The sequence below is a fragment of the Scardinius erythrophthalmus genome (genome assembly GCF_964197995.2).
Source record: "Scardinius erythrophthalmus genome assembly, chromosome: 9".
In the NCBI taxonomy this organism is placed as follows: Eukaryota; Metazoa; Chordata; class Actinopteri; order Cypriniformes; family Leuciscidae; genus Scardinius; species Scardinius erythrophthalmus.
In genome coordinates, this window is record NC_138229.1 from 28,736,447 (window position 1) to 28,948,551 (window position 212,105).

At 37.3% G+C, this 212,105-nt stretch overlaps 8 protein-coding genes across 19 annotated transcripts; 2 read left to right on the top strand and 6 right to left on the bottom strand.

Moving 5' to 3' along the window:
• Positions 1-15,214: 15,214 nt before the first annotated feature.
• On the top strand, positions 15,215-16,910 carry insl5b (insulin-like 5b; the record flags this gene model as incomplete). The annotated part of the gene is made up of 2 exons (XM_081374634.1): positions 15,215-15,380; positions 16,780-16,910. 2 exons carry the CDS (start codon positions 15,215-15,217, stop codon positions 16,908-16,910), a joined length of 297 nt encoding a protein of 98 aa, XP_081230760.1.
• Positions 16,911-20,514: 3,604 nt separating this feature from the next.
• Positions 20,515-22,999, bottom strand: dynlt5 (dynein light chain Tctex-type family member 5). Its single transcript, XM_081373937.1, has 5 exons — positions 22,917-22,999; positions 22,621-22,754; positions 22,439-22,530; positions 21,119-21,243; positions 20,515-20,961 (listed from the first exon to the last, which is right to left on the bottom strand). The coding sequence occupies exons 2-5, from the start codon at positions 22,728-22,730 to the stop codon at positions 20,758-20,760; spliced, it is 531 nt and encodes a 176-aa protein (XP_081230063.1). The 5' UTR covers positions 22,731-22,754; positions 22,917-22,999; the 3' UTR covers positions 20,515-20,757.
• A 4,855-nt stretch (positions 23,000-27,854) lies between these two features.
• sgip1b (SH3GL interacting endocytic adaptor 1b) lies at positions 27,855-63,892 on the bottom strand. Its single transcript, XM_081373636.1, has 23 exons — positions 63,774-63,892; positions 59,696-59,759; positions 56,689-56,713; positions 56,500-56,556; positions 56,317-56,407; positions 56,050-56,231; positions 55,938-55,949; positions 54,415-54,426; positions 52,063-52,087; positions 51,877-51,956; positions 51,656-51,716; positions 50,254-50,334; positions 50,076-50,150; positions 48,324-49,001; positions 46,229-46,350; positions 41,125-41,329; positions 40,925-41,036; positions 40,662-40,817; positions 37,962-38,094; positions 37,036-37,238; positions 36,882-36,946; positions 28,367-28,531; positions 27,855-28,127 (listed from the first exon to the last, which is right to left on the bottom strand). Exons 1-23 carry the CDS (start codon positions 63,781-63,783, stop codon positions 28,105-28,107), a joined length of 2,637 nt encoding a protein of 878 aa, XP_081229762.1. The 5' UTR covers positions 63,784-63,892; the 3' UTR covers positions 27,855-28,104.
• An 8,626-nt stretch (positions 63,893-72,518) lies between these two features.
• On the bottom strand, positions 72,519-140,173 carry pde4bb (phosphodiesterase 4B, cAMP-specific b). 4 transcript variants are annotated; one of them, XM_081375471.1, is made up of 17 exons: positions 140,086-140,173; positions 130,426-130,551; positions 122,124-122,344; positions 106,442-106,639; positions 104,518-104,554; positions 104,332-104,402; positions 103,990-104,039; positions 84,042-84,154; positions 79,432-79,525; positions 77,947-78,131; positions 77,751-77,849; positions 77,497-77,661; positions 77,025-77,124; positions 76,715-76,869; positions 75,345-75,467; positions 75,073-75,255; positions 72,519-74,472 (listed from the first exon to the last, which is right to left on the bottom strand). In XM_081375471.1, the coding sequence occupies exons 2-17, from the start codon at positions 130,465-130,467 to the stop codon at positions 74,185-74,187; spliced, it is 2,124 nt and encodes a 707-aa protein (XP_081231597.1). In that variant the 5' UTR covers positions 130,468-130,551; positions 140,086-140,173; the 3' UTR covers positions 72,519-74,184. The 4 variants fall into 4 exon arrangements, with proteins under 4 accessions (XP_081231597.1, XP_081231598.1, XP_081231599.1 ...); XM_081375472.1 differs by lacking the exons at positions 122,124-122,344; positions 130,426-130,551; positions 140,086-140,173 and adding an exon at positions 120,814-121,038; XM_081375473.1 differs by lacking the exons at positions 84,042-84,154; positions 103,990-104,039; positions 104,332-104,402; ... (3 more) ...; positions 130,426-130,551; positions 140,086-140,173 and adding an exon at positions 81,200-81,500.
• A 7,034-nt stretch (positions 140,174-147,207) lies between these two features.
• On the bottom strand, positions 147,208-160,438 carry leprot (leptin receptor overlapping transcript). Its single transcript, XM_081374545.1, has 4 exons — positions 160,207-160,438; positions 159,636-159,711; positions 159,367-159,550; positions 147,208-148,426 (listed from the first exon to the last, which is right to left on the bottom strand). Exons 1-4 carry the CDS (start codon positions 160,220-160,222, stop codon positions 148,310-148,312), a joined length of 393 nt encoding a protein of 130 aa, XP_081230671.1. The 5' UTR covers positions 160,223-160,438; the 3' UTR covers positions 147,208-148,309.
• Positions 160,439-160,728: 290 nt separating this feature from the next.
• Positions 160,729-180,037, top strand: LOC308696138 (tyrosine-protein kinase JAK1-like). 7 transcript variants are annotated; one of them, XM_081374546.1, is made up of 24 exons: positions 160,729-160,866; positions 161,135-161,321; positions 161,404-161,527; positions 162,002-162,134; positions 162,228-162,379; positions 163,144-163,483; positions 163,643-163,804; positions 163,904-164,061; positions 166,950-167,064; positions 167,438-167,633; positions 167,990-168,087; positions 169,945-170,088; positions 170,167-170,254; positions 170,376-170,503; positions 172,660-172,795; positions 174,890-175,041; positions 175,189-175,348; positions 175,688-175,782; positions 176,593-176,776; positions 176,922-177,046; positions 177,898-178,070; positions 178,525-178,642; positions 179,173-179,283; positions 179,421-180,037. In XM_081374546.1, the coding sequence occupies exons 2-24, from the start codon at positions 161,186-161,188 to the stop codon at positions 179,526-179,528; spliced, it is 3,336 nt and encodes a 1,111-aa protein (XP_081230672.1). In that variant the 5' UTR covers positions 160,729-160,866; positions 161,135-161,185; the 3' UTR covers positions 179,529-180,037. The 7 variants fall into 7 exon arrangements, with proteins under 7 accessions (XP_081230672.1, XP_081230673.1, XP_081230674.1 ...); XM_081374547.1 differs by having other exon boundaries at positions 160,731-160,866; positions 161,140-161,321; XM_081374548.1 differs by having other exon boundaries at positions 160,775-160,871.
• A 3,243-nt stretch (positions 180,038-183,280) lies between these two features.
• Positions 183,281-190,181, bottom strand: LOC308695685 (phosphoglucomutase-1-like). 3 transcript variants are annotated; one of them, XR_014030726.1, is made up of 11 exons: positions 189,834-190,181; positions 189,137-189,299; positions 188,919-189,065; positions 188,700-188,825; positions 187,876-188,066; positions 187,596-187,750; positions 187,390-187,505; positions 185,733-185,868; positions 185,468-185,651; positions 184,060-184,144; positions 183,281-183,954 (listed from the first exon to the last, which is right to left on the bottom strand). XR_014030726.1 is itself a non-coding variant. In XM_081373865.1 (11 exons), exons 1-11 carry the CDS (start codon positions 190,089-190,091, stop codon positions 183,865-183,867), a joined length of 1,692 nt encoding a protein of 563 aa, XP_081229991.1. In that variant the 5' UTR covers positions 190,092-190,181; the 3' UTR covers positions 183,281-183,864. The 3 variants fall into 3 exon arrangements, 2 of the variants coding, with proteins under 2 accessions (XP_081229991.1, XP_081229990.1); XM_081373865.1 differs by having other exon boundaries at positions 184,060-184,194; positions 187,390-187,496; XM_081373864.1 differs by having other exon boundaries at positions 184,060-184,194.
• Positions 190,182-192,683: 2,502 nt separating this feature from the next.
• LOC308696025 (angiopoietin-related protein 3-like) lies at positions 192,684-199,502 on the bottom strand. The gene is made up of 7 exons (XM_081374363.1): positions 198,932-199,502; positions 197,525-197,635; positions 196,232-196,334; positions 196,035-196,148; positions 195,803-195,898; positions 193,834-194,097; positions 192,684-193,219 (listed from the first exon to the last, which is right to left on the bottom strand). The coding sequence occupies exons 1-7, from the start codon at positions 199,418-199,420 to the stop codon at positions 193,056-193,058; spliced, it is 1,341 nt and encodes a 446-aa protein (XP_081230489.1). The 5' UTR covers positions 199,421-199,502; the 3' UTR covers positions 192,684-193,055.
• Between the last annotated feature and the right edge of the window lie 12,603 nt (positions 199,503-212,105).

Consider the following 212,105-nt stretch of genomic DNA (forward strand, 5'->3'; position numbering starts at 1 on the left):
AATTTGCCGTAAACAACATGAAAGCAGAGATTCATCCTGCCTTGTATCAGCGGTTCAGCTGGTGTTGGTTTAATGGAGGATATTTTCTTGGCACACTTTGGGTCCCTCAGTACCAATTTGAGCATCGTTTACCGTTTTTCACAATTGCTAAGACACCTTTATTGAAACCTTCACCCATTTTCTCACAACATTAAACATACAAATCCAATTTTTCAAACTAAACTCACAAAACCATTGACTCTTCTGGCAAAGTCAAACAATTGCTTCAAAACCATTTCACCTGTCCTCAAAATCAAGCAATGCTTTCAGATCATACACAAATAAGCACTACAGATCATCCAGACCGTATCTACAAAAAAAAAATTGTATACAGTAAACAATTTTTGCAATTATAAAAAAGTATAGTGGTTGCAGCTGATTAAGGTGAATATATTGTATACTGTATGCACTGCAAGTATAGTATTGTACTGAATATTGAATAGGATTGAATGTCTGTTTATTCAGCACTTGCATACTGTAAAAACTGCCAAATTTAATTGGGTCAAATTAAACTCTAAATGAAAAGCATGTTACGGTACATTCAAATACTGTAGGTTATGCAACTGGAAAATCAAGGTCAATGAGAGATTGATTCTGCTTCAGCGTCATGTCGTCCTGCTGGCTCTGGCCTGAGGACTTCGTCCGCATCACAGGCAATGTTGTCTCTTGCCAGACGAAGGAAAAAAAACCTTCCAGTCTGACACATCCAGCACTTTTGACAACACTGTCCACACCTTGCTCTTTCTCATCCTCATCCTCTTCCTCCTCACCCTCTCAGATTGTGCACCTGTGTCATGCACTCTGAACTGGCTCATATTTCATACAGTTCACTGTTAGAAAAATCTGTAGAAATTACAGTATTACTGTACAGCAGCTACTTGCCAGTAACTTACTGTAGATTTAAAATTATGTTATTTACTGGCAACAATTTGTTCAAAATTAAATGAACATTAAACATTAACAAGTCTTTATCTTTACAGAATAAAACTAAAATAACATCCTCATGCAAAGCATTCTGGGAACCAAAATCCGAAGGAAAAAAACAGAAAAAGGTTGATGAAGATTTCTGTTTCCCAGAATGCTTTGCATTAGATTGTTATTTTATAATTTTATTCTTTAAAGACAAAGACTTGTTAATGTTTAATGTTCATTTAACTTTGAACAAACTGTTGCCAGTAAATAACATAAATTTAAATCTACAGTAAGTTACTGGCAAACAGCTGCAAAACTACAGCAAATTTTTTACAGTGTTGGTTTGATCACATTATAAGAAATAAGTGTGAACAATTCGAACTGTTGCCTGTCAACGGTGACAACTGCGTTGTAGTTGTGTTTGGTGTTGTTTCGCGATACAAATGTGTCAGAGAATGTGTTTAGAGTTTTGCAAAAAGAGTGCAGGAGATTTGCAAACAGTGCCTGAACTTGTTTAGGGTTTCGCACAGATAGTGATTTATTCGACAAATAGGTTTAGGCTATTGAGAATTTGGTTCAGAGAATGGAGTTAAGTGTTTTAGCAATTCAGAAAAACTGTAAACACCACAGCCGACCTGAGTATTGTTGATGACCATCTCAGTCTCTTAATGACCACAGTGTTTCCATCTTCTGATGGCCACTTCCAGCAGGATAACACACACGTCACAAAGATCAACTCATCTCAAACTGGTTTCTTGAACATGACAGTGAGTTCAATAGAGCAGCTTTGGAATGTGAAGGAACAGGAGATTCACATCATGGATGTCCAGAGGACAAATCTGCCGCAACTGTGTGATGCTATTATGTCAATATGGGCTAAACTCTCGGAGGAATGTTTCCAGAACTTAATTAAATCTATGCCATGAAGAACGTAGGCAGTTTTGGAGGTACTAGCAAGGTGTACCTATGAGGAGAAATTCATGAGACAATCATTACAATGTTGCGTTTTTATGTAGCACATCTTGTTCTGTATTGCCTCTGCATGGGAAATTGTTTGTGAAGTTCTTTCTTTGTGAAAGGTTGGCAGCATGTCATATCTCTTAAAGCTCATTGTGAAACTGCCCCCACCTCTCACATATCCAAATACACGCTTCCTCTTTCTTTAGAAGAGGAAAGTGCCCTATCGGAAACGAATGCTGTCACAGATCTTTCATCTCAATTTGGATGGACAATGACTTTTTCTAGAGAAATATGGCTTTCTGTGCTGTTGGTCATGTTGAGAGTGAAGGTCATCCTTTCCTTCAGAAACATGCACACATAATATATTTATTATAGTTTTACTGAGCAATCATGCCAAGTATGGTAACATACTTTTTTGTTAGAGCCTGTTTTTTTATGACCCACCCTGAAAAATCTTTGGCCCACCTAAGAGTTTACCAGACATTTCTACTTTAATTAGACTATACTGTTTTGTAATGCTATTTTGAATGGTAAATCAAGGTACTTTTTGGCTTTAGTAACATAGTTTTATAGTTAAAACTATAAAACATAGTTTTATATACATATTACTTACACATGTCACACAAATCAATATACCTGCCAATGGCAAAAATGCTGTATCCTTTTTACTCATCGCTATCACACATCAAAGACACAGTTCAGAAAGTTGTTGAGGCTGTTCCAAGAAAAGCATTCATTTACAGGTCATACATGACTCAATGATTGTGGTTATGAGTTCACTCTGTGCTTTGGTTCTTAAGGTTTCACGGTGATCGGCAAGGTTGCACCTACAGAGAGGTAGAAAGTTCCTCATTCATTTACAAACACACACAGACGCTCTTCTTCTTCTGATTTCACGAATTTGTTTTGAAATAAGTGTAAAAGTTAAAGCATTTTTTTTACATTACAGTGGTTTATTTATTAGAGTTGTTGGTTATGTCATATTACCGTTCAAAATTTGACCTGTGTGGATTTTAGTCGATTTTTATTAGCTTTAGCAGCCATTTACATGCTAGTTTACTACACGTAGATTTTTTTTTTTTTTTTTTTTTACAAAAGCTGTCACCGGGGCGGTACCCTTTACCTTTAGGGTACTAATATTCACCTTTTAGTGGTTAATAAGGTACAAATGTGTATAAAAAGGTACTACCCCAGTGATAGCTTTTGTACCCTTTTTACTGATGGTGTGGAAATTAGTGAAAATATTATCTTTCAGCAAAAACATATTTCAAATTTTACAGCATTTCTCTTCCAGAAAAACAGAACAAAATTACGGATGAGTCATCTTGCACACATGGGTGTCTAAATGTTTGTCAAATTAAACGTCCCTCTTTAATGAGCAACAGCAAAGCAACAAATGTAAATGCAACAAATGTGGCTGTGATGTAAACCATAGCCCCGTCCCTTCCTTCTTCACACTGTAAAAAAATTATATGATCAGTTAGATATGACAACATTTGTTTTTACATTGCCTTAACTCATCAAAATAAGTGAAGCAATTTTCAACTTTTTTATAAGTTCTACAAGAATCAACTCATTTAAGTCAGTTTAATGAAATTTAAGTTGAAATGACTTAAACTTCCAGGTTGATTGTAGGCTTCTTAATTTAAGGCAGCAACTTTTAAAGAAACCACAACAAATTTTAAGGCAATCAAATCAATTTCATAAATAATTGTTACAATATAACTAATCTGTCATTGTGTCTAAATATGCAGTCGCATTAGCAACATTTCGGCGAAGCAGCTTTCTATTGGTCAACGTAGCAAATCCATGTGACCAACTTGAATCTGTTGTCAAATGTGTGTGGGACAATCTTTCGCTCTGACAGGAAATTCCTGATCGCGTGGATTCCTATTGAAATGACTGTTTTTCTACCACAAACATTCATTGAACAACAGTAAACATGACCACACCTTTAGGCAGCATAATGCAAATGTATATCTTAGTGCAGTTTGAAACAGAAAACGTAATTAAACTTACTTATGCAACAGTTAGCGTATATAAACAATAAATATCAGAATGCGTGATAAAGATACTTTTAATGAACTCAGGAGAAAGAAACACTATACACAACCAACATGATTTCAACATAATTACTGAAATTATGTTGCATAATTGCTGAAACAAGGCAAAGAACACAGGGATTAAATACACAGAGGAAGCTAATTTACTGAAACAGGTGCGTAGTTAATTAGAAACCATGGAAACAAACTAGGGCATGATCAGTAACCAAGGAAACTAATAATGAATGAGAACACAGGCAAACAGGATCAGGGAAAACCATAAAACACAAAGAAACCGAGGAAATATAAATAACCCTGACAACTTAATTCCTTCTTTTGCGCAATTGAGAAGATATAATTAATCTTAAATCATATTAAAGTAGGCAGAATCATAATTTGCGATAGTCTTTTCTTCCCAACTGTGACGTATATCTGAGTGAAACGGCCTGTCACTGTGGAACAATAAAAGATGTAGGGCGGGACTTGATTTTGTCCATTGGGAATTGATTGGATGGTTGAGGTTTGCTATTGCTGTGATGTCATGTGAGTGACACATCAGTAAACACATCATCAGAGGGGAAGGAGGGGAAGATATTCTGATTTAATATTATGAGGGCACATGAATAAAAAAATAATTATGTGCACAGATAAATCATTTATCTGAAATATTCCATAAAAAAATATGAATGGTCAATTTTGATTTCATGGTCACTTTAACTAAACATATTGTTTTGGCAAATAACCTTAGATTGTTACAGCAGTCTATTTTAATCTATTGAATATTAAGGTAACTATTTTTTTAAGAACCAGCAAAAAAAAAACAAAAAAAAAAAAACAGTCCAGTCCAATTATGCATTTGTAGCACCTATAGTCTAAATGTCAAATAATGCAGAAACAACAAAATCATTCAAATAACTCACATGTTCGACTGGAGATCTTAATGGACAACTTTCATCTAATTGTAAAGCTGGCATTTCCCAAACACGTCTCCAACTCTTTAAGTGGTACTGTATTATGTTAAAAGCAAAGAGAGAAAACTTTGCTCATTGCATGATTTCATTGGGCCTTTAAAGTGTAAGTCTCAAGCACACACCTGCACAGATACGCACTGCACTTTGCACCTGCATGTACTTTCAGAACATGTGTGTCAGTTTTTTCAGGTCAACATCGATTCAGCACACATGACCTCATACTGGAAACATAACTCTTGATTTGCTGTGGCAACCTACACAACCAAACAGATCCAGAAGTCCATTAATCTTCCACTGAGTTTGTGACCTGAGCTCAGGGCAACAGTTCAGAATCTATATCTATGCCTGAGAGGTCAAGTACCTGTAAACCATACTGTGCAAAATAATTCATTGGTTTGAGTAGTAAACTTTAATGAAACAAATTAGTTCAATCAAATTAAGTAAATAGAACTTTCTTTTTCTTTTGAGTTCACAAAACTGACATATTTTAAGTAATCTGAACTGTTTCATTGAGTTTTTTAAACTTGTTTCTTTTAATTTAGACAAACTTGAATTTAACTGAAACTGGGCTGTGATTTTCTATTTCTCAGCATGACACTCGACAAGTAAAGTTTTTGGGCAAAATTTCTGTTATGTTTTTTTTTTTTTTATCATGGTGACGAGTGGAGCATGAGCCTGGTTTGAGAACAGATAAATGAAATGCTCTACATTGTCGTACTTGTTCAGCAATTGCTACGCTATGCTAATGCTGAACGTATTGTGTTACCAATTAGCAAGTTAGATTTTACTGAATTACCTATCCACTATTAAAAATATTTAAATTAAGATTACAAGATAAATTTAAGTGAAATGTACTTAATGAGTTAGCTTACTCAAATATTTCAAGTTAAGAGCAATTAAAATGTATGAGTTCAAAACAAAAATCCGCTGGTTCTGCTTACTTAAAACTTTTAATTTATTAACTTAATTTTTCGATGTAACTGATTACCTCAAATATTTTGAGTTTTGCTAACTTATTCGTGATTGGTAATGTATCAGAGGTCATGCTGACTTGTTAGTTCACAGAAAAAACGAAAATGTTGTCATTAATTACTCACCCTCATGTCGTTCCAAAACCTTAAAACTTTTGTTCATCTTCAAAATACAAATGAAGATTTTTTTAATGAATCCTGAGAGATTTCTGTAACTCCACTGAAAGTCCATTCCACCAAAACTTCAAAAAGTTCATAAAGACATCATAATGCACAAACATACATTAAATAAATACTTGCGCGGTTGAGGTATGTTCATGCGTGATTGTGTCTCTTCTGAAGACTTGGATTAAAATGCTTAATTCATATGGATTACCTTAATGATATCTTTATATTTATATAACAATAAAGTTTAAGTGGAATTTCAATATGAGGGATAGAAATCTATCAGGTGATTAAATATATCTTCACTGTGTTTTGAAGATGACCGAAAGTCATTCAACTTTTGGAATGACAATGCGTGAGTAATTAATGACAGAAGTTTTATTTTTGGGTGAACTAACCCTTTAATAATTCCCCCCCCCCCCAAAAAAGAGTAGTTTTTGAAAGGAAAACATAGTTTTTGGTCACAATGCACTCTTGTTTCCTCATTATTATGAATGGTTCATTATTATGAATTTCTAAAGCACCACTATTGCTATTGCTCATTCTTAGGGATTTTCAAAAAATCCCTAAGTATTAAACTTTGGCATTTAAATCATCCTGTACTGTTTTTGCTACAGGCATGAATCATACGTCAAATCATGTGGCTTATTGGGGAGAAGTGTGAGATTCAGAAGTCTATGATGCAGCTTTGTAAAATCAGAGCAGAAGAAAAAAAAAATAAGAAAAAGATTAAACTGATTTCAACCCCTTTCTATGATTCTCTTGTTTCAACACCTGATCTGATTACTAAACTTTCTCCTCTATCCAATGTTGGACTATTACCTCTCCTCACACTGCCGTGACGTTTCTCCACTATAGCCTATGCATTTTAATGAAGCAGAACCAATGTAGCTTAGCAAAGATTTAAAATTATTTTCCAAATACAAAAAAGTTCGGGGTTGGTAAGATTTTTTCAAATGTTTTTTTAAAGAAGTTTCTTAATACAGCAAATTTTGTCAAATATTTTTTCTCAATGTAATTTAATATATTTTAAAATGTAATGTATTCCTTTAATGGTAAAGCTGAATTTTCAGCTTATTTGGAGTATATTTGGAGACAAGAATAAGCCAGTGAGCATAAGATCCCATTCCCAGTTGACTGATGGTTGTCCATGCAACTGTGCCTTATGAGTCTCTCTGTTTCTGCTGTTTGATTTTTAAAAGACCCTTGACTTGCTGATAGCCAAGTCATTTCACAACAAATAACGAACACTGACAACAACAAAATCAAATAATCCTATAACGACATAATTGATTCATGCTGCAAATGCATGCTGGGAGCTTGTAAACATGTCAGCAGCAGTTTGTTCAGACGACTAGGGGGATTATTGTGTGTGTTTTAGGGCTTGCACAGACTAGTCGAGTAGTCGACAGATCGACTACTTCAACCACTATTCGACGCTGTCGGAAACAATCGACTACTCGAGCACCCATTAACCATAAATGAATTCAAAATGGCGAACGTCACCAACAGACACCACACATCAGATGTGTGAAAGTATTTCATCAAGGATGACAAAAATATCGTAATTTGCCAACTCTGTAAGGAGCTGTTCACATATCGCGTCTAAAAACGCTCTCCTTCTTTCCACAAGTGCTTGCGCTCCCATGGCGTCTGTCGTTGCTGTGCAACCATGAACTGTGCTGACGAGGAAATATCAGCAAAGGATTAATGATTTCTAGCCCTTGCATTAGCTTTACCACTAGATATATTTATGGAGATGAGAAATAAAAACCCGCCCTGTACAGCTACGATCAGCTGTTCGGCCGAGCTTTTGATGTTGTTACGGAAATGCAAGCTTATCGGTTGTTTTTTGTCTCATGACCTGCGCACCGCTTGCGGCATTCTGAAAGGTTGAGATGTTTTCATCTCGCCGCGGCATACGCGCCTGGAAAAACGAGCGCGCCTCGACAACGCGTGTCGCCTCCATTATGAGTGCGCTAGTCTCAGCCTCAGACGTCACGCCCACGGAACGTTGGCTAAACGTCTGATGCATACGGCACACTTTTCTGGAAACACTTCAGGAGTTTCGAAGTCGCGACCTGATTGGTTGAATTCTACAGGATGTCCGCGAGACGTGTGTGTCGCGTTCTTTAACGGTCCGTCTGGAAACAAATGCCGTGACGCCTAAACCCCTCGTGGAAGAAGAAAGCCGTTGTGTTTACAACTGAGACAAATGAGCGCTTACCAGGATCAACTAAACGCTGGATTTTCAAAAGTATGTTAAGTTTGCGGCTCCATTGTTGCAGTAAAGTTGCACAACGTTCTTGAATGAATAATTTATTAAATGCACGTCGGTCTGTTATTGTAAAAACATCGACATTATATTGGCACGTCCCTAAACATGACGCGGAACAAAACGAACTGTGATTGGTTGCGTTATATGTCAGTTAAACGTCCTCTTGGCCAAGAAACGCTGCGATAGAGTCCAGACCTTCTGCCGTCAGTCTGAAGGTCTGGCTACGCGAGACTATGAGTGCGCCTGCCTACATTTGAAATATGTAATATTGACGCGATATGTGAACGGCCCCTAAAAGCGAACATTGCGTCTGAAATGAAAGGCAAAAACGGTTCTTTATTTGGCTTTACTCTGTGTTACATGAAAATTAAAATATGTATGTCATACTCATAATAATTATAATGTTTTAAGAGTTTACATATGTAATTGTTGCATTAGGCTATGAATGGGGCTAATAAAAATATATTGATAGTAGCCTAACTATATCATGCCTTTTAATACAGTCGCATGAACCACGAGTAGTCGAGTAACTCGAATAATGTTTTGATAAGAAATCGACAAGCAGAAATCAGTAGTCGTGCAACCCCACTGTGTTTTTATGTAGAGTAACATTTTCTATCTGTGACGCTGCAATTACATTTTTTTTTTTTACTGTTTATACACAATAATGATAGTTTGCCTCATATCAGTTTGTTTGCGCTTGAACCATCTCGATCGCAGACCCTGACCTCTGCATGGCTGATACAAAGATGAAATGAACTCTTAGGCAAAACAAATGGAAGACAGTGATCTTAAACCTCGAGCACATCCTAAACTTTAGACCAAGCTAAATATAGGCACACGCAAGCGAGTGTGTTTACTTGTATGCATTCTAAACAAACAAAACACAGTTATTAATATTTAATTTAGTTGATAATTGATAATTTCATTATTAAGTCATTGACAAACATTATATAACGACTTGGATACTGTACACCGTAAAAAAAATTTGTTTTTCGAAGTTTCCATTTCCATTTTTCCAAGTTTAATTCAATGTGTTGGCGTTTCTTTATAATTGTTTGTGAAACTTAGCAGTTCCTGAGTAAAAATATACACCAACTGTTTTTCAGAGTATGAACACACCAAGATAACAAATATAGCCTATGTTCTAAGAACGTTTTGCTAACTTTTCTTGGTTAAAAGAATTTTGCAAAATAATATTTTTGAAACTCTATTTTCTCATTTTGAAAGTATTATGGGAACGTTACTTTTAAATGTTTCCTGAACAATCTGGAAAAAAAGTAGCAATAACATTTAAAAAAAAAAACATTACACTAACATCCAAATGAAATGTTTCAGAAAACGTTCCATGAATGATGTATTTATACTATATTATATACTATATTTATAAATAACATTTTTGTTCTAATGTTTTGAAAACGTTATGAAAGACCAGATAACTTTGAACAAACAAAGAGAGAAGCTCAAAGGGGAAACGATGGGGGAAGCTCTGAGAAAGTTCTCTGTTAGCTGGGTGCATAAAAATAAATGAATCAATCACAGTTGCATGATATTCCTAACAATATGTACCTGCATTAAAGGTGCAGTAAGCAAATTCTGAGAAATGCTGTTGAAAGTGGATCTGACCTGAGCACCAGAACACACGTACAGCCAATCAGCAGTAAGGGGCATGTCCTCTCATGAGGGGGGAGGGGCCTGTGTTCCATAGTGTTTGTGCATTTGAGGGCGGAGCTATCAAGTTAGGGTAGATTTTTTGTTGATTATTTCAAATATCAACAGTGCTTCTCAGAAATCCTTACTGCACCTTTATGATCCTATAGGCATACTATAATGTGATAATGTTAGTTGGTAGGGTACAACAGGGCTAGGTTAGGGTTAGGACCATTTTTTTGGGTTAACTTTATTCTCACAAAAAATCAGCTCAGCACTTTTCTTAAAAAAAAGCTTTTGATGATGCACGTGGAAATTTGGCTTATCTTGACATCGCGGACAGCAATGCAAAGTTGATTCTGTGCTAATTTGATCTAAGATTTAAAGTCTTTTAAAATGTAGAAATGACAATCAATAATTTACATGATAATAAATAGCTGGCTAACTTTTTCATTTGTTGACATGGTTAGATTCAGACGTTAAATATAAGTGTGCGATAATCACCATATTTATAATGAAATCATCATATTTAAAAATATGATATTAATCATATCCTATAAAAAATATATGTATTTGTTACCACTGTGAAGCTTTATTCAGTTATTATGGGATGTCCTTCAATGCTTTCAGAATATAATAATTTTGTTTCTGTATTTTTAAAATGAACATATGTTAATGACAGTATAGCCTGTGTACTGAACAAAAATCAATTATTTTATTTATCGAAATAAACCGAAAATAGTGCAAACTTTGTGATTGTTTTGAACGAGTATTAACGTAGACATTTTTAAAAACATATTATTTTAGCTAAAGTATTTGTATCAATACTTTGTGTCTTTTGCCCCATGCTGGTGAGCCTTCTACCCCGTGTGTGGGGAAAAAGGCCCATCTTGCCACCTCATCCAAGTTTTTATAAAGCGATATCAACGTAAGGCATCTACAGCTCTTCAGCAGTGAACGCAAGTCTCTGAAGTGGTACATGGTGCACTTGTTGCTTCTGCAAGCGCACATTACTGCTATCTTTAGCTCTGACACTTCCATACTTAGAGTAAACAGCTTATCATTGGCAGGCCATGGCCATAGACCTGTTATACAGTATGTCACTACTTTCTCTTCCAGAAAGAAACCAGTGTAAGCTCATACAGATTATCTTCTTGAGGTTATTCAAAAATTCACATTATAGGCTACTTCTTTTATCTAAATAGTAATATGAAGTATTTAATTGTCCAATAGCCTACTGATCAAATGATTTAGGCTATCACAAAGCAGTTAAACTGACAAGGAAGGTGATTTGGTGATAAATATAGGCCAGCCTATCAGTGCTCTGATTTGTTGTTTTGTGTATGTGTTGTACAAAGCAATTAAGATCACATAGTTACAGGAAAACATGATGCAAAACTGGAGATTCCTCCCCTCAGGCATTACAAGTATGTTTGAATGGGCGAGGCAAGACACAGCAGGTTGAATACAGGATATTTTCAGAGGTTGAACGTTACAGTAAACCCCACCTTATGTGCAAAGGTGTCTGCCAAAACTGTCAGCTAAGTGAAGAGTGTGGCTTTCTAGGAATGCAGAGCGAACGTGTTGTTCAAAAACAAGGGCTCGACCTACAGACAGAGCGAACCTGTTTTCAATGCGCCCCCTGGTGGACAAACAAACATCTTCAATTATCTTATTATTAAATCAATAGTATTGATCAAGTTAAAGGCTACATCTAATATTGATAAACGCCAGTGTGTTTGAAAGGACAACATGCTTAATTTTTTCTTTCTTAATTGAAGAACAAGGCCCTTCGTTGAATCTGCCGTGATGGAATTTCAACTATTGGATCGCGTGAGCTTCTCGTGCAACCCTCATTCCTGTCAATCTCCTTTAAACGACAGTTCTGTTCGAAGTGTCTTTACATCGCAAATATCAAAAGGCATATGCTTTAAGGGTTCAAGAGGAGAAATGATTTGGACATTATACAGCGTAACAAAAAATAACAATTTGATTTGATTTGATTTAATTTAATTTAAAGTCAGCAGTAGCCTATTTATTATAATTTGTTTTGTGCGTGCACATGCACATCATCTTGATTTTTTAATCAAGTTGTTATTAACTGTACCATCGAGAGAGCTCTTCTCATAACCCCTGCGATGAACAAACTATGATTTATGCTTTTATTTGGTAGGCTACTTTCCTTTTTTACATAGGCCTATCTAAATGTTTTTGTTTTGCAATATACACAAGCTCTTTTTAAACTGATTTGTGTACACATCCTTTTAAACGTTAGTGATAACTAATACAATTGCAATTTTCAGTTCCACTTTCAACAGAGAGAGCAAAATAAACTACAAAGTTAAAATCATATATTACAAAAAATCCTGTTTTAATCATAGTTTTTCCTTTACATGATTAATGTGTTAAATATAGAAATATACAAGCAATAACAAGCATAGAATTCATGCTGGATATTTCAGCAGGGTAGCTTGTCAAGCTCTGAACTGCTAAGTAAAGTGCTGGTGTTCAATACCAGGATGACTATCATGTATTGGTTGAGATTTTACAACTTCATATGTCTATAAACATCAGAGATAAGATTTTATAGTTCTCTTTTGCTTCCATGCCCTGTGGGTCAACAACAAATACAACACCATAAAGAGAAAACATTACAGAGGCATTGCATTTGTTCATCCTCAAATAGCTCCAAAACTGTCTTAATTTCAATGACAGACTTCAAAGTTGATTGATAAAGGTGTTCCACAAGGTTCACCCGTAGGGCCTCTTATATTTTCTATTTTTATCAATGATTTACTGCAAATCTGTCCTGACTGTTTAATTCACTTTTATGCAGATGACACTGTAATATCCTCCTCCAGTTCTGACATTTCACAAATACAACACTCTCTACAAACGGACTTTAACTTTCCTCTGGAAAAGGAAAAAATCTTACAGAATGTTGTTTTGCACTCGACCTAATTCTTTGCCTTTATCTAAACTGGTCTATTAGTTTTCTTGATGGAACAGCTTTAACAAACGTCGAAGAATTGAAATATCTTGATACCCAGCTCTCTTTCAAACCTCATATTAACTCAATCTGCAACAAAATATATGGTCAATTGAAGTCACTTCATCACTCTGCTGATTGCTTCTCACAACAGGCTCGGAAAATAATTATTACTCATTTGATACTTCCAATACTTGATTATGCTGATGCTACATATGGGAACACCTCAGATTCAAATCTTCACACTATCTCTGTATTATACAGGGTGGGCCATTTATATGGATACACCGTAATAACATGGGAATGGTTGGTGATATTAAAGTCCTGTTTGTGGCACATTAGTATATGTGAGGGGGCAAACTCCTCAAGATGGGTGGTGACCATGGTGGCCATTTAGAAGTCGGCCATCTTGGATACAACTTTTGTTTTTTCAATAGGAAGAGGGCCATGTGACACATCAAACTTATTGGTAATGTCACAAGAAAAACAATGGTGTGCTTGGTTTCAACGTAACTTTATTCGTTCATGAGTTATTTACAAGTTTCTGACCACTTATAAAATGTGTTCAATGTGCTGCCCATTGTGTTGGATTGTCAATGCAACCCTGTTCTCCCACTCTTCACACACTGATAGCAACACCGCAGGAGAAATGCCAGCACAGGCATCCAGTATCCGTAGTTTCAGGTGCTGCACATCTCGTATCTTCACACCATAGACAATTGCCTTCAGATGACCCCAAAGATAAAAGTCTAAGGGGGTCAGATCGGGAGACCTTGGGGGCCATTCAGTGTGTGAAGAGTGGGAGAACAGGGTTGCATTGACAATCCAACACAATGGGCAGCACATTGAACACATTTTATAAGTGGTCAGAAACTTGTAAATAACTCATGAACGAATAAAGTTACGTTGAAACCAAGCACACCATTGTTTTTCTTGTGACATTACCAATAAGTTTGATGTGTCACATGGCCCTCTTCCTATTGAAAAAACAAAAGTTGTATCCAAGATGGCCGACTTCTAAATGGCCACCATGGTCACCACCCATCTTGAGGAGTTTGCCCCCTCACATATACTAATGTGCCACAAACAGGACTTTAATATCACCAACCATTCCCATGTTATTACGGTGTATCCATATAAATGGCCCACCCTGTATAATAGTCTTTGTAGATTTGTGCTCAGATGTCCTTATAGAACTCACCACTGTCAAATGCAGAAACTAATGTAGAAGGCAATTCCATTGGTCACTACTTATTTTTAAGTGTATTCATTTCAATTTTCCTTGTCTTTGATTATGGTATGGGCCAAAAGGGAAGGAACTAGGTTTGTGGGAGCATTGTTAGAGTGTGCATGTGTATGAATGTGAATGTCAATGTGTCTAAATGTTTGTTTTAGTCCTGTGTTGTATTTACTTTAATTATGATTTTCTATTATGATGTTGGTTTCTTTGTACTGTGTAAGGACCCCCTCGAAAACGAGATGGTTCATCTCAAGGGGCTATCTTTGAAAATAAAGAATAAAGTTAAACTCTAACATCCGCTTGTTCAAATGGACAATGTAAAAAAAAAAAAAAAAATGAATTGACAGTTACATAAAACAAAAATTAGGTTGGCTGTATCTTATGACGACTCGTATGACGTTTCCTTTAGGAATGACTTCAATCTAAATGTGAAAGCCTGTGCCAAATACTACAGGATGGTATTTGATCCAGTAAACAGTGATGTTGTGTGGAAGCACTTGGCAACAAAGTGTTTACCAGCCAGAAATAAATCGACGCATTATGGTGCTCAGCCTTTTAGGTCAAATTAACAAGGTTTAGGAGGAAGTAAGTGCTGTCATTATCCTGGTGTCGCACCATAATGCTGGTGTGACACATGCTCAGATTTGCCATATTCAGTTTTATGGGCATGGATCTCTAAAACGTCATTAAAGAGCACTTTGCTGTAGCAAATAAAACAAAGACCTCACGCCACTTTGTTAAATTAGCTGTATTTTGATACACCATTTGCACATCATCTATTTATTTAAAACCAACAAACCCATTTTGTCAAATGGAAGTCTGCTTTCTGGGTCATTTTGCCTCATTTTAAAGGTCACGGAAAAGAAGTGCGTCAATAACACATAAATCATGCTTTGCATAGTATATAAATGAAGACGCTCTGAAGTCAGAAAACACAAGCTAACAAAAGACATCTATAAACTCAGCGGAAGAGCCAGATTTGACACTATTTCCAGCCATGAAGGTCGTGCTGCTGGCTGTGCTGTTGGTGTTTGCTGCTTGGGCAGATTCGGCCCAGGCCCAGAAAGCTCTGAGACTCTGTGGCCGGGAGTTTTTTCGGGCGGTCGTCTACACGTGTGGGGGTTCTAGATGGAGGCGGGTCCAGTCTGAGGACCCCGTAAATGGTCAGTATAGATTTTGGCGTTGCTTAGCAGTCATTATCCCAGTGTAAATGTTGTTGATTATTACTATAACACTAACAACTAAAATGTATTCTATGTTTAAATTATAATATAATATAATATAATATAATATAATATAATATAATATAATATAATATAATATAATATAATATAATATAATATAATATAATTAATATAATATACTGAACTGCAAAAATGAAGAACTGGATATTTTATAAAGATTATAATTTTATTGTAAAAATAATATACAATTATTTTTATTTATTTATAATTTATATAAATAAATGTAAGTTCTAATAATAATAATAAAAAAATATATAAAATGTATTAAATGTTAAATTAGTGTGCCTTTTATATATAATATAATATAATATTGTATAATATAATAAATATAATATAATCTATTTAACTGCAAAAATGAAGAAAATAATTTAATTTTATATAATAATAATAATAATCAAAATATAATAATTTTTAAAAATAATTTATATAAATAAATGTAAATTATAAAATGTATTATACATTAAAATTAGTATATATAATTTGATATAATTAATATAATATAATAATAAAAAATATAAGATAATAAACAATGTAATCTATTGAACTGCAAAAATGAAGAACTGGATATTTTATAAAGATTATAATTTTTTATATTCAAAATATACATTCTGTATTTTTAATTTATGTACATAAATGTAAATTTCATAAAATTGATTATGTTAAAATTAGTGTGCCTTTTATAATATAATATAATATAATATAATATAATATAATGTAATGTAATGTACTGAGCTGCAAAATTGAAGAATAGGTTATTTTAAGATTTTGTTCTATAATGATATAATCAATATAAAAAAATTGAATTTATTTTAATTAAATTTTAATTTACTTATTTTATAAAAATATTTTATTTTATATTTTTATTAAAATTCATTCATTTGATAATTAAAAATGATTAAATTAGTTAAGGAATCGATGATAAATGACGTGGAATGGAATTTACTTACAATTGCTAAGCAGTTCAGTAACTTTGCATCCTCATGTAAATGTGGTTTTCACCTTTAGGAACTCACAAGACCACTGAAATATGCAATTATGCCAGTCATTAAAAGCATAATTATAAAATCAAAATCCAGTCAAATTAAAGCATAATTATAAACCTTGGCTGAATTTGGGAACGGCATACTCTTTCTACCATATAAAGACATTGCAGAAATAGTAGGACTGTAGGAGTTGTATGCTAGAACTGTTTTTCCTGAATTCAGCTCTTGAGCGCCACCTGCTGCTGTATGTAGCCTATGACTTTTGTGTTTAACTCATTCAGCAACTGTGGAGGTAAGCAACATCATTTACATCACATGACTATGGTTTTCCACAGGTTCTGAAATGGAGAGTGATACGGAGACCTCTGCAGAAATGGATCGAGTAAGAAGAGACACATTCGAAACACTGCCCTCCACGTGCTGCACTGTGGGCTGTAGAAAAAGTGATCTTGTTCGCATGTGCTGAGAAACACAAGAGACTTCATCATCCTCTCTCTGCAAAATGCTTTTAGATATTTTTCTGAGGACTTGAATTACATAAAAAAACCTCTCAAAAAGTGAAAATGGTTTTAAAATTAACATTTCAGAAACGTTCAGATGTAGTTTTCCATGAAATTCTTCAAAGGCAAAAAATTATTTTGAAGTATTAGTTGAAGTATATTAGTTTTCAAGAGTCAGATTGTACTGAAATATAGGCCTATATTGGATTTTGTGTGAGTACATTCATATAACTAGCAAGCTACGTGCCCCAAAACTTTGATATCATGATACTTTTTGTGTTTAAAATGGTTATGACACTAAACTAATGTTTTTAAAAATTGCTGTTAAAAAAGGTTAAAATCTAGAAGCAAGGACGAATTCTAGATTAGGATTTATTTTTTATTAATGTATACCCAATGTTGTATTTTATGCAACATATCCAAGGAGATACTGTAAAATGAATAATAAAAGCATTTTGAACAAAAAAAGAAAATATGTATATGGTTGATTTGAGTGCTAATTTGTTGGTAAATAGCAATAAATATATTTTCAGGAATTTTATTATATTCCTGCCACTCAAACTTGAGGATGACAATAGACTCTTTTGTAGCCTATTTGTATGGATCCAAAAGTTGTCCAATACATTATCTCTTATGAGCAGAGATCAATAACAGCGGATTCAAGAAAGTGAATAAAAAGATTTACATAACAGATTAATCTAAATACAAGTCGGTTTGGTGTAACATCTTTTGGTCTCTCCTTCTAATAGAGTTCAAGTGTCGCATTCTGGAAGTTACAATCCGAATTTCACTTTCTCCATAGATTAGATTTAGAAATAGATTTAACAGTCTCCTCTATCAAGAAAGACCAACCATTATCTCTGAGGTAGTTAGGGGGACCCATTATGCCTGTTTTCACAAGATGTAATCTCAGTTGTCTCAGGTGTCCACAGAATGTGTCTGTGAAGTTTCAGCTCAAAATATCCAACAGATCATTTATTATACCATGTTGTAAATGCTATTTAATGACATTTTGAGTGGAAGGAAAAACATGCTGTTTTTGTGCATGTGTCTTTAAATGCAAATGAGCTGCTGCTCCCCGCTTTCCAGAAGAGGCGGAGCCTGTACAGCTCATGCCTCAGCTACTCTGACAAAAACTAAAACATTTGTTTAGTTTTGATAATCATCTCTATCGTGTTCACGCTCATGTGACATTGCAGTCCTTTCTTTATCATGAAAGTTTATATCTGCATGCTTTTAAAGCCATATCGGTCTAAAGTTCTGATGTATTGTTTTCTGAGTGCACACATCCGAATCACATGCACAGAGAGCTGGATGTCAGACGGCACGTCCCTTGAGTATTAAACTAAGTTTTCTTTCAAGTCTTATTGAGCTTAAACTGTAAAATACACACAAGGTTATGTCAAAAACACACAAAGTTGACATAAACACAGTCGGTTATATCTGTGAACTGTGGCGGGAGGAGCAAACGACAGACACAGTGGGAGTGGTGTCAGGCCTCGGAGAGGCATTTATTAACATAAACATAAAATGTCAAAAAATGGGGAAAAAGGGGTTATCGGATGCAAAATTCACTTTTGTATGGTGTTTGCATATAAATGTGTCTTTGCAGTGTGTGGACACATTCACCTTACAATGAAAAAAATCTATTCACTCCTTTTTTTAATCCTCAAAAAGCCTAAACACTCTCAATAATCAAGCCGTTTGGATTTTCTGAGCAATACGATGTCATATTGCTCATGCTTCGCCCACGACTGCTGACGGACTGTCCTGAATTAGCATATTTACGCCCTCAGCCATTTGTATACTGTCCACCAAGGCGGCAGTTTATGTGTCTTGACATGCACCATGGAAGAGAGGGGTGGGGTGAGCAGTTGCTCATAATCATTTAAAGAGACATGCACCGAAACATATTGTTGCATTTTACGATCTATTGTAACACGATATATTGATACACCCCTAAGCCGAACTTACTGTACATGCCTCAAACCCCACCTATTTAAATACATAGTCTCAAAAATTTGTGTGTATGTAGGAAGAGAGGAGGATAATGCCATTCATCACCAGAGTCAGAAAGCATCTCCAAACTCCACTGTCTGTGAAGAGTAATCCATGGATTTCCCTCCAGCCATGATGGCCCAGATCTGGCCCAAATCTGGTACGCGTGGAATCCACGTAGAAATAAGAAGTATTTCTTAACTAAATTATTCAGTTTGAGTGTTTTGTCTTACCTGGGATCAAGGGTCATGGCAGGGGGGAAATCCATGATTTTTTCCTCTTCACAGACACAGTGGAGTATGGAGATGCTTTCTGCTTTCTCCTATGCAGTAATAAACATTACATGAAAATACTGAATCAGAATTTTGTAATATAAGTGAGGCATTTAAAATAAGTTCACCAAAAAAGTTCATATTTTCAAATGCCTCTTTTTCTGTATAGGAAACATACAGAAAACATAGTTGTTTTCCGAGTTACACAATATTATATTAAGTTATTAACAAATAATGCACCAACTGTACAGCTCAACCTGGCTTTGAAACATCAGTACAATACATTCATATTTTGTCAATTAAATTTTCCAATAATTAATTGCCAAACAATAGCAGTTGAAACAGTTAATAATATTTGAAAACACTTCTATGTAAGAAAATATGTCTATGTTCTCAAAACAAATCAATAATAGTAAACAAATGATATAGACATATCGATTTATTAACTTACAATGAGGTATGAAACACAATGAGGTATTTAACTGATGACATTTCAACTCAATGCACGGAAAGAGATTTATATTTTCCAATTGTTTATATGAGGTAAATCGTTTTCTTGTTAAGACAATGGGCGTTAAATCATGTCCAGTATGTGCTTCTATCATATAAATATTAAATAGCATCACAGGCAATAACTTCAGAATGATCAGAGCGCACGTACAATAGTGGCCAAAAGTGATGTCCTTTCAAGTTTGATTAAACCATACATTTTTTTAGGAAAATATATATATTAGAGCTGTCAAAAGATTAATCGCGATTAATCGCATCCAAAATAAAAGTTTGTGTTTACATAATATATGTGTGTGTACTGTGTATAATTAAATTTGTATATATAAATACACACACATGCTTGTATATATTTAAGAAAAATGTGTAATTTATAAATAAAAAAAATATATTTATATAATATAAATTATATATAAATATATACAGTATATGTATGCAAATATTTCTTAAATATATACATGCATGTGTGTGTATTTATATATACAAAATAATTATACACAGTACACACACATATATTATGTAAACACTAACTTTTATTTTGGATGCGATTAATCGCGATTAATCTTTTGACAGTCCTAACATATATATATATATATATATATATATATATATATATATATATATATATATATATATATATATATATATATATATATATATATAATTTTCCTATGCTGGACAGCACTTTTGGCCACTACTCTATGTGGTGCTCATTCACTAAATTCACTTGTCACTAAAACCCAGCTGATATAGACTTTAGTCAGGTTGGAGGCCATATTGAATTTAACAGAGATGAAATGGAGGTTGTGAGGGATAGACGTACAGTTAACAGCTCACACTGTATAAAGGTCTTAGATCACAAACTTTTCACAACTTTCAAACCTATTCTGTGGAGTTTTTATCTACTGAATTTTTTTTGGAAAGCTGAACAATCGGTATGTTGTTAAACAACAGTACAATCCATTGGACGCCTCGGTTTCATTCCTGTCAAAAATGAAACATGGCGCAACCCTGACTAAGGTCTATTCTTACAGACTCATTCAAAATAGACACCGTAGACCGTCGCGGTGGCAAAGAGCGAGCTGTTTTTGAAAGTGTGCGAGGAGAGATTGTCGCGTGCCTCATCCCACAGGCATCTGCTCCCCATACGAATGTTCTGGTCTCTGATCTGACCAATGCTGATGATGACGATGAACTTATAGCGAGGAATCATCAAATCTTTAACCCTGGCCTTGACAACCTGAAATTGCAATAACAATAAAGATTTCAGCAGCCCATACTATATATTCATTCCAGTTTCTATATTCATAACTTCAACATGCTTGTGCTAAATACAGTAAGTCAATGTTTAATTTATTGATCTGTCATGTAATTGATTAAAAGCAAGGATTTTGGACCTCAGAGATTGTCTTGGTCATCTGCCGGCACAGCTCGGGCTCGTATTTCTCCTCCTGCAAGTAGCTGGTCAACACGTCCTTCAGAATGTCTTTGACTGTTATCACTGGGAAACGTCGTGCGGGGGCTGCTCCAACATTTACAGCGAATTACTGATATAGAACTCATAAAATGCACATTACTGCAGAAGATAGCTAGCAAATGATATCTTTGACCTCATTACCAGTGATAATCTCAACCACATACATTTAAATGTATGAATCAACTTCTTTCTGTCCTATTATTCCTCCGTAACTAAAAACTAATATGCTTGTGTTGCAGTTTGAAGAAGTATTTCTATGAAATTATATAAAACTAAATGCTTTATTTAAAACATTTTGGTTAAAGAAATGGGGGAAAACGGAATATTTCTTATTAAAATAGGGCAACTTGGATGAAGATGCCCCACTTAGGAACAATGTGCATCAGCCAATGTGTTATTATAGGAAATAAATAGAAACATTTGCTAATTTAGTTGTTATAGAGAAAAATGATTCAATTATTCCACTACTGGGGTAAAAAGCTCCCCTGACTTAACTTTCACAGAATATTTAAATGACTTTTGTTATAATTCTTATTAATATCTATATATCTTTAAAGTGTCATTAACGTAAAATATTAAACCAACTATTTAATTTTGACAATATAGTTGAATAATCGAATAACTGATGACAGACAAAGCAGAATCAAAGAGATTAATCTGAAAGGTCAAATTATTCTATGATTTATATACAGGTATATGAATATTTACATATTTAACAGGCTATATTTTATTTGAATATGTCATAACAGCAACACTATGAATGCAAACTGAATGATTTCACTCATCTAACCTATAGGTCTGAAATGTACATCTTATTCATGGAAAACTGAATAATATTTAGACACAAAAGACACAAAATTAGATCAATTAGGCCTAATCTCAAAACTGTTTCCACTGAATAAATAGCTATTTTTAATTTTCATCTGAATATCAACATTTGTTAATAGCTTAGCCATTCATCAAAAGTGCTGAGGTAAGATTTTGTGTCATCTATGGTCAGGAGAAAAAATTATTTTATTTGAATTATTCATCTTCCCCCGACTTACCCTACCAGTGTACAGAAATGATGTTCACTTAATTGGCGAAAAATGCATATTCCATTAAGACACATACAACATATACTGCATAACAGGAATTATTGGTTTATTTCGTGTGAAATCATTCTGGTGGATCTTTATGTCTATCATTTTTTGGTGATATTAGTATCTCCCTCTATCACGGTCAAGGAAAAGAGACTCACTGAGCCGATAGGTGTTCTCCATTTGCACTGTAGGTCGAGGAATATCATCATGATGTCCAGGCTCTTCCATGTAGGACACAGTGCTGATAGAGCTACAGAGAAAAACAAATGCTACTTTATGATACATACACTTACATATTTACACTTTTCCCCTTTTACTATTAGTAATGACAGTAACTCACTCCTTTTTTCTGCCAAAGGTCATGGCTCTGACTTCATGGCTGCTGAGAGAAGACACACTTCCACGTTTCTTCAGCAGACGTGCTGCTTTCTCTTTCGCTAAATCAGACATTTTCAGCAAAAGTCGACTGCAATTCTACGAAAGACATACAAAAGACATTAACATGTACATTGGTAAAGCACTAAAAATATATTAGTGTATTTAAAGCTTGTTTCTCTCGGTAGAATATATCATAATATGAACTAAAACACTTGTAGGCTACATAACTTTTATCGCATCGCAGCAAAATGCACTTACCGCTTTGATGCGTCTCTTCCACAAACCGGAAATACCCAGGACCGTCACAGGCTTGTTGACAAACGTTGCCTTGACAACAGTGGATTTCATTTTCACTTTAGGTGGCTTGTCCTGCCAGCGATATTCCATTACGAATTCTATGGCGACCAAATCAACGAAATGTTTAGATTTGAAAAGCTGATTATGTAATAGCCCTGAGCAAGACACTTAACCCCTAGTTGCTCCAGAGGCGTGCGACCTCTGACATGTATAGCAATTGTAAGTCGCTTTGGATAAAAGCGTCAGCTAAATGAATAAATGTAAATGTAAAGGGAATTTGCCGACTTTGCTTGATTACGTACACGTGACTTAATTAGTGCTTAAGCAAACATTATTTATAGTGTGATTTCGGATTAATCAAATTGTTGAGCAACGCTTTCTGAAAGCTTTTATGTTGAACACAGTTCTGAATATACACCATTTCATAATGATGTTTTTTTTTTAAACTAGCCTAATTCAAAGGAAACAAAACAAAACTAACTTTATGTAGTGCTATTACACTCATAGCTGGTAAGTCCCGCCCATCCGTAAAACCCCAAGTGGACCTCTAGGTTGAAAAATTGTCAATGCAAGTGAATGGGAGAAAATAATTATTTTCTGGTCCCGTTTGAATTGTGCCATGAATGTGAACATATGTTGTCTGTGAATTTTTTATAGAATTTTTCATGTTACGAGTTTGACAGTATATGGTATGATTCTTCGGCTAGCAGTTGTGGAAAAGACATAACGAGAAAGACTACATGTCGCCTATGTGACGTCACCCCATAAAGTTTACTTACCCGTGGTTTTCGCCAACCTCAACGATTTTGTCCTCTCCCTGAAAGAAGGAGGTGAAGTCCAGCCATGTTTAGCGGGATCCGTGAGCTCGTGTCCGTGTGCGAGTGGTGGTGGCGTCTCAAACGCGTCAAAAGCAGCGAAGATTTGTAGTCCACAAAGTGCTCTCACACAAACTGTCTAACCATATCAAACTTCTACCTGCTAAATTCTAGCATTCTTTACACGAAAAATTATATAAAAAATTCACAGACAACATATGTTCACATTCATGGCAAAATTCAAACGGGACCAGAAAATAATTATTTTCTCCCATTCACTTGCATTGACGATTTTTCAACCTAGAGGTCCAGTGGGGTTAGCGGAAGGGGCGGGAATACCAGCTCCCCCGCTTCCGGCTCATGGGACCTTACTTCGGAAAAAATATGTATGGAAGTCAATGGCGAGAGATAACTTATCTTTTTATTCCGTCTGAACTGTGCCCTGAATTACACATATGATGTTTGTCAATTTAAAAGGTAATTATGAAAGTCAAGAAAGTCGCAGTTTGTCATAAAACAGAAGAGTAACGTTTAGTTTTATGTGAAAATCGCTCAATGAACTACATCTCTCGTCTCGCACTATGTACGTCACAAGATCCGTTGCTCGTATGTGTGTATTCTGGCTCAAAACACTCAGGCATGACGGCGTTGCGTTACGATTATAAGGTAAGACTATAGAAAAAATGACAGACGTTAGCTTCAGTAAAGTTAGCTTCATTCATTGAGAGAAAAGGCATGACGTCGCATGCGCGCCTTCTGGGTTTGTAGTCTTTCTAATTACGTATTTTCACAGTCTTATACCTCAGCAGTTTTACATCAAGCTGCGACTTTCTTGACTTTAAAATGTATCTTTTAAATTGATAAACATCATATGTGTAAATCAGGGCACAATTCAAACGAGATCAAAATATTTGTTGTTTCTCGCCATTGACTACCATACAATATTTTTCCGAAATAAGGTCCCATGGTGGTCGACCGGAAGGGGAGGGACTTAGGCTCTCTATAGTGTTGACTATGTTTCTATACTAGTAAATGTATCCCTGCAACAAGAAATACAAAGTTATTATTGTTATTTGCAAGAGTTTTAGTTTAAGTGCATATATTGTGTTAGTGACAATGACTTTTAACCAGAAGCCAAGAATGTTAACATGAATTTCTTGATTTTATTTCCAAGACATTACATTATTTTCATTTTTGATATATTTAGCATTTTCAGTCTCTATATTCTCTTAAATTCTGGGGAGAGGTTTATTCTATGCATGAAATGTTTGCATATTCCATTTTCTGAACGATGAACGAACAAGATGAAAGTCAGCTGACAAACACAATACCACAACATCCGTGGGATAAAAAGTAATAAATACACATTTTATAAAACGAGAGACTTGTTTTAACAGGAATGAACCTTCCGCAAGCAGCAGTTGTCTATCCATCGCTCCACATTTAAGGTCAGGTAAGGCATCCAAAACACTGAAATAAAGTACACTTAATTAATGGCAGAAATAATGTGTCACTTATCCAAAACCACATTAGCCAAAGCACATAACTGAAGATTATCCAGGAACATCATGTACTGTGTATTCCCAAACTATATCTCTACAACTAGAGATATTTGAGGCTTTTCTAGAAAACGTTTCTATACACTTGGATGGATAATCTCACAGTTTTAAAGGCAATGATCCACATATGAGTCTTGTGACGAAGTGTCAGCAAAGAAAAATCATGTAGAATAAAGATGAGCATTTCCCTACTTACCAAAATATGCGAGTTGACAACACAATACAGTACAAGGAAGTGATAAATGAAAGGATGTGATTAATGTTCTTCTGTACTAGTCCATTGTTGTTTCTTTCCCTTTTTGAACAATAAAACAGTCTAGTGAGTGTTCGGAATCCATTACAAACCACATAACTAGGCATAAAATAAATGACATGTATTTTAAAACATTTAATAAATAAAAATAAAGTGCCACCATGAACTGTAAATACCAACAATAACCTGACATGAAATCGGTTCTATGACAAGGCATAGAAACTCTGTATCCATTTGGATACATGTTTAACAATTTCTATTTTACATTTTTTACACATTATCTTTAAATATTGCTACAGTACAATGTTTTGGGAAAATAAAATCCACATTGTGGAAAACCAAAAGGAAAATATTTTATATTTGACCAGTTCCTTAGGTTTATTTCGCCTTAAGGAATTCTGCATCCCTGACACGAATGGAGTTTCATTTTCCTAAAATAAACGATTTAAAGAAATTGAGAAAAATATTAAGTAGGCATCACTTTTTTTGCATGAATTATGAATGTAATACTCGCATTCATGTTTAAGCACTTAGTTTAACAAAAGGGCCAACTAGACAGAAGTGATGCGTTCTAACATGTTTTCGCCAATAACATCAAATTAATATTAACAATTTAAGATGATATTAAACAGAATATCCTGTGGAAGCATGTCTGTATTTCTCATCATTTCTAATTGCAGGACGGTAAGACTTTACAATAGGAGTTATTTCACTAACATTAGTTGATGTTTTAGGCATCATAAACTAATAAATACCAAAAAAAAACCGAATAAAACATTTAAATTTTTACAACATTATTAATCTAGGTATGATTAATGTGTTCATTTATACATTTACTACTATAGTTAATTCACATTTGTTCATAATACAACAATGTTGATTTCTACAACTCAAATTCAAAATGTTTGCGGTCAGTAAAAAAATATTTTTATATATTTTATATATCTCTTATGCTCACCAAGGATACATTTATTTGATAAAAAATACAGCAGAAACAGTAATATTGTGAAATATTATTACAATTTAAAAGAACTCTTTTCTATTTTAGTGAATTTCAAAATGTCATTTATTCCTGTGATCAAAGCTGAATTTTCAGCATCATTACTCCAGTCTTCAGTGTCACGTGATCCTTCAGAAATCATTCTAATATGCTAACTTATTAATTATGAAAACAGTTATGTTGCTTAATATTTTTGTGGATCCCATGATCATTTTTTTTAGGATTCTTTGATGAATAGGGAGTTCAAAAGAACAGCATTTATTTAAAATAGAACATAAATCACAACATAAATGTCTTTACTGTCACTTTTGATCATTTGAATGCATCCTTGCTGAATAAAGTATTAATTTCTTTAAAAAAAAAAAAAAAAAAATTCTTACTGACCCCAAACTTTTGACCTGTAGTGTATATGCAGAAATTAATATTAACCTAGATTAAAAAAGGCTGTAACTATGTTGTTGATTCCTAAAGCCCAGGACACACCAAGGCAAAGAACTGGCGGCGGTGAAAGCTGACTCTGTTGTCGCCTCATGTCGGCTGCGTCTCGACCAGAAAGCTGCGCTTGAACACACCAAAATGACTAAAGCAACTGTCAACTAGCATGTGTGTTTTGTGCCTGCGTGTGTTAATATCTGTCTATATCAGCAGGTATCAATAGTCTATTTTCGTCATTCAAAAAGGGAAACCGAATCTAGGACTGCAGCGCTTGCTTAACATTTTGAACATGAATCACACTGATCACTTTCTTCATTCCAGTCGGCTCTTGTTATTATGAAAATATTCACGTATTCGAATGCTCGGGTAAGATGATGTAAATCTTTTGATTTCTTTGCTTGCTTTTCTCGTGCACTGACTCGTTTGCTAAGCTGAACAGCCAATCAGAGTTCTGTCTCAACAAGCTGAATCAGCCCAAAAAACCCGAAAAAACTAAGCCGACCGACACTCAAAAACAACTGTCGGTTTGGTGTGTCCTGGGCTTAATACATCAACTAATGTTAACAAACCGTATCTCATTGTGAAGTGTTATCTGTAGCATTGTTTGGGAATTGAGACTTCATTATAGTTCAATCGAATTGTTTAGAATCGATCTAAATAGCTAAAAGAAAGCCAAACACTGCTGACATGTGTGTTCCTATAGCATATGCGAACCCTGGTATCATTAGATTGTAATGTCACTAGGTGTGTTTGGTTTGAGTGAAAGAGAGAATGTGCAATAAGTGAAAAAGAAAACTCTGCCTTCTGCAAGAACCCAGCGGAAAAAGTCCACGTATTGCATTTGTCCTGAAGTTTTATCATATACACACAAAATATTTGCTAATATTCACATACACACACACACACACACACACACACCCACAGAACGCACTGATGATATTCTACACCAGACATTGTAAGTGAGATTTTGAGTGCTGTACTTCTGGAATTTCATTAAAAACATTTTTGAAAGTCTTTGTAGTGCCAAAAGAGCATCCTAACGTCCCACTCACAGCCCATCATTCAGCAGGTCGTCGCTGAAGCCGGGTCAGTTGTCCGCCAGATATTTACCTGTGGAATACAAAAACATCGGATACTGTAAAAAATAAACGTTAGGGCTTATCACGTTTGAATCAGTTAATTCAACAATAAACTCCTGGTATTTCACACTGTACATTCATAAACACTGGGTTTAAGGCCTTAATTGAATATTTGTGGTGTCAGTGTCATTGATTGAACACAGAGCACAGAGTGAAAAGCTCTTTTTGCTTCTTTGCAAATGAACAAATCTATTTTGTAAAAAGACATACCTGCAGAAAACCTTTTTTTAACCAAGGATAGTCTATAGCCTGAACCTACAAGTTGAAAATCACAGCCAGACAGAGTACAGCCCTCACTGGTGAACTGCACTGCCAGCTGCGATGGTCGACTGGGGCCGTCGGCTAACTGGAAGCGGGCCAGGAGAGCGCCAACCCCTGGAACACGGACACACAATGACAGGACATTACAGATATATATCCTACCACACTGTTTATTCACACTGTACATTTGTTAACATTCGTATTTGCATATTTATGAGGTTAATAACAATGACTACAGCACAAAACCTGGATCTGTGGAAATGTGGCCACATAAGTGATGTTGTTTTTTTAAAAACCAAATATAATCTCTGCAACATTCCAGTTAACTTGTCTGTCATCGTTTAACCTTTTTAAAGGGATAGTTCACCCTCAAGTTGTTCCAAACCTGTATGAGTTTCTTTTTTATCTGCTGAACACAAAAGAAGATATTTTGAAGAATGTCGGTAATCAAACAGTTCATGGACCCCGTATCTCTTTCATATTAAGGAAACAAATACTACGCGAGTCAATGGCTACCGTCAACTGTCTGTTCAACAACATTCTTGAGTACATGATGACAAAATGTCAACATTTTTGGGTGAACTATCCCTTTAACCGTGCAATGAAGTTTCTACAACTGTACAACTGCCTGAATATTTAAGTTTATGATTTATTGTTCTTCGCTTAACAATATATTTATATTTTGCCATCCACACCGTATAGAGTGTTGCAGGGATGGCGTACTGTATTACTGTAGACCAACCTGGAAGTCAGCATCACCCTGGGATCATCGACAAAAAGCCAATAGGATTTTTACATTACTTTTTGGATGATTGCCGGAAAAAAACCCTCTGAATTATGAATTTTGAAGCCTAAATACAATCACCAGAAGTGAAAATTTAGAGTCAGGCTATAAACAAATTACACCATGGTTGAATGTCTGCAACGTCACCACCATTAAGCTTCCTAAAATTTCCAACAAAATTTGGAAAGTTTGATTTAGAATAGTTTGCAAGAGCACAAGTATAAACACATTGAGGCTGTGAAAGCAGACTAGGGCTGTCAAAATTGTTCAAAAATGACGTTCGAATATTCCCTCTAAAACACATACGAATATTCGAACTATTCGAACATCTGGTTGCGCATTTTGTCAATGACGCACCTTACGTCAATAACAGGACAAATTAATACAAAGAGACATAACTACTTGTATAGGTAGTTAATTTAAGTTTAAACATATTTGACAATGTATTACCAACACAAAATCAAGTAAATAAACTAATGGCCAAGACCGCAGACCTCACTCTCGCTCACTCGCAGGCACTCTCTCCCTCCCTCGCCCTCGCGCTCGCGCTCTCTGCGCATAACGGTTTAAAAATGAACAACAACAATAAGCACATGTTGAGTGCTGATCAAGAGTTTTGTGCAAGCAATTTAAGGTTGCGACTCTTGTCCCAAATATAGCAGGCTTCATTCAGTGATTGAAACAAATTTATTAACATTAATTGAAGTTTTACAGTATAGAACCGACATTGAACGCTCCGAGCGAGCTGTGCTGTGGTAAACGTGGAACTTTTCTGTTTAACGTTAAATAAAATGAGGCACACAATTTTCGAGATGTGACCTCATGTTGCTAGTGGTCGAATGGTATGCTATCTGTATCTTAAATAGATAGCTTGCATACTACTTTATCTCGCGGGAGTCGCGGCTCCACAATTTTACGTTCTACCGACCAAAATCCAAAGTACTTCCAGACATGGCTTAAAATCACTTTCTCTGCTGCGGTCGAGTTGAACTTGGGCTCTGCACTTTCTGCCATCTTCCATGCAAGTCAACTTTCAGCAGTGACGCTGTGCTAGACAGGGCGACCCTGACGAGACAGCGCGCGCACCCACTCGCAAAGTAGACAGCCGCGCCTCTGCTTCCGCGGGCGTGTTTTTCCATATTTGAAATTCACATTCGAATATTAATTTTCACTTTCGAATTTCTGTTTTTTAAAACTATTCGAATATATATTCGAATTTAGAATATTCGTTGACAGCCCTAAAGCAGACTAGTGAGCAGACGAGTTTTCCATGACGTTTAATGTCCTTGACAACCTCTGCAGTCCCGTTTGTAAACAACCGCCTTTTTCAAGACAAGTAAATCCTTTAAATAAAAAGGCACGGGGACGGGGGCGGGGTGGGGGGGGGGTTGGTAGTGTGTAATACTGATGTATTTTATGTCGTAGAATAAAACGTGAAAATATTAACCACACACTCTATTTCAGGCAATTAACCAAAAAGTCATTAAAAAACCCCAATTGATTTCAGACGCATTGCAGTTTAAAAATGCTAACTTGTCTCATTCCTGCAGCCCTCAATACTTTTGTCACTGCAGTTCAGTTGCCATGAAACTTCCTCTCCCCTCTGTAACACACAGCAGATGGTCAGATCACCAGCTCTATCTCTCTATATGTTAATGTACTGAAATTAGCCTGTCTTCTGCTCTGAGACCTAATTAAATCACTGGTGTCCTAATCCACAAACACCTCTATTGCCTCAAGATTCTGCCTTCCTGGATACCAGACCCAACGGCGCCGATAAATGGCGCAAATCATTAACTGCCTAATCTGAAAACAGAGATTCCTTACTGCTGACCTCGGAATTATGGCTTAGCAAACGTCCGCTGACCAATGAGAGCAATCTCGGAGAACCCCAAGGATTCTCTCTCTGACATTTATTTACATTTAGACACTCATTTAACACGTTCAGAAAACAAAGAGCTCTGTCTAACCAGATGTGCTAAACTGATAATCTCATCAAGACCAGAAAAGCGCACACACATAGACTCTCATCCCGTGCTTGGGGACAAAGTTCAACGCAGCAGGATGAACCTTCAGTGACTCTTCCAGCACACACACACAGAAACACACACAGATCCTACCACGTGTGAATCAAAATCATCTTGTGAAATGTTTAAAATGTATTCTCTTGATGTATGCATGATCCCTTGTCCCAAATATTATGCCTATATAGTTTATTGATTTGTAATCCATTTGATGTGACTATAATCGCGCAAAATCATGTATCCAGGGGTGACTATGTCATAAAGATACCATTCGTGGTATCATTGTGCTCCATAAATCCCAACGGTGTGGAATCTTTAACCCAAAATCTCCGAAGACGCATTATTTTATTAAATCCAGTGTTATTAACGATAGGAACAAGTTTAGCTTCTCCATAACTATTAAGAAGGGGCGTGAGCCTCCGCAAAACGTCAGGAGGTAGTCACAATCGCCCTTCCAGGCGATTGGGTCATGCACCTAAAGAGGCTGGGCTTAACCCCTTCAAAGTGCCGCGCTTCTCTGATCTCAGGGCACATCGCCAGAGAGAGAGAGACGACACGCCTTCTTCCATCCTTGGAAGCTTCGTTCTCGTTTATTTTCATTTTTCTTCCAAGTTTTATTTTCTTCAAACTACCTTACTTCAGTTTTGATAGTCTCCTTCAACCAACCCAAGATACCAACTTAAAGCTAAAGATCCTTTTGCTGAGTTCCGCTCGCTTCAAGTCGCTATAGCAACTAGACGCTGTAATCACGTGACTCTGCTTCCGTCCAACACAGACGAGACCACACAAAGAGGGCCGATCTACAACTCAGACGTAACGTAGACCTTAATTTCCAATCTGAAGTGCTGTTTAAAGTGTCTAATATTACTGTGTCTGTTGGGGTTTCAGGTGAATGACTGAACTGTTCTACCTATCCCTCATTTCTCTTCACTCACACTTACACACTCTTTGACGCACACATCTGCACCTACACACACCCATACACGTCCACCTCTCCACGTGTTTCCTAGACATAAACACACGGCCACGTGCTGCTAAAGGCGTGCTCCTACACACACACACACACACACACACACACACACCTCTCCTTACCACACTCTCAGTGTACACACACAAAACCTTTTCTTAAAATTCTCTCTCTCTCTCTCTCTCTCTCTCTCTCTCTCTTATATTCTCCCTTTTCTTCCCCTACTCTAACCTTTGATCTTACGTTTATTTTGTTATATTCCTTATTTGCGATCGTATATTGTTTTGTTTATGCATATTTACTCCTGTGTGATTTAAAATTAGTATATGTAACCAGTAGCTCGTTTGAATAAACTTTGTTAAATCATTTGAATTAAGTTTGCCTGTTTGTCTCAATACTGAGTCCCTGAGTAGTGCAGATCTTTACCTCTTAACGCTCTACGATAAATTTTGCTATTGAAAGAAATCTCAAATGGTCTAAAACACCAAGATAAGTTATTTTCTTGTGGCCACAGAAAAGAAATTGTCTATCAGTGTTAAAGACGTGAGATTTCCGTTCAGATATTGTACCTTTTGTGTGCTGGACATACAGTTCGTACAATAAATGAACATTCTTCAACTTATACCTACAATTTCCCCAAATTGAACATATTCTACCCGCCTATATCAGGGAGTACTACAAGTAATTGTGTAACCGCTGATATAAGCCGAGGTTTTGACCAATTCCCTATTTGGTAATTCTTTAATTTATGTAAGCAACATATGCATATTCACATTAAGGCTAATTTGAGCTAATTAATTCCCTAACATAAGTCATTGTTGTTACACCTCACAGAATTCCTTCATTGGCAATGTCTGATCAGAAAACGTAGTGTGTTATTTTGTTCTAGTTAAACAAAAGAGCTGCTCTTGACCAGTTAATGCTACGCTAAGCTAGTTGGCTAATAAACAAAGGCTTACAAAGGTAATATAATATGATGTGCAGTTCAAAAGACATTATGTTCATGATTATGAATAAATACACAAAACAATATTTTCACCTTACAAATGTCAGATTTTCACCTTTTGCAGAACACAGAAGATGATTGGACTCCATGACATTTTTAAAAATATCTTATTCTGTCCCACAGAAGAAACAAAGTCATACAGGTTTAGAACAACATGAGGGTGAGTAAATTATGACAGAATGTTTCAATTTTGTATCCTATACGCACAATGCAAAAAGCCCTTTTGAAATTTGGTTTTGAATATCATTAGGGTTTGTCTATAATCACACTGACTAACAATAAAATGAGCATTTCCATTTTCAGTTTGTCTTCAGCAAACTGCAGTTTGAGTGGCCGCTGATGTCAAGCCTCTGCAGTGAATGGAGACGTTTCATCTGCTCAGCTGCGGTTTAGGGTTTTTATACTAGATTTTTCTTTTTTAATTTGATTCAAAGCTGCCATAGAGTCTTGTATCTTGCATGGCACTTTATGTGCAGTGAAATAGCATTAAGTTCCTCCTGCCGTTTATAGAATAGTGTTACTCAGGGCAGGACTTAGGGTGGTGGGGGCCCCTGGGCTTGAGTCACTTTCGGGCCCTACCTTCTATACATTACTTTAAATAGAACAAAATGATACATACACAAGCTATGTATTAGAGCTACACAATTCTGGATAAACTGAGAATAAAAATAGAGATCACGATTCTGAACAAACAACTAAACAAAATAACATAATTTATGTTAATTGCTGAAGTCTATTAAAAATGTTTAATTAATCTGAATTAAAAAAAAACAAAAAACTTGGGTTTGAATGAATGATTCAATTCCTCAATCAAATGCACTTGTTTCATAGATGAATCAGCATTTTTGAACGAATCTCCCGAATGAATGATTCAATGACAAATGTTTTTTAAAAGTCATTTGTCGCCATCTGATGGCGTAACAATATAATCGATCCAATTTGAAGTGCAAAGCTACTTTCAAAAGGTGACTGGTACCATAGACAGTGTTACATGTTAAAAAAACGTAATAATTTATTTATATGACCACTGATTGAAGCTTGAAAAAGTTTTCTTCCAATAAATAAATAATGATTAAAAAAGTTCAAAGTGATCATAAGTTTATTGCAATGCACAAATGTCTTGGTCAGAATGAGAATAAAACACTTATTTACCTGGAAAACATATGTTTTGATCGTGGCATTTCTTTGAGATTTAGAATCCAGTATTCCTATAGGCTAATTATTGTTTAATTATCGTTTCTTTTGTGAATTTAATAAAGAACTCTGTCTCGTATTCTGTCCAAACGATCCATCCATGTAGGCTACTTTTGTGTTCATTCGTTTTTCCTTTTTTAACCCGTAATTGAAAAACGAAAAATGAACGGTTGTTGTCTTTTTAAAACAACTTTTTGTTGTCTTTTTTTGTTGAACACCAAACATTTTAATTTGAACTTTATTATTGCTCCTTTATCTTTAACTTTATCACTGCAATTTTTGCTCCTTTATTAAACATTTAAAATATTCACAAATTAATATGGAAAACATGTCGATTTTACTGGTTTCAAAGGCCAAATTAGAACCTGGAATTGATGTTTTTTCCCGCAGTGCTGAATGAGAAGAGCCATTAATATTATTAATAAACCATTGCTTTGGCTAAAATTACATCTCCATCTCCGTTGTTAAGCAGATGCGCTTTTAGAGAGAAATGCACATTTCATACGGATTAATCAGAAGGTATTAGCTTTCGATTCGAATTTGTTCGTTTTAAAGTGGACATTTCAAGCTTTAGCCTACATAGGCTATATTTTGTTTCAGTTCTCGCGCTCACAGATATCAGGAAAGTGCGTCTGATTGTTTTATTTTATTTTACAAAAGCACAGCGTTTTCTTGTTATTATGAGTTTACACAAATAAAAGTGGTTGAGAATAATGTATTATTATTTTCTGTCTGACCAGAAATGATAAAGTATTTAAAGTTGTTTCCACTGTTGATAGGAAAATGCAAGTGTTCGCGGCTGCGCCTCCGTGCCATGCAGTGCGCGCTCCACGCTCAGCTTTGTTCCTTTTTTGCATAAAAGCGTCTTCTAAATATAGCCTATTAAATGTTATAATTAAATCATATAAAATTATTATTATTTGCGTAGCTATACGCAAACACACCGTGTCTTCTAAGTCAGGTGACTGTAAATGCGCAAAAACTGTTTCCATTGCAGTTTTGTGAAATATTCCTTTTTCAAATTGCCTGAAAAACCCCCTCATGCGAGCGTAAAATTTTTTTTTGCGAAAAACTGGAGTTTTTGCGAAATTGACGTGTTTCCATTGTGCTTATTTTCAATTCGCAATTTCAATTTGCGCAATTTGAAGGGTAATGGAAACGCGGCTACTGTCTAATGCAGACAGGTTTTTTCAACGGTTCGGCAGTAAACGAGGCACTACGTAACTGCCAATAACCAATCAGCAAACCTCAAGATGACTGACATTTAATTTAGTTAATTAAATGAAAATTTTCATTGCAGGGCAGGGCCAGGTAACAATGCTAGACCAATCAACAAACTTTAAATGAAAAATTAAATGACTGACATATTATTGAAAAAATCAAACGTAAACGGGCGGGGCCCCCTATTGGGCGGGGCCCATGGGCTTGAGCCCAGTCAAGCCCAATGGTAAGTCCGGCCTTGGTGTTACTGTATTTTATTATTATTAAGCATTACTGTTTTACTATTTATATGATATTTTTAGCTTTAGTTTTTCTATTTACAACTTTGATTTTAATTTTAATGCTTTTTGTGCCTTTGTCAGTTTTATTAATTTTTAAAAAATATTTCTATATAGCTTTAATTTATTCTAATTTCAGTTTTAATTTGAATCATTTTAGTTCTTCAACTCCAACTTATTTTATTTTAATTAACTGCAAAGGCAACATTTCAAAATTTTCAAAAAAAGTTTTTATTCTAATACTTTTTATTTTAATCCAGCTTTATTCAAATTTTAATAACTTTAGTTAAGAATAAAAACAGTCTTAAGAATAATATACAGTAGCTATTCTTTTGAATAAATTATAAAGACTGTGCCAAATGCAGCGTTGTTTACGATATATATGAGCTGCTATTGGATATTTAATTGTATTTAATGGTTGGAGACCCAAGTTTGGTTTGAAGACGAAAAACATACCAAGCACAATGTTCTCTCACCAATGTCACCATTCCTGATTTCTAACACACACTCAAAACGTTTGGCGTGATCTTGCGGCTGTCAGAGCAGAAACGAAAGCTGATGCTCTCCGTATGTTTTTACATTGTCTCCGGTCACGTTCATATGTGAATTGTGTGAGCTTATTTCGTTCATTAGATCGCAAGATCTGAAAAATCCCATAAATTTACCCACCCATAGACCCTCCCCTCAAAGAAATCAGGACAGAAGTGGTTGAAAGTGGACAAAAGAGACGGATTAAAACATCAGGTGTAAACGGGAATGTGTCTCCCTCGTCTACTTTTGATCCGATCGACCAAAACGCATCTTAATACCAGGTGTAAAAATGGCCTTAGTTGGGCTTTGTGAATCCTTTCCTTAAGTAATTCAATTTACTGAAATTAGGGCAATCTGCCAGTTGTACCACATTGTACAGTTGCCAACATGAGCTAAACGTTCTAGCAAAGCTTTTAGAGGGCTTCCCTTCCAACCAGTTAACATCTAAAGGGGAATTACCTCCATTTTCAGATCTCTGTGAGAGCTCTGGGATCTTCCACGCAATTTTCTGCGTCTCTGGGTTCCTTTAAAAGCAAGGAATGAGAAAACATTACAATACATCAACACACTGCTGTTGATTTTTTTAGAGTGATTTTTCTTGATAGATCCTTACCAGGTGGCAGGTGGAAGCATGGCCTGGAGTTTGTTCACGCCACCATCCACTGCTACCATGAAGTGGATGTTGGTGAGTGGTGTGGGAGTGGCCATGGCCTCTGTGTTGTATTTATAGTCTATCCTGAGGTCTGTGCTGCTGGCATCACCACGCCAGCTCACCGCAAGGTTCAGCGGCGTGGACTGGATCCCTTGAGTGGACACCTGGAAGGACAAATCTCAAATATCTTACACTACTATAGAGAGGATGACCAGATTCCGGTTTAAAGGGGTCATGACATGAGAAATCAAATTTGCCCAGTGTCAGGAACAAGTGGATGGATTATTTTTAATGGCGTCATGGAGGTTTATATGTGTGGTTGGAGCATTTGACTGCAGATTGTTCTGTAAATGAGGCACAGTGTAATGGAGAGTTTGAGAAATCATAAGTAAATGATTTCATAATGCTTTGTTTGTAAATGAAGGTATTATATGGATAATGTCAGCCAATCATAACAGTGGCCATTTACTAACAAACCTTTAAAGGAGCGACCCCTTAAAAACGGATCATTTCAGACAATGAGGGTTGAAAATAATAATTTTCACACACACACACACACACACACACACACACACACACACACACACACACACACACACACACACACACACACACACACACACACACACACACACACACACACACACACACACACACACACACACACACACACACACACACACACACACACACACACACACACACACATATATATATATATATATAATTATTTATTTTTGTGTGTGTGTGTGTGTGTGTGCAAAAAACCTTTATTGACATTATGAATGAACCTCAAGAAACATTAAAATAATAAAAGAAAAATCCATGTCATGACCCCTTTAAATGATGTAGATCCTCACAGATCATGTTTATATGCACAATCCCACCTGGTACTTCAGCATGTCCACATTGTAATACGTGGCCTGTGGCCTCTGCTCAGCCACTTTCTTCAGGTGACTCAACAAGTTTGGCATATTCACCCAGAACTCCTTTGCGTCACCAGTAGGTGGTGAGGTGTCGCTGCAGGATGGAAATATTTCACGTAAAAATAATGCTATCTCAAAAGGGCTTTAAAACGTTGGCCAAGATGTTTTTTTTTTTAAACCAAAGCTGATATCTAGTGAGCAGAGTAGTCAAAGACTGTTAATAATGCTGATATAATGACACTGCACTTTAATGATAGCAAATAAAATGAATATACATTTACTGTACAAAAATAGAAATATTACATTCACTAAACAAAAAATATTTAAAAACATATTTAATATATTTAAAACATCCTCAACTTAATGTCTGCAAGTCTGTAAAATGACCACTCTTGTTAATAGGTTAGTTAACTGATGCAGATCATCTCAAAATTACCAATATAGGGCCAATATATATCAGACTGGACAAAGTATATTGGTTTGTCACTAAACAATAAACCTTTTCCCAGAAGTTCCCAGAAGTTTTTATCAGAAGCATTTATGTGCAGTGAAAAAGTATTAAGTAACTGTTGTTTATATAGCATTGTTATATTAGTATTATTTAAATACTAATATAGTATTATTGATATTTTTAAATAGCCTTTTTAAAGTTCTGATTCAAGTCATGATTTCTATATTTTTTTTTAAGGTTAAGTTTTTCCCTCTATTTTTTATGTTTTAGTTAAAGGGGTGGTATAATGCTCTTTTCACAAGATGTAAAATAAATCTCTGATGTCCCCAGAGTATGTATATGAAGTTTTAGCTCAAAATACCCCACAGATATTTTTATATAGCATTTTAAAGTTGTCAATTTTTGAGGGTGAGCAAAAATGCTCCGTTTTTGTGTCTGTCCATTTAAATGCAAATGAGCTGCTGCTCCCGGCGCATAGGGCAGAGCTACAACAGCTTGCACTCACACAGACATGCACTGAAAATTTCAAAAACTTTTAGCCTTTTATGTTCAAACCGGAGTCAGAAAGATGGAGAGACTCAAGAAGAAGTGACAACATGTAGACAACATTTCTGAATGGTTAGTTGATGAATTTATGTAGCTTATGTGTAGTTATCTTCTAGTCATTGATTAGTGTATTTTGTCTTGATAATCTATAAATCGTGTTTTCCGGGGGCGGGGTTTATGTAAATTTTATGGTTGGTGATGTCACTAACCCGGGAGGAATGTTGTGTAGTCCTACCAGCCCTTTGTTGTAGTCATTAAAAAGAAATTTCTGTAAAAGCAAATATCTCCCTTTGCTTTGAACTTTGAGCGTCGTAACTTTGCAGATGTTGTTTATGCTCAAACAGCAACATTACACACTAACTAAAGTTAGAAAAGTGTGATCATAATCAACCACCCCTTTAACAATAATAACAGTTAGCTATTTATTCAAAAGCTATGTTACATTGTCTACGTTTCCAACTAGGGATGAACATTATACCATATCGGTTATTAGCCGATATTATAATTTTTAAATGTATCTGTACTGTTTATTGTTTGATATATTGTTTGATTCAACATCAGCTGATTTTCAGCGGATTTTTAACTGTTCAAGCTAATTTTCCCTATTTTTACATTTAGATTACCTATTAGACGTCATCTAATGCTTACAGTTAATCAACATCAATAAATTAATAAAAAAATTAAATGTAATCTTAAGTAGAATTAAAAATGAATATATATTTTTCATACTGTACATTATAATGTTGTGATGCCTAAATTTGCTTGTAGCTGTCACAGTTGAGTTCTTTTTTAGTTTGCTTTCTGTCTGCTTTTCCCAGCCTGTCGGTGCCGTAGTTAGTTCCCTTGGTTACTGATTTGATTCATCATTCAATTCAGCTGTGCGAGTTTGATTACCTTTGATTGCTCTTGATTTTAAGGGTACGTTTACACGACAACGACATGCTTAAAACTGAGAGTTTTCTGTGTACAGATGACACTATTGTCAAAACGATCCCCATTCACACAAATCCGCGAAAACGACTAAAATGCTGTTTTCTGCTGCCAGGCCATTAGATGGCGATGAAACACTATAGATTGAACACGTAATACACGTTAATGACGTCATCTTTTCACAAATTCAAGTATTTGTTGTTTACACAGAGACCGTTAACTTGCACTTTGAAACCCGTTTTCAAAACTTTGCATTTTCTTTCTGAATGAACGGCTAAAATTTTACGTTTTTAGTTGAAAACAATGTCATGTAAACAGCCCCTAAGTTCCAGTGTCTCTTTTCTCATTTGCCTGGTCTCATCAGTGCATAACGGTTGTTACGTTTCCTTGTACTCACTTTTGAATCTAATCTTTTTCGTCGTGTGTTCTCAACAACCGGTTAGTGACAGTAGCATTTAGTTTTTAGTGTTTTGTTTTTAATACATTTAGAGAAAATAATATATAATTTGTAATACTGACCATAACATAAACATAAATATTGGTTTATTGGTATCAGCCATTATTTTAATATTGAGACAACTCTAATTTCAACATCACTCACCTAAGTTCTACTCTCAAGCAAAGTTCTCCTTTACAGTGGGATGATTACAAACTATTTCTAAAACGAGTTGACAATCATTAAAAAGCCTGGTTCAACTGAACGATTCATTCACTAGTTGCAGGTGTTGTATTACCAGCACAGCAGCTGAGGGTTGGGAAGGACCTGGTCCAGCTGACTGTACTGGCTGATGGTGAAGGTCAGCACTGGTGGACTGGGGTGGCTGGAGAAGTGTCTGGTGATCCCTGCTGGGAAAGACAGCACCATCTCACCAGTGATCTTCACCAAACACCTACAACACACAGCAAGACACAAGAGAAAAACATTAAATTCAACAAATTTTAACTAAACACGAGCTAAATTCAAAATCTGACTTTAAAATATGCCCTGCAGGCTTACCTAGTTGGATCTGCTCCTTTAAAGTAGGCGCTGATGGTCTCCGTGAAGGCGGCTGCCACTGGTAGAGTGTCTTGTGGTCCCATTGTGAGAGGACTTGGACCTCTGGAACATGCTGAAATACAGAAGGAGATCTAATTTGATCTAAATATCACACAACTTACTGAACTGAAGAAGGCATTGTGCCTTGTTATCATCTTCACACTGTGTATAATCAGCGATAACTGACTTGGGACAGCTGTGTTGTGGCCCACCTGACACAGAGAGGTTCAGTTCTCGGCCCAGTGTAGGTGTGGAGGCTGTGCTCAGAGAGGTGACGGAGGAGATGGAGGAGGTGCTCTCAGCTCTGGCCAGAGGAGCAAAGGGTGGAGGACTCCAGGAGTGGATCGGGGGGCTGAAGGGACGGGCCTGAGGGGAAACAGAAATAACAGCTTGAACCAGGCATTACAAATCTGACGCCTAGTTCACACTCCCTTAATGAACAATTGCAACTATTGTTGTCTTTGAGCAGTATATGGGTATAAATAAATACCCATAAATACTTGAGTTTAATGTTTGGATCTTTAGTTAGTGAGAACAACCAGAAGCAAGATGACTTAAAATATTTAAAATGAGATAAAACAAGATTCTGATTAGCTAAAAAAGATACAAATCAAGATGTAAACTGAAATCATATTTCTTATTTTACTTTGTGTCCTTAACAACTGCCATTTTTATTTAAGAATTAAATAAAATATTAGCCCCTTTCACACATAATACACTATTTACTGGTAAATTATCTTGTGTGAACAGGACCTTTTCAAAAATACTGGTAAATCGGTTCTGGCAAATTACAAGTACGAGAAGTTGTAACATTACCAGTGAAATACTGGTATGGTGCTCAGTGTGAAACAGAGAATGAAGAGTACCGTTATGAGCATGTACGAGGTCCGAATGGCAAATCATAAAGTTCTTATGGAGATGATTACTCTGTGCTGTTTACAGTAAGCTCTACTGCTTTTTAATAGTTTTTCTATGTTTATATGAGCTAGATGGACATCTTTGACCATTGCGCCATGTATCTCAACTTTTTAAATGTGTCACGCTCGAGACTTTTCCATTCATCAGCGCTGCAGCTCTGCAGCTGGATACTAATATGTAGGGCTGTAGTCAACCAAAGAAATGCTTAGTCGACCAAAGTCCTGTCCTGCACAACGATTAGTCGACTAAAAAAAAAAAAAAAAAAAAAAGACGCGATGTTTTGCATTTTGATTGAACATTTATTAAACAATTGTCATAGAGCATTTATAAAACAACAACGAAAAAACGTTTTTTTGTTTTTTTTTGACACCTGGGATCCTCCGCGAAACGGTTCTCATTCGCGCTTGAATAAGGCCGGCAACACACTGGCTGCTGGCGTTAGAGTCTCAGCTGCGTTGGGTGTCTGTTTTTATTTCGGCTCCCATGTTAACAGGTTGGAGTTTGCACACAGCCTGCGTGAGACACGCGTCTCAGGCGCGGCTCGAGCCACGCGGAAAACGCGTGCATGCTAGAAATAGAACCGACGCCTGAGTGTTCCAGCGGGAGTGTTCTCTGGCTAGAGCGCAGAACAGCGGAGTTTGTATGGACCGAAGTGCATGTCTGAGCTTGTATTGCTGCTGTTGCTTTGACATTGTGGAAAATAGAATAATAGAAACAAAATGTATAAGACTTTTTACCCGTTATTATCATCAATCTAAATTAATCTCGTTTTTAATTTAGGCTATCTTAATTTCGTTTTTCTTTATTTAAATTTCGTTTTTCTTTATTTAAATTTCGTTTTTCTTTATTTAAATTTCGTTTTTTCTTTATTTAAACTTAGTTTTTCTTTAGGCCTATTTAAATTTCGTTTTTCTTTATTTAAATTTCGTTTTTCTTTATTTAAATTTCGTTTTTTCTTTATTTAAATTTAGTTTTTCTTTAGGCCTATTTAAATTTCGTTTTTCTTTATTTAAATTTCGTTTTTCTTTATTTAAATTTCATTTTTTCTGTATTTAAATTTAGTTTTTTTCTTTATTTAAATTTCGTTTTTCTTTATTTAAATTTCGTTTTTCTTTATTTAAATCTACCCTTTACTGTGTCAGTAATTTGTTAGTCAAAAAAATATTAGACTACCTTAAAAGTATTGCTTAAGTTAACAGACTGTGTGCGTTTTATATCACTAGTGCAGTGTCCATTCTCGGATAATATTTCCTAAGCCCTGCTCGCGTGAGGTGCGCCGCTTCCCGCTCGAGCTGTTCTGTAGTTTACTATTAATTCTGAACGTGTCGCGTCTCGTGTGTCTGTCTATATTGCACCAAATGCGACACTGCACTCCCTTGTGAAGTCGATTGAATGAACGGTTCTCGAAATAATCTAAATGCAAACGGACAGACAGACACATAGAGATTACTACCTATATTCCTTACTGAGCGCGAAGCAGCAGTGCAGCCAGCCACAGGTGCGGTTCCCGAGTGTTCTACGTGGTGCGCTAAACTGTGGCGATGTTACAAAATAAATTAAAGCATTTAAAGTTGGGGATAAAACATAGGCTAATTATATTTAGAATACAGTAATATATAACTGCTTATAAAGGAATAAATATCAAGGAGTAAATCAATGAAAATTTCTTTATTGGTGAAAAAAAACAAGTAATAAAAACTTAGTGAGTGTTTTAGCGCAATTTTCTGACGTCATGGGATCACAACACTAAGAGATAGTAAATCTTTTCCTGGATTTTTTTTGTGCGTTCCCGAGATTAGACCTTCCTTAACATAATGCCGAAAACCCGAAGTCTCTAGGTGGTCTGGTTGAGGAGTAGAAGTGCAAGATTGGTGCGCACAGACAGAACAGAAATCATGAGTTAACAATCGCAATTTTGTCCGGTGGAAAATTGCGCTAAAAAAAAATTATGCGACTGGTCGACCAATGAGAATGTCAGTCGACCAAGACGGCATCGACCGATTAGTCGACTAAACGACTAAAGTTGACAGCCCTACTAATATGCGCATCTCCTGTTTTTTAAGAGAAAAAAAAAACACGTTTTGTGTGATCATCTCCCTACGCCTGTCCCTCAGAAGTAAAACATTTTTTTTTTAACTTAAGTAGAATGTTGCGCTTTACACTTAAGTGGAATCCGTATGTTCGTTTGGCCGGAAGCTAGTTATTTTACTTTATAAAGTTTTAAAGGGGTCATATAATGGTACATGCACTTTTACAAGTTGATTGTACTGAAATGTGTGTTGGCAGTGCCTGTACACAACCATCATAAAATTATAAAAATCCATCCAGTGGTTTTTTTTTAATCTCCTTATATGTTTGACCCTCTCTGAAATCAAGCCGTTCGACCGTGTGACGTCACACGGTCGGACGCCCCTCCCACGATTGTGATTGACAGCTGCAGCGTTTCAACACAGTCCCGCCCTCGCTCATGAGCGAGCTGTCAATCATAGTCCGCGCGTCATTGTTGATACCCTCACTGGAGCGCTGTCTATGAGCAGAATGGCGTCTGCAATTGTTCTTCGGTGTAATAAGGAACACAGCAGTCATTTGGATGTTCCTAAATCCGAGCCGTTGAAGATGCAGTGGCTGAGTTTTGTTTTTGAAGGGATATGCCCAAAGGATTGACGCGGGGATTCCCTCACGGGGATTCCCCACAGACAGCTTTACAAACGAGAAAAAACGGATCGGTACCAACGTGTTCCTGCTGAACCTCCAGAAGTGAGTGTGATGTTTTATTAACCTTTATATTAATATTTATATTAATCTTTGCAAATTTGCAAACCTTGCTGCACTTCATGATGAATGCATCTAAGGTTTACACTCCGGGTACATTACGGCATGTTTTCTATGTACGACGTTCTCAATATAATTCATAATCCCACGTTTATAATGAACAAGGCGTTATGGTTTTTGTGTTACAAACGGTGTCCGCACAGAACAGAGGGGCGGGGCGAGCAAAGCTCATTATCATTTAAAGACACATGCACTGAAACGGCGTGCTGAAAACAGAGCTGTTTTTGAGCAGGTGAAATTAGTGTTTTCATACAATACTAATGAGAATTTTTAATTAAAGTATATTACAAACTTTTAATTTAGACCCTAAAGAATCATATTAGCTTGTACAAAAATGGCATTATATGACCCCTTTAAATATGGATATTTTTCTTACACAAACGCATCGCTTCGTTTCAGAAGGCCTTTATTAACCCCCCAGAGCCGTGTGGAGCACTTTTATGATGGATAGATGCACTTTTATGGACTTCAAAGCAGAAACGGCCATTCACTGCCATTCTAAAGCTTGGAAGAGCCAGGACATTTTTTAATTTAACTCCCGATTTTATTCGTCTGAAAGAAGAATGTCATATACAGTACCAGTCAAAAGTTTGGAAACATTACTATTTTTAATGTTTTTGAAAGAAGTCTCTTATGCTCATCAAGCCTGCAGTTATGCATTATGAAATATTATTTCAATGTTGGAAACAGTTGTGCTGCTTAATATTTTTTTTATAACCTGAGATACTTTTTTCAGGATTATTTGATGAATAAAAAGTTAAAAAGAACTGTATTTATTTAGAATAGAAATCTTTTGTAACAATATACACTACCGTTCAAAAGTTTGGGAACAATAACTATATATTTTTTTAAGAAATTAGTACTTTAATTCAACAAGGATGCGTTAAATTGATAAAAGGTGATGGTAACGATTTATAGTGTTAGAAATGTTTTTATTTTGAATAAATGCTGTTTTTATGAATAAATGCTGTTAACGTTTTACTCATCAATGAATCCTGAAAAAAGTATTCCAAAAAAATATATTAAACAGCACAACTGTTTCCATCATTGATAATAACTGAGTATCAAATCATCATCTTAGATGATGTATGTTTTATGATGTTTTAAAATATATTAAAAAAGAGAACCATTATTTTAAATTGTAATAATATTTCATAATATTACTGTTTTTTGTTTTTTTTTAACTGCAGGCTTGATGAGCATAAGAGACTTCTTTCAAAAACATTAAAAATAGTAATGTTTCCAAACTTTTGACTGGTACTGTACACCTAGGATGGCTTCAGGTGAGTAAATCATGGGCTAATTTTCATTTTTGGGGGAACTATCCCTTTAACGCTAAAAAGCCAGAACACCGTTGCTTGTATGAACAGCATATTTGTGTAATTCTGGTAATTTTACAGTAATTTACTGGGATTACAGTACGCTAATGTCTTTGACAATGTGTTGAGAACCACTAGGCATCTTCTTTTGAGGTGAAATTGTTCAAATGTTCCACAGCAGTGGAGAGAGTCATACCAGATCTGCTAGGTTTGGTTTTCCAGGTGGTAGTTTCGGTCGTGATGACGGTCTTGGTGGAAGAGGCGGGATGGGGCTGCCAGCAGACAGTGGAGTGCCAGCACGTGCGGGAGAGGACGGCCCTAAGAACATACAATAAGATAATTATTACAGAAGTACTTCAGTGTGGTCATTCATTAATTTATCATTAATTTTTATTATTACTAAAGGAACAGTTCACCCAGAAATGAAAATGATCCCACGATTTACTCACCCTCAAGCCATCCTAGGTGTATATGACTTTCTTCTTTCAGCCAAACACAATCAAATAGTCATATTAAAAAAATATCCTGGCTCTTCCAAGCTTTATAATGGTGTTGAATAGTGCCTGAGTTTTTGAAGCTCCAAAAGTAATCCATACGGCTCGATGGGGTTAATAAATGCCTTCTGAAGTGAAGCGATGGAAAATATCCATATTTAAAACTTTCTAAACTATAATCACTGGTTTCCGGCAATGGCCATACGTGCCATCACGAGAGAGTTGAGTTCAGGCGGAAGGGTGACCTCTGACTCTATGTATGATGTATGAGTAGCGTAAGCTTAGGTGCTTAAGCTTAAATCGTGGGATCATTTTCATTTTTGGGTGAACTAATAATATTCTTATTAATGCAGCTGTTAAGATAATAATAATAATAATAATAATAATAAGATAAATAATAATAATTGCTCCTGTTGACATGGTGATTTCTTTCATTTGTTCAGTTTTATTATATAATAATAATAATAATAATAATAATAATTGTATTGGTTCTCATTTAGTTTAATGGATTATTAATAATACTGAATGAGTTTAAAATATTAATAATACTCTGTCTTGTTACAGTATTTCTCTGAGAAGGTGAAAACTGTAATCTCTTGTAAACTGTAAACTCTTTTGAATAAAGTTAATTATCTATCTATTTCCCTTGATGAAATGTGATATTGCCATTATGCCATTACAGCAGTACGGAGCCCTGCACATGACATAAAAACAAGAATTTGTTCCCACAAATTGTTGATTTGTTCCCTTGTTTTAGTTAAATCATGGCTATAGTATAACTAAACTAAACAAGGGAATTAATTGGTAAAACATGACTACAATGATTTTTCTTTAGTACTGTATGTCATGTGCTCAGTACTTTAGTGAAGTAAGATGCTAAATATTTTTGGACAAAGGAAATAATGAAATTTAGGTGTGCTAGCCAATAAGAGAACATTCATAGTTTAAAAAATAACGCAAAACAATTTATTTTGTTCAAAAGCAACTGAACAGAAAAAACAAGCTAAGATCAGTTAGCTCCATGGATGCAAGCTTTAGCATTTTGAAACTCTCCATTCAATACTGTAAGACTCCACTGGTCTAGAAATTAGTCTTTTTTTTCTTTCTTCATTATTTCCATGTCAATTTGTCATTATGCTCTCTTCAGTATTAAAAGGATATTTATTTACCCATTTACTCACCCTCATGCCATCCCAAATGTATATGACTTTTTTCTTCAGATGAACACAAACAGATTTTTAGAAAAACAATCCATCTCTGTGAGTCTGTATACTGCAAAGGACCTCCAAAGTTGATGCTGATTCGGCGGTAATACTTATGACAAATAAATGTCTTCTAAAGCGAAACAATAGGTTAGAAAAATATTGAATTACTGTAAAAAAACCATCGCTTCTGGTCATATGTGGGTTCATGAGAGCGTTGTGAAGCGCTACAAAAGTGCATCCTGACGCACACGCGAGAAGTGATGCAGAAACACAGAGGATGTTTACATCAAGCATGAACAATGTATGACCATTGGCAAGAAGCAATGGTTTATAGGTTTAAAAGAGTAGCTATTTTCTTACTTTTCGTGTTAGTTTTGCTTGGTTTTTTAAGAGTCAACTTTGAGGGTCCCATACACTTGCATTATATGGACTCACAGAGAGAGTTTATTATCCTTAAAGATCTTTGTTTGCATTCATCTGAGGAAAGAAAATCATATACTGTACAACTGGAATAGCATGAGTACGAGTAACTGATGAGAGAATTTTCCGTTTTTGGATGGAGTATCCCTTTCAGTAACAACTGCTAACTTACCACTGCCGGGCCCCGGGGAGCCCATCACACTCCTGTAAGTAGGAGGGGGCAGTGGAGGCGGGGTTCCTCTGAAGCTTCCTGCTGCAATGTCTTTGGGTGATGTGCCAAACACAGTAAACTCGTCCCTCATGCTCGCCAAGTCAGGGGTTCTTCTACTGTCGTCTCTCAAGGTGAGAGGGGAAGGTATGGCTCCATGTGGAGGGTGATCCGCTGGCAGGAAGGGCAGTCCAGGGCTGGCAGGGGTCACGGGGGACTCTAGGGTGAGCTCAGGCTCTGGGAGCTGAAAGCAGCAGGGAAGGTCCAGGGGACTCAGAGGAGAGTCTAAGGGCGGTGGTGGTGGAGGTGAATCTGGAGGCGGGATGGAGTGCAGGGGGGGAGGGGGCGAGGCGGGAGGCGGCAGGTTGAGGGGCGAGGTCGGAGGCGAGTCCGCAGGGGAAGAGGACAGAGGTGGGGAAGGGGCGGGTTCATCTGGTGGAGGAGGTCTGGCGGGAGAGCCCTCGCTGAAGCTCACCCAACTGCACTGCACCACATCTGATCCAGACCTGGGTGTCTCTACAGGCCCGAAAACACAGTCCAAGTCAGGCATAAATGCCCCTGCGGCCGGGTCAGATAATGAGGAATCCTGATAGGCTGAAGCTGATCCATGTCCTCTGACACTAGGAACCACGCTATAATAACCTGATTGGAAAGAACAACAATGAACAGTCAAATACTCTTCCATCTTTCACCACCACCACAAAACTAGGGGTGTGCAATATGTATTGCATATATGTATATAATTGTTGTTTTAACAGTGTTGAAGCTGACATTATAGAGTATGTCGCTCACTGCAAAAACTTGCCTTGAGAGTGCACACTTTCACTTTTGCCTTGTAAAATAGAGTTAGAATGTCCTCAAAATTCAATATATGGGGCAAAAATTACCCTTTATGAGCTTTTGTATTGAATAACTTTTTATACAACAGTTCAATAAACAAGGAAATAATATTGTGTTACATTTTAGACTCAATGTTGACAAAATAGTTTTTTTGCTCTTTTTCACCAATGAAAATAGTTTCAAACAAAGCTGCAATGAAACTGTTGTGCGTCTCTGAGCAACACACAATGGACACTGTACTATCCCATGAGGCCACAGGATAGGATTTGTGAATGGCAGTGAAGCCCCATGGTTCGGCACGCATGTGATTCACATATTAATTGCTAAGTTTGAGCCTCATCGAGGGAAAGTTGATCATTTGCACGCTTTTTTCTTGCCAATTTTCACATTCAAGCGATTTTAAACCATTTCAGCGCAAATGCTGTTTTAGATGCAGCTTCTGTAGCAGTTCTGCAGTGCAAAAAAGACATTTGATTGGTAACAGCCTATAGTGTCTTATTATTCTAATTGAATTTATTGATCAAATGTAAGAATTTGACAAAATATGATGCATATATCTAATAAGGTTAGAAAAAAAATCCCTTATAAAGGTAAACCGCCCCAGGAAATCAATTTAAGGTGGCAAAAATGTCCACAACAGACCTAAACCAGTAAAAGTACCAGCACAAAAACACACTCAGCAAAATAGTCAAATTATCGTTACTGACAAAATCATAGAAAATATTGGGATATCATTTTTGACAATATCGCACACCCCTACCACAAACATAAAGCTAGGAACAAGTATTCTAGAGAAAGACGATCCTGGAACTCAGTTCTTTGAAAAGAATGAAATGACATGTTTTTGGATGCTTAATTGGAACTGTCAGTACGTACCGGAGGATTCTACAGAGCTAGAGCTGCGTCCAGGTGGAGTGACAGGAATGTTCTTTGGAGGAAGTGGAGGCGGAACTGAAAAGACAGTTGACAGGGCATGTTCGGAAAGAAGTACTACCTTACTGAATATTGCGCTGAATAAAGACTGTTTTGTAAGATGATGAATGTGGAGCAGTACCAGCAGTGGGCAGAGATCTGCTCAGAACACATGTGGAGAGAGAGGCGGACTGACACCAGGGCTCCGGCTCAACCAGGAACACTGTCATTAACATTAATGAAAGAAACGCCCATCAATACAACCCTTGACCAACACAAATATTTCATAAGACAAAGCAAAGCAAGACACAGAAGAACATTTTTCTGATAAACTGATTAACCTGTTAACTGTCACCCCCTTTTTGAGCATAGATTTGAACTTGTAATTTATGAATACTTTAGAAATCAGACGTCTCTTTTTAAAAAAAGTCTCTTTTTAAAGGAAACACTCAGCAGATTATTGCAGAAGTGAAAGTAGCTTGCAAAAATAAAAGTGTTAAAAGTTATAGAAATCTAAAGAGTTTATTGTAAAGTAACTTTTTTTTATACAAAATATATATTTCACAAAATAATTTGGACTCTATAATGGCTAGAAAATCAATGCCATATGTCTAACCAAGTTGTGTTCCAAATTTGAAGTTGATATCACAAAAATTGAGCCAGCTAAAAGGTTTTATTGTATCATATCTCCATGGTAACGCAATGTCCAATTTCAAAACGGTATTCATAGGATGACTTTTGAGTGTTTAAAGTGCCCCTGGTATGCTATTTCCTATATTACCTTTTATTTAGTGTGTAATAAGGTCTGCAAAGTTTTAGGTCAGATTTTTTTCTCCTAAAAGAAAGGATCGATTGTGAACTGCGTCTGCAATTCCAGTCTCACTTCCTGTTACAAACCTATGTAACATGTAACAAATTTGCATAATGCCAACCTATGGTCTTCACTGGCTGCCCACAAACAACCGGCCCTCAAACACTGTAGTTGTAGCTGAGGTCTGGTAGAGTTTGGTTTGTGCTGTCAATCGTCGAGAAGACACTATGCATGCACATCAAAAGGACTCACGCTGGAATTGATACAGAAAAACCGATGCCAAAATTACTGTTCGTAACAATTTGTGTACAAGTGCTGAGGAAGCGTCGGTAATGGGAGTTTCGTTTCTGGCACGTGCTAAAAGCAGTCGACCAATCACAACAGACTGGACCATCTGACCAATCAGAGCAGAGTATTATCACTGAAAGAGTCTGAATCTTTGAGCAAATGGCTTTTAGGCTCTATTGTAGGAGACCTAAAATGGAACATTTAAAATGGCATAATGGGGCAACTTTAAGCTTTCAAATTATGCCTAATTTATGATGATTACTAAAATTTGTGGTGGGGAAAAAAAGGCAATAAAAAATGTGTGCCAAGAGTCCTGCTGTCGAGACACAGACAGTTAACAGGATAATCTTGTAAACCACATATAACATTTTGCCACATAAAATAACCCAGCAATGTAAGGTTATTTATAAGTATGAATGTAACTTTCCATAATGGAAAGCGTTACCTTCTGAGCTGTGTGCTTCAAAATTGGTCTCAAACGGTGGGCCGAAAAACGCTGCTGTGTGCTCTCTTTTTATGCGAGACATAAAAAAGAAAAACAACAAGTCCAAAATATACCAAGAGTATGCAGGCAGTGAAATTTAGAAAGGTTACTCAACTGAAAATGAATAATTCAATAGTGAGCAGAACCACAAAGTCCCATAAGGATTGGTGATGATGGCACACTAACCTGGGCGGGTCTGAACCAGGCCCTGGGGTTGTCGTGGGTGTTGGAGTAGATCGTCTTGGTCTGGCAATCTCCTCACCTGGAATATGCAAAGAAGACAACTATTTAAAAGTGACAGCCATGATAGACAAACTGGAGTGATACGACAATACAAGTCATGTCGATATTTCCAAATTAACACTCACTTGACAGGTTTCGTTTCATCTGGCACTGTAACAAAGGTCACAGAAGAAGATAACAAAGACATTTCAAGGACCACAAACACTATATACAACATTTATATGAACTAACATGAAGGGATAGAAAGAAAATGTTTTTGAAAGAAGTCTCTTATGTGCACCTAGTTAACATCTTGCAAAATACTTTTTTTCACAGAATTTGGTGATATAAACTCGCAACTGCCAGTTCTAAAGTCAGAACTGTGAGTTAGAAAGTCAGAATTGGTGATATATAGTCGTATTTGCATTATAAAGTTAGAATTGCGAGATATAAACTCCCAATTGCGAGTTATAAAGCCAGATTTATGTGATATAAAGTCAGAATTGCGAGCAAGCTTCCATAGTTTTCCATTTAATAATAATATATATTAATTTAATATTTATTATTTTCCATTTAATAATATATATCAAAATGTCATTTATTCCTGTGATCAAAGCTGAATTTTCAGCATCATTACGCCAGTCTTCAGTGTCACATGACCTTTCAGAATTCATTCTAATATGATGATTTGCTGCTCAAGAAACATTTCTTATTATTATAAATGCTGAAAACAGTTGTGCTGCTTCATGTTTGTGGAAACTGAAATATTTGTTATCAGGATTCTCTGATCAATAGATAGCTCAAAAGAACAGCATTTTGTAACATTATAAATGTCTTAACTGTCACTGTTGATTGCTTTTAAGCATTGATGCTTAAAAAAAAAAGTATTAATTTCTTTAAAAAAAAAAAAATACTTTTGAACAATAGATACAAGTTAGAGGTGGGCAATATGACCAAAATTGAAATGACCAAATGAAAGAGACAAAACAATAGAACAACTAATATTAGAAAACTATAGTAAATTCTGATTAGATGGGCCACAGTCAAAAGTGGAAATATGTGCATACCTGCGACCACATATTATTTTTAAGCAAATACTTGTACCTAAATCTCAACCCCTTGACACATTTCTACCATTGCACTGAATATATAGTCCCATCATGTGAGATAACAGGTATTTTTTGGCACCTGGACATTGTTTTCCATCAGTTCCATTTATCATTGAAAATAGGGTTGCAAAGGGGCGGAAAATTTCCATGGGAAGTTAGCTGGGGAGTTTTGGAAATATTCATTACCACGGCAACCGCTTGCGTGTCCACTCTGAAAGTAACTGTACACATAAGAGACGGATAGATACATTATTTAAGGTTATTTCTATTCGTTAGAATATTGATATATGAACTTGTTGTCAAGTAAGCCCCGTTGCGAGCATGTCCGTCTCTCTAAACTTTCAGTGTGCTGCACTGCTCTAGTTGACTTCTGCGCCTTCCCCCCGAAAATATCACGTTAATTTTGAAAACGTAATTCCTTTTGTGGATCCTCTTGGTCTTTCTTCATGTTTCTTTGACAAATATATCAGTGTCTCAGTCTCACGCACACTGCACATGAGTTAACCACGCCTACTTATTTACATGTTGCGGTATATACGGAATAAAAAAATCTGTTACGGTTGACATTTTCTTCCGCGGTAACGATATATACCATCATACCGCCCAGCCCTACTTATGTGGTAAATAAAGTTATGCTAGCTTATTTAGCATCTAACTTATCAGCTTGTTATCTACTAGATGAATACATTTGTATGTGATATTTGCAATTTAAACATTTAATAAATATATTTCCCCATAATATCATCAAAACTTACTTCACTTTGTTTAGTCCACAGGCTCAAATGTGTGCATTCAATAGTCTTGTGCTTTGGGCTTCTGTACATGTGATGGGGGCATGCACAGTGGCAGTAGGGGGTGTGGTCTCAATAGCCATGCAGTAAGCAGTGTGCTATGTGCATGTGATTGAGGAATGGCATGGATATTCAAGTGTATTTGAATGGCATCTGTTTGTTTTAGTCAAGATTATGCTAAAATATACTTTCCTCAACTATATTTAAGTTCCCTATCAGAGCCAACCTTCAACTTTGAAAAATCCCAGTTTATTCCCGTTTATTCCCATAAATTCCCGTTAATTCCCTTAAATTCCCATTAATTCCCATGGAAAGTTTCCATCTTTGAAAATTCCCAGAATTTTGCAACCCTAATTGAAAACTAATGAAGCTTCTCTGACACAACTGATGAGCGGCAAACATTTTCAGGTAATGGACAACAGAGTCTAGGTGCCAACACTGAACTCCATCTGACATTCACACCCAACATGCAGTACAGTAACACAACATGAAGCATCATCACAATGAAATGTTCAGTGCGCATGCAATAGCAACATCAATATCATATCAGTACATTTTGGTAATATTTATCTATCACATTTACAATAACCATACTTACTGGACTTCGTCTCTGAGATCAGCAAAAAAGGAGAAAGAACAGACCTGGTCAGAGAGTGAGTAACAGATCAGTACTATTAACAAAAACAATATTTAGAAGAGGAAAACATGCGTGATGGATCTTTCCAGGTGGAAGCACACTTCTTCATAATACATGAAAGTATTAATGCATTATAAATGCATTTCTGTGACTCAAAGAGTACAAAATGTTACTAGCAACAGCATGTTTATGGGTTTATATAACTTGAATGCAATGTATTGTCAGTTGCTTTGGATAAATGCATCTGCAAAATTCATAAATATAAAATGTACATAAAGCCAGTAATTCAAATAACTTAAACCATTTCAATTAAAAACAGAATTTATGATTGAAACATATCGCTCATTGTTTACTTAAACAGTTCTAGGGATGCAGCAATATTAAAATTCTGAATGATACTGTTAAAATAAAAATAGTTGCATGTTATGGCCAATAATCAGTCAATATTAAATTTCAATACTATTTTGTCTAAAAAACTTAAAAAACAAAATAAATAAAATAAATCATTTTAAAAAGTACAAGTGTACAAGTCATCACAACAAATAATGTATGAAATAATAATAAAATGTAATATAGTGCTGTTCAAAAGTTTGGGGACAGAAAGTTTTTTATAAAGAAATAAATACTTTTATTCAGCAAGGATGCATTAAATTAATCAAAAGTGACAGTAAAGGCATTTATAATATTACAAAAGGTTTCTATTTAAAAATGTATCACTCAAAGATAACATATATATCATGGTTTCCACAAACCTATTAAATATCAAAACTGTTTTCAACACTGATAATAGTAATAAATGTTTATTCACCATCAAATAAACATATTAGAATGATTTCTGAAGGATCATGTGACACTGAAGACTGGAGTAATGATGCTGAAAATTCAGTTTAGCATCACAGGAATAAATTACATTTATGTATTACAATAGAAAACAGTTATTTTAAATTGCAATGATTTTTCATAGTATTACCATTTTTACTGTATTTTTGATCAAATAGACACAGCCTATGTGTCTTACATGAGCTATAGTCCTATGAGCATTACAGGCTCTGAAAAAAAAATCTTTCAGACCCTAAACTTTTGAACGGTAGTGTACAAGAATGTATGAAAAATGGATGTTTGTTTTGAGTTTCGCTTACAGGTGTTATTTAATTATTAGTGTTTTCATAGATTAACTTTAAGTATTAGATGAGAGCAAAAATATTGAAAAATTAAAAAAGTAGTGAATATGAGTATGCACAAACAAATACCCAATATCGACAGACACCAATAAAAACAACAACAACTAAACTGCTAAGTCTTAAAACTTAAGTCAAGTTTATTTATGCATTTCAAGCATTGTTGATTATGGTTAAATTCAATTGGATTGAACTACAATTTTTCCAGTATAACACTTTTGATGGATTCACCATTTGCCGTTCCTGAGAGCTAAGGTATACTAAACTAAGGTAAAACCAGACAGAAGTGTAAAAACACTTGCTTACCGGACTCTTTCTCTGTGTGAGGAAACAGAAGAACAGAGGAAATCATCTCAATATTTGAATGTGAATATTATTATGGGACATCAGCAGTGTAAAGTAAAACTTAAAGACGAACCAGAGGGGAAGGAGATATGGCCAGCGTCCCCACTGAGGCCTTCAGCTCATCCATAGTAGATACTGTGAAGGTTCCACTGTTTGCTGCCAATGGCTTGATCTTGATCTTAAATTTCTTCCCATGCTCCTCCTCTCCCTCTCCCTCTGATTCACTGGAGGAGCAGCCCATCTTGACTTTTGAAGCTGGTGAATCTTGTTATGGAATTCCATAGTTTTTTCTCTTTATTTTTATACAAATTAAAGGTCAGAAAAGATGGGAAATGAATACAGATCAATATGCATGTGAAGACTAAAAGGATATTTCCCCCTTGTTCTCCAGGTTTAACGCTGTACCCTTCATCATCCACATCAGGAGAGTTCTGTTATGGTACAGACAAACACAGGAGGCATTACATTCACAGGAACTATAAAGACCGTATGAAAAAATCAGCATTCAGAGAGATTTACTTACATATCGATCCCAGTCGATCTCACCGTAAAAACCATTGGGTGCACCATTGGCTTTTTTCTGGGAATAAAACATAATAGGGAATAGGATGAGACATTGTAAGAGCGATCACAATTAAATAATAATTCACAACACTACCTAAACTATGTTTGTAGACAATTTATTCACTTTCATGGATTATGTTGTACTCACAGATTTTTCTTTGTCTGGTGATCCACTGAAAGAGATGAAAGCAATTGTTTAGAGTATCAGAGTTCAGATATATGACAGAATTATAAGTATATAAGTATGATAAGTACAGGTCTATTATTAATGTACTATCCATTTTAGATTGACCTGCCAGGGAGCCGAGGTCCACTAGGGGGCCTCAAGATGGCTTAAAATTTTTTAAAATAAGACAATAACAATCAGTAAAAAAACCCAAAATTATTAAACATCTACTACTAAAAACTAAAAAACGGATTCACACTGTCTTGAAAAAATATGTGATTTCTAGCACTGGATAAGTCATGTAAATGAATAAAATCATACAACTCCACGGCTATTAAATGGTGGCCGAGAGAAAAAAAATAGAAAAAACACCAGCAAATTCAGAAAACATCTTCATCAGTTTGACAACAAAAGTGCTGCAAATACTCACAACGCAACCAAATAGAAATGCGCTGCAAATACTCACAACGCAACTAAATACAGAAACGTGCTGCAAATTGCACAGACCACAACGGAAATGTTTAAGGGGAACCCAACAAGTAATGAACCTGGCTGGGCTTTTTGTTCAATGTCTACTCGTCAGTGGTGTTGTCAATGACCTGAAAGGTGAGTTTTTTGTTTATTTTAACATCATGATCATATGTGTGTTGTGAGTATTTGCAGCACGTTTCTGTATTTGGTTGCGTTGTGAGTATTTGCAGCACGTTTCTGTATTTGGTTGCGTTGTGAGTATTTGCAGCACGTTTCTGTATTTAGTTGCGTTGTGAGTATTTGCAGCACGTTTCTGTATTTAGTTGCGTTGTGAGTATTTGCAGAGCGTTTCTGTATTTGGTTGCGTTGTGAGTATTTGCAGCACGTTTCTGTATTTAGTTGCGTTGTGAGTATTTGCAGAGCGTTTCTGTATTTAGTTGCGTTGTGAGTATTTGCAGCACGTTTCTGTATTTGGTTGCATTGTGAGTATTTGCAGCACGTTTCTGTATTTAGTTGCGTTGTGAGTATTTGCAGAGCGTTTCTGTATTTAGTTGCGTTGTGAGTATTTGCAGCACATTTCTGTATTTGGTTGCATTGTGAGTATTTGCAGCACGTTTCTGTATTTAGTTGCGTTGTGAGTATTTGCAGAGCGTTTCTGTATTTGGTTGCGTTGTGAGTATTTGCAGCACATTTCTGTATTTGGTTGCATTGTGAGTATTTGCAGAGCGTTTCTGTATTTAGTTGCGTTATGAGTATTTGCTGAGCGTTTCTGTATTTGGTTGCGTTGTGAGTATTTGCTGAGCGTTTCTGTATTTAGTTGCGTTGTGAGTATTTGCAGAGCGTTTCTGTATTTAGTTGCGTTGTGAGTATTTGCAGAGCGTTTCTGTATTTGGTTGCGTTGTGAGTATTTGCAGCACGTTTCTGTATTTGGTTGCATTGTGAGTATTTGCAGAGCGTTTCTGTATTTGGTTGCATTGTGAGTATTTGCAGAGTGTTTCTGTATTTGGTTGCGTTGTGAGTATTTGCAGCACGTTTCTGTATTTGGTTGCATTGTGAGTATTTGCAGAGCGTTTCTGTATTTAGTTGCGTTGTGTGTATTTCCAGAGTGTTTCTGTATTTGGTTGCATTGTGAGTATTTGCAGAGCGTTTCTGTATTTAGTTGCGTTATGAGTATTTGCAGAGCGTTTCTGTATTTGGTTGCATTGTGAGTATTTGCAGAGCGTTTCTGTATTTGGTTGCGTTGTGAGTATTTGCAGCACGTTTCTGTATTTGGTTGCATTGTGAGTATTTGCAGAGCGTTTCTGTATTTAGTTGCGTTATGAGTATTTGCTGAGCGTTTCTGTATTTGGTTGCGTTGTTAGTATTTGCTGAGCGTTTCTGTATTTAGTTGCGTTGTGAGTATTTGCAGAGCGTTTCTGTATTTATTTGCGTTGTGAGTATTTGCAGAGCGTTTCTGTACAGTATTTGGTTGCATTGTGAGTATTTGCAGAGCGTTTCTGTATTTGGTTGCATTGTGAGTATTTGCAGAGTGTTTCTATATTTGGTTGCGTTGTGAGTATTTGCAGCACGTTTCTGTATTTGGTTGCATTGTGAGTATTTGCAGAGCGTTTCTGTATTTAGTTGCGTTGTGAGTATTTGCAGAGCGTTTCTGTATTTGGTTGCATTGTGAGTATTTGCAGAGCGTTTCTGTATTTAGTTGCGTTATGAGTATTTGCAGAGCGTTTCTGTATTTGGTTGCGTTGTGAGTATTTGCAGAGCGTTTCTGTATTTAGTTGCGTTGTGAGTATTTGCAGAGCGTTTCTGTATTTAGTTGCGTTGCGAGTATTTGCAGAGCGTTTCTGTATTTGGTTGCGTTGTGAGTATTTGCAGTGCATTTCTGTATTTAGTTGCATTGTGAGTATTTGCAGCTCATGTGTTGTCATGAAGATGTTTTCTTAAGTTGCTGATGTTTTTTTATTTTATTTAATGTGTTTTCTTCAGTTACATCATGCTGAGCTCTCTTGGCCACCGTACTATTATTATTAAAAATATATACATTTAAAATCATTTTTTTATCCTTAATCCTTATCCAGTAAATCATGTAAAACTGGAAAAGTTATGGGGCCTTCAGAAATTGTTGTGGATAATGCAAGCCCTGGAGTCAAAAAGGCAAAAAGAACCACTGTGTTGCATGAAAACACAACAAACATTTGGTTGGTCTATTGTGCATGTTAGTAAAATGATCTTTTCATGTTTAAATTAGCAATTCTTCACCAAAATAAGCTGCAAAATGGAGCAGACTTTATGCCAATGGTAAAAGACTGGCTGTGCTACTAATAAACATTTGACAAAATTACACTGAGCCAAGTTTTAGCAATACATAATCATTATAGAAAGCAATTCACTCTAACCACAATAAACTAGGCTGTGCCAAGGTGGCCAGCTCTACACACATACACCAGTGAGTAAATCAGAATATCCTGTAGAGATCTGTGCAGAGCTGATGTCCACGGTCAAATCACTGACTGTTCTTACTCACGTGGAGTCACTGTCCTTTTCCTTCTTCCGTATCCCGAAGGCCTTTCGGGTACGCTTTTTCAGTCCTGTTAAAAATCATGTTTATAGTCAGGAACCAAATAATACACAGTTCCTAACATGTTACAAGAAAAATAACATCAGTCAGTCTTGATGAAATCTATAAACTACTGTTCAAAAGTCTGGGGTTGGTAAGATTTTTCTTTTTTTTAAAGAAGTCTTTTTTTTGCTCACCAAGGCTGCATTTATTTCTGCAGTTAGCCTAAACAATAATATGGTGAAACATTTTAATTTATACATTTTAAGAAGACTGGTTGTGCTGCCTAATATTTATAATATAACTTACTGACCTCAAACTTTTGGATGGTAATGAACCTGTGTATATAATTTAAATTTTTTGTAGATAGTCCTGCAATTTAATCTTTTGAATGTTGTGCGTTATTACGTATAGGACTCCAAGATACTTCCCAGCTAACAAAAATATATTCTAAGATGTTTGAATGTTTTGTTGTAATGAATTGCTATATTTTCACTTGATTACATTTTAAAAGCTTGATTAAAATTTTAAAGTTTATATAAATTTAAACTTTACCACCACCCCCCCAAAAATGGAAAACAGTTTAATTTTGAACAAACAGGTTTACATGTTTTCATTTTATTCTAAAGGTCTAACAAATATGTGGAAAGCATTTCCTTTCCCCCCCATTAATGGTAAATTAATATTGTGATAAATATCGGTATCTTATGATATGGAATTTTTTTTTTTTGATAATACTTATGGCCGTATGGCCCAGCCATAATTGTAGGCGTACCATAGTGATTAAGAATAAGTCAAAAACATGGTTTGGAAGATAGATTCATGATGTAGGCTACTTGCTTATTAAATGTATATTTTGTAAATGTTGAACAAAAAAAGTTACACAGTGAACCTTTAAGTTGGGGAAACGCTATTTCTTAATGTTCTCTGAATGTCCAGTTTTTTAAATGTCTTAAAAACATTTTTGTTCTAGGTTATGGGAATGTTAAGGAAGCGTTCATTTTATCATTTTACAAACATTATGGGAACGTTACTTTTGAATGTTCTCTGAACATTCTCTTTTGTGCTAAAGTTTTGAGAACATTATTAAAGACCAGATAACTTTGAACGAACATTCTATTAACATTACTGTAAGAACATTTGTTCATAACTTTGACAGAACATTCCCAGAATGTTAGCCAAGAGAATGTTTCCTGCTAGCTGGGTTTGGAGCATTTGCTAAATCCATGAGTACTAAAGTAGAAATATTCCCTGTATTCTCTTAATAAATTTGACATAAATAAATAAATAAATAATGTATGATAATTATACAAGAATTTGCTAAACGCAGTTGCAAATTTTTTTATGAAGTACATTGTCAAACTGCTGCCACTGCTTGTTATCAAACCCAACACAAAGCAACATGCAGTGCTAAGTTAAATGTAGAGCTAAATTCACTGACATCTGAAAAAACAAACACTGAATTCAGTCACCAGGGGAGTGAAATTTTTCATAAATATTTCAACATCTGCAACTAAAAAATGCAAAAACATTTTTTCCCAAGACCTCATTCTGAGTGGAGTGGACTGAATTAAATGATGAAACTTTTAATTATTATTATTATTGCATCAAGGCAAATGACCCATGCAACTCTGTACTGGGATTCACAGTGCATGTTTGACCTGGATGACCAAATCTGCAATGAGACCATGCAGTCATTTACTGGTGGAAGGGTGTCAGCAACAACAAATATGCAAGATCTAAAGATTATTTTTCAATATTTTCTCAATCTGCCAATTAACATGTATGTAGAACCAAGCATCCCCAAGGACTGGCATCATGGTCGATATTAACAGACAAAGCAACAGCATTTATAGCCTGGAGATCTTGGCACAATGGCATACGGGACCGCTTGAGGGTCTCAGTGCAAAAGCCTCTGGTTGTGTGTTCACCCATCATGCCTCTAGTCTAGAAGACCTCTAGGGAAAAGCTGACATTTCCTCCTCCGCTTGGCTAAAAGTGAGGCAATTAAGTTGAGTTATCCCAAAACAAATACAAGAAGATGAAACTGCTTGGAGCTTGTTCACTAGGTTAAACATTTGAATCCTACAATGCCATTAAATGAAGACAGGAATAGTTCACATTTACGCACCCTTATGTTGTTTAACACCTATATGACTTTCGTTCTTCTGAAGAACACAAAAGAAGAAGTTTTGAGAAAGGTACTGGTTGCTCTTTTCAAATAATAGATTGCAATGATAATCAATGCGGACTAGCTTTCAGGCTTCAAAAATGATACAAACTGATCATAATGGTGGTCCATATACAACACATACACTGCATTCAAAGTCTTCTGAACCATTCAATAGTTTGATGTGAGAAACAAATTGAAATTCATGCAAGAGATGTTAACTTGAGAACCACTGTGACCAAATCATTGTCAATAAGTTGAGAACTGGATCTGTTCAGTTTGTAAAAAAAAATATCATTAGTTATTTCTAACCAGCAAGCACCTGTCAGTGATCACCGGTGAATGGGTCGGCTCACAACTTGTTCATCTCACACCAACCGATTCAGATTCAATAATTCATTAAAAAGATCCTACTAGGAGTCAGTAAATTTTTGCTTTGTTTTTGTTTCTTATGCTCTATAAGGCTGCATTTATTTGATCAAAAATACAGTATTTTCTAAAATATTACTTAGGAATTAATCAATATATATGATAACCGATAATTCTTTACATTTGAAAGCCGATAACCGATCTAATGTCCAATAAAATTTACAAAAAGTTTCACCATTAAATCCATGTCCCAAGCACACAATTATAATGATGTTCTCATTATAATTTTATGTAGCCCATATGCCAGACTTGCATGTTACACTGTAACTGTATTTTCCTTTTTGAAGTGATTACAATTATATTTCAAAGTAATTAAAAAATGTTTCTTAAGTGTCCAAGCTGAAGGAAATAATGCATTATTTATCTGCTTTATTATATCAGCCAAATTTTATTATCGGGCCGATAACGATAACATTAAAATTGAACTTATTTATGGTGGCCGATATATCGAGCATCCCTAATATTATAACAATTTAAAAGAACTGTTTTCTATTTGAATATATTTTTAAATATAATTTATTTCTGTGATGGCAAAGCATCATTACTCCATCATTCAGAAATCATTCTGGTGATAATGTGATGCTCAAGAAACATTTCTTATTATTATCATTGTAGAAACCAGTTGCTTAATATTTTTCGTGGAAACTGTGATATTTTTTGAGAATTCTTTGATGAGTAGAAAGTTCAGAAGAACAGCATTTCAAATAGAACAATATAAGAGTCTTTACTGTCACTTTTGATCAATTTAATGCATCCTTGATTAATAAAAGTATAATTTCTTTAAAAAAAATTCTGCCCCCAAATGTTTGAACGGTAGTGTATATTGCACTTTTATGGTGCTTTTGTGTATTTTCTTTAGTTTGAAAGCTTCAGTCCCCATTCATTGAAATGGCATGGAAAAGAATGACCAGTCCATTCTTCAAAATTCCCTTTTGTGTTTCCCAGAAGAAACTAAATCGTACAGGTTTGGAACAACAAAAAAAGTGAATAAATTGGGATTTTTTTTGGATGAACTATCCCTTTAAATTAGAGGAAATAAATCATGACCTATAAGATCATGAGGGTGGGACTGTAGACCACAGATCATCACAGACACACAAACATCCTGATGGCACATTTACATGGGAGTTACATATTTCCTGTGCACTGGACCACATGTGTAAACCGCCTTTAAAATATAACCTAGCCTAAATTTAACTGTGCTATCATGATGTTTGTGTTTGTCACGGTGCACACACACACACACACACACACACACACACACACACACTGGCCATACAACGTGAGAGACATAATCCTTCACCTCCTTCAAGGAGACAGACACCAAAACAAGCATGTGCTGCATTTGGATGTCATAACCAGTACAGTCGGCTAGAGAATATTAACACGCTAATAAATAATATCAACAGACAGCGGTGAATTTAAGGGCCCAATGTGGATTTTTACCTTGCATCATGGTTGCAGCACTTCATTCCCCGGTTTCACGCAAGCAAACAAACTGACACGAGATACAGTAGTGATCCGGTGACCGGTCGTTAAAGGAAAGGCTCATACTGCCCAGCCCCGCACGTCTTCGTCTCGCGGGTTTCCCGGTAACCGGTGTGTTAGGCCCCGGGCACCGCCGCATCAGCAGCATCCGCACACGCCATCACCACAGAGGGGATGCTGAGGACAGACAGCCGATGCACGGAGAACGAGAGTGTGGGAGGGTCGCGTAATTACCAAACCTACTATGGAAGAGGCTTTCCTACTCATGAATATTAATAAGGTCACGACGACGTAGTTCGGCAGCCTTCCTGGAGCGTCTAGTCACGTAAGAAATTGATATTCATGAGCCAATCCTTTCAACGTAGTAGGATTCGTTGGTTCGCAGCGTTCTACGCCAAGTCTGTCAGCGAATCAGTTGGGCCTGCGTCACGTTGCGTAATTAATATTCATGACCTGAGCCAAGCAATAGTAGATTCACAGGAGGGATAAAAAGAGGGCAAACGGACTGTCTGATCCTTGGTCTGATCCTGAGAACGATATTCATATGATAGAGCGCCTCCTGCTGGTGGACAAAAAGTCTGATTCCCCTAGTGAAAATACTTAATCCTTTTTCTGATTTAATAGATTTTGATACATTAAAATGATTAATTATAAAGAGGACATTGACCGTCTCCTCTTAACAGACTCGCAGCCGTGAGGAATATGGTTCACCTTATTCTCAGTACCCCTCGCCCCATTACAAAAGCTAGTTTTGTTTTTAAAGTTTCAAAAAGCATAATCTTTGTATTTTACTGAATCAAAATAGTCTTCAGTCCTTTGTTTTTTCTGACACATTTCAGCATGGCACATTGCCACGCATACAATATTTATTTATACAATATTGTATAAAGCCACAAGGGGTCAGCAGCCAAAACTGATTTTCAGATGGTAAAAAGAGACGGTAAAAGGCCACTGAAATCTTTAAATCTTGTCAACAACTGCCGGAAACTCTCATCTGAGAATACAAACTGAAAACAGGTAGGTCATGACTCATTTAACAGTAATTTACACCAACAACTCAGGTTAGTTTACAGGTCTCTGACCGAATAGACATAGACAGAATATTCATTGCAGATTTTAGAGAAAAATAAAACAATACATGTTATTTACAGTCATCCATGCAATATACACCCAGCCTTTTCTTTTTAATTAAGATTATCTGGCATTTAATTCTACATAAAAAAAAAAAAAAACTATAAACCATGCACAATGAAATTAATAAATATGAGTAGGCTATTAACATTGCTGGGCAGATTACTTACAAATTTGTAGTCCATCACTGAATACAAATTACATGATAAACATTGTAGTTAGTAATCTATTACATTCCACATTTTAGATAATATAATCTGACTACTTTTAGATTACTTTTGACCTAAGGTTACTACATTGTTTTGAATAGTATAATCTTGTAAAATACTGATAAAATGACAAAGATAATTTTTTTTTTTCAACAACATTAAACATTGCATTATGTCAGGGTTTCCCTAACTAGGGCTTGAGAAGGAACTGCAGGGGGTTGTAGTCGCCTGACTAGTGGCCAGTCTGTGTGTGTTGTTCCATAACACTTTTGGGAAAGGATAATTTAAAAGATATAAAGAAGAATAATTTGGGAGAATCAATGAATTACTGTCATTTTGTGAATGTTAAGTAATCATGTAATCAATAAAAAAGTCACTGTATTCTGACAATGGGTATTTTAAAAAGTAATATAATCTAATTACAAGTATTTAATTTGTGTCTAATTATGTAATCCAGATAACATCAGTTACTCCTCAGCACTAAATATTAATATGCAGTATAATACTGAAAAAAGGTGAATTAAATGAAGGAATGCATTGAACCCACAATAGATATTTGTAAAAAAGAAAAAAAAGACAAAGAAAAAAGTTTTTATTAAATTGGGTCCTATTATGCTTTTTCACTTTTTCAACTTTAATCTGTAATGTTGCTGTTTGATCTTAAAACAAAGCTGCAAGGTTACAAAGCTCAAAGTCTACTCCAAAGGGAGATATTTTTATTTAACAGAATCCACTTTTCAAGAACTCCAACAAACTACGTTTTGACTACAACACACTTTTCCGGATCTTATGAAGTCATAATGTTCCTCATTTAAATAATCTCCGCCCATGGAATACGCAAAAAAAAAAAAAAATGGTCGTAGAGAAGAGTGTTGTCGATGTTTCTTCCACCCCGGAAAAGTTTGTCCTAAGGCTGACAAATTTAGAGAGGTTAAAATCAATTTTAAACACTGTTCCTGAAGATTTTAACCTTTTTGTGCGCTGCACATTTTACAGAAAAAAGCAGACAGGTAGAGTACAACGCACAAAAGCTTCTCCTGAAAGACGTGGCCATTCCCATTTTGTCGGGATAATCTGTTGTTTATGGATCACAACCTGTAAGTACGTCTTATCATTTGAAGTTGTGTTTTATACGAACAGTTCAAATTATACGTTTTATGTAGTTGCTATGATGGCTATGATGTAAACAGAGGGCAAAGCTTTGCCTCTGCTAGCCTGCTAACAAAACAGTATTGATGTAGTAAATACTGTAGCTTTGGTAAGCTCTTGCTTGATTTTGTGAGCGATTACTGATTGTATTACCATAGTTTTCCGACAAATATGATTAAGTGGTGGATAACATCATATCTAAGAAAAGCGCTGCCAATCACAATACACTGGGCCAGCAAACCAATCACAGCACACTGGGCCAGCTAACCAATCACAGCACACTGGGCCAGCTAACCAATCACAGCACACTGGGCCAGCTAACCAATCACAACACACTGGGCCAGCAAACCAATCACAGCACACTGGGCCAGCTAACCAATCACAGCACACTGGGCCAGCTAACCAATCACAGCACACTGGGCCAGCTAACCAATCACAACACACTGGGCCAGCAAACCAATCACAACACACTGGGCCAGCTAACCAATCACAACACACTGGGCCAGCTAACCAGTCACAACACACTGGGCCAGCAAACCAATCACAGCACACTGGGCCAGCTAACCAATCACAGCACACTGGACCAGCTAACCAATCACAACACACTGGGCCAGCAAACCAATCACAGCACACTGGGCCAGCTAACCAATCACAGCACACTAGGCCAGCTAACCAGTCACAACACACTGGGCCAGCAAACCAATCACAGCACACTGGGCCAGCAAACCAATCACAACACACTGGGCCAGCAAACCAATCACAGCACACTGGGCCAGCTAACCAATCACAACACACTGGGCCAGCAAACCAATCACAGCACACTGGGCCAGCAAACCAATCACAACACACTGGGCCAGCTAACCAATCACAACACACTGGGCCAGCAAACCAATCACAGCACACTGGGCCAGCTAACCAATCACAACACACTGGGCCAGCAAACCAATCACAGCACACTGGGCCAGCAAACCAATCACAACACACTGGGCCAGCAAACCAATCACAACACACTGGGCCAGCTAACCAATCACAACACACTGGGCCAGCAAACCAATCACAGCACACTGGGCCAGCTAACCAATCACAGCACACTGGGCCAGCTAACCAATCACAGCACACTGGGCCAGCTAACCAATCACAGCACACTGGGCCAGCTAACCAATCACAACACACTGGGCCAGCTGACCAATCACAACACACTGGGCCAGCTAACAAATCACAGCACACTGGGCCAGCAAACCAATCACAACACACTGGGCCAGCTAACCAATCACAACACACTGGGCCAGCTAACCAATCACAACACACTGGGCCAGCAAACCAATCACAGCACACTGGGCCAGCTAACCAATCACAGCACACTGGGCCAGCTAACCAATCACAGCACACTGGGCCAGCTAACCAATCACAGCACACTGGGCCAGCTAACCAATCACAACACACTGGGCCAGCTGACCAATCACAACACACTGGGCCAGCTAACAAATCACAGCACACTGGGCCAGCTAACCAATCACAACACACTGGGCCAGCTAACCAATCACAACACACTGGGCAATGAGATCACAGCTAACCAATCACAACACACTGGGCCAGCTAACCAATCACAACACACTGGGCCAGCTAACCAATCACAACACACTGTGCCAGCTAACCAATCACAGCACACTGGGCAATGAGATCACAGCTAACCAATCACAGCACATTTTGTATTTCGGATGGAGGGGCTTGATCGAAAACAACACGTTCAACCAGACTGGGGAGAGAGGAGCTGTAATAATGTAAAAAATGCGAAAAATAATGCATTTTTTGAACAGTCAAGCATGAAAACATATTGTAGTACACCCCAAAACAAAATCAAGACTTAGTAAAAGAGCATAATAGGACCCCTTTAATAGATACAATTGTCAGTGATAGAACATAAGAAACTTTTATTATGGATGTTTGTTCAGCAGTGTAGCACAGTCTGAGTACATAAGACATAATTTATTCTTTGTTTGAGTTGTTTGACGTTCTGCTTGTGGTGCTGGGTGTGGGCGAAGATTAGATGTGATCAACAGATTGCCTTCCAAAGAGACAGATTTACTAGAACGATTTTCTAAACTTACTCTGTATGTCAGGCACAACTACTTGCATACATATGCACATATGCATGTACTGTAAACATTCAGGTTTGTCACTGTCAGTCCTCCTGTCTTGTCTTCTTCTCTGTCAACAAACTCATTGTTGTATTCCCCTTGAGTGAATTCTGTGATCAGATATTCAACATGGCCCTCATCTTGAGTGCACGATAAACGATCCTGCTACCAGGAAATTTGCCCTTTTCCATGAAGGGAAAGTAATCAGACTGGTTTTTGCCATGAAGAAGCTTGATCACTTCCTCCTCTGGAGCTCCGGGCCCTAAGAAAAGCCCCCAGTGGCCCACATGTATTGAGTTTCCACATGCTGCTCACTGGAACAACAAGCACTTTGACGTCAAACACTGCAAAGTTTTTGTGGCACTCCAAAAAAAATTCCCAAGCTTTCATAGCTACTGACATGGCAGCGATGGAAAAAGTTAACCCAAGTGTCACGGGATTTTTTTGTAAAAAAGGGACTGTACCCTAAATAGCACGTCCCAAGCATCTTCCCCATGTACTCTGATAACTCCTAGACCCCCGTTCTTTTGTCTAGTTTTTGTTCATTCAAGCAAGTACTACTATTAACACTGTGTCAGAAAATATATTTCAGTAAACTGCTATATTTACCAAACTGGATTTTTAGAGTGGCGCTTACCTGTGCAAAGCTTTTCTGTCACACTTTAAAAAAGAAATTCAGGACTTGAATTGAAAAAAGACTTTTTACCACAACTTAAATAAATGCATGGTTGCAAGTTAAAAATACAAATGAAAGATTGAATTAAACCTTTTAAGTTGCAAACATTAGTTCTGGTGACAATAATAATAATAAAAAAAAAATGGAGTAACTTTGTTTTTGTCTAGTAACTAAAATGGTCTTGATAACTCTGAAAATTGGACAGTGGATGTTCCCAGGATGCTTTACGTAAGGAGCATTAAGGCCCGTTCACACCAAGGACGATAACTATAACGATACGGTAAAGATTTAAATTGTTCTAAATATAAAGGAATAGCAGAGTCCACACCACAACTATAACGATAACGGCACAGTGAAATAATATTTTTTGAATCACTTTCAAAACTATTTTGTCCAGCTAATGAATGATAAACATGAGAGCCAATCAGAATACATCCTGCTTAAGAGCTTGAGCATTTAAAGCGACAGGCGACGAAACTGCAGCATCTTTTTTTTTTTTACGGCCCATAAAATTTGTACATCGGCGGCCCATTCGATTTGTTTTGGGTTTGTGCCGGTGTAATGCATTGGTCAAAAAAAGTCTGTTAGTTTTTTTTTTTTCTGACAGACCAGCCCATGAAACTCGCAGATCAGCGGCCCATTGGCTCTTTTCTTGATTGACACTGGGCTGGCCCAATCACAACTTTAAACGAGTGAGCGAGCGTGCAGCAGTGTCATTGTGTATCTGTCAAAATAGTCAGCGAGATGGAGAAGAAACGCAAGGAATGTGCAGAGAAATAGCGTGAAACAATAGAACCAGGCCCTTAAAGCAGACACTGTGTAAACTGTGTCAAAATATATGTTTTCTGACCTTCATCAGCTCCTGTGATGATGAGGATAGTGAGGAGGATCAGGAGAGAGATGAGAAAGTGTAGAGCCTGCGGTAAAGCAGAACTACTTTCAAAACACTTAGGCCATGTCATGAGTGTAGGAACCCATAACCCAGTTACAGATTATTTCCACATCTGCATAGTTGACGATTACCGCAATTCACTAGAAATTTAATGAGAGGCGTTTGTAAACCATGTTTTCCGCCAAAATAAAAGCTTGATGCAGTTTGCGTCAAAATAAAAGATCATGTGCTTATCTCTTTCAAGTATAGAAATTGGTACAACACTAATTATGAAAGTTTCCTTTATTTTTTAGTGCATTTGTTTTACAAAATATGGCTATTACTGTCATTGGATTAATATTATAATTATTATGTAGTAGGTGTAATGTAAATAGACACTGTAACTAAAAGAGGTTTGAATTTTTTTTTTTTTGTTTAATTTGCACACTGAATATGGGTTGGAGCTTTGAAATTTTGAACTCTGAAAGTGCACCAGATTGATGAATTTAACATTAAAATGCACAAAATTTTCTCACGGGGGGGGGAGAAGGAACGAGGTCCCACCACCATAGTTTTAACAAAAATCCTGTAAGAATTGTAAGTATTGCCATGCCAATGCAGCTTATAGCTTGTTTCAGAATTCATCACTGTGTAGTATAGTTCAGCTGTATTAATAAATGTCAAATTTTTACTTATTTCATCTGTTAACTCTCACTCGTTCCTATACTCACTCATTACATGGCATTAGTGGTTTTAATGAATAGGTATGCATATAATTAAGGGCGTGCAAAGATAGGTGGTGTTTATGATCATATAGTGGGCCGGTCTGGGCCAAAATGCCCGGGCCGATTTTTTGTCCCAGTCCAGCCCTGGTGTGGACGCTAATATAGTTATCGGTTATCTTTATAGTTATCGCTTTATGTTGCTTAAAAGTTTCGGTTATGTTGAAGTTTTTGTGGATAGATAAGATTAATTGGTTCCAGAACCACCTCTCAATTTTGTTGAAATTAGTTGGAACATGTAGGCCAATGTTTTTTAAATAATTAACTTACGCCACAAATTCAGTGTAGTTTGTTGGTTGAATATGTCAATAGAAGTTGTTATAACTCAAACAGATTGATGCAAACTGTTGCATTTGTTGTTGTTGAGCCAAAGCATTTGTTTTTAGAGTGAATAGCCCTAAACGTGAGGGGTTTGTTTCAATCGAATCAAATTTCTAGGGTGGCATCCCATGATATCCAAAGATGCTTTGTAACAACTTTAAATTCAGTCAGTCAAAGCACAGCGTTCGCTACACAAAGGTCAGCATGCTGAAGCTGATCATCGACATTACTGGTAACCTTTAGCATAAATGTAACTCTATGAAACCAGTCTTGCTGAGCAGGATGCACTTCATTTGTTTCTAGTTGGCAGCTGCTGACTGTCACGTCTGCATGATCTCTACTCAGATATGTGGTGAATGAGTACGTTGTTTCATTCTGTTTTTAGTGTTTGTTTTATCAGCGTGTTCAGGGGAAATAGCTAACGGCTAATTATTCCACCCGTTTTCATGTACGTGTTTAATAAATGCAATAACGTGAAATGAAATGAAGCATTCAATATTTTTTTATAATAATCTTGGATTTCTGTTGGTTTAAAAGGCATACTTTTGATGCATTTGTTGTAAGGACTTTTTACATCACTGCTAGTCTTCAATTAACACATACATTAACAAAAATGAACAAAAAAGTCTGATAACTCAACCACAAATCTCACAGCCAAACTAGGTGGATACTAAAGCAAAATTGTCTCATGTATAATTGCATACTGTTTTTATATAACAAATTTGGTCCCACTTTATATTCCGTTTAAATTAATGATTTGAATGCACTTATTGTTTACATTGTACTTAAATTTAGTAAAAAAAATTACACTGTTGACCCTTCCCTTAAACCTTAACCCACCCTTAAACCTACCCATATACCACCAAACCTGACCCTTAACTTACCCGTATCCCACCTCCATACAGTAGCAGCAAAAGTGTTTCACAATACAACATGAACACAATACAATGTTGTTACGTGGATGCTTTGTTGTGGTTTTGTTCCTGTACCCATTGCCTTTGTTCCCTGTTCCTGCTATTCATTTGTTGTCATTAGTTGATCAGAGTCCCCCCATTATTTGGTGTATTTTAACCCTCCTCAGGTTGCAGTTCAGTGTATTACCTTCTTTATTTTTGGTTTGTAAATAAAATGGCTGGAATTATATCCATCTCCTTCCTTCATCACCATCCTCTGACAATTGTACCTAACTTTAATGTAAGTTAATAGTAATTAGACACCTAATATAAAGTGTGAACACTATTTCTTTCTTGTAGCTATATGGTTTATATTATGTGCAGGAATGTTACAGTGACAAATTTTCCCGTTTGGTTCAGTACAATTCTAGGCCGTCTGCCGCTATAGATAGACATGGAGCGTGCAAAAGAAATTACATCACTTGCAGACCAAAACATTTTCAATTCTTTTTTTGTTTAATCTCTCTTTTTTTGACAAATAAGAAATGTGCAACACAACTTTAACAGAGGATTAATACTAAAAACGATAATATAATAACAATAAATATAATAATAATGGAGATAACTGGGATTCCACCAGTGAAATCACAGTTGTTCCACAGTGTGCTTGTTCATCATCCGCTTCACAATGACTAAGAGTAGAAAAGACAAGGTTTAGCTTCATACTGTAACCGTAATTTCAATTTGGGCAAATTACGTCAGTTGAACTGTGGCAAAATGTAGTCATGCTTTCGTGAATCAAATAAAAAGAAGAAGAAAAAATGCACATTAACAAAAAAAAAGTAAGCAGAAGCAAATAGTATACATCTTGTTAGGAAAAAAAAACATACTTTTTGATTTAAAGGCTAATCTCAGTCAGAATGACGTGCGTTCACCACACCCGTTCCTGACCAGTAACATCAGTTTGACATCAGTGATTGTGTAATTGAGGTTTATTGTTGACTTTGTTCCGTGAATATTAACAGCTTAGATTCTAAGAAATGAGTTGACATTATAAGAGTTGACATTTTTTATGTTAAATCTGAAGTCTCTTTTGTTTCTGACATTAAAGTATGATCTTAGTGACATTTACAGACACAAAGAGGTCATTTTTAAATATTTAGTACATAAAAAACAGTTTTAAATGTTGTTATTAAGGGATGTTTGTTTCCCATATTAAAGTGGTTTAAAAGGAATGATCTGGGTTCAATACTAGTGCAGCTCGATCAACAGCATCTGTGGGATGATGTCAGTTACCAAAGAAAAAATAATTTTGACCATAAATTCAATTCAGACTATCCAACAGTTTTTAAAAAAAGCAAAAATCAATAAGTAGTTCCTTATTGTACTTATAATGGCTCTTACAATGGAAATACAATACAAGTAAAAGAAATTATATATAAATATTCAGTGGTAATCAACATAATTGCCACTAATACAATCAAAAGAGCTTAATTTATATCCAGCCCAGGACATTCCTTAAAGAGTAACCACTAAAATGCTGGACTCTTTGGATCCTTTTTTTTTAAAACTTAATACGACATAAAACACCACATTAGCTGTACCAGAGGAATCGCTTTATAAGAACGCCTTTTAGAGAAACTGTGTTACAAAGTACAAAGGTTTTGTATTAAATAAAGATAAAGTATGCTGGCACAAGAAATAGATTATTCTGTTTTCTAAAATTTAGGAAGACTGCATTCCCAATACAGGACTGGGAATTATGCTTTTACTTTCAGCATGACGACATTCCTCACTTTTGAAGTACAAAAAAGTAGTCTTTTCTTTCTTTTTTTATTACAAAAAAGTCCATTTAATGTTGTAGTACAAACCCCTCTTATATGAGGGTCAGCATTTCTCCTTCACAGAATCCCACTCCAACATTCAGATCAGACTGTAGTGTCCGATTAAGAAAATCCAGCTTATGGCACTTTCGGGGTACGCCCGTCCGTCCATGTGCCAATGTCCGACTTGACTGGATTCTTGCAAATTCTGTGAAAACTATATTGTGTAGGATGTTCGCTCGCTCCCCATTATAGGCTCTGTAACAACAGCAGAGTCCCAAGACACAGTGGTCCTCAGTGGGATTCTCAGATAGCAGGAGAATAACCTTCCTCCACTTTACTCTGTCATCAAATACGGCCAACACGAAGTGAGGTGCTACGTCTCGGCAGATGAAGGTGAATGCGTCACAGTCTCTACACTGTCTGTCTCTAAGAGGTTCTCTGTATCCTGCTTGGCTCCTTCCTCGTCCTCCAACTCAAACTGAAACTTATCTCCACCGTCAGTTCCCGTTTCGAAAAAGGGAGGGGAGGGACTCTGTGGTATCATGCTGTGGTACCAGTTCCTGTTCTCTTCTAAAGTGTCCAAGATATCCTGCGCATCTGGATGCACCAGGTCCGCCCAAGTCTCCCATAGCGGGTGTACGATGTAGTCAATGAAACCAACCTAAAAGGAAAACAAAGAAATGATAAGTCCCTTCTAGAAATAGCCAGACTTGACCAAAATAAATGCACTTAATTGTATTGAATGTCCAGTATTTAAAATCTTCAAAGTATATTTAAAACAAAAACAAATCTGCAGATAATATAATAATGAAATAAAAGGCCATTAAGTGTACACTTAAGTACACTTTTAAAAGTCCACTTTGTAACAATGTCAAATTAAGTTTTACTTTAAAATGCTTTTTAAATAGTTTAATAATCTGTTGTCATGCTGTAAAGTACACTTATTTCGATGTGTTAACTAACATACATTAACAACATAACATTTAACAACATAAAGCACATGCAAAGTGCTTGACTATAAAACTATGAAACCTACTTTTATTTATTAAGCCTACTTAAGTGTTTCAAAAAGCACTTTTAAGTTCACTAATTGAACTTAATATAAATTGAATTGTAAATAACATTCAGTTAAATGTCAGAAAAACATTCTCTTCAGTTCACACTTAAGTATATTCTTTCCATAATAAGTGCTCTTTTTAAAAGTATGCTAAAGTGTAGTTCTTTTTCCACAAGGAATGACTTGGAGGCGATGGATGCCCACCTGAGACTTCTCCACTGAAGCGGTGTGTTTGTCACACATTGGGCTGATCTCCATGCCTCGCTCTCTCTCTCGGTCACCCTGGTGGAAAAACTCTTCCATAATGCGGTCCGTCCATTGCCGGTACAGATCCAATGGCTTGGTGGGATTGCTGAGATCGGCACAGTGAACCATATTTCTTAAGACCTGTGGACATAGTGAGACATGACGTTGAATGATGAGGAAGCAGTGAAGAACTGAATGTTGTTGTTGAGGACACATAAGCCAAGACTCACCTGTATCCTGTCCGTATAGTTGTCGAGCAACAACACTCCTGAACTCGTCACCTTCTTGGTCTCGACCATTGTCTTCAAGTCAGCCAGTAAGCTCATGTGCTTGGACATGTCTGTCGCTAGTACCTATTGAGAGAGATGGAGACTTAGTTTGTTCGACGCATTTTTGCAGGCCCAGTCATTTCAATAGGAATCTGTGCGAGTGAGAGTTTTGTGTAAGGGTGAAAAACTTCAATTAAAAGTTTTACTTTAAAGTACATTTTAAACTATTAAAATAAGTTAAGTAATTTTCAACTTTTTTAAAGGGGGGGTGAAATGCTATTTCATGCATACTGAGTTTTTTACACTGGTAAAGAGTTGGATTCCCATGCTAAACATGGACAAAGTTTCAAAAATTAAGTTGTACGTTTGAAGGAGTATTTTTGTTCCAAAAATACTCCTTCCGGTTTGTCACAAGTTTCGGAAAGTTTTTTTCGAGTATGGCTCTGTCTTACGTAAGATAGAGCGGAATTTCCTTATACGGGTCCTAAGGGCACTTCTCCGGTAAGATCGCGGGCGCGCGCGCAACCGTAGACCAGAGCAAGAGAGCGAAAGCAGTTTGCCATCAAAGCGCCCTGCCCGGCTTTTGAGAAGTCAATGTCACCAAAGAAGTGTGTTTTTGGTTGCCAGGGCAAGACAACCCTGCACAGATTCCCAAAGAACCCGGCGTTAAGGGACCCGTGGATGGAGTTTGTTTTCCTGAGCATAAACGGAGTTGTGTAAGACTGTTGTTCCCTGCATTTCGACGATGATTGTTTTATAAACAAAGCCCAGATCGACGGATTTGCAGATCGTCTAATGCTTAAGGATCGAGCAGTCACAATGATAAAGGTTCGCGGTCGTGCGTTGGAACGGTGAGTAAAACTGTTGAACAAATGTCTCTGTGTGTTGTTAGCTCGGCGCGTTAGCACAGCTAAGCTTCGCCCAAACGGCCCGCCCCCAGCCGCTCGTTTTTTTCCGGAAAGACTCGGTACAGCCTATCTTTCAATTAAAAATATAATAAAACAAAAGACTTTTTGGAGATATGAAGGATGCAAGGTACTCAAGATTAACAGGAGATTGAGTGAAAATGAGCATTTCACCCCCCCTTTAAGTTTCAACTCATTTTTAAGTCAGTTTAATGTAATTGAAGTTGAAATGACTTAAACATCCAAGTTGATTGAACTTAAAAATTTAAGACAGCAACTTTTTTTTACTGTATGTGTTTGGTGGGTAACACTTTACAACAAGATCCTATTAGTTAACATTAGCTAATGCATTAACTAGCTAATAAGCACTTTCAAGTTCAAATACTTGCATTTCATTTTATAAATGTAATTTTTAAACCAGCCTACCAGGTCAATGACCATTTTCCTGAGAGACTGTCGCTGTTTCTTGGAGAGGTTTTGGAACATATCACAGTTTTCCCCTTGCAAGAGCTTGAAACCAACCGCTAGGTGATGGTTCTCGAGAACAGACTCATCATTGTACATGAGCGCCAGCTCGGAGTCTGCAGTAAAGAGAGGCATGGTCATAACATAACAGTCATAACATTGAGGCTTTGCTCTTCCATATGGTTTGAGTTGCAGTAACTGCAGCAGTTTCGACTCATAAGCATGCATAGTCTTCAATATGTAAAGGGAGGAGAAGATAAAACACACTCACTGGTATTAATTAGGAACTGGTTTGAAACCCCTGGGTGGTCCACGTCATGGATGGCTGCTGCAAAGATAGCGGCCAGGATCTCCAGGTCTGTAAAGACTGCCTGTGAATAATAACGGCGAAAGGACTGTTGCATGACGTGGATCAACTTTCCTCAATGCATTGAACTAGGTCAAGTACTGTGTGTTGCACACAGTTCAAGCATCATAACACAACTCTTTAAGTTGAAACAGATTCAGTTTTGACTTTGTTTGCCAATGACCTTTAATAAAACAAAATATTTTGTACATAAAAGACAGCTTTGTCTTTTCAAGTTTTATTTTTGCACTAAGAGAAAACAAAGCGAAAACCAGCTGCAGACAAAACATGCAGGCTGTTTAGAGATTAGAGGGTTCACACATAATGAAGATTAAAGACAAGTCAGTTCAAAGGGCTCCGAAACAGCTATGACTGGCTACATATTCGAGTTCCTCACCTCCAGTGCGGGTGTGGACAGCAGGATGTGTGTGGACTGGGCCACATCAGCCGCGTGGAGACTGTTGTGATAGGCCACGTCTGCGTGGTAGTGGTCTTCAAGGGTCATCATGTATGTCACAAAGGTGTCCACTGGGATCTTGAATGTCTTCATTAAATCTCTCTCCTACGTGGAAAAAAACATGCTTTAGTTACATTTAATTTTTAAAAAACACATCTCTTCACTTGTGAGATGAGCTTTTTTTATGTACTAACCTGAAGGATGGCATACATGATGCAGGTCAGAGGCCGGTGGTGAGAGTGCTCTGAAACTTTGAAGATGTTCAGACCCCACTTGTTGATGTTCTCCAGGTCCTACATAAGACAAGAGAGGATACGTCCAATTACGGTACAAACTCGACAAAATTGCTCGATTTCCATGCAACAGGTGGTCTGTAACGTACAACTATACCTTAGAGAGCAAGTCCTCCAAATCTGTTTTCACGCCGAACCTGGCCGTACTGCTGCTGCTGGGTAGACCAGGGCCATGCGTGACCTTCCTCACCCCGCTGATCTGATTCATGAGCTGCTGCTGCCTCCTCTTCCTCTCCCGCGATTTCGAAGTGGGCGAAGGGATCTCCAGCTCATTCTGTTTATCTACGGGGGGGAGTTTTCGGCCTGTTACTCATGAGATTGTTCATTTCAGCACTCGCACACTCAATTCACAACAGCAGCCAGGACTTTTCAGACTCATTGAGTGAGTTCAAATGCACACAAAAAAGTTAGTACAAGCCACCTACAAGTTCAACAGTTGACAAACAGTTCCTAGCTGAAAATGTCCATTTAGACCAGAATGATGGCCCAGGTTGGTTTATGCTGGTTTGATGCTGGGACTATAAAGCTGGATCAGCAAAGCCATGGTCTTATTGGAGAAGCTGCCTTATGGGAGCAGAAGTGGCAGTGTGCCGATTTTTGTTTATTTTCAGCTTATTGGAGAAGCTGGCAGCCAAAGTCTTAGTGGTTACATAAGTGTATTGTTATATTGGTCAAATCTAAAATAACGGTTTAGGGATTAAACCTGTTTTGTTCAGTTTGTCAGCAAATAACACTCCCATAGAAAAAAACAAAAAACAGAAATGGTTTTGTTTAAATAGTATTTTTGCTTGACATGAGAGAGTATTTTTATTAATAAATTACAATTTAAGGTTTGAAACAAGGCAAAAACGAACACATTTTCGAATAAAAAGTATTTTTTAAGTTGGTCCATAGTAAATATTTTTAGTACTCCAATTTATAGTACTTGTGTCTAATGTCAATTCCTACTGAGGTCTTTTAAGAAAAACAAAGTTGATACTTAAAACATGCATTGAAAAAAGTCTCCTGAGATGAGAGAGAAACCTCTTGATTTATTTTCTCCATTGACTTCAAAGAACCACACGTAAACACCTCTTGTTTGTCAGTCAGGAGAGCTTGAGCTGTGTGAGCTCTCAGTAACACTGCATATTAAGAGTGTTTGTCTAAAAAATCTCCCCGTTGATGACTCTCCTGTTGATGAGTAAGTGCGTAGGCTGTAGGGCTCTGAACGGCAGGGTTAGGGGAGTACAGTGACCCTGTGGCAACTAAAGCAGACTACAGTTTCAGCCCTCCTTTCTCTCACACACACACTCTCGCTGCATAGATGCCTGACCAGATCAGACTGGTTTGAAAAACAGGCTCACTCTCTCCTAGCTATCAGTGTTTTCATGGTAAAGTGTTATCCACAATCTTTTATCTCTGTCACCATCTGAGATATGGCTTTCACCATATTTCTCATGATGTTTTGGTTTCTCAGTTTAGCCCACATGTCTGAAACTCTGCATACTGCAGTAAAAACACCGTATGAATCTCTCTTCTCTCCATAAATCTGTTTTTATGCTATTGCCTATTATAAGACGATGAAAAGAAAACTCAGACTCACCTAAGAATGTGTTGGAGATGAACTCGGACACCTGGTTTCCAGAGCGACTCATCTCAGACAGATGTGTCAGTTCCCGATTCAACATCCTTTTGAACTAAAACAAACAAGACAAGTCTTGTTAAACTCATACAGTATGAATATTTCTGGACTTCTCAATTGCCAGTCCAAGCAATGCAAGAAACTCAAGCAACATCCATATTAAACAACCAGTGCATTCCAAGCAATGTGCGCCGGTTAATAACCCACAAACACACCTTAATGTAACCCCAGGACACTGAGAGCAGGTAGTTGACTTCAGGCATGATGGGAGTCCTCAGATCGTGCCTAAACCCTGAACTCCTCTCTTCATTTGAGTTATACACAAACTCTTCTCAGCTCAAACAAAAGCCCAGCGCTGACTCTCCTAAACTCATCCCTCTGTATTCTCTTTCACATCCCAGCCAGGTTCCCACAAACAGCAACAATAAGGAGAAATCCAGATAGAGTTCCATGATATCTGCTGCATCTGCCATACAGTCTTGTTTCTCTCTCTGTTATTTTCTGTCTCCCTTTCACCCTCCTCTCTCTCTCTCTCTCTCTCTCTCTCTCTCTCTCTCTCCTGTCTTTACACTCCACATCCTTTGCCGCAGCAAAGACGGATACATGCACATAAACACACAAAACCCACAATGCTCTGCTTTTAACCTGCAAGACTAACAATGAGGTTTTTCAATTTGTATATGCATATTTTTTATGCAATACCCATGCATGGTACAAAATAGCTTTACATTCACTGTATGATATGATCTTTGGTCTGTAGTAATAATCATATCAGAGAAAATTCTCACATAATCCGAGTGTTTGCATGAAAAAAACTCCAGCCAGACAGAAGTAGTAGGTAGCCTACTCAACATTATTAATCAGTCCTCCACATTCAACAGCAAATATGACCCTTCTGACACATCAGCTGTATTCCCGTAATGTATTGTTCTGGGAAGTTGTGAACATGGTTTTGCAACAGGCTATTTTTCTGAAACTCAAACATTGTAGCATGATGTTAGCCACGGCAAGGTCATGTGGGCAATTCCCAGGGAATGCAAAATTGCTAAAATATATATCTTGCCAGTTGCTTCGGATAAAAGCATCTGTTAAATGCACAAATGTAATGAAAGTACACTTCAACTGATAATATAGAAGAACTAGACTGTCGAACCGAGGTCAACAAGTCTAAAGAAAAATTAAATGTCATTTTTTTAATATAAAAAATATATATAACAAATTATAATCATTTTTTATACATAACACTTAAAATGTATTAAATGTTTTTTTTTGGTTATTTTACATTTAGTATGTTTAGTAAAATAAGGATATAGTTTAAAACAAAATGTTAATTAATTAATCAAAATTGTAAATAAACGATCAGTTTAAATTAATTATTTAAATTGAACTTTATAATTAAAAATGAAGTTTTAAAATGAAACATAATGTAAAACAAAATTAAGAGAGTCAAACTACTGCACTATTCCCCGTTTTCAAAGAGTTGGCAATTTATTTATTTTTTCATTCATTTATTACATTTTTTGCACACATCTAAATATATTCAAACTTCCAAAAATGAAAGACAATTCTGAGCTCATAAATTCTCATTTCTTTTAACAACAAACAACGATCAATAACAATCTTTCTTATACAAAAGAGGACAACCAATCAAACTCGTGAACTGATGAATCGGTTGCTTTAAGATTAAACCACAAAACAAACGAAAACTTGCACTCAAACAAAATCTCACCTCTCTCCAGCTTTTAAGCACACCAAATTTGATCTTTTTCTCCGAGTAGCACAGTCCCATTGTTGCAGCGAAGGTGTTTCGTGCGGTACTGGTGAGCATGTGCAAGGCAGTGCCTGTGAGCTCACTCTGACGGCTGTCAGGAAATGCCTTAGACAAAGTGCTAACTGATTCACCTCACTGTAGACGACAAGCCCTCCTCCCTCTCGACTCCCTCTCAGGTACAGGCGCGCTGAGACCACGCTACTCTTGCTCTGACTGCACACATGGGTGGAACTGACTCAATTACTACTCACAGAACTTCAAAGGCGTGACAAGAAGACTCAGTCTTTTGTCGTTCATATTCAATGACGTGAATTGAAGACTGTAGGAGGATCTCATTATGTGTTGCCTTTCCACTTTCAACAATAAATAATAAACTAACAATAACATTACTTAGAAATAAACAATATAATTATGACTAGAACTTATTAAAGGGATAGTTCACCCAAAAATGAAAATTACTCACCCCGAAGCCATAGGTGTATATGACATTCTTCTTTCAGAAAAGTACAATAGGAGTTATATTAAAAAATGTCCTGGCTCTTCCAAGCTTGATAATGGGAGTGAATGGGTGTCTGTCTTTGGAAGTCCATCAAAGCGCATCTATTCATGATTAAAGTGCTCGACACGGCTCTCCGGGGGTTAATAACGGCCTTCTGAAGTGAAGTGATGTGTTTGTGTAAGAAAAATATCCATATTTAAAACTTTATCAACTTAAATAACTAGCTTCCGGCAGATGGCCGTACGTATCGATTTACGCCAAAAGAGTAACTCTTGAACTTTGTGTATATATATATCTATCATGTGTATATATACAGTACCAGTCAAAAGTTTGGAAACATTACTATTTTTAATGTTTTTTGAAAGAAGTCTCTTATGCTCATCAAGCCTGCAGTTAAAAAAAAAAAAAAAAAAAAAAAAAAAACAGTAATATTATGAAATATTATTACAATTTAAAATAATGGTTCTCTTTTTTAATATACTTTAAAATGTAATTTATTTTTGTGATGCAAAGCTGAATTTTCATCAGCAAGTACTCCAGTCTTTGGTGTCTTATGATCCTTCAGAAATCATTCTAATATGCTGATTTATGATCAATGTTGGAAACAGTTGTGCTGCTTAATATTTTTTTTATAACCGGAGATACTTTTTTCAGGATTATTTGATGAATAAAAAGTTAAAAAGAACTGTATTTATTTAGAATAGAAATCTTTTGTAACAATATACACTACTGTTCAAAAGTTTGGGAACAATAACTATTTTTTTTTTTTGAAGAAATTAGTACTTTAATTCAACAAGGATGCGTTAAATTGATAAAAGGTGAGGGTAATGATTTATATTGTTAGAAATGTTTTTATTTTTAATAATTGCTGTTTTTATGAATAAATGCTGTTAACGTTTTACTCATCAATGAATCCTGAAAAAAGTATTCCAAAAAAATATATTAAACAGCACAACTGTTTCCATCATTGATAATAACTGAGTATCAAATCATCATATTAGAATGATTTCTGAAGGATCATAAGACACCAAAGACTGGAGTTCTTGCTGATGAAAATTCAGCTTTGCATCACAAATAAATTACATTTTAAAATATATTAAAAAAGAGAACCATTATTTTAAATTGTAATAATATTTCATAATATTACTGTTTTTTGGTTTTTTTGGTTTTTTTTTAACTGCAGGCTTGATGAGCATAAGAGACTTCTTTCAAAAACATTAAAAATAGTAATGTTTCCAAACTTTTGACTGGTACTTTATATATATACATATACATATACATACATATATATATATACATATATTATATATACATATATACATATGTGTGTATGTATTTATTTATCACATACATGTGATAAAATGCAGTATAATACAGTCTGGAATGCTTCAATGTCAGTGAGGTAATGTGCGTCCTCTATTACTCTATGCTCTCTTTCTAGATCTGATTAGGTATCAGGGTAAACAAAGCAATGAGGTCACAAGTGAAAAAGAGGCCAGTGCCAGTGGCAGTACTCAAATAATGCCTGCATGAAAAAAACTGCTTCAATCATTTGGTTAAGTAATGAGTGTTTCAACAGTTTCCTTTCAACACTGATTCCAGTAAATCCACTGAATCCATAACCACCCACACTTCCAGAGTTGAATTCATGTGTTTAAAATAAAATAATAGCCGATTGGGCCAAAAGCCTTTCACCAAGACAACAAACTGGATATAAACTATAGGCTATTACAATTCATAAACATTATTTTAGTGTTTCTTATGAAATTCTTTGGGTAACAATCAGGCAATCACTTCAAGTTATTGCTTGCGTTCCTACCAACAATATAATTGTTTTGCGACAACATCTCAATAACCCACCTCAACAACTCATCATCAATGACGTTCCCAGACATGACCAGACGGTTCATGAACAACCGCATACTCTATCCATGTATCAGCACAAAAAAAATAAAAAAAAAATCCAGGATTCAAAACTGCATTTGAGAGATGTGACTAACCAATAATGGTGCACTATGGAAATAAGATGACTAAACTTTTCAGACTGTCTGAGACTGTATGATAGACCATCATTAAATATACTTCAGTAGGGTTTGCAGAAAATCACAAGAGGTTGTCAAATCCTCCTTATTCCATCTAATTTATATACCAACAAAACATTGACTTAGGCTTTGAAATAAAAAAATGTGGAAGGCATCAAAAAGTACTATTCTATCACAAAGAAAGTTAGCATTAGTTCAAATTTGCATCGACTCAAGCAGAAAGCAGCTTTGGAGTTTTAAAGAGCAAGTGCCATCTCACCTTGTTGGAGGCCATGTCACTGACGGAGCGGTACGTCTGGATGGTCTCCAGCTGGTCCAGGCACCAGTCTAGCTCCTCCATGGTCTCCACGGCCAGCTTCTGGTAGGACTCATCTGGTAAGAGACACACGGATATGTATTCAGGATCCGGCATCTGAAAAGGTGGTCCGCAGTGATCTTTCATGGTGAGCCGAGTGCTGCTGGTGATAGCACAGTCATTCTGTTCTGATAGCAGCTGGATTACTAGTTTACTGCTCGCTGCATAGTCCTTTCCATTGTGTCTCCAAACTCACCTACTGTGCAGTCTGTCAGCTAGTCAGTCTCTTTCTCCTCACATCGCCTTGTGCTGATGTGTCAATGAGCCTCAGACCCGGGGGAGCTTAGTGGGAGGGACTCTAAAACTCATTCCCTATTTCTCTCCTCTTCTGTTGACTGAAAATGCATTTAATTGAAACCAAAATGTGGAGAGAATAGTGAAAATGATTAATGCTCTATCTTGTTAGTAAATTATCTTGATGGATAAATCTGATCAAAAACGAGTAGGAGATTAAAAAAAAAAGTAAATAAAATAATATTTTTAAGACCATTATACATTTTTTCCCATTTATATTAATGTAGATTAAGCACATTTTCCCTCCAGCTGTTCATTATCATAAAAAGTCTGAATAGTTTACTTTTGAGTTTTTATTTTTGTCGTTATTTTCGTTGCTGATTCTCATTAGATTCTCATGATTGCAGTGTAAGTATATGGATAATTTCCTTTAAACCTAATACACAATGCAGTGGTTACTTCAAAATACTGGGGAAATGAATGTGGCATTATGACATTTTCTAACTTAAAAATATACTTCAATACAAATATTTGTACTTATTTAATATATTCATTGTAAATTCATATGAATGTATTATATACAATAATGAGAGTTAGGCCTTTATTAACTGTCTGGAGCCCTATGAATTACTTTTATGATGGATGGCTTGAGGGTGAGTAAATTATGGGATAATTTTTATTTTTTGGGTGAACTAACCCTTTAATAGTATCAGTATCACCCTTGAAAATATTTGATCTAATTGAACAAGTTAAAAATATATACTTTTGACAAGACTGCTGGACAAAGAGTTGACAGGACAACAGTAAAAAGGCCTAAATCTTAGAAAAATGAATTACACCCACTACAAATTCTGAAGAAAGGTCTGCAATGAAAGACTCCACCACCCTTACAGCGAGCCTCTGATCTTTTAGCAGACACAAGCCTTTTCCAAGGTGGTATTGGGATTTAGTGAGAAATCAGGACTCATAGAACCCCCACCACCTCCATTTGATTCCCCGATAGGGCTAACTAGAAGGAGGTATGAAATCAAAGCCAGGGCTGTGTTTGCAGGAGCAACCCGAGAGGCAAACTTTACCCCCCTCGCTGGCCAGCATCCAGTCAAAGCTCAACAGGAGCCAAGCAAAGTAAACCACTTCCCCGGAGGTTGAGACGCCGCTAAATCGTGGAGCGGATTTCCGTGCGACACTCAGGCTGGAGTCTCCCCTCAGGCTGCAAATTTTGTCCGAATTAACCATTTATTCCCTGCCTCGTTGCAGGATGACCTCGGAAATGTTGCACTGACAAGTTCATCTGGCTTCCAGTTCAAACTTTGCTCACAGATCTGTATTGCACACAAACCACCAGAAGTCTCAGGTCAGACAAATGCAAACGCATGATTTTTTTAAAAAGTTGCCAGCTTGCGCCTGCATTTTTGATAATTTTCACAAAATTTTCATGGCCCCCAGAATATTGTGTTGTATGAATATCTGAACATACAATATATTAAAAGAAAGAGCAGATACTTGCATTCTTTTTTATCAAAACTTAAATGTGGGTAAGTTTACTTAAAAAAAGCTGAGAAAATCGTGTTTTTGTCAAAGTCTACGTCTGGATGGGATTCAGAACGATGATCAAAACACATAGTGTAGATAGAGTCCATCAACACCCCCAAAGGGTCGACATTTCATTCAGTAACATCAGGCAGTTTTGATTTATATGCTGTTTAAAGTTTGATGATCATGTTATTGCGTTGGCAATGCTTCTATCGCTTGTTTCTGCTGCGTCTTTGCCTGTGTTTTTTGTTCTGGAGATTTTGTAATAATTCAGAAGATGCGTAAGAGTGGTGCAGGGATGACATCAAAATCCGGAAGACTAATTCGACGCTGGTTCCCTCAAGATTTTCCTATGGTTATTCAATTTATGAGTAAAATAAGGTATGTGCTATACATTTTAAAATATATTCAAATAGAAAACTGTTATTTTAAATTGTAATAATATTCCACAATATATATATATATATTTTTGGATGAAATAAATGCTGTCTCAGAGAGCATAAGAGACTTACAGACTCTAAACTTTTGAATTTTATCACACATGTCTAATGTTTATTATCTTGTGGCTATACAAAACCAGAAATGTAATGTGCTTCCACTGTTAAAAACAAACTGTGGCAATGCTGACAATGCAAATGTCCCTGCGTTGCATTATGAATTGCACTCTGACACAGCCAGGAATGCAGTGGCATGTGACTCGAGATTACTAGAAGTTCCTGTGTTCACGTACTTGAGCAATTTTCAGGCCTCATATTATCCCCACATAACATTTTATCTTTTTAAAATCACAATAATATCTTAAGCCTCTCATTTAAATGCAAACATTTAGCAAGAAAAAAGGCCCGATTTAAACAAAACATTCAGCAAGTGTGGCTTTCTGCTGTGGATTGACTAAGACAGCCAATTAATTAATATGGTATTCATCAGCATGCTCCTATAATTGGTCATGTGGCACAAATACCACATGCGTCAATTAGCATGAACGCAAACGCTTCAATAAAGTTTATCCCTTGAGTTTAATTGATGAGTTAATCACTGAGTTCCAGCGAGCACCTACAAATAAAGTGACCACATCCAACAATGAGCTCCGGATCCCATGTGCGCAACCGCTGTAAAACCGAGCGAAGGGTTTGCATTAACCCTGCTGACGTCTGTGAGGGATATACAGTGCATTACTCCTGATGAATAAGGTCATTTTAGAGAAGCCTCCTGCGCTCAAGATGTTTCACATATGGAGTCCATTTAAGCCGTGTGTGTAGATCTAAAGCCTGGCATGGATACACACGAATAAAAGCATCAATATGTCAACGCCACGGGAGCTTGAGAGAGAACAACGACTGGGCAACTTTCACCAGGGGCCTAAATGAAGCCAAGCATGTGCCACTGCAACTAGTGATGTCTAAAATTATGGTTAGGATCATTTTGGTAAAATCTGATTATTTTAGATATTTGTAAAACATAAATATTTTATTGTCCATAGTTTTTTTTTTTAAGAAACTGATACTTTTATTCAGCAAGGATACATTAAAGTGATCAAAAATGACATTTATAATGCTACATAAGATTTCTATTTCAAATAAATGCTGTTCTTTTGTTCTTTTTATTTATCAAATAAACCTAAAAAATACATTGTATCATGGTTTCCACAAAAATATTAAGGAACACTTTTCAACATTGATAATAAGAAATGTTTTTTTGAGGACCAAATCAGCATTTTAAAATCTATGTAATATAATTTTTTTTTTAATTTTCTTTAAAATATAATAGAAAATCGACAACATTATCTTAAAGAGGCTATATGCAACTTTTTTCCCCAAAATAAACGTAACAATAGCCTTTTTATTTGACCATTTATGACTCAAACATCTCCTGATGAGCATACTGACACCTTGTCAGCTCACAGTGGGTGCACCTATAAGCCTGTATCCTATTTTTCCTATTTTCTGTCGGGTCGGATTTTTCGCGCGCTGTCTGCGGATATGACGTCAAGCGCGTTCATGTTAAACGTTTCAGATCACTCTGCCACCACCGCTAGTCAGCAAACAAACTTAGTTTCTCAAACAATATATGTTTTTGACTGTTCTTACCTCTGTAAACATAATGTTGACTTCTTTGCAGCGGATGACTTGTGAAGTGTGCAATTACGAGAGCGAGCAGAAAGGAAGAGCAGTTCCGTTTTTTGGCCACAGGTGTCAGTCGCGAGTTTAAATTTCAGAAAATCGCATGTAGCCTCTTTAAATTGTAATAATATTTCACAGCATTACTGTTTCTGGTTGTATTTGAGCAAATTAATAATAAGCACATCTGAATTCTCTTTATATAATCTCTAATAATGTTATTTATTACAATTTATTGTGTAGAGTAAATTACTATAATCTACCACAAATCTATTTTCAATCTGATTTTGATTTTCCCTCTTGATGCACATTGTGTTTTCTGTTGCTAGCGTGACACCTGGTTTAAAGGGAGTAAAGATCAATAGTTCCACTTCAACAAAGTACAGTAGCAGATATAATCTTGACAACACCAGAGCATTGTTTCCTATCAAAACAGGATGAATCTCACCTTTCACAACAGTCAAAAATCATCATGACAAACTGTGCTGGGCAATGTCATTTGTACACGTACGCAAATTCCCACTTTTCAAAAAAAAAAAAAAAACTATTCAAAATGAACATTATGGTCATGTGGCTTGCATAACTTTCATTAAACAAAGACAACAGTATTGTCATTCATTTATACAAATCAATTTCTGCATTATCTTATCTAATTTTTGTCTCATTACAGGCAAAAAATTCAATAGTAGCAACAAAAATCAAACTTCAAACACATAAATCCTACAGGCGTCACACGTAAACACTGATTAACCAGATTTTGACATGTACATACTGACAGTGCACATTTTCAGTCCTGAAACTGCAAATCTAATACAATTACACTAGTAGACAAGTTGATTATTAGACTCAAAGTGAATGTCACAAGGTGTTTCACAATTTCCCTTTCGCCCAACCCCATGACGTACATCGCCACTAAGTGAACTTTGAGACTCTTTACCATTGACCTTTAAGAAGTCAAACCTTCCTTGCTAAGGTCTACAGAGCGTCTGACTTTCTGTTTGATCGGCCAACCGTTTGATTCTCTTTACAAAAAACCATAGTGTGAATTTACCCAGCATCCTCTCTGTCCCACAAAACCACCTCTGTGAGAGCGTTTGGCCGTTCCAGCCGCCCCTCCTCCCCCTCCTGCCGTACACTGCCCCTCTCTGTGTCCTTGTGTCCCCAGCCGCAACGCTGATATATGGGCCAGGTTTTCCTGATTTCGCCCATAAAGAGGCAAAGAGTCGGCAGCTTCTCGTTTTCGACTGGTCTGCTGGATGTGACTCATAAAGCAGAAAACTCACGACAGATGTATGATTCAGATGCTTTTGATAGTCATGGCCAATTCATTGTCATTTCAAAATGGAGTGGACAGGCTGATGCCGGTAAAATTCTTTCTCAAAAGGATCCAAATGAAACAGACTGTAGCTGTAGACCATGTGTCTTTTTTTCTTCTTCTATGGGTTAAAAGGGGACCTATTATGTCCCTTGTTACAAGATGTAATATGAGTCTCAGGTGTCCCCAGAATGTGTCTGTGAAGTTTCACCTCAAAATACCCCACAGATCATTTATTATACCGTGTTGTAGAGATGCGCGGTTGGCGGTTACAGCCGCGGACTCGGGCAGATGACAAGACAAAAAATAATATTTTCATTAAATTTGGGCGGGTGGCGGTTGAACCAATCAAATGATTGTTAGGCCTGCTGGTTTTAAATGAATTGCACTGTCTGCCTGAAAAAGACACGCTCTCTTTCCATGCAGTCAAAATTAACGGGAGTCTTCAGAACAGGCTCGTCCTAGTCTTCACCCTGACATGAGTTAATTAGCCTATAATGGGAATGACTTGTTATTTTATTCGAGCTTTCTTTCTTTTTGCTAAAAAATAAAGTGCAATAGGCATTAATTAGTAGTAGGCTAAATAGCAGCATGTTGAAATTATTTGCCAAATTGAGTTTTTTATTACAATGATAAAATTGTAGAGTAGCCTAATCAGGTACGGTCAGGTTTGCCGATGTGCGTTTTATTTAGGCTATTTATTTATTTTTGTCCCTGTGCACCGATCGGAGACGGAGTTCACCGCTGATATTCTGGGGAATGGGGATACGACATAGCCAATAGTGTACAAACTGCTCTGTGAGGAAGAAATGCGAGCCGATCCTAGAGTGTTATATGTGTGCGTGCATCCTATAAAGTGAGTTCATTCTTGTTAATATGCACTTAGGAGAAAGTGTATGTTGTAATCTTGTATATAATTGTTGATTGTTGGAGTTATTGTAACTAAATTCGAGTGTTTGATCGTGTCTAACTAACCATAGTTACATGCATGATCATATTCACATCTGCCGTCGAATTATACAATTGCTTTGATTATAATGCTGTCATATTTTATGTTGAGAGAGATCGTTTTTCATGTTCAAGATGTCTGTAGTAAATTGCCAGTATAAGTGTGAGTTGATTTAGTTAAATCAGTTAGAGATTATAGTTAAATGGCATATTCAGATGCTAATATGGATAATCAAGAAGCTATTGTATTTCACTCTTATTGCAAGGAATATTCCACACAGATTGTACTATTGTTTACTATATTGGATTGTTAAATAATTGGATCTGAAGTCTGTATTATTTATTTATTGTAATTGTTATTTATCTTTGTACAGACCACACACAAACATATGCTTCAGTAAAGACATCAAAGGAAAGAACTGTGGTTGACTGAGTTCCTGGGTTCTGATAGGCCCATCCAGGGCGAGTGTTGCTTATCCTACAGTCCTTAAGAGATAACATTCAAATTTCCAATTCCAAACCCAACAAATGGTCCTTCAAGCTGGATTACACTTCCCTGGATTAAGATGTCAACCAGTTCTGCACCAGTAAACCATTCGGTTCGCCCAAAGCGCCGTCCAGGCTATTTACAAGATTATGAGGTGGATTTCCCAATTGTTCATAAATCAGCTTCACCAATTAGTACTAGAGAACAAGCAGTGGAGTCATGTAATGCTGATTACTCTTCATCACGCATTAGAGTATCTGCAGCAAAACCTCAAAGAGCACACAGTTTACCTGTTTTTCCCCTTTGAGGCTTACTGTCAGGGATGATCATCATGACCTCCAAAACCTTCTACAGCAGCGCATTTCCAACTCTTCCCGCCAGTCATCACCACAATTTCCGAATCGACAACTACAGTTTGAATCCAATGCAGAGTCCCTTCCCATTGGTGATGGATACCTGAGTGATCGGTCAGATGCTAGCTCTATAAAGTTGCAAAGGATATCAGAAGAGAATTCCAGACTATGTGAAACACAGCAGGCCATTAAAGCTGACCTTAAACTAATCGAGACAGCCAAAGAAGAGTTGATTCAGCTTTTAGACAGAGCTTGTAGTCTGCAAAGGCCTTTATCTACTCTTAAGACCCAGTCTAATCATCCATCAGTTAAATTCCACCATGCAGAGCATGTGAGTGATGAAGACTGGCCAGAGCCTTCTCCACCCATCGCATATGAAGAGCCAGTAATTGTGAATCAGCATGACAAGCAAAGGCTTTACAGCAGCACAAGGTCCACACCAACTTTCACCCCCGGACTCACTTCAGGGAGAATACTATGGATTTCCGCCATCCAAGTCAGTATAATGAGCAGCTGAGGTATGGTCAGTACCCTGCCCAAAGTCGTCAGTATGTTTATGATTGGACTACCACTGCAGTACTTTGAAAAGGCAAAACCTCTTGTCCCTGTTGGTGCAGATCAAACTCACATAATCTCACCAATTGAGCCAGTGAGACTTGGTCCACCTGGGGGTTCAGCTGCAATAAGAACCAAATTAGGATGGACACTCCAGGGCCCTACCAGCTTGTTGGAGCAGAGACTTGAGCCAAAACAGTGTCTCCACATATCCAATTCCTCTCGGCACCACAGAACTGTTCAAGAATGTTGAAAGGCTGTGGCAAGTGGATGTTTTGCCATTTCAGAATGAAAGGGAGTGCACAAGATCCAAGCAGGACCAAAAGGCCATTGAGTTACTGGAAACCAAGACAGTTCGTGTAGAGGTGGAAGGAATAGGTCGCTACGCAACGCCCTTGTTACCAAGTGTGACATGCCCTATCTGCATGCCACTATGGAAGCTGTCATGCCACGCCTATGAAATACTGAGAGGAAACTTGCAAGAGACCTGCAACAAGCTGAAGCTTATTCCTCAGAAATCCAGAAATTGGTTCCGTCCAGAGCTATCAGAAAGCTCCTTCCAGAAGATATGGAAAGAGATGGTGAATCCTGGTTCATTCCACACCATATGGTGCGCCAAAAGGCCCCACCTTGGATTCATCACTTCTTGGGGTCTTACTCAGATTCTGTGAGCATGCAGTGACAATCAGTGCAGACATCCGGGGCATGTTTCATCAGGTCTGCCTTCTTCTAGAAGATTGACCACTTCTTCGGTTTGTCTGGCGTGACTCAAAGGAGAAGTGTCCACCTGATGTTTTTGAATGGCAAGTTCTGCCATTTGGCACAACCTGCAGCGCCTGCTGTGCTACCTTTGCCTTACATCGGCATGTGAGAGAACCTAGCCAACCTAACGAAGATGTGAGGTTCTCAGTCGAACGGTGCTTCTACGTTGACAATTGCTTGCAGAGCTTGTCATCACCAGAGGAGGCTAAGCAATTGCTTGACAAGCTGAGGGAGCTGTTAGCTGAAGGAGGCTTCAAGTTGAGACAATGGGCCAGCAATGTGCCATCTGTCATTCACCATCTTCCACGTGAAGCCAGATCGGATGGTCTGGAACTCTGGCTAGCCCACTGCAGCATCGGTAACTCACACGCAACCATCTTAAATGTCAAATTGAACACACAATTTGGGGGCAGCTATACAAACTGCTTTGTGTGTGTGGCCCCTTTAAGGCTTGTTGCCCTTTAAATTGATGCCCCACAGTGCTCTGTGAGGAAGAAATGCGAGTTGATCCAAGAGTGTTATATGTGTGCGTGCATCCTATAAAGTGAGTTCATTCTTGTTAATATACACTTAGGAGAAAGTTTATGTTGTAATCTTGCATATAATTGTTGATTGTTGGAGTTATTGTAACTAAATTCGAGTGTTTGATCGTGTCTAACTAATGATAGTTACATGCATGATCATATTCACATCTGCCATCAAATTATACAATTGCTTTGATTATAATGCTGTCATATTTTATGTTGAGAGAGATCGTTTTTCATGTTCAAGATGTCTGTAGTAAATTCCCAGTTTAAGTGTGAGTTGATTTAGTTAAATCAGTTAGAGATTATAGTTAAATGGCATATTCAGATGCTAATATGGATAATCAAGAAGCTATTGTATTTCACTCTTATTGCAAGTAATATTCCACACATATTGTACTATTGTTTACTATATTGGATTGTTAAAGAATTGGATCTGAAGTCTGTATTATTTACTTATTGTAATTGTTATTTATCTTTGTACAGACCACACACAAACATATGCTTCAGTAAAGACATCAAGGGAAAGAACTGTGGTTGACTGAGTTCCTGGGTTCTGATAGGCCCATCCAGGGCGAGTGTTGCTTATCCTACAGTCCTTAAGAGATAACATTAAAATTTCCAATTCTAAACCCAACAAATAGGCTATACTAGTAGGGACTTAAGCATTTAAATATCTTTGCTGCATTTGATCAGTATCCTTTCTAGAACAGGCAAGAGTTTTCTAGTCTCGCGGCTCGCGAAAATTTTTTTTTGCACGTTAAAAAATAAATACGACCTCACGTTGTGTCAATCACGTTTACACACTGCCTCCGAAACTTTCGTCCATCATTAAAAAAATTAGGATCGGTTAGATTTTCTGCGTTTTTCGCATCCGTAGCAAGCATTTTATGACAATTGTTATGACAATTCAGAGCCACCGAATGACGAATACGAAAAAAAGCATACGAAAATTTTGGACTCAGTGAGCAAGGACCTTTACTTAAATGCTGCTGTTAAATGTTCTGGCGAGGTGATGAATATGCCGGACTGTGTAGAGCTCTCTGAGGGCGGGGTCTATGCTAATAGGGAGGAGTCCATCAGCAGTTGTGGGCGGGGCCTGTGCAATATGACGTCACAATGCATAGAATCTGCAGACGGCTTGTTCTGTGACACTGCTTATGATTTATGTGGAATTAGAAAAGGAGTAGTTTTATTTTATAATTTTACCATTATAGGGTGGTTGTGTACACACACTGCCGACACATTTATGTTCAAACACCATGTAAAAGTGAATTTTGCATAATAGGTCCCCTTTAAATGAAAAATTCAAATTACAATTACATTTCTGAAAAAAAGGTGAATGGTACCTGCCAAACTCCCCATCATGATGCCAAGGTGTTTTGTCAATGTAAGTCTATGGGTATTTTTTTTCACCCAATTTAACATCTGAAAGAAATGGCAGATTGCTACAAAAAAGTACCATTGCAAAGTGCAAAAAGTGTGTAGTAGCACACCAGTCCTAAACAAGAAAATAATAATACTAAATGTGACAAGATTTTTTTTTTTACATTTTGTTATATGGGTCAGTAACATATAAGGATGTCCACAATACGGAAAATAATTTAGTAAAAACACAAATATTTTACCTTTATACTTAATTCTGATTCAGAAATATCATGAATGTCATGAAAAATACTAATATGTGACCCTGGACCACAAAACCAGTCTTATGTGTAATTTTTTTAAAATTGAGATTTAGACATCATCTGAAAGCTGAATACATACTCTTTCCATTGATGTATGGTTTGTTAGGATAGGGCAATATTTGGCCGAGATACAACTATTTGAAAATCTGGAATCTGAGGGTACAGAAAAATCGAAATATTGAGAAAATCGCCTTTAAAGTTGTCCATTTCTATTGGCGATTGTGCTGCATCCATTCACAAAAATAAATGTTTTATATATTTAAGGTGGGAAATTTACTAAATATCTTCATGGAACATGATCTTTACTTAATATCCTAATGATTTTTGGCATAAAAGTAAAATCTATAATTTTGACCCATACAATGTTTTGTTGGCTATTGCCACAAATATACCCGTGCAACATAAGACTGGTTTTGTGATCCAGGGTCACATATTAAATATGATAGTTTTTGGGGTGTTGCACTACATGACAATTTACAACCTGAACTAACTTTGTCTTGTCATAAAAAGGTCAAATTATCTGATATTTAAAGAGACTTACTGTAGTATTATCTATGTACCATTATATTGTTTATTATTATTGTGAATAAGATTTATTGTGAATAAGACAAATTTGTTAATATAAAAGTTATTTTACAGTATGTGTGAATCACATTTTGTATTTTTGAGTAAATTGGCAGCTAGAAAAAAAAAGATTGTCACGTCATTGACCCATTTTGTGAATCTTTGCAGCTATTATGTTTTTGTCAGTGTTATTTTGATCCAAATGACATATCCAAAAATAATGAAACAGTCTGGGACCCCTGCCCACGTCTAACCTACACAGAAATGAACGAAGCGCAGATGTTGAGTTATTTGTTGGAGCTGATGGATTGGTGGAGTTTAGCTCATTGGATCACGCTCTAGAAGCGAGCACATGTTTGTCCCCTGGCACGGCTCATTGGCTCTCACCATCCCACTCTTGTTTTTGTTTGTCTGGGCTTCGCACGTGGGCAGGAGGACTAGAATGCCAAAAAGCTCCATGAATCAACACTGTGTCATCGGGGTCAAATGCACTCAGACCGGCTGCCAAAAATGACGGGCGTGCTTATCTGCCGTCCGAACAAAAGACTTGCGAACAAAAGATTAGCTAACAATTAAAAAATACTCAATTATCTAAAATATCATCATTGATAAAACAAATCATTTTTGTTGGGAGAGAAATGGGACTTGGAAAAAAAGAAACATTCGGTTGAAACAAATGATCACGATGTATTCCTCATGTGATTCTGTGGGCCTTTTGCAGTTTAGCCACACAATCTGCATTATGGGCCGAGAGGGTCTTGTGTAGGTTATTTGACATTTATTGCTCCTACGAAACACTTACTCGGGGGGTCTTACTTTCACTGTCTACAACAGTGGTTTTTATCTCAACCTACATCTAATGCTGCATCGCCGGCAAACAACTCTTTTCACGCACTTCCTCTCCTTTGCTTTCTTTCATTCTTGCTCTCTTTCACGTCTGCAACTCATCTTTTGCCTGTTTGACAGCTTCCACAATGCACCATAGAAAGCTCTTGGCCAGAAATTACTTTAGGGAAGGAACGCCGGTCAGCTTTACAGCTCTGCTGACGTCAATGGCATAATTCAAATACTAACCAGGGTGCACGCTTTAAGACCCGCACTGCCGCTCTGCAGCCTGGGTGGATCGAAACTCTGGACTGGATCTGCACTGCGAGAAAACATTCAGACCAGTTTAGGGAACAGAATTCTGAGAATGACCTAAAAATCCAAACAACAAGAAATGTGTTTCCAAGCATTTTGAAACAAAAGGGATTCACGTTACTGTCTTTTATCTTACCAATTTGAGCAGGAAACATTAGCAGTGTCATAAATTGATCCCTGAGCTATAAATATTAAAATACTTAACAAGGGTAATAAAACTGATTGAATATATACCAGTAACTGCATATTTGCCAATGGCATATTTGCAAGTTTTGTATATAATATAATATAATATAATATAATATAATATAATATAATATAATATAATATAATATAATATAATATAATATAATATAATATAATATAATATAATATAATATAATATAATAAATCCTTGTGGTATATAAGTTCAGGTACAGAAGTGAGCTGCAGCTGAAGTTTACAAAAAACTATTCTGATGGATTAATAGTTAATAAGGTTATATATAATATAATATAATATAATATAATATAATATAATATAATATAATATAATATAATATAATATAACATATGCAACCTGGTGGAAGAAGATTTTGGTCAGCTGCAGTTGAACTTTTGTAAATAACAAAGTAAGTAAAAGTAAGTGTAAGTAAATAAGTAAAAGTAAGTGTAAGTAAATAAGTAAAAATAAGTGTAAGTGTAAGTAAATAAGTAAAAGTAAGTGTAAGTAAAAGTAAGTGTAAGTGTAAGTAAATAAGTAAAAGTAAGTGTAAGTAAATAAGTAAAAGTAAGTGTAAGTGTAAGTAAATAAGTAAAAGTAAGTGTAAGTAAATAAGGAAGTGTGTGTAAGTGTAAGTAAATAAGTAAAATTGTAAGTAAAGAAGTAAGTGTAAGTTAGACAGACAGATAGATAGATAGGTAGATAGATGATAGATAGATAGATAGATAGATAGATAGATAGATAGATAGATAGATAGATAGATAGATAGATAGATAGATAGATAGATAGATAGATAGATAGATAGATAGATAGATAGGTTAGATAGATAGATAGATAGATAGATAGATAGATAGATAGATAGATAGATAGATAGATAGATAGATAGATAGATAGATAGATAGATAGATAGATAGATAGATAGATAGATAGATATTTGGATTTAATTGTAATAGTTAATTAGGTTATATTTTCAGAGTTAGGTAATAAGTATAATTATTAAGAATATTAGAAAAATATTATTATAAAAAAAGTCTAGCTGCAGCTGACCAAAAACTTCTACCACCAGGGTTTCAAGTACCAAAATAAGCTAGCTGACTTAAGTACAAAAACATGTAAACACACACACACTCTAGCATGCAGGCATGGTGTGTACATGAGCTCAGGTTGTTTACACATCCTGCAACATCTCATCAGAATATGTGCAAAAGCAAACCTGCAACAGTCTTGTTAATATGGTGTATCAGCACAGGCAACCACAAAAACTGTTTACTAATTCACATCCAGTCTGAAGAGAGTAACAAACAGACATTATGCAATGCCTATTTTGCAATAACTTTTAACCAACCGGTGTTTTGGTGATTTTTTAGTGGATGTTTTGGTGTCCTAATAGAGTAAACAAAGAATCACATTAGCTATAAACATGTCCCATTAGCCTCTGACAAACCAGAAAGTGTCACTATACTTAGTCTTTATTTGAAATAGCATTGTATTAAAAACTTAAATACTTGAATTACAAGTTGAAACCTAACTAACTTACTTTCTTTACTTTTATTTTTTGCTTGAAAAGTACTAAGTTGTAAGAAAAATGGTCATGAGCCCGATCGCAGTGCTCCAGTCATGTACCTTTGAGGGACTAATATGTACTCTTTAGGTACAAAAGTGTACCTTTTGAAAAGGTGCCGCCACAGCGACAGCTTTTGTACCTTTTTTTCTGAGAGTGCAATGATTTCACACAGCTGCTTCTTCTGTTATTAAACGTTCATTCATCCTGATAGTCTGCTGCACGACCTTGCTTCTCCAGCATGACGGGCCCTTGGCAGACTGAGAGACAGATTTACATGAGAAAGGACAAACACAGGCCAGAGGATGAGACCTCTCTCCCCGAAGAGCTCCTGATGAAAGATCTTTTCTTCATTTTCTGTTTTTCTTCTCCCTCTCTCCCTCCCTCCCTAATTTCTCTGGAAGTGTTTTATGAAGCCGAGCTTCAGATTCAGTAGAAGACACGCAGCTGAAGTGTTTTGTTATCCATATAACTTGTGTATTGTGACAATTTTGTTTTCAATAGAACACTGTTTTTACAATGAAAGACGTTTATTTATAGAAACAACAGGACAGTTTGTTTTGTTTGTCTGGTTGTGTTTGTCGTATAAATTTGTTGTTTATTTTTGATGATGATGATGGCGATTATGACTAAAATCAACAACAAAAAATGACATCCATGAATACAACTTTAATGACTTTATAACAACAATAATTACGGTCATTATTGTTCTTATTAAAATCAACAATAATAATGAAACCAATAATAATAATCAAAATGTATAAAAAATATATATAATAAAAAATATTTTTTTCTTAATGAAAAGATGCAATATGCTGTCTATTTATATGTACTTAAACCCACACTAAACTAGATACAGACATAGAATAAGATATAATAAAATATAGCAATGATTAGATAGATTTAAAAAAGAAGAAGAAATATTTGGTGCATTTTTGTCATTTCCCATGGTAATTTTGTTCATTTCTGCCCAGACATAAATTGCAATCATGTTAATAAATAATAGATTATCTGTGTATCTCTCTTTGAGTATGTACTTATTATGTATTAAAGGTTAGTCCACCAGAAAATAAAAATTCTCTCATCATTTCTTCACCCTCATGTCGTTTCAAACCTGTATGCGTTTCTTTTTTTCTGCTGAACACAAAATATGTTATTTTGAAGAATATTGATTCCCACAGAGTTTTGGTTCCCATTGACTTCCATAGTATTTTATGTCCATACAATGCAAGTCAATGGGAACTGAAACTGTTTATTACCAACATCCTCTTCTGGAAAGTAAGAAGTGCATTCAACAACTTTCATTTTTATCCCTTTAAATGAATTATTTATTTAATGTACGTGTATGTATCAGTTGCGAGGCCAGAAATTTTATTTTTTAAAAAGAACATTTATTTCTTAGCCTTCCCCTTGTGACTTGATAGTGGGATTTGACTGACTGCTGCTGCTCCTGAATGCTTTTAGAGGGAAAAGCTGCCCATAACATCTGGTCAAGGATCAGTTTTCACCATAATAATAATAATAGCATATTTTGGTGATTTGGCAAACGATCCCTTGCTTATAAGTGTTTGCGCTCTGGAGAGCGTCAAAGGTTTCTATTTACGTGTTTTTACGGCGTCGAACAATGTAGCCAATCACAAACATATCTGTTGATTTCTTGAAGGCAATGTCCAATCGGAGGGGTTAAAGTTAGAATACACTAACCCGAGTGGAGCGCTCTTTGCACGCTTTCAAGGCGATATCTAATAAATGCAGAATTTGAATAAAACTTTAGTTTTTCATGCTTGAACAGCAGCCACATACATGCAAAGTTTTGTGAGGGACATCCGCTAGATTCATGTATTTGAGCAATTATTATTTTCATGTATGCATGATTTTTTTCTCCTTTCCTACACATTTTTTTTTTTTTTGTATCTCATTTGATTAAGTGTACTAGCCGTCAATCTGAGTGGGCCAGTGTCAGCCTGAACCTTATGTAGCCTCGAGTTAACCCGTTGTAAAAAATGTATAGAGTAAAAGTGAAAGTCAAGCATTTAGTCATGAAACATTTCAGTCAAATAACAGCAACATCCTCATGCTGTGTTATTACACACACAACAAGCCATCAGGGACAGCGGTCTGCGTGATACTGCGCAACATTCGATATACTCTGATTTCGTACTTAATACGCTTGTGTTGAGTTTTATCATTTTCAGTGTGTGAGTGAGTGTGTGTTCATCTTCCTGCCAGGACCATGAGGCGTCTACGCTTTCAAACGCACAGGAAGTGAAGGTCTTGGTAGGTGGGTGGTGAATGACGTCAATGAGGCTAAGAGGCCTCTGAAACAGGAACCAAAACATCCCACAATCCTTTGCCCCCCCCTCCTCTCAACTCTCAGCTCAGTAGATCAGTGGCGAAAGCCTTTACACCTGGAGCGCGTGTACACATACACACACACACACACACACACACACACGCGCGCACACACACACGCGCGCACACACACACACCTGCATGCATTTACAACACATGAGAGCATTACTTTTTTTTTGGTAGCATATGAAATCACAAAATAAATGTATATATGCAGTAGAAATATTGCCTAGTATATTAAAAGTCCATATATGTGTGTATTTGATCTTTTATGTGGTTGTTTTTTTCTCTAGAAGGTCTAAATAAAAAATGTGCACACACATAAATGGTTCCATCATTTCATTTAGTATTTCTTCATTTAGTATTTCTTAATGAGATTCACTTACTTAAATTCTTACACAAACCTCTGAACACTTTCATGAATTTTATTAACAGCTGTGCGCACATAATCCTGCTCTTGCATGCTTACGCACGCATGACTATTTCACACCCGCACAAACACACACACACACGCATGCAATAAACACAGCTTTTTATATGCGCCGCGGCGCTGCATTTACGCACATTGCGTCTCTGTGGTTTGTGTGAGTGTAAGAGGTCATGCAAGCATGTTATCTTACTCAAACTTTCATTCTCCCCCCTCCACCCACACTTCTCTTTTCTTCAGAGACGCTGGGATTTTCAGGCCGCTCAGATGGAGAGAGTTGCGGTGGCCATTGTACTAACCGTGATAAGGGAGTGTTGAAAACGTGCACAAGAGCCCAACAACACCTACTGCTTCATTTCACAAAAACAAGAACATGCCTGGCTTATATATCACCCCAGAATCAAAAGGATTTTTTTTCATTGCATTATGAAAATTATGCTTATTTTTAAGACAATTAACAATTAGAAGAAAAATTATAATTTATTCACCAATATATTATTTACATTATAAAGTATTTCAATGTAATAATAACATTTATTACATTTGAACAGAGGTGTAAAAAGTACCTGAAAACCATACTCAAGTAAAAGTACAGATACCTTACAACGAAAATGACACCATTACAAGTTTTAAGTCACCAATTTCAATACGACTTGAGTAAAAGTCTTAGAGTATGTGATTTTGAAGTATTTTACTCGTACTGAATAGGCTCAAAGATGCTCTAGTCTTCAATGCCAGTGAAAAACAAGAAACAGTTTATTTGTGAGGAGAGTGATCACATGTTTTCTAAAGTCAAAATAAAACTGAACACCTCAATATTGCAATCGACAAAACAGCCTCTTAAAACGTCTACAGACACTCAAGTCTTAGTTAAGCTCAAGTGCTCATAAAGGGCATACAGTAAGTAAACCAATATCCTTCAAAAGGGTCTCTTCAGTATAACAGATTAATGGTTAAGTAAAGAGAAATAGTCAAAGCCTACTTGCACTGGATGTGCTGGTTTTGGCCTCATAACCGGCTGCAGTCATGTCCTCATTTCATATATGAACACCTGCGATTCACAACTTCCTGCTAATGCACTCGCATTCACGTAAAGTAGCCTTAACAAGATTGGGTGAGCAAGCCCAGTAACCCTTCAATGCCCTGTAGATGGCGATATCACTTCTTTTGTGGCAGAAATAAATAAACTGCTGCAGAAAAAGTTAGGTGTCATGCAAAATGTAACGGGTGATTGCATTACTCATCACAAATGTATTGGAGTAAAGAGTACAAATACTTATTCAAAAATCTAGTTAAAGTAGCTAATATCTTTGATACTCAGTCAAAGTAGCCAAAAAGATTCTTAAAGAGGTCCTATTATGCCCTTTTACTAAGTCTTGATTTTGTTTCTGGGTGTACTAGAATATGTTTTCATACTTCATACAAATTTGTTTCACATATTTTACATTATTACATCTCCTCTCTCCCCAGTCTGGTTGAACGCATAGTTTTCAATGAAGCCCCTCCTTCCGAAATGCTGTGATTGGTTAGCTGGCCCAGTGTGCTGTGATTGGCACGTGTTCGGGAAATGTCACACCTTCATAACCGCAAGCTCGACTCAGATAAATATTAACAATGGCGTCAATTTCGAACCATTGTGCAGGACGGATTTCAAGCACGGACTTTGCAAGCACAGATTTCACAGCACATTTCAGAGTAACATGTTTTATTTTATTTTATTATAGATACGATGTTATCCACCATTTAACCATATTTGTCGGATAACTATGGTAATACAAACAGTAAATCATGGATAATTTTCCTAAGTGGCGGTGAAGTCTTACAAAAGCAAGAGCTTACAAAAGCTAAAGTAAACACTACATCAATACTGTAATGTTAGTTAGCAGGCTAGCGGAGCCCTTTGTTAACTTTACATAGCTATAATAAAACTACATAAAGCTTATAATTGGAACTGTTAATAGAAAACGACTACAAATAATAAGACATACGTACAAGTTGTGATCCATAAACAACAGATTGTCTCGACAAAATGGGAATGGCTAACGTTACGTCTTTCAGGAGAAGCTTTTGTGCGTATAGCCTGCATTCTCCGTAAAATGTGCAGCACACAGAAAAACGTTCAGGTTATAATGTTCAGGAACAGTGTTACAAATAAATTTGAACCTCTCTAAGTTCGACAGCCTTAGGACAAACGTTTTCCGGGGTGTAAAAAACAGCGACAATAACTCTTCATCTTCTCTAAAGCAGCCCAACATGACATCTCACTCCCTTTACTGCGTGCTTCCAGGGGAAGGATTAATGTAAATGTCTTCCATCCCGGGAAAAAACTCGTTGTAGTCCCTACCAGCTATTTGTTTTAGCCCTTACAAAGCAATTTCTGTAAAAGCAAATATCTCCCTTGGCATTGAACTTTGAGCGTCGTAACTTTGCAGATGTTGTTTATGCTCAAACAGCAACATTACACACTAACTAAAGTTAAAAAAGTGAAATCATAATCAAGGACCCCTAGTACAGTAACTAATCGCTTTTACTCAAATACTTTACACCACTGCATTTGATCACCCCATGAAAACCCATAAACACCCCAAGATAATATGGCAAACTGAACTGGAAGATTTGACTAAAAAATATTGATGGCTCATCTTGGACTCAAACATAAGCATAAAAACATTTTTGAATGATTGATTGGGTTCTTCAATTTGTCCTGCCCAAACATAGCAAAGAAACATGAGATTGTCAAGCTACTTCATTGGGCCTTTAATGCTGATTTAATAACAAAATCATTTGCATTTAATCGACCTATGTCTGTTTTGTGGTGAAATACGAAAAGGCTCCTGACAGGTGACATAGAATTTGAAACATTTTACATCTTCCACTGAGATTACTCTTTTCCCCAAGTATCCTTTAACACTCTCTTAACTTAGCCAATAAGTAGTTTACCACTTTATATTTATTCATAACACAAATCATAGTCGTCTCTTCGTGATACTGTTCAAGTGAAGATGACATGAGTAATTTACATTGAGGTTACGACCACTGTGAGGGAACTTTCCTCAGTCTAACATCTGTGAATGGGTTCAGAAGATCTTACCTGACAGGTTGCCTTTGGTCATTGGCGGTTGACTGCTGACTGGTGATCTTCTATTAAGTGAAGCAGAAAAATAAATACATTAGAAAGAAGAACAGGAAAATAAATGAGAACATTCAATAGAAACTGATAATTCCATCACCAACTGATCACACTAGACTTAGCATCCATAGACATTTCAAAAGACATCATTAGACATTTACTATTATCATTATACGAATGAAGGCCAGTTCAGTAGGTTAGTGTCTCTTCCATCCAGTCTGACAAAACATATTAAGTGAGTTCTGCCCTCTTGTGGTATTTTCTCACATTACATTTTATGAAACGCATGTAAACGTCACTTACTTGCTGGAGGGACACGGCACATTTGTCAGGAAGCTGACATTATTCCTAACAGTGCGAAGACTTGCAAGCACCTATTGAATAAAATAACAGCAAAACACATAGGACGTGAATAAGTCCGCATGTGTAAAATCATTCACATTTTGTTCATTATAGTCTTCCATTCCAGAAAGCAAAAGCCAAACGTACCTGAGCAAAAGGAGTGACTATCAGATCTTCACCATGTCTGACAACCAAAGAACACAAAAAAATATCATACAGAATACAAAACCTGTGTACTGTATTGTCCACGCTATAATTCGCATTCCGTTCAAAATATTTTACTTTATATATACGTAAAGTTTATATACTTTATTAGTTGTTTACTTCATACAATATACTGAGCAGATGATATAGACTCAGATTTAAAAAGGTTGTGTTATGCATTATTTCTGCATTGCTTCTATAGTTTCACTTCTTTTTGAACTGCAGCTGCAAAGACTTGAATAATTGATTGCAGACGTACTGAGTCCTATTCGTGAAGATCTACCTTACTGCAGAGTTTAATGTCAAATCTGCTCTCACACACTTGCCTGTATGTGTGTGGTGTGGTGAACCTGAAGACCTTGATTTACTGATTCAGGTGTGTTGAACTGAGCTAAATTCTACTGGAATTTATGTTAGACTGTGAAATAATTTGTATTTCTCCGAGGAGGCTAAACAATAGTATAAAAACAGTATAAAAATAAAATAAATATGATGTACTATGAGATCAAATCATATATAAAACACAATGTAAGGTAACAGCAAAATTCAGCCTGACAAATATATATATAAGCTTCCTAATTTCAGAAGTCAGTCAAAACTTTAAAATATAAAGAACTACAGGAATAAATAAAGGAATAAATCAATATAGGAAAAAATTATATATTAAATATAAATAATAAATTATAAACAAATGAATAATTAAGTAAATAAAAGACTAATGCAGTTTAAAAACTACAAATAAACAATAAAATAAAATGAATATAAATATCAAATAAATTCAAGAAAGAATAAATAAATAATTAATCATGATCTTGACCTAAAAAAAAGTCGTTTCTCGTGATCACAACTTAATTTTCACATGATTCCGACAACAAAAGTGGTTTTCTCATGATTTCTATCTTAAAAGTTGGTTATTATTGGACATTCGTTAGACATTCTATCTTTTCTTCAACATTAAATGACGTGTAATCACAAAATAGTGTCAGTTCAGATCATGTATGTAAAGCATAATTTTGAAACTAAACAGACCTATCTGGACCTCATCGGGTCCAAGCACCAATGGCCCATGACCAAGTAAACATTTTAATAAATATATCATGTTTATTTATTAAATATTTTTGCAGATATTATAATATTTTATAATACTGGAATGCAGAAATACTACACAGTATAAACTGTTATATAACTTAAGAAATGTTATTAAAAAGTAAATGGAATACTGTAATTCTTGCGCTGCATGTGCTTCTGAGCTGGTGCCAGGTTATATGAGAATTAACTAGATCTATGCATTTGTTTCCATTCAAAGGGATGGAAACCGATAGAAAAAGATTAAAGATTCATTATCCTGTGGCTTCCTCTTGTATGCAACATTAATATCACAGTTTAGGATTGGCTGTTAACCTCCCGAGCATCATAAATTCATGAAACTAAGCTTGTTTGCTCAGATTTGTTCTTCACGTCATTTAATGTTGAAGAAAAGAGTGAATGTCTAATTTCAAACCAACGTTATTGCAGTTATAATTGTTTTTTATGTCAAGAGCAAAAGAAAACAACTTCTGTTGTGTCGAGATCACAAGAAAATTTTAAATTTACTCTTAAGGCTTCCGTACTAACAAATAAATAGCGCTGTTTTTTGTGTAAATTAATATCTTATATCCAGTTAGGATGTTTATTCATTTTTTACATTTTGCTATAGTATTTCTCGACACTTTTTACAATCACAAACTTGACTTTCATTGCACTTGTGGGCAACATTAAATGGAAAGCATGCATGGATACACACTTCAAAAATCCCCTTGAAAAAATAAACTGTAGCTGGACTAAGCACTGTTTAACTAAGTGGACTAAGTGCTGAGTTTTTACTCACAACTGTTCTCCAACAAGGGAGGAGTTGCGAGAGGTGGATTTGGGCGAGAGGTCATAGTCACTGTCTGAGCGGTAAAGGAAAGACTCTCGCCGTTGCCCGTGACTGGCCATGTTGGGATGCAGGACCATACCAGAGCCCGGTGACACTTGTAGGTCCAATGGACTGCAGCCGATAGAGGGTCCATTCTCCACCTCCAAACTACACAGACAGAGACAGACACATAAGGTCAACATGCTGATTACATGAATAAAATACCATCCCACATACTAATATTAAAGTCTGCAAATGGAAAATGACGATCTGCATGCAAAATCACACCCTTTATATATTGTTTAAATCTATAAACAGCACATCAAAACAAAACAAAACCAAATGTGGTTGTCTCTTTAACAGAAGTCTGTCAGACGGTTTCTTCCTGTAGACGTGGCTGGTTCTTATTGAGAGTAAACTGCAAAGTGGGCCAGACTAAATTACTTTGCAAGAGAGAAAAGACATTTTTTAGTTTATGAAAGTACACACTGAAGTGTACTCTCAGTAAACTACTAGTTTAGTAGTTTATACTGCAAGTATACTTGTATGTTTTCTTTAAATGAACATAACATTATACTTATACACTCACCTAAAGGATTATTAGGAACACCATACTAATACTGTGTTTGACCCCCTTTCACCTTCAGAACTGTCTTAATTCTACGTGGCATTGATTCAACAAGGTGCTGAAAGCATTCTTTAGAAATGTTGGCCCATATTGATAGGATAGCATCTTGCAGTTGATGGAGATTTGTGGGATGCACATCCAGGGCACGAAGCTCCCGTTCCACCACATCCCAAAGATGCTCTATTGGGTTGAGATCTGGTGACTGTGGGGACCATTTTAGTACAGTGAACTCATTGTCATGTTCAAGAAACCAATTTGAAATGATTCGAGCTTTGTGACATTGTGCATTATCCTGCTGGAAGTAGCCATCAGAGGATGGGTACATGTTGGTCAGAAAGGGATGGACATGGTCAGAAACAATGCTCAGGTAGGCCGTGGCATTTAAACGATGCCCAATTGGCACTAAGGGGCCTAAAGTGTGCCAAGAAAACATCCCCCACACCACCACCACCACCACCAGCCTGCACAGTGGTAACAAGGCATGATGGATCCATGTTCTCGTTCTGTTTACGCCAAATTCTGACTCTACCATCTGAATGTCTCAACAGAAATCGAGACTCATCAGACCAGGCAACATTTTTCTAGTCTTCAACTGTCCAATTTTGGTGAGCTCGTGCAAATTGTAGCCTCTTTTTCCTATTTGTAGTAGAGATGAGTGGTACCCGGTGGGGTCTTCTGCTGTTGTAGCCCATCCGCCTCAAGGTTGTGCGTGTTGTGGCTTCACAAATGCTTTGCTGCATACCTCGGTTGTAACGAGTGGTTATTTCAGTCAAAGTTGCTCTTCTATCAGCTTGAATCAGTCGGCCCATTCTCCTCTGACCTCTAGCATCAACAAGGCATTTTCGCCCACAGGACTGCCGCATACTGGATGTTTTTCCCTTTTCACACCATTCTCTGTAAACCCTGGAAATGGTTGTGCGTGAAAATCCCAGTAACTGAGCAGATTGTGAAATACTCAGACCGGCCCGTCTGGCACCAACAACCATGCCACGCTCAAAATTGCTTAAATCACCTTTCTTTCCCATTCTGACATTCAGTTTGGAGTTCAGGAGATTGTCTTGACCAGGACCACACCCCTAAATGCATTGAAGCAACTGCCATGTGATTGGTTGATTAGATAATTGCATTAATGAGAAATTGAACAGGTGTTCCTTATAATCCTTTAGGTGAGTGTAGTTTACTATTTATATATTATTTTTGCACTTGCAGTATACTATTATGTTCAAATATAAATATTATTTTTTTATACTTGAAAAATACCTTTAACTGTACTTTAATTTTAAAAACATTTTATTAGCTTCATGCATCCTTTTTTATCAACAAGGTAAGTCGGTAAGTTTCATAAAGAAGGGCAACATGTTAAACAAAAAAGATGAGAAAATCAAATTTTTGTCAAAGACTACGCCTTGATCAGATTCAGAACGATGATCAAACACAGATGGAGTAGATCGAGTCCAACACCCCCAAAGCTTCAAAGTCGTTTTCTCTTCATGGGTTCGACATTTCTTTTGGTAAAATTAAGCAGTTTTGATTTACACGCTTTTTAATGTTTGATGATCACGTTATTTTACATTTGAGTGAGCAATCTTCTAGCACTTGTTTCAACTTGTTCTTCTCCTTTGTTTTGATCCGGAGATTCTGTAGAAGATGTGTCATAGCGCCCCTACCGTATAACAGTGAAAACTTGGATAGCTGGAAAATTCAGTCAATGGTGGGGAAAGAGTAAAGTAGAATTAAAGTAAATTCCTATGTACACTACCAGTGGACTAGCCAACACAAAAATTCAGATACGCAGAATTAAAAACATATCTGTTTTATATCAATATTCTAATCAATATTTTCAAACAATGTAAGTTTCATAAGACTGTATATGAAAAACTATGTAAAAAAGTATATTTAATAGGCTACTCAATCAAAAGAGTTAACACAACTACAAGCCAAGTATACTTTGAATACTTAATTATACTTAAGTATACCTCGATCAAAAGATTGAGTACAGGTACAGGCCAAATATACTTGGACTTTTCTCTCAGTATAAGTCAAGTACACTTAAGTGTAATTTTAAGTATATTTCTGAGAAGTATATAAAATGTAGACTGAAAGTATTGTATAGTATTGTATAAGTATTGGGCAGCCATTGTAAAATCTGGTTCCTGAAGCAAAACTAGTTGTGATGCTAGACAGTGTAACATGAAAAGCTCTGAGGCCTGGAACACAAGTCTGATTCAGTCAGTCTCCACAGAGTGAAGACCGATAAAGTCATTAGGTACAGGGGGGGAAAAAGCACACAAAAAGCAAAAAGGCAAAGGAGAAAGAAGGATGTCAGAGTTTAAAAGAGAGATGTATACAGAAACTATTGAGTAGAAAATAATGTAGTCATTGCAAGAGCTAATAGAAAACAACACTGAACAGAGATGAAAACATTGAGAGGAAAGAAAGGGATCGTGGAGAACAGGTCAAAATTGATGCTTTGAAGTGAAGGTCATTGAGCTGCCTGCTTCAGTGAGAAAGCAAAGCAAACCATTTGAGAAAGACAATTTCCTTTATATAATGTTATATATATATACATAGTCAGCTTCTGATTGGCTGAAGTAAGTTGCACACAGGCATACAGGAAGTATGGCAGGGCGACGCAACATCTCGTTCCCTTCTAAGGGAACAATGGTTACAGTCGTAACCTGAGACGTGTCGCAACCTTTCGAGGGAACTCGTTCTACATCAGAAGTAGCAATGCTATGGGAACGATAATACCCACTATGCCATACTGACAACTGCCGAATAGAGGAGGATAAAAGGCCTGCAAGACTACTGAGCGAGAAAGCCCTTGAACTCTCACATGTACAGCAGGTCTTAACCTCAGTGTGCCATGAAGGTAACATGATACTAGAGGGTATCTCCCTAGATATAAGCAAGCAGCTATGGCCAAGCAGAAAAGAAATCCTGAAGGAACTCCAGCACTGAACCAACCTGGCAGGGTCCAACTGGCGATTCCTGCACCATGAAGTAAAGACTCTCCACATCAAGGCATATATTATATGAGTTAGGATGGTCTCAACAACCTCAGTTGAGAGATCAGTGTTCATGAGTTGGACCCCTCAAGGGCCAAAAACCCATTAGTCCGGGGATCCGGGCAAAAGTTTTTGCCCCCTGCCTGGGACAGAAGGTCCCTCCTGATGGGAATCTACCATAAAGAGACACCTAACTCCCTCCATATCTGCTCTTCCTGGCTGCAAATGACAGCTTTCATTCAAACAGAGAGAGCTTGACAGAGACAGAAACACCATTACAATATCCACTACATTTATACAACACACTATAAAAAGCACAGCTAAATGCGACATGTATTATAATGTGTTTATGTGCAGATTGTTTTAAGTTCCTTTTCGAGGGAACTTCTACACTGCATCAGCTGCTGACGCTATGGGGACGCGTCCTTGTGGAACCTGGTGTCTGAGGCACGTGTACAAACATGCCATTCAATAGCCAACACAGTGCTATGACGTCGCAAGGTGAGCCTTAGCATATAAGAAGGGTGCCTAAGAACACGTCATAAGATTCTTTGTCGTCAGGAAGCCGCTTGTGCTGTGTGAAGATAGCTGTGTGTGTAAAGAAAGAAAAGAAAAAATAGAAGGTAAGCAGACATTCAAACACTGTGTTCCTCCATGCCCTCATTTTTTAATGGATGGCGATGGTCACGAGCTGTGTGTTATTTGTCTGGGAGCCTCAAATGGGGCTGGGTGCATTCATTGCGATGATTCTTCATTGAGGAAACTCCCACCCGGATGGCTCAAGCTGCTGAGCCCCAGGACTCTAGCCCTGCGTTTGCTGAGGCAGTACGCAGGCTGCGATCATGGAGACGGAGCTGGTAGAGGAGCATGAGGGAGTTCCCGTCACCTCTCCCGTTGGCTCCATTGTGCAGCTTCTTCTGCAGAAATTTAGGACTCATTGCTCGCCTATGATTCTGATGGTATAGACGTGGTGATAGGAGAGAACGCATTACGCTGAATATGATGAGCTAGTAGAGCTTATGACTCGTGCTACAGCCCGAATAAGCTAGAACTGGTCTGGCTTGAAACGCGAGACTGCAGAAGGTTGTTTAGATGAACGATATCTGCAGAGTCAAAAGTGTGCAGCTCTAATGAGCCTTCCTGTTCTCCCAGATCTACACACTGGGGTGGATGGAGACATCCATACTCTGCTCGCGTGGTTCATTTGGCTTCGAGTTATTCAAATGCAGAGGCGCTGCGCAAGCAGGGCTCTGGGTGGATGCCCCTGGTGTAAAGAAATCTAGTGAATTACCTTTCCCCGGGGACATCCACATCGTTGAAGGCTCCCCTTTTGCTCTCTTAACCACCTGAGGCGGTCTCTGAAATGCGTACAGCCACAGATCTACATTGCCGTGCAAAGGCAAGAGGCCGTAACTTTGTTTTTGGTTGAAAATGAGTTATTGATATTTTTGGCACATTCAAGATCTCCTTTGTCACGTGGATAAGTATCTCGAGTCAATTTCGTTGTTTTTTCGAGAAAATAATGGGTTGTCTTAACAGTAACTTCCAAAAGCCTGTGAGAAACCAAGGCAGAACACTGTTACACCAGTTACCGCTCTTTGGCTTTGTTTTGGAACACTCAAATTGAGTTACGGTACTTTGCCTTTGTTTAGCCGTGCGTCAATATGAAGTTAGTGTGCCGGTGTTCTGTCAAATAACGCTATCAGATTGTACGGTATTCTGCCTTTGTTTTACTGTCCATTAAAATTTGCAGCATTTAAATCACGGTGTAGCCTGTGTACAGCTACCATCAAACCCTGTAACCTCTGAAATGTCCTCAGAGGGACAGCTTTGTCCTGCACAAATGTGATCAGTTTAGTATGTTCTAAAACTGCTCCATTGACAAACGTGCGATATCGCGAAGGATATATGCAGAGTTGACAGAAAAATGTTACACATGCCGCAGCAGGTGAATACAACAAAGAACTAGCCTCACCAAGGTTGGGTACGGACCTGTTTGAAACACTCATGCATCTAGCTGGCAGAGTGCCAAAACGGCGCCTTCAGCACTGGCCTGAATACAGTCGAGCCGAAGCGGGACTAATAACAGGGAGTGATAATAATGTGCATACAACATCAAACCCCATGTTGCAATCAGGCTCTACAGACAATCACAGAGTTCGGCATAAATCCGCGGGACGAGCCAAGTACTCAATAATAGGGCAGACAGCTGAAACCCACGCATACTGAAAAGACGCAGAACACAGAAGATTGTGCTATGAATGCATTCGTCGAGGTAGTCCAGAACGTGTTCCCCACTGAGTCTCAAAGGGAAAAGCACTGCGTTCATACTTTTCGTGAACGTACGAGAAGCGCAACACCTTCGAACACGAATCTCAGGAAGCGCCTGTGATGGGGACTGAATGTGAAAGTGTATGCGTCTTTCAGGTCCACCGCTAGACCAGTCCCCGGGTCGAATGTGCGCGAGGATCTGTTTTATCGTGGTCATTTTGAACGTGTGCTTCTGACACTCGTGTTCTCAAGCCACTGTGTACCAACTGAAGATACCCTTTACCGCTATGGAGGTATTTGTGTCATGTCTAATAATGCCATCAGAATGCAACCGAAGCACAGTATAGCACAGGGGTGGGCAAACTTTTTGGCTCAAGGGCCACACTGGGTTTCAAAATTTGACAGAGGGCCGGCCCAGCAGATTTTGAAACAAATCTCATGAAAGTGCGTATCTATACCACAAATTTTATTTCTCGTGCCATTTATACGCCAAAAACGTTTTTTTTTTTTTTGCATGCATGCATGCATGCTACGCACTGTAAACCCTTTGGTCAGGATTAGGGGTGCGGAGTGCGTGCCTATTACACGCCATAAAGTGCGTATCATATGCACGCGAAAACTGCGTATCATAAGCACTACAAATACAATTCGTGGTATTCGCTTCATGAGATCGGGCTGAGCAAACACATTTATGTTGTGGCAACGTCTGCCCGAAATTCAACAACTGAGAGAGACATTATGACAATACTGTTGGATATCCCCCATTTAGCATGTTATGTTTTGAGGTTAATTTTTAATTAGTCAGATGTTAGATAATTATTGCCTATAGGCCTACTTTTAAAATATTGTTTATCCTTATTATTATTTAATGGCCCTAACAGTGAATTAGAAACAAAACACCTGCAAGTGTAGGCTACACTTAGAAAAGTAAAAATGACAGAAGGTTACATTAATTCAACTTTATTAAAAATGCATATGGCAATCAATTTGCACTTCCAAAAGTCATACATTTGTGGGGGAAAAAAACGAAATAAATGAATATACAAATTTATTTTAAGAATAATAAAATAAAACATAAAAAGCAAAGGCAGATCAGAACATTTAATGAACAAAACCAGGTTCTGTACATGTCAGACAGGGGAGCGTAACGTTAGTCGATAGCCGGGCGATAAAGGTCGTTAAACGGAATCAGTCAGGATACATCCACAAATCCAGAGGAGCAAAGAAACTAAATAGAAGACAAAGGAAAAACTAAACAGGTGTGCAAGCGGTCACCAAACATTTTTTTCTCTGTGAGTTTCCAAAAAAGGAAAAAACATTAACGTGCAACCCGCAACAAGTCTATGCGCTGTCTGTTTGGTTTCCATGGTGACGCGTCATTACTTGTTACGTGACACACCGCAGCCACAACAGCGCTGAATGAATTATGATCTGCTTTTATGTCATTTTTCCTTTTTTACATTTGTTAGCTATGGCATGAAATATCTGATATTCCGATTGTCAAATATATGCAATGCAATATATATATATAAAGTATTGCAAGAAAAAGGCCAAATGAATGCGATCTAATGACAATTTTTTAAACACTCGACGGGCCGGATTAAAAAGCCTAACGGGCCGCATGTGGCCCGCGGGCCGTAGTTTGCCCACCCCTGGTATAGCAGATGGCTATAAGTAATTGTAAATCATTCAAAATAAATGCCATGATCACTAAATTTTATACAGGTGTTACTATAATGATTTTGTAAATGGTGATCAGCAACCAAATATTGATAATGTGGAACTAGAGACATGCATCCAAACTTTAATCGAGGATAGTAAGAATACAAGGGCTTTAGATACTGCTTTGGATGCGACTAGCTTTGTGAACTCTGTACATTGTTCGGTTCCGGCTGTAGAGCCCTTGAAGCAGGGCAACTGGGTGACCGTGAGACGTTGTAGTCACAGAACAAAACACCGCTCTTCCGTTTCGATTATCATAACAAATAGATTCTCTGAAACACCCACTGAGAATCCTGTTGAATGTGCCCTAGTTATTGGCGATTCTATTACACGCACCGTGAAAATAGAGACACCAGCCACCATAGTCACATGTTTGCCGGGAGCCAGAGCGCCTGACATCAAAGCAAAGTTAAAAGTGCTGCCTAATGCTTATCGTAAATTCTCTAAGATTATTATTCACATTGGCACTAATGATGTTCGACTTTGCCAGTCAGAGATCACTAAAATTAATGTTAAAGAGGTGTGTGAACTCGCAAGTACGATGTCAGACACTGTAATTTTCTCTGGCCCCCTTTCCTGTTCGCTGGAGTGATGAGATACTTAGTAGACTGTCCTCACTCAATGGCTGGCTGTCTAAGTGGTGTCCGCAAAATAATATAAAATTCATAGACAAGGGGAAAAGTTTTTGGGGCAGACCTGACCTGTTGAAAAGAGATGGTATTCATCCCTCCCGGGATGGTTCTGCTCTTCTCTCTAGTAATATGGCACATAGTCTTAGAGCACAAACATGAATTTGGGCTCAGGTCAGGAAGCAAACAGACTGGCTAAACCGACTGTCTGCTAGCTGTCTCACGTCACTGAGGTCAGATAAATCCCATCACATAGAGACTATTTCACCTAGATATCATCATATAGCTACTGTATCTGTTCCACAAATTATGAAATACAAAAAACTCCCAAACCCATTTAAGGGTAAAATTTTTATTGATGTTCAACAAATAAAAAACAGATATAATACAGATGAACAAATGATAAAGCTTGGGTTGCTGAATATTCGATTCCTTTCTTCAAAAGCACTTATTTTAATGATATGATTACAGATTATAAACTAGATGTGCTGCGTTTGACAGAAACCTGGCTAAAACCAGACGATTACATTACTTTAAATGAGTCCACCCCCCAAGATTACTGTTATAAACATGAGCCTCATCTGAAAGGTAAAAGGGGGAGGTGTTAATGTAATTTATAGTGATATCTTCAGAATTACTGAGAAGTCTTGTTTCAAATACAATTCTTTTGAAGTGTTGGTGCTTAATGTAACTCTATCTAGTTTAAATGATAAATCACGTTTGAGATTTATGCTGGCTACTGTATACAGGCCACCATACAGACTTTATCAAAGTATTTGCTGATTTTCTATCAGAGTTAGTACAGGCTGCAGATAAAGTCCTAATTGTTGGTGATTTTAATATACAGTTAGTTAACGAAAAAGATGCATTGGGATTGGCATTTAAAGACATTCTGAACTCTTTTGGAGTTAGACAACACATGTCAGGACCTACTCATTGTCGTAATCATACTCTAGATCTAATGTTATCACAATGAATCAATGTTGATGCCGTGGAAATTCTGCAATAGAGTGATGACATCTAAGATCATTATCTAGTCTCGTGTATACTTCATTTAGCCAAGGATGCAAAGCCGACTCCGTGTTACAAATATGTTAGACCTATCACTTCTGCCACTAAAGATTGCTTTATTAATAATATTCCTGATCAGTTTAATCTCCTCAGCATCCCAGATAGCTTAGAAGAACTTGATATTGCGACAGAAACTTTAGACACAGTTGCTTCTTTGAGCTTAAAGAAGATGAAAGAAAACAGTCCAACGCTGGTGTACAACGAGCACACTCAGGCCCTCAGGAGAGCAGCCAGAAAAATGGAGCACAACTGGAAGAAAACAAAACTAGAGTTTTTTTGCATTTCATGGAAAGAGAGCATGATTGCATACAGAGAGACCTTAAAAGCTGCTAGATCAGCTTATTTTTCAACACTATTAGAAGAAAATAAACAAAATCCTAGGTATTTATTTGAAACGAAAAAATAAAGCTTCAATCCAGACGTTTCCAAGCAGCACAGCAGTAATGACTTTATGAACTTCTTTACTTACAAGATTGATAATATCAGTCTTAGAAAATTATAACGATGTAACCGTCTACTACAGTATCGCATCAGACAGGATTTAGACCATACCATAGTACTGAGACAGCTCTCATTAAAGTCACAAATGATTTGCTCTTATCATCCGATCGTGGTTGTATCTTTCTATTAGTGTTACTTGATCTTAGTGCTGCATTTGATACTATTGACCACAACATTATTTTAAATAGACTAGAAAACTATGTTGGCATTAGTGGAATTGCATTAGCATGGTTTAAATCATACTTATCTGACCGTTATCAGTTTGTAGCAGTAAATGAAGAGATGTCTTATCGATCACAAGTTCAGTATGGCGTACCACAAGGCTCAGTACTAGGACCGTTGCTGTTCACTCTGTACAAGCTACCCTTAGGAGATATCATTAGGAAGCATGGCATTAGTTTTCACTGTTATGCTGATGATACTCAGCTCTATATTTCTTCAAAACCTAACGAAACTTACCAATTCACAAAATTAACGGAATGCATAGCTGATATAAAAAACTGGATGACTACTAATTTCCTACTACTTAATTCTGAAAAAATAGAGATTCTAATTATTGGACAAAAAACTTCCTCACGTAATAACCTAGAATACTGTCTAACACTTGATGGCTGCTCCGTCAAGTCTTCGTCGGCGGTTAGTAACCTGGGTGTGCTCTTTGATACCAATCTTTCATTTGAAAGTCACGTTTCTAGTATCTGTAAAACCGCATTTTTCCATCTAAAAAATATATCTAAATTACGTCATATTCTCTCAATGACAAATGCAGAACAGTTAGTTCATGCGTTCATGACATCAAGGCTAGATTATTGTAATGCTATTATGGGTGGTTGCCCTGCACACTTAATAAACAAACTACAGCTGGTCCAAAACGCAGCAGCTCGAGTTCTTACCAGAACCAGGATATATGACCATATTAGCCCGGTTCTGTCAACACTGCAAACCTGTCCACCACCATTTCAATGGCAGTGCCAAACAGTCCCGAGGGCGAGACAGGAGCATCAAAGAGGACAGCTTCATCTGACTCCTTGATCCCTGACAAATGAAGCCAGTCACTGATCTACTGTATATAGAATGACGTCATTATATAGATCAGTGCTTATGACTCGTTTGAAAAACAATTAATTTCATTGACTCAGAGTCGACTCTTACTTTTGAAAGACAATAACTTTATATACAGTGCACTTTCAGATTTAAAACTTTGCAGGATGTTTTCATTCACTTAGAGCTATGTTACACACTACATGAAAGGTCATTTTCAAAAATCCATAATAGGGGCCCTTTAAATTAAAAGTTGAATATTTTTTAAGCCTATTAAATGTTACAATTTATGACTTTTAATTATACTGTAATGTTGATTGGCTATAATTACTCATTTCCTCTCAAGGAAATTAAGAAAAAAATCCATTTAACAGAGACATCAGTAGCAGTATTGGTATTGATTATACTGGCCTTCATGCATAGTATTTAGCATTAAACATATTTAAAATAGACTGTATGTATGCTGTATCTATATTAATTTGGAGTTTCACTAGGTAATTCATTTTAATCGATTGACAGCACTAATATTTAATATATATTTATATAAATATAGATGGAGCTCACAGTGAGTATTAAACCATTCTGTAGTCTCAATGAGTGTTGAAAACTAGATAAGTCAGTAATTATAATAAATATTGTACATGATAGTACATTTTTTTCATATCTGAAGTTTTTACCTATATTGAGTGATTGTGGAAATAAATGCCTAAAAAATAATTATTTGGTACCTTGGAATGTTTTACTGATTTATCATTAAGATCACTGCTTATAGTTATATAACAATATCTACTAACCAACTGTCTGTTTTGGGTTGACATAATGAACAGAAACAAAGCAAATCAATTATAAAAGAAAGGACACTGAGAAGGAATCTCAGCTGACAGAAAAATAGGTCACAGAGCGACATGGTTAAAAGGAACTGGGAGAAACGACATTGGGCGTTATGCCAGAAGGTTGCGAAGGGTGTCTGACGGCAGACTCAGAATGATATAAAAAGCCGTCAAGGGTTGATAGAAGAGCCTAGAAACTATCACCACCTCTTACGTGTATGTGTGTGTGGTAACAGGCAGCTATTGCAAGAGTCTAGTTACTGCTGAAAGTGCAGAATCATCATAAGTGGCATCTGGAGGGCAGAAACTCTATAGGGAATATGAGGACCCAACAGTTTTTTTTTTTTTTTTTTTCACAAATCATTTTTTTACTTTTTCTAAAAATGTGAAAAGTGCTTGCCCATAAAGAACTCACCACTGTGCTAGAGTGTTGTTGGTGATAGCTAAAGTGTTTTGTGTAGTAGCTAGGATGTTGCTAAGGTGATCTGGGTGATTGATGGTCCAAGTTAAAGAGCCAGGAAACATTTCGTAAATGCTCCAAAAAAAACAAAACAAAATTGAACAAGAATGCAACCCTTAAAGGAATAGTTCACCCAAAAATTAAACTAAGCCCATGATTTACTCACCCTGAAGTCATCCTAGGAGTATATGCATCGGATTTATATTAAAAAATGTCCTTGCTCTTCTCTGAATTTGACACAAAAAAATTGCCTGTAGGTGTGGGTGAATGTGTGTTTGAGTCCTGTGATGGACAGGACATCCATCCAGGTTGTCCGCTGCCTGTGGCCAGCATCCCTGCAACCCACAGGTTAAGGTGGAATGGATGGATGGATGTAATCTATTCCTGTGATGGTAAAGCTGAATTTTCAGTGTCATTACTCCAGTCTTCGGTGTCACATGATCAGAAATCATTCTAATATGCTGGTTTTGCTACTCAAGAAATATTTCTTATTAATATCAATGGTTAAAACAGTTGTGCTGCTTAATATTTTTGTGAAAACCGTGATACATTTTTTTCAGGATTCTTTGCTGAATAGAAAGTTCAAAAGAACAGCATTTATTTGAAATAGAAAATGTAACTTAAAGGCACACTATGCAAGATTTGTACCTTAATATAACAGCTTCGAAATAATTTCGATGGTAAACAAACTCGTAGTAGGGCGAATCATCCCGATAGCAAAGCAGGGGGGGACGCCACTGGCAAAACCAGCAATGCAGGTTTAAGAGGTGGCGCCCCGACAAATCTCCCGAGAATCACAACTTGCTTTACGGCACGACGTCACATACATCTACAACATATGAAGCAGCCTCTATGGAAGACACTAGCATGCATTTCAGACGTGAATCATGGTAGAGTCGACTAACTAGACACAGGTGGAGAAAGGTAAACTAATCAGGGACTAATGAGAACAGGTGCAGACTAGACAGAACATAATTGTGACACTTAAACTGTCACTTTTATTTGATCAATTTAATGCATCCTTGCTAAATAAAAGTATTAATTTCTTAAAAAAAAAATCTTACTGACCTCAAACTTTTGAACAGCAGTATGCATACATACAATGTATGGTGGTGGTTGAGGAGAGACCCCTGATATGATTGTAAAGCGCTTTGGGTGTACAGTAGTACATATGAAAGCGCTATATAAATGCCTCATTCTAATATACACAGTATTCATGTAAATATAGCAATTAACTTAATTTTTTTAAATATTAAACTTAATAAAGACCTCTTAATTATTGGCTTTAAGTCAATTGGGGCAAGCAGGGTGGGGCCAAGAGTCGTGGGAACGGAGCGAGGCCGGTCTCGAGTTTCTCACGGAGGAGCTTCGGAAGGATAAAAGGAGGAGCGACGGCAGTGAAAGACCAGGCCTTGATTATATATGTTGTGCTTTATTATGTTTATATGCAGCAGCCATCCATGAGGGGCTGCCGCTTTACTTTCGTCGTTTGTTTATTTTATGAGACTAAAGTTTCGTTGAATGTTCGCCAGTTCCTGCCTCCTTCTTTCCTGAGCTTTAACTTTGCTGCATCAAAGGTTTTTTTTATTTTTTTATTAAACCATTGTGGTTTGATCACATTATTTGCAATGCTTCATGAGATGAGTGTTTTCATATACTATTTTATATACTTTTTTTGCTTCAGATCATAGCTAATGATGTATTGACTTTGATTCAGATGTAATGATGTGATTCCCTTCTGAGCTTGTTGGTTTGGTTTATTGCTTAGATCTCTGTAAACAACGCCTACAGAGAAATACTTCTGTAACCACAGCTTCAGGAAAATCAGATGGTCACTGTTTCACTATTCCGATCTTTAGAAATTGCTTGGATACCTCCCTCAGTGACGGTCGATAGATTTGTTTTAACCCATTTTATAGCTCACCGGGTGAAAATCCAATTCCATAGAAAAGTAATACCAGCACATCAATAAACCACACAATTTGAGGTTTCATTCATGTCGAAAGGCACAAATGCTGCACTTAAATATGCTACAAATTTCCCTAGATAAAAGATTATAATAATCATCCATCCTGGTGGCAAATATATTCAAGAAGGGCTTTTGATTTCAATAAAAGCTCACAGTAAGACTCAATTAAAGCAAGGATACAGCAAGACAAAGCTGCAAACACTGAGTCTTACCAGGTATGAGACACAGCCACTGTGAAGCGTCTGCGTTGGCGGATAGTTTTATTCACCACCAGCTTTCTGAACATGCCTGGGGAGTTCTGAGGTGAGTCTCTTGCACCAGCTGTGTGCTCTTTCACATCAGACTGACAGCCTGTGTCCAAACTGATCTCCATCCTCTGACTGACAGGGCTAATGTCAGAATCTTGTTTTAGATCCATGAGGAAGTGTCATACACAGAAATTTGTGAAAGCACTAAGCTTAAATCCAGCGGTTTGGCTGTAGAAGTGTGTTGAGGTGCTATGTAGGCCGGACTCTGTTTACATTCAGTCTCTGTCACAATCTGCTTCAATCCAACCCTTTTCCCTTTATCCTCCCCTCTTGCCTACTTGTCAGGCCTCTGCCCAGAACGCCCTCCCCTCCCAAGAGTCGCCTTTCTGGAACATTCTTGGAACTTCTACATGTGCAGCCTACTTGGCCCAGTTTAGATGGAGTATGAACTTGATCCAGACAGACAGGTGCGGATGGAGAGGCGGAGTTCGGTGAGACATTTGTTAATGTTAATACCAGGTTTAAACAGCAATGTTTCACAGCTGACAATTTTTGATCGTATCACCCAAAACAGATGGTAAAACCAGGTGTAAATGGGGTCTACGTGAAATGGTTTATTTTATTTTATTTTATTTTACAGGATTACTTAAGGGGTTAATTGATAACATATATTATGTATATTCCACAAAAATATAGCATATATCATGCATAGCATGACAATTGTGATTTGAATGCCGTGTCATGACAAAATTCTATAAAAAGAAACATTCAGCATTTGACATCCTTATAGAATTCAATAACAGAATAGGCTATATATATATATATATACTGTATATATACACACACACACACACACACACACACACACACACACACACACTACCAGTCTAAAGTTTAGAATAATTAACATTATTCAATTAAAAAAGGAATGCCGGTTTCTCTGGTAGTGGGCGGAACTAATGGGCAATCTGCAATCTCATTGGCTGGCGCTCCTCTATTACCGTCCCGTTTTGATTTCAGCAAATCAGTTCAACCAAACACTGACAGCTTGATTAATATTCATGAACCCAGCAGTTCATCAATCCTTAGTGCATTGTATATTGTTATTAGTAGTAGAATTAGTAGTAGTATTTTGTAAATTGCAAAGTACAATAAAAAATGCCAATTAAAATACAAAGTACTTAAAAATTAAACTTTGTGTCATCTTGAAATATTTATGTGCAGACACAATTTTCTTATTTTGTATTTGCCGTTACATTCAAAATTGAGCTTACCTATCAGGAGGAACTGGTGTGATATCTATACGTGGTGGAGTAATGAAGCCCAGTGACGTGGGTCTGGAAACGTGATCTTCTTGAGGACTGCGGGCCCTCTCTGTCTGTCTCCATGACAGCGGCGGCAACACAAGGGTTCCTGAGTGCCGTCGGGGGCCTCGCCAGAGATCCACGCCCAATGTAGCGCCTGAAGATGTAGATCCCGAGAGGTCCTTACAGTCCTAACATAATAAGAATAGAGCAAAAATGTATCCACTGTTTAAGAAAGCACCTACACACAGTAGGATCATCCATTAAACTAATTATTACATAAATGAACAAATGAAAGAATATTTGCAAAGAATATGGACTGTTTACAAAATCCAATCAATTCACTAGCCAGTGAAAAAAAGAGTGAAAATTGTTTCTACACCATTCCCCCCCCCCCCACTATACTTATTTTTACAATCACACAAGTTTTATGAAACACATCATCATGGGAACTTACTAAAAATTACTTTTTCAGTCAGCTTGGCACATGAATGATGTTTTTATCTGATGATGGTTCTTTTTGTTTGATTAGGTTGGGTTTAGGTTAGGTTAGGTTTCTTTGGGTGATCTGCGGCGCTCTAGGGAGTGAGCCTCTCAATTGCGCTCCATGACTGATATATAGAGCCCTTTTCTGTTTCTACTACTCCAGAATGTTGACTCTATCTCCTGACAGTTCTTTATAGATACAGCGTGTTTAATGTCTGGCTCCCTCACGGTGATTGCATATCACTGTCAGTGTAGCCTCTGGACAACATCCTCTTTTAACAGCCTATAGCAGGACATTGAATATATCACCGCAAAATATGTTTATAGTTCAATTAGAATTGCCAGGAAGAGAGGAGTGTTACCAGGAATTCCTCGAGCACAGCCTGTAGATTGGGACCATGCAACAGGGATAACTGATGAGTATCCAGAAATTGAGAAGGGAGAGAGAGAGAGAGAAGAGAGAGAGAGAGAGAGAGAGAGAGAGAGAGAGAGAGAGAGAGAGAGAGAGAGAGAGAGAGAGAGAGAGAGAGAGAGAGAGAGAGAGAGAGAGAGAGAGAAAACAGCTACGGCTTCTGTTTGACTGCTTGAGTATCAACAGAAGTTTAATGCTATAACTCTGGGAAATCTATTAAACACGTTGATGGACAACTGTATGCAATTGCAGGAATTGGGTGGATCTCATGAATCCTAAAGCAATGCTATAGTATGATCATATGCATTTTAATGTTTTTATACAACAACAAATAGGGACTAACCGAATATACAGTACAATGTTGTCATTTGACATCTATATTGTTAGTGTTATGTTACTGTAAGTTTGGTTGTCATTTCATTCTTGTGTTGTTTCTGTTTCTTGTGTTTCCTGTCAGTTTAGTTCTTGGTTAAACCTTGCCTTAGTTACTAATTAGTTTCACCCATGTCTAGTTTAGTTGCCTTTGTTTGTCCCCTGCTCTGTGTTTCTGTTACTCTTGGTCAGTTGCCATGACTGTTCTGCGTATGGTTTTGCTTATTTATTATTCCTGCTTATTTATTCTCCAACAAACGCCTGCGTGTTTGATTTGTTTATTAAAGATTATAGAAAGAGTATTATTCTTCATGCGTGTTTGATTACCACAGCAACTATGACAGAAGACAAGTAAACACAAATAAGAACAACATGGACTGCTTAGTGAAAAAGGGCCGTACACTGGAGGAGTACCTGGAGGAGTTTCTTGAGCTGTACCACGAGGCGTGCTGGGATGATGAGGCCCTAAAATACATATTCTGGAGTGGGATGGATGACATTTTAGGCAAAATGCTGCTGTTGAAGAAGGGTCACAGCCCCATAATTGACTTCATCGTTAACACCTTGTGGGTGTGCAGATCCTCCTTGACCATGGGAGTTGCCAAGGAAGACAACATCAGCTCTGACTCCCCAGAACCAGTACCACCTCCAGCAGCCATCTCTCTGCCTGCTCCAAACAGGATAACTCATCATCTCAGTGGAGTGTCCCACAACGGCAGAATAAACATCTACCACAGACCAGACAATGGACACAGCCATGGAACCAGAGCCCAAGCCCACCAGGGACCCTGCGCTAGAGCCCCCTCCAGCCACGGAGCCAGAGCCAGCCATTATGTCCACCCTGGAGCCTGAGCCATCTTGAGGCTAGAGCTTGCCGCCAGGCTCGTCTTGGAGTCAGTGTTGACAGAGCAGTTCACCCCAGAGCCAGAAGAGGAGCGCTGGCTTTTTGATTTGTGGACCACAGAGCCAGTCCCCACCCCTGAACTCTCTCCTCCTCAGTCTGTCTCTGTGAATTACCTGGATGTTCCCACCCGGTATCCTTCCCACCCGATTGTTCCCATTCTCTCACTGGCTCCATGTACTTGCCTGGACTCGGCTGCTTCGCTGGTATCACTCAGCTCCTCTGCTCTGGCTGATGGCTTCCTCCAGCTCTGCCTCGTCTTCTTCACCACCAGCTCAGCCTTGTGAAGTGGATTCCCTCCAGGCCCATGACGCCACCTTGTCAGCTCGTCGACTCCACCTTGGCTCTACTCTCCCTCGGCTCCACTGTCATCCCTTGGGCTCCACCTTGGTCCTTCGTCATCCTGGATCTGCCGCAGACTTACAGGTCTCTGGCTGCGCCTCAGCCCTCCACCCCTTCGATTCCTACGGGCTCCTCCTTCCCTCCGCCTCCTCCTTTGTCCTCGCTCCCTCCGTTTTCACCCCGGTCTTTCAGGACCCTGTCTCTACCTCTACCTTGGACTCCCAGTCCTGATGTGTCACCCAGGACAGTCGTCCTTTTGGTTCCACCTGGGTCTCCTCTTCCGGCTCTGCTTCCGTCAGTCTGTCCCCAGGTCCTCCCTCCGTTGGCTCCTACTTGGTGTCACCCTCTACGAGCTCCTTGAGCTCCCTGTCCATCACCAGCTCCTCGTTCACCTCCAAGACCCCCACCTGCCATCCACAGTTGGACTATTGTTTACAGTGTGAGGACGACCCTTGGGGGGGGAGGGGCTTTGGGACCCTTTGTGACAGGGCTTCATTCGTTCACCTGCTGATGTTGCATAACAATGCACAGCTGCTGACCGTGGTGAAACACATTTGTACCTATCCCTAGTATTGACTATTTTTTGTACAAAAGCATTGTTACTGACAATTTTACTATACAAAAATATTGAATTGAATAATCCTTACATATTATTTATATTATGAATTAAGAATTTTTAATTGAGCAAAAGTATACTTGTCATGAATTCAATAAGAATATGGTAATGATTTACATGAACTGTCATCTAAATAATGCCACAAAGCCAAAGATGTAATGGTCTTAAAATAGAATATATATACATTTATATATTATCTTGAGCAATGTTATACTGTGAAATTAAAGCTGCAGTATGTAGTTTTTCCTCTTTATCGCCATCTCTTTTCGAAATCTGCAATTGCAATTATTTGCGGAATTATCAACTTTACGTGGGTTGTGCCTCGGCACGGCACAGCGCGAATGAATCCAATGTTTTGAGGAGAATGTGCGGCTGTCAGTCGTCGCGCCGGTGTGGATACTGTCATTCGGAATCACAGATTCTACTTTTTGGAAGTATGACCAACATAAGAATTTTCAACGGGAAATGTCGTCTGAACAAGTTACATCCACTTTTGTTCTGACCAACTAAGGGAAAAAAAAGCATTGCAGTAAATCGCGTTGATTGAATCTAACAATCGCTTATCATATCATGTCAAACCGTGCAAATTATACTTTGTTTTCAAATTGTTAATGTTAACAACATCAGCATTGCGTGACTACATTTAATGCCCTTCTGATATTTATCCTTGTTTTCGCATGGGCCCGGTTGCAGTCTCTTTTTTCTCTGTTTAAGTCTTTTGCATTTTACAACGGGTGAATCTCCAGTTGTCACTGGTGATTGTCGTTTGAACCTTTCTAGATCCGCCATCAAATTGATACGTTTAATTATATCAAGTGCTGTGAGAAAAGGCTATAAATCTCCACCTCCAACATCCTCATACGCAATATAGCCTACTAGCGGAGACACTTTCTTTATGTGTGCAGATGTGACGTAATGACACAAAGACATGCTCGAATTTCCCACGGAAATCCACCAGTACCACTGGAATTAAAAACATTATTACAAGCTTACCATTTTGAATCGAGCTAAGGCAAGCAGATAGTTTTGAACACTGGCTGGTTATGTACTTGCTCAAATTTATTTTGGATCATTTTTAACCCAAAAAGGTTACAGACTGCAGCTTTAAGCATTAAAAAATACACAAACATTGGAAGGCCATGGAAAAAATGACTTTATATAAATGAGAAGGCCCAATTAATGGAGGGGAAATTAATTGAAAGGAAAGGGGACTCCCATGAGAAGTGTATGAAGTATCATCTAATAATCATGGCATGCTTTACAGATGTTACAAACAGTGGAGCCAATGCAATACAAGTGATGCCGCCTCAGTTCAGACAGCATTAAAGCCCTGAAGGCTTCTACGCTCTGGAGTGAATGAGAGCAACATTGAGGACGAGAGAGAAAATGAGAAATTTCCATTGGTTAAATTGAGAGGAACATGGTGAAGGGTAAACACTGCCCATAGGCATTGATCTAATAAATAAGTAAACAAATACATAAAAGAAAAATAGATATATGAACATTATGTCCAGAGACCGGACGATCGCTGGGAGGATCAGTTACCTTGGCAACCACTCTGACTCCTTTAATAATGAGTTTAATTGAGGGTTAAGCAACAAGGCTTGTCAGTAAACACGCACAGCCAGTGTTTCAAGAGGGGAGGATAGAGTCTTGGGTTTGGATACAACTGGAGAAAACCAATGCTTGGCTTCCTTTGGGCTTCACAAAATCCACTTCAAGTATTTAAAGTGGAAAAAATGTGGCTGCCCATTAAGAGTGGAATAATGGTGTTACTTTATGCCCTGCAGTTTGGGAAAACAGTAAATGCACAAGTCAATAAATCCCTTAGAGACAGAACAGACTCTCTTCTGTAGCTTAGAGAAACAGATGGGCAGCATGTCCTCTTCCTGCGGTCATGTGAGAGTCACAGCGCACACCCTTCTGCCTCACATTCACAGAACTGTAAAACCAGACTACTAATGGTTCAATATGTGTCAAGTGAGAAATTGACAAATAATTGTGTGCTCTTTGAAATACAAATTTCGTAAGTAGCTCATATTATTATTATTAGTGGTTCATTTCAATCAAAAAAGGGAATCTGAGCTCTATCTCGTAATATGAGTATCACATTGGCTTAACACACTTAAAATGATTTCTCATCGTCCACTGGACTTCTGTCCTATTTTTGCATATTTAAAATGTCAATATCATTGATTGGACAAATACAGCTCGCGGCAGACATGCGACCTGTTTGTCCAGCTGTGAAAATGTCCACTGTTGCAGTTAACAAATAATACGGTGAAATAATATTTAGATCCCTGTTTATTGTACACTGTAAAAATGTCCCGTTAAATTTACAGTAAAAAAACTGGCAGTTTTTTTTTGTTGACGATGTTTCAGATTTTACAGGATGGTACCTATATACGGTACCTGTATATTTTACAAGTTATAACTTTATATTTCATTAAGTGATATAATTTTAATGTTAATAATTTCATAACTGATTATTCACTGTTCACTGTTATTGAACGGAACTGAATCAACACTGAACTAAAATGAGCTGAATAATGACACTATTGTCTTCGGCAAAGCTGCTTTACAGCTGAAATTGAATTTGTTTCATGATGAATTTTGCAACATTAACACTTTTTCCCCCTGTTTATTACTGTGAAACTGCTTTGAAACCAATTCTATTGTATAAAGCGCTATACAAATAAATGTGAGTTGACTTGACTTATATACTCTATACTTCAATAAGCTCAACTGGAACTTCCCAAATTAGCTTTTTTCCTTATTGTACTGATAACCACCATCATACAGGCGGTACATTAGAAAGCCTCATGGTTGCCCTGGAACGATTGTATAAAGTCCTATAAACGCAGTATGAATTGTGTGTATGTTTAAAAAAAAATTGCAATCTTTCTACATCTGAGTGGCAGAAAAGCTCAAACTCAGCCTCCACTCTAATCAGATGCACTTGTTCTAGAGAAGGATTTCAATGAAGATGTGGATGTTAATCATAGGCAGGAGAGGTGAGGGTCAAGCTTTCATTGAGTGATGGCGAAAAAGGGTGAGAATAGCCTTTTCCAACAATCAATATCAGCCTCATTACTTCCCTTTATTGTGCACATACTTGCAAACAAGTGAAGGTACTGTTCCTCTAAATACAGTAACCTAATCCAGAACATTGTGAATGTTCATGAATTCTCCATCTCCAAAAGGCTTTGCTGAAAGCTACCTCAAATGAACAATGTTAATACTGAGTACATCTTTTTTTAAAGGTCATGTATGTCATTTCTGTGATTAATGCTACACCAGATGGAGAATAAATAACCGTTTACCCAAACACTTTCAGTGCTGCTTCCACTAAACCTACAGTCACATCAATCATTTTTCAGACAAACCGGTTGTTCTGTTTCAAAGACATGCCATGGGTTGAGCCAGAAGCTCTAGGTTATTTAAATAAACAGAGCAATGTCTTGAAAGCATCACTGAGTGACAGTTTTAACATTCTGAGGAATCAATACAGTTGCCTCTGCATAATAAAGTCAACATGAAATCACTTTTGACCAAATTTACTCGAAAAACGTATTGGGTCCTATTGTGAACAAGTTATTATTGCACATTTTTCCAAAGAAAAAAAATTGTCTTTGCAATCTACCAAAATCACTCAAGTCCTCCACTCCAACCTGAATAACTGTCATAGAAACCCATGTTCTTTTAAACGTTTTGCTAATGTTCCCTTTAATTGATGAAAATTCTATTTCCGAATGTTTTCTTGGTTATGAGAGCATTAAGGTAAAATTCCATTTAATCATTTTGCAGACATTATGGGAACATTACTTATGAATGTTCTCTGAACATTCTGAAACAAGTAGTAACGTTTAAAAAATGCTAGACGAACATTCAACTAAAACGTTTAAAGTCCCCCTGTGGTGAAAATCAAGTTTTTAATGTTGTTTATATGCCTATGTGGTGTTTTTAATATGGTTTGAGACAAACCATGTGCAAATTCATAAGTCAGCACCATGGCTGAGTATTTTCTCCTTAAAACTGCAGTGAACCAAAGACAGTCTCAAAAACACTGTTTGAAATCGCTGGTGTTTCTGACGTCACATACCTTGTAACCAATCACATCAATGTGTGACCATCAACGAGTGGATCTCTGGGTAAGTGGAGGCGGGTCTAATTTGCATATTCATAGAACCGCGTATACCAAATGAGGCGAGGGTGCAGAGCTACAATCAAGCTATTTTAAGGCATGAAGAAATTTTTTCAAGGAAAAAACGCTTAAATATGTCATTTTGGTGATCAAAGATGAGTTTTACGAGATAAAATTATTGACTACAGGGGGACTTTGAAAAAACGTTCCATGAACGATGTATAAATAATGTTTTTGTGCTAATGTTTTAAGAACATTATTAAAGACCAGATGAACAAACATTCTATTAACGTTACTGGGAGCTCTTTTCCTAATCTAATCAATTCCTGAAGGACAAAAGAAAAAAGTTCCGCCGACATTTTGGAAGTAAAATGGGTAGTGAATTCAGTTTCTTTGTCTCTACGATGACTTTGCCTAACCATAAATGTAGATGAAATACTAAGGGGAAGAAACACCTCCTTTAAACAGAGTGTAAATAATATAATTGATGTAAATTAGAATTAAAAGACTGTAAAACGATAAGCCTAACCAGCAGAGTTCAGGTAATTAAAAACATGAATAACACAAATGACTGCTTTTTTTCATCTCTGTTCTGTCCTTCTCTGTTAAGGTTTTATGGTGCCTGCCATCTCTTTCCATGTCCCTCATAAATAGCTATTAATAATATGTGTATGCGTGTGTGGGTGTGTGTGTGTGTGTGTGTACTTAATTGGTTGTTTATGTTCTTGTGGTCATGCTTGCCTAGAGCTTGTTGATTGTTTTAGTTCTTTCTCTTGAAATCGAAGAGCATAACATGTTAGTGCACAGAAAACCTGTCTGTATCTCTTCATGTAACATACTGTACGTGTATAAGTTAACAAAGGGCAAAAACCAACAAGTGATTTTGCTAGACGTCTAAATAGCATTTGCCTCTGTGTGTGTTGGAGTGAAGAAGACAGAAAAAGCACTGCGTAGCATCATCTTCTATTCATGTTTAAGCGCAAAAGTAAAATGTCTCACATCAGTAGGTGTCACTGCCAAAACACTCCGGCTCTTCCTCATGTTCTCAGCCGACAGCTACAGCTCAGAAGGTTCTTTTGTCTCCTGGGACTCTCCGCCGGCATACAAATGGACTTCTGCTGTGAACTGTAGCCAGAAGACAAAAGAAATAAATCATTTGCATAATTCTTCATCAAACCCTCCACTAAGCCAATTTACAAATTAAAAGTCACTATTGTCATCAAATTATAAACATAAGGGCGTACTATCTCACAAGAATAGTTCTAAAATATGATACTGTATTTCACATTGACTTCATTCAAAAATACAAAATAGCACACAGTTTCATTGTACATTGTAGGTTTGTTTAGATTCGTTTACTGAAATACAAAAAACAAACTCAAAATAAATATATTTTATATATTTTTAATAATAAAATAACATTTTGGGTGTTCAATATTTGTACAGTGACTGACACCAAACTTATTCTTGTTTGTTTGCACATGATAGCACCTGTCCTCATGTTTCGATAAATTGCTTGTCACTCTTACATTGGTGGACAGTTCTTTAGAGCTCGTTACAGTCTGAACCATATCTATACTGCAAGACAGCAGCTTGATGAAACAGCACTGGATTGCTCAGAGAAATAGGATAATGACACCCATTATAATCAACAGAACTGAGTGTAGAAAGCTTTGCTGATTATAATGGGTGTTTATTCTATTTTAGGCTCTTTACTGTTGCACAAAGGCAAGCAGACCCATGTATTGATAAATTTTGTTTAAAAAAAGCTTCTAATTAATGTCAGTAACCGTTATCTGACAACATATTGAAAATCGCACATTGGGTGTTAAATGATGTCATTACAGATGAAAAGTAAATGGACTACCCGCCAAGCACCATTTTACAACCGATTTGCACATGAGCAAATACCCTATATATTGCATTTTCCGGGCCCAGTTGTTCAAAAAGTTTAATCTGGATCAATATAATCTGGATTTGAATATCCCACGTTTTGCTAACAAGGATCAGACGATTTCTTAGACACAACAGATACCGATGGTTTGAACTCGATCAAAAACAAGACTTGCATGATCCAATTTCAGAAACCTGAATGCTTTTTTTTTTACAACCAATTTTCAAGACTTTATCCAATTCGATAACCAAAATCTGATCATATATCTTTTGAACAGCTGTGCCAAAACAGTAAATATAGATGTGCATCAGAGAAAAGTCCAATATAAATAAATTTTTTTTTAGAAATGTTATTTTTAATTCATGTGTGTGTTGTAAGTCTGAGGAAGGTCGATTGATCAAAACATTGCAAATAAAATTTCATAATGATGCAAGCATTTCTATATTTTTTTATTTTGGAGAAACTAGGCCCAGCAGATGTCTAATGTCTGGTAACTTTCCCTGATCTTAGCAAGCTAGTTAACCATAAACAACTTTAAGCAATCCAGCTAGGATATTATAAAGATGACTAGTTAGTTAATTTAGCTAGTTTAATTTAGCTAACTTAATTTCAGGTATGATGGAAAACATGGTCCCATTATGGTCATGGTCCCTATATTTATATATGTATACATTTTTCTCTGTGCACCTAATCTGAACATGTGCTCTTGCAATAACATTTACATGTTTCCATTGAGTCCATGAGACCGTAGGGTGTCCCTTTTGGCTCATAAGCATCCTTTTGATCTTTCTGTGATTTATCAAAGCCCACGGACTCCACAAATGCTGGCTCTAGGTAGACTACGGCCCTGTTCCAAATGGCACACTTCATATGCACTTTCGATTTGTGGACTTACAATGGCTTTTCTGAAACCTAAAATGACACATGGGACACCCTACAGTCTAATGGACTTAACGGACAAGCGCACGCGGCAGCCATTGTAAGTCCACATGACCAAAAGTGCATATAAAGTGTGCCATTTGGGACAGGGGACACCTAAAAGGTGCTCGAGAGCGCCCCCTATGCGCCCTCAATGCGCGCTTTTGCTGAGCCCACACTGATGCGAGCTCCTAAGCAGACTTCTTCCCGATGGTCAAAGCGGCGCTACGTCACGAAAGTGCGGACTCGTAGGAAGACCGCGAGTGTTTAGGGTGCCATGTGGGACATGTTTATACAATCACTTCTCAATTATCTTATTTTGGTTTGCTTTTATAATATAAATAGAACAAGAAAAAATAGACTAATATGGTTGAGAAAAATTGTTACACTAATATTGGGTTACTTGCAATCGTTGCATATACAGTAGTTTGTTAATAATATCTGCCTATCCTTGTAGCAGAAGTTTAGGTTAGTCAGATAATGACAGTGAATCACAGTCTTCAAACGCTGCCATAACAATGTCTCATAATTGGCACTGAGATCAGAAGTCTGACTGGAACACTGTATGACTTTGTGTTCCTGAGCCACACCAGATGGCTCTGTCCCCTGCCTTTGAGATCCCTGTCCAGCTTAAACATGAACCTTTTTCCAAGCATCATTTCTTTTAACCAACTATGGCATGGAAATACTTGCTTGAATGTTCAAAAAACTTACCTGACCTTGACTTGATCTATTTTGGGCTGCAACCATACTGATTTATGACTGCAGGTAACAAGGCAAGATGATAGGATTAAAGCTACTCCTACTAAGATAAGTCTTTTTAAAGCAAAATCACATGAGCAAAAGCACAGCTGATATACAGCCATAACACACTCCTGCAAGTATTAAATAAACAAGGAATAACAAAGGAGTGTAAGTGACAAAGAATCTCTTGTGTGTTGTGCTCGTTCAATAGATGAGTCAGAGCCTCCGTTAATAATTCGAAAGCATAGTTATAATTAGCAATGACACCTTGGGTCATTGGAGTAACAAGAAGGCAGCATGATTGTGCTGACTGATAATGCTTTTATACAACAGTTCATTAAACATGAAGTTAATATTCTGTAACTTACTTTTAGACACACAATTGCTAGTTACAGTACTTCATCTGTTTTTGCTCCGCTAACTAAAACAGCTCCAAACGAAGCTGCAACAGAACCGTGACACCAGGTCAAAAAAGAAAAGTTGACTTAACTTAAAATTCTAAGGCAACTTGCTGCACAGATGTTTTTGAGTTGACTCAACTAAAACATCTCTATAGTTGAGTTGACTCAACTATAACATCTCCAGTTGAGTAAACTCTATTAGTTGAGTCAACTCAAAAAATCTGTGCAGCAAGTTGCCTTATAATTTTAAGTTAAGTCAACTTTTCTTTTTTTACAGTGTAAAAATCAAGTGAATGATTCAATAACTACTTCACCAAAGTTTATTTTCGGGAATGAATCAGTATTTTTTAATGAATTGGTTGAATGAATGATTCAATGGCTCACTCATAAAGACACCTACTGATGTAACAATATAAGAAGGACTCACTGAAAAATTCCAACCATTAGGCCTAATAGACAGACTGACAGTCAGTGTTGTTTATTTGTAAGTGTCTAAGGCAGTGGTTCTCAACCTTTTAAAAAATAATTTTAATAAAATATTTTGGTCACACTTTAGTTTAGGGTACAATTCTCACTATATTAACTAGTTTTTTATTAGCATGCATATTACTAGGATATTGGCTGTTTATTACATATAAATCACATATTAATGCCTTATTCTGCATGACCATATTATGCATCCCTTAATAATTAATACCTAATACTTAAACTTAACAACTACCTTACTAACTATTAAGGAGTTTACTGAGGCAAAAATCATACTTAGTTAATAGTGAGAACTGGATCCTTAAACTAAAGTGTGACCAATATTTAAATTTTTGTAATTTTAAATCTTTGAGCTCGGCATTACTAGGAAATTGTGAATGTGTATACTATTTATGATGGACACGCCAATGGAGTTTTAGGATTTTAACAATTACATAACTTTTCCAAATCACACTTTTAAAATTAAACTTTTAAACATAAAATTATCCAGGATTTGCAAGACCATAGGAACCCTGGTTCTTCAATGGTTGTTATTGATTTTTAGTTAGTTATTATTTTAATTTTTGTTTTATATCTTGAGACCCCTTTGGACGTTTGCTTGAGAGCCTCTGGTTTGATCCCCAGCTAGTTACACTATACAGTATTACATTAAATTGAGTGGTCAACCAACCCTTTCACGAGTAAATTGACTCGTTTTTTCTAAATTATCATGTGCATCATTACCTTCAATAAAATGCAGGGTTTCATAATACAGACAGATGGCCTAAATCATCAACAATATACTGTTTGCCTTTTATTTGCCTTTTCCAACCCAAATAAAGTAGCCTACTTGAAGTTTTTGGTCGGGGATATAAGTAATGAGGTCTTGATGGATTCTATCTCACTTGCATGCCGTTTTTATAGGTGAATAATGATTGCCTGGCCTCTTGTGCAAAACCTTGATTAGCCAATTTACATTTCTACTCCACACTTTCTTATTTTTCAGTTTCTAATTTAGTGGTGGTACTCAATTTGTTGGACAGATTTTCATAAGATAAAAGATTAGTTGCTGAATTACAACAGAACATAGGGTGATGGATTCAATTAGGTGGAAATTTATTTTACATAGTTTATAAAAAGCAGGTATGAACTGTGTAATCATAAAGGGAAAGGAACAGGTAAGCTGGGATGTGATTATCTATATTTTACATTTTAATTTCTCCAGCCACCACCTATACTGAATATAACATTTAATATAAAGCCATCAAAACTGGTCATGTTAGCCAGTATTGCTAACACACCATGTAGTTTGTCAAGTTTTGATTTCACTTTAAACAGTACAGTTGCCTTGTCTCAGAAAATCCATAGCTGGACTGTGGACACCAAAAGTTCACATTTTGTGTTCTGTATCCACAATACAGACGTGTATTGTGTATTGAGTCAGGCGCAATATGTTATCTGAGCTGAAACAAAGACTCCATGGTGCTCACCAGCTCCACAATATTTTTACCAGAACCAGCGCTTGTTTATATCCACCTCCTGTCCCACCACTGATCTGAATTGAAGCACGGGTTATGTTTACTTGGTCGATAAAATAATGTGTCCTGGAATTAATATTTATGTATGGAGGAGAGCAAAATATTTACAGATGTACAGTCTCAGAGATTTGTTACTTCTTCAGTTGAATCTATTTTTTTTTTCTTCTGCCAACCATTTTAATTCAAGACAAGCTCTGAGAAGCAGGGTTTTTAATTTCCAAAACAATTACCTGCATTAAATGAGTGTGACACTGACAATACAACCGACTCCATTCCTAATGGAATGCGAGTTACACTGAACCCTGAAAACATCATTGCAAAACAACACTACTGGTTCGCCACATAGCGTGACGGTGACCCCTGTAACTATAGCAACGTGGCCATCTTAACCTTGTATAAAATGTAATGACGTCAAGACTTAAGAGAACAATTAAGAAGCCAACACTCTTTATTACACCATGAATTACTCAATGATTTCCACATCCAACATGGAGCAAACTATTAGCCCGTTAAATCGATTCCAGGATGAAACTGGATGTAATAACAACAACGAGGCACAGGTTTGTTATCGTAACTATTGTATTTATTACATTTCACAAAACTGGTGTCGAAAAAAATATCGTTCAGGAACCGGTTTCGAAGTCATCGGTATCGATATCGGTTCAATCTGGTCCAATTAACCAGTAAAATCAATCTATTGCACCCATAGTAAAAACTATGGTGTCACTGCCCAACTTCCTCACATTATTTAACAAAGATGTCTATACATCAAGAGATTGCTATTTTAGCTCAACAATTTGGGAGCTGAATAAAAATCGTTTTATATTTTTGGAAAAATAGACTAACATTATGTGCAGACGAGACACAATAAAGTGATCAACAATTAAGACTATTTTACGTAAACCTGTTATCTGTTTTTTTTTTTTTTTCATTTATTTATTTTGTCCTTTAATTAATATACTTTTATTCAGCAAGTATGCATTCAATTGTTCAAAATGGCAGCGAAGACATTTATAATGTTACAAAAAAAATCTATTTTTTCTATTTCTATTTCAAGTGATGCAAAAATTTCTATACTTCAAATAATCCTGAAAAATGTATCCCTGTTTCCACAAAAATATTAAGCAGCGCAAATGTTTTCAACTGATAATAATAACAAATGTTTCTTGAGAAGCAAATCACCATATTAGAATGATTTCTGAAGGATCATGTGACAATGACGACTGGAGTAATGATGCTGGAAATTCAGATTTGAATCACAGGAATAATAGAAAACATTTAATATAAATGATAATATTTCACACTATGTCTGTTGTACTTTATTTTTTACTGTATCAAATAAACGCATCCCTGGTGGACATAAAATACTTACAAAAATATTTCAAAATCTTACTGACACCAACCTTTTGGACAGTAATGTACTGTAACTGTTAAGCAGCATTTCTATTATTGTTATCAAGCTTCACAAGCTTTGTGATTCCTGACCTGAAAACAAAAAACATTAATCCCAATTTTTGGGGGGATTGGGGGTCGGGTGCAAGGACATAATCTTGGTGGATAGAAATAATATTAAATAATTAAAATAATGTTTTTTTTTATGTACACACACTCAGAACCATAAACGTGTGAATTTACACTACTGTTTAAAAATGTTTGGGGTTGATATCAATGTTTTATGTTTTTGAAAAAAGCCATGCTTTTTTGTTTAAATCAAAAACAGTACAAACATTAATATTGTGAATATTGTTACAATTTAAAATAACTGTTTTCTATTTAATATATTTCATTTTTAAAATGTATTTTCCCCCTGTGATAGCAAAGCTTAACTTTCAGCAACTTTTATTGTACACCCAAGCCCCTCCACAAAATTTTGTTTGAGATTTATTTACAATCCCAACATGGACCCCCTGTTGAAGCCCCTGACTAACTGTAATATCCTGTGGGCAAAGGCAATCACAAACAGATTAGCTTATGTCTCTCACTGGCCTGCAGGACAATCATTGGCTCTGTGCTGTAAACAATCTCAGGACAACACAATGTCAGTCACGCTATGCGATGCGTACTCATTAATGTACTCACAATGCTCAGTATAATTATTTAACATCACTGTCAATGTGAACTATACAATTCACTGGCACACTGCAACAACTCATTACAAAACATACAACCTCTGGGTTTGCCAACTCTTTGTTTCTCTATCTACATTAATAAATTTGATTTGTACCATGTCATTGTCTATTGATTCGGCAGTTATGTAAGAATTACATAATTACATGTAAGAAACAGACAGTCCATCATGTAACACCAAGCAAAACAAATTGGGGAATGATGGCTCAAAAGGTCATTTCAGATAAATGCACTGCCCGATGTTTATACATAAACTTCAGACAATTAGATCTCAAAAACACGTCCCAGTTAAAACCTGCAACTATTATTTGATTGGGATGGATGTTTTTTTTCTTCTTCTTTTTTTTATTCACCTCAAGGGGGCCAAAAGAACACTTTCCATGGAACATTTCACTAATGTTAGTGTACGGTTTCCATTTGGTTATTTATTTTGGAGTGGAACCAATATCTAACATTTTAAGAACATTCTTTTTAGGTTTTTAAACTAACGTTCATATAACATTTTGGGGACCAAAATATGTTACTTGTGTTTTCATTGATCTTGCCTGAAAATAAAATATACAACATGAGCTGTTCTCCTGATGTTTTTGTATTGCACTATTTTTTTTATTTTTATCTAACATTCTAAGAACATTCTTAGTTTTTTTAAAACTATAAACTAACATTCCGAGAACGTTTAGGGGACCAACATTTGTTAGTTGTTTTTGCATCGATCTAGCCTGCAAACAAAATATACAATATACAAGGGCATATGAGCTGTTCCCCTAACATTACTATAAGGTTCCATTTGGTTATTTTTTGGGTGGACCAAATATCTAACGTTCTAAGAATGTTCTTTTTAGGTTTTTTAGAACCTTAAACTAACACTTCCAGATCATTTCGGGGGCCAAAGTTTGTTGTGTTTACATCGATCTTACCTGAAAACAAAATATAAAACAATATGAGCTGTTCCCAATTAATGTACGGTTCCCATTTGGTTATTTTTTGGGGTGAAACCAATATCTAACATTCTTTCTGGGCTTTTTAGGATCATAAACTAACATTCCCAGGACATTTTGAGGACTAAAATTTGAGTTTTCATCAATCTTGCCTGAAAACAAAATAGCGATATAACACAGGCATTTGAGCGGTTCCCTTAACGCTTCCCATTTGGTTATTGTTTTGGTTATAGATGGGACCAATATCTGATTTTCAAGGAATGTTGTTTTTAGGTTTTATTGTTGAACAATAAACTAACATCTTCAGAGGACTTGGGGAACCAAAGGGCTGTTATTTTTGTTTGCATCTATGAGCTGTTCTTTTTTAATTGGTATGATGTCTAACAGATCCAGTATACAGTACATGTAATGATGTCCAATACTTCTAATGAATGGCAGAATACAGTATTGAACCATGTACAATATGTATGTCAGGGTAAGAGACGGAGAGACAGAGCTGGAGGAAATGAGGATGGGAGCTGCATGGGGTTGGTGGGGAGAGGATAGCGTGGTGTGAGATACATTTTTATTTGTCCTATTAGGTTTCAAGGTGGCAGCGAATACTAGCTACATCTATTTCCTGCACACACAAAAAAAGTCAATAGAAAATTCCAAGAGTAAACAGGAATTATTATTCAAGGCTACATTCCCTACATCCTACATCACTGAATTTTCCATTGGGCAAGCCGTCACACAGAAAGGCTATTTTTAATAGGCTATAATAGTTTGAAATTGAACATTAAAGTCCAAGTGGAGTCGATAAATCAAGTCGTCTCTATATGCCAAACTAAATGAAAAAGTTAATTCTTCAAATGCATATGTAATAAGTAAAGTGGTATACACAACTTTAAGAACAATATTCCATATTCCTCCATAAGTGTGAATACAATAGGCTGATCATTGGATTTAAGGCAGATGATAGAAGGAATGAATGAAAGAACCACGTTGACTTATTGTGCATATATTCAACACAGCAACGCAGTTATATTAGTCTGATAGCATGTCCATGAAATTTGTATAACGTCAATTAATATTCATGAGATTGGATGATGATCACACTTTTCCCAGAACAAACAGTGAAAAGGGTATCTGGCAATAAAGTTCATCGAGTTAATTAATACAATTCACAAATCGGTGGTCCTAAACATTAAAAAGCGTTGTTTTAAAGATAAAACAACCGTATGTCAGTTAAAAATATTCAATAACATGACATCTCCCAAAACACCTTCACGATTCACTGACAACCTGCGCGTGCCTTGTGCACCGTTTGAACGGGTCGTCTTCATTAGACCAAACGAGATGAACTTCAAATGGCCTGGGATTTTCATATAGCCCAGATATTTCGTCATTTAATAGAATTGTATCGGCACTTTAACAGATCACTCTTGCATACATGAACGAATGATGTCACGTTAACGGATGCAACTAGCAACTTACATCGCCTACACAGTCACGATGATCGCGAGGCGATTCAAGTCGTAAGTCAAAATGCTTAGAAAGCGACAATGTAATGTTCTCCTTTGTCAATGAAGTGCACGAACTAGTGCACGGTTGTATGCAACGAACAATAGCCCGCGAGACCCGTGCAAACTTACCTTATATGCATGCGCAGTCGTTTCGAGGTGATAGTCGCCGATGAACGAATACAAACGGCGTGAGAGCAAATAAAACAGACCTTTCCGTAAACCCCTCCTATCCTATTGCAAGTGGTCACCCATCACCAGCGGATGGGACAACCCTCCTCCTCCTCCCCATCCTCCTCCTCTCTGGGACTCTGGCATTGACGGTGTGCTGTGATCCTCCTGACACCCCTATTCCCTCCAATTGAACGATAATGGAGAAGATGAAAGAAACCAGAAAACAAAGAATCACAGGCATTAAGGGAGACTGCGGATTGGTTCATGTTCTTTATGCTATCTATCTATCTATCTATCTATCTATCTATCTATCTATCTATCTATCTATCTATCTATCTATCTATCTATCTATCTATCTATCTATCTATCTATCTATCTATCTATCTATCTATCTATCTATCTATCTATCTATCTATCTATCTTTCTTTCTGTCTGTTCTTCATCCTTCCTTTCAATATATGATTATTTATTTCAGATCTGAGTTTTACGCTGCCTGTCACAACTCTCTTTTGCCCTCACCAGGAACATACACTACACTACCCAATTTAAATAGGGAAATGCTTAAGAGTCTGTGATTGGATCATTATTGCAGTAATTATTATTTTTGTAGCATTTGTTATGTGTTTGGCAGCAGTTCTTCTAACCCTAATAGCTTTTCATTTCTTAAACAAACATGTAGTAAGACACATCATGGCCAATTGTCCATATTCCAGGATGACAATGCCAAGATTCATCAAGCTCAAATTGTGAAAGAATGGTTGGGAGGGAGCATGAAGAATCATTTTCACACATGAATTGGCACACATGAATCCAGACCTTAAACTCACTGAAAGTCTTTGGGATGTGCTGGAGGAGACTTTACAGAGTGCTGGACTCTTGCATTGTCAATACAAGATCTTGACCAAACATTGATGCACCTCTTCCAATCATAGACTCTTAAGCATTTACCTATTTAAATCCAATTTTTGGCCAGGCAGTCTATTGTCAAACATGTCTTTTAGGCTAAATTTACAGTTTATCTTAATCAGTTGGGCACATTTTTCTTAACATTCTCTAAGCTCACTTGTCACAAAAACTAGTAATTGTGTTAGTAAACTGGCCAAAGCCACGGAAATAAAAAGTGTTTTTGTCACTGTGTGAGCCACACTGGTCAAAATGTTTAGATGTTTTTTCACCATGGAAATATTTGTTATAATCAAATTTCATGTTTTCTACTTTTTAATTGGTACTGTGCTGTCTGTTTTCTACACTATACAAGAATGTCAGTTTTGTCTAGCTGAATGTTCTTGTGTATCGCTGAGCTTTTAGATTCAGATTTTAACAGTAGCTAAAATTCTACAAGGAAAAGTCAATACTGTAGTACAGAAAAAGAAAATGGACATTTGTTCACACTTTATAGTAGATGTCCTTTGATGTACTTACATCAAAAAATAGGTACAGTGTTATTGTGTTCATATTGTGGTCCCACTTTATATTAAGTGGCGTTAAGTACTATGTACTTACATAAAAAAATAAGTACAATGTACTTATTGTGTTCATGTTGTATTGTAAAAAACACTTTTGCTGCTATAGGTGTGATACGGGTAAGGTTTAAGGTGTAAGGGAAGGGTCAAATGTGTAATTACAAATGTAATTACATAAATTAATTACAGCTATAATTACATGCAGGAATTTTTAAAATGTAAGTACAATGTAAAAACATGTAGTTACACAATAAGTACAATGTACAAATGATTCATTTCAATGTAAGTACATACTTAAAGCCACTTAATATAAAGTGGGACCCATATGGTTTTGCAAAACAGTCCTGTTCCCCATGTACATGTAGGCTACTAATTAGTAATTAAAATAACAGGGTAATAACTAGGTACTAACCCTGAACCTAACCCCAACCTGAACCCATGTACAGTAGTTACCTTATATTACCCAGTACTTTCTTAGGTAAGTACACTGTAAGTACACCTAAGTGCACATACTGTAAAATTAGGTGCAACCCAAAACACTTGTGCTGAGGTGGGATACAGTTAGGAACAGTCAACAGTGAAATTTATTTACAGCTGTAAATACAGGCAGGTATTTCATAAATGTAAGTATAATGTACAAAAACAGGTACACATTAAGTGCATTGTAACAGATGATTCATTTAAATGTTAGTACATAGCCTAGTAGTTAAAGACTGTGCGACCGAACATTTTTTTTTTTACAGCACATTTATTTTTGTAGAAATGTGTTACATGTAAACTGAAAATTCACAGTTGCTTGTTAATGTTTACACATTCTATTATGTCTTACACCATCACACAGAGATCTGAACTTATTGTTTTCAGAGAAAAAAATCGCATTTGAGAATTGAGTCAAAGCGATTGAGAAAAACTGTAAATTAAAATAAATTAGCTTAAAAGTGACTATTCGAGGACATAACCGTGTCTATTAAAACGCGCAGTCATGTGAGCATTCATCTCTATACAGCCTCTGTACACCAAGCTGCTTTATATGTTGTGCTTGAGACACATCACTAAACTTACAAGGGGAAAAAAGCGCGACCAAACCATCTGCAATGTCATGCACAAGGCCAGTGTTACCTGTTGAGTAATTCTAAAATTAAATAAAAAAAGAATGAGTAAAATTTGGTAAATGAATGAAATAAATATATCAGAGGATCACCGGGCTGTTTCCAGGCAACGGTTGTGAGGTATGAGATTCATGGCCACTGGAGGGCCCTTCCTAACCCACAACTGCCATTTTTAGAAGAACTATCCTGTATCTCTCCAGTGTCTCCAAATTATGAGCATTATCATTTATGAAAACTAACTCTGAAAGAAGTGACTTAGCAGTTGCCAGTTACTTACACTTATTCATTGATATTTTCTGAAAGTAAACATCATGCATCTCTTATGAATGATGCTGTTGTATTTCAAATGCTTGTCAGATTGACAATCCCGGCAGCATTTCTATACCACTTCCCTCTTTAAGTAGAATATGTGCCATTTAGAACATAATTTTTAAGGCATCACTATTTGAAAATATGCCCCAAATGTATTGCAAGACGTTTCTTATCTGCTTCAGGACACCTCTGAAGACAGTCTTCCTTCTCTTTAATAATCATCATTCAGTCTGGCCGCTTTGATCACGCTTAAAAATAGAGCAGAACTCCCCAGGGGAGGTCATTACCGAGTGGCACCGTTAGGGCCACTGTCTGCGGACCACTCATTTATTTATTTGAATCTGAGCACAAGAGGAGCGCTCAGAGAAACACACAACTCAGCAGGATGGGTCTGTCTTCCTGTCTTCAACCTGGGTTTCTGTGCCATTTAATCCCTCCATCATTAAAGTATTGAATATTTTTGGAACTTTAGCCATTTCATTGCAATACATTACAGTATGCCTGGGATTTTGCATAGTAAAGATAAGTCTGGATATTTTAAGTGTTCATCTAATGTGGTCTACCATCGACACTATCGAGTGATGCCTTCAAGGTTAAAAAGATTATGCAAAAGCATCATAGAATTATCATAAAAATAGTCAAAATTACTAATACTGGTTTTTGAATAATACGTATTCATTTGCTTATTGAATTTTTAAACTAATGCAAAGTTCTGTCATGAAATTCTAGATGTCTCAGACTAAAGGCCCTTTCACACTGGATGCGATTTTTACGCACGAATAATTCGCGCGATGGTTTTATTTTTTGATCAGCTGTTTGTGTAATGAGTGCTTTCACACCGAACGCGAATGTGCTGCGGCAAAAAACCGACTTTTTTTTTTCGTTTCGATGTCGATTTTTTTTCCTTTTGCGGTGACGGAAAAGACTTCAGCCAATCATATACTACAAGGACAATGATTGTGTGGCGTAGCATTGCCAACCAACTCGGTTATCACGACTGTGAGTATGTTGTGTGATAGTTTTAGTTGTTGTATAGTCCTGTGCTGTGTTGGCTAGCAGGCTAAACTACATTTGGGATAGAAAGCTAATCGTCAAAGATAGAGATAGAGACCGTGTTTACGCGGCTCATGTGATGGGTTTTGACGCGAACTATTCGCACACGAACTATTCGCTTTTTCGTTACGCATCCAGTGTGAAAGGGCCTTAAGAGGTCCTTAACTCAATCTACTCGTAATCACATCATTCTCTATAGGGAACAGCTGATTGATTCCTGCTGTATCAGTAGCCAATGAGCTAAATGCTCAACCTTAATAAAATGAAAGCAGCGTGCTTTCAAAAACCCTCCACCCTTTCCAGCTCCACCTGTATAGATCTTCTACGGGTAATTCATGTATGCTAATTTGTACAGAAGCAGCATGTCTTACTTACTCACAGCAGCAGCAATAACAGCAGCAGTAGATCTATATTCTGCCAAGACCAAACATCAACATTGTCATATCCATTACCATGCCAAACACTCCAAGAGTTGTCATGACAGAACTGTATTTATTTTGGTACAAACTACCTATTAGGAATGGTATGGAGCCCCTAAAGGGATATTGTGATGGAAAAAATATGAGATGGGAAGAAAAAACTATTTCAATGCTTTTGCATTCTCTGGCAAAAGTTTTGTATTCCCCCGAGAAACTTTGGGTTCCCTGGCAAAGAACTGAAAAGGTTTGTGAGTGAATGCAATGTTTCTCGGGGGGGATGCAAAACATTTGCGAGAAACCACAAAAGCATTGGCTTATTTTTTGTCCCCATCTCTTATTTTTTCCACCACCATGTCCCTTTAGGGGCTCCGTAGTACGGTTATGTTCACAGATGCCAAAGTTACATGAGGACAAAATGGCTTATTTACACTCACCTAAAGGATTATTAGGAACACCTGTTCAATTTCTCATTAATGCAATTATCTAATCAACCAATCACATGGCAGTTGCTTCAATGCATTTAGGGGTGTGGTCCTGGTCAAGACAATCTCCTGAACTCCAAACTGAATGTCAGAATGGGAAAGAAAGGTGATTTAAGCAATTTTGAGCGTGGCATGGTTGTTGGTGCCAGACGGGCCAGTTTGAGTATTTCACAATCTCCTCAGTTACTGGGATTTTCACGCGCAGCCATTTCTAGGGTTTACAAAGAATGGTGTGAAAAGGGAAAAACATCCAGTATGCGGCAGTCCTGTGGGCGAAAATGCCTTGTTGATGCTAGAGGTCAGAGGAGAATGGGCCGACTGATTCAAGCTGATAGAAGAGCAACTTTGACTTAAATAACCACTCGTTACAACCGAGGTATGCAGCAAAGCATTTGTGAAGCCACAACACGCACAACCTTGAGGCGGATGGGCTACAACAGCAGAAGACCCCACCAGGTACCACTCATCTCCACTAAAAAAATAGGAAAAAGAGGCTACAATTTGCACAAGCTCACCAAAATTGAACAGTTGAAGACTGGAAAAATGGTGCCTGGTCTGATGAGTCTCGATTTCTGTTGAGACATTCAGATGGTAGAGTCAGAATTTGGCGTAAACAGAATGAGAACATGAATCCATCATGCCTTGTTACTACTGTGCAGGCTGGTGGTGGTGGTGTAATGGTGTGGGGGATGTTTTCTTGGCATACTTTAGGCCCCTTAGTGCCAATTGGGCATCGTTTAAATGCCACGGCCTACCTGAGCATTGTTTCTGACCATGTCCATCCCTTTATGACCACCATGTACCCATCCTCTGATGGCTACTTCCAGCAGGATAATGCACCATGTCACAAAGCTCGAATCATTTCAAATTGGTTTCTTGAACATGACAATGAGTTCACTGTACTAAAATGGTCCCCACATTCACCAGATCTCAACCCAATAGAGCATCTTTGGGATGTGGTGGAACGGGAGCTTCGTGCCCTGGATGTGCATCCCACAAATCTCCATCAACTGCAAGATGCTATCCTATCAATATGGGCCAACATTTCTAAAGAATGCTTTCAGCACCTTGTTGAATCAATGCCACATAGAATTAAGGCAGTTCTGAAGGCGAAAGGGGGTCAAACACAGTATTAGTATGGTGTTCCTAATAATCCTTTAGGTGAGTGTATATTAGATACTGTATATAGAATATTCTTTTTAAATGGTGTGTACTTTTCTTACTCATTTGGCAAATTGGGTGCTCTAGTTTTAAGAATAGATGCAAGCAATATTATGCATATATATATATATATATAGATATATATATATATACACACACACACACACACAAGACAAATCGTATTTCTTTTTTTGCCAAAGATTACTTAATTTTATTTAATTATTTAAGTAAATCTTAATTTAAGTTTAAGAAAACAATGTTGCTTCTCAAATAAATGTATCTTGTTTGTAAGGATGTTTAAATGTTTTTACTAAAAATCAAAACATTAATATTAGGAAAATTAGGTTTTCATTGTAACATACAGTGCATGAAAAAGGATCATCTTTGAAAAAGGAGGATCTTATAAATTAAAATGGAGGCCGATTCATTTTATACAAATACGGCCCAAATTACTTAAGTTTATAATAAGCACTGAGATTCTGGAGACCTAGACCTCCACCGCCTAAACTTTTCACTTTACCAAAAAAAACCTGACATGTTCAGGATAATCAACTGATATTGACAGACCATACAGGTGCAACAATCTAGAAAAAGTCTTTATTTTTCATACCTATCCTATTGAAGCTTCAAGTGAGTTCTCAGCTGGTCTCTGCTCAAACTCCTACAATAGTTGCCACCTCCATATATGAAATCATTTGTTCTCCATCTAGCATGTAACATCTTTACTCTCTCCATTTGGCATGCAGTATGTGCAGCAAACATTGGGAATTAAGCCAGATGTAAGAGTATGATGTAAATCTAGATCTGTCATTGTGCTGTCACTCACGTACATGTTATATTGCTATGTGAACGTCTTTAAAACAGTCCTTATATACTGTAGTCACAACCTTTGAACGCCCATCCTCTGCTCTGTAAGTAGCTTGGCACATTTATTACACACCTGACATTGACAGAAGTCATTGTTATGACTATAATATGTTATGAGTGTAATTTTGAACATAAACAGTTATGCCATTTATGTATATTGGTTACTGGAATGGTATTTGGTTACTGAAAAAGACAAAATGATGACAACAAAAAAGAGAGAAAAAAATCAAGTGTATTTAATTCATATAATCAAATGGATACTGTTTGAAAGTGCTAAACAGAATCAAAGGTCACAAATGTATATCAAAACATGTGATTCAATGAAAATTGAGAGTCTAACCTCAAACCAGAAAGATTTTAAACAAAATGAAAACCATATGATCCATAATCCTTTATAAAATATTAATGACAACACCAGTAGTGTGAACCTGAACACCATGCCTTTAAGGTGAAATTGGATCTCAAAGATTGCATTTACTACATAGCCTATTGAATTACATAATCATGTCATAGTGTTTCATAAGATTTGGTGTGGAATTATGTCAGTTATAAAGAAAATGTTTCTGGAATGGCATGCATCATGCTGTTCTAATAAAAAGACTAACTGTAATAAATGAAAGAACATTCTATAATCAGTGGATGGCTGTTTATGATTGTGTTCTGCACACATTTTCTTCCTTTTTCTACAAACTTGTGGATGTAAACAAGGAATGAAGGAACAGAACAGCAGGAAAATGTCAGCTTTGGTAAACGGATGTAAACATTTACAAGTTCAAGAAGGTTAAAGCTTAATGGGTCCAATTCATAATTGACATTAGTGGCATTGCAAAAACACACACACACACACACAAAAACAAAGGCAACAGCAAAAACACTCAGTTGACTGCCATGGTTACAGTGCTTCTGTTTTCAAACACAAAGTGTGGCTTTAACTCTTAAGGTGACAGTGGCATTGTTAGTCAATTAATTACGCTTCATAACTGTTAAAATTGGTAGAGCAAAGGATCATCATTAATAATTTAATCAAGGTAGGTAAGTACTAACAATTCAAGATGCGAAAAAAATGATTTTTTTGTGCAACTTCATATTTAAGTTTTTTGAAGCAAATCATTGTATATATAGAGTCATGCATATGCTGACATGTATGCAAATGAAAAGGCAGAAGCAGAGTAACAGAGCAGAGCAGATGTGACCGAGAGTAAAACAAAGCAATGGACACGGTCTCTGTCAAGGCCTGGGTTCATTAGCATTACCATTGGAAACTATGTCAAGTTTCATAACTTATAGTGTAGTGATGTACTTCATCCTGGTGGGTTTTACCACTGTTCCCAGCTGAAGTCATCTCCACGGCCGAATGTCAGGAAGAAACCCAGAATGGTCAGAAAAATGACACTATTACCTCCTATTACCAGGCCACAGGCGCCCCACTGGATCTGAAGAGGAAGAGAGACATTAGTTTCATTCATGGTGACACAGTGTACTATCTGGTAAAACCCATTCGCTGCTTTAGAAAGCATATTCTGCCTGTGTATGCTTTTAAATCATTTTGTGGACATGTGAGCACAAAATGCAATCTGAACAAAAATTGAATGAAATTTAATTTGCGCCTCCACAGTGATATTGGAACATTTAGAGGTTTTTCCCTCTTGTACAAAATCTGAATTATTGCAATAACATCGGAGATATTATTATATGAACAAGCAAGAAATAATTAAATTTAAAACCAATAAAGGGATAGGTTCACCCAAAATTCTGCCATTAATTACTCACCCTCATGTACCCGCAAGACTTTCGTTAATTTTCGGAACACAAATTAATATATTTTTGATGAAATCTGAGAGATTTCTGTCCCTCCATTCACAGTCTATGCAACTACCATTTTGACGCTTCCAAAAGTTCATAAATAGATTGTAAAACTAATTAATGTGATTCAGGCGGTTTAGTCCAAATTTTCTGAAGAGACACAATCCTTTATATGATAAACAGATTGAATATAGGCTTTTATTCACAAATAAATATTCATCAATGCATGTGTTCTTGCTGAAGCTCAAACGTGCTGCGTAACAAGAATGAACATCACTGGTTCTTGCGGTAGCTCAAATGTGCTGCGTAACACAAGAATGAACATTGGTTCTTGATGAAGCTCAAACGTGCTGCGTAACACAAGAATGAACATTGGTTCTTGATGAAGCTCAAACGTGCTGCGTAACACAAGAATGAACATCACTGGTTCTTACGGAAGCTCAAACGTGCTGCGTAACACAAGAATGAACATTGGTTCTTGCGAAAGCTCAAACGTGCTGCGTAACACGAATGAACATTGGTTCTAGCAAAAGCTCAAACGTGCTGCGTAACACAAGAATAAACATTGGTTCTTGCAGAAGCTCAAACGTGCTGCGTAACACAAGAATGAACATTGGTTCTTGCGAAAGCTCAAACGCGTTGCGTAACACAAGAATAAACATTGGTTCTTGCGGAAGCTCAAACGTGCTGCGTAACACAAGAATGAACATTGGTTCTTGCGAAAGCTCAAATGCGCTGCGTAACACAAGAATAAACATTGGTTCTTGATGAAGCTCAAACGTGCTGCGTAACACGAGAATGAACATCACTGTTCTTGCGGAAGCTCAAATGCACTGCGTAACACAAGAATGAACATTGGTTCTTGCGGAAGCTCAAACGTGCTGCGTAACACGAGAATGAACATCACTGTTCTTGCTGAAGCTCAAACGTGCTGCGTAACACAAGAATGAACATTGGTTCTTGCGGAAGCTCAAACGTGCTGCATAACACAAGAATGAACATTGGTTATTGATGAAGCTCAAACGTGCTGCGTAACACAAGAATGAACATTGGTTCTTGATGAAGCTCAAATGCACTGCGTAACAAGAATGAACATTGGTTCTTGCGAAAGCTCAAATGTGCTGCGCAACACAAGAATAAACATTGGTTCTTGATGAAGCTCAAACGCGTTGCGTAACACAAGAATGAACATTGGTTCTTGCGAAAGCTCAAACGCGTTGCGTATCACAAGAATGAACATTGGTTCTTGCGAAAGCTCAAACGCGTTGCGTAACACAAGAATGAACATTGGTTCTTGATGAAGCTCAAACGTGCTGCGTAACACAAGAATGAACATTGGTTCTTGCGAAAGCTCAAACGCGTTGCGTATCACAAGAATGAACATTGGTTCTTGCGAAAGCTCAAACGCGTTGCGTAACACAAGAATGAACATTGGTTCTTGATGAAGCTCAAACGTGCTGCGTAAAACAAGAATGAACATTGGTTCTTGCGAAAGCTCAAACGTGCTGCGTAACAAGAATGAACATCAGTGGTTCTTGCGAAAGCTCAAATGCGCTGCGTAACACAAGAATGAACATTGGTTCTTGCGAAAGCTCAAACGTGCTGCGTAACACAAGAATAAACATTGGTTCTTGATGAAGCTCAAACGTGTTGCGTAACACAAGAATAAACATTGGTTCTTGATGAAGCTCAAACGTGTTGCGTAACACAAGAATGAACATTGGTTCTTGCGAAAGCTCAAACGCGTTGCGTAACACAAGAATGAACATCAGTGGTTCTTGCGAAAGCTCAAACGCGTTGCGTAACACAAGAATGAACATTGGTTCTTGCGGAAGCTCAAATGCACTGCGTAACACAAGAATGAACATTGGTTCTTGCGAAAGCTCAAACGTGCTGCGTAACACAAGAATGAACATTGGTTCTTGCAAAAGCTCAAACGTGCTGTGTAACAAGAATGAACATTGGTTCTTGCGAAAGCTCAAACGTGCTGCGTAACACAAGAATGAACATCAGTGGTTCTTGCGAAAGCTTAAATGTGCTGCGTAACACAAGATAGAACATTGGTTCTTGCGGAAGCTCAAATGTGCTGCGTAACACAAGAATGAACATTAGTTCTTGCGAAAGCTCAAATGTGCTGCGTAACACAAGAATGAACATTGGTTCTTGCGAAAGCTCAAACGTGCTGTGTAACACAAGAATGAACATTGGTTCTTGCGAAAGCTCAAACGTGCTGCGTAACAAGAATGAACATTGGTTCTTGCGAAAGCTCAAACGTGCTGCGTAACACAAGAATGAACATCACTGGTTCTTGCGAAAGCTCAAATGCGCTGCGTAACACAAGAATGAACATTGGTTCTTGCGAAAGCTCAAACGTGCTGCGTAACACAAGAATGAACATTGGTTCTTGCGAAAGCTCAAACGTGCTGCGTAACAAGAATGAACATCACTGGTTCTTGCGAAAGCTCAAATGTGCTGCGTAACACAAGAATAAACATTGGTTCTTGATGAAGCTCAAACGTGTTGCGTAACACAAGAATGAACATTGGTTCTTGATGAAGCTCAAACGCGTTGCGTAACACAAGAATGAACATTGGTTCTTGCGAAAGCTCAAACGCGTTGCGTAACAAGAATGAACATTGGTTCTTGATGAAGCTCAAATGCACTGCGTAACACAAGAATGAACATTGGTTCTTGATGAAGCTCAAACGCGTTGCGTAACAAGAATGAACATTGGTTCTTGCGAAAGCTCAAACGCATTGCGTAACACAAGAATGAACATTGGTTCTTGCGAAAGCTCAAACGCGTTGCGTAACAAGAATGAACATTGGTTCTTGCGAAAGCTCAAACGTGCTGCGTAACACAAGAATGAACATTGGTTCTTGATGAAGCTCAAACGTGCTGCGTAACACGAGAATGAACATCACTGTTTCTTGCGGAAGCTCAAATGCACTGCGTAACACAAGAATGAACATTGGTTCTTGCGAAAGCTCAAACGTGCTGCGTAACACAAGAATGAACATCACTGGTTCTTGCGGAAGCTCAAATGCACTGCGTAACAAGAATGAACATTGGTTCTTGATGAAGCTCAAACGTGCTGCGTAACACAAGAATGAACATCACTGGTTCTTGCGGAAGCTCAAATGCACTGCGTAACAAGAATGAACATTGGTTCTTGATGAAGCTCAAACGTGTTGCGTAACACAAGAATGAACATTGGTTCTTGATGAAGCTCAAACGTGTTGCGTAACAAGTATTAACATTGGTTCTTGCGAAAGCTCAAACGCGTTGCGTAACAAGAATGAACATTGGTTCTTGCGAAAGCTCAAACGCGTTGCGTAACACAAGAATGAACATTGGTTCTTGTGAAAGCTCAAACGCGTTGCGTAACACAAGAATGAACATTGGTTCTTGCGAAAGCTCAAATGCGCTGCGTAACACAAGAATGAACATTGGTTCTTGATGAAGCTCAAACGCGTTGCGTAACAAGAATGAACATTGGTTCTTGCGAAAGCTCAAACGCATTGCGTAACACAAGAATGAACATTGGTTCTTGCGAAAGCTCAAACGCGTTGCGTAACAAGAATGAACATTGGTTCTTGCGAAAGCTCAAACGTGCTGCGTAACACAAGAATGAACATTGGTTCTTGATGAAGCTCAAACGTGCTGCGTAACACGAGAATGAACATCACTGTTTCTTGCGGAAGCTCAAATGCACTGCGTAACACAAGAATGAACATTGGTTCTTGCGAAAGCTCAAACGTGCTGCGTAACACAAGAATGAACATCACTGGTTCTTGCGGAAGCTCAAATGCACTGCGTAACAAGAATGAACATTGGTTCTTGATGAAGCTCAAACGTGCTGCGTAACACAAGAATGAACATTGGTTCTTGATGAAGCTCAAACGTGTTGCGTAACAAGTATTAACATTGGTTCTTGCGAAAGCTCAAACGCGTTGCGTGACAAGAATGAACATTGGTTCTTGCGAAAGCTCAAACGCGTTGCGTAACACAAGAATGAACATTGGTTCTTGTGAAAGCTCAAACGCGTTGCGTAACACAAGAATGAACATTGGTTCTTGCGAAAGCTCAAATGCGCTGCGTAACACAAGAATGAACATTGGTTCTTGATGAAGCTCAAACGTGCTGCGTAACACAAGAATGAACATTGGTTCTTGCGAAAGCTCAAATGTGCTGCGTAACAAGAATAAACATCACTGGTTCTTGCAGAAGCTCAAATGCACTGCGTAACAAGAATGAACATTGGTTCTTGCGAAAGCTCAAACGCGTTGCGTAACAAAAGAATGAACATCACTGGTTCTTGCGGAAGCTCAAATGCACTGCGTAACACAAGAATGAACATTGGTTCTTGCGAAAGCTCAAATGCGCTGCGTAACACAAGAATGAACATCACTGGTTCTTGCAGAAGCTCAAATGCACTGCGTAACAAGAATGAACATTGGTTCTTGCGAAAGCTCAAACGCGTTGCGTGACAAGAATGAACATTGGTTCTTGCGAAAGCTCAAACGCGTTGCGTAACACAAGAATGAACATTGGTTCTTGTGAAAGCTCAAACGCGTTGCGTAACACAAGAATGAACATTGGTTCTTGCGAAAGCTCAAATGCGCTGCGTAACACAAGAATGAACATTGGTTCTTGATGAAGCTCAAACGTGCTGCGTAACACAAGAATGAACATTGGTTCTTGCGAAAGCTCAAATGTGCTGCGTAACAAGAATAAACATCACTGGTTCTTGCAGAAGCTCAAATGCACTGCGTAACAAGAATGAACATTGGTTCTTGCGAAAGCTCAAACGCGTTGCGTAACACAAGAATGAACATCACTGGTTCTTGCGGAAGCTCAAATGCACTGCGTAACACAAGAATGAACATTGGTTCTTGCGAAAGCTCAAATGCGCTGCGTAACACAAGAATGAACATCACTGGTTCTTGCAGAAGCTCAAATGCACTGCGTAACACAAGAATGAACATTGGTTCTTGCGAAAGCTCAAATGCGCTGCGTAACACAAGAATGAACATCACTGGTTCTTGCAGAAGCTCAAATGCACTGCGTAACACAAGAATGAACATTGGTTCTTGCGAAAGCTCAAACGCGTTGCGTAACACAAGAATGAACATTGGTTCTTGCGAAAGCTCAAATGTGCTGAGTAACACAAGAATAAACATCACTGGTTCTTGATGAAGCTCAAATGTGCTGCGTAACACAAGAATGAACTTTGGTTCTTGCGAAAGCTCAAACGTCCTGCGTAACACAAGAATGAACCTCACTGGTTCTTGATGGAGCTCAAACGTGCTGCGTAACACGAGAATGAACCTCACTGGTTCTTGATGAAGCTCAAACGTGCTGCGTAACACGAGAATGAACCTCACTGGTTCTTGATGGAGCTCAAACGTGCTGCGTAACACAAGAATGAACCTCACTGGTTCTTGATGGAGCTCAAACGTGCTGCGTAACACGAGAATGAACCTCACTGGTTCTTGATGAAGCTCAAACGTGCTGCGTAACACGAGAATGAACCTCACTGGTTCTTGATGAAGCTCAAACGTCCTGCGTAACACGAGAATGAACCTCACTGGTTCTTGCGAAAGCTCAAACGTGCTGCGTAACACGAGAATGAACCTCACTGGTTCTTGATGGAGCTCAAACGTGCTGCGTAACACGAGAATGAACCTCACTGGTTCTTGATGAAGCTCAAATGTGCTGCGTAACACAAGAATGAACTTTGGTTCTTGCGAAAGCTCAAACGTGCTGCGTAACACGAGAATGAACCTCACTGGTTCTTGATGAAGCTCAAACGTCCTGCGTAACACGAGAATGAACCTCACTGGTTCTTGATGGAGCTCAAACGTGCTGCGTAACACGAGAATGAACCTCACTGGTTCTTGATGAAGCTCAAACGTCCTGCGTAACACGAGAATGAACCTCACTGGTTCTTGATGAAGCTCAAATGTGCTGCGTAACACAAGAATGAATTTTGGTTCTTGCGAAAGCTCAAATGTGCTGCGCAACACAAGAATGAACCTCACTGGTTCTTGCGAAAGCTCAAACGTGCAGCGTAACACAAGAATGAACCTCACTGGTTCTTGATAAAGCTCAAACGTGTTGCGTAACACAAGAATGAACCTCACTGGTTCTTGCTGAAGCTCAAACGTGCAGCGTAACACGAGAATGAACCTCATTGGTTCTTGTGGAATCTCAAACGTGCAGTGAGGTGAAACACAAAAAAAACCTTTGATTTGAAGCAAAAAAGTTTTTGAAATTTGGACAAAAAGACAAAGATTGTGTACTTGGAAAGAACTAGAATAGCATGAAGCATTATGAACAGCATGGTCAAATAAAAAAAAAAATGGAGAAATATATAAAACTAATCATTTACAGAGGTTGAGATATATATATATATCTCGCAATAACCAATATATAATATTTTAGGTTTATTACATATACAAAGATTTAAGACCGAGTGGATAACATAATTCACAGTGCATTATGTGAGTGGGCGGAGCTAAAAAGCTATTTTGAAACATGTTGCTTTTTCGACTCTGATTGGTGTAATTTTCTGTATTGCATCATAGTTAATGTCGTTTTTCACCAGTAATTTTGCTGTTAAACATGATTTTTTTTTTTTTTTTTTATAAGCTGAAATAATGCGGGCTTGACGTCTTCAGCAGAAGCAAATACCATACCAAATACCAAGTTCAAAATAATTTTCCTTTGGAGAAAATGAGTGGATTATTTACTTCCGAAACCCGACTGTTGCACTTTATTTTCAGCACTATAATTCAAAAACATCCTCATTCTTCTTCATCTGTAATAATATTAATTGATTAAAATTTGTATTAAAATAAAAATATTTTTCTAAATAAATATAGAAATTAAAGGAACATTTAACAAAAAGGTCCCATTTGTTACTGCATTAACTAAAATTAACATTGAGCAATACATTTATTACAATATTTATTCATCTTTGTTAGCGTTAGTTAATAAATATAAAACTGTTTATTGTTAGTTCATGTTAGCTCAGGTCCATTTAATAATATTAAAAACTTATATCAACTTTTGATTTGAATGATGTAGGCCTATTAAAAGTTGAAATTACCATTAACTAAGATTAATAAATGCTTTATAAGTATTCTTCATGTTAACTAATGTAGTTAACATCTCAGGTTACAACTGTAACCATGGTTTTCTGAGAAGGGGAACGAGACACTGCATCATGGAGTTATGGGATCGCTCCTTGCGAACCGGTGTCTGAAGCACGTGTGCTACATGCCGATCTTGATTGGCTACCGCGGTCGGGTAACGTCACAGGTGCGCAGGCAGGGTACATAAGGGCGCCTAGAAAGGAAGTCATCAACTTCCATTGTCTGAAGGAAGACGTACAGGCATGCCGGAAGTATGGCAATGCGACGCAGTGTCTCGTTCCACTTTTCAGGGAACCATGGTTACAGTCATAACCCGAGACGATTGCTATTGAAGTGGAATTCTACACTGCATCATGGAGTTGACACAATGGGAACAAAATACCCACTACACCATACTGAACTAATGCCTGCTCACTGTGAATGTAAACTGCACAATAAGCTAAGCTGTAGACAAAGCATTACCATATAGCGCACCCATGACCAAGAACTAGATAGCCTGAGGTTACGTTCTTAGCTCAATCTCTGCCGAGACTTGAACTCGGGTCGCCGTGTGCACGGTTGTCAGTACGCAGTAGTGATGTATGTCTCGAGACCGGTCTTGGTCTCGAGACCACTTTTACGTGGTCTCGGTCTTGTCACGGCCTTGACGGTCTTTGGTCTTGTCTTGGTCTCGGACCTCTCGGTCTTGTCTAGGTCTCGCTGTCTCAGACCGACATAGTGGTCGGGGGATTTAGCAATACAATACTACAATATCAATGACGACACAACGTTCGATAATGCAACATAATTATTATCCGCAACGGAACGGATTGAAGCGCGCGTCCGAGTGAAGACAGTGCGGCGTGTGCGCGAGCCACACGAGAAAACACTTTATCCGCGCCACTGATCGCAGCGGCAACGAGCACTTTGATCACTTGATTTAAAAAACACATATCAGTGACATGATGGGTTTTAACTTCATTCAGGAGATTTTGAATAACTGCACAACTGACAGATGACTTTGAGCGCACCGCCAACGGTGTGTGTGTGTGTGTATGTGTAACCATAGCGACAAAACGACCAACTTTCGGATCCTCCACTTAAGCCTATAATTTCGTTTTTAAAAATGTAATTATGTATTTAAAAGTTGCAGAATGGATTCATTTGTAGGCTCTGAAATCGGCAAAGATAGGCAGGCATTTGCTTAGATGAATTTGTGTCTTTGATATCTGTGTGTGTGTGTGTGTGTGTGTGTGTGTTGTTTGATTACAGTATTGTATTTAAGATGGTGTTAGACTAAATAAATGGTCTTTTAAATATCATCTGCATATCTCTGTTGTGTTGACTAAACATTAGGCCTAATCCAAGTTTATAATTGTGTATCCTTAATTTGATGTTACGATTTCATCTACACATTAAGTATAATTTCAATTGGTTACATATTTCTCATTATTTAGACAGTTGTTGGAGGAGCAAGATGGTGTTGGAGGTGTTTTGTCAGATGAACCAGTCAGTACCAGTCATGTCAGTCCTCCACAGTACACAAAAGTTAAGGGAGTCTCAATCCTCTAATAGTGCAGTCACAGCCGTCATGCAATTGCTACACATAGTTGATCTCACCCAGTCTGCAAAAACATTTACAGTGAGCTCACAGTCACACACATGACATGGTCTGTCTCTGTATTGTTCTGCCTGTGTAGTTGAAGTAATACCGTCTAATATGTATTGAATGTAAACTGCAGCTGAACCCTAGTATGCTGCTGTTCTTGAATTCATACAAGTTATTGCTTAGCTTCAACACTAGTCTGTATTTTTTTTCCCTCCGGTCTCGACTTGGTCTCGGTCTTGGTCTCAACTTGGTCTTGACTTGGTCTGTCTTGGTCTTGGTCTCGATACCCTCTGGTCTTGGTAGTGTCTTGGTCTCGGTTTAGGCGGTCTTGACTACAAGTCTAGTACGCAGTCCACAAGGCTACTACTCCAACTGCTACCCGGACCCTCAGCCATTAGTTCAAAGGTGCAACCTACTCCAAGGAGGTACAACATAAAGCATCCTGTCCACAGGACCAGGAGAGGCCTCAGGAGAGAAATTGTTCTCTCGACTTTATGCTCTAGCTAAAAACATAGCAATGTTCTTCACACCGAGGTAGGGCTGTGAAACGATTAATCGCATCGAAAATAAAAGTTTGTGATTTCTTAATGCGTATACTGTGTATAATTATTACCCAGGATTGGGTGTCCTGTGGAGATAGTCGACATCAAGTCGCCTGACTATAACCTCCAATGTGAACTGGAGGGCTACTGAGAGGGCAGAGCACCCTGGCGCAATCCTACACACCTTGCCAAGTAGCTCTTATCGGCTGATGGTTGCCCATTCCTACAGTTCTAGCGAATAACAGAGAGAGGGTCCCTAACTGCCATTAAGTTTACTTTTATGCTCTGTCTCAGTACTACTCAAGAACTGTTAGAAAATGTGTTAAAGTCCCCCAACTATGTCAATACTAGGGATGGGTATAGTTAAAAAAAAATTTCAAAATTGGTACCTTGACTTTGATCCCGGTTCCTGTACGATACTTTTTTCAATACCAATTTTATGAAATCCGTTTTAACAAGATTACATTATCTAAAAAAAAACTTTGGTTTTATTTTTTCAGTTTGTTTACTTTTTTTAGACTCATAAAGGCCACTGGGGGGCAGGAAATATGCCTCGCTTTTAAAAAGCTTGCCGCAAAGCGGTCGGCTTGACGTTGACGACAAGATCCATAATTCTTAGCAAATGTTGCGTCATCAAACTACGCCTTTGTTATTGTAAGAGGTTAAAAATTACATATTGTACGTTTAACTTCCTTTCGATGTAAAAGTCTTTGCTGCCATCTAATGGTGCAATAATGTAACTTTAACTGAAGTCGAAATTACAATCACTAATGGACCCTTCTCAATACCAAATACAGCATGTTATTTCTATAAAATAATATTTATTGAAAAATAATATATAAGTAAACAATATCAGTCATTATAAAAGTATTAGAAGTTTGTACAGTAGGAAATAAACAAGCAAACAGTTCAATCAAAAGTACAAACGCAGAGCTAGTTATAGAACATAACAGAAATACCCAAAATGAACTATACCTCATGTTTAAACTATCTAAGTAAGAGCCAATGGCAAATTCCCAAAGGAATACATGAGCGCTGAATGCTGATCAGATTCGAGACCTAGAATGAACTGGTTTATAAAAAAGAAATAAATACTTATAGATATAAATACTAAATAAAATAATGGTCCTAAAAATAGAATTATTTCGTTTTGTGTGTTATTTTATTAGGTTAAATGTGACATGGATATGTTTTTGTTCTATATGTATAGGCTCCATATCACCCACCCAGTCAAAATTTTTGATTTTCGAATAAAAAAGATACATATATTGTGTACTCACCACAGATTTTCTTGCTAGCACAATGGGGAGCCCATAAGCCGACACCACGATTCCAGTGGTTAAGAAGTATGCAAGCTCCCTGCATGCATTGCTTGATTCTGTGTCATCTGCATGCCTCTTGGCTATTAAATTTGGTATAGGTGACAGAATGTAGAACATTAGGACAAACATGGGCCAGTACTGTCTGTGAGGAAAGAAGCACAAGTTAGTTTCTTGAATTTCTGCACTTCAAGTAAAAATCCTTACAGATGGCAAAAACATGGACCTACCCAAATTGTTGCAGTGCACATCCCAACAGGAGAAGGGTCAGTCCAAGTGCACCACTGAAGGACAACGCAACAAGAGCTGAAAGGAATAATAACTCAGATAAGTCAAGGCCAAGGCTTTGAAAACATTACGTGTATTTGTTGCCTCCTTGCGGCAATAGCTCGCAACTGCAGACATGACGTACTTTAAGTAAATAGACTGTAAATAAATAAATTCTGTAATTTTTAAAATGTATAAGATAATTTCTTAAGTTCTTTTTCATTGGTTAATTACTGAATCGAAAAAAGACTGGAGCACAACAGTAAAAGCAAGTTCCTAAAGTAAAAGTAAACCTACGTAAAACTAGTTGACAACTTTACCCTAAAGCAACATGACACCTAATATACTTTATTTAATCATTCGACACCATTTGCAATTATATCTTTACTTTGATGCAACGATTCATGTAACAATCGGTAGTTTAAACTCAGAGTTTACAAGACTTTTTAGCTGATTGCGATCGAAAGCAGAATGCACTCGTAAAATGATCGGTGTGGTTTTGGGATCATATCAAGAGTTGCGTTTTAACTTTACCTTTTATTCCTGCCATCACTCGCAAACGCCTTTTGTTTTTAGATCTTTGTGCTAAATGTTATGGACTGACTTCCTATTTCCTCTTCAACTACTGATCCACCCTTAAAGGAGCAGAGCCTTTTAAATCTACGAGATGAGAAAACAAGTACAAAACATCTATCAACATCTATCTGTCTGTCTGTCTGTCTGTCTATCTATCTATCTATTTATCTATCTCATCTGTATGGCTGTCTAATAATAATAATAAATATTATAATTATTAATGTTACAATAAATGAGGTCTAAAATGCATAGTATTTAACCGAGTTTATATTGGGAAAAACTGAAACACTAAAAAATTTAAGAAAAAAAAAGTTAAACCAAACAAAATGTCAAGATCCGAGAACAGAAAATGCCATTATGTGGAAATTATTTTAACGCATTTCTTACCGTAAATACAAAGAGGTTTTTTTTTTTTTTTTTTTTTTTTTTTTACTGGAAAATGACGTAAAGCCTTATAGACCAAATCGTGATCTGTGTAATGAGAGAACCGTCGGGCAGCCAATCAGGATCAGCGTGTTGGTCACGTAGTTTATCAGAAGAAACTCATCATCAGTTTCCTCGGAAGTGAATTGCTGTCTGAGAATCTGCTCTTGTTTCCTGCTTGTTTCGCATTGGACGGTAAGGTAAAATCTACTAACATGATTTTTATTATTTATAAGTTAAATAGACTTTGCTGTAATATTCCAGACACACCGACGACATCCAGAAACCAGATAGAAGTGTGTTGAGCGTTTCCGCAAACTTTCTGTTTCTGTTAAACTGCCTGTAAAGACTCCAGGTGTTCGTAACGACATGCTTTACTGTATTTTAAAGAGGAAATGTTGTTCTATATATATATATATATGACAGAATATCCATTTTACTAAAGTGTTCTGTAATTTTTAAGTATAGAAAATGCCCAGCACTTCGTTAATATCGTGCTGAGAAGAAGTCGGTCATGGCCTCGGTGATGGCCACGGTGATATTACAGGGGCTCGAGGTCCACTTTTACCTGCCAGAGAAACACCAGATCATTCATCTCTCAGGTAGTTTCACAGCAGAGGAACTGTGTATTGAAGCTGCTAAGAAGTTGGGTACGTTTTTCAGCCTTTGTGCAACTTGAACATTGTATTACGACAGAGAAATATGAGACTCACGGTTGTCTCATTATTACAGGAATTTCACCTTTGTGTCACAGCTTGTTTGCCCTGTATGATGAATATAGCAAGCTCTGGTATCCACCCAATCACTCTTTCAACATTGATGAGACAACCAGACTGAAGCTTTTCTATCGCATGAGGTATTCCTGTTCTTAGTCTTTTCTCATCTAGCTTTCCTTCCCAGTTTGGTACAGCAGCATTTCCCACAGGATTTCCTGAAACTACGGGGGTGATGGCCTTCCTCTAGGACTGTAAAACAAATGCACTGTAATAAACAAATGCACTTCACTCCAGAGTAGAGAAATTGCCCTTTTCATAATATGACTTTATCTTATGATTTAGATTTTATTTGGTCATAATTTTGACTTTTAATCTCATAATTATGCTATAGTATGTTATACTTATGACTAGAATGTAATAATTTCAACTTTTTATCTCATAACTTCTTTTTTATATCTAGCAGATGTCATAATTTTTATGAAAATAATGCACGAGGTCCCCGTTGCGTTCCCAAATGCTCTCACAGGCTGTCAGATTATAGGCAATTAATGGGAAAAACTGGACAGATATTTGAACTTTTCCCTATTTACATTAAAACCACATTTTTGGGGCAGGTTTTATTTTACGAACTGGCATGGGAACAGTAAGACATCTCCTGCAGTGTGCAGACACACTCTTAAACGAGGGAACGGGTCTACGGTCACAGCCGTGCTGGATGTAGCTTCACTGTCGTACCTTTACGCACAGGTACGGTGACAAAAACACTGGACAATTTTAAAGGACGGGTTGTTCAAGAAAGTTGTGGCTGCTCATTTTAATGTGTGTGCTTGTGTTTGACAGAGTCAGACTGACTTTCAGAGTGGTCTGGCACAGCTGCGTAGCGCTTGCGATGAGAGTGACGTCCAGCAGATAGAAAATGAGTGTTTGGGTATGGCTGTGATGGCCATCTCCCATCAATCCATTGAAAAAGATATTCCTTTCAGTGAATTTGAGTAAGAGCCTTTTAATTATTTTTCTTTTAAATCTGAAATACATTTTAAAGTATATTTAAAAATATATAAATAAATATGGTTTTCTAAAATATTTTTTTTCATGACTGAGACTATAGGCTATATTAACAAACATCATGTATATTTATTAATTATTTATTACTATATTGTATTTATTTATTTTTATGTCAAATTGTATGATGGGTGCAGTTTTACACACACACATAAATATATATATACACATATACAGTATGTGTGTGTGTATTAGCTTTTATACAGTATACAACCATATTAATTTAAATTAATATGTGATGTGGTTATTTAATTAGTAATTCAAATTAATATAGTTATTTAATTTGCTTTATTTAAAAAAAACACACAAAAAAATTAAAACAGCAAAACACGAAATAAAAGTTAAGTATATTTAAAAACAAACATACACATTAATGTTATTATTGTATTATTGTTAATAAGTATGAATTATTAAGCCATTACTTGCTGTAGAAAAATAATTAAACTAAATTAACAGTTGACTTTCATAGTTTTGATATATGTTTAGACTCTGGTCAGTATTGTTGGAAATGAATATCCTAATGAGCTTTGATTTCTGATCCCCTTTTACATGAGATGGAGATCACAATTATAAAGTTGAATCATCCCAAATTTCACTCCCATGTGATCTAAGAAACGATTTTAACATTAATGAATCTTTTTATAACTATTGAAGTCTACCTGTGTGTTTCAATGTTACATTTTATCTTTGTCAGGTACAAACATTACATTCCCAGTGTCCTATACCAGTCCATACGTCACAGGAGCATTCTCACACGTCTACGCATCCATAACGTCTTTAAAGTGTTCCTTGAAGAATTCATCAGGAATACTGTGGAAGGCAACAAGATCAGTACGCATGACCTGAAGGTCAAATACTTGTCGACTTTAGAGACTCTAACTAAGCACTTCGGCCAGGAGGTGTTTGAACCCTCTTCCCTTATCATACATGACAATGAGCAGATGCTCAAAGACTCCAGCTGTGCTGCTGGTGTTGACCACAAAATCCTGGTGTCTGGCACCTCTGGCATTCACTGGTGTAAAGTCCCCTCTGTGGTAAGAAGGCCATAGTACAAATAATATCCACATAATACTATAATATTATAAAACAATAACAATTTTATGACTTCTGAATTGTATTGTAGGTGCTGAAGTTTAACACTTTGGTTTAGGGCTTGGTTGAATTATCTCTTGACCGTAAGTTTCCCTTTTCAGAAGAGACATAAATCAAAGAGAGACCGTAAGAAACTGAGTAAAGAAGCATCAAATGATCAAGGAGAGGATAGATGGACACTCTTTTCAGACTTTAATGAGATAACGCATCTTGTCATCAAATGCTGCGTGGTTACCATCCACAAACAAGACGACAAAAGCATGGTGAGGCTCACTGTGAGATTTGTCAGTTTTGGTTCATTTAGGATAAGTCATAACTTCATAAACCCTTTTTTTCTTTTTTTTTCTCTTGATTTTCTCCAGGAGCTGACGTTGGCATCCCACGAGGAGGCGCTGTCCTTTGCCAGTCTTGTAGATGGATACTTTAGGCTCACAGTAGATGCACACCATTTCCTCTGCAGGGATATTGCTCCTGTCTCATTGGAAAGTAACCTAAAAGAGGGCTGCCATGGTCCAATCAAGTTAGTACATTCACTCATCGTGTTTAAAGAAATAGTTCACCCAAAAATAACAATTTTAAGGAATATTCACAGTGATTTTTTTTCCATTCAATGAAGTCAGACCGCAATCAGGGTTTTGAATCTGAAAAATAGCTTTTTTTGAGAAACAGGCCAACATTTTATTCAGTATTCACCGATAAACGTTCTTTCCGCTGAAGCTCTCAAATCTGTATTTTTGCTTATTTAAACCTGAATTTGTTCAAAAGAATTTTTAAACTTTAGTCAGTAATATTTATTTTTAAAGAAATGAATACATTTATTCAGCAAATTCATCAAAAGTGACAGTAAATACATTTGTAATGGCAAGAAAGCTTTATGTTTGATATAAATGCTGTTCTTTTCATCAAAGAACCCTGCAAAAATATATCACCGTTTCCTCAAAAATATTAAGCAGCATAATCATTCCCTTTCGAATGGGAACTCGCACTGCGTCCCAGGACGCTAATAGGGAATGCCTCCAGAATGACAGGTGTCTGAAGCACGTGTCAAAACACGACAATAACATTGGCCGGCGACAGACTATGACGTCACTACTGGTGCGACCAGAGTATAAATAGGGCGCCTGTAGTGCACGTCATCTTTTTCTTGTCTTCAGGTCCGTTTGTTTATGTGCATGTCAGAAAGACGATCACTCAGCCAAGCGTTTCAGGAAGTAAGTGCCTCCTTATCAGAGCGATTCTCCTGGGAACTGAATGCGCTCATTGTGAGGTGCGCTTTGTGATGCATTCGCGAGACTGACTGAAAGCAAAGGGAGAGTCTTATGAGATTCTATTACTGCTATTACTGATGTGTGAGGCCTAATTCTGTGGAATTAGATACAGAGAGAGTGAAAGCAGTTGTTATTTTCTATCTCACAATAGCAGTGCTCTTTGGTGGCAATCTCTGGAACACGACAGGAAGCGGCTTTTTTGCCCTAGTTGTGAACCCTTCCTAGTTGCAAGCATCTTCGTGAGTGTTGGAGTCTAGAGAGCCCATTTTTCCTCAGGTTTGACTGAAGCACAGAACCCTCCCCCGGAGTCGGGTCTTGAAGCAGGGTCCTCCAGAACCTGGGATGAGCTATTTTGATCTCGAGAACCTGACGGGAAGTGGGTTTTCTTCCCAGGTTCCCTCTTGAGAGTTCTGGAGCCTAGAGACCAAATCATATTATAGGTTTTACAATGGTTGTAGCTAGCCTTAGCTGGTAGCTACCATTGGTCATTTAGGATGAGCATGAAGTAGAACAATGGTCGCCTCCTTGGTAAGCAGTCCTTGATGTAGAATGTAGTTAGGCCTATAGATAGATAGATAGATAGATATTCTTATTAACTATATTTATTTATTTATAACATTTTATAACACACCTCTCCATGACATGACCATTTTTATCTTATTTTCACTTCAAGTCTAATGCTAACACGTTTTTACTGTCCAGTGATAATTTGGAAAGAAAATGATCAATTATAGTAATGAATGCAACTTTGATTGTATGGAAATGGGCAATTAAGTAACATCCAAAGTGTGTTTTTTCATTCCATTGCACTACTTTTCCATCGTTTTTAATGTAAGCATCACCCTAGAGGTGATTGACTGTTGCGCTCGCATCTTGCTTCCATACTTTTGCAGAGTAGTCTATCGTCCATGACGCGGCTTTCTAAAACGTGGCACTCAAGTAAAACAACTTTTTAAAATAGCTTTTCTAGACCTGCACTAAACTTTTAACTGCAAAAACGTGTCCTATGTGAATGGTCCCATGACTGATTAAAAGATAAACAGCATACGCTTATTTCAGTGTTTTTATTTAAGACGACAGTTTACCATGTTCGTTCAGTTTCAGTTTAACAGCATTAACAGCAAGCTAAAGAGGGCTAGGTTTCAACTGAACTAAGCTATACATATGCATTTTAAACACTATGTTCTTGCTCCGTCCATGCAACAAATGCACGTTCTTAAATGAGCAAGGTTTTCTTGCTAATTTCATCTGGGTTTGAAATGAATCAAAAATCAAATCAGAGCAGTATATTAATATTTACACTACAAGTTTACATACATTACGAAGATGACAGGTAATTCACACCTTAATAGTTGCCTTTGCAAACATTTCTGCCCTTTTTCGCGTTTTTGTCAGCCTCTGCTTTTCTGCTACAGATTTGAAGCGTGTGACGCGCCGGGCCGTTGCTGTCAAGGAAATATAGGCTACTGAAAATTTCTGGTGTTATTTTTTGGGATTGTTTGGGGCATTCTACAGCCCTTCATTAAACCGTTCAACACAGAATCCACTTGCTTTTTATCAATGCACAAATCATAAAAACAGATTAATACTGTCTGTTCCTAAATTTTGCTTGGGTGGGCAAGGCAGATGTCTAGGCCCATGCCTAGAAGCTCATGAGACCTCCATTTCTTGTCAGGGGTGTGTCCCCTGTGGCGACTGAAAGGCCATCCTTTCATCCCATAATTCATATAACATTCCATAGACCTTATTAGCAGCACCATCTTTGATTTTAACGGGAATGAAAGTGAGGCTGTGAGGCATAGACATTCATCTCTTCAGCGGGTTGTACCATTATTTAATGTGTTTTGGGATTGTTCTGCTACCGAAAAAAAGTTCTTCCAAAAATGTTTTTCCAAAAAATTTCAGTAGACAAAAAACTCCAGACAATATGAGCTGTGGAAAATAAGTGATACAGCTTACAGCAGATGCCATTGAAAACACAGCAAGTCTATCCCTCACAGCCTCGCTTTCATACCTGGCATGGCGCTGCTCTGAATCTATAGCTCTTATTTAATTGCTCAGAAATGTAATCAATAATCAAATGACAGAGAAGAATGTCTTTGGACAGCAGATGTAATGGTATCTTATTTGTACCCCTCAGTACTGAATATGCCATCCATAAACTCAAGCACGAAGGTTATGAGGAGGGCATGTACCTGCTGCGCTGGAGCACTCATGACTACGACACTATTTTCCTGACTGTCATATGCAATGAGGTATACACTGTTACTGTACATGCTGGTGGTGGAAAAAGAGGCTTCAGTAAAAGTTGTGTATGTCAAGCAAATGTTGAATAAAGGCCAATTCACACGGCACCGTCAGACGGCACTGCGACAGGTTTTGTCGAAATAGTGTGTTACCCCTGTCGGAACTTGTTTTCGGCAATTGAACACGCTGAATCAGCGTTTGTCAGTCTTAGACTGCCTGAGAAGTGACGTGCTGTAATCGGGTGACTGTCGCCGTTGGTCTGCGGCTGTCGGTGCAGTGTGAATTGGTCTTTAAGGAACATACCTTACATAAGAAAATGTTTGTGTAATAATAAGATACTGAACTGAAGTTGAAAGGTCAAAACTGTCCCTTTTCTTTCAGAGGGATTATGATGGTGGCATCACCAAAGCCTTCAAGAACTTCCAGATTGAAGTGAGCGCACAGGGCTTCCTCCTGACTGGGACTGATGTTGTGAAACCCACTCTGAGAGAGCTGACGGACCACCTGTCTAGCCAGGATCTCTCAACAGGCCAAACCAGCATAAGACTTGAGCGTGGCTGTCCACCCCAACCAAAAGGTACTGGAGCTTCCTTCCAACAGTGATACTGCAGAAGTAGATAGCCAGAAGTTTATAATGTTTGTCTTCTTAGCGAAATAATTTAAAGAGGACTTTGTTTTTACATGTACTTTCTTTAGTGTGTGATGTTGCTTTTTGAGCATGAAAAAGGTCTGAAAAGTTACAAAGCACAAAGTCAAAGGAAGTTATTCTCTATATCAGTAATCACAGAGTAAGCACTCCCAGAAACACCTCGATTGTAGTCTTGGGTTTTCCTCTGAGAATGAAGTAACTGTTCGTAACAGGGTGACTAAAATCATCCTTATAACTTAAAATATTGCAGAGACATGAATAATCTTCCATTCGCTACTTCACAGAGCAATCCAACCTCATCATGATGACCAGAAAAGATTCAGCGTCACAACACTCTTCATTAAACGTCTTCCATAGGCTCTTCAAAGAGGACATTACCCAGGTTGGATATCAAAACTGTGTGTTTATGTACACGATATGAATAAAGTTAAATCTGTTTACTAGAAAACAAACGCATTTTCTTATAGTGAGAAGTTATTTCATGGTGTGTCCTGCTGTAAGATCTGACCAAAGCGAGCAGTTGTTGTTTGGAATATAGTAGTTGGTTTTAAACTGCCATTATGTTGCAGTGCTAAAAAACAAACAAATCCGCAACAAAACATCCATCAGCTGGCCTAACCAACTATATATATATTTTCTTGAAGTTGGCATGAAATGGAAGTTGCGATAGTCTTTTTTTCATCTATAATTGTGATGTATATCTGAGAGAAACATGTAGGGCGGGACTTGATTTTGTCCATCAGGAATTGATTGGATCATTTGATATTGCTCTGATGTCATATGAATGACAGGTTGTCCCGCCCTCACTCCTGTAAACGCATCATCAGAGAAGAGATGCAAGAGGGAGGGGAAGGTATTTTGATTAAATATTATGAATGCACAAAAAAATGATGTGCATGGTTAAATAATTTATAATAAATACTGCAATATTCCATAAAAGTAATATTTGCCCATTTTAATTTCGTGGTGACTTTATCCTGTGTTTTTGTCTTAATCTTAAAGGGTTAGTTCACCCAAAAATGAAAATTCTGTCAGTAATTACTCACCCTCATGTTGTTCCAACCGCGTAAGACCTTCGTTCATCTTCGGAACACAAATTAAGATATTTTTGATGAAATCTGAGCCATGTCTGAATCCTCCATAGGCTGCTATTGTGTCCGAAACTTGCTGGCCCAGAAAAGTTATTAAAGAGATTGTTAATATAGTCCAAGTGACTCCAGTGGCTCAATCTTATGTATATCAAGTGACGAGAGTACTTTTTGTGCGCAAAAACAAACAAAAATAACGACTTTATTCCACTATTCATTTCCTTCTCTCTGGACCTCTAGTTGGTTCGCGTAGTGTTTTTGCGCAGCGCGTCCGTGTTACACATCACCACCTAGGCTCGCTATTGGCCGACGCCAGTCATGTGTGTGATGCGTGATGACGTGCAACACAGACGCGCAGCGCAAAAACACTACGAGGCCCAGAGAGAAGGAAAGGAAAAGTGGAATAAAGTCGTTATTTCTGTTTGTTTTTGCGCACAAAAAGTATTCTCGTCGCTTGATATACTTAAGATTGAGCCACTGGAGTCACTTGGACTATATTAACAATCTCTTTAATAACTTTTCTGGGCCAGCAAGTTTCGGACACAATAGCAGCCTATGGAGGATTCAGACATGGCTCAGATTTCATCAAAAATATCTTAATTTGTGTTCCGAAGATGAACGAAGGTCTTACGCGGTTGGAACAACATGAGGGTGAGTGATTACTGACAGAATTTTCATTTTTGGGTGAACTAACCCTTTAACACCCTTAAAACACATTTTCTTGAAAAAAAAACAACAACGAATTTGTGTAAAATAATAAGACTTAATTTTAAGCATAAATATAAGCCATGTTAGTGTGATGTATGTTTAAAACCTGAAAAAAAACATTTAAAATGTGTTCTCTAAAAGCAAGTTTTACTATATCAAGTCAATTTATCTAGTTTTAAGGGTGTTTATTTTTTACTGGAAAACAAGACAAAAATACTGATTAAGAACATTTTGCAGTCTTGAAGCTGTAAAGTAATTCAGGTTTAATTCAGGTTTCGCCTGAAGATGTCATCTTCAGGTTTACAGTGGTCTACCAGTCCAGATCAGCTATTGTTTTCCAGATTAGGTTGGGTTTTCCAATAGGGACGACTAGATAACACTTATCTGGAGCGTAGAAATGGAAAGAAATGGTCTGTCTTATGAAGCTGATGCTTGTTAAACAGGAGAAACACCTGGGTCAAGGCACTCGCACAAACATCTATGCTGGGAAACTGAAGTTGAGAAATGAGGATGATGAGGGGTTTTTGGACCATGAGGTGGTGGATGTGGTTCTGAAGGTGCTGGGAGCAGGACACAATTACATTTCAGTAAGTGACAACCCATCTTTTGATACATGAGTAAATAAGGGGCAATTGCTTTCACTAATACTTCTGTACTTCTCTTAGGCCTTCCTGGACACAGTCAGTGTAATGCGACAGATATCCCATAAACACATGGTTCTGATGTATGGCATATGCATGCACAGCATGGACAGTAAGTGTTCCCGCTGCACTGGACAAAACTGCAACAAAACTCCTTTGTATTTTTAAAGTTAAAGGAATAGGTCAGCCTTTATTGCAGACGATCTCACGTCTCATTGCTGTTGTTCTGCCAGTCATCATGGTGGAGGAGTTTGTTCAGCGCGGCCCTCTGGATCTGTTCATGAGAAACCATCGCTCTGATCTCACACCCTCCTGGAAGTTCCAAGTTGCGGAGCAGCTTTCCAGTGTCCTCAGTTATTTGGTATGAAATTTAAGTTTGAACTTGACCTTGTTTCACCCATGTTTACATTCTGTGGAATATTTCAAAGTTATGGGTCAATGATTTAATGACTGTAAATGATGTATTTAAGGTGTACACATCTTAAATATTTATAGAAAATAGATTTTTTAGAACATATATAGTTTAGATTAGTTCCCAATCAGTGCTATTTTATTATTTTATATTAGGTTTATTTTTGTATTTTTAGTTTTCATTTTCATTTTACTTTAGATTTTTCATTTTCTTGTGTTTTTGTTTGTCAATTGTAATAGTTTTTGTTTTTTAAATATTTATATTTAGCTTTAATTTCAGTTAGTTTTAGTGTTAGTCATTTTAGCTTCGTTTTTAAGGTGTACACATCTTTAAAAAAAAAAATTTGAATAGTGTTAAATGTATTTTTCAAGGTAAACCGGTTTTAGTGACAGCCCTGGTTAATAATAATTAAAAAAATAATAAAAAAATTCCCCAAAGAAACAATAATGCATGATTATGGCACACTGTTTGACAATACATTTTTAGCCTTTTATTGACACTTTTTTTCTTTATTTTACTGGACAGTTACACCACCTAGACATTTTACTTTAAGATAGTAAAATATCAAATTTATTCATTTTAATTCAGAAATGTAAAACCTGTTCATCAAACATGCGTATTCAAGTCAATGTCTGTATGACTTGCATTTTAATGTATTTTTGAATAACTAAATAATATATCCAGTAAATTATATTTACTGTAATTATTAATGGATCCCAATAATAACATGTGGCAATTATAAACTACATTTCCCAGTGGATGATTTGATGTCCTGCTTTACCCAGAGGTGGACACTAACAAAGTGCATTTACTTGAGTACTGTACCTGTCTTTGTTGTATGAGCAGGTTCCACTCGAGAAATTGGTAGTTTTGGTTTTTTGTCCGCCATTAGCACAGCTGCTCGGCACACCGGCAATCTTGATTTTGAATGACGATCTGTGCAAGAGAGGGGCGATCAGCGCGTACGCGAACTTGATTGACACTGCTAAGACACTCCTCCTGGCTCTGAAGGCAGCTGATTGGTTCTTTACACTCGCACCGAGTGGCAGTGATTGGTCAGAGTTTTTACTGTCCTGCAGCTGCTACAGAGGTCTGATTGTTTTCATTCCTTTTTCTGAACACATAATGTATTGACTACTCTCAGGATGGAAGGACCATTTCACCCAGTATAAAAAAAAGTGTTTCTGAACAGGATTACCTACCCGAGCTTTAAGGACACTTTTTGAGCATCTGTACTTTACTTGAGTATTATTTTTTCCTGGAAACTTTTTACTTTAACTTCACTACATTTGAAAGACAAATATCGTACGTTTTACTCCACTACAATTCTGTCAGGTCCTTGAGTAGAAAGTAGTAATGTCAGTCAGGGGATGATTTTGGTTGCAGGGACCCGCAGGGGTTGCATTTTGCAGGGGTTGCACTTTGGCTGGAAATGAAAGTCAGATTGACGTCAGAAACCGACTGATGTTGGTTTCTGACGTCAACCCGATTTTCGTTTTCAACCACAATACAACATCTGGTCTTCTAAATGTGAATTTTGTCACTTTTTTTGGAGCACACTAGCTTATAGATAACAGTAAGGCTAACATATTCATACTAAAAGCCAAAAAACTTTACATAGGGCAGTATTTGAGGGAACAACCAATTGTGTGTCCTAAACCATTGTGGTCGTTATTGAGTGCACTTATTCAATCTCACATTCAATCCCACTACTGGAACTGTGTTCTAGAAATAAATCTGATATTGACTTGAGGGTAGGAAGGCAGGCATAGATTCAGAGGCATAAGGTACTGTAAGTATTACACACAACAATGCAACAATAATAAAACAATGCATTGAAATTTACTTTTGATACATAAGAACTTTTAAAAACAAGTACTTCTGTACTTTTACTTAAGTAAAAATCAGTCTTTAAAACTTTTACTTGTAACAGAGTAATATTTGACCAGTAGTATCTATACTTTCACTCAAGTTGTGTTCTTTGTCCACCTTTGGCTTTACCCATAGAGGTCTTAATAGTAATATAATTTGTAAATACGTAATTTAAAACTCTCTAGTGGAATCTTTGGGACAGAAAATGGACCCAGTCTTATTTTCTCTTTCAGGAGGATAAGAAGCTTGTCCATGGCTATGTCTGCGCTAAAAACATCCTGTTGAAGCTGGATGGTCTAGAAGGACAGAGTGGTCCTTTCATTAAACTGAGTGATCCTGGACTGTCCATTTCTGTGCTCAGCCAAAGGGGTAACACACGCTCATGCACACTCATTCAGAATAAATGTTTTACAACTTTTTTTAATGGCAGTGTGACTAATGAAAAAAACAAAACAGAAAATGTCTTTATTTGTCACTTGACAGAAAAAGAAACCAAGCAAGCAACATTGTCACAGTGTATTTTTTAAATGTGCTTATAATAATTTATATAGTAGCAATATAATATTTACATTTTTGAATATATTTTGACTTCTCAACTTCACTGTTTTGTAATGTCATTGTAGTGAGGCAAAGGTAAATCAGTGTAATAGCCCATAGCCTTTATGCAGAACGTCACATGAACAAACACAAAAACAGGTCAATGACAGTATCAATATCTATGGACTTTTAAAGGGTTAGTTCACAAAAAATTGGCATCAATTACTCACCCTCATGTCATTCCAAACCCGTAAGACTTTCATTCATGAAGATCTTTTTAATGAAATCTGAAAGCTTTCTGTCCCTCCATTGACAGCTACTAAACTACCACTTTGACGGATCAGAAAGTTCATAAAGAGATCGTAAAACTAATCCATATGAATTTACCAAAGAGGTTCATTCTCGTGTTACGCAGCACGTTTGAGCGTCAGCAAGAACCAAAGAGGTTTGTTCTTGCACATCAAACTTGTGTTTATGTTCGCTGATCAATATTTATGTGAATAAAAGCGTAAATCTGTTCATCATATAAAGCGATTGTGTCTCTTCATAAAATTGACCAAACTGCTGATTCATATGGATTAGGTTTACGATCCATTTATAAACTTTTTGAAACTTAAAGGTGCTGTATGTAGCTTTTCTACCAAAACGAATACTTTTTTTATTGCCTGTGTGTGAAGGGGTTGTAATCTCACATTAAAATTTTCCACTTTGTGGGTTTTGCTATTACCTCTGAAAGCAAGTATTCTTATTTTTATGTGAAGGTCCCGGGTCGGATTTACCGCCAGTGACGTCACCTGCATGCGCGCTCCCGAGCCTCTCGCCTCGTCTAGCCTACTGACTTTGCACTCAACAGCGACGACACTGCAACTTATGACATGGACTTATGCAACTTATGACATGTCTGATAACACTAAGAAACGTCCTGCGCCCAGCAAAACACAGACTCCAACATAAACTCCACATATTGATAAAAAACAAAAACAAAAGTTTTTTCTGCTGAAGCTCGTAAGGCCAGACGTGAATCGGATGAACTTCGGGTAAAAAACACGGATCAACATCGGCAGGGCATTTGAATAATGGAGAAACCTTATCTACAAACCTAGAATGTACATTTCCTGAAGAAAATGTGAAGTGGTGCTTGCAGTGACAGAATACGGCACGGTTGATAGGGTTCCATACTTATCATGGCACGAGCATGGAGCATTAGTTCAACGTCAAGCTGATAAAAGTAGCCTATTATTGTAACGTTGCAGTGGGAGTTTACCTGAGTTTCCAGCATGTTGTGGGATGCTTTGTGTGTTACGTCCGGTTGCGTCTCAGTCTGGCCAGTACCCACAGTGCTCGCTCATAAATTCGAGCACACGTAAGAGCACGCGCTTGTAAACTTATTGGTTGCAATCTGAAACATCACCGCTAGAGGCCGCTAAAAACTACATACAGCACCTTTAAAAGTGGTAGTTGTGTAGCTGTCAATTGAGGGACAGAATTTTCTCAGGTTTCATTAAAAATAATATATTTATTTGTGTTCTGAAGAAGAACGTAAGTGTTACGGGTTTGGAACGTCACGAGGCTGAGTAAATGACGACAACATTTTCATTTTGGGGCAAACTAACCCTAAGGTAATATGCTAACCTAGCTAGTTCTTTTTATTGTTGCCATTTTATTCTATTTAAATATCTAAAAGTAGAAGCTATATATAATTAGTATAAAAACTTTTAAATATCAACCTGTATATGCGATGGACACCGGTTACACTCATCTTTGCTCACTGCTCTGACGGTATCGAGTAAAACAGCTCTATATATAATGAAGCACATATACAGGACCCGAAACCGGAAGCAGTGCGACCTGTTTTACAGAATACAGAAGTTTGTTGAGCATAACCCCCATTTCACACTACTAACACTCATTGTGCCTGTTGGACAGAGTGTGTTGAAAGGATCCCCTGGATCGCCCCGGAGTGTGTTAACAACCCGAACGCACTGAGCGTTGCAGCAGACAAATGGGGGTTTGGGACCTCACTGTGGGAGATCTGCTACAATGGCGAGGTGCCTCTGTCTGATAAGAAACTCTCAGAGGTGCTTGACTCTTTCTAATACGTTTCTACATTTATACTTGAATAAAGCAGCTGTTGTTTTATTGTAATTGAAAATACAATACATGTATTGTCATTTGCTTCTTAAACTATATTGTTTTTAATCTAACCTCTATGTGTCCATGAACAGAAAGAGCGATTCTATGAAGTGTGCGGTACTCTGGTCACTCCCAGCATCAGTGAACTGGCTGATCTGATCTCCCAGTGCATGAACTATGACCCCCGGAAGAGACCGTTTTTCAGAGCCATAGCGAGAGAGCTGGGCCGCATCAAAGAGCAGCGAGAGCAAGGTATCTGTCACATAATATCATACAATGACTAACACACAGATACTAGATCTTTAACTCTATTTTAGCCAATGGATTTTTTTTTTTTGAGGAAAAAAATTAAATGTTTTGTTGTCATAAAGTGCATCAGAAGATTTTATATTTCACCCGACAACCAAAAACCTTTTTTTTTTTTATTAAAAAAAGCATCGTCATTAAAACCTCTTTTAAAAATCTAATTTTCATTACTGTTATTTGGGGGGGGGAAAGGTATTATTTACATTTTAAAATACAACTGGAAGTATACATCATGTTAGTATTTGCTGTACTGAATTTAATTAACTTTTTATGTTTTATCTACAGAACTTCCCATTATATCAGGGGTAATTCCTCCACAAGAGACTGATCCTGCGGATTTCAAGAAGAGATTCCTCAGGAAAATCCGAAAACTTGGAGAGGTACTGGACTTTTAGTCAAAAAAAGTTTGGTCCGTAAATATTTGGAATTTTTTTTATAGAATTCTTTAACATGGAATTTTTAGAACACATTTTAATTCTGTGTAATTTTAGTATTAGTTATATAATATTATAGTATTTATTCATTTTAATTTTGCTTTCATTTCTATATTTTGTTTTTATTTTATTTTAAGTTTTTGTAATTTTATGTGCTTTAGTCATGTTTTTTTTTAAACATTTGTGTTTAGCTTTAATTTATATTTATTTTAGTTTTTGTAATTTTAGTACTTTCAGGTACTTTTAGTACTTTTCATTTTATTTCAGGTAAATGTTAATACAATATTTTTGTATTAATTTTCTTTAACTAATATTTATATTTGATTTGATTTCAGCTTTATTTCAATTAACAGAAATTATTTTTAGTAGTTTTAGTTAACACTGTTGCTCCTAATAGGACTATTATGATTACCAATAACCCTAGTTATTATAATACGCGTACTTACTATAGGGTTATGGTTAGGATTAGGTTTGTTGATTATGCATAATTTATAGTTATTACTTTAGTAACTCTATGTAATGTGAAACAAGGACACTGTAAAATAAATGTTTTTTTTTTCAATTAGTATAGTATAGAATTGTTTTATAGAACTACTGTATAAATTCTTTAGAATTGTGAACTAGGGATTCTAATTGGAAATCTGGACCAAGTTAAACCAATTTCACACTCATCCCTCCTAAATCTCATAATCCCCTTGGAATAATGTGTCCTTGAATCATTATCTGTTTACATCGTTCTTTATAAATCTTGTCCAGGGTAACTTTGGGATGGTGGAACTGTGTCTGTATGATCCTAATGGAGATCAGACAGGTGAGCTGGTGGCCGTCAAATCTCTGAAAACAGAGAATGAGAGCAGCAACCTGAGAAAAGAAATCAACACCATCAGAAACCTTTACCATGAAAACATCGTCAAATACAAAGGCATCTGCAATGAAGAAGGCAAGTGTTCACATCTGTGTCTAATCTTGATGGCTTACACCTTTATTGAAAAGATTCTATACCTCAGTTACAAAAGATAATCTAGCCCACTTATATATAAACTCGCTGTGTTACTTATCGCTTGCGGTTAATGTGTGTCACTCAGGGGAAACGAACATCATGCTCATTATGGAGTATTTGCCCGCTGGCAGTCTGAAAGACTACCTGCCTCGTAACAAATCCAACATCACACAGAAGAGACTGCTGCTTTATGCTCTTCAGATATGTCAGGTAATATAGCCAACACGGTTACTTTTAAAAGTAATGTGATACAATATTGTGTTACTCCCTAACAAAGTAACTAATTACGGTACTTAGTTACTTTTTCTGTAAAGTTTTTGTCACGTTACTTTTTCTCACCTGGCTGTAACTATCTCTTTTTTGCAAGTGTTTAACACAGTCATTTATTTAACAACATAGCCTAAATAACCCACCTTCATTTTCTTTTAAAAACATCATATTACTATAGTCTGACCACATAGAATATTTCCTGACCCCTATAGCTAGGAATGCCATTAACATAACAGGTTATATTACCTACTGTACAGCTCTTTTTATTGAACGTTGAAATTAATCTGCTTTGTTACATTTGTACTTTTTGTCTGTTCCCGCGCACACATGAGTGTGCATTTCTAAGTGACTATGTTATGGAGAAGAGAGAGAATTCAGTTGTCAAGTGTTTAAGCAAATTAATTGAACTTAAAAAGTAACGTGCGTTACTTTTTATAAAAGTAACTAAAATATTTGTGTAAATTTATAAAGTAATGTTACATTGCTCAATGCATCAAAAAAGCTGTTACACTTCCCTTGGCAAATAAAGCAACGTATACAGGATTCTTACTAAAATTTCTATAAATATTTGGAAATATTTTTATAGAATTAATAGAACAATTCATTTTTTTATAGAATTCACAGAATTTTATTTAATTCATAGAACACATTTTAGTTCCCAGCCAGTGTTTTTAGTATTAATATAATTATAGTATTTATTAATATTTTGAATATTTTCAGTTTCCAATTTAATTTTAGTTTACAGGTATACAGTATATTGTGGGTTTGACTGTTTCCTGTGTGTTCATCAGGGAATGGAGTACCTGGGATCTCAGAACTACATCCACAGGGATCTAGCAGCGAGGAACATCTTAGTGGAGAATGAATCACTTGTGAAGATTGGGGATTTTGGCCTGACTAAGAGCATCAAAGATGATAAGGATTATTACAAAGTGACAGAAGAGCAGGACAGTCCTGTGTACTGGTAAAGCAGCACCCATTTCTGCTTAGATTGGACGTTCTTTAACTTTAAATATTTGAAACATCATGTAAATCACTGTATCAACTTGTTTTTAAATTAAAGGAGGAATAGATAAATGTTTTCTGAAGAGTTCTCAGATTAGCCAATGATTTATACACTACCATTCAAAAGTTTAGTATCACTAAGATGTTTAGTATTATTATGCTTATGCTCACCAAGGCTGCATTTATTTGATCAAAAATACATTAAAAACAGAAATATTGGGAAATAATTTAATAGTAAAATAATGTTTACTATTTTAATATATTTTTAAAAGTAATTTGTTCCTTTGATCATTACTCCAGTCTTCAGTGTCACGTGATCCTTCAGAAATCATTCTAGGATGCTGATTTGCTGATCCAGATATTGTTTAATTCCACAGCCGCTACCTTACACTGATTGTGCTCTGTGTGTGCAGGTATGCTCCAGAGTGTCTGATTAGTCGGAAGTTCTACAAGGCATCTGATGTTTGGTCATTTGGGGTCACCCTCTATGAAATTATGACCTACTGTCACCATGACAGCAGCCCTCCAAAGGTGAGCCACCCCTGGCCATTACAAACCTGATATTGACTTCATTGAATACTTCAGGTAACCCAGTGACCCATTCGCTGATTCCTGTTAAATGTTGCCAAAGTCCCTTTCAAGGAAAGTCTGTTCACTCATCGGCCATTTTTGCAACCTCTCCGGGCAGCTATTTCGAGCATCCAAGACCAAATCCTATCTACTTGAATGGGGGAAATCCTGAAATCTCAAATACTGCTTGGCAAACTCACATTTGAATCACATGTTTCAAATCAGCAACAAAATCTGACATAAATGTTATCTTAAAAAACATATTTTTCATGCTAGACCGGCCAATGCGCATTTGCAGCCCTAAAATGCACCTCTCTCAGAATACGGTTTCAATAGCAACCGGAGCTTTTAGCAGCTGCTGCAATGACTTGATTGGCTTTTTTATTTAGAAGGTTGGACTTATTATTCCGCCATGTTGCGCTTTCTCCCACGTGTGCACCGTCTTTGTTTATTTAAATTCTTTGATGTTGCTGAAAATGTGTCTCTGGTAGGTTTTCCTCAACACGATTGGTCGGTCTAATGGGCAGATGACTATGGTCAGACTGGTAGAAGCTCTTGAGAAAGGCTGGAGGATGCCATGCCCAGATTCATGCCCTGATATGGTAAGATACTTGACCTCTGAGAAACAGCCACCCATGGAGGGGCTGTTTTTTGGTGCATTTGCACACAAAATGAACCGATATTATATTACACTGTATTGTGGCCAGATTCTTCAATAAATGTGTCTCTGTGGCTGCAGGTGTACACTCAGATGCGCAGGTGCTGGAGTCAAGCCCCAGAAGACAGAGTGGACTTCGAGAGCCTGATTAAAGAGTTTAAGTTTCTCCACTCTAGAGATAACTTCTAACGTCCTTTCATCTCATCAAGTTCACCTACAGAATTTAGATTCATTTGGTCATATTTTTCTATACCTATATTGCTCTGTATTAGATTTCATTTTTTTATATTTTTCTATACCTTCCTCATTATACTAAGAACTATTTTGCACGTTACTTTCTCTTTGAATCATTGTCAGTTAATCACCTACCTCCAAAACACTCTCTGTTTATTCAGTGTATTCTTCCAGGTACTTGGCTATCGAAACAGCCTACACTTAGCATTTAAGAATCAAGGGCTAAAAATATTCATTTATAAAAACTAAACCACATCAAATATAATGTATAAAAAATGTACGAGTTATTTTATTGAAGGTAAAATGCAGAAGTGCCTTATCACAGGAGACATATTTGTTGTATTTTACTGTAATATGGATGGATGGATGGATGGATGGATGGATAGATGGATGGATAGAAGAGTGGATGAATATTGTCATAATTGTCAAAAAATAAAAAAAAATAAAAATTGGTTTTAAATGTGTCCTAAAGACATTGTTTATTGTACTGTAAATCCAGTTCTTGTTTGAAAAAAGTTCTGATTTGTGTTTATAGGATCACGTTATATCATCTAAATGTGTGCTAGAAGTCATAGTTTATCCAATTCTTTCAAAGAGAGAGAATGAGTCCATTCCACCAGTTCGTCCATTTCTTGCTCCCAGTGTTCCCGTCCATCTGAACCCTGAGCAGGACCGGGAATCTGGGGGATCAGCGCTTCTAATGGGGTACACATAGCAGAAACTGAGGTGAGGTGGGATCTCTGAAAGGACACACACAGTCAGATCTACAGGACCAATCACCTGGAGCTCTGCACTAGAGGCTGACATTTTTTCGGGAATCCCACGGGTCACGGGATTCCCGTGGGATTCCTGCAGGATGGGAGTCATCTTTGCTATTAATCACGGGATTTGGACGGTACAGGATAAATGGTTAACGGGAGCAGACGGGAGCGGGAATCAACCAATAGCAAAGACGACAAAAAAAAAAAAAAAGTAAATGCACCATTTTGTAGTTTCCTTTTAACCTGTTAAGCCTCACCAGTGCGTCGGCGCACTGAAGCGTTTTTTTTATTTTATTTATTTAGTTCAAAGTTACTATCAGATTTAATGTTATACATTGACAAACTATAGGCTACATCATTAAAAAGATATAATACTCAAGTTTCAGTATTTGACCACTATTGTATTCTGAGAAACTTATAGTGACAGTTATTTCTTAATTTGTGTCAGGAGTTATGAAATGAAAAAAATGCGTCGATACCTTTAATATGAATTATGCGCGTCAGCCGCTTTCATTCACAAAAAAACCTCCCGTGCTGTCGTCATGACAGCGATACACAAAATAACGTCCCTCAGGGCTTTAGCTCAAAAATGTGCAGATTTTGAGAAATATTGATAGATTCTCATAGATTTACATCAGATTTCTATTGACAGGAATAATATTTATTGAATTTATACCCATAATTGGACTCATTATGCAAGAGCATAATTGATGAAAATCGTTAACATGTAATTAAAAAAAACTATAAATGTAAACTATAAATGTATTGTTTACTCAACAATAAATGAGAAAAAGGCAGCTTTATGTGCTGTTTGGGTTTATTAAACTATTGTAGACATGGTGTGAACTATGTACTGTTTTTCTTTTATTTGCTGTCTTACATTTTCTGGAGAAAATCTAGAAACGGGCTCAGCAGCTGGTCTAAAACAGTATGGAGAGCAGATTAAATCAAATTATGTATTAACTAAACACTAATTGAAGAAAAAAATATATGGGAGCGGTACAGGAGCGGGAGTCAGTTTAAACAGGAGCGGGATGGGAGTGGGAGTCAATTTACCAGGAGCGGGATGGGATGGGATTGTTTTTAAAACTTTGGTCTGGGAGTGGGACGGGACAAGATTTCTTTCTATGGGAGTGGGACGGGACAGGAGTGAAAATCCACTCCCGTGTCATCCTCTACTCTGCACTGCATGTAGAGTCTTCTCATACGTTCCACACGGCCGCGCTTCTTTGGAAGCTTCTGAACCGGGCTGCACATAACCGAAAACTTCAAATACTGTTCTGGTGTTCCAGTATTAAAAAGTAAAGCCCATTATATGCCCTTATTAAAATCAAGCACTGATAATGAGCTAGTATGTTTGAATGGAGTGCGTTACTACTCTCTATTCTACAAAATTTGCAAAAACAGTCCTTCGGATGATATCATGATGTGTATGGAAGCCCATTTCCTCCACATAAGAATCATGCTTTGGTAAATCATAATTATGACATAAAAAGTCACAATTATAAGATAAAAAAAATCGAAATTATGAGATACCAAGTTGTAATTTTGACATAAAAAGACAATATGACATAATTATGGCTTTTTATCTAGTAATTTAGACTTTTTGTCAATTTCGACTTTCTATATCAGTCAAAATGATAAGATAAAATGTCATAATTACCTTACATTTTACTTTTTATCTCAAAATTGTTTTGTGGCACCACAAGGAGAGCCTTGCATATAAGAATAGAGGGATACAGGACATTACACGCGTTCATCTCAGAAATGTAAACTATATTTCATTGCAACTAAATTGTAATAATATCTAAGCTTGTATGTAATAATGAGTGGGATGTGTATTACATCAACTCACATGTTGCGCTGCATTTGAACGAGACAATCTTTATCACCACTTGCTGACCCATAATTGACTGCACATCTCTCTGTATATTTGATGAATTCATCCAAAGCTGTAATAAAAAATATCAACGAATTTTGGCAGATCATCTCCACACCAGACTCTGTATTTGAAAACATCTTATTGAGATCATATACATATTTTTTTTAAAGGAAAACGTTGATAGCAAATGAAGCACTACATTAGATTTTCTGATGTATTCCACACCATCATCACTATACAGTAAGTAAAGTATTATATTAAATCACTTACATTCACTTCTGGTCAGAAGTTCTGGGTTAGTGGTGGCGATATTCATCCATATGACGAGATACTCCTCAAATGCAATTCTACATACTCGTCTGGTAAAGAAGAGGAGATAGTTAAATCCTATATATTTTTTTATGATATACAGTATATTACAAAACTTTAAAGGAAGAGTCAAAAGATTTGTGGTCTTGCCTTTCGCTTGACTTCAGCCCCATATCTGCCACACCGTCTGATTTAAATGGTGATAAAATATTGTTTGAAAGTATTGTCATTTTAATATGATTTTGGTAAATGTGATTTATGATGTGCAAGGAAGAGTTTGTGAACTTGTGGGTTATTCTTACCCTCCAGCTCCTGGCTGTTTGTAATGATCTGTGTTGATGGAGAGCGGGACAGCATATCATATGCTTCCATGGCTACTTATTTCTTTAGCAATATGCAGAAGAACAATATAAAATGAGTGTGGATTATGCTGACTCATCAAAAGCTCTGTATGTGCATGAGGCCTGTAACCTGTTGAAATGTGAGGGAAAGTTTGGCTAATCATGGAATAGGCTCGTCTGATTTAATTATTTCTATCTTTTTTTTCTTTCTTTTTTTAACCTGTAGCCTAATTATATCAGTAAAACCAAAAAAACTAACAAAGATTATTAAATACTGTGAGAAATGTATTGCTTATCGTTATTTGACTAATGGGACCTTAAATAGCCTTAAGTGGAAACCTTTTAACTACACATCAGGTTGTTTAACCTGTTATGGCCTAATGCCTGTATCAGAAATATATAAATAACTCTATCTCTGGGTAAACGAGACATTTATTGAAAATTTCCTGAATATACAGCATAAAACAAATGAGACAGATGGGCAGCTGTGCAATACTCTTTTACACAGACATAAGTTTTACCCAACTCTTGACTTTACATCAAAACCCGTCATGAATGAATCATGCTGGAATAGCACATTTAATTGTTTTATAGACACCATTCCTTAAATTATATATTCGTTATCATAAGTTACTTTGCCTACCTGTGTGACAGCTGCGTCTCATTTCACGATTATTTCAGCCGGTATAATATTACATTATTACTTGACATCAGTGATTGTTTTTGAGTCCAACATGTCGTTGTTGGGCAGCGAATTCACGAATACAAATTTCGTCAGTGGTTAGCTCATGAATATTAATTAGGTTATGGCCACGTTGCTCGGTAACCTTCCTGGAACGTCAAGTGACGTAATTAATATTCATAAGCCAAGCAAAGGTGAAGCTTGAGAACGTCTGTACTCTCTCTGATAAGGCGAGAACATGTTGCAATTATATTTTTCGCTGAAAACAATGTATAGAAAAAAAAAGATTGAACAAGTAAAAGGACATTAAAAGTAATCATGTAATAACAGTAGGGCCTCTTCGCCCGGTTCTTTCATGAATCTGTGAAAGCTGCAGGGCAATGGTGACGAGCTCTGCCAGTGCCACCTGTGAAAAAAATAAATTCAGTTCAGTTTAAATGTTATATGATAAGCAAGGCATAGGTATGAATTTTAAAAGAATAAGTTCCATACGAAACAAGTCATCATTTACCTGTGGGTCCTGAAAGAGCTTGCTTAAATCTTTCTCAAAACTGTCGATATACAGGCGAACTGTGGCTCCGAAACTATCGGTCCCACTAAGACGAAAGATTATGCGAGAACCTCCTTTAAAAATGATCCGCAAACCCTACAGGGAATGTTTACATGTTCTTAATAATTATGTTGTAATGTTATAGAATTCATTACAGACATTAATCACAGTAGCCTATCCCCTGCCTCCTCTTTTATCAGCGAGATCTTCCCCTTAATTAAACAAGTTAAACGGTAACTCGCCCAACACCCGGTTTCATTGGTCAACTCAATCCTGTGGAAAGGTTTAGACAAAAACAATGCAAAAACTAATTTATTTATTCAATTAATGCTTTAGATGTAAAATAAAAGTAAAATGTATTTAAATAAATAAAAATGTTGAGTTAAATAAAAAAAAAGATGTAGGCTAACATATAATATTTTCCAAATAATATTTTACACTTTTATATTTGTTTTTTATTAAAAATACATATATTTTTGTAGTATGTTGGGACTTAATACATATATAGCTGTCTGGAAAAGGTTTTCGTGTATAGACGACAATCTTGTCAAAACGTTCCCCGTTCACACGGATCCATGAAAACTATTTCAAAATGCTATGCTTCCAGGCCAGTAGTTGGCGATGTCAGTTTGTAAGAAACACTACGCTCCTAGACTGAACATGTAATACATTTCACAAATTCTTTTTTTTTTTTTTTTTGTAGTTTACACTGAGACGATAACAATAGTTTTCAAAAATTTGCACTTTGAACCCCATTTTAAAAAATGTGTGTCATATAAATGAACGGCTAAAATGCATTAAGAAGTTTTCGGTTTTTGCGTAAACATTCTGATCTGAAAAATGAAGCCTACCCAGAAGTGCGAAAAACTGCAATACATCTGTATTTTTTACAGTCTATGGCAGGGTTCACCAATCTCGGTCCTGGAGGGCCGGTGTCCTGCAGAGTTTAGCTCCAACCCCAATTAAACACACCTGAACCAGCTAATCAAGGTCTCATTAGGCATACTAGAACTTTCAAACAGGTGTGTTGTAGCTGGTTGGAGCTAAACTCTGCAGGGACAGCGGCCCTCCAGGACCGAGATTGGTGAACCCTGGTCTATGGTAAACTCCCAACAAAAGATAGAAAACCCAGGATGTAGACAATCAGCACCGTCATTGACCAATGACATCGTTAGAATCGGCTACTGGGCGGAGTTAGCACTTAACTGGTTTGGGGGAAGGAAATTAAGGTTCTTTTGTCAAAATGACATGTTGATATTTCATGTTAACATTTCAGCTAAATAGCTTTTAATAACAATTAAATAGCTAAATGTCTGCTTTTTTTGGTGTCTTGTACAATATGTATGGAGAAACGACTATAAAAGAGTACCTGATTTCTTGAAATGGTTCCATCCACAGGGTCACTGTACTCAAAATTGTCTGCCGCCTCCACTTGGTATTTCTTTTCCCCCACAGTAAACACTTGCCCAATGAATGCCTTGTCTGAAACCACCAGCTCAAGATCCAACATCATCTCCACAGCCGCATCTAAATCCACCGCCTCATAATCAAATCTGTCATGTGTACATATGTCATCAATATGAAATGTCTGACTAGACTGTATATGAAGAAGTGGTCTTTTACTGATAGTACACCTGGTGTAGTAGTTCCTCCCGTAGGTTCTCCAGTGGTCTGTCATAATGTCTTCTACACTTTGCCTCCTCACCGCTAGGATGGACAGCCATGCTAGCACTGCCCAAAGCCCATCCTTCTCCCGGATATAATCTGAACCTATCAAGATATAGCAAATTTAATCATATATTTGTTGCCACATTTATTGTTGTGGGTGTTTCTTCAACTTCAACTAATCAATTTTTTTCTAAAGTTACTTTACTTGTTTACAATGGAAGCAGTAGTGTCAGTGATGAGCATATGGTGAAAAATAATACATGTTTGAAGAAAACAAAATAAATCACAGCGAAGCCATAGAAGAAACATTTGGGTTAACCAAATAACAGTTCTTAAAATAACTTTGTTTTGTGAAGAACAATTAAATAACCTGAAGAACTTTTTTCAAGAACCTTTTGTACAACAGAAAGGTTCCATGGATGTCAAAATTTCTTCATGTGCCACACTATTAGTGTTACTGTTTGAGCATTAAAAAGGTCTGCAAAGTTACAAATCACACATTCCCTATTCTCTATATTAGTAAACGACAACGTCTCCTTGAAACGCCTTGATAGTAGTCTCGAGTTTTCTTCCAGAAACGAACACGTCACAATATTCCTTATTTAAATAATTCCCCCCGACATGCACAAGAAAAGGGGGAGAGGCCCTGTTTGCATTAATAGTGTGTTGAAACTTATGGTTATGGTAAAGGGCGTGACATTTCTGAAACACGCTCAAAGTGGTCGCCCAATCACAATACACTGATCCAGCTGACCAATCAGAGTACATTGCGCTTTTCAGAAGGAGGGGCTTCACAGAGACAGGAACTAGACAAGGGTGCGTTTCCCGAAAGCATCATATGCAAACTATGGTCGCAAGTTCCGTCGTTATTTGCATAGTTGAACGAGTTGTGTTTCCCGAAACCATTCATAACGAACATTCTCAAACAGCATCGCAAAGTTGTATGGTTGGAATGACAGCTCTCGACTTGTGGTTAGAAGCATAGTTTCTAGTTTGCATGACGTGGATTTAATAAATCCTTATCTTGAGCAAAATAAGAAAGCTGACATTCAGTACAATCTGTATATTTTATTTAGAGTATATACAAATGTAATTTACCTCTTTTAGTTTGTCAAGAGATTTAAAGCACCATTTCCGTACATGCTCTAGTACATAAGATTGAGACTCTAATTGAATCTGGAAATAAAGCAAGATAACTGAGAAAAATTTGAAATAGTCCTCACCTTATGATTAATTCGATCTAAAACAGATTAATTAAAAGTAGTTATTACTCCACCACGTGTGTGACGTCATTAACCAACATGGTTGAACGACCAATTTGCAACAATATGGTTTCGGGAAACAGTCATGACTATAGTTAAGCAGCGAGTTATGTCGTTGTACAGGGAACGCACCCCTGAGCGTTACTAACAGACTGGGAAGAGAGGAGCTGCAACAATGTCAAATATGAGAACATTCAAGCATGAAAACCTATTCAAGTAGACCCCAAAAAAGGGCATTATACTGTAGGTCCTCTTTAAGAGATGTTATTGTCTGCATCGCCAAAAGTTGCCATAATTGAAGGGGAAAAAAAATCGTATTATATATTTGTCTTTAAATGACTTGGTACTGTACATTCATTACCTGTGCCAAAACTTTCCTCCCCACCCAGTGAGAGACGTCCTGCGTCCATCAAGCTCCCAAAATATTTCCAACCAGTTGGAGTCTCGTATAGTTGGATCTTGGTGGCCCTGGCCACCCTGCATAGAAGCGCAGAGTGAGTCGAGATGCAGATGATCCTGGTAAGTGAACATCTTTAAAAATGTGAAACATTTAGGAGTAATATTCACATGTCTAGAGCTGCACTGGTGGGCATACTCCTAGCAAAGCCTCTTACTCCTGTGTGCTGGAAGTAAGGAATGCAGAAGATGTTTGCAGCAATGACGGCAACTGAGTCGGAGGGGTTTACAAAGAAGCCATGCTTCCCAAGGATCATATTACGGTCCTAGAAAGAGAGAGAGAGTGACTGGGTCAGGAGGGGGTCAAGAAAATGTTATACTGACTGTCACTTGAGCACTTTTGCTTGGGTCAAAAGGTTGTGTAGCAAGGTCGTGATTTCTCAAAACCTACACCGTCACCATCAAAAGCAGCTCCAAAGTCATACTGTCCACTCTTCATTGTCTCAACAAGGTCTGCGCCATAGGTCAAGTTGGGGTCTGGGTGGCAACCTCCAAAGTTTTCCAGAGGTACACAGTTAATGGCTGAATTTGCAGGGGAGCCCAGCTCCTCACACAGGATCTTCTTCACATACGGCCCAATCACTGTAGAACCAATGGAGGTTCAATAACAAAAGTTCAGAATCAGACGTTTTAATGAGTCACAAGACCAAGTTGTATAATGATTCATACTGAGAGCCATCCTTTCTTTATCTGTTAAAACATTTTCATTGATTCAATTTGAATAAACTCTCACTGAAGGAATGCTCTGGGTTCAATACAATTTAAACTGCATCTACAGAAACCATGACATTCTGTTGATTACCAGACTTAAAACAAGCAAACATTGCATTTACAGTAATGCAATTGCAATGGAAGTCTTCCAAGGACTCCTATAATTTCAAGGGACTCATCAATGTGGTATGGAGTTACTCCCAAGAGGAGAGCTGAACCTGCTTTTAATATTATGTCAGATGGCTTGTCTTAATCATTCAGATCACACCATGTATATGGAAACTCAATCTCACAGAGAAGTAGGCAGCAGTGCAAGTCTAAACTCATCCCTATCCAACTGCCATGCATGGAAGCATCTTCGACCCATTAAGTAGATGCAGCTGCTACTCTTAATGCTCTTTTCAAAATGTGGAGAATGAACTTGATGAAGCGTTGGCTATGGTGGTAACTCAATGGCTAGATCAGTCTGTTTCTATATCGGTGGAAAGAAATATGGTTCCTCACCTCCATGCATGGCATCTAAACGGATTTGGATGTGATTGTCTCCTGATAGTAACTCCTTCAGAATGGCAAAATCGAAGATGTTCCTCAGAGAGTTGGCATAGGATTCAACTGGGTCCACAATTTCTACTGCATGACAAAATATCGACAGGACATTCTGTTTATTTTTTATGCCATTCTTTTGAATCAACAGCTAAGAAGTTGGGTTGCAAATGTTTTCACCTGTAAAAGGTTTGAATTTGTTCTCCAGGTCGAAGGATTGCTTGCCAATAGTCCCTAGATCAACTCTGAGTTCAGGACAGATGGCATATTCCTCTATGATTCTGCTCATTTGGAAGATTTTATTTGTGACATCCTCTGGTGCTGGACCTGCATTGAAGATTTACAATGATAACGCAAAAAAAAAAAAAACCTTCATAATCACATGTGAGCTATTTTACCTCCATTGGCAGTATTAAATTTGATGCCGAAGTCTCCGTCAGGTCCTCCAGGGTTGTGACTGGCAGTAAGAATAATCCCACCAATGGCTTTAATCTTCCTGATCACGCACGACACAGCCGGCGTCGACATGATGCCATTCTGACCGATCACAACACGACCCACCTAAGAAATTCATCAGCCCCACTGAATTAAATACCATTTGTTACAGGTCATCGTTTTAGGGCATCATGTACAAATTTCAACTGGACCAACGTCATAGGAGAAATTATAGAGTGTTAATGTGTTTACTGTAAAAAGTTAATAGAGCAAAAACTAGATCAAATGCTCTTTCCACCTGTGTCAGATCCAAATTCTCTGTTAGCTGGATCTGTACTACCTACCATTTGTGTCAAGAATAAATATGGAAAGCGTGGAAAGTGGAAAATCTGGAAAAACTGAAAAGTGGTCAGCTATATTTGATATTTATTTCTTCACACTGTTTATGTTGAAAATGTACTCTATTTGGAGACCTACAGTATTTCTTGCCATCAAACTACAAGAGTATAAAGTAGGCCTATAATATACTACAAAAGATACAGTGCAAGTGTCATGATGCATCTGGGAAGAGAGCCAGGTGTCTATAATGATAACCTGGATGAGATTTAGAAACACATAGTGGTTCCTCATAAGAAAATAACTGTAAGAATTGCAACTGACCCCATTAGCAGCAGCCATCTGCACTATGACCTGAATTGCAGTCGAATTGAAGTAGCGTCCATCTCCACCCACCACCATAGTGGAGCCCTGCCTGTCCCGCAGGTCGATGGAGGAGAAGATGCACTGAATGAAGTTGTGCAAGTAGTTCTTTTTAGACTGGAAAATATGGACCTTCTTCCTCAGGCCACTGGTTCCTGGCCTCTGGTCGGGGTACGGAGAAGTAGGCAACGTCAACACTTGCAAGGGACTATCGTTCATTGCTCCAAACCGTTGAGGAAGACTAAAGGAGAAGCTGTTATCTCCTCGCAGAGGAGAGAGAGAGAGAGTGGCGGAAGGAGAAGGAGGAAAAGCCTATGCCCTTATGGCATTCACGAGAGTTGGATTGAAGCTGTTAACGGGCTAAAATTAAACTTGGTAACTGAAGACGGCTTCTCACACATGTGCATGGGCATCACTGTCAGATTCTCTTGCCTCCAAAGGCCTATTGAGGCAGATGCATAAGACGGCCAACAAGGGCTCATTTATGTGCACTATTTGCCCAGGCATTTACTCAGAGGCTAAATAGAGCTGATTCTGAGTGAATAAGCCCAGGGTGATCTGGCTGTAAACATTAAATGGGTTGTTTTGACATATTCTAAATCTCCCAGGATCATTCAAGATCTGAGCAGCTAATGAAAAACATGCCACGTCGTTTTATAACTGGACAGTCAGGGTTTGGGGACAGTCAGGGGGGTTTGGGTATTGACTGCAGCATGTCTAAAATCCTTATGGATGAAATTACTGCGTTGATGTGTTGATTATAACAGGTGGTTTAGCTGGCTCCAGAGTAAACTGAATAAAAAAAGACCCAGGGGAAGTCCTTACTGCAACAAGACCAGGGCAATTGGGGTAGAAAGAAAGGAAAATCATTTAAGATCCAGGCAAGTTGCGAGGCGAGGCCACCATGGATCAGATTTGTTTGTCCAGCATAATCGGATTGAGATTGAGGCCAAGGCAACACTTTGAGCTCTGTGTCATATGTCTCAAACTATTCCTGAACAATTTTTGAAGTGTGGGAGGGAGCATTATCCTGCTGAAAGAGGCCAGTGCCATCAGGGAACATTGCCATTAAGGGTGTGCGTGGTCTGCAGAAATCTATGTAGGTGGTACATATCAAAGTAACATCATGAATGCCAGGTCACAGGATTTTCACAGCGCAACACTGATTCCCTTCGCCTGCCTTCTTCCATAGAGCATCCTGCTGCCATCTCTTCCCCAGGTAAACAATGCACATGCACCCGGCCATACACCCAGTTTATCTGACATAAAACCTGATTCTTCAAACCAGGCAACCTTCATCCATCGCTCTAAAATAAAGGAAATAAAGTTCTGACACTTACAGTACTTGCTCCTTGTAGTTGCTTTCGGCGGTGGACAGGAGTCACTCTGACCAGCTTGTGGCCATGCAGTGACATATGCAGTAAAATTTGATGCACTGTGTGTTCTGACACCTTTATATCATGGGCTGCATAAAGTTTTTCAGCAATTTGAGCTTCAGTAGCTCTTTTGTGTTGTGCAAGACGGGCTTGCCTTCGCTACCCATGTGCATCAGTGAGCCATGGGCTCCCATGACCATGATGTCGGTTCACTGGTTGTCCTTTCTTGCACCACTTTTGGTTGGTACTAACCACTGCATCCCAGGCGCTCACTGTGATTTTGCCATGTAAAGCCACGTTTCCACCGCAGGAACTTTCGGGGGTGGGACTTGGGCACTGAACATGCTGATTTGTTAAGTTCACGCAGCATTTTGATTGGTTGACTCCACGCAGCATTTTATTTCAATCACCATTCTTAAAAGTCTGTTGCGGTGCGTGCAGTAAAGGTGATGATACACAGAGCAACTTTTTGAGCAATGTTTGAGCAATGGGCAACCAGATGAGACACAGGGCCCACGACCGATTTAAATGATCCAGATTTATATTTTATTTATATTGCCCATTTTCAATGGGAAAGTGCCCAAGCAACAATTGCTCAGCAAGATTGCCCAGCAACATTGCTCAAAAAGTTGCCCTGTGTATCATCAGCTTAAGAGTTGTTTGCTATTCGAATCAACAATGAAGTTTAAAAATACGACCAATGGGCCGACAACGAGGTTCAGGCTTTAATTCCTGGGACAATTTGTTCCAGGTAATTTTGGTGGAAACGTGGCTTAAGACATATTTTGTAGATCCACTTTTATTTGAAAATGTAGCCCTAACCATATCCCTAACCTAACTCTACTCATATCTTATCTCTAAAATCAGAGGGGATTGATAGATGCATAACACTGCTGTAGAAGCGGCTAACCCTGGTTGTAAGCCTAAACTTGACATAAACTTTAAACTTGTCCCTCAAATCTGATTGGTTGATTGGAATGTTGTTCCAGGATCAACAAAGATACTGATGTAGGAACATGGTGTACTTGCACTTTCAGCTGTACAATCAACACCCCATAAGACTTACTTTCCCCCTGCTTCCAACATATGAAATTCAAGAAATTACTTGCTGCCTATTAAATCCTTATAATATAATAAAACCATATAATCAATGCTACTCTCTTCATCTGTCAGTGGTTTAATGTTGTGGCTGATCAGTGTATGTATTATTTTAACAAACTTTAATTAAAAAATGACTGCAATTATTGATAATGCTCAGAAGAGGGCAATGCTGCATCTGCTACGAAAGTCCTTGTACTCCACCCCCTCTCTCTCTCTCTCTTTTTTCTCTCTCTCTCCCTTCACCCACCCCCTCCCCCTCACAGATTTACTTGCTGTCATTTATCATTTATTTTACATAAGATGTAAAAAAAAAACAGCAAATATAATTGAATTTAATGTTAATAAAATTATAAATATAAGAGAATATTTATTGGAAGTAGTTCAAAAACAGCAAATGACAGTCAATGTGACATTTGAACACATGGATAAAATTGGCTCTCAGAAGGTGAAATGAGAGGTTTCCTGGTTGGACTCATTGCAATGTAATTAAGATGACTGGTGGAGAGACTGAATCATATGTCCAGCGGCTTAATCATAGTGTAAATGTCCCATTTTTACTGCATCACACTTGATTTGTTTATACTCAACAAACTTTGTCATGTCCATTAAAAGGTTATTTTGTAAAAAACAGTATTCATTTGTTCAACATGAATGTGTATTGGTGCTCTGATAATCCCATACTGTGTTTCTGCACATACTGTTGATATTAAGGGGTTTGTGGCTTTGTGAGATGACTAATGGAGATTTTTGAGGCCTTGAAGATGGTGGTTCCCCTGCCAGGTTTCCAGTGGGTTCCCTTTTTAGGAGGTCTGCTCTGAATACACTTGCCATTCAGGTTAATGTCGCCGCAAATGCTAAACCACCACCCACCTAAAGGAAATAGCAGCAGTCGTGTACAGAATGACACATTTAATTTGCAATTTCCATGCACACAAAAGCATATTATGCACAAAGAAACACACAGGGTTTTTCTCAAAATAGGCTCTTTAGGCACAGGCACAGGCAAAGCAATACTTTATATATTAATTTTGCACAGCATCACTCAATGAAAAAGGCATGAAAGCCCAGCTAACAGGGAACATTCTCAGGAACGTTTTCTCAAAGTTATAAACAAACGTTCTTCCGGTAACGCTAATGGAACAATCGTTCAAAGTTATTTGGTCTTTAATAATATTCTTAACTTAAAAAGAAAACATTATTTATACTGTACTGTGCATCGTTCATGGAACATGGAACGTTTTAGCTAATTGTTCATCAAACATTTCTTAAATTGTTAGCTACTGCTTGAACGTTCCAATAGTTTGCAAAATTATAAAACAGAATGTTCCCTTAACATTTGTACAACCATGAAAAACATTTTTAAAACATTTTAAAAACTGGACATTTTGAACTTTTTTGAACGTTTTCATAACTTAATGGGAACGTTAGCAAGATGTTCTTGGAACATATTTATGTTAGCTGCAAATGCTGTGCATGTACTGTACCTGTGTAGTCACAGTTTGGATCCTGGTTTCCATCGTTGTGGTCTTTAGTGGAGAACCTGAAGCCAGTGTGTTCGTCCACAGCAGAGCTGGACTCAGCCGACTGCAGCTTCAGATGGATGGTGTAGTTGGAGGCAGCGTCCTCCAGGATATACTGATAAACTATGAAATGCTTCTCCTTCCTCCAGTCCTCTATCTGGACGTGCAGGAGGGAATGTCCCTGACGGGCAACAGCATAGATCTTCTTCAGTCCCAGCCAGAACTCACCTATCAAACACAGATATCTGAGACATCTAGCTCTGTATAGTGTTAGAAATTGAAATATTACATTGGAATATTATGGCATTCCAATATCATAATATATACAGTATGGTGTGATCTAATTACTATAGCCATTATTTCACAATTTAACATATTGACATCACTCGTTTTAATAATGCTATAGTTTAGATATATAAAATTATTAAAAATAAAAGTATTATTATTAAACGTATATCAGCCAAGTTGCATGCAACCATATTCATTATTTAAATTTTGCTCTTGTAATGAAAATTATGCTTTCACGATATGTGTAGTTTTGTTTCCCTGAAATGTATTATGTATTATTCTGAGAAAATGCTGAATATGTCTTTGCCACTCACTTTCTTTTCAATGTTATGATCTTTCTGACATCATTTCTGTTGGTCATTTTAATCATGTTTCAAATAGAAATAAGCATCTGAAACACTGAAATTTAGTATAGGATTTACACTGAAACCATTTAAATGTGACATTTTGAAGTATAGTGGAGCGGCTAAGTGCTTATGTTTGGCAGAATCGTTCAGTTTATGATACAAGTGTGAAAATTGGCATGAGCAGTCTCCATGGGTCACTTGACAAGAAAATTGTCCGAGCCACTTGAAATTTCAAGATGGCAGCCATTTTTCAAGATGGCCGACACCTTAGTGGAGCAGTTAAGTGATATAGTGGCTTATTTGGTGATACAAGCATGAAAATTGGCATGAGCAGTCTCTGCCATCTTGAAATTTCAAGTAGCTGTAGGTGGCTTATTGTCAAGTGACCATCAGAGACTGCTCATGCCAATTTTCACGCTTGTATCACCAAATAAACCACTATATCACTTAACTGCTCCACTAAGGTGTCGGCCATCTTGAAAAATGAAAAATCTTGAAATTTCAAGTGGCTCGGACAATTTTCTTGTCAAGTGACCCATGGAGACTGCTCATGCCAATTTTCACACTTGTATCATAAACTGAACGATTATATCACTTAGCCGCTCCACTATTAGAAAGACTGAAATAGTATTTATTTTAAATTTTTTTTTTAGTGTATACAGTTAGAGTTACATTGGTTGGTAAAGCTCAATATTTTTGTATTTTTGTATAAGTAACTACCAGAAATGTTCAAATCTATTCAAATGAAATAAAGTATATGAATTTGAAACACACACTATAAAAAAGTTGCTGCCTTTTATTTTTAAGTACAATCAACTTGGTTGTGTAAGTCATTTCAACTTAAAGTACATTAAACTGACGTTGTAAATTTGTTGATTCTTGTATAACTTAAAAAAAGTTGAAAATTGCTTAACTTATTTTGATGAGTTAAAGCAATGTTAAAATATATGTTGTCATCACTTATTGATCATATATTTTGTTTAGCCTGCACTACGACACAAGGCTGTAACCACATGCATGACACTATATTTCTTCAGTAAGTATTCTGAAAGATATCATGCCTGGATTTCTCATGAGAACAGATTAGGACAAGGAAGGCAACATCATAAAAGTGGAATGCTGGTCAAATTGCACAAACTGTGGAATTATGTTGTAAAAAATTATACTAAAAGTAGAATGTTAAGATGTCAGACTTTCTCAACACCAAACACACAGCACTCCATTGTGCTCCGCACTATAATCACAGACTGAACACATTTACTCAAGTTTATGAGCACAACATCCTTGATATAACTCACTGCTGAAGTCTCCAAATCCATCTTCATACTTCTCCCAGGACTGGTCAAAGTCCACAGAGCCGTCATGTCTGCGCTGGATGACGGTGAACACTCCCTCTGTAGATGACAGACCAGTATGCCACAGTCATCTCAAAGTTTAATGAGTCTTTTGTTGTTGTTGTTGTTGAAGGGAAACACCTCTGGATGTTTTAAGAATTCAGAGATGTGAGAAAGAAATATGCTTTATTCTTACCCTCGGTGAATTCACAATTCACAAGAAAGGTTTTCGACTCGTGTGGTTTGATAGCATACAGGCCGCTGAATTTCTGTCCTCGGTTGAAGACCTCGCCGCAGTCTTTTGGAAGATCTACAACACAACGTGACATGCTGGTGTGTAACTGAACAGATGCAGTAACATGTTTCAAAGCCGTTCATTCCTGCCTCCCCTACCGCTTGAGAAGCTCCCGTCGGATGTGAAGTACGGAAGGTATCCTGCGAGGCTGTTGGTTTGGCGGTTCCTTTGCGAGTTTTCAGCAGTTTCCTGGATGCTGATCTAGATAGCAGTTTTGAAAACACAGTTTTACACAAAAAAACTTCACAGTCTATTCACACCAAGGACAGTAGCTACAATAACTATGACGTTTTAATAATCATTCTAATTCTACTCACTTAAAAATGTTAGGTTAAAAATAACCCAATGAATAACCCAACTGTGGGTTGGTATAGCACCTTCCCAACTGTGGGTTATTTTAACCCAATGCATTGGGTTAAACTCCAGCTATTTAACCCAACAGTCGGGTTATTTCTAGAAATTACCCAACAATTTTAAAAATGACCCAATATTTTTGGAAAATAACCCAACAAATTGACCCAATATGTGTAACCCAACGGTTGGGTTACACAAATAACCCAACGTTTTTTACTGTGTATGAGAATAGCAGGCAACAGTGCGAGGAACAATATTGTTGGAATCACTTTCAGAACGATTTTTTCCATCTGATGAACAATAAAAACATTAACAGCCAATTATGCTTTTTAAGAGCTAGAGCATTTAAAGTCATCATGAAATCAAAATGGACAATTCTTCTTTTTTATGGGATATTGCAGTATTTATTATGAATGATTTATTCGTGCACATTTAGTTTTTATTTATTTATGTGGCCACATGATCTTTAATCAAAATAACTCCCCCTCCCTCTTGCTCATCTCTTCTCTTCACTGATGAGTGTTTACTGGCGTGAGGGCGGGCCAACCTGTCAATCACGACATCATAGCAATAGCAAACCACAACCATCCAATCAATTCCCGATCAAGCCCCACCCAACATTTAGCATCTTTTTCAAGAAGCTGTTTCACTCAGATATAGCCTACATAATTTTAGCGAAAGAAAGACTATCACAAACTTCCAAGTCATGCCAAATTTAAGATTATACAGAACTGCAACAATGTTATTGTGTATTGGTGTGGATGCTAATATAGTTATCGCTCTTGGTGTGAATGGGCCTTAAGGGGGTTTCCAAATCCCATATCTGGCTCAGGTCCTGCTTTCATTATAGCTCTATGGGGTATTTATGCTCATTTTATTGTCTCCTGGATGAATAGTCCCATCACTTAACAAAGTAATAGCATACTTCATCAACAAGCCGCATGATTTAAAATATCATTAATTTTTTTATTGCAAACTGTGGAGGATGGGTTACATGCTGAACATATCCACAGTTATAGTTATCTTAAAATGGTTACTTTATTTTCCAGGCCCTTGATCTTGGTCCTTTGGTTGTTGAGCTGCTCACTTTGTTCATTCACAGCCTTCAGCAGATCAGTGATGCTCTTTTCCTGGGTCTGGATTATCTCCTAATAGACAACAGCAACATCTTAGCATCTTTTCACCCTCCTGGCCACGGTATAAACACTTCACAATTCACATCTGTTGTGAATGAGATGTTTTCTCTGCGTTATTTTTATACATCATTTATCAAACATAAATGTGAACCTGGCAGGGTTATGCACCATTCATAACTGATATTATGAACTAATATTTAATTCCTGAATTTAAACTGAGGTAGCAAACAGGATATTTCAAATCAAATTTGGAATGAATTAATGCATGAATGATAAAATGTATAGTGCAATGTACTCTAAAAAAAAAGTACTATGTTAATATGAAGGTTGTATCATTGTATTATGTTGTGTTAGAAAACACATTGTAATTTTATGTCGTGTATTTAATTTAATGGATTTTTTTTCTGGCTGAAAATTACCAGTACCTTTTCCATTCTACATTAATATAATGATATGCATCATTTATATACATTTCACTATGTAAATCATTTTTGGATCATGGGAGGAAAACACATTTCCCATTATGCACTATTTATGTCACATTGTCAGTCTGTTTTGATATCTGTCTTTGTCTGTGTTCTGTCAATTAGTTCAATTCTGTGTGATTTTTTTTATGTTGAATATTTGTTTTTATTTTATTTTGTATTCTTATTCTTATTATACATTAAATTGCCTTTCCTTTCGAGAAACTCTGTTAATTTGACTGTTTACCTTAGTTTAGAGAAATATTTAGGTGATACTTGATTTTACAGTGTCTTTGCTACACGTTACTGTAGCAAAATCATAATAACATGCAACTAACTCTAAACTAAACCCTACGTAAGTACATGTAGTTAATTCAAATTACTCTGTACTTAAATGTATAATTACACTGTAACAAGGACACCTTCAAATAAAGTGTTATCAATATTGATATTCAGTTGTGAAAACATTTCTTTGATATTACATATCAGGGTATAAATAGACATATTTTGTTGAATACAATGTTGTGAATATAAATGTTTTGCCCAAAACTTGGAGTAATGAAATTATTATTTTTTTGTATCGCAATTGAGTGATTTCCTTTTTCTTTTCAAGTCTTTTCAAATTCCACTTCAACACATGGAAAACACGTGACCGATTCAATTCAAATTCACAATTATGTATTAAAAACAAAGAGCGGGGTCTACCATTGTGAATCCTGGAACCTGAATAAATGTCAGAAAACTCTTTACACGCACCAAACGAAAACAAGAAAGATGATTAAGATGTTAGGTGTGACAGTAAATCATCTAGCATGTTTGCATTTGAGCCAATTCATAATCATACCTTGAGCGTGGAGATTTCTGCAACCTGCTCAGTTGAGAGCAAACTCTGGGACAGACCACTTAACTTCTCCTCCAAGCCTCCCACCTGACTCCTCAGATGATTCCTCTCTTTTATGATATCTTCCACTTTGGAGTTGATCTTCAGCGACAGACTCTTTATTTCCTCATTATTTGCTTTTAGGAACACAGTGGTCTTCTTCAGTTCTTCCTCCTCCTCCTTGATTTCACTGGCCAGCGCAGAAAGTTGGTAGAAGGATTTGTCAAAGATGTTGAGCTTTTGGAAAATATCATTGATCTGATTCTTGGTATTCTGCACAAAGTCCTTCAGGCTATGGCCCAGCTGTAGTAGGCCGTTCGCCAAAAGCCGAACTTCGTCCAGAGCCGCAAAGTGTGACCGAGTTTCTGTCTGATGTTCAGGCAAGGTGAGCTCTGTAGGAAAGGAATGAGACAGAGACGACACCAGAAGGAGCGACAGTAAAAGCAGTTTCATGGTTGTTTCTTTTAAGCTAAGACTGATCAATCGAGTAAGGCGGGTAACGGTTTTGAACTTCTTTTATATGCCTCCTCCTGTCGGGCTGTTGATCATTAAACAGCATGGTGGTGACCCCATATAGACCTTTATAAATCCCAACGCTGTCCCAATAGGTAAATAAAGGGTTGAAATGCACAAATACCACAACATTTCAGCTATATTCACATCATGTATCAACATCATCTGTCAAAAGAGAATTTGGATTGGAGCATGATAAAGGTTCAAAGACAAATGATAAATAAAATGTAAAAAATCTTTTGAAAATCTTATGCCAACACTTATGCCAAATTCATTATTGTTATTAGGGGCCAAGCACTAAAGGTGCGTAGGTACCTATTGGATCCATTAGTGTTATTCAAAGTATTATTCCATTTTCTTCTTCCACTCCTGAAGTCTGTGCCAGCCCATAGAACCGCTTGTGGGAAAGTTGATGAATTTGGTACACAGATAGAGGACAGTCACTCTAAAATGCCCAGACGGCAACATCCGGATCCGGGCCACACCTGGTACACATGGATTCCACACGGCCAAGATGTGGGCCTGATCTGGGCTGACACTATGTTGCTGTCTGGGTGTCACCAGAGCAATTTGGAGTCTCTAACTTAAACCTTCTAGCGCCACCAATTGTCCAAATTTTAACTCATGTTTATGCTAATAACTTTTGAATCGTAAGGGCTAGAAACAAAATTTAATGTCATTTTCCGTTAGGAAAATTTTTCCGCCATTTTGAATTTTCCAAAGAACTTACTTTTTCGAACTCCTCCTAAGTAGACTAGGTCAATTTTCAGATAATGTGACACCCTTGGGCATTTTTTAGTAAAAGTTGGCAAACAGACTTTTCTAAGGGTATTTTTTCTGCTGAATCCATTTTTGCTGTTTGCCAAGCTGTATCTCTTATGTGAAACTCAGTAGAGCGGAAACTTCAAGATGACCTCTAAAATGTCAGGAAATTCTATATTTATAAACTTTACATCATGCACGACATCAATTAACGAGAAAGTTTATTTAGGTGGGAATTAAGATACTTGTATGTGACAATGATAATTGCATTATTTCTCATTGTAGTCATGAAAATATCTGTTTTTCTCCTTATTTCAAATGGACAAACAGAATATCTAAAATGCGAGAGTCATTTGTTTGGAGTCACATGCATACTATTGTCTTTGGATCAAAGTGTGTGAATTGAGTTCAGAGTTATCCAAGAGGTTTTTTATTCTACTTTCTACTTTCTATTACTTTCTGCAGTTATTTCCACACTTCGTATTTTTATATCCAAAAAGCGACATGAACCAACACAAAATATTTCCAGTTGTGGAATTGTACCCATGAAGTTGGTCAGATTATAAGATCACCAATTATGGAAGCTGTGTGTAGTTTGAAGCCTGACCGGTCAATGTCATTGGATACTTGCATTATATGCCAAGAATCCAAGAAAGATAAGCTATACAATGCGACAGAACAGGGCCTTTTGACACTAAAATCAGCTGCACAAAGTAGAGGCAAGCTTCACGATCCTCAACACAGAGAAGCAATTGCCAGAGTGCTTCTTGTCCAGAACACAGAACAGCACGTGGTCTGGCACCGCTTGTGCTATGCGTTCGCGGTATCCCCATCCAGAGCGCTGGTCTCTGCATGCGTGGATAATCAACGAATAACCGTTGCTTTGCCAGAAGGGGTCGTGAACACGATCACGCAGTCTAGAGCTCCTTCTACGAGAAGACTCTACGCGTCTAAATGGTCAGTGTTCTCCAAATGGTGCGCTACAAAGAGCCTGGACCCACGCACATGTGGGGTTTCGTGGGTGCTCTCCTTCCTTCTAGAGCTGTTGAGCTGGACAAGGGCAGGTCCCCTTCCACACTCAAAGTTTGCGTTGCGGCTATTGCAGCGTTAGCAGAGTCGACGCACGGCCGCGCGATAGGAAGGAACGAGCTCATCATCCGCTTCCTTAGAGGAGCCAGGAGGATGAACCCCCTGCGACCCCCTTCGGTTCCTATTTGGGATCTTTCTTTGGTCCTAGAGGCCCTGAAAGCGTTACCCTTTGAACCGTTAAAAATCCATGGACCTAAAATACCTTTCGCTCAAAACCGTTTTTCTGATAGCTCTGTCATCAGTAAAACGTGTGGGGGATCTACACACGCTATCTGTTAGCCCCGCGTGTCTTGAGTTTGGACCAAATGACTCTAAATTCATCCTCAAACTGAGACATGGCTATGTCCCCAAAGCGATTGGCACTCCCTTCAGAGGGCAGATCATCTCCCTATCGGCTCTGCCAGCATCCGATAGCGAGGGTGGTGAAAAACTCCTATGCCCCGTCAGGGCGCTGAGAGTTTACATCACACGCTCTGCTGCCTTCAGACGTTCTGAGCAGCTCTTTGTTTCGTTTGGTGGGCGCACCAAGGGTCTCGCCGCCTCGAAACATAGCCTGTCCAGATGGATAGTGGACGCTATCGCAGCATGCCTATGCGTCCAAACACCTGCAGTGCCCTCTGGGCATCAGGGCCCATTCCACTAGAAGCATGGCTTCATCGTGGGCTTGGTCCAGTGGGATTTCTATTCATGACATTTGTATGGCGGCAGGCTGGGCCTCCCCCTCTACATTTGTTAAGTTTTATAACCTGGAAGTTCCCGCCTTGCAGGCTAGACTTTTATCAGTCTAAGTGGTGTGTATGTTCTTCCCAGTTTGTTCGTGTGCAGGCTACTCTCACGTGACTATTAGCTCTTCTGGTTGAGCTGTACTAAGGGCGATATTCTCTATACAGAGACCGGCGGAGCCGCTCTGTATTTCCCTATGAAGTGCTTATGTACATGTGCTGGCCCGCGTTGCTGGCCGCCTGTTTCCCACATGTTTTGTGTTCCCCGGGCTTCCCTGGGACTCATGCAGTGGATGATCGGCGCACACGGCGTTGACAAGGGGTTCCCATAGCGTAAGCAACTTACGCAATACGAGAGAACCTCTCTTAAGAGAACGTACTTGGTTACCTAACGTAACCTCGGTTAGTCAGACTACTGTTTGGAATTGATCAGTTGCAACAGCGCCTTAAGATGTATGAGTGCACGATGTAAATGTAAAAGGTCTCGTCTGCGTTGCTCTGCTGTATGTGACGTTTCGAGCACGCAGGCTCTTCATCAGGTGAAGAGCCTGCGTGCTCGAAACGTCACATACGCCATGCGATAGTTGTCTTGTAAAATAAATATTTTTGATAATTTTGGAGCTTAGGTGTTGCTGACTTTATACTTTATTTTTTACCATTGTTTAAATAACATTACATTTTATATGCCATGCAGTTCATGTTTTAGTTATTATTCAGCTAATGTTATGTCCAACTTTATAAGGTAATTTTAGGCCAAGTTTACTGTGTTTATTTCCTTTATCTGTTCAAAGCTAATGTTAGTGGTGTGACACATTACCGTGATATGTTTTAGTAATTTGTTAATTTGTCTCAATTCTTAATATTTACAAGCAATCTTTCTGAGAATATCTTTTTCATAAATAAACCAAAAGAGAATTTAGTTTGGTTAAATTTAAGTCCTTAAACTTATTTACATGGACATGTAAATGTTGAAAAGTAATAAACACTCTTAATGTAATAGGATGATGGTTTAAGATATAGGCCTTTTGCTGCCACCAGCATGATGTTGATGTTCTTACATGGACATACTCAAATACACAATTGTCAGTGTTTACCTGAAATATTGTAAGACAGAATGACTAACTTGTTCTGACTATTCTGTTTGTTTCCTTTACTCAATAAATGCTATAGTACTATAAAAACAGTTTATCTTTGAGCCAGTGCTGAGAAATTTGCTCATTTTGGCGTATGAGGCGGTCATCTTGGATTTTGCACTCTACTGAGTTTCATGTAAGAGATACAGCTTGGCAAACAGCAAAAATGGATTCAGCATAAAAAATACCCCTAGAATAGTCTATTTGCCAACTTTTACTCAAAAATGCCTGAGGATTTTTATTTAGGCACATTTTTGTGATTTCAACCTGGTCTAAAGCCGTTGCTTCGATTTTCACAAAAATTTAACCAGATCATCTTCAGACCATGCCAGCAAAAAAATATGTAATTTAAGTTGATTCGTGAAACTGTTCTCGAATAACGTGAACGAATTCAACAAAATGCACGTCAAAATGAACATGAGGCTATATCTCTGCAACCCTTTAGCGTATTCTGAGTAAAATTGGAGTGTGTTATGACAACCATGACCAGAGGCTACCTGCACAGTTTTGACACAGTGCCACCTAGTGGTCAGGAGATATGAAAAATGGCTCTTTTTGCTTATAACTTCTGAACTTCTGAAATCTGGTCTCTTTAGATTCGGTGAAGCATGCCGAGTCAAACAAAACCCAATTTTTCCATATCGGCCATTTTGGGTGTCAGCCATTTTGAATTTTGTTGTAAAATGACTATAACTTAATTATTATTTCCTAAAAAAAGCTTTTTAATAGTTACACAAATATTAAATATTATTCATATTTTCTAATAAATAACAATGCCAAACTATTTTAATTCTTTTCAAGAATTACAATTGAATTTTTTCTTCATTATGATATCAGTACAGCTGGACAACTATTTTTAATGTATATTTTGAATTATTTTTGTAGTATTTTGAGTAGGCTTTATGTGCTCTGTTTGTGAACTATATTGATTTAGGAGAATGACCTGCTGTACCAGATTGTTTTGACAAGATGGAAGAAATAGTAAGGATTTTTTTCAGCCATAAACATCTCTTCTAGAAGCTTAGTATACCGCACACTATGAAAATGTCCAGGAGACCGACAGTAATTTGAATAGTTGGCTAGCTTGTATTTGACTGTAGCAGATTGTCATTCCACAAAATGGGGAAATAGCAAAACAGTTCCTGAAGTTCTTATAGGGCCAGTTCACACAGAACAATTTTTGCATTCCATTGCACTGCTTTTTTGCACTGCTTTTTTTTTCTTTGTAAATATGCAGTAGAAGAGCATCTTGACTGTTTTTAATGCACCAGCCTTGCAGTTTCAAGTTCAACTTTTAGTTCAACTGTGTTCTTTTCCATTCCACTGCCATTCAGTTAAAAAACAAACAAACAGGCAGTTCATACAAACCAAACGGCACACTACGCTTCTTTTTAAAGTCAGCAAGAAAAAGAATTTGCTAGTATTTTCTTCCACATTGTGACATATATCCATGTAAAATGGCTTATCGAAAAAGAAAACATGTAGGACAGGACTTGATTGTGTCCATTGGAATTGGATCGTTGTGGTTTGCTTGATAGTTACAAAAAATTGAAAAAAAAAAATACTAAAATTTTTTTTAGAAGAACTGCCACGTCACGTCTGGCAAGACTGCCACACAGTCACTCACTGTTTCTTTGGCATCTTGCGAATGAGGAAATCACTTTTTAGAAGGAGTGTGCAGTTAAAAGAAGTTCAGCTTTTGACATGCAACGCAACTAATAAAAGCCATTTTCAAAACAGTGGACCAATGAGAAGAAGCTGTGGGCGGGGCAAGCATGTCAGCATGAGTAACTCTTGGGGTGAATTTGGAATAGCAAACTACCATACTAATACAGTACATAGCCTACTTAAAGTGTCCCTATTATGCTTTTACAGATATTACATTTAATGCAGTGTAATATAGCTGTCTGTTAATGTAAACGGTCTGCAAAGTTGTTAAGTCGAAAGTGCAAGATAAATAAATTTATTGTCTACCAAAAGAAAGAATCGACTCAGAACCGCAAACGAGTCGCCAGGAATTCCAGTCTCATGGAGCAAGATTTGTTTTACAATCTTTAATGTTACATCGGTCAATCACGTTAGTGGTCACTGGTCAGCTAACGTATGCGCTGTTATTGATACAGTTAATACAGTTCCCACATGTGCACCGCAATAAATTTTAAATATTCACATCGGTTTGTTGATGGACATACACTTGTTAATGCTGATGGTGAGGAATTACAGTTGCAACATCTCAAAATGTACAGTACGTCAAACTGAGTACCGTATCACTGAGAAACTTCCTTGATGGAGGTTCTGGTTGAATAACTAGTTCTTCCAATGTTTCATCATCAGATTCATTTGGTAAACTCGACACCATTGTTACTGTCTTTATGGTGTGTATAATCACTGAGGACTGAGGAAGCCTTCGGAGCTGAAATTCTGTCATGGTAATGATCGTTTCATTTCCGACACGTGCTGTAAGCGGTTGACCAATCACAAAAGACTGGGTTAGTGACAGACAGAAAGTGCAACACTTTTTATATTTTACCATTATTTAGAAATTCAAGTGGCCCTTTCCGATTATAGAGCACAAGATGTGACGCACTGTGGTCATTATGACAAAATTACCCTCCATTTAGTAATGACAGCTTCTTTGATTTTGAAAAATCAAAACAAGTTTGCCCAAGACCATTGTGTGTGTGTGTGTGTGTGTGTGTGTGTGTGTGTGTGTGTGTGTGTGTGTGTGTGTGTGTGTGTGTGTGTATGTGTGTGTGTGTGTGTGTGTGTGTGTGTGTGTGTGTGTGTGTGTGTGTGTGTGTGTGTGTGTGAGTCATTGGGCTACGGCTGCTAATATCATTAGCTCTGACTTCATATTTCATACAGCTCTCCAGTGTCCTACTCTTCAAAATACAAAACCAACTATTAGCTATAACTACACCACTGTCCATTGCCATATGGCAGTGAGATTATTTCCTGTTTTCCTGAAAAATCATTCTGTCTCCCTGTGACTTCTATTTAAGCAGAAGACTCAGGATGGGGTGACCTCAGAATTTTTAATGACAGTCGATTTTTTTTCCCAACTGGCTCAAAAGTCAGTGAGTGAGCCAAAGAAAACACTGATGATTTTATAAGAGGCTGATCCTAACAACTTCATGAACTTTTGTCATGACCTTCACAAGCTGAGGTCTAAAAATAAAAATTTGTGAGTTCTGTTGCAGTCAAAGCAGATTTCCAATAAACGTAAATCAGAAAGCTTTGGGCCTCTTCCAGTTAAACGTTAACTTGCGTAAGGATGACACAGTAGAAACAACAAACCTGACCTTACCTCCATTTCTGTCCAAAACAGGGAATATGTGTCTGTCTGATAAGGTGTCCAAGTACAAATTTGTGCGTTTATCTTGGGTTTATGAATCATACTTTTGTTGTTTAGGGCTTGGGTGAATGCTTGAATTTCTCTTGGGCCATGCAATCAATCTTTATCCCTAGTTTGCAGTTTGTTTGGTTTGTGGACTGGACTCTTTTGAAGAAGGATTGATGAGGCCACATTTGCCTCCTAATTATGGGTTTACTGCAGCAGAATACACACAGATTGTACACAATGCACATGATTTACAACCTTCTCTTACATCACTGATGATTCAACATGTGGTACACATGTGCATACAAGCATGGATAAGTGCACATGATGTGAATATATTTGAGAACCCCCCTTTAGACAAAATCTGAATTCAGTTAAGAAGGAAACTGAAATAGCTAAATTACTGTAATTTCAATACAGACTATAATGTGTGTTATGATTTAGCTAGTAAAATAACCATACAAGTGAAGAATTTATTGGCATAAGTAAATAACAAATCATAAGACATGGTTCAGAATTGCGTTTATTTTATTTTATTTATTTAGGGCTCTACAAATGTGCATTTATTTCCCTGGAGGAAAACACATAGACAGGTAAATAATCTAAGCAGGGAAATGTTTTATAGTCTAATATAGTTTCCCACATAGTTTCCTCTCAGAGACACCATTTGAAATTGATCCCATTAAAATGAGTTTGCAGAACTGAAAGCTTTTGAAAACTTTAAAGGGCACTGTCACAATTTGAGTCTGTTTGTCACGTTTTTAGTGTGTTCATGTCTGATTTGACTTTATTTCTAAATAGAGACTGCTGCACTTAGATCCTGTTTTTAATGTTCAGTTCTGTCAGCGTTGGTTGCAGCAGAGATGAAACAGGATCTAAGTGCAGCAGTCTTTATTTAGAAATAAACTCAAATCTTAACAAAACAGATTCTCAGGAACCGGATCATGAACAGAACACCAGACCACAGATGGATCGAGCAGTCTCCCTTGTCCGACTACGCCAAGGGACTCACTCACTCGAGGACCACATCAGAGACTTTTTGAACATTGCTAATATCACCGAACTCCCAGACTTCGCTTTGACTTTTTCCTTCACTTTTGACTCAACAACCAGTTACAATCCAAACTCATCCGTGATGGTCCTCAAGGGTCACTGAGTGAGTTCCTAGATAATGCCCTTCGGGTGAGCGTCTCTGCTCTTGCGACATTCATGCAGTACCCATCACGCCAGAGTCCCCAGCCACACGCCGGAAGCTTCAGCCAAGATGGCCACTGTGGTGAAGAGATGAGTCCCACCGTAGAGATGAGTCCCACCTTAGGACCTCAGTAGTATGCCTGATCTAAAGCTGTTCTCATGATAACTTGTTGTAGCTAACGTGAGCTGTTATGTAGGCCTGCAGCTAAATCCCACTGCTATGTACAAAATAAGATAAAAGCAGTTTGTAAAAACATTTTAAGCAAGTAGTCTAGCAGTTTTCTACCATCAAGTAATATATTTATTTGTAAAGTGCTTTTCACAGTACACACAGCTTTACAGAAAAAACAGACAACTATTGCATAGTATATGAATTGTATATGTAAGCTAACTAAAAAAAAAACCACTAAGAAAGAGAAATGTTTAATTTCAAAATCTATAGCTTCAGTTATAAGCTAGTATATGAAACATATACGTTAAAATACTGTAATGCAGTATGTTGTTGTGGGAAGAAGGAGGCGGGAGCCGGCGAACATTCAAAAAATGAAGCTCTGTCATGATTTCTGTCATGATTCCTGTCTTTTGTTCCCCTTGTCCTGTGTGGACTTTTGTTATTTCCTGTTTTGTGCCTGTTTTGTAGTCCTTTGTAGTTTTTCTTGTTGATTAGTTCCTGATTGTTCCCAGGTGTGTCTTGTTTGCCAATCACCCCCTGTGTATACTGTATATACCTAAGTGTTTCTCATGGTCTTTGTTTGGTGTTGTCCTACGTGGATGTTCTGTGTGCTACTGCAGATGTGGCCGAGGCTACGGTATGTCTGTACGTTTCCCCTGATTGCTCTGCTCCCAGGAGTTCTAGAGAAGGTCCGCCAGGACGAAGTGAGTGTTCTGTTGGTAGCTCCTGACTGGCCAAGCTGAGTGTGGTTTTCGAACCTAATATCCCTTCTCGACGGCTCTCCCCTGGAGCTGTCGGTCAGAAGGGACCTTCTATCTCAGACGGGGGGAGCAATCCTCCATCCCTGTCCAGAAACATTCAACCTGCGGGTCTGGCCTCTAAGGGGGCCGACTCATAGACACTGGTCTCTCAACAGAGGTTGTGGAGACCATTCTGCACTCCAGGGCTCCAGGGTATAGAGGAAGCTATACGCCCTGAAATGGAGAGTTTTTACCTCTTGGTGTAATCTACGACAATGGGATCCAGTTAATTGTACTGTTGGTTCAATACTTGAGTTCCTGCATGATCGTTTTGCTTCAGGGTTATCTCCTTCCACACTGAAGGTTGATGTTGTGGCCATTGCAGCCTGCCATGCCCCCCTGGGGGGTTTATCTGTCGGAAGAGATCCTCTTATAATACGTTTCCTTCGTGGCACCCTGAGGCTAAAGCCTGCAGTTCGTACCAGAGTTCCAGCTTGGGATCTGGCTCTTGTTCTAGAAGGTTTATCTGTCTCTCCCTTTGAGCCTCTTGATTCTGTCTCAGAAAAGTTTCTGACCCTCAAAACTGTGTTCCTTCTAGCCATTTCCTCACTAAAAAGAGTAGGAGATCTTCAGGCCCTATCAGTATCTCCTTCGTGCCTTGCACCTGGATATGTACCAAAGGTTCCAACCAGTGTACCACGTCCTATCGTACTGCAGGCATTCTGTCCTACTCCTTTTAAAGATCAAGATCAGGAGAAATTGAACCTCATCTGTCCAGACAGAGCACTGGACACTTACTGTACGTCCACAGAGCTGCCCTTTGGAGAAAGTCTGATCAGCTGCTGGTATGCTTTGGGCCCCCTAAAAAAGGCCTTCCTGCATCCAAACAGACTGTTAGCAAATGGATAGTTGAGGCTATCTTTCTTGCATATGAGGTTGTGGGCCAGCCTTCACCTTTGGCCACTAGAGCCCATTCTACAAGGGGTATGGCGGCCTCCAAGGCACTAATTTCTGGGGTGTCCCTTCAAGAAGTTTGTGATGCAGCGGGCTGGTTTTCGCCGCTCACGTTTGTCAGATTTTATGACCTCGACATGGATACCCCTGGGTCTAGAGTTCTCATGTTGTGACAGTTTTAACACGACAGGTTCTTGGCCGTAGGGCATTTGGTCATTCTCGTTCCCAAAGTGTCATCGACGCAGCGCGAGTTCCCTCGAAAGGAAACGTCACAAGTTACGACTGTAACCATAGTTCCCTGAGTAGGGAACGAAATGCTGCGTCACTTTCCCGTACTTCCTACATCCCTGTGATTGACTTACCTCGGCTTTTATCCTTTTCTGGTCGTGATGTCACCCGCCCGTAGCGCTCACTCTCGCCATTGGATAGTTGACATGTGTTTCAGACGCAATCACACAGGGGCGTTCCCAAAAGCGCCATCGTCGCAGCGTGTGTTCCCTACTCATGGTTACAGTCGAAACCTGAGACGTTTTCAGGAAACTGTGCCATTTGTGCCTTTTCCTACTCTTAGACCCAAAGTACCAGGGCTATAACTGTCAGAGACAAAATATTATGAGAGTAAGAAAAAATATTATGTGGTTATAGCCTTGCACAAAGAGTTTATTTATTTATAAATCACATTATTTCAAACCAGTCCGTCAGTTTGGACTTCATGTCATTTAAAAATACATGGTTTATTTAATTTACATAGTTTATATCTTCTCTAAATATATCATTGTTTTAAAGGGGGAAGTCATAACATAAGGTTGAGCAAAAAATGCGGGATGATTTTAGGGGACAAAACTGTAGAAAAAAAAAAGTTGTATTATAAACAAAATCTCAATTTAAGAACGTTTTCTTCTGCTATATAACCCAATCAAACGTAGATGGTGATGAACAGAGACTTGCAAATTGTCTGATATTCTGATGAAAAAATAACAATATTTTATTTTAAAATGTGTTTTGCTTCACACAGTGTAAACAGTGTTAAGTCTATAAAAATAAAAAAATGTATCAAGAATGACAAACTGACAAAAGCAACAACTGGCTGCTATTGGCAGCAAAAGGAAAGTGGACCTGCATGTTTCTTTTGTCACTGAGTTGTGGAAGTCTAGCTATGCACGCTTGTTCCCATCACTCATGCAGGACCACCTCAGATGACTGAAGTCATTCTGTTTGGTGGGTGTCACATGCAAGCCATGCATTTTCTTGAGGCTGTTTTATGTCCCACATTGCATGTTAGTCAAACTGTTAGATTGTTCCTGTAATTTTCATAGTTAGCTCCACCAAGTGACTTTACACATTATATACTGGGTATAGAGCATAGAGCCACAAGCATGCAAACCATCAAATTGTAGTCAAAAAGGGTTTTTTATGCACTGCACTTTTAAAAAGTGTACTTTGTAATAATGTCAAATTAAAAGTTTTACTTTAAAGTACATTTTAAACCATTGTTTTAATAATCTTTTGTCATACTTTAAAGTGCACTTATTTTGATGTGTTGACTAACATACTAAGTGTGTGTTAAGTGTAAAGTGCTTGATTAAAATGTTACTGTAGTGTGTTATTTGATATGATATTTAAAGTTAAAGGAGAACTCCGGTCAATTTTAACATTGTACATTTTTTTGTAAATTTGGAGTGCTGTCAATACAGAGAACAACGACAAAAATCGGTGTTGCCTACACCGCGTTATCCTCTTTTTAAAATTTGCACCCTGTTGACTTCAATGGGGCAAGTACTAAACCTGCTTTTAGCCTCTTAACATCCTTGATGTGTCATTACAAGTGCCCAGCCAATGTGATGTTAGAGGCTAAAAGCAGGTTTAAAACTTGCCCCATTGAAGTCAACAGGGTGCAAATTTTAAAAAGAGGATAACACGGTGTAGGCAACACCAATTTTTGTCGTTGTTCTCTGTATTGACAGCACTCCAAATTTACAAAAAAATGAGCTCAATGTTAAAATTGACCGGAGTTCTCCTTTAATATACTTTAAATGTACTAAATTGCAACTACAACACGTGTAATTACAAATCTGTTACAATACATAACATAGGCTACCAGCTTCAGTAAAATTACATTAAAGTATATTTTAGTTTACCATAAATGCATGTCAGTACACTTTAACCATATTTCAAAGACAATAAAAGTAATTATGAAATTACACATATACTTAAGTCCTATAAGTGGGTCAAAATCCACTAATGCATGTAATATATCTTTAAATTATAATACATTTTATTTAATTGTATCTAACATGCAATCAAGTGTCTGAAAACATTACATTCAGTTTGCACACAAGTATATTCGTTTAAAGTATGTTGTTTCTATAATAAGTACTCTTTTTATATGTATGCTATACTTCACATGGGAAACTAAAAGGGAAAAAAAGGACATTCCTTTTCAGCTTTTTAATCAGTTGTAAAATTAGTCAGCCTTGTTTTCTATGATCAATAAGCACCGCCTGGTTGATGCTGATATT

What these genes read in the sequence shown, in the direction of transcription:
- dynlt5 (XM_081373937.1), bottom strand. Translation starts at nt 22,730, where the DNA reads ATGTCTGATTTAGCGAAAGAGAAAGCAGCACGTCTGCTGAAGAAACGT. An exon ending in ACCTTTGGCAGAAAAAAGGA is followed by an intron (nt 22,531 to 22,620) that starts GTGAGTTACTGT and finishes TTTTCTCTGTAG; the next exon opens with CTCTATCAGCACTGTGTCCT. An exon ending in TGACCAAGACAATCTCTGAG is followed by an intron (nt 20,962 to 21,118) that starts GTCCAAAATCCT and finishes TTGCAATTTCAG; the next exon opens with GTTGTCAAGGCCAGGGTTAA.
- sgip1b (XM_081373636.1), bottom strand. An exon ending in CTTCACATGCATATTGATCT is followed by an intron (nt 56,232 to 56,316) that starts GTATTCATTTCC and finishes AAGATTCACCAG; the next exon opens with CTTCAAAAGTCAAGATGGGC. An exon ending in TGGACATGCTGAAGTACCAG is followed by an intron (nt 37,239 to 37,961) that starts GTGGGATTGTGC and finishes TTGTCCTTCCAG; the next exon opens with GTGTCCACTCAAGGGATCCA.
- pde4bb (XM_081375471.1), bottom strand. Translation starts at nt 130,467, where the DNA reads ATGAGGAAGAGCCGGAGTGTTTTGGCAGTGACACCTACTGAT. An exon ending in TAGTCACTCCTTTTGCTCAG is followed by an intron (nt 104,403 to 104,517) that starts GTACGTTTGGCT and finishes TTTATTCAATAG; the next exon opens with GTGCTTGCAAGTCTTCGCAC. An exon ending in CTTCAGTGGAGAAGTCTCAG is followed by an intron (nt 74,473 to 75,072) that starts GTGGGCATCCAT and finishes TTTTCCTTTTAG; the next exon opens with GTTGGTTTCATTGACTACAT.
- leprot (XM_081374545.1), bottom strand. An exon ending in TGTGCACTGCAACAATTTGG is followed by an intron (nt 159,551 to 159,635) that starts GTAGGTCCATGT and finishes CTTTCCTCACAG; the next exon opens with ACAGTACTGGCCCATGTTTG. An exon ending in TGCTAGCAAGAAAATCTGTG is followed by an intron (nt 148,427 to 159,366) that starts GTGAGTACACAA and finishes CTTCCTCTTCAG; the next exon opens with ATCCAGTGGGGCGCCTGTGG.
- LOC308696138 (XM_081374546.1), top strand. Translation starts at nt 161,186, where the DNA reads ATGGCCTCGGTGATGGCCACGGTGATATTACAGGGGCTCGAGGTCCAC. An exon ending in TGAAGCTGCTAAGAAGTTGG is followed by an intron (nt 161,322 to 161,403) that starts GTACGTTTTTCA and finishes TCATTATTACAG; the next exon opens with GAATTTCACCTTTGTGTCAC. An exon ending in AAATCCGAAAACTTGGAGAG is followed by an intron (nt 175,783 to 176,592) that starts GTACTGGACTTT and finishes AATCTTGTCCAG; the next exon opens with GGTAACTTTGGGATGGTGGA.
- LOC308695685 (XM_081373864.1), bottom strand. Translation starts at nt 190,091, where the DNA reads ATGAACGATAGTCCCTTGCAAGTGTTGACGTTGCCTACTTCTCCGTAC. An exon ending in GGAGGAAAGTTTTGGCACAG is followed by an intron (nt 185,869 to 187,389) that starts GTAATGAATGTA and finishes ATATCTTGATAG; the next exon opens with GTTCAGATTATATCCGGGAG. An exon ending in AGCTCTTTCAGGACCCACAG is followed by an intron (nt 183,955 to 184,059) that starts GTAAATGATGAC and finishes TTTTTTTCACAG; the next exon opens with GTGGCACTGGCAGAGCTCGT.
- LOC308696025 (XM_081374363.1), bottom strand. Translation starts at nt 199,420, where the DNA reads ATGAAACTGCTTTTACTGTCGCTCCTTCTGGTGTCGTCTCTGTCTCAT. An exon ending in CGACGGGAGCTTCTCAAGCG is followed by an intron (nt 196,149 to 196,231) that starts GTAGGGGAGGCA and finishes GTTGTGTTGTAG; the next exon opens with ATCTTCCAAAAGACTGCGGC. An exon ending in TGGATTTGGAGACTTCAGCA is followed by an intron (nt 194,098 to 195,802) that starts GTGAGTTATATC and finishes TGTGTTTGATAG; the next exon opens with GTGAGTTCTGGCTGGGACTG.